Source organism: Erithacus rubecula (assembly GCF_903797595.1).
Source record: "Erithacus rubecula genome assembly, chromosome: 3".
Classification (NCBI taxonomy): Eukaryota; Metazoa; Chordata; class Aves; order Passeriformes; family Muscicapidae; genus Erithacus; species Erithacus rubecula.
Genome location: NC_136689.1, coordinates 122,865,755 through 123,154,112, shown reverse-complemented (window position 1 = coordinate 123,154,112; position 288,358 = coordinate 122,865,755). Strand labels below are relative to the sequence as shown.

General features: G+C 35.8%; 1 protein-coding gene across 1 annotated transcript; it reads left to right on the top strand.

Moving 5' to 3' along the window:
• The first annotated feature begins 83,664 nt into the window (after nt 1-83,664).
• On the top strand, nt 83,665-252,688 carry MMP16 (matrix metallopeptidase 16). The gene is made up of 10 exons (XM_079300674.1): nt 83,665-84,104; nt 164,934-165,082; nt 172,480-172,602; nt 180,614-180,918; nt 200,278-200,439; nt 203,418-203,635; nt 225,322-225,460; nt 233,506-233,656; nt 237,503-237,618; nt 241,952-252,688. Exons 1-10 carry the CDS (start codon nt 83,973-83,975, stop codon nt 242,284-242,286), a joined length of 1,830 nt encoding a protein of 609 aa, XP_079156800.1. The 5' UTR covers nt 83,665-83,972; the 3' UTR covers nt 242,287-252,688.
• The last annotated feature ends 35,670 nt before the right edge of the window (nt 252,689-288,358 follow it).

The window sequence follows — 288,358 nt, the reverse complement described above, 5'->3', positions numbered from 1 at the left end:
ATGAAAGATTTTCCAGAATAACAGAACATAATTCATAACCATCTTGAAGGAATTAGCTGAAGACCTAACTAGAAATTGGCTTCATTTCAGATTTTACTCTGAAAAAAACTCACTAATCTGAGATGAATCCCAGTTCCCAATGGAAAGAGAGGGTGTGGTGCATCTACCTGCTGAATAGCTAGCAAAATCACCACTAACTGAGATCTGTGTGTTCCATGTAGGAAAAGCAGGGCAGAAAAGGAGTGTAGCTGGAGTAACAGTGCTGAGTTGGGTCTAAAATGTGGCAATGAGGGACAAAAGTGCTATTTTCTAAAAAAATTCTTTCTACACTATGACCAGAAAATTCCTGGTGCCAGGTGTCCCTGTACCATACTTGACAGCCAAATTTCTGTGGCTAAGAGCACAATGTCAAATGTGAACATTCCCAAGTAAGCAGCAGAAGTGAGAGTTGTCTTGTAATTGCTTGTGAACATAACCAAAAACAGGAGCTTCTTTTAAAAAATATGTGTAAAGGTTTTTCCTTATCTAGGTTCCTGACTTTTACTGACTGGGTAGGCAAACAGAATTTACAGAAGAAATATTTCCTCAACAAGGTTCTCGATCCTGGTGATTTTTCCAGTCATCAAAAGCTGTTGTAATATTTCTGTCTTAGTAATTCAAAATTAGTGCCCAAAGTTTTCTCCTTATTTTGGAAATACACATCTACTTTAGACATCAGATCAGATTACATATTTTGTTTTCATCATTTTTCCTTTGTGATTCTGCTACAAACCCACATTAAAAAAAACAAACAAACAAAAAAAAACCCAACACCTGAGATCTAAGAAACATAAATCCTTCATGACAGAAACATCTATTAGATATAACCAATATGGTAATCACTGCTACCAAAAATCCTTGTCCTATTAAGGTGGACTAAATTACTTTTGCCCTTGATAGACAGACATGGAGAAGGTGCATCACCACAAACCTGACTCCCTTTCTGTTTTTCAGAGATTTTCCTCTAATCACCCGTATCTCTTTTTATTACACCATTTCCTAAATTTTTTCTGGTACATTTCCATGATCAGTGACTGATAATCTGATGTGGTTACAATGCCTGTTGTGCCTCAACTGCAGAGCTATTGCCTCCCAACAACAGAGAGGAAGGATTACATGCAGTATATGCAACTCCTTTCTAATGTCACTGGGGGAGTAATCAAAATATGGATGTGTCAATGTTTGTGTGACACGAGAGCGTAGGGTGGGAAAGAAGGTGAAAATAGCATGTTTCCTAAGTTAAAAAGCCCAATTTCAAAAATATAAGTAATTCCTTTTAGAGAGTGAAATAAGAAGTGTCTACACAGTAGTATCAAAATATGGAGTGTCAGCAGAATCTGTTATAAATTTTGTAAAAAGGGATGCCTTTTGATCCCAGCACATTTTTTTCCAGGGATTTGGAAGAGCCAGAGTGCTATTGGTCTCCCAAATTATGGTCATCCAAAAATAGTTTCTCTCTCTTCTCCTATTGATGATTAATTAGGAGCAATTTTCCCATGTAAGGAATAGATGCATAGAAAATTATCTATATAGGTAGCTGAGCCAGTAATACAAAAGTTAGGTGAATAAAGACTTTCTCCAGACTTGGCCAAAAAGTGATATTACTACTGTAAAGGCCAACAGAACTGCTGACTGTGTCAGCAAAAATGTAAGCTACTCATCAGGTTAGCTGATGCTACAGAAAGGAGAGACTCAAGCAATTAAATCCTATTATCTATTATATTAATTTATTAGGTGGCAATCTACCAATCTAATGTCATGCTGCCATGCCAGACTTCAGCTGCTGGGATGATAACAGAATACAGCTTGCTGAATCCTCCTGTATTTCAGATCCTCTGGCAATTTAGAGATCAGAGCATCAAGTGGAGGCTGAATGTGGCTCAGAGCCAACAGATAATTTATGAAGCAAGTGTGTAATAGCAGAAGCTCATCAAGAATGTAGAGAGCTAGTGCCTATGGTCCTAATTTCTTTTTATGTTATTACAATGGATTAAATGTTTAAGGTTCACATTGTGGAGAGCAAGACTCTCTGGGTTGATTTTCTGTAACAAATGAACCTCAGAGAGCAGCATCAGAAGATTCTCCTCTGTAATATCCTTCAGCACCAGCCCTTGTTGAAATGCTTTTTCTTAAAAAATTCAAGGGAAAATTACTTTCTCTCTTAAAATGAAACATTCAGAGAACTTTTTGCTTGGGTAAAGATTTTAATTTTCTTCTGCAGACAAAGCAAAATGCAGAATATTTTATTCCTCTAAAAACGATGCTGAAAACAATTTAACTTCTTTGAAATTTATTGTAAAGATTAGGTTTAAGGAAAAGATTAGAATGTATTTCTCAATATGTTTTATGAATGCCTAATCCAAAAAAAAAGGACAACTCTTGGCAAACAATGCACTTTTAGTTTAGTCACTTCAACAAAAGAAATACCCTACAAAAAACAAGTAGTAAACTGAAATAAATAAAATCTGTTGAAACAGTTGAAAACAAATTTATTTTTTCATAGAGAAATTCACTCAGATAATGGGATTTCACATAAGATGCACTAATTATTGGGTAGTGCTTTTTGCTAGTTTTAGTATTCTAATATAATTTTTATTTTAAATGTATGAATAAAATTATCATTCTAATAATTAATAGTTTGGTATTGATTTATCATATGTAAAGTACACAGTTACCATTAATTTTTTTAATTTTAATAGCAACTTAAGTATTAGAAGGTACATTAAAATGAATAGCCCTATTAATAGCATTGACAATTATCTAAAATTAGGTGAATTGTAGTATGTGTTTAAGTTTGTGCCTATTCTATTTTCATTATGCATTTTGAAAATATCTATTAATATACAGCTTAAAGACCTGGTACAGGTCATCAGTAGCTACAGTTCTATACAGATTAATAAAGGCATGGTCTGTAGAGCCAAAAGTACAACAATACTGCAAAGGATCTAAATATTTGAGTATTTAAGGGGAAATGCATGGAAGAGACGGAGATGCCTAATTTTTAATATATTTTTAAGAAAATATTACTACACCAACTTTTCTTTATGCAGCCTGGCTTCAGTACTTAAGTCCTGAAACAGAAAAAAAAAAAAAAAAAGAAAATGCATGTCTATAGGGACATATGTGATCAGAAAAAATTTGTAAGTTCCCAAAAAGGCTCATAAGACAATACAAAAAATGTTTGTTTTGGCATTCTTAGAGTTGCCATTATTTCTCTACAGCCTCTGTTTTCCTTTCACGTTGTAATTTTTCTCCTCCTGTTTATATACTTTGTAATATAACAGTTTCTTTCCCCAAAAGATTTCAGTTTAGGCAATGAAATCTTAAATATTTGCTTAGCTTTATTTTTAGGCACAGAGTAGGCACAGTGATACCAGCAAACTGTATTAGTTAATGGAAGTAAATGCTGTGGGTGAGAATATCCAAGTAAGAATTAAACTTCAGAGGAAGAAACAGGAATTTAGAAAGAACTATTGAATGGAAGTGAGTCTGATGGAATTAGGAAAAGGTGATGGGAGGAGATTTAGGTGGACAACAGGAAAAAATATTGGAAAAAAAAGTCAGTTTGGTTCTTGAAAGAAAAAGTCTCAGAAAAATCTCTGATAAGCTTTCTGAAATAAAAATCCAGTCATCCTTGCTTTGACCAGGATTTTGTTTTGCTTTTCTCTCTTGTTCAAGACCTGTGTCTTGGTTTTTCATAGCAAGACTTTGGTAGCAGGTGGCTGTACGAGTGACTCTGCAAAAAAGCTTCTAGAAGCTTCTCCCATGTCCAACAGAGCCAATGCCAGCTGGCTCCAAGACAAAGCAGCCACTGGCCAAGGCCAAGCCCATCAGCAGCAGTGGGGAGAGAGGGAAAAAATTCCTGTTCATTCACACCTGGAGACAGGACTGGGAATACGGGATAGGAACAGCCCTACAGACACCAAACATGGGGACAAGGGGGGATGAAGTGTTCCAAAGTGCCAGAACTACTATTCCCCTAGAGCCCCCACCAGCTGTGCCCCTGCAGCCCTGGGAGCTCCATGGAGCAGAGATCCACCTGCAGCTGCAGGAGACACACTCCAGGGCAGGTGGATGCCCAAAGGAGGCTGTACCCTGCAGAAAGCCCATGCTGTGGGACCTGTGGGACCTGTGGAGCCATGGGAAGGAGTGCACCTGGAGCAGGTTTGCTGGCAGGATTTGGGGGACTCACAGTGAAGCAGTCTGCTCCTGAGGGACTGCCCCCTGTGGAAGGGATCCCTGCTGGAGCAATTTGTGAAAAACTGTGGGAGGGAATCACCTTGGAGCACTGTCTCCCATTGTAGGAGCCCCACTCTGTAGGGACAGAGTATGAGGAGCCTTCCCACTGAGGAGGAAGGAGTGGCAGAGCCACCATGTGAAGAACTGACTGCAGCCCCCATTCCTGTCCTGTGACACTGATGGGGATGAGCAAGAGAAAATGGAAAGGAAGGTTAAGCCCAGGAAGAAGGGAGGTGCTGTTTTTGCAGGAAAGACTTTTAAGGTTTGGTTTTATTTCTTATTATCCTACTCTGATTTGATTAGCTAAATTAATTCATTTTCCCCAAGTCAGTTTCTTTTGTCCTTGATGGCAATAAGTGAGTGATCTTTCCCTGTCCTTCTACTGGCCCATGAGCCTTTTATTATATTTTCTCCCCCCATCCATCAGAGGAGAGGAATAGAGTGGGCACCAGTCATTCACCCAGGGTCAACCCCTCACAGCCACTAAAGAGACCAGACTCTGCAGGAGTACAGGAGCAGTCAAGTGAAGATCCAGAAGGATGAATTCTGCACTCAGTATGTTCAATTTTGAGCAATATGAGATTTAGAGGTTTGTTCAATTTTGAGCAATATGAGATTTAGAGTCTTTCAACCTAGCCACATTTATAGAGTTTTTTGCATACAATCATTCATAAACCAGATTTAAATTTTCACTCTGAAGTATAGTAACTGAATTAGTTATTTAAAATAATGACTGATCATGGAAAAACAATTTATTTTCCCTATTACTGTTCTAAAATGGAATTTCATTGATTTTTAGGAGCAAATTTAGTATGTGGCAGCTATTCTACAATAAATACTGTGGTTCAGACTTCGGCCATATCTTTTTGGTGGCTTTTCTTTTTCTCCTTTGAATGGAAAATGCAAGGTACATCTTGCTATGTGCAGGGCTACAGTTACTAACCATAATGACATGAGTACAGAACCAGGCACTTCACTTTCCTCAGAAATGTCTAACAGTTAAGCCCTACAAATGCTGAACTAAAAATAAATCAGAAAACCCTGGGCCTAACCAGCCTGACTCAAAATTTTACTTCTAAATGAGTCCTGCTGTGTAATTTAAATTCATCTTGGAGTATGGATACAGAAAAAGCCTCTGAGCCACTTCTTTTTCAAATAGGCCCCACTGCTTCCTTTATTTTTCTTTTTTTTTTTTTTTTTTTTTTTTTAATAGACCATCAGAGATGGATTGACTTTAAATGAATAGACTTAGAGAAATCATATTAAAATGAAAACACCAAGATGAAGACTCTGAAATATACTTTTACTCTGTAAAAATGTGAGGTATAGGACTGTCTACATGTATCACAAATCCCTTATTTTAATCTTTTTTTCTGAATTATTTTAATCAGATAAACATGCATTATTATGGTTAATATCTATGTTTTGGACATTTGAGGTATTCATTTATGTTTATAAGAGGTTTTTTTTCTTCCTGCACTGTGGAAAAACTGATAAGCAGCAAGTGAGTCCTCTGTTATTAATATTTTTGCTATCACAAATGTAAACACAGATTGAGTTAATCCTGTGATGGGATCTGTAATACTTGAAGTACAGCATAGGAAATTACAGGCCAGAATCAAACTGGGATCCAGGTTATTTGGATGTAGAATTTTCATAAGCCTCCTAAAGACTCAATAGGATATCTCCTTCATCTTTACAGAGAACTTTGAGCAATTTACTTAGCTATCTAGAGTGGAATAGAGGAGATATTCTGTCCCTGTTGATGCTGGGATACACACTTGTGGACGGAATTGTTTGTTACTAGTAATAATTACTCTAATTAGTTTCCATGTCACAGAAACTTGGCATTTCAGGTTGCATTAGTCTTTCATTCATTCATAATAAGATAAATGATATGAATAGAAAGAAACATAATGTCAAATAAACTAATGACAGAAGAACAGGGCAGGCTAGATAATGTGAAAGTAAACACCAAGATTTTCTGATGTTTGAAGGACTATTTCAACCTTACAGAATAATTCCAGAATTCCTTCATTTATGCATACCTCTTCATCTTTGATGGGAAACAGTTAAATGCTTTTGGTTTTCAGGTAGTTTAGCTGATGCTGCATTCTATGAATCCAGTTTTACACTGCAATTATGCTGAAATCAACAAAGCAAAACCTTTTTGTTAATAGAGTCCTGTGATTTTTTTTCTCAGCATTTTAGCCATTATCATCCCTATTGACTTGCTTATTACTTCTTAATGAGCTCTTTTGTTAGTCCTTCTAATCATCAAAAGCACTAGGAACATAAATCTGATTTCTCTCTTCTCCTTTCATGGTAGTGTTATTTCACTGATTTTACTTGAACACATATTTATTTCTACCTGTTTAATAGGATAATAAAATGCCGTGTTTCTTACTTTTTTTTTTTTTCTTATCAGACCCCACTTTAGCCTCTTTTTAACCCCTCACCAGTGGGACTGTATTTCTCATAATTACATTACGAATCAGATTAAATTCCCCTGTTGGTGTTCTCAGCAAGGCAGCAGCATCTTAATTTTATGTTTTGGGGCATTAAACAACATATGTCAGGAAAAGTTACAGCTCACTCTTAGGTATAAAACTGTGAATAGGGACAGATAATTACTCAAATTGCTCTGTTTTTGCTCTTTTAGTGATCTTGCAACCCATCAAAATCTATGTTATCAATTTTGTAACAACAGAAACCCAGGAACAAGATGTTGGGCACAAAAATTTTGCAGCCAAGAGTATTTGGCAGCCAAATTGTATGTTGGAGTATTGAATACATCCAAATGCTCACTGCCTTTGAAAGGAGTTCTATCTGGCCAAGAATGGCCACCAACTCACAGTCAAACCATGCCTCTGATTATATTAAAAGACAATTATAATCATGAACTGGCCTTCAAAAAGCCTGTGAAATCTTCAAATTATGTTCATTTAGATGTTTATTCTGAAAAAGAAACAAATAATGTAAGCTATGAATGGACTTTACTAGATATCACTAATATATTTATTTCACCTACAGAAGGCTTGGATGCTAGAAAAGCAAGGATAGCAGAAAAAAATATACTGGTTTTTGCTTGTGAATCCTATCCAATGAAATGACCCTTTCTGCTATTTCTGTTTGAAAGTCATTCAACCTTTTTATTCTTCTTACTTCTTACACATAGAACCAAAGGATCCTGAGACTCTATGCTGTAACCTCTCCCATGGTAATACAAGCACCAAAAACAAAAATTTGTCGTATGAAAAAGCAGAAATACACATTACTTTGGGAAAACACTTGGCTAGGTCTCAACTGTCAAACTCACTGAACACAAATTGAAATGTGTCAAAAGCATCAAGCAGTTGATTAAGAGCATGTCTACACTTTCTCACTGCTCTAAATTCATCATGACAATGATAGAAGGTCCTTTGCTTATCACACTTACCTCCATTAAAGACATAAAAGATGTATGTTGTCTAAGGCAGTCTAGGTGACTTCTGTGAATTACTGAAACACATAAATTTTATTTGTCGGAATGGCTAAGGTCAGCTGGTTTGTGATATGTGGAGACTATTTATCACTCTTTCTGAACTTTATATTAATGTATATGAACTTAGTATTTATTATTCTTGATAATGCTCATATATATTTAATATATATTTCTATAAAATATATTTATATATATTTGACCTTTAATACATTAAATAAGTTTACAGTATTTATCAATGTGCATTTGTCAGTACTGGAGATATTCTGGACACTATTTGCTCACATCTTGTTTCAGCATTACAATCCAGATTGTGAGAAACAAATTTCTTTGACACTTGGTAATTGGGCCCTAAGATCACCTCTCTGTGTGTGAGATGGGCACCCAAGTCCAGAGAGAAAGATATATAAATCTATAAGTCTTGTACTGCAGGAAGCTGATAGAGAAAGACAAACATCCTGTTCTGAACACAATTGGTTATGTTTCCAAACAGGAAAATATATTACAATGTTAAAGGAAAACAATCTTCCTGTTGCCTGTAACATTTACCATGAATATAGCAAAAATAATAAAAGGAATCAGGAGCACAGTCCAAAAGAAAGAAAATTATTTCTGAAGGTGAATGTGAATCACATCACACAGACACATTTTGCAGTCCAACCACCTCCTTGACTAACCATTGTCATTAGACAATTTAAAGCTAAAGTACCCAGAAGAGTCTTATGGAATAAAGACAATAACTGCTCTGAGACAAATCAGATCTCCCACTGATCATGAAGAAAGTGGGGATGGTCAAAGAACCTGTGGTCCTTGTGTCCATGAGAATACTACAGGGTAGACAAGGAATCAGGCTGCAACAGATGCAGAGGAGAAGATTTGCAGATGACTTCTGTCTGGAGAGTGATGTGTGTAAAGGACAAAGAATTCTGGGTCTGCAGTACCCATTGCAGGATTGGCATTGGGTGCTGAGCTAAGGGAGCCCTTACTGAGAATCATTTATATTGAGGAACTAAGATAAACCACATTTCCTTCCTCTTTATTTCATCTTTTCCTTTCCTTCTGACCTAATTTCCTACTATAGTTTCAATATTTCTTTTCCAATTATTGTGTTTTGTCACTCCTCTCATCCCCTTTTCCTCTTTTGTGGATGTTCTCACATTATTGTGTCTCTATATAATTCTGTTTCCTTCTTCTTCTGAAGTATTGTCTCTTCCACTTTCTGTCATATTTATCCCCTCAAACTAATTTTCATAGGCATAGGCTAAAAGTCATTGCATTTTTACTCACTTTCCCTGTCATCTTTCCTGCTGAATTTCAACTGCACATGCTGTCTACACAGATTTTGCTGTAATGAAAATAATTACTGGTGATTACCAATTGCTGGGTATCAGAATACAGATTTGTTATCACCTGAAGCAACCTTGAAAGATATTATGCTTCTTCCATTTTAATTCTTTAGAACATAAGGTAGGTGCTATAGAAAATAAAATTGTGTTTGCAGGCAACTTTTTTTCTCTGTCTTTTTCATTTTTTTTTTTTTTACTTTTATTGCACCACAATTAAACAGGAAGTAAAGAGATCAAATATACACAACTGGACTTCCAAAATTATGCAAAGAGATATAAAACCAGTTTTTAAAGTGCTTAAAGACATCCCAAGAATCTCAAAGTCATTATTTTGACCAAATGAAATATTTTGAGTCTTTGAGGGGAGACAAAAAAGGACAGCAGAGGTGTTTGGATACAGAGAGATATGAAACAAGAACCATTTTTAGAAACAACCTATTACAAGTCAATTACAAATATTTGTTCACAGCTTAGGAAACAGCCATTTTCACAGAGAATGGAGGGCAGCTTTGTCTCTCACATCAATCTGCTCATATATTCTGCAATATCTAAAACAATCACAGCAAGCAGAAAGCAGCATGCAGATGTGGTGCTCTCACAGTGTGAACACTCAGTGTAGATTCCTGAGGAAATCAGGTGTCCAAAACAAGGGGACAAAGTTTGTTCAGTTTAAACATGGCAACTTCACTGATATTTAAATTTGAAACCATAGACTTTTATTGTAATGTAGCCATTTTTTGTTCTGTGAAATAAATACTCTCTCATACACAATCATTTTAATAACTAAAACTTGATCATTCCAATAAATCTTGGTAAGGGGAGATAAAACTTAGAACTAGATGTCTCCTTGACAGAGTACTATGGGAAAATAAATATATATTAGCTTGTTTTTTTCAGTAGTAGAATCACTATTTTTCTTTTTTGACATATTCTGGCAAATTAAATTCCACCAAAATCCTTCTATCTATAACTTTCTAGTTTGGGCAACTCTTTATGCAGTGCTCTCCTTAGGACTTTTGAAATTATTTTAGATATCTAGAATAACCTGACTTTCTTCACAGAGCAGACCCAAACCTTATGGAGATTTTAGTAATTCTGAACATTCATGAGCAGCTGAATGTTTCTGCCTCTCCTTCCATTGAAGTCTCTATGGATCATTTCAGTCTATTCTCCCCAGAGTTTAAAAGTTGCATTTTTAGAGGAAGAAACATCACATCAAATTTAGGAAGATTCTTTCACAAAAAAATGTTTATGAAGTTGAACAGTTTACACATTGAGCTACCACATTTATTTTAAAAACTTCTTTTAGAAATACAGTTTTCCCTTTATAATATGCTAACTGAAAACATATCAGTTCAACAGCTTGTCTAATTTTTGTTAAACCTCTTAAATATTAATATAAAATACTCTTAATGTAACATTTTGCCTCAGAAATTATTTTTGTAATCTATAACTCACAATATCACACTGAAGAATTTTATAACTCTATTTACATCCGGTATAGTACTATGTATAGACAGATGTGTATGAAAGAAATAGAATATTGAATGCATTTGCTACAGAATTTCTGGGCAATACTGATATTGCAGGGCTGGATTAGAAAATAAACCCGACAGAGCAGTTCAGAAGCTAAAGACAGTAAAAAAGCATCCAGCATGAGAGTGACTCAGCCATAAATGCTGTCCATGGAAAGGCTGCCATTAGCAGCTATGGCACCTCACTGCAGCATAATTTCCTGTACTACTGCTGGGAGTAAAACTGTAGAAATTGGAAAGGAATTACCTTCACAAAATTCTGTGGAATCATAAGGAATCGCCCCCCAAATTTCTGAAATTATATCAAAATGAAAGCTCTTTAAAAGATATTTAGAAAAGCAGGTGAGAAAACTACAGCAATATAGAACAAAATGTCCAATTTTCATACTGAAAGGAAAATGTTTTGTTTTATTAAAATTCATCCAGTACAGATTGTGAAAATCTGCATGTAGGCAATAATAAGTTACCATTTTGAATGCAGAATTAGATATTATTCAAAAAGAATACACAGAGTAGGAGTAACAGAATCCCAAGAAGAAGATTTTGCATGTATGACATTAACAACCTAAATAATCTGAATAAATATGAGACAAAATAAACCATGCTATACATTACTTGGAATATTTGTCATATTATTAAGCACATAACCTATAATTCCTCTACTTTAAAGAATTTATAATTATGTGTAATGGTTTAAGCTGATTCTTTTTAAAAAAGTCTTAAGACAGGTATAAATAAAATCGAACAAAAGAAAAGGCCATCAATTTCTGTCTTCTAAAGCATTTTGACTGAAGAATGCCAGTTACAAAATTAAAATTATTATTTTTCAGAAATATAATTTTGATTATAATGGATTCCTAAGAAAGCCAAAGAAAATTAGCACACTTGAATTTGTAACTGTAACAAAATCAGAAAAAAACTTAGAATCCATTAAGGAAGATTTCATTTTAATAATAAGCATGCAAGGACTTTCTCAGTTAAATGTTATGCAGAGACAGGTAATTATGATTCTGAAGCCTAAATGTGTTGTAAATCTTCACCTGCTTGAAAAAATAGAGAGGACCAATTGGAAGAAACAGAAAAGTAGGGAATTATCTTTCTCTGAATTATACTGTATGGGCATCATAATTTGTAATACTGCCCACATCTTCCAGTAAATGAAGGCCTATGCAGAAAATAAGTTATTAAAAGCTGTCAACCATATATATAAGTTTCCATTCTCTGAGACAGAGATTTCCTGCCTCTTTGAGCCAAACTATTTACAATGAACCCCAGTAAATTAGAAATATTTAATGGTCACTATGCAAGCAAGCTTCACTGCATGACAAATGTATACCTCCTAAAATTACAGTTTTTTATATTATTTATCACAGTACTGTTGTTGTTGCATAATTCTTGTTTAATTCTTCTTGTTATTATTATTAATGTCTTTGTTCCTGATGCCATAACAAAAATCCACAAAGCCTAATAATAGATGAACAAGCACTGCTTTACAAATTAGGCACTTAATAGTTTATAATACTAATAAAAATATATTGTTAAAATAATTCCACCAGGATTTTATTCACAATCTATAATTCTGTGAATAAAAGCAGTTATTTTAATCTTGATACTTTTTTAGATTCTAGCAACTGCAGTTTAAAAGACAATATATGTAAGAATGCTCTTACTTCTTTGTTTGACATATGGTAAACATAATTAAGGTCCTGATCAGTTGTGTTTTAATCAAGTTCAAAAATACAATCACAAAAGATACTATTGGATGAAATTCAATCTTTATATAAGTCCATCAGCTGCTTATACCAGATCTTCTTGTTGTGGTATGAAAACAGATATTGTTGGTAAGAGAAAAAAAATCCTTAATATCCAGAAATTATGGCTTTCTATCGTCCCCTCTTGATCACATGACTAAATCTTTTAAAATAAACAAGATTTTTTTAAAGTTGGATTTTTGAAAATTCATTTATACGTAACCCAGAGACTTGTGAATATACATATATCAGTTTAAATGGAAAACTTTCTTGCTAATTTGAGACACAGAATGGCAGCTTCATCCTGGTTATCCAAATTTATCTTGCTACTCCTGGGTCTTACAACAAACATTTTAAAATCTGTTTTTCTATCATATCCGTAAAGAAAATTGTCTGACAGGAATTAGAATAATTTCCTTTTCTTTATTTGTTTGTTGGTTTGTTTGACCTCATTTACACAACCCCTAATCTGAGCTCTCCATAGGTTATGACAATGAGCACAGAAGTATTTATTTCAGGGCAGGTTCTAATGTGTTTAGCTGCTGTGGCATTTTCACTGGCTGAGCCAGTCCCTGAGACAGTTCATGGTTCTTGCTGCTGCCTCTTACAGCACCAGGCTGGCACTGTGAGCTCCAGCCTGTGCTCAGTGCAGGGGAGGAAACACAGGAAGATGTTACCTGAGGCTACAGATTTCTAGTGGAGATAAATCAGAGATAAATCTCACTAATCCCAAAGTATGAGCCACACCACCTTGGCTTTTTCTTCAAACTTTCCCCTCCTTCTGTTTTTCAGTTTTTCTTCACACCTTCACCATTATTCTGTCTTTAGAGCCAGACAGCAGTCAAATTTTCTGTTGCACAGGAAATTCCAACATTTCAAAACTTGTTTTTCTTCTGTATTAGACATCACGTCATTTCATATTAAGCATTAACACTACTGGCATGTCATATTATATTAGAGTATGATACATTACCCAAAATATTATATTATTTAATTTGCAGCATTATTTTGATTATGTAAGACTGCTTTTTATATGTTGTTTATTTTACTTTTCTATTACCTTAATACCAGATGCTTTTTCATTGTCATGCTCAGTATCAAACATGCCTCATTGCAAGAAATGTAAAAGACACCCTATTAAAAAACATAATTTCTTATTATCTTCTCCTAATTAGACTAAACGGTTTGAACTGACATTACTGAAGTGTGACACACGCAAATCAACCAAGAGCTCATTGGAAAGAGCTCTAATTTAATCTGTTTATTGGCTAGATCATTATTAAAAAAAAAAAAAAAGTACAAGCATTTTTTGGGAATTAAGATTTAGAATGATTATATAACATAAACGTGAGCCTTTATTCATTAAAAGTCCAAATTCTGTTCTCTAAACTATGATATAATCCCTGTTAAAAAGAAACGGACCCAAAGCTGTATACCCACCACCATGAATACATTCATGTGCACATTCTGTTTCTAGGACATCACTTAATGGAAATTGTAGCTTTGGCCATTGCAGAAACACCTGTTTGTGACTGAAGAGGTGGTCACTTGGTACCACATGGAGGAAGCAGAGTTCATTAGTAGGATCACCAGCTAAAGTGCTGATATTCAAAATATACCTCTTGTTTTGCTTGTCTTCCAGAGAAAAAAGAGGACTGAAACTAGCCATTATGATTCTAAACTTCACAAGTCATGTAAAAAGAAAAATTATTAATTAATGAAAAAAAAGCCAAATCAGAAATATCCTTGCATGTGATATGGGCAGGGCATAGACAAGAGTTATCCATAGGGGACTGGATATTGAAATTATTGCTGATTATATGCTTCCAGGAAGATAAGAGACATTTAGTCTAGGAAATTGCTTATTGGCAAGATAATTTTTTTTTTTAAAATAACTGAGAGCAATGTGATTGCGACAAAAGAAAACCATGGGAAACTGTATGAGAAATGTTTTCCTCATTTATTCGTATCCTCTTGTCCTTGCTCTCCTTACTCTGATTCAGCTTTTCCAAGATGACAGGGAAGATGACTTTCTTACAGAGATAAACAACATGACAGCTTTGAAATTCACAGCAATGTTCTGCAGGGATACAGTTTGATGACAACTGTCTTTGGTAGAGCCTTTTTACTGCTGCTTTGTCATTCTCTCTTACCCAGCATGTAAGGTCTATACATTTCCATACAGAGTCAGATGGAAAATTTGTCAACATTCAAGGAGAGATGAATAGTATTGTAAAGGAAAAAAGCCCCTACACATTCATAGCTAAATGTTAAAATTGCAAATATAGACGTCAAAAAAGACAGAATAGTGAAGATATAAGAAGAAATTATTGTTTAGCTTTTATTTTACAATAAAATTAAAAGAAATATGCTTTTTAGGTTGTTAAATAATGAAATTTACACCAGACTTGGCAACACCAGACTTAAATCTAAGAGCTGCTCATTTTAGTGTTCCATTTCTGACAGTGGAGTACCCTCAGACTTTACATTTTTATCTCTTTCAGGAAGAGACATTTAGGCCTCATGTATATAAAGGACAATTTTGAAATAAGGTGAGTCGAAGATGTTTCCTGAACATAAAGAGAATTAACAATAAAGGGCTGCAACCCCAATCTGTTACTTGAAGACATTTTCCTCTTTGGTGAAGGTGAAAATGCAGCAGAAGTGAATGTCTTCCTAGGAAGACAAAGAAACATTAAACACTTACTTTTCCATCAAAACCAGAACATTTAATGGATAATTTATTGACTTTTAAGAAATATGCTGTTGTTCATTAGATTTTCCATTAACCTAAGGTCTGTGCTCAGAAAATCTGACATTCTGAGTCAGAAAACTCTCTTTCTGTGAAGACAAATCTCTGCTAAAATTAGCAAAGTTTAACAAGAAAACATCAATTGATTTAAGGAAGTATACAACAAACACAGGTTTTAAAGACTGATATTTTTACTGACCTCCTTATAATTTTACCCAGCATCAATATCTCACCTTGACTAAAGTTTCTATGGAAAAAATTTAGAGAGTGAATGATAAAGTGCAAGAGAGGTTCAAACTAAGAGATATTCCTAAAGCAGTAATGTAATGAAACAAATTAAATGAAACATTATAATTCAAAGCCAGTCAGCCTGTATGAAATGTTCTTGACAACTTTTGCTACTTGGCATTTAAATTACTCACTGTCTCAGCATCCTTGGAAAGCAGTCTGCCACTTCTTAGGTTGAGATTTAAGAAAGTACACATTATTTAGGAGTATTTTACTCCTTACTTTTTCACTCATGAAAGACCACCACCACTCCATAAATACAAGAATATAACCCAGGAAAGGAAATTCCAAGCAAGATAGGCAAGCACATGATGTACATGATGTGCCATTATTTACAGACTATCAGTATCAGTAGGATCATTTGTAAGACTATGTGGGGTGAAATAATGCATTTCTGGATAGGGAGACAGCACTAAGCATGTGTATGCCTGCAGTGCTCAGGTCTCCTAGTACTGTACCACTGAGAGGAGAGTTTCCTGCTCTCTGGGAAGGAAAGCATGGCAAGCCTATCAAACTGCTGTGTGGAAGGCAATGGGCAAAAGGGCACACATTTGTGAAGCAGATTCCCAAGGGCACTCCTCTGGCTAGCAACATTTTTCTGCATCTTCTTTTCCTACAAAAGTCCAAAGTACAAACCCTTTTAGCTTCCATAAGACTGCAGAAGACACTGTTCTAGACCAGACTGAATTTCCACCTAGTTCAGATCCTGTCTTTGTCACTGTCTGACTTGGAGGCTACTTTGTCTTTTCATCCTGATCAGAACCATGCTTTTGAAATTTATTGCACGCGACTTTGTTCCTAAGGTTTCTCTTCACAGCATAATGTGATCCTTAGCCAGGGAGAAAGTTTGGATAATTCCATTATTTTGTCCAGTGAGGGGGTGTTTCAAACAGAATAGATTGCTGAGCTTTCTGACTGGCTGTCCTTGAGTTTTCCTGTCAGAGGATGTTCCTCAATATTTCATATTTATTAGTTCAGTGGTCCTACATTTTTTCCAGGAAATAGTACATATACTTAATGGAAGTCTGGTATGCCTGATGTAAACCCACCTCAAGGATTTTTGTCAGCACAAGTATCTTTCAGCAAATAAATGGATGATGCTGTTGTTCCTTAATCAGCCATGAGGTGGCTGTTAAGTTTTCCATAACAAATTTCATTCAAGGCACGCCTGCCCATCAGAGTGTAAGGACTTAATGGCATTTCTGTCACAATCTGTGTGAAAATTGATGCTGCTTTCAGCTTGTGCAGGATCAGCACTGAAGAGCATGGAGCTATTCAAGGCTGTGAAGTGACAAGAAGTTGCAGGGTATAGCTGGGGAAATTGTTCCATTAAGATCACATCACACTAAGTATTTTCTGCTATTAGTTGGAATTTCAGTGTACTAAGGGGTAACTGGAAGTGTTAAATATTCTTATATCCTCCTGATTAGTTGTCTTTTTGGGGGCTTTAGGTGTTTGGTTTTGTTTTGGGTTTTTTAATGATTGTCACTTTGCTGTTTTGTCACACTAGTAGCCACAACTGTACAAGCTACAGCTTTAAATCTTCCCAGTTCTAACTGATTTAGTGTATCTTGCAATGTTGCAAAAAATATTCTTAGGAGTTATTCTGAGAAAAAAAAATCCACATCCTCTCCCACCATAGACAAAAACTGGGGCAAAATCAAAAAGTACTTAAAGAAAACAAGGAAATTATTAGCAAAACATGTTTCTTCTTTTGTTACTTTCATCACATAATATTACTAATCTAAATACATCTAGTAACAAAGATTGAAATACAATTAGCTCTTCTGAGACAGCAAATATGGTGTCTATACCAAAGGTTTTCTATAGTAGGGCTACAACATCTGTTAGATGCCATTACACTGGATTTATTTATACAGCATTTGTAATGCTCAGAATTGCTGACCAAGGATGCAATAAACTACTTCAGAAAGCAAAAATACATAAAATGTAATGCAATTGTGAACAATTCATTCAAATATGACCTGCAAAAGATGTGAGACTTCTCCTATACATTTTGAAATAAATGCTGCTTTCCCAAGAAATAAAAGACACTAACTGAATTATCAATAAAATGTGCAATTGTTCATGTAATTGATTCGAATGTTTAGTGTTAACATTCACTTTAAACAGACATTTCTCTTGCTTCTGTTGTCTATCCTCATAATAAAAGTCAGACCTTTGCTCAGAGTAGTAGAATTCAATACTACACAAAAATTCTTTTACATTAGTATTGATAGGTTCTGAACTACTCCAGCAATGTTTCACAACAAAATGTTTTAAGAATTTTTACTTATAAAAAAAATTATCAATAAAATAAATTCAGGCTTTGATAAGTTCAGATGAAGTTTGAAATCCTAGAAACACTAGGATTAAATGTGCAGAAAGATTTAAGTCATAATACTATTAGAGTATAAGCTTAGAGTGTGAATAGTATAATTATGTATGAATAAAATAAATTTTTTAAAAATATTTTGTGTCATTACAAGCAAGGCCATTTTCCTGCCAAGGCATTTGCCTTGCTTAAACCAGCTCCCTTTTTTTTTTTTTTTTTTTTTCTAGCATTAAAATACAAAGGACCTCTTCTCAAATACTGTATTTTAACAAGAGCTTAGAGATTGTGCTTTCCTTTTATGCATTTCATTACCAAAGCACTGCAAATGATGTTTAATAATCATCATTTTGGCTTTATTACAGAGGTCTGTTTCTATTCAAATTGGATTTTAATACATAACTGGAAGTTAGAACTATTTTTTTTTTCAGTCACAACTAGTTTCTAGGTGTAAAGAGAACAACATTTCCTCACCACATGTACCAGTGTGACTCCTTTGTAAAGAGAGGTTAAAGATAATTGTAAATAGCATGAGATTGTCAAATAAATTACAGAAAAAGTATCTTCAGTCATGGTTATTTCCTGATTGGTAAATATTTGTATAGGTCTTGAGCTTGTGGATTGTAGACAATTAACACCTTTTTCCCTCAGAATTACAATTTGTCTTTAGGGAAATCACCAATGCCAATACCCATAATAAAATAAATATTTCAATACAATTTTTAATCTAGTCTATCATGTTAAGAACTGTTAAATTTGATTTTTTCCCCTTTTTTCACTAACTTTTGAAATTTGAAACTTTATATTTTTCTTATAGCTGTGAGAAACAACCTAAAGCCTCAGCTGTTCACAGACAGGTTTTACCTTATATTGGTTTATTTGCCTTGCTAGTACAGAGAATACCTGCCATTATTGCATTATTGGGTTATTAATTTAGATACATAGCTTGTATCAGCTTTGACTTCTGGTATTTTTAACATGTACTTAAATTCTTAAAAAATGTTAAAGTCCTTGATTCTGTAGTCTGTATAGAGGTTATATCCTTAGGTAAATATCCTAATCAATCAATCATCAAACTCAGAACTTCCCTTGGTTAATTTAACTCTTCAAACATGGATACAAGGAACTAAGTCTTATGACAGAAATATAAGATACAAGTTGTACACACACACATGTGGCCATATGACTCAGATACACACACTCTTCAAAGTAGATGCATTATTATAGAATTAGGTAAGAGTACTAAACATACAGCTGAGAGAAAGAATACCTATACATTGGATGTGAACAGTAAAAAAATAAGTTAAATTATTATCCTTGGCAAAATAGAAGAACTTCTGACTAGAACATAGGCAAAAGTAAGACCTAAATTTAGTTAATCTTCCTTTAATGTTTCAAATAAATTATTCATGTTCTCAAGCAACAAAATGTTGACCATTCCTTATAATACAATGTACAGTTCACTTTGAGGTGAACTGTGGTGACACACTATTTTAATTATTGAAGATTCACTTGCAATTAATATTTCTTCCTATATATATTTCAAAGGAATAAAAATCCACAGGAACACGAGATTAACAGAAATTCCAAATACCTTTGCCAACATCTGAAATTTCATCTTAACCACATTGCTTAAAATTTCTCATAACAACTCCAGTTTTTAATAATTTAATTGGACTTTAATTCCATGAATATAATTAAATACTGTATATTCCATATTCATCAGTGCTCACAGACTTCCTACCTACTAGTTATATTAGCAGGTTTTCATATCAAGTGTTTCTATATATTTTTATTCATGTAGGAAATTGCTTAATTTCTCTCTGATGCTGTTCTTGAGAAACAAATATGTTGTCACATTTTTTGTGTTAGAATCTTTTCAGGAAGAGAAATGACAAACTACTGGCCTCCTGCAGTAAAAGAATTTGACAAATGTTAATGAGGATGAGAGATAATGAACAGCATGAATTTCAAATTAAATACATTTCACTTGGTCATGAGGTTAAACTTCTTTTCCAAAGTGCTAACAGATACTTTGGATATGGATACATTATGCTGAAAACCTAAAAGTGACAAAAATGAAGGTGACAAAGTTTTTTGTCTTTGCATTAAAAAATACACAGGTGTTTTATACCCAAGTAAGAATTTAATCTATCTGTATTGCTACTAAAACTGTGAAATAACTGAAAAAGGAGTAAGAAGACAGCTTCAGAAAAAATCTGAGGGAATCTAAAGGTGGACACTGCAGGGTTATGCTTTTAGGAACTCATGTATCAGAGCAGAGTGGAGAAAAGAGAGTCAAGTCACAAATGCACCAGGGTGTCACAGACTGGGAGCAAAAGGAGCCATCTCAGCAGGCTGGTATTGCCCTGGTCCAAAGGGGAAGCATGACACAAAAAATACTTAACCATAGCTTTTGGCACATTAAAAGGTTATCTACTTGCAACTACCCTTCCACAGCACTACACAGTCTCCATGCTGTCTTTTCTGTATTTCTGCTAGGCAATTATATTTTGAAACTATTAAAAACATAAATAGAGTATAATATCAATCTCTGAGATTCTATTCCTGGTTCTGCTACAATGTAAGCATTTCAGAGCTGTAAAACACTTTAGTCTTAAACTCACAGCTGAATAAGATCTCCTTTACTTTTCAAGCAGTTTAGTGCATGCAGCTCTTAATTGTGCATCTTACAACATGCCAGTCTTAATATTTTCAAAAGAAATGTGTATCCCACCCACAAAATAGCTTTTATCTGTATGGGTTGGCAGAATGAGTTTCAGGCTTCAGAATTTAGACTAATGTCCAAAACATGATTTCCCAGGCTCCCTACCCAAGTGTGTATGGTCTGCTGGAGGGAAGATTTGGGGCTGTCCTCAAGATCCCTCAGTTCCACGTGCCCAGCAATCCAGGAAACATGGAATGGCTAGGGAGGAATGGGATCTTTCACCAGGCAGCCTGCAGGCAGGCCACATGAGCTCCACCAAACCTCTCTTGGGACTAAATCCAGAGGCTGCCCCTACCAACACAGACATGTCATCTGTGTATTAATAATGTCTTCCAATTCAACACACATAGGCTGGCTTGAAAATGGCTTTGACTTTTTCTGCTTCTTGACTGAGTTAGTGGTAGGACTTCCAAGGGTTATCCCTCTGTAGCTAATTGAACATCCTGATATTAAATTACACACACATGTTGACTCCTTAATCACCAGAATATGCTGCTTCAAGAAAAAGGGAATTAACTTCTTGGCGGAGCCACTGGATTTTTCTGAGTACATATAATTGTTCCACACTCTTGAAGTAAAATAATTTCGTTCATAACAGCTTTTGCAAAACAAGTTCCTCCTTCTCTTACATGAGGCTTGTACAACCTGTACAGGTAAATGGAAATTGTGTTCATGCATCTGTCAAAAGAGCAATCCAGCATTTTAATGATAAAAAAATTCCAGTCTGTTACATTATATATACATATGTTTTCAGAGATAAATTTACTTGGGTGAAGATTATTGCCTTGCACTCTTTTTGTCTGTTAAGCAGAAACGTATCATTAATAAGATATAATTCTTGAATTTCATATATATGAATAGATATATCCATTTACAGATTTTCTTTCTTAAATCTGGGTATCATTATTTCTCTGAGTAAATTAATCTGTATAAAATTGGCTGAACAGCCAAGTCTTTAACTTTGTTTTACAGCTGAAACTGATTAATGATATGACTCCATGTCTTAAAAGCTAGAATAATTTGTTGTCTTTTAGAAATAATATAGAAATTATTTCTGTCTGCACAGAAAAAAACCCATTCTGTCTGTAAAGAATTAGTAAAAGTTCTTAACAGCACAGTGCTAATTGATCTTTAAATTATTCATAGAATTCCTCTGGGTTCTTATTCTCCACAGGAAGGGTTTAGGTTTTTTCTTTTTCCCTGAGTAAAATGACTTTATCATTATTTTAATTTCCTGTAAAGTAACTAGCTTTTGTTTGGAGTTTAAATGAAGGACTGAGTCCATTAACATACAGACTTAAACATTTTTTAAGTTAAGACCTTGACTGACTTATAAAAATCAACAGAAGACTTATAGTAATTTCATAGTAATTACATTAGCATTATCAGGAAAGTGAGAATAATTCTGTCTTCTGTCCAGCAAAATAATTTTGGCTAGGAGGTTGCATATCATTGGTTCCCCCCACTACTTATGAAAGTTTGGGTTTGCCTTAAATAAATATGTTCAGTTATCTGATTAATGAATTTGTCAGTGTGCAATTCTGCATATGTATCTTTGTCATGAGAAGATTCATGCTTTGTGTCTAACTGTATACATCTACAAAGAAGGATTTTTCTCCAGTTTTGTTACTTGTGATTTTCTGAGGGGAGGGAGATGTTTGTTTGTCTTTAAATCACTACAGAGAGAATTACTTCTCTCCTGAAAATATCTTCAAGAGTATTTCCCAGGCTTCATAAGAAAAAAAAGCAATGTCTGACCTTTTTTTTTTTTTGGTATTATGGTTTACAACTTCTTTTCAGTTCTGTTGTTGATATATATGGTGTATATAATCCCATATGGTATATGACAGTATGTTGACATACCCCAGAATAAAACTCTGATCCAGAGCATTCACATTAAATGAAATCTTTCTCGTTCAAGAAGACATTGTCTGAGAAACTGCAAGTACACTTTTGAGCAAGTTATCCAAATCAGGCACCCAAGTTACAAGGATTAATTAATTAATCATACAGCAAACAGCAGTGTCAGTTCACAATTATCACAAGTTTTTTTAGGATGCATATTTTACTAATGAAAAATAGGCACTAAAAAGATACCAGCAAATTCAAGACTGAATGCTTACTGTCTTGGTCTCATTTGATACAGACTACACAATGGAAAATCCACTAGAAGATTCACTTTATATCACTTTATTTCCCTTTACTATTTAAGTATCTAGCTAACTATTGCAACACAGAGTGAGAGAAAAGAGCCCTTAAGAAGTATTTTGTCATTGCTAGTGGTCTTCTGTGTCCTTTGGGAGCTAACTTATGGATTGTATTTCTGTCACCATGCGTTAGGACTCATCTAGAATGGAAGTTTGGCCAAAAATGTTTCAGAGCTCCTTTGCAGTCTACTTATTTCATAACCCAGAGGTAAGACTGAAAGAGTACAGAAATACCTGTGGTGGAAAGGAAAAATGTGTAGTTGAAATGTGATGCACTTCCCTTATTCTTTTCTTTCTCTTTAGACTACATTAGATGAACTAATGTGCCAATTAGCCTATACTGTCCTAAAGCTTACATAATAAGGCTAATTGGAAGATTTCTTTTATTCAAGGAAATAAATAATTTGGGAAGTCCATAATTAAGAAAATAATATTGAATAAGTAATCCCAGATATGAAATTACTGACAGTTAGAAAATTGCTAAGGATTAGTACCATGTATACTTGCTCCTTTCTTCATCTTCTTAAGTATCTGTCCATGGCCACTAAAATTAAACTCCAGACCCTTCAGTCTTAGACATGACTCAGTATGGATATTAGATTTTATTCTATTTAACATCAAGCCTTCTCATCTGATGATATTTATCATGTCAACAAGTGATTTGTGACTTTCTTGGACTCTGAATTTTGGCCCAAATATGTTCTCCCAAAAGTTACCTTTACTCTGAAGTAAAATGGGGAGATAAATTAGCCTAACAATGTCCCGTCAACAGATGGGCAAGACTGAGAAAATAGACTTTTTGGATCAAGCATAATGTTAACATTGTGTCTCCTACAGCACCACAGCCCAACTGGAATCCTAAGAATCACCTGTAGAACAATTTAATAGCTACACATAAGGTACAGCATGACATGACTGTCTTGTACTCTGTACAGCTTCTGGATGAACCCTGCATGTTCAGTTTAAGAGCGTGTTTCACTCACCCTGACTTGAACCATGCAAGATCATTTCCTATAGTAATAGCACAACCTATTCCATCTTCACCATTGTTGCACTATGATAAATGTATTTTGGAGTTTTAACTTGTTCCTTTCTGCTTCTTTCAAGGACAAAATAATCAGATACAGCTTTCTTTCCTTTAACTGTAATTCCAAGTATTTTTCAATATTCTTTTTTTAATTTCATTTCATGTAAGCAATCAGTACATAAATGCATGAACAAAAAGATTTAGATTTTCAAACGTGAATTTTAAATATCTCTGGACTTTACATTAGAACAATTACTATTGCTCTTTTTGCAGCAATATAAAGATGTGGAAATCTCACAGAAAAGACAATTGAACACTGTGTCTAGAGTGGACCAATGTCAACAGTCATCAGGTAGAGAGATTTTGATATTGTAACCAACACCCAGGTGCAGTAGATGTTTTTCAAAAGGCAAATTACTTCTCTGGAGTCTCAATGTGGTCAATGGCAGAAGAAAATAAAGAACATGTGTTCACAGAAATATCTACAATCTGCTTTTCATTTTAATGTGATATATTTCTTTTTTTCTTTCCAGAGGATATTTTATTAAAATGCAGAAATGGTTAATCTCAGTTTTAAAATTAACCTAAGATCAGATATTTTTAACATAAAAAAATGCAATCAGGCAAGAAGCTTGTGTTAGAAGTTGAAGCCAAATGTAAGTTTAAACAGCCAATCCATAAACTTATTATTAAATGACATTTTAAAGGGAGTGGTTCCAATTTGAGCCTCCATCCTTCCTTTTTTCTGACAGTTACCCAGCATTCACAGCCATTATTCTTGACCTCTCTCTCCTACTCTGCCCCACTGGCTTCTTTCCTGGTTTGCAACGATATTCCAAAATCTCTTTACAGAATTGATCAGATGACACCAGCTATTCCTCAAGCTTTTCTAAATTTTCTCTCTATTTAAAATCAAAAAGCTTTGCTGCTCCTTTATGCAAGTTGAGTAGCAAGCACTGGCATCTACTTTCTTTGAAAGATACTTGATTGTTTTTTAAAACTTGAATGACCTGACTCAGCTCAGCTGAATAAAATGTTAAAACTCCCCTAAGTTTGTGGATAAAACACAAGCCAATGGGTATTTTATACTGGATTTTGAATAGGACATGGTCTCACTGCAGGATTAGAGAAGTTTGATGCATCTTTTTCTCATTTTTGCCACTGACTCAAGATATATGGGTGGATGCATTTACTCCATTCTTTGAGTCAGAATTCTAATTGCATATTCAGTGGAATGAGACATCTAAATGATTAAAAAACCCCTGATACACTGGAACTTTTAGCTGTAAGCATTCCTTATTTTTTAAGCTATCTCTCTAATCCTTGGTCTCTTTACCTGTAGCACAAAAATCAGATTGCTCGCTCACTTATATTGAGGCATTTTGAAATGTTAATTGAAGGATGCTTTTCCAGCACACTATTTATTTACTTATTATTTTCTCTCCATTCAAATGGAACTTGAGACATAAGCAGCAAGCAGGTAATTTCAATCATATTATAGAATCATAGAATGGCTTGTGTTGAAAAGGGATCTTAAAGATCATCTAGTTCCAATCCTCCTGCTATGGACAGGAACAGCTTTCATGAGGTCAGATTGCTCAGAGCTCCACAGGAGACAGTGGATAGACAGACAGACAGACAGACAGACAGACAGATAGATAGATAGATAGATGGATAGATTGATAGATAGATACTCATTAAAAATATATCATTCTAGCTTTCCATCAGGGCACTGTGTGAAGATAATCACTAATAGGTAAATTTTAGAGTGTTTTTTTCTTACCCACTACTTTGATCTGAGACTTGGGCCTTCAGATTCTAACTATCCAAAATATCATCTCAAGCAATGACAAGTCTGTTGATGATGAGCCAGCCAGTCAGTTGTGCTCATCTACTTGGTGACTTTTGTATTCTGCAGAAAAAGAGAAAGACGATGGTGTTGAGACAGTCAGTCTATTCCTTCTGGGTTTTACAAAAAGATGTTCAAAAAGATTTGACAGACAGAGTAATGGCATTCTAATGGCTCCTTCACATATCTGTTGAGGTGAGAATAGTTTCAGATAGACTAGGACAAAGCCTCCTGTGTGTGAACTCTTAATTTATCACAGATTTCTCCCTTCTGAAAACACACAACCAGTCATTTTCTGCGCTGTTTTAGGAAGAATTGGAATTGAAAAAATGGTTAGACACTTTTCTTATCCTACTAAACTTTTTTTATCCTGTTCATGTATCATGGATTTTGTTCATAATTTTATTTCATTTTCTCTCTGCTTGTGTGCATAGCAGGAGGGAGTTTGGCTAAGAAATGTCAGAGCAGCTTTGAGATTATTGTTCTTCAGTGGTTAAGAGTAAGATTGCTTCCTGATGTAACATTCCAAAATGTCTCTTTTGTGTGTGGTGCCTGTCAATATAATATATGCAGATTCAAATATGACTGCTATTTTTATATCTATAACTAGTCTAGCCATTTCTCTCTTTATGCCATCCAGTTCTCCAATCCCCTTCCATATCCTATACAGAAGAAAGGGGACAGCTTGTTCTGTCACTATGTCTCACACAGATAGGTACTATAATATCAGAGAAATATTTTCATAGCAGCATAGAAACAGAGAAAGGAAAACATCTCTTAGACCATTTTTTGTGTCTCTTTACCATGCTGACACTGTTCCCTACAGTATAATTTTAATTTTTCTGTCACTTGAAATTTTATATATATATCTCAAATGAGAAGACTTCATCTGCTTCTATTTAAAAATACATTACATAACCTACTAAAGCTGTTTGATAACATATTTTCCCTTCAACATTCACCTTAATATTTATTTAAACTAATTTCCAACTGACTATATAGTTTTTCTGGGCCTTGATTAATTTTTTCTTTTAAATAATCTTGGAATAACATTCCTTCTCCCATCTCATTTTTAAATTTACATAAATGTATACCAGTACATATACTGGTTATATTTATTATTCTACTAATCTGATAAAGTACCTCCAATCCCGTAGTTTGTGAATTCAGGTATCAGAGTTACACCAAAATTAAGGATTAATTTAAAATATCCATTCAGATATCAAATATTAATTAAAAATTGGTTGGAGATATAAATGAAACTGTCTAAATTTCTTTAGGGACACTACAGTATGGCAAGAGCATCATCCAAGATGGAGAAAAGATAGTCATGCCAAGAGACTACATAAAATTCAGTCTCTCAATCAGACTATTTATAGGAGTTAAACATGTTATTTTCTGATTATTTTGACAAAACATACCCTATATTGCTCTTATTCATTACTTTAAGGCAAAGCAAAAGACTAGGGATTTCTTTCAAATTACAATCAAACTGAAATGCTCTTGAGTTTGAACTTTATTTGGCAAGATTGATCTACTTGTAATACTAGTATAGTATAATTTGTATGAGCTAGCAATTTTTAATATAACATAACTAGGAACACATATACTAGTTCTGCTATTCAGCCTTGACATATTTAATGTGCCTTGTTCAAAACCTCTGTTCAAGGCTTCCCTGTTGAGGGCAGAAACAACCCTTAGCAGAAAACTCAGTTTTCAAGAGAAATGAAAAGGAAAAAGCATCCAAACACTTAAAACTATGATATATTTTTAGCAGTTTTATCACACAAAAGGAAAAAAAAATAGATTTTGCAAAACACAGTCTGGAAAAAAGTATTTTTCTAGTTTTCTTTTGCATTTCTATACACCATGCCTAAAATATTTTCGTTCTCAATATATACTCATACATAAAAATATGTTCCTTTCCTACTGATGAAAAATGGAGAAAAAATTAACATAACGGCACATCTAGACTAGTCTTTATAATGAGTTTTCTAAAACATTTTTAGTAAAGAGATTTCTAACTTCAACCCAATTAATACAGAAGACATGTTGACAGGAACCAGCTTGGAAACATCTATGGAGGTCTGACCTTATCTTTTGCTTGATAACTGCATGATTGTTGCCAAGTTACTCAGGTCCAACTCTTGCCTTTATGAACCACAGGAATACATTGTAGAAATAAGAAAAAATGTTTTTCTTATCACAAATGACTGAGAGCACTACTGTCCATTAACCAGAGAAATTACAATAGTTTTTCATTGCCTTTTCCCTCTCCATCAGCTTTTCAGATATAGCCTTGGGAACATCCCCCACATGGGCTGCTGTTTTTCCAGAGCCTCAGCATTAGACTGACCGTGACATTACAGCTGGCAAAAAGTCCAGGATGGAAAATCGATGATCACTGGAACCTGCAATATCCACTGGTGAGATTTTGGGGCTGTTCTTTGTCATCTTAGACCTTGAAGGTTTGCCCAGGTCATTGTCTTTGTACAACTTGTCTCTTCTCACTCCATGGTTTGCTCCATTGATACTTCACTTTCACAAAGACATCCATCCAGCACTCTTTATCCATGTCACAAGCAGACTAAAGCCTCTCCTCTTAAACAACCATGAAAACAATGCAGAGAGTTATTTGGCAAAGTTTTATATATGACCTTTACTGCTCTATCTTTAATTTGTATAACGAAAATGCAGTGCCTTTGCTCTGCAAGCATTTACCAAAATGTTCTCACTTCAGCAAATGCCATGCCATTAGTATTAAAATGTTGCAAGTACTTACTAAAAGGTTTTTCCTCTCTCCTTTTATGACAGTTTTATCAAATAAAGTTAGCAGTATCATTCCAGATGATACTGGAATCAAAAAAGATTCAAGCCTTGGGGCTATGTTTTCCCACTGATTCACTAGATAAAATTTATTATGTTTACAAAATATATCAGCATGTTCATAAAACTTTTTGTTAAAGAGAAGTGAAAGAAGCTTTGTGTTACCTAACATTGTATTTCTTTGCAATTTTAATTTAAAGCAACTGTAGCAATAAAGATGGAATGTATTTCTTTTTCAGTGTTTAAATACAAACTGGTGAATGTAGGTTTTGCATACCAGACATAGGCTGCTCCTGCATGAATTAATAAAAACAAACTGAATTTTCATTCCCTCAACTTATGAATGGTGCCAGTCTTACAGTGGGATGTCTATACTATTATGTGCTTAAGAAAATATACAAATTAAAAGCTAAGCTACAGGGGTGCACATTTTTGAAAGTAATTTCAAAATAACTGTACCATAAGGGACTAAGTTGTTGCCGTGTGTTTTTGAATTTCAGTTAATATTACATTTTTGTTTAAGTGATTGCCATCCAAGGCACAGTGAGGAAATGGTAATCAAATACTGAATCCATATATTGTGATTCCACTCCACTGGAGACTTAAAAGGCCCCACCAAAACTGCAATAACATTTCCAACATTTGTTTTTCCTTAAAAAGGCAGAATCTAAGTTTGTGTGTATCAGGGTAAGGCAACTTGTTCCTTTGTACCAGTGTAAATTAAAAGTGATTCCTCTAGTGTCTAGGACTTACACTACTTAAAGTAAACCAATCTCTTTTTCTACTGCTCCTGCACTAGAGCTCTGGTTACAGTGTTTTCTGTTTTCAAAAGCTTTTTGTCTTCCTATAATGTCACACATCTTTACTGATTAGTAAAGAAATGTTCCTAAATACTAGAAAATAGAAAGGAGACCTGGAGATCCTGATGATCAAGAAAGCTTGCAGAAGAATATTTATTTCTCTTTCTTCTGAAGGTGAAATTGTTGCACATACCAATTTCCTGATTGAAGACTGTGAAAATCACTTGCAAAGACTCTAAGTCTAGTCAGGGACAATTAGAGTGTTTATCCACATGACCCTCACAAAAATATATGAAGCTGTGCTCCAGACATTTCTATACTGGGTAAATTGATTAAATCTCTGCAGTCATCTTTTTTTGTGAGGTTTTCTTGGAACAGCCAAAAGTGAGCACTTGCTGAAAAGATACACTTTGTCTGGGAGAATTCCCCTCTACTGAGGCCTGGACCATAAGAGAAACCACCAAGCACTGCTCACTCCCCCTGAAAATCATGCCCAAATTTTGAGTGCTTTGGAATGCATGGAAAAGGACAGAATTACATGTAATCAGAGGAGATAAATGCATGGGACAGAGAATGTAATCCTCATCAGTTGCAGAGATATAATGAATGAGCATTGCAGCTACAAACAATTAGAACTTCAGTAAACCACTGCAGGATGACTGATGGGCTATTAGCAATGCTAGTTGTCATAAGCTAATGCACATCAAACTCTGCATCCCCACACTGCTATTAAATACAATAAAGGAGAGAGACACATGACCTTTCATTTCTAGCCAGGAAAACAATTCTTATAAAACTAAAATATGTTATGTTTACAAACAGGGAAACTGATAAAAAGAAATATAATCTTCACAGCTCCATCTATCAAGCTAAACAACAGCCTGTTCTCCTGCTATGCAGTATGAATTTCCCACATTAGTTGTAATTTTCTGGTAATGGTAGGTGTTCAAGACCTCACAAAAACAAAAACAAAAGCAAAACCAAAAGGTACCACTGTAGTAATTCCATCATTCCATGTCCCCTCTGGCCCTTCTTTACATCTGCTCCTCTATCAGAGGAATACCAGCACACAGCTTGTTCAAGTCCATACTCAACAAAGTCATTTGTGGTGTCTCTTGGGTACCTCAGGAACACAGTGGTCCATTTGGCTTTGCTTCTTCTGTGCCAGTGTTACAAAGAAAAGAACTTTTCACATCACCACAGGCCTCACATTGAGGCAGAGACTTTATGTTTTCAGAATTCCAGATATCCACTCTGGAATTCATGATGTGGATTTAGAAAAGTTCAAATAGCAAGTAAGCTGAAGAGTAGAGAAGGTTCAAATAACAAGTAAACTGAAGAGAAATCAGAAACTTTATGTTGACTTTGAAAGCAGAGATTGGATGTGTACAGAAAAAGCACTGTAAGGATACATTTTTTCTAATAACTTAATTGTGGCTAGTAAAAAAAAAAAAAAAAAAAAATTGAGATGCCAGAGGGTACCCAGAAAAGAACAATGAAAGGTTTGGAGTGCAAGCTTTATGAAGAGTGGCTGAGGAAGTTGGGGGTATTTTTCCTGGAGAAAAGGAGGTTCAGAAGGTCTATCTCCCACTACAACTGCCTGGAAGGAGGTTGTAGCCTGGTGGGGTTCAGCTTCTTCTCCCACGTAACAAGTGACTGGACAAGAAGAAACGTCCTCAAGTTGCACAGGGTAAGGATTAGATTGGATACAGGGAAAAAATTATTTACTGAAACGGTGTCAAGCACTTGAACAGACTGCCCTGGGAAGTGGAGGAATCCATCCCTGGAATTGATTGAAAGATGTGTGCATGTAGCAGATGGGAATATGGCTTTGTGTAAATACAGTGCCAGGCTAACAGTTGGACCTGATGATCTTAGAGGTCGTTTTCAACCTTGATGATTATAAGATTCTGTGACTCTGTGACTCAGTCTGTGTCTGCACTGAAGCAATCACCACAGCCTCCATACCAATCATATCCAGCCCTATGCATAATCTTATCCCCCCAAACAGACCAGTAACACTCGAATTTTCTGAAAGTTTTGCCCAACTCTAACTTCTAAAAGGTGGCTAGAAATTGTAAGGATGCTGTCTGGTCTGAGCAAGAAATGGGTCAGTAGCTGCTTTACAGTGTAGTTAGTGGAAAAAATGCATACAAATTGCATCACATTTTTTCCATATAAATGTAACAACCTTTTCTAGATCAGATTTCTCCTAAGTTTCTCAACTCCCCCTATCTCCACACAAAATGTTTATTGTTTTCTTCTTATACTAATGGCAATATTTAGTCATTCTTTCCAGCTCTTTTGCATGTTCCTTAACTCCTTTATGTTTCATTTAAATCTCAATCAAGTGCTTGAAATTTTACTAAAAGCTTCCTTAAAACTCAAGAAAGAATGTTTTTGTTGCTGACCTAGAAAAAAATGTCTGAAATTATGCTCTAGCTGTGATATCTTGACTTCAAGAAGCTTTCAGAAACAACAGATGTCCAAGGCACACATAGAAAGATTTAGCACTGTATAGTACTATATGTCCTATTTTTTATCTTACATTGGGAGCCAACAACAACTGGACATTTACCAGAATAATTTCTTAAATTTATGGAGTGTTTGAGGAATTTCCTACATTAAGTGTCAGAAATAGTACAAATATTGCAATAAAGGTAAATAATGTGGTAAGGAAAATATCCATTTTTTATATTGCCAAAGATATTTTCATGTTTACAGTTCTCCAAGAGAGGCCATATTTTACATATATCTTCATTAGAGCCTTAATCTCACTGTAATATATGTGATCTTTTCCATTAACTTCTGGGTGGGTCAAGATTTTTTATGAAATACTTATTGTCTATCTTACTAGTGAAAAACAATGCATACAGAAGAGAGTTTAGGTATATCTTATAGTGTAAAAGAATAAAAAAGTGATAGAAAAATTGAGCTGAATGTCAGAAGAGGGTCATTAAACTAAGTATTGTAAATGCTTCTAAAACCACACGTAAAATATGTGATGCAGACCATTATGAACCTATACAAGCACTGTAAGAGTCTTGTAGGTATATAATTCTTCCATATGGGAATGTAACAACCCAGAGACAACATGGAATCAGTCTTTGGAGTATTTAAAACAGAACTGGAAAATTCCTACAGCAGCTCAGTCCAACTTTGAACTTACGCTTGCTTTGAGCAGGACCTCCAGAGCTCCTTTTAAACCTTTTTGTTTTAGGTTTATGCCCTCGAGTAACATTTAATTTCATTATTTCTATTCTAAATTCAATGTAGACAAGATCCAAATTTAATAAAGTACAACTGCTCAATTACCTTATACTGTTAAAAAAAGCTTACTTGCTTTTCCTTCTAAAAATTAATCCCAACAACATGACATTTAGACTAGGACCACCAAAATCAAATCAAGATAGTTTGGTGTAGGCATTCAAATAAATCTCTCATTTTTTCTAGAAATGTTATGAAGTCTGAGCTCTCATGTGACAGTGAGTATCTCTCCACAGATGCTGAACAATTTGCTGATTTGTGACCAGAGCAGAACCATGTTCCTGCAGGCAAAAAAAATACTCTTACAAGAGGAAATTTTTGTAGACATGACCTAAGACAGTAAGAGAGTATTACTGGCTCATATTTCTAGAAAATGTATGCCTAAAAACTAACAAAATCTAAAATAATTGAAGAAATTAAGGAAATTTTCACATAATTTTTCATAAGTTGGCTGAACTCCCCTGGGAGTGGTGCTTTTTTCGAGGGGTAAATTTTGCCCTGTGTGTTTAAAATAAATTGAGGGCTCAGAAAAGAATCAGATGAAAACAGTGGGAGAATGAGCACTGCACTGAAGCCAGCAACTTCCAAGATGTCATATAGAAATCGAGAAACTTCATTACTTAAAAATATGCCTTGCAAGTGTTAGCCCCTTTCTTAACCTAGTTCGGGGTATCTTGTTCTTTTTGAGCACCATTCAACTTCAAAGATTTCTGATTATGGTGAAAAAAATTCCAATTTGATATGTGACAAGACTCTTAATCTTTCTGCACCAAGAAGGAAGGTTATCCTGCAAAGTAATTTCCCCTGTCATGAGCTAGGAAAATAGGAAGTCAGCTGAGAAAACACTTTAAATGACCTTGCAGTATTGAGCTGCCACATCCCATTTCTGAAGATTTCTGTACATTAAAAGGCTTCCCTGAGTCTAAGAAGATCAGTGATATATACAGCAGAATAGAGGATTAAAAGCCACAGGGATATCACTGGGATAGAAGTAGGCATGAGAAAGCTATATATGGATAAATTAGAAAAATAACAATGTTGGGGTTTTTTTAGCTGAACTCTTAAGAAAATTGGTATTAGAGTTATTTTCAAAATAGGTTTTCTAGATATTAAAGCTGCACATTATTTCAACACAGAAGAAACTGCTCCAATAAAAGTGGGTTTTGTAAAAGTAGTTTATAAAAAGTTTTCTAAATTATATAAACAAAAATGAGCATCAGCAGGGCAAAACCTTAGGTAAGCCTGGCATAGTACAATGTTGCCTCACATGGTTTTAATTCAACATCTGCTGTACTCCACTGGCAGCATCATGTAAACAAGAAAATAGATTTCTTGCACTTGCACTAGAAAGCTACTTGGTTATGTAATCTGGAGAGCATATTACCACATTGGTAATATTGCAGTCAGTCAAATGCTTTAATTTAATAAAGCTAAAGGTGACCTTAAGAATATTTAAAAATGGGACTGTATAGATTTAATATATTAATTTATGCCACAGTATTATTTCTATACAATAGGACAGTGCAGTGATAATTAACCTAATAATTTTTGTTTATTTGTCACTTCAATATGCATGCTAGGATTTTTGTCACAAAAATAGCAAAAGGTAAATTTGAGTAAAATGAGAACATTTCAGGACCATGGGTAATGAAAAACTTCTTGTATTTCCTTACCAGATAATTTTTCTTGTTTTGTTCTGATGAAGATGATGAACCACTACTGAGGGTTGGAACATTGCTGTTTTCAGACCATGTTCCAGCCTCCAGATAGGACCAGAGCTGTCGAGGACCAAACGACAGGCACAACCACCCTGACACACCACTGTGGACTCTGCAGGCAGGAAAAATACTTAGCTGAGAGCATGAGCAGGGCTCTGCCTGCCATTTCAAGCATAAACTAGAATAGAATAAGGGAAAAGGAAAAGGTCCCATCAGACTGCTGTGGTAGCCTAAGAAAGGTGAGAGCAAATAAGTCCATTTCAAAATAAAGAGCTGAAAAGACTTTTTATTCAATCAGATTTTTCATTCCTTACCATATAACTACTGCATTTCTAGCATATTATATGAAAACTCCAAACACTTCTCTCTGTCAAAGACAGATTTTTGGACTATGCAAACCACTGTTGCAGAACAACTTGGCAATTTTCACCCTGCCATACTTTGGGTAAGTGTGACTCAACAAATTCCTTGTCCAATTTCCCTTAGATATTGAACTTTCATTTCATGCCTCGGCAGACTCGTCACATGGCCCAATATTGAGTCTTGTGCTAGAGAGTCTGTTGAATAACAAGGAAGGGATTCAGCTGACATGGAAAAATGTGCCTTCAGGAGGAACTTCTCCAGCCTCTGACCAACAGCATCTGGCCAGAGGGGCAGCAAGGACTCTATGCCACTATGATATGTATGAGAGGAATACAGGTGTACAGTTTTTGAGGCTGGGTGGGGAGCAGTGGGAAGAGAATAGGCATTCTGAATTTATTTCTTGGCAAGTAATTTTTAAAAGAGATTACTTTCTAAAGTAATCACTGAGTGATTGCTCAGTGCTAGATATTCTGATTTTTTTATTATCATTACATACTGAATCTTAGAAATCCTTAATTGCAATAACTGCTTAGGGATCCTTTAATAATAGCTTCTGTGGAAATACACATAACTGGCCATAGATATATTCAATTAAAAATTAATATAACTGGTGTCTGAATAGCAGCAGAGCCCCAAGTCCCAAGCAGAGACTGTAGTCATTAGGAAACAGGGCATGAGATGTCAGCACATCTTTTTCAATTAAAGTTTTAAATGAAAAAGGTGAAAATTACTAGAGACGTAGGAAGTGACTCACTTAAAAGAAATCTACAGGTGAGCTGCCACATTAGATCCAAAGACTGAGCAGGGGACATAAGAGAGTATTGCTTTTAAAGGGGCAAAAAAAAAAAAAGATTCCTAGTCTCCAGGGCTGAAAACCTGCAGTAAACATTAAAAAAGTGCTTGTTTTAATGTTTCCCTCAAGTTTTATTCTGGAGAATATAATTGCACTGAAAAGAAACTCTCACATTACTTTCTTTCAGGGCTGGGAAAGGCTGATTGCTTTCACAACAATAAAGCTGATGTTTTCTAGGACCTGTAAGGTGAAGTTCTGCAAACACACAACAAATAAAGCCCATCTTCTTCCCTCCAGTTCTTACCACTTGTAGGTACAAGTCATCCCTTATAGCTGATCTGTTGAAATATCTATACTATCCAAAACAAACTTTCCCATTTCCAGACAACTGCAAATATCCACTGAAGAGGAGATTTTTAAAAAACATTAATTCCAACTTACATCACAGAAAATTTAGATAATAGCCCATTAGTTCTAGACTAAACATACACCAGCCATATTTTAAACTCAAAATTCATGTCAGCAAGTAGAAATGGAGTGGACACTAATTATAGGAGGTATTCATTACCTGCAACATTGCAGACTACACACATTCTTTTGGGCAAGTTGAAACTATGTACTGTCTAAAACTGAACTCCAAAGAAAACTTTCTGAAATTTGAATATATATCATAGGTAAATAGCTGGAAAAGGCATGTCAGGGGAGAAGGCAATTCACCTAAATAACAGTTTGGAGAAAACTAAGACTATTTGATTTCTGCTATATTCTGCATTTTTCCATGCATGAATATGGGTGTATTCATGAATATGTAAATTTCTGGTATTATGTTGGATCCCACTGTGATGCTGGCACATAATTAGGAGCTCATCACTGATGATTTATGAGCTGATGCCATGCTATTAGCATTTAGAAATAAAACTACCACAAATAACCTTTTATTTATACTTTACCAGGGCTATTCCTAACAGTGGCCACATTATTGAACATCTACAGGAAAAACATCAGGATTTCTTTCTAAAAGGTGATGTTCATAAAACTCACAGGATGTGGGTATTTTCTATAGAGGAGAAAGAAAGCATTGGTGAAGATTTGGAAAAAAAAAAAAATCAACAAACCAAACAGAAAAGTCCCAGTAAAATGGTTCCTTTGTTTAGAGACACAATGTAATATTGACATAACAAGTGCAATGAATATCAATAAATAAAGCAAAAAAATAAGAAAGGAAAAAAAAAGAAAGAAAAAAAAAGAAATAGAAAATAATATATATATATCGATTAAAAATAGAAAGAAAAGAAAATAAACAAAAGAAAAAAAAATACAGCAAGTGCTATAAAACCAAAAGATTCCTACTTATTATTGTACAAATTCCTTCAGATAAAAGTTTCATTTAAGTTGGGAAAAGTGTCTTTTATTTCACTTTTAGACCTTCTCAATTACTTCTTTGTCTGTATAGATAAAATTCAGTCTGGGAAAGAAAAGGCTTGGCAGGGAACCTATTCATGTATATAAATACTTGGTGGGAGGGAGTGATGAAGAGGGAGCCAGGCTCTCTCAATAGTGCCAACTGACAGAACAAGAGATGATGGAGACAAATGAAAGAGAAAACACACAGAAAGCATTTCTCTCCATCTGAACATAAGCAAGCAGGAGTTCTTTTGTAGTGATGGTAGTGAAACACTGGCACAGAGAGGCTGTCAAGTCTCCCTCTGTGGAGACACTCTGAACCCAACTGGAGAGGGTCCTGGTCAAGCTGCTCAAGCAGAGCTATTGGACTAGATGATCTTAAGAGCTCCCTTCAAATTTAAAGTGTTCTTCTGTGATAGAAGAAAGGCTTGTGAGGAGAGGGAATATCTTTTACTAGGCCTTGTAGGAAAGCTGGAAGACAGCTATTTTGGGCCACACAAAAACATTAAACCTAAGAAGCATTGTAAAAAAACTAATAGTCATACTGCTCTTAGCTTAATTATCACAATATATTAAATAACAAATTTACACAAAATATCAATGCATAGCAATAAAACAGCAGTTAACATTCACAGAGCAGACGTTATTGGCAGAGAAAGAAAATAACTAGCTCCAACAAGTCAATGCTTGCACGGCTCATTGGTAGGGTTGAGTGAGTTCAGCCTCATTATTGCATGCTAAATTATATTAATAAATTAGCAAGAGCATGCAATGAAGACCTTGTTACTCTTAGACTTAATCTGTATTAGTCTTAAACAGTCAGTGCCTTTAAACTTCAGTGCAGTCATCTCTCCCCCTGTGATCTGTTTGCAGTCTGGAATGCCAGCCATGCCCCTGTGGTTTTCCTTAGGTTTCAAAGCTGACCAGAACCTGAGAAGCAAGCTCTTTTAAAAGAGCAATAACACAGTACTGCTGGTTCAGGTGGCCATCTGCAATGTGGAATTGTCAACTCAAATTTTATTCTCATCTGTGGCTCATTCTGACAAGATGAACACAAAGTAGCTGCTATTGCAGTCTTCATCTGCTCAGCTATGGTCAAACTGATGTATGGGAGCAAGCTGTCTTGTTTACCACAGACCAGATACAGAGAGAAGAAGCACATGAAGAAATTAAATTACAGGAGTCTGAACTGACCTTCAGCATGCTGATTAATGGCTTCCTACTGCACTCAGCCTCTGAAAAGAACAAATAGCTAATGCAGACAATCTTACTAGAAATGTGGGAGAAGAGCCAACTGAAGGAGAGTTCACATTTATGGTGAACTGTCCTGAGGTCACTGCTCATTTACTACAGAAGATAACTGCTGCAGACTGACAATGGGTGGAAGAAACATTTAGAAGCTGGCAATACCAGCTCTTACCTCCTGATTTACCAAAGGCAGTTCCAGGAGTGATATTCCCCATTTTGAGGAATCTGGTTCCATGACACATTTTCAAGAGGTGCAGACATAAGAAATCACAGTGGAAATTTCCTTCATCATCACCTATTTTCATATCTATTACCCTGTTTTCTCTTCTTTTCCTTCTTCTCCAGTTACATGTTGGGTTCAATAATTTATCAACAGAAATGTGTATTGCTCAGATGTTAAAGAGCTGTAGGCAACTGCCAATATTACTTATGGATGTAGTAACATCTAGAACATATGTCCATGTTTCCATAATACTTTCCTGGCTGATGTCAGGCAAACAAGCAATAATATACAGTGTGCACTTACAAGGAACATTTCCAGAATATTAAATCTGACTGTCTTTAAGTCATTTTAGTTATGTCTGTCCTGAATTTTGGCCCATACCATGCTGTGTCAAACAATGACCAGCCAGTCTGGGCATCAGTGCAAATTGCAGAATATTTCTGGTGGAGTTATCTGAATTTCAACAGTAGGACTCAACTAGAACACCCATTTTCCAGTTAGCACCAAGTCAGACAAAGGTGCTGAGAATGCTTGGGTTTATCTATTTAATAGCCACAGATATTTAATAGTAATTCAAATTTATATAATATACCTTACCAATTTGATAATAAACCTACAGCCTTCAGGAGACCAGCATTGCAAAATGATCCAGGCTCTGTAGCCCTCAGTATCTGGAATGCCTAAAGCCCATGGAAATTAATTTCCACATATTCCACCTACTTAGACTTTACAGTCCCTGAAAATCCAGGCTTATAGCTGCTGTCAACCCAGGTCTTTCTTTATCACTCAATTTTAGTTATAATCTGACTATTGAACAAACAAACAGTGCAAGGATTTCCTGAAAACTTAAGACAATATGCATGTGTGTGACTCAATTTTCAGATAGAAATTTTTCCCTTGCTTGATTTGCAGTAGTGATTTAATTCTAAATTCTTCAGTCTTGAGTTTTAGGATATTCTGAGGTGGATGGGTTTTTACTGTGCTAGAGTTGTTCCACTGTGTGTAAACATCAAGCACAACTTTGACTCTTAATAGTAAGAAGGAAAGATTCAGAAGAGAGGTTACCCCTCTCATTTGAACATATGCAACAAATTCACTATTTTTTTATATTACAATTTCTCCAGTGCTATGCCTTAACTGCATTTTTGCTTTCTATTTTTCCCTGTCTTATAACAGAGAAATATCTGGCACATCCACTTCAGAAAGGAAAATAATCTATTTTAACCAGTCTCTAGTGGAAAAAGACACAGTTAGGAAAAAAAAAAAAAAAAAAAAAAAAAAAAAAAAAAAGACAGAAGAAAAAAAACAAAAGAAAAATAATTACTGAAGTAAGAAGTTAAGAAATCTCTTACTGGAATAAGTTCTAAAGAAAAAAAAAAGTTGAGTATATCTGATTGCCCTTTCAAGCACCAATAATATGGATATAAAATCAATTAGGACAATAGCCTACTATAATCCCTGTATTGCTTGTGGAAAAGGCCAGCTTGTGACAGACAAGAGCAAACCCTTGCACTCAGACACTGAGGGGTGAGAAGGCCAGACTTACAAAAATCAGTTAGAAAACTGTTAGAAAACTGTATTAGTACATAGTGGACTTCATCTGGGCACTTTAGATTTCTGCTACAATGAAATCAGAATCAACTTTTCTTTGTCTATTATTAAAAAAGAATTACTTTGCTTGTTTAGGCATGCAACTCCTTTTAATCTTTTTTACTGTCAGAATGCCTCATTGAAAAGCTTAGAAATGTGCAGTTAACACTCTTAAAGTTCTCATGCTCTAGTCCCTCAGTCACCCCTCCGCACAGCAAAAAACTGTCAAAAAATTAGCCCTTTCCTGCAGTTAATTTTTATTTTAAAGTTAATACCAAGGGAAAATTTTGTCTATATGTATTCATATTGAAATAGTGTATTTTCATTGTGAAGATTAATCTACTGGATGGAATATCAATGAGACGACAGCAGGATCTCATTCTTTCTCATCCAGCTGCAGGTAGATGAATTGTATAAATCCATCAAACAGACATGCATTTAGGCTCAGTCCTTCAGATTTTGAGCACTGGGCATAGGTGTTTAACTCTGGACTGAATTTTGAAAAGGACAAAAAAACCCAAAAAAAACCCTCAAGAAAAAACCCGACATCCCAAACCCTTAAAAAGTAAAAAATAAGTTGTCAGAGATGTACTCAAGATTCATTTATCTGAGAAATTATAAAGAGATAACAGTTGGCAATTTAAAGTATGAATGACCTTGGCAGAATCAAGTTCAAAGTTCAAAGACATTAATGGAAAATATTTCGAAGGGCAAATTATTAAAATCTACAAGAAAATTAAAGAAACTGGAAAATTGCTTTTCCATGAAATTTTCTACTGACTTACTCTCTGCTTTTCAGAAAGAGATTAATCTAAAATCCTTTTGGAAAGTCAACCTCACCTGCTTGTGGAATCCCTTTAGTGGAATCCTTGTGAAATCTCCTTAGTGATCACAGAAGACAATAAATGCATAGAAGACAGAAAATACATATTCATCTTGTTTCTCAAAAGGGGTGAACTATATAGTGAAAATAGAGAAAGAAAGCTTTTAAAAATATAAATTATAGAAGAAATATTAACTTCATTGGAAATAATAGCAAAAAAAGAAATTTTGACCCCATTCTGACTTTCAAACCAACAGACTGCTTTTGTGGTACTTTTTCTTTCTCTCCAAAGGAAAAATGCAAAAATTGAAACAAGAGCAATATCTAAGCCAGAAGGACAACAAAATTGGAATGTGCTGAAGAATGGAAGACCCTGAGCAAGCCAGATATCACATATCATTTTAGTGCACACTTAGATATCAAGGTGAGTCCTCCCTGGCAAAACAATCAAATGCAAAAGGAGCTACTATTTGTCTAGAAATTTCTACACACTTTCAGTCTCCTTCCCAATGAATTTAAGAACAGGAAGTTCTGGCTTAAGGTGCCCTCTCCATCTCTTCTAGAATGCAACAATCCTCCCATTGATTAATTTAAACAATATAAGAAGTAGTTTAGATAATATAACCTTTTAAAAAAAATCTAAATTTCTCAAAAAAATAGCAATTAGATTAGTTTTCTGGGATACACCTTCTCCCCAATTGTATTTTATTTTTTTAGTACTCAAACTTACTTCCCCTACCTAGTCATGTCTCAACATCTGTGATGCCAGCACCAGTAGTAGCTGCAATTCAAAGCTCTTACCATATGTGACTCCTAGTACTATGTATGTTAGTTGATGGAATATTCTATTGAAGTGACTTGTGCTCTTTTAGACATTACCTAACATCTTTTACCTAAATCAGACAAATATCACTTGTCTGACAAGTTTCAGGAATTCAGACTCTTCCAAGTAATTACAAGACAAAAATCCTACTGTAACACACACAGCCCCCAAGCCTTCCTGTCTCTCAGACACACACATACCCCTGGCTAAACTTAATAAGATAATTCGCTAAATATTTTTTTTTAAAGTCTGCAAATGCATGGGAAAGAACCAGATACTCCTTAAGGGACTAGTGAGAAATATTTGAAGATACCTTCCCTTTAATTTTCAGTTGCTTTTTGAGATTCATGTTATATGCCCTTTTAGCCTGGTCTTAGACAGATGGTGAAACTAGTACTAGGACTAGTAGTATTCCCAGAAATCACAAGGATGTTCTCCCTCAGCTTAAATTTTTTTTTTTTTTTTTTTGCAAAGTAGAAAATATATTGTTTTCAGGAGCATCAATTACATGTGCTACATATTCTTCATACTAGGAATGCATATTTTCAAGAAGGCAAAGAAAGGTTTCTTTATATTTATTACTCAACATTAACACAAATTGAATTACAGAAGGTCTCCTAAAGTCTATAACTAAGAGTATGAAGTTAGAGAAACTTATTTCTTTACAGGTTCTCCCCACAGTGTAGCTGCCCTAAAACCAAGCCTCTCAGTACTACATGAATCTCATTTATGATGCAATTAATATTTCTTTATTACTGGTTTCTGCTACCCACACAATGATGATTTTCCTCCCACAGTAAACACTAAATTATGATAAATTCTATACTGTAAATGAAACCTCCCTGTGCTTTGAAGGATGCTGTGTTTAATTATGGAAAAAAAATGTAGATGTGCTATGTGCTTGGGAGGAAAACTTTGTATTGAGATGTGATAACTCTCTACAGCCTGAAAATGTAGAAGCCTTTGAAGTGCATCAGTGTCTGTGAATTGCAAAAGGAAAAGAAACTGAATCCCTTTATTTTTGCCAGGGAATTCCCAGAGTCTTCTGTCATGCAAACTCATGAATGGATAGACAGTTACTTCTAGGAATGAGAATGTGATTATCTATGCTGTACAATTGTTATTGTAATTACTGTCCCCTGGTACTGGGACAGTAATGACATAGAGAAACAGACGTTTGCAAAAAAAAAAAAAAAAAAAATATATATATTATTGGGAATAGTTTAGGAGTTTGCTAATACAATAGTCATCACAGCTCATCCACAGACACCTCAGCCCCAAAATCAGATTCTTTAAATGTTCACTGTGGGGTTTGTTTATTAAAAAATTAACTCACACCTAAAGTATGGCTTTTCCAGAGGGCATGATGGACCACATCAATTTGGGGTTTTCAGGAAAATGAGAGCTAAAATGCTGAGCTAGTTGTACAACAGAGATCAGATGTCCCAGAATCTGTCTTGTGTCACTGCTTTTATACACTCATGGGCACAGATTGATGTGGGGAAATAAAAGGAGAACTAAAGTCCCCATGTGTTATCTATGTGCTATAACAGGGCCCAGATTTTGGATTTATTACTTTAAACACAACAAAATTGTTATAATCTTTGATTTATTAATTATTTCCATTGAGGGTGTCCATATTATTTTGAGTTCCTACTGACAATTATGGATTCAGGACCTGACCTTGCATATCCAAATATACAGTTTAGGTCACAGTCTATACATGAATGCATGTCCCATCTGATAACATTTGAAAAACAGAGATTTTTACAGTTTTAGAGAATTGAAGCTATATAATATTGCAATATGGTATCTTCTATTATGGAATGGATTTATGGTCATTTAAAGAAAAAGTGTTATTTGTCTGTTCTTATACAGAAGCATGTTCAAACAGCTAGTTTATTTTTTCTCCTGTCCAATATTACAGAATCTTCACTAGATTAGAGTAGCTTCAGTACTTTGAGAGAAATATTACTTAATTTTGAATTTTTGGCTTTTTTAACTAGATCAAGGGTCATGACACATAACACTGTCAAATCAGGGACTCAGCTGCCAAACTGCTCCCTACACAATATATTGTCCTGTAGAACAATATAGTACAAACAAAATCTGGAAATTTTATTGTAAAAGTTAGGTTACTAAATTGTTTTTAAATTGTGGATTATAGTAGAATTAACAAGTTTTTTCTTTACTTTTCTCAAGCATAATATAGAGCAGTTTACTCTCATATCTGTATTTATATTTTTTGGTCATGTAAACACCTTCAGGAACACTGGATATTGATGGATATTGTTTAGAAGAAAGATGAGAAAGTAACTTGTTATGAATAATTTATTCAAATCCTTTTGCCATATCTATGAGCAGATTGTAGTTCCTTCAAATTTAAAAAATACTCAGAATTCAAATAGCTTCTTTAAAAAGTTGTTAATTTTAGGGAATGAATATTAGCAGTTTTTTACAGAGTATTTGTGTCTTGGATGCCTTGATCAACAAAGTCATATGGTGCTGTTCTTATTTCTTGATTGGATAGACATCCAAGCACCTCTACTATAAATCCTCACACATGCAAACATAAATTTATATTTCAGGTTATTTTCATAGAAGTGACCTTGTGTTCTCTGTCTGCAAGCATTTTAGCCACAAAAAGTAATTTATACTGGCTTTAATAAAGAAAATAAAACAAAACAAAACAAAACAAAAAGAAACCCACGAAGTATAAAATGTGATTAAAAGGAATGCACAAAAAAGTCAATCAGATAATCACAGAAAATATTTTGCTTTATCTTCCTTTAGCTGATTTATAACCATTAAATTGCTATTACTTTCTTTCTGTTTGTTTTTCCATAATTTATGAAATAAGGTCTGCAAACTGTCATTTTTTGTTATGAGTTTTCTGTCTCCTCTGTTTATTGGAAGATCTAAACCTGTTTTTCTTCTGTGCTAAATAATTACATGTCCTTTTCACGACACTTGAAAATCAATAAAGCATAATGTTTAAGGGAAAAGTCAAAGCATGAATTTTTCATAGACAGACTAATCTGATTGTTCTGAATATGACTATATTACAGGCACATGCAACTAACTGAAAGGAAATATGTACAATCTTCCTCATGTATGCATTTCTTGAGAGTACCTCTCAAGACAAAAATATGTATGTGCTATGGCTTCTTCATATTTTGAAAAGAATTAATTTATTATCTACATAAACCTGGTGGTGTTCCAGGTCACTCTGTTGCTGAGATCAAGACCTGTAAGAATGCATTACAGTTCTTTCTGTAACCAAACTGAGACTGATGTCTGCTTTTGACATATACAGATGCCCAGGTGATCTCTGCTATGGGAACTTGTAGTCTGAGACCCTAATGTACACCTAAACAATTTTTTATACACATATGTGTGTAACAACTTCATTATACTTATTAATAGTATCAGCAGTGATAACAACAGCAGTAATAATATTGCACAATTATCACACATGTCAAAGATCCCAAAATAGTTAAGGTCAGAGGTATCAGTAGAATAAAATTATTTTCATATCAAGTCTTGTGTTCTACCTACTGGCCCCTAATACACTGGCAACTATTTCCAAATAAATCTCTTAGGTAGTAGTAGAAATCCTCAAGACAACTATCCAGAAGGAATCCTATTTCTGTCTGACAGTTTTTGACAGGAAGCCAATCCCACTTCAGCCTCTCTCATGAATAAATACATAGTTATATTATCATTTAAATAGCATTTTGCATCTAAGGGTCTCCAAATGCTTATCAGACACTACTCACTTCCACTGCATACAATTCTTAAGTGACCCAGAAAGAAGCATCACTTGCCTGTAAAAATTTTTCATTGTTCTTTCAGTTTCCACTAAACTCAAAGTTGGGTCATTCAATTCAGAGTTTCCAAGACCTTTTCACTAGAACTAGCCAGACCATCTGTCCTTCTCTAGCACATGAATCTTGCTTTACTTCCAAATGGGTGATGTGTTGATGAAAAATATTTTAAGGTAACATTGAAGTTTTAGAGAAAAAACAGAAGCTTGAAAATCGGTCACAGTTGCCATTTTCCTGTTAAATTTTTATCACTTTGTAAACATTTTCTTGTTGGCACCTATGGGAGATGCAGGTGGTGTCTCTGTTTAACCAAACTGTCTGGGTTTCTGGCTCCTGGTTACCTTGGTCTATATGGTATTGTGTCACAGTCAAAGACAGACCAGACTTCTGAATACAGCTCAGAAATAAAGCTCAGAAATGTTTTTGGGTTTTGAAAAGGTGAAAGCAGTATGTGGGTAGTGTATCTATGGAAAATCACAGACATTCCAACCGTGCCTTTCCTTGTAATTGGTGAATCACATAAAATGTCTCCTACAGAAAAATGTTGGACAATATATGGATGGGATTTCTATCTTTCTTCTGCAATGTATATTTTCTAAGTGGCTTGAGTCAAAGGAAGCATAAAGACATACTAATTTTTAATTTTTTTTTAGTCTTGCATTCTGCAGTACTATCAACACACAGTTTGTGCTTTCAAAATAACAATATTCCTTAGCACAGGTAATTGAAATTTTTCCATTTCCTTTTAATGACATGGAAATTTTAAAATTGATGATCTTGTAGATATTCAAAGGTCAGGAGGTCAATAAATTTATAGTGTTTAAATCCAGTAAAGATATTGTAGCACTTATTGTGATATCTACCTTAGGAGTTTGTTTCATTAGGCTTCAAAGGTGTCCATGATGTGTTTATCTAACAGAATAGTATTTCTGCATTTGAAATAAATTTCAAATACTTTTACAAAAGTCCTTATTTGCCAGTTAGCTTTCATAATATTAATGAAGGCTAAAGCTGATATTAGACACCACTGAAAAAATACTAATAAATGTTCCCATATTCATAGTTAGATTTAACTGTTCAAAGAAATTAATCTAAGAATGGGACATTTCCACCAAGCATCCTTTTCATTTGCCTAGTTCCATTTCATTATTCTCTGAACCAAGGTTGTTGGAGTGTTCTGAGGTTGACTGGATTTTTAGAAATTAGAAATAAAATGTGTTTTATTAAGTGAAGAAAGTAAAGAAGGAGGAATTTGAAATTAAGATGAGCAGTTAACTGTAGATGGGACGTGATCCAAATAAATGCACATTCTCTCTTTCATTTCTTTATGTTTACCACAGGAATCTCATAAGTATGGCCAGAGCTCTTACCCCCAAAAAAATCCTTTTAGTTGTGTGAATTCCATTCAAAATTCAAGCCTTATTAAATTCAGCATCTTAGTTATTCCCCAGAGGAGTAGTTAGGAGGAAACATAAGTACAGTTTTCTTAGCATCTTAATCCAGTTTCCCTTCTAACTCTTATATGGTTACCTGCAGGGAATTATAGCTTTTCAATTCATCTTTTAGAGCTTCTTCCATAGGCAATAGTACAGTGCACAAGTCTGTCTGTCTACTTGTATGACATAAATTAACAGGACTTTAAAGGACTTTCACCTCCAATCTGAAATCTTGAATGCTTACCTTAAAGAACATGCATTCTTTTCGTGGTAGGCTATAATAGTCTACAGATAATGGACTCAGATTATGAGCCTCTTGCACTGCATATGCTTAATGATAAATCCTCACATGAAGGCTCCAGAAATAAGGAAATTAGAAAAGCAAAGTTTCTTGGCCCTAGATCTTTATGCTTTAAGGCATATAAATGATCACTTTGATTTACAGCAATAAAAAGGTAATGTCTTCTATGTAAGAGAAATATGAATCAGAACCTCTGGGTCTGGATTGTTTTCAGTACAATGGACAAATACTATCAAGAGTCCTATGGCTTTAAATGTCATGTTTTACTCCAGGGACATAAAAGTTTTATTTCTGGTCTGGTGCCATATAGATTTTTGGCCCCCTACATATTTTTTTTATGCAGGCAGCCTATATTCTCTTCTCTTTTTGCCCATTTGGTTAAGATTTAGGCTTTCATTTCTCAGTTTTAATAGCAGCTGATAATGCAAAAATAAAGAAAGAAAACCTGTCTTACTTGAAATATGTCTCCCAATAGATGTTACTTAAGGGGGGAATTAAAAAGAACACATCAAAACTTAATGTAGAAAATTCCTGCTGAGCTAAGAATTTTGTGAGTACTCACATACTCTCAGCTCTGTTGAGGATGGGCCAAAGACAATCTCAATGTACCACCACCACTGTTTAATCCTTTCTACATGGTTTAAGTGAATGGCTCCTCTTGTAATTTTGAAACTCTTCCCGATGTAATTATTTTAACAAAAATGGCGATTCAGCCTTTGGAATTTCTTCAGCAAATCCTTCTCTGCTATTATTTATTATTGCACTTACTGCAGCACATAATCTCAGTGTCAAGTGTATCCTGGTAATGTAATTAGATACCACTGGGAAATTGTGTTTATATGACTGCTTTTTCAAGATCTCTTGCAAATAAAATGCAAGTTTCAGAAGGATCTTTTAGTAATGATGCCATTCCTGCACTCCTTTATATTTTCAACTGCAGTTACCTTTCTGAAATTTCAGCAATGGAGCTGCAATTTTCTTACCAGATACGTGCCTTGGTCTAAATTTGATAAAATTCACACAAAGTGAATTCAGCTTTACCCAAACCTGAAGTATGTGAAAAAACTGTGTTCCCTATGTTTAGAAATCAGCCAGTGGCTATTTCTCACAATAACAGATGCACAGCAAACATTTGAACACAAAACAACGTTTTACTGGAGATGTGAAGCCCATCCCTTTGCCTCCTCCGTGAAAAATATCCTGCAAGGATATAAGCCCTTCTAAAATTTATGAGTCACATGCTATCAGACAGTTATTTTGAGATTGACTTAAAGCCTGTGCATGTGTTATGCACACTTCTGTCTGTGGCTGGGTGAGTACTGTTACCTAAGCTTCTGTATAATGGGATTGTTCTGCTGGCCTTCCCCATGACATGCATTCTCTACTCACCTAAGCTGAAGATAAGACTGAACCTAAAACCATCCTAAGAACTGACAGTTTTCCACCTTAGGCTGTGCCCCAAACACCCAGAATATCCTCAGTGATGCTAAACTTAGGAGATGTGGCAAAAGTAGTGACAAGTCTTGGACCTGCATTTGGGAATCTTGTCATTCACCATGGCAACCACAGAATCAGTTTTTCATGCTCTCCAAGCCATGCCTAGCTCTTTCTTGTGAACTTGGCTTCTTATCTTAATCTGTTTAATTTTGTCCAAATAGATAAATATATCTGAAAGGATTCTGTTACTGGAGATCAAATAAAGCAGCCATATGGATTCCTAGCTTGTAATGGAGAGTCACAGCTTCACAGAGAGTCCAAAATATGGGGTTTTTTGGACCTGGTAATTTTAGGTTTAAAAGAAGAAGACATGTTTTAAGATATGCAAAGGAGAATTTAGTGCTTAAAACTGCTACTTTAAAATGATGAGAATAGTAAAACATCTATCTGTATGAGACCAAGAACAGGAAAGGTACATAACTTGCAAAATGTATTTCTTTTATGGCTTAAGGTTCCCAGGAAGATTCTGTGGTATGAAATGACCAAAAAGACACCATCCTTAGTCTGGCACATAGTTTTGTTTACAGGCAAAAGAAGCTTAACCACAAAATCCAGAAAAAAAGAGACTAGAATTAGCCTGGTGAAATAAAACATTTATCTGAAAATTCGTCCACCAACAAAGTTAATGGGAGTTCTGTATGTTAATCTTAATGCCTAAAAAGCAACTGTATGCTTAACATTTTAAGGGTTATTCTGGTCATCAAAAATTACATGAAATCCATCAAAAAAGGAGTAAAGATTAAAAGTATTAAGTAACAAGTAGGTTAACTTTCTTAGCCAAGACTAGTTCAAAGAATATCCAGAGATATACCCAAAACCTGCCTCTGGTATAATAAAATTTGAAAAATATTTTCCTATCAGAAGGCAAGGTAAGAAAGGACATTCCTAGAAAAAGTGAGATTATTAGACTTCCTTCATAATCAAATGGCTTCTAAAAGACAATGCCAGAAGATTATATTGGAGTCCATGACAGAATTACTGTGTAATCCCACATTAAAGTGGTTTGATGAGGACATTAGTGAAAGCAGGGTCTACCCCAGCAAACTCCATCAGAGAGAACACATGTAATAATGACAGGATTAATTAATAGCACAGAGTGGATTAGGTACTCTTTAACAAGAAGATAGTGCTCCAGAGCAGATTCAACAGTCACTGCACATGACTGAGAAACTTACAAATATAGACTACTATTAGAAATTTGCCTTATGTTTTTATTACCATATATACACACATAACCCATTTTGGAAAATTTTATATCCAAATCCCAGTGAAAATGGCAACAAAAGTGAATCTGAATTACTCCAGTGTAAGTGCATCTGAGAGCACAGTATTGCTTTACTTGCTAAAATTATACACATTACTGTTCTCAGCTATCTATTTTTGCCTTCTCTTAAACATGGAAAGTGTTTCCTGTAGTATTCCAACTCTTATGAGTTCAGTGCTAAAATGTTTATAGGCTCTAACAAGTATTTTCAGGATTCAGTTGGATGATTGAGACAACAAAACATTAAGCAAGAAATTAATCACAAATTATAATCTCTGCTTTTTCCTTTGATAAAAAACTGCCTCATATTTAACAACTGACATTGGTGATTATGTGTGCTGGTAATTCAGATCTCAATGGAATTCTCTGCCAAACCACCCACAGCAGTAGCTGGCACAAGGCCTGGGCTGTGGATGGATCAGAAATGGCATGTTCATAGAATCAAGAAATTTTTGTAGTGGGAGAGACAGCTGATCAGGGTTGAAGGTGTGGATAAAAACTACTGACCTTGTATGGCAAAACTTGTATCTGGCATAAATATGTACCACACCACTGAAGACAATTAAACTGTGCCTGTTTATGCCCTGGCTATAATTTGGTCTTTACTTTCAATTTCATTAGGAGAGTGATGCAGTTGAGAGCCAGTCATTCCTAACCAGATATATATTTTGCTGCTGTCTTGCTAATGTAGACTTTGAACTTCTGCCAAAATGCCTACACCAAATTTAATTGAATAAATACTGGAATGAATCTAAGTTTGAATCATAAATTCATTTCTGAGGGAGCATCTCCCAGTGCTAGCTTTCCTTTGTGCATGATCTTCTCTTGCAGATGACAGGTAGCCACCCTTTCTCAAATCCTTACTGATAAGCAGAAGCCATCTTCCAAGTCACCTCCTATTTCTTTTCTCAATTCATGAAAACCTGTTCTCACTAATGGCATATTTATTGCTACTCTTGCAGATAGATGAACTATACCAAGCACAACCTGACCACAGATGGTATAAAGCTCACTTTAATCAATCTCTTGCTGTGTTCCTGGAATCAGAATTGGCCTGGCCCCAACTTCATAAGCTTGTTATGTCAATACCCAGGCTGTACAAAACATCAGGTGCATGGGGCACTAATCTGTTTATTTTTGCCCAACGAGCTATAGACTGTTTTCACAATATAGATTTCAGATGAGAAAATGTTTGTTTGCTGGTCACTGATACTTTAGGATTTCAAGGGCCACTTATCTGTCAAACCTGAGTAGTTTTAGGGTGTTTGGACTTGCAAATTCCTAGCAGGTAATCAGATGACATGGACAGCTTTGATCTTTAAAAACTTAGTTTAGGTTCATTTCATTCAAATCTTTGGTTAGAGATAAATATTAAGGCAGCAGGAATTGGCCTGATAACAAACTGGATAAGACCAGTCTGGAGAGAGAGAAGGTGGCTCCATTTGGCACCTAGAGAGGGACAGGCTGGGCAGCATCTGCCATTGTCTGGCACCAGCAGCAGGTGAGCAGCTCCCTGACTGCCAGGGAGATCTGAGCCACGGGAGCAGCTCCCCTGGAGGCCCCTTCTGACCTTGTGGAGCCAGGCTGGGACCAAAAACACAGCTGAAATTCCAGCACTGTTTTGTCATACTGGGTTCTTGCTAACCACTCAGTTTTGGGCCCTCTGTCTTTTGACAAAAACAACAACCATGGTTGATACTTATGTTTAAAATGTGACAAAGCTTTTTCTGGGCAAGAGATGGAAAACTTCTGCTCATTCCATTTTAATGCTGAGCTAGATTTTAATCCAGGCCTTAAAAATAGTTTCTGTGAGATCATAATTTCCAAGATGAAAATGAGGATGTAGCACTAAGGTCTGCAATGTAGAAGACGGAAAATACTTTTTCAGTGCATTGATTTTATTTTTTTAACCAGTTGGTTGATGTTTCCCCAAGGTCTGGAAATTAAAGTAAATTATGGAGAAAATACGGTAGTGAGTAGAGATGAAAGCAGACAAACTAATTCGAGCCTTAAATGAATATATCACATTCTTCTGAAAGCTATCCAATGCCAGCACAATTTACTGCAAAGATGATATCCCTTTCTGCAGCCATATTCTTGGATGGACAGAAAATTATATGTATACAATATGATACACTGCAAGTGAAAATCAAATTTCACACAGCTTTAAAAAAAGCATTCAAATACACAAGAATGTGAAATCGTGTTGAAAAAATAAATATACAGAGTGCCATGCTTTATTGCTAAGAAAACCTAGCAATATACATTAACTGATGGTATGATAAGGTATATTCAGTGCTTTAAATTACTATAGTATCTGATAATTTTTAATGTGTATTGCTAGGTTTTTATTCAGATCAAATCCCCATTCGTTTCAAAAACTACTAAGTTCCTGATTTTGTAGATCCAAAGAAATTATAATAACACAATTTTAATGACCTGAAAAAAGTGGCTCTATATGAAAAGCCTTAAGCAACATCTAATCAATTGCAAATGGGTCCTACTGAATGTGATGATGACACAAAAAGATAAAAAAATACAGCTCTGTTGGAACTCCATCTTCTCTACCATGATTCTCAAAAAATCAGTTCAACAAAGTTTCCTTGAATGGAACTTCTTTGGCATAACCCTGCAAGATGTTGAGTGCTTGTAACACTACTAAAATGCCAGTCTTGAAATCTATATGATATATGATTGATGGAATTCAACACTTTTGAAGTACTTAGGTCATTCTTGGATGCAAAGCCATTTGGAATGTAGTCATTCATACTGCACAACAGAACCTAAAAATTTATTCCTGTGTTTAGGGTTTAGGGTGGTTGAAGAGGGACAATGCCACCTAGTTTCTTTGTTCCAGCTATTACAGTAGTTGTGAACTTCACATGAGGGCAAACTTTAAATGACTGTGCATTTTCTGTATAATGTTTTCTAAAGCTCTCTTTGCTGTACTTAAAATGTTGCCTTAGAGCATCCTTAAGTACTTATTTTTTTACCCAGAGTAATTGAAAAATAATGTACAATGGGCAAAATGTGGTCCTATGTATGCTGAATGAAAGCCAAAATATAGCTTAAGCTGATCCTTATAAAATTGGGGTTGTGGTACAACACTAAGTAAAGTTTCACAAGAGAATAACTTTATTCTTAAGAGCAATAAATGCATCTAAACATCCTGTCATATAGAGAAACTCTGTCAATTTTAGGATCAATTATATCAAAGGGCTATAAAATCAGAAGTGCTAGATAGGCAGACTTCTGCAGGTCACGTAATCCAATACAATTCTTTAATACAGGACAACACCAGTGTTTAATTAGGTCAGTAATGTCTTTGCCTTACAGAGGCTTGACAAACTCCAGAGATGGAAATTTCATCATCTGTTCCAGCACTCCATTATTCCTTATCAAATTTTTTACCTAATCCTCAACCTTAGTATTACATGCCTCATCTTGTGGCAGGCCAGGCAGCCTGCTTAGTTCCTAGGAAAATAATGGAAGAAGTCTTTTTGTCCACTTTCCAGGAGACATGAGAGAGAAGGGGGTAATTGGAACCAGTGGCATGGATTTACCCAAGATAAATCATGTCTAGCCACCTTGATTGCCTTGCATGACAAAATATCAAGGTCTGTGAATGAGGTGAGCGCAGTGAATATAATTTACCTTTTGCAAGTTTTTTGATACTGACTTACACAATATTTACACAAAATTAGTGGATTTCAGCCTATATGGGTAAAAAGATGATTGGAGGCTAGTGGGCTCAGTGAATAGTGGTTAATGTATTTGTGTTCTATCTGAAGGTGGCAAAAAGTGTAGAACTTCAAGGTAACATTATTGTCTTGAAGAAATAACTGTGTAATCTCCTCAGGTTTTCAGAACACACTAAAATAAAGTGAACAGCTGACACAGTTGAGAGCAGACTGCCGTCCAAGGTGACCTGGACAGGCTGAAGGCATGGTCCAACAGAAACCCTAAAAAATTCCCCAAGGACAAATGCAAAATCCTTCTTAGAAAGAGGAAGCCCTGGAAACAATATGGGCTGGGAAGAGCCTGGCTGGGGAGCTGCTGTGCTATAAAGCACCTGGGGGTCTTCATTGATAGCAGAGAAGACAGCCAGCTGTGTTCCAGGTGAAATGTACAGGGGCACAGCAAACACAGTTCAATTCTACCCAGCACTTGTGAGACCACATCTGGAATACTGCATCCAGTTTTGGATCTCTCAGTATAAAAAATATTCTGAACAAGTCAATCAGATTCAGGAAAGGATTTGGTGCTGGAGTATTTGGTGCTCCAGGTTGGTGCACAGTGGGTGGATGATGTACAGCACACAAAATTTGAAGCAAGAGAGGCTCAGACTGCATATAGTGATAAACATTTAAACAACGAGGGCAATCAGAAAACGGAAGAGGTTGGCAAAGGAGGTTATGCAGTTTCCATCTCTGAAGGTTTTTAGACCAGAATGTGTGAAACCATAAGCAAACAGGTCCAATCTCACAGCTGACTATGCTATGAGGAGGAACTAAGACCAGAGATTCCTTTTGTTCCTCTGCCTAATCTGACTTATCTTACTGCCTCTTGCTGAAACATTTGCTGAGAAGAGTTTTGCTCCCTCATGTTTGTAACTGCCCTTCAATTAGCTAATTCATTGTCTCTTAGTCTTCCCTCTGACAGCCCAAAAAACCTCCCTTAACCTCTTCCTATAGACTTTTGTCTCTGAATATCTTGGCAGATAACTTTTAATTGTGCTTAAGAGCATCAGTTTTCTTTAGAGACAGAGACATTGTTAAAGACAGCAAGTCATACTTGCTTCCCATTGAATTTGTGTCAAAAACTGTGCAATTGCCTTTCACCTGATCAAATTTTTTTCCTAGGCCCAAACTGAAAAATTAAACTATTAATATGAATAGTCCAGGGACTCAAAAGGACGAACATGTGAAAAGAAAGACAAAAGCAAGAAAAAAAGTATTTTATCTGTTAAAATTGATGGCAACATTTCATCAACTTCAGTGGAACCATTATTTCATCCAGTTTTTCCAAAAAACCTCATTCTCAGAGATCACCCGTAAATTTCAATCCTCTGTTTTGTGAATAATAAATTGCCCTTGATCTTGTTGCCTTCTGCTTTTGCTGTCTGATATGCATTATTACACTTCTGTGTACTAATCTCTTTTGCTTATAGGAGAAAAAAAAATACATTCAGAACTGCACCCAGTTAGACATTTCTGTGCTTTTGAATCACAAAACTCCTCTGTTTATCTGCATTTCCCAGGTTATTCCTTTCCTCTAGAGAAGTACTTTAGGCATTGACCTCAAGACCTAGAAAGAAACATATCAGGGTTTATTGATGTCATACGTGACACACGGATGTGATGTGCATTAGAAAGTCATTTCTCTCTTAAGAGATCACAGAAATTGGTTTTTTGCACAGATAGAAACAATTGCAGCTTCAAAAAGACTCTTCTTTTTCAAGGAATAGGCAGAGTATATCTTAGTGCTGTCATAAAAATCAGTTTGTGCTCTAACTTTAGTGACTCAATAACATGAAACACCAATATAATTCATCACACTGTCAGAAAGAAAGAACCAAGGAGGAGGGAAAAACCCATCATATTATATTGTAAACCCAGTATTTGCAGTTCCAAGGGACCAGGATACCCAGCTGACTGATATTTAAATATCAAATCACTAAAAATAGCTCAGTCAATAAGTGTCATTTAAAAATGCTTAATTATTTAATTTGATTTTTTTTTTCTTTTCTGGGGAGTAGTGTTTCAGTTTATCTTCACCTGTTCTAATAAGGAGTCTTTCAGTTAGGGCTCTGAGTGAATTCTGAGAATATTGCTTCTCATTTTTGAATAATAACTTAAAATTATTATCTTTTCGCACTAAACTTTTCTGAGATATAATTTCTGAGCTGATTTAATATAATGGGTCATGTTACTTTGTTTCTAAGCCATTTAGAGAAATGCAGCAGATTTAATCAGCTCTTCAGTAAAAGAAATTAATGCAGTGTCACATGGGATGTTCATTAAACCAGGAATAATAGAGGAACTGTATTATAGGTAAGAAATGAACCAATGAAATCTGAAAAAGAACTGAAATTAGATTTTTCTTCATAGAATAAACTTATTGCTGAAGTTCCTAAAAGGTTAGCCTTGGGTCTGGCACAAAAGTGTCAATGTGATAATGAAATTTATCGATGATAGAGAATTAAAAAGCACTTGAAATACAGGATATCATGTGAGGATGAATGAATGATTCTGAGGACTGGAATAAAACAAAAACGGGACAAACAAAAAACATAATAAAACATAAACAGGTAAAAAACTTAAAATGCAGGCCCTGGCATTGCAGGCTAGACCCCAAAGTGTTCTTAGGGCATAGCCTGCTCTGTTCACCTTGCATTTCAGTTGTATAAAAGCATGCAAACTTCTAGAGGTGGAGCTCACATCCATTTGGTCAATGGGGAAAGCAGGTGCCTCTGAAGTCCTCATGAGTGAAATCACATCTGCCTAATTTAATGTGCTTCCCCTTGGACAAATACATGTTTGCAGGAGACATAAATCTTATCACATTAGACATCTAAAAGGGGGGTGTTAGCTAGTTATCTAAGTTAAACCAGCTGCTTTTAATCTCTAGGAGAATAGTGGTTTGACATGTGAGACCTACCAGTCTGGAATCCAAAATACACATTAAGAGCCTTGATCTCCTACATTGTAAATGATGTATTAGGCACTCCAGAAATGACACTGTTGAGCAAATGCAGAAGTTAGGAAGGGAAGCAGGTTGAAACCACTCTCCTTTATATAGTTTAAGTAAGAAACCTCATGGATTTCCATTTCAAATGTAAAGACTGAAGGAAGAGCAGATAGCACCTAGCACTATGAAGGTTGCAGTTTCCCCAGCTAAGTGGAGATGGGTCAGAATGAGCTCAGGCATGAGTTCTGAAAAGGGGCTGACAGTCCTGGTATGGTGATTTTACACACACAGATTGCCTACACAAACTTGTATAAGTCAGGAAAACGAAGCCTTTCTACATCAGACAATTATTCCTCTGTTCACAGGCATGGGTAGACACTTATCGAGTCTGGAATGGACAGATAAGATGGTACACTGTATTTGCAATTTCCTTATTTTTAAGTTGCAATTGAGTCTCACCAACTTTTTATCTTTTTCCTGCACTTGCAAATATTAAAAGAAAACTGACTGGATTTCTGCAACAGCAATAACTGCTCAGTATAATATAGCTCAGCTTGCCTCTCTTCTGACAAAAATAGCATATTGAATCCTATAATCTCTAATGTTTTTCAAATGCTGTCAAGTGAATCTTTTTCTGCCTAAGATTCCACACAGTTAAAAGATTTAAAAAAAAAAAAATTAGGAATGCGCTATTGCAGTTAGCATTATTTTGTTTACTCACCTTCATTGATCATTTAAGTTTCAAGTGCTTTGATTTTTTTTTTACCTGTGGGCTTAAAAGTTTTACTGCTGATTGTTAGTGTGAACCAATAATAACAGTTTTGCTGGTGACTTAATTGTTAGGATTGAGGCACCTTTTACAAGGACACCAGTAAGGACTGCCCAGTGTAATTAAGAGTAATAAAACTTTAGGGTTTAATTTTTTGTTTACGTAGATAAATGAACCATTGTTCATGATTTTATGAGCCACGAATGTGTAAATACCACACAGTGCAAAAGATTTCAAGATGCATACAGTTGTCAGGGTTTTGTAAACTCTGATGTGCCAGTGAGCACTTGTGCTTTCGTGCATGGTACTGCACTGCATAACACCTTTTTTCCAGTTGTGTGGAGCTTTGGATATCAAACCTGAGCCTTTTCAGAATGTGCACATAACTGAGGATGTTAGTATGGGTGCATCATCTCTTTTGGAGCCATGTGGTGAATCTACATAGAAAGGTGCATTTGACTGCTATCAAACACTTCTGTGTACCTAAATCTCTCACTAAATCTAGTCCTCTGTCTGTCCCCAGAAAAGTTTATTACTCATTTTTGTGGCTCTGTTTGTGGTTGGTCCAGCCTCGAATAGGAAAGCATAACCCATTGGGAATAAATTAATGTAGAATTATTTGTCAGTTATTTAGTTTCTAAACTACTCTCCAATCCCATTAACCTTCCACAATGAAATCCTTCCAGAATGGAAGGAAACAGCAAATTTCTACCCTATAACTTTAAAATAGTTAAAGTGGGGAAGCAAGAAGACAGAGCACAAATGGAGCCAACCTTATCATTGCTGTTGTTCTGTAAACAAGATCTCTCTTTTGTGAGACCTGTCTCCAGGATGTATTAGCTGCATTGAGACAGTTCTGAATAAAATTATGGAATCACTATGTTTTTTCCAGTTTTGCATTGAAGATTTTCCAGTATTAGGTACATCTTGGAGCTTTAAATATCCATAAAATTATCTTTTTTCCCACAGAGCAAAGTAGGAAAGGTATTAAAAAATTTGCTGCCAGCATGCATTAATGACTAATCTACTAATGTTCATGCAATGCCAGAGCAATTAAACTTATTTTCTAAATTTTAAAATTCACAGTCAAAAATACTAACCTACTAAACAAACTACCTACCCACATTTTCCTATTTTATTTCAAACTCTTTATTTCCCTTGCAGATAAGCTATATTCCAATCCTCACTTCTTTTTTTTTTTTTTTTTTTTTTACTCAGGGAAATTATGTATCACATTTTAAGGCTCTAAATCAGCACTGTAATGATATAGTGAAATGGTTAGCTCATTCCAATAAAAATATGGTAGTAGAAACAGATTGTAAGGTTGTTAACTCTTCCCTCCTCACTTCACATTATATTATATCTGTGAACACATAAGCACTACTATGAATGAAAAATTTTAAAACCTATAAAATCAAAGTTTAATCTACATGTATTTAAAAAAAAAAAAATCCAGCTAATATAAAACATAAAACTGTTTTCCAGAGAGACAGTTTTCAAATGCCATGTCAGGGGAAATTTCTCTGTTTTCATGTACTTCAAATATTTATTGCTAACCAAAACATTGCACTAGAAGCAATGAGAATGGAAGCAAAGGATGTCACATAAATGCTCTCATATCACAGCATGCCATCAGCATCAACAGATGTTTAATTTTTTCCTTTAGCAGGGAAGTATGTTGATCCCTATTGTGATGAGAATTTACAGGTATGCTGTTAGGTAAGAGATATTTTTAGAGTACTTCAGGTGAGAAGTATCATTATAATTACATCCTGTGTATATGAAAGGAATACAAATTCACCTCTAAATTTAAATAATTTATTAATTAAACCATGAATTCTAGGAATATATTCAGTTTTCAATTTGGAATCAAGAAAATACAACATAGTTGCTGCTGAACTTAGTTGTTAATTGCTTACATTAACTGAAGTGACTAATTTTGAAATACAATGTAATATGGTATCAATTTCTCAGTTGGCAAGTGATCTCTTTAGATTATCTTCCTACTTTCAGGTTAAGTATTCTAGATGCAATACAGAAATTATATTAGAACCCTGATCCTCAGTTTGTGAAATATTAAAAAAATACTATTTACAATGGCCTTTAAGATTAAAGTTGAATCTCTGATATCTTTCCATAAATATAATTAACTGGAATAACTCCCTGAATGGATTTATATATTGTAAGAATATCCAGAATAATACAGAACGCTTTGAAAATACATGCATAATTTTTAATAAAAGAGGTATAACTGCCTACTTTAGAAAACAAACAAAAGAAAAACCTTCCATCATATTTCATGCCTACATATGTCAAAAAGGGATGATGTCTTTTACTGTAGATACTTCACAGATACGAAGGGTATATTTGGTTTGATGCCTAAGTATCATGACTCTCTACAGCTGCATTTTAAAAGCTCTAATATTTAACATTTCACATCCAGCATACCAGCATACTTCACAAAAATATATATTTGGTCTATTTTTACTTGTACTTGTACTTTACTTGTACTTGGCACCATTTCTTTGATCCATCCTGCCTGTCTACAGTGGTTCAGTTGTATTTTTCATTTACGTGAGAGATTCCATTCAGTAGACTACCTGAAAAATGTGAGTAAACTGTAAATGGGCATTACCACATTGTCAGCTTCCTTACAGCCTCACTGAGAGGAGGATAGGGAAAGTGCTACCCTTCTAAATGCAATCTCACCATTTCCCATCAAATTTTAACTTGCCAGTTAATTTCCATTTAAGACACTGAGGTTCCACTGGTGCTAATGTAGTGGACAGAAAATTAAGAAACTGCTTTGGGTACCCTCGCACAAATTAAGTAAAACCTAAAGTCTCTAAATAGTGTTAATTAGAAACACTTTCCATGAAACTGTGAAGACAAATATTGTATAATTTTACTTTGATGTAATTCTGTAACTTACACTGATAACTAGCTCTACCTAGACTAAATTTAGAATCCACAACACAGGTAATCCATTTGCGACAGTGTTCTATGAATATATCAAAGACTATTCTATATACTTCCTTAGTATTGATTCTATGGGATAAATGCAACATTTCTCACTTAAAAATCAAATCAGAGGAGAATCTGAAATTCTGCTGATTTGTGCTATATTTAATAAAACAAACTTCATCCCTTTGTATTTGCACTAACTGCTTAAAGAATCTGCATCAAATTAATGCATTGTTAAATATCTCATGCTTGGGAACATCTGACATTGTTTAAGATGTTTATTTTGTGCATTTTCAGAAAGACTACAAACTGTAATAGCATAGACATTAAAACAAAGTTATAGAGGGAATCTCGTGGAAAAAAAAAAAAAAGATCTTGCCATCAGTTTGAAATGGGTTTGATGTACTGTTGGCTAAATCCAGCTTTCTTCTTAGAGGATAAAAATTGATGATTACTTCTGAATCAGAGTGGGAAAAGATCTTTTCAGAACTCCTATCAATCTTAAAAAGATTTTGGTCTTTGAAAGTTTGATTTTAATAGTATTTTTAGTACCTACAAGGATTTATCAGCTCATGTAACCCTTGTTGTAGATGTATTCAGCATATTAATTTCTCATAGGATGTCACTCTAGGTCACTCTGTAGCTATCCTTCTGTCCTTTATATACTGTCTGTCTGCCAATTCCATGCTGTTGTCTACAGTTTCTCTCCAGTGTTCTCTCAGTCTGTGTTTACCTTACAGGCAGTATTTTCCATGGGAACACGGGTATTGCCATTTGGCAGTTTCACAGTCAGGCGTGACCCTGCGCAGCTGTACAAGATCCTTGCCATAGAGGGCTGCCCACATTGCCTGGCATTCTCCTAATTGTGACAGACTCTCATTTCTCTGACGAGGTCCAGATGACTTCAGGGGATAAAAATGTTTTTCTAGCTCATCATATATTGCTTTGTTACCTGGGAAGATGCCCTGCTGGATCCAACACTGCTAGGTAAGGATCCCTTTCTGTTTGTTTGCCCTTGTCATCAGTTTCTTGGATGTCTTTCCAAGGGATTATGCATGCCTACTGCTATCCATTATGTTTTCAGATTCCCAGATGCCACTGAATCACTAGAATTCTTCTGTAATGTGTTGCTCATTTCCTGACTCAATGTCAGATAGGTCAGAAATCTATCTTTGGTTTTGTCATGACATATTTTGCCCTCCAGATAGAGCTTCTCTCAGAAATTGTAAATAAATTTTCTGGCATCCAAATATTTCCTAAATACTGATCTGATCTTTACCAGGTCTAGTTGAGAATTTGTTGAGGCTGTATGTCCTCTGTAGTGTTTGTACTCTTCCCACTGTTTAAACATGTCCACTATAATCCTGCATACACAGACACTTGTCTATACTTGTCCAGCATGAAACATCCATTTTTATTTATTTATTTATTACCTCTGTTCCTAAATCTGCAAGGGCTACCTCTACAGCTCCCTCAGTAATTTGGCACATTTATTCCTTAAGATCTGTCCATCCATTTAGTACCCTTCTTAGTATTTTCCCCAAGTAAGGGTATGCTAGGAACCTGACGGGATCAGTATTTTGGTTTTCAGAGCTATCCTCCAGGAATCTTGTTTGTGCCACTTTGCCAACAGTTGTTGGAGGCAAAATATTTTCAATTAGAGGAATTTTACTTATGTTTTATTGTCAGTTAACAGAAACTTTTGATTACAGATTCATGTAAAAAAAATGGAAAACACACAATTAAACACTAATATTTTCCGCCTCTCCCCCCAGGCTCACCTGCTTGTTGCTGCCAGTTAACAGGATTCCAGTTTTTGAGACATTTTTACACTGCATTAGCCACTAACCAGAAGACTTTATGTACATATACTGGGGCCAGTGATGCAGCTGAACATGTTCCAAGGCTATTTTCAAGTCCATTACTTCTGCAAACTGACTAGAGCCTCCAGTCCCTTCACAGGTGGCAGCTCCTCCCATGGAGGGATTCCAATTAGCAGCTCACCACCTCCTGATCCCTGCTGTAATTTTACAAGATCTATCTGTAAACAAACTCCATTGTTTGTTTACAGCACTAAATTCATGAAATGCTGGGGCTTCAATACCCTGAGGAATTTGGTTTTCTCACACTGTTGATTTGCTGGCTACAGACTAATAAACTCATGTAGTCCCAATCTGGATCTTGAGCCAGTACATATTTGCTGGGTAAAGGTCAGCACACATTTTTGCTACATGGCAGTAGCTGTTCTTCCACCAGTGGGTTTTGAATCCCTGAAGAAAAAAATACAGGGCAGATAATTCAGGGTATAATCACAGTCATTGCTCTGTGCCTAGCACTGCAGTGGCATACAGAATGCCCTCAATAGCAGCATAAACCTCTTACTGCCCAGAAACATAGTTATTTTTGAATATTTTGTGGTCTCAGCTCTTGAATCTCAAGAGCTTGCCTTGCATTTTTTGAGGAGCTCACTGCCATAAGCTGCTGCTGTCACAAGCTGCCATTGTCTCCTGTGCTGATATGTGGCACAATTTTTACTTCTCTTTCTGATCAGTACTAATGTCATTGCACAGGCTACCACCTGACTGACCTGGTCAAAAGCTCAATGCTACTTCTCTTCCCTCTCAAAATGAATCCTTTTTTTTTTTTTTTTTTTTTTTTTGACATCACTATATAAAAGTTTGGTCATCTGCCTGTAATTGAGGATGTGCATACACCAATATGTATCAATAATCAGGAAGGCATTCTTGTTGATTCACCTCTATGAAAAACAGTTGAGAAAGGGCAAAATCCACCACACCAGTAGTTCTTCAAACATTATTTAAAAATAAAGTATTGCTGTTCCAGTTTCTGAAGAGGTAAGGTTCTTTAGAAGCTGAATCTTTCCACAGTTCCACTTTGCTTTGTTCCAAAGTACTTTTCACTAATCAAACACTTGTCTTAACTCTGGATCTTACAAGACAACCCCCTGCCACTACAATTAATATAAAACTAGTTACTTTGGTTCCATTAACTCATAACACAGATAAAAATACATAAGGTTTCTAAAGAGAAATTAATTTTTTATTAATAAAAAATCTTATTAATTTATTTAAACTATGTACAGCTAAAAATCTAGCTGTAAATAAGCTGCTTTCTTCCTTCCTTCCTTCAATAAAGTATTCTGACACTTCTGAGTCAAATACTATTCTGGCCACAACCAAACATGGTATGTTTAACCTTGATGCAGACAGCAGAAACCATTTACCTTCTGTCCCTGTATACTTTTGTGTTCTTGCCAGTTCTTACTGTATTTAATGTGCTCTTCTTTAAATATCAATACTAAGAGATAAGTGTTTTCACTTATAGGATGCTTGCAGAGAGAAGTTGAGTAACATGGCCACAATAAAGCAGGAAGAGGAAGGATGACAATATTATTACAATGAAGAAGTAATTTAGAAGCCTAATTTAGAAACCACTTCTAGGATAGAGGATGGTAAGTGTGAGTCATGTATCCACTACATCTGAACATTTTGGTGGTGCTGTCCAAAGTTGTTAGCTGCTATATACTGCTTAAAGGTTTCTCGTGTCTGATATTTCAAAATAGTTTGCAGAAATTTCAGGAAATATGGACAATAGAAATTAACTGATATTGATATATATGAATCTGTGACAGTTTAAAATGTCAAGGGGTCCTTTCCCAAACAATTTCCAAATTATTTTATTCTCTTGTGATGCAGACATTGATACTTAAAATCAAAGTACATTCCTTTGCATCCAGCTGGATATTCATTTGCTCTGACTTTGTATGGGGAAAAAAAGTGACTGGAGATGTGGAAGAAGATATAAGTCATGCTCTGGCTGCATTTCTTTATTCTTCCATTTAGTTTGTATTTCACATGATAGCCTGTGCCAGGCTGATCTGGGAGGTTAGAGCAGAAATTCCACTGATACTTCAACTATATCCCTTTCCTTGGGAGGAGTAACATTTGGGTTGCCTGCTCAAGCAGTGCTCCTCTTACAAAACTCTGCCTACAGTTATTATTAAGGACAGTTCTGCATGAGATAAATGCACATCACACCAAATAAGATATGCTGAGCACTCCCCTCCTTTTACCAGACATGCTGCACTCTTTGCTACACACCCATTGAACAGACCAGCTTGTGTCTCAATGTGTTGTAACATACTTCAGGGTACTTGGAAGGTGAAAGACCAGATGTTATTACATTTGATCTTTAGCAAAAAAGAATAGGGGAAAAAAAGAGCAGAGATAAGAATATAGGATGATATATAAAAGCATTTTATATTTCTTTATCACCCATTTGTTAAGCTGTCAAGTTTCAGTCTGTGGAGACACAATTGTCTCACTATGAGGTGAATGCAGATATCATTATTCTGAAGATATTTTTCTTTTTATTACTATTTTAACTAAATGCAATGCAGAAAAGGGAGAAAACAAACCTTAAAGCTACTTTACCTGTTAATTTGTTCATATTAGTATATACTTCAGTGAAAATATAACAAATACTAAAACAAGGTCAATTTCATTAGCGTGACACAGCTACTTTCTACCTTGAAAATAAATCTGTATATGAAGTGAAATGAGCATTTCCTTTAAAATGAACATGCAAAATCCTTTTCAAGGAGAATCACCAAAGTCACTTGTCATCCAAAGTGACACAGTCATTTGATCTAAATCAGAGCAACTTTCTCACAAATATTATTTTTTGTATCATTCTGACAGTGCTTTACAAGGAGTTTGGGATAATAATGTTATTATACAGTTGTCTTGAGGCCACTTGAGTATAAAGGCCTGAGCATATTGATTATATAATTCAATATTTGATGGAAAAAAACTCTAATTTTATAAAAAATTGCTACTATTTGTGCCTTTCTTTTGGGAAGTAATAATAGAGGCCCATCAAGAAAGAAAATAGTGACTGTTTTCATTCTTTTACTCACATTACCTTTAAAGAATTGCCAAACAATTCATACTAGAAAACTGAAATAAGAAGTCAGAGAATACGCCTTTCATGACTTCTCATGACATGAAAATGTGAATTAGCAAAAATTAAAAAATAAAAGTGTTTTGACTGTTGAGGTCAGACCTTTTACCATGCCAAGCAATTCAGATCCCAGTTAAAGTGCACTGATAGTTACTGTGCATTTTCAGAGCAGGGCATACTGGCCAATCTCAGTCTGTCTTTGTGACTGACTTTACAAAACCTTAGAGGGCTGCAAAAGTAAAGGCAGTGCTTTGTAAGATCTGGACATAGAAAAACACATTTTGGACATCCTCTGTATCTCTCTGTGTTAAGGTTTCACCCCACATATCTCATCTGTCCTGTTCCTTGTGCCCTAAACTCAAAAAGCTGGTTGTGACAAAGACATAAGGAATTCTGACAGCAAGAAACTACAGACACTTTTGAGGAGCATTAACTGAAAGGTATCGAGAATTCTTGAATTAATTTTTTAATCTTTCAGAGTCACCTCATCATAGATACAGCTTCCTGAAAAATAATTCTAAAGGAAGGATTTTCTAACTATGCCATTATCATTTCTTGCCTCAATTTTCTGAGGGAAACTAATTGGTAAAGCACATGGAGAAAAGGAAGACATTGAAACAAAGAGAAAATATCCTAAAGGAATACTTTAGCTTATAAATCAGCATGTTTCCTTGTACTTTTTCAACAAAGATTTTTTTATTGGCTAGTATAGGTACTTGAGAGAACTTAGGTATAGATTTCAGACAAAGATAATTAGCAGGGATTCTCATTCAAGCACAAAACTGGACTACAACCATCCTGTCTATGATTCAATGGACAACAGTTCTGATTTTTTAGAAATAAATTATTTAATAATTTAACCACCATACATAATAGCACAATTTCAAACTTCCAGAAAATCATATACAGTTTAGAGAAGGCCTACATATCTGGGTTCATCCTCAGAAAGAAAAAAACAACAATTTATTTTAAATATATTTTATTATAATTATAACCACAATGATGTCTATGCTTTGACTTCTTATATAACCTGTGTAGAAAGTTTCCTCCAGAGGTAGTTCAGGATGTTAAGTTAAAGGAGAAACCCTTCTCACTGACAAAGAAGAAAGCTGTGAAGATTATCCTTCTTTCTACTCCACATCCTGGCAAGTGTTAGTAACTCCAAAAAAGAACGCAGTAATCCACTTAAAATTGTCTTATAAGGGATATTTTGTGAAAATCCAAAAATAACTCAATCTTCTAACAGAATTTTAATAAGATTATATATTATTTGCGCTACTTGGATTTTGATCTTGGTTAGAGTGCCTAAGGTCCCTTTAAAAATCCGGTGAAAATAATATTTCTTCTAATTTGTCAAATTTGAAAAGTTTCTATATGCAAAGAATAGAGGCTCTGAATTTACTGAAAGTGCTCTGAGTGACTGAGGTGTCCACAGAAGAGGATTCCACCTGCATAAGAGCAAGTATTGCCCTTTGTTGCTGGCATGACACCTTCCTACCAATCCTTCCTTCCTGTCATAGGGAGTGAACCTGTAGTTCTAAAGTTAAGAGCATACAGTTCTTGAGAAAAAGGACTTCACATATCATTTAACAGTATTCTTACAATGAACTAATTTTGAGTTTGTGAGAACACAGTAACAGACAAAGATTTCATTATAATAAAATGTGGGATTTATTTCAGCTATACTGCTATACAGCACTGGACATGAAGGTTTAAGAAATATCTAAGGTTAAGAGAACATGCTCACAGCTGGATGTGGAATTTATCACTTCAAGGTTTTAAATTCAGGCCCCTATTATTTCTGAAAGCTTTACAGCTATTATTAGTGAAAACTTGCTCAGAAGCTGATTTCCAAGGATCAGAAATGAGCAACTGCTTTCTTGGGGCCAGGGGCTGCATTAGGTAGGGCATAACTCTTTCCTGAACAATGAAATAAAACTTCCATAAAACTTCACTTGGATATGCTGGAGATAAAACCATCCAGGCTTTTCCAACATTAATTTTGCAATGTAAGTTTTAATATTTAATGTGCTGTTTTTTCTCATGTACATACTACCTAGAGGTGATTAGGATAAATCAGAATTTATGCATATACAATGATTTACCTGGGTAAATGTTAAAAAGATGATTTCATATCCTATTTCCCTTGCTTCCATGTGCCTATCAGAAGGCACAGGGAATTCAGCAGCCCTGGCATAACAGGACATCTGTGGTGTACCAGAGAGAAGGCTCAAGCAGATTACATTCCCTCAACAATCTAGTGCAACAGTTAAGACCTTCTAGTTCACAGTTTCCTGTGTGAATTCCTCCTGGAGCATCCATCAATGTTACTTTATCTTCAGGATTAATTCAATGTTGCTACTAAACAACATTTACTCATCATCTTTGACGTCACATCCCAGTCATTTTAGCAGCATCTCCTTTGGTATCTGGAACATATTTCCATTTAAACTGATTTACCTATAATTTCATATGCATGTTTATTTCCTTAATCTATTTAAGACCTTGCATGCAAGTGTATGTGTGTATAGCAACTAGAGATATTATTAAAGCTTGGTTAATACTAGGATGAAATTTAAAGAGAGATTTTATTCCTACTTTCATTGCTCAAATTAATTTGCAAGATTAGTTTTATAACTGAACATAGACTAGCTGGATTTTTTGTTTCCTAATAAATGCATGTTACTGTTTTTCTCAGAAGAATATTCTAATATACGCCTTTTTTAATGTTGTCTTACTTATTTAATAAATATTTCCCACCCACATGTCCTCTACCACAAAGGCCTAGATCTCTGAGAGACCTGACAAGTGCCATAACTACTGAGTAATGTTCCTTCAAATTTCCTTAGCTGCTGTTCCCAGGATTCATAAGTAATGGCAATTTTTCCCTGGAGCAAAGCACTCTCCAGAGAGGACAATTTTCTTATAATACCAAACAGAATAGCATTTAGACAAAACTACATGTAACCTTTGTAAATTATCCAAATTTAGTGCTTTTTTGTTTTCTCCAGTAAACAGAATTTAACCTTTTTTGAAACAAACAAGCAATATTTGGTTATGGAAGGCTTTGCTTGGAATTAAACCTGCAACAGAGTTATCAGAGTTCCTGAGTCTGAAGGGTCTTCAAAATACCCATGAAGACATAAAGATGACAACAGTCATACAGGGAATAAAAAAAAAAAAAAAAAAAAAAAAAGGCTTTCTAGTGTTCACTAACTCTTGGAGAGTGTATGTATTAGCATTGTTTGCAAAGAGCTTCAGTTGCTGCTTCTCTTCTGTAGCTGTGAATAGAGCAGTTCATTTATCAGTTCTTATTGTGATAAAGCCTAAAGAAAGGTCTGATTTTTTTGGCATGACAATAGAGGGCCATATGCTGCATGTACGTGCTAAAGCCTGTAGTGCCTTTTGTGGTAATAAGCATCAAAGTAGAAAAATGTATGTGAAAGATACCAATAGACTGTTTAAAAAGTTTGATTAGCCTTTGCACTCCAATGAGTATTGCAGAATTACAGAAGCACAGAATAAGCTGAGTTGGAAGGGACCCACAAGGATCACTGAGTTCAGCTCCTGGCCCTGCACAACACCATCCCCAAGAGTCACACCTTGTGCCCAAGAGCATTGTTTCAATGCTTGAACTCTGTCTGGCTTGCTGATGTGACCATTTTCCTGGGGAACCCTCTTCCAGTCCCCAATCACCCTCTGGTGAAGAACCTTTTTCTGACATCCAGCAAAAAGCTTCCCTGACACAGTTTCATTCTGTTCCCTCTGGTCCCTCTGGCCACCCGAGTGAAGAGATCAGTGCCTGTCCCTCCTCTTCCCCTCACAAGGAAGTTTTAGCTGCAGTGAGGTCTCCTCTCAATCTCCTCCTCTCCAGGCTGAACAGATCAGTGACATCAACTGCTCCTCACACACTCTTAAGACTTTTTGCTATTTTCATTGCCCTCCTTTGGACGGTCTATAATTGCTTAATGTCTTTATTGTTGTGTCAAAACTGCCCCCAGCACTGGAGGTGAGGCTGTCCCAGCTCAGAGCAGGGCAGGACAATCCCCTCCCTTGCCCAGCTGTTGATGCTGTGCCTGATGCCCCCCAGGACAGGGTTGGTCCTCCTGGCTGCCAGGGCACTGCTGAAAAATCAACTTCCCTTCAAGTCTGAAATTACATTGTATTTATCATTTTTTTTACACTGTCTGTATAATCCATGGGTTAAAATTAAGCTTTCACTTACTGTAGAAATCACTACTCATTTCATCAGACATGAAATACACCTGGTAGAAAGCTGTAGCAAAGCACTGGGGAACGAGGTGGGAAACGACTGGAATATTTCTTCAGAAATATTCTTTTTGCCATTCCTTACAGTCAAAATATTTTTGAAAGAGACTCCTAACTACTCTTCTATCTTTTCTCTGATTTTTTATTAATGTTTTCCTTCTCATATTTTAACGTTTAGTGTAAACTCCTAAAGAATGCCTTTAAAAGACACTGGTAAGTCTTTCTGGTACTTTGCAGGTCAAAAAGGGATTTCATGATAAGTATTTTGCTTTTCCAACTTCTTTATGTAAGTAAAGGACATTTTAACTAGTAGAATATGAATTTATTGTTAAGATAAAGACTGAAGGTCTTATAACTGGTACATCTGAAGATGTTGACCAGGGTGCTCATTTGTACGCCTGAAATATGAAAACCGAAGAAGCTGAATGAGTAGTGCTCCCCTGGAGTCAGTCAAACACTCTGTCATGTAAATGGTTCCCTGTGCTTTTCCTTATTCACTTAATTTTTTTTTAAATCAAAATGAAATGTTGCTATTTCAGCTACATTAAAAAATGTTATTGCCCTCTAGTGGATTTATTTATTTGCAATTGCATAAATTAACCTGAAAAGATTTTTAAAAACATGTGCTTTGTAACATAGAACAGTGAGTCTGAACCAGAAAATAACTGATCAAAAAACATCCCATGATTTATTTCCATATGGTATGTGCTGAGGATTATGAAATGCAAATTATATTGGAAGACATGAAGCTTCTTGTATTATGTCAAAAAATGGAAAAAGTCTGTTGCAATAAAGGTTCAAATATCTACCTGTCAGTGGCACCCACAAGTCAAGTATGGCATGAATGCCTAAGGCCCAAACACTATATCACTATAGTGTAAGGACAAAGGCAAATGGCTTCAAATTGAAAAATGGTAGGTTTAACTTAGATATTAGGACAAAATTCTTTACTGTGAGGGTAGTGAGGCACTGGAGTAGGTTGCCCAGAGCAGCTGTGGGTGCCCCATCCCTAGAGGTGTTCAAGGCCAGGCTGGATGGGGCTCTGAGCAACCTGGTATTAAGGAAAGTGCCTCTGTCCATGACAGTGGATGATCTTTAAGGTGTCTTCTAACCCAAACCATTCTATGGTTCTATGGTTTCAGCTCTTCAGCATGTGCATTAATCAGTCTCCATAACTCAGACATTATTCATATTCTATTGTAGCTTCAATGCTTGGTTAAATTTCTGAAATTAGTCAGCATGTCAAACTCTGTTGGGCACAGAGAGCAAGCCTTGGAAAATATTTTATCAGAGAAAAAAGTAAAGCACTGAAAAGCAACAAAAGAAAATATTGTTAGAAGTATATTGGAAAATTATCAGGCCATGCATAAAATATAAGAGTTTTTAAATTACTTTTTAAAGATTAAAATTGAAGGGACTGGTCTAATAAAGATAGCTAAGGTGAATAAAAATATAGATGGATTTTAGAAAGAAACCACAAGGGTAGGTAATTACCTTGTTGACTTCTAAAAGCATTGTTTAAGGAACCTAACTTGCCATTGCAAATTGCACTGATCATCAATCTAGATAGCATAGCTATATCACTTCACATGTGTCTAAATGTGGCCTTTATATATGAATTGAATTGCAATTTTGATGTTTTAATTTGGAACAAGAATCAGTGAAACTGATAAAATATGGGATAAAATATGTCTGAATTTTTTTAAAATACTGACTATTAATGAGAGTAAAATATGCCGTCACAAATATCACAAACTTCCATGTTGCAGCATTTCTAAAATTAACATAATTTGGTAATTTAATATTTTTTAAATAGCCGGTGGGAGTTGTTTTAATATTTGTAGTCCATCAATAATACTTATTTCACACAATAAGGAGCTACATAAATATTTATTAAATGGGGCATAATTTTTCAAAACCATTTCTTAGCACATAGCAGGCTTGAAAATTTGACTGAGAGAGACTGATTACTGCAAATTCCATTGCTTATGCTTTGAAGTGGATTGGATTACTCCGGATTTACACAAGGGCCCGGAGTACATTAACAGGCTTTAGCCACCCTAAGCAGCCTCACCTGGATCTTCACCCAGGCGCTCTTCCATGGGCATGGAGGTTCCAGGAAGCTGATGCCAGGACACACAGCCCTGCCCTGCTATGAAGGTGTCCCTGAGCCCTGCCCTGCCTCCTGCTGTCCTGGTCCAGGGGTCACTGCACAGATCTGGAACACATGCTGTGCCAGCCTTGCACCCAGCCCTGTCTCCTGCCACTCCTGAGGAATCCCTGGGATCACCCCAGCCTTGACCCATGATCTCATATGGGACTGCTGATGGGTGCTGCTCCTCTCACAGCCCTTCCTGCAGCAGTGCTCTTCTTTGGTCAGAGAGAGCATTATCCTGCCTGTGCTCAGCTCTTGGCTCATACTCTTCTATGGACCATCCTCTTCTGGACTGGACCAGACCTCTTTAACCAAGGGCTTTTGCTGCTCCCTGGAAAACAGGTATATAAAACAAGAATTTTTCCATAACAAATTTACATCCACTATCAAAAAATCAGGCACAAATTTATGTTTGTTTAAATTTTGTGAATCATGTTTAATGCTTTTGAGATTTAAGGGCAGAGAGGACTTCTACATGTCACCCATAAAGTATTATTATTATATTTTCTGCAATGTAGTTCTTGCACCATTCTGAATATTTTTAAAACTGGTATTATTCAGCTCCTCTCATAAAGAAGCCTAATATATTCATAAAACCCAGACTTCACTTATAACCCCTTTTCAGAGCTTTAACTGCTACATTGTATCTGCAATTTAAAATTTGGCTTCGGATTGCATAATTTACCAAGTATATTCTCTCAGCAGCTGCTAATTTAGGCAAAAAAAATCACAGTAAAATCATTGTGAAAGAAGAGGCATCCACAGTTAAAATCTAAAATTAGACAAAGACAAATCTTCCTTCAACTATTTGGTGCCTTCCTAGGAGCTTTACCTCCAAGGGTGGGGGAAGTGCACATTAACCTGCTGGTGAAAATGTGGGCAGATAGATATACTGTATCTTACACAGCCTCAGAGAAGAATGTAAGGAAATCTGGCAAGTGGGTGCTTCGCCTCTTCCATTATAAAAAAATTGATCAGTGTAAGTGCTTCACAGTACAGGTGAAGTACACATCACACTGATGTAAGTCATCACATGCACGGCTTGTAAGGGTGAATATGGTGAGATGTGTGTCAGCCTTGCAACAATTCCATCCCTGTACTATTCCTAGGGTCAGATAACTACAAAGAAACTCTATATGCAGCTGATGAAAGCAAGCAGTGATTCACCCTTAGACTAGATGAAAAAAATGCCACTAAAGTGGATTCCTCATATTAGGGAATCTCTCTGCTTATTCTGACTGAGTTTGAATTGTGCTGCTTGTCTTGCTAAGAAATTCATAACATTCTATAAAATTATAGCATTGACTCTATGAATAAAATTGACAGGATCCAGATTTACAGCAATATTTGTGAATGAGAATCCAGTTCTAGTTTTATGATAAACAAATCTATAGGCAAATATTCAATAAACTGGGGGAACTCACATCTGTGGGTTGCAATTATATGACACATGCCCCTTTGAATTTCAGTGGATGCAGGATTTCCTAATTTCTCCTGCAAGGAGTCAAAAACTGTTTTCTGTGCGACCCAATAATTTTGCTCGTGCTGCTTTAACATATACCAGACAATTTCCTGACAAAGGACATTTTCTCCCAATTCAGTCAATCAGCAATAAGTCCTGATCTCATCCTATTACTTCACTATTTCTTCGTTCCATTGTTCCAATCATGATGTCCTCAGACAGTATCATTTTTCCTGCTTTCTGTTAGTGGCACTGATACCTCAGCTTTACCATATCCAATCAATCTCTGGCCTACATCTGAAAAGGATATTCCCCCATTCAGTTTGACTCATCATTTTCTATCAGTCATTATCTTTATTCTTGTTGTTATATTTTTCTGTTTTGCTTTGGTTTGGGGTTGTTGTTGGCTGGCTGGATTTTGGGGTTTTTTGGTGGTTTTGTTTCTTTAGTTTGTGGGGGTTTTTTTATTATTATTATTTTTCTGCTCTTCTCTTTCCTTATTATGGAGCATTATGAAAGTGGCCTTCAGATGGATGTCATGAACCCAACCTACCCCTTTAAACAGGGAAGAGATTATTTCTTCCATTCACCACAAAAATCAAAATGCCTCCCAAAGAATGGAAGACCTTGCAGTAACAGGAAGGTGAAAGACTGTGATGCCCTTTTCCCACCTGTAACAGCAAATTTAGAGACTGTACTGGTAACTGTTAGGAGAATCCACGGCTTTCAGAAAATGAGATCACTTCCCAAATCCGTACGTGCTGTAATTACATCACAACTGTAAAACTGTCATCATATTCTCAGAATGGCAAGCTATTGTCATTCCAAACAAGTACATTTTTAATAATTAAATGAAAAGGTTTTAACTTCAGGACCTAGAGAAAAATGTATCATCTGTCTGCAAAAATAAGAGAATACTAGTGTTTCAAAGAGTAGTCCCATTAATCAGCACACTGATGTCTTCCACAGATGCCTACAAAACTTCACATCATGCAATGATCTTTCCTGACCAAGAAAAAGAAAAAAACCCCAATGCATATTTAATAACCAAATTTGATTTCTGTACTGCAGAAATGCAAATATTTCTTTGTCCTGTATTCCTTCTCAAAGGCTGAAACTAGTAAAAAACTTTTATACATATTTAAACACTCATCAAATGTCAATTTGCTTTTTTTCTAAGTTGATTGAATTACTTACCTGTGATTAATCAAAAAGATAATTAGTGGGTCAATCATTTGGTCAATCTATTCTGCTTTCATGCAGGAGTAATGTGAAACAATCTTAGTTTTTAATTTTCATGTCCGTTTTAAAGTAGCCTCTTCCAACATTTGCATATTATTACGGCAAGGCAAAAAATATGTCTAACCTAACCATCTTCGGTTTAAATTAAGTCAAATTTATACCACAGTGATGAGGAATAAATGTGTTCTTTTCATGATACTTGTACATTTTCATAGAGATGATTGCCATGTCCTCTACACCATCTTTCTTTCTAAGCTACACAAATCCAATTTTCAGTTCAAGACAAAAGCTTTTCTCATCTGTCTTTAAATCTCTGATCACTTTGCTGCTCTTTTCTATTTGTTTTCTCCTAGAGAATGGTGCCCAAACCTAATTTCTAGATGAAGCCTTGCCAAGACTGAGGAAGGAAGAAAAATATCACTCAAGAGCTGTCAGTTTTCCATGAGCCATTCCCAGAACCACACTTATCTTTTTTGGCAACCTCTTATAAACCTTAATTCAGACCACGGCACCTTTATAGCTTTCTGTAGTCTTCCTCGTGTTGCTCTTCCTCCTTTTGTAACTGTCGATATAACATCTTTTCCAAGCATGGTACTTGTATATATCATTATTAAATTCAATCAGATTTGGGATATTTCCTCTGACATACACAGATCTCCAGAATACTTGCAAACTCCACAGTGCCAGTTTGATACCATGATGCCAATGCCATTGTATGAAGTACTGTCAAGTAATTGGAAATTTTCCAAATGGTTGGAAAAGTAAGTATCCAGTAATAATACTTTAAATTAATAAAGTTCTGTGTATGGGACATCATTGTGACTGTAAAAAGTCCAAGGAACTGTATAGCAAGATCAGAAAAAAGGCTTAAATATTTTAAGTATTTGTAAAGTACCACAATGAAAAGGTTCCCTTACACATATCAGAACTGCTTTTGAATACTGAAGGAATCTTGTTAGACTGAAGACCTAAGTTCTACGGACTTCGAACTTACCTGAAATTCATATTATAAACAATAAAAAAAGGACTTGTTTTCAATGTTATTATTACTTCTTTTATCACATAGAAACTCATCCGTTCTCTGACGCATTAGTAAAGTATTTTATTATAATGTCCTACTAGAAATTATTTTAGTGACATACAAATTTCCTAAACCAAGTTCTTTGACAGTAAAAGTTAGCTCCATTGAAAACAATTAAATCATTCTACAGCACAACAGCTTGAATGCTGGAAATGACTCTATCTGCTTTACACTGTTTTGAAGTGGAATTTTTAATCAAATTATTTTTAATTCATAGGTTACTAGCAGTACATTTACTGGAAATATCCAAGTCTTGTATGAGTCTGTGTAGCCACGTAAGTTATCTGATTATTACTTATGGTCCCCAAGAGTTTTCTGTATGATCACACACTGTTATGGGTTGATGTTTTGATTGGCTTTTTTTTTTTGCTTTTTTGTTGTGCAGATGCTGGCTTTTTTTTTGGGCTTTTTGCGTGGCAGGCGAGAATTTTACTACTGAACTACTAACGTTATTAACAAAATTACAGCTATGTCCCCACCTACTAATAAAAAGAACATATACACAAGATTTCTACCGGAAGACTCCTTTATGATACAGAAATACTGTGTAGCCATTCTTGTGCTTTTATGAAGTGTCTTGTGATGCAAAAGTTAGAAGAAAATAAAATGGAGAAGACCAGAAAATCCAGGCTGACGAAAGATAAAAAGGAAAATTAGACAAATATAATTCAAAACATTACAAGGACTAGCATAATAATTGTATTTACACTTTGTACAAGCAGAATTGGGCTGGAAGAGGGTGCAGGTAGGTGGGGTGTGTTACAAAAATCTTCAGCAAATTTTGTGTGACTTTGCTGTGCCTCAGTTATACAGGCCACACCAAACTGAACCAGTAAGAGTAGACAAAAGTCTACAGCATAATATAACTACTTTATATATGCTCTTTCCACAATACAGATATAAAACTTAACTGCTTGTATCACTTTCTTGCCAACGTCACTGTCACCAGGAGGCATGTATACACAGACTTTTAAAACCTTATAACCATCAGTTGTATTTCATCTTTTTATAGAATCATAGGATCACAGATTGGCCTACATTGGAAGGGACCTTAAAGATCATCTAGATCCAATCCCCTGATCTTCCTATCTTTTTCTTTTACCAGTGTGCACTACAAACTTAATGAATTTAAATCTATTTTAATAGCTCTATACACACCTACAATACCTGCATATATTCAGATAGGTTTGAAATGTGACTCTTTACACGAGGTCATCCCCACCAAAATTCTAGAGTAATATTGTAGTGCATCATCAGATCTATCCTTTTCTTCTTAACAATCTATACCAGAACCTTCATCCTTTTCCACATATTTTATGCTAGCTATTTAAATTTCTGTTGCTAAGGTCATGACTGCAATTGCAAAGAACAGCCAAGATAGCCATGAAATCTGACTGATGAAAAAAGTTAACAAGGCAAAATTTGGTTTCAGCTTAATTACTTTAAAATAATTTCCTATCCTCTGCTTCTGGAATATAAATTAAAAATCACCAGTAAGAGTAAGAAGAGAATGTTCATGGTGCTCTAATTAAGACATACAAGGTGTTAAAAACAGAGGAACTGAACATTCTTTAGTCAGAGGAGCCTGGGCACAGGAAAACTGAGTCAGGTCCAAATTTACATTCCCCAAATATATGTAAAATCTTCTATACAGTGCAAGTAGATTCAGTGAGTGTCCAGTGCATTTTCAGACAGCAACATCCCAGTAAATATATCTGCCCTACTATTTTGGATAATTCATTTTCTGAATCTTTTCTTCACCTTCCCAGTTTTTTCACCTTGGGATAAGTCTGGCTATAAATATTCACATTCTAATATTCTTGCACTTAAAAACTGTATTTCTAAATTTAATGTTTCTTGTTAGGCCACCAGCATTCAAGATAAAAAGCTGAAATTGCAAATGGAAACTTTATGCTAGTCTCATGAGAGTGTGCATTATTTTACAGTCCTCTTTGACCATGACTACTTCCCAAATGACAAATAGTTAGTCAATTACAGCAAAAGCATGCTAAGATAATCTTAACATGGAAAGTTGTCAATAAAAGGGGAAAACAAACAGATTGTAGTTGGAGGAATAGAGACACAAAAGAAACTTAACTCTCTGTGTGTGATTTTTCCTCTCTCACTTGAATAACTGTTTCTATCGGATATGAATGTGTCACTTTGGGTGTTCCTGTATTGCAGAGTTAAGTAAAAAAACCCCTTAACCTTAAGAAACCTTCTCTTTCTTGAAGGCTGGCCTCTCCAGATATATTTTCAAGTGTGTCATTTGAGAACACATTATCTTTTGTTAGCATTACTCTCCCTTCACAAGAAACATGCAGGTTTTTTCCTCTATGCTCTCAGCTCTTGAACAAAAAGCTCATATGTGTATGGTATAAAGTAAAATGATCTTAAGAATTCGTATGTCTGACAGTTTTTAAGGGAAGTTACTCCAGTTCTTGGGCTGCAGAACTGCTTCTTAGAACTTAAAATTTAATTTATGCAGAAGTAAGTAATTAAATAAATTATGCTGTCACAGTAAAGATATTCCTGAATGTGTATGCCAAGCATAATAATTATTTTCTTTCCCAACACTGAAGAAAAATAGCTTTAAGAGGTGCAGTGATTTCATTACTGACACTGGTAATTAACTCTGAAACTCACCACTGATATTTAAATATTAACATTCCTATCTATTTTACTGGTATTCTTTTTGCCAGATACATCCAATCCATCTGTGAAATTCCAGTCTTAGGTCTACTTCTTCCAAACACAATGCTATTTCTCTCAAAACTCCAATTGCCAAAATTTATTTTTCCCCATCTAACACTTCCAATGTTCATTTACACTGTAAACATACAAATGTATTTAGTATGTTGAAAACTGAAAAGAGAAAATATACAATTTGTTTTTGTGGACAATGAAACAAATGACACAGGTTCTAAGTACAATTGATATGGGCTTTGTTTATAAAAAGAGTAACTTTAATAATGCCTATAAACCATTCTGATGTGGAATTTCCAGCAGGGTTTGAGTAACACAAAACCTGGAATACTAATCTTTCATTTAAGATTCAATGGAGATTTAAGATTCTATGGAGGCCTTTGTATTTACCTTATAGAAGCCATCCATTAATTTGATCTTTAAACACCTCTGAAACATAATATTTATGACAGACACCTGTTTTGTGTCTTTCTTGACCTGGTTACTTTTCAAGCCATTTAGATATCCTCTCAGAACTCCTCATGCTTTCCTCCTCAAATCTGTCAGACTCACCAGACACTGATCTGTGCTATTTTTTTCTGTTTCATGTACTGCATTCTTCTCTTACTAAAAGCAGTATCAATCTTAAACATAGAAAACCTTGTAAAAACGAAGGAGATTGTAAAAATCTTACAACAATCACTGGATCTCCATTCAGATTCTACTGTAAACTCAGTGAATAATCACCAGCACCAGTCAAAAGGACAGATGGACTGTTGTGAACTTTTGGCTGTAAAGAATACTCTAATTTGAGATAAACATTTTGGAGAATTTTTGATAGACTTGATGCTTGAATGGGCCTTTCTTGCTCTGCAAGAAAGCAAAAAATCAGAAAGCTTGGACACAAGGCATCAAGAGTGGGAGAGAAAAAAAAATAGCATGAAAGTTGTCATAAAGAGAAGAAAGTTTCATTGAAAAGAATAAAGAAGTAAGGACTTGACTGCTTCAGTGCATTGTTTTACCTCTTCTTCACTAACCCAATAATAAATCACTTTTCTAAAAATGTTATTATCAAAAAAGAGATTTTTAAAATTATTGTATACTTAGTGATGTTTTTCCTCCAGGAGCCATTTGTCTTTCTAACTCTATGTTCTCTCTCTTTCATATGTGTTTCTCTCAGCATTCAGCTGCAGAATTCTATTTTCTGTTCCTATTTCTCTTGATCACTTCTCCTGCCTTCAGGAGACTAGGAGATACCTGCTCTACTTGTTGAAATGGGTGTTGTCTCTACAGAGACCAAAATAACTGAAAGCCTGACAAATGCCTCACAGAAGAGATTTTACCCTCAAAATAGCTCCCTGAGACAGAGAAATCACATTGCAGATGAGAAAATGATGCTTGGGTTAGACTAACTTGATTCCTAACTCCCTGAGCAAGCACCAGAGTAATCTAACTTGAGTTTCCTCTGCTTTGTACAGAGTTAGACATGACCTATAAACATCTCATTGGACCTAAATTATTCTATGATATTATGCTTCTATGAATCAGAAATTCAATATAAAACTTCCTTTAAAAAAAACCCTTACAGATCTTCTTGCTCTCTGACTTCACTGGCTCTTAGGCAAAAACCCCAACCACACATGAACCAAAACATTCTGAAATATTACTGATTTTTATGACTCTAAGCATTGTCCTTGTGATTTTACAACTATGTGCGAGGTTTTACACTGTCATTTCTTGTTATCTTTACTTAGGTTCTTTACAAAGCCATCGATGGACCTGCAAGACAACATAGTAAAGTGCACTGACAGTGAAAGTCAGTTCTTCCTGACAGGATAACCTTATACCTACAGTGAGCCTTGAGTAAACAGACACCTGAACAGGGGCAGTATGAATGTGATCCTGACAGGAATATATATTCAATGAAATAATCCCTTCTATGCTGTTAAACTCACTCAATGTCTTTACATCCTGTAGGACCTTTCAAACAGTCACACAAAATTCAAATGGACACGTCTATGAAAATCTCATTCCATTAATAAAATGCAAGGTGTTTAAAAAAGCTTTTGGAAACCACAACTACATATAACAGTGTGAAATATACAGTATCAACCTTCACTCTTTGCAGTTTGTTGTGTCTTGTAATAAAGCTCTCTTTTTTTAAAAGGTCCAGCTGGTACTATCTGCAGCTAAGCAACACAAAGCGCAGAAAGGACAACATGTAATATTTTCTTTTTACTGAATTATTTATCATATGAATTTCTATTCATAATTTGTAAAGAGAACAGTAAAAGATTTTTGTCTTGTATTCAAAGATGGACATGGGAATATATCATATCCATGTCAGATTCTGGTATTTATTTATTGCAAACCTGTGACTACAGTCATCCATAAAAGATGTATTCTAGAGTTTAAAAAACTCTGATGATATATGGGCTGATTGGTAACACAATAGAGAAACTGATATCTTCCTGCCTTTTTAAATGGCTAAAATTTTAGAACTAAAACTTTCACTTTTCCAATTCTGCTTGCCTTCAAACCAGCCCACTGCTTATTAATTACTGCTGGTAACTGCCATAGGCAAGAATATAAAATTCATCTGGGTATTTGATAAAAATCTGTAAGATGTTCATAAAGTACATGTCTTGAATCACTCAAGCACTTCAACAAACTTTGTATTTATGTCCTGTTCCAATTATTCTGCTTTCTTCCTTCTTTACTTGTTTACTTACCCTTTCATCTTTGTTGCTTTTTTTGTCTTTTCTTTAATCCCTATCGTAATCCCATACATACGTAAGTACAAACAGTGCCCTGTATGGAGATTATAATTATTTTCTATTTTATTTTTTCCTTCTTAGTTTCTCATGTGCCTCTGACCCTCTTCTTGTATGTTTCTGCCTGAAACTTCCTCATAAATATTCAAAGCTCTTTTCCACCATTTCAGGCATTTCTTCACTTGCACAAGATTCCTGAATGGTATCTTACACTTCAAATATCTTTTCTGTCCTTCATATGCCTTGCTCTCCCTTGGTGCTTCGATTCATACATTGCTACTCTCTTTCATTACCAATCTCCCTCTACCTGTGTGATCTTTCTCTTTCTTCCTCAACACGCTTAAGAAATATTTATGTGCCTTCCTTGTCCACCATTCTGTTCATACCATAGCTTTTCCTCTTCTTTCTTTCAATGGATACAGTGTAATGGAAGGAGGTTGCTGTATTTATGGCCCTGTGCTTTTCACAATAAATAGCCACAGCAGTCCTGGCAGGGCAGACAAATGAAATTCCTGTTACAGTAACTTATCTATTTCCACTTCCGTTTCAATTTCTGGATATTGCAGTAATGGCAGATTCTACAAAACAGACCAGCAAACATAGAGCTAGTGTTTGCTGAGGGCACACACACAGTTCCTTTGGGAAAGAGGAAAAACAACAGACAGTATAGTGTTTCCTTCATACCAGTTACAGTGATGAATTCACAGTAATAAAGTGAAAGAAATTACTGAATTACTTTTGCTAGAAGTAAAAAAGTTTACTAGATCTTAATACAATCCACTTCCCTAAGAATAAAGAGATTAACTATAATAATCTTGCCTATCAAACCTACATATAAAAGAGATTCCACACTTCCACTAAGTAGGCATCTTGTTCCAAATGCTCATTTTGGGACATTATTGTTCCAGTATATATAAAAACACATATATTTCAGTATACAAACCATAAAACTTCAGAAAGTTTTGTCCAACATTGAATTTGAATTTTAGGAACAATTTAGATTATTTTTTTCCCTCTAGAAAGAATGAAATATTCCTGTCATTTTCACAGCACTGCTTACCACATAAAGAGATATTTTACTTCTCTTTTTAAACAACTGTTCTTTCAGCTTCTATACCCATCTCTAACTTTCTACATGTATTAGTATTTTGTAATTTTCATCTGTACCGTCTTCAGTTTGACACCAAACACAGTTGGCTTCATCAACCCCTTGCAGAAAGAAAATTTGTCCTGTCAGATGTACTGCACACCTATTAATACACTCCACAGTGATGCTGTCTTTTTTCTTTAATGGTAGCACATTGCTGACTCATATTTACATTACAGCCCCCAGATTATTTTCTGAAGTGCTGTTATTTTACCAGTATCCTTTTGATTTTACTTTTTAATTTTTCTTCCCAAATATAATTTGCATGCGTCAGTATCACGTTTTCTCCTTCTTCTTCCAAGGCATTTCTTTCACTTGTTCTTAATCATATATTTCTTTAATTTGACTTCCCATATTTGTCACCAAAGTGCCAACAAGTCCTTTTAGCTTGCTGACAACTCTGTATTTCGTAATTTCATAATTCACATCACTAACGATCAGAAGAACAGAAAATGCCTTTAGATCAAGCACTTGAAAAATGTATATGACATAAGGAATTCTGCTTAAACAGGATTACTTTTGATTAGGCAGATCATTACTTCTTCACATGTCTTACTCTTTAAGATATCAAATGGTGGACAACCTAATACACTACTAGGTGCTGCCAAAATTGCGTACATCTAGCCTGCATGTGTTTTAATTTCAACCATTGGTCTTAATTATCAGCGTACAGAAATTTCACATCAGGTATGTCGTCTATGTTCTGATCATATAATGATCAAGTATATTTACATATTTTTGATAACCAAATTTTTTTTTTTTTTTTGGTCGATAAAGATGGAGTTCTGGGGTGGTATTTTTGTTGGTGGTTTTTTGTTTCTTTTTCTCCTTTTTTCCCCAAAATGCATTATTGCAATATCATGTCCACTAATGTTATGGATCATCTCTTTTACTGGATGTCATATCAAAGGGTCATATATCAAATATATCATAATATCGTGTATTTATGCAGTTAAAAGTCCCGTTTACCATCAAATCACTGCAAGAGTAGTCCATCTGCCATAACCACAAGGCATTTTGAATATGACAATATTCAGCATGAAGTCAGCCCGTGCTATAGGATTTCACAAGCTGTTTTCCCTTAAGTGTATGGCCATGTATTCGGACGCATGAGGCACATTTTCCACCGCCCGGCAGCACCGCGGGTGGCTCGGGCCGCTCGCTCCGCGCCGGGCGCCTCCCGTGAGGAGGGCGGGGAGGCTGCGGCCCTCGCGGCTCCTGGGGACGGGACCGTGCGGAAAGGCCGCGGGCCGCTGATCGCCAGCAGCCCCCGGTCCTCGGCAGCCCCCGGTCCCCAGCAGCCGCCCAGGGAGGCTCCGGGCAGGGGCCCGGCGAGCGCGGCCGCGCGGCGCTGGTGCGCCGGGGCCGCCTGGTGGGGCCGTCGCCTCTAGGCCGCCTACGAGGCGGGGCCATGTAGGTTTCGGCTGAACGTTCTGGAGTGGAGGGGAGCGGCGGGGGGCGAGGCGAGGCAGGGCAGGGAGCTGAGGCGAGCCGGGCTACGGCAGGGAGCCGAGCTGAGCCGGGCCGGGCCACGGCAGCCAGCCCCGGGCCGAGCCGAGCGGAGCGGAGCCGGCCCGCCTTCCCCGGGAGGAGGCGGAGGCTGAAGGGGAGGAGGCAGGAGAGGAGGAGGAGAGGCGGAGGAGGTGGAGGAGGCGGGAGCGGAGGGAGGACACGGGGAGGCGGCTGCTGCTGCTGGGCAGAGAGGAGTCGTGCAGGAGCAGCGGCTGCACTCGGACGCCACATTCGCTCTTTATGGGGCTGGTGGTGAGGATGAGCGAGAGCTGACCCTGCCGCGCCGCCGCCTGTGCTGTGAAGTGTCTGCTCCTCCTCCTCCTCTTCCTCCTCCTCCCCGGCCGTGGGTGAACCTGCGCTACGGGCTCTTCACCGACACGGGGGAGGTTGGTTTGTTTGTGCATTTGTTAAAGGCAAAGAGAGAGAAAGAGAGATCTTCCACCCGCTGAAGCACAGTTCACTATGATCGTACTCGCATCCAGCACTGGAAGCCGGTTGGATTTCGTGTCTCAGTCCAGGGTGTTTTTCTTGCAAACCTTCATTTGGATTTTATGTGCTACAGTGTGCAAAGCGGAGCAGTATTTCAATGTGGAGGTAAGATCAGCCGGATGCGTGTGCGAGCGTGTGTGCTTCCCCTTCTCTCTTTCCTCCCTGCCCTTTTTTTCTGTCCCTCAAATCAAATCAAATAGCCAGCCAGCCATGTCTTCCAGCAGCCAGGGCATACGTCTGTCTGTGCAGGCTTTGCTTCCAGCAGCCGGTAGCTGCTCCCCTCCCCGCGCTGCCCCGCCTGATGGATGCGTTTAGCCGGAGATCCCGTTATCCCGGCAGCGCGATGCCGGGCGCTGGAACGCAGCCCGCGGGAGACGGGAAACCCTCACCCGGGCTCGGAGCGAACCTGGGGCGCAGTGGGTGCGAGCAGCTCAGGGAAGGTTCGCTGAATGTCTTGGACTTAAGATACCACTGTCTTTCAGAGTTTTCCCAGCCTTTTTTTTTTGTGTGGTTTGGTTTGGGTTTATTTTTTTTTCCGAAGAAGAATGAATGAATGAGCGTTATGGGGACAGGAGGAAGGAAACTTGAGATTTTTGGCACGTTTCTTTGTGGTAGAGTATCTGGAAAAAAAGAAAAAAATATTTCCCATGGAGACGTAAGAAAAAGAGTTGCCACTAGAAATAGTGAAACAAATGGCATAAAGGTGCAACTACAGCTCGGAAGTTAGGGGGTGTGGAGGACAAGGAAACAGTATTTTTCCGAGAGAAAATGAAGATTAAAATGTGAGGATACCAAGATGGGGCAAACCCTGAGAGTTTACACTTACAGTGACCATCCGTTTCCAGTCACCTTTGTCTACACGCCCAGTTCTCCCATTAGAAGTTTTTACATAGTGCCTTCACTTAACTAAGGTTTCTTTACTGACTTTTATCATCTTTGCATATATTCTTTCCTCCTTTTTCTCCATTCTGTCACTCCGTTTGTTCTGCTGTGATCCTTTACAATGCTGCAATGGGATACATCTATTTCCTTCTTTTCCTTATCAATTCAACTTATTGATTTTTCTTGTTATGTCTCTGTAATTTATATGTGCTCTTTCTACTTCATATATGTAATTGTGGTATTCTGTTGGGTTGCTCTGTACCTTCACTTTCTTCTGTCCTGCCAACCCCATTCAAAACTTTCTGTTGCGCCCATACACCAACCTTTTTTTTTGTTTTATAGTCTCTTTAATCTCCTGGGTTCCCATGATTTTTCTCTCAAAAAAATGAAGTCTGTGTCCCTGTCTCACACATATGCACACTTGCTTGTTTTATATGAGCTTATCTTCTCACTCAGTGACACACATTCTTGCTCCTTTCTCTGACAAGATTGCTCATGCAGATTCTGCTCCGTTCCTAGACTATTGGTCCAAAGTTCTTACCTGTGTGTCTTCACCCTCTGTCTCATTCAAGATCATATCAAATATATAAAGAACCCACGTTTTCTTTCTCCATGTTTGTTTCCTTCTCTACAGGAACTTTGTTTTGCGATTCTCTCTGCTTAACAACACTCATCCATTGATTCTTTCATTGACTTCCATCTCTACAAAAAGTATTGTCTCTACTCCATCATTAAAATCCTTCCTGATTATAAATCCAAGACTTTTCTCTGTCATCTGTGCCCTAGTCACTCATTTGATCCTTATCACAAATGTGCATTTCTGCTTCTATTGGATTCTAAGGTCTTTGGAGCAGGACTCATGTCTTCTCACATGTCTATCTGGTGTGTACCATGCTCAAGCCTGGAGTACAATTGTGAGACTTCTGCTATATGAATATTAAAGCTGCATATTTAAGAGCACACAATGACATTTTATCCTTCTGCTTATGTCCTCAGCTGCCTTCTTTACTGATGAGCTGAGGAGGGAGCTTGGAAGAGAGGAAGTTGCTCTCTCTATTCTTCCCATGCTTTACAGGCTGGCCCCCTGCAGAGTATAGGGATGAAATTCCAGCGACAGAACTTTCTCCTCCCACAGCAGTCTGCTTTGCTGGCATCTGGCTCTGCTGGAGAGACGGGCGGCAGATGGAGCTAGTGTGGGAGGAGGAAGATTGGTTTAGTCAAGTGGAATATGAACAGGAGGCCAGCTCCAGTCAGGATGAGGTTTTCTGAGGAAAGAAGGGAAACACTTTCTTTCTTGCCACCTCTTCCATATGGAAAACAGCACATATCGAGGGTAAAGGCAATATCAGGAACAAGAAACACTGTTGGATAGAATGAAGTGGCATGTATGTGTGATGAGGGCACATATTTCTCCTTATTGAAATATGCCATCTCCTGCTCTTCTTTCCAACCTTTCTGGAAACAGTGTTATCATATGCCAACGCTTCCAATCTTTTCATATGTAAGTGTTTGAGCCACACATTCTTGGTAGCCAGAATAGTGATCCAGGGGATTACTTGATTATTTGAGAGTTGTTCTAAAATGGGGCTTTTTCCTAGGTCACTGCTAGTGACATGGTGCTGGCCTAAACAAACCTCAGATTTGCCCAATGCTGTGTTCACATTGTTTGGATAGTGCTGATTTTTTTTTTTTTTTTTTTTTTTTTTTTTTTTTTTTTTTTTTTTTTTTTTTTCTGGGAACAGCAGAGGCTAAAAGCATGGGAAATTTGAGGCAAAGGACTTGGCAGCAGCGTGTATGTATTGTGCTGTAAAACTCTGCATGTCAGCACAAGTGCATTAGGCAGTTGTACTTCAGAATAAATTGTGAAAATATAACAAGGATTTCTTATGACAATAAGAATAAATATGCAAAGTAGGCTTCAAGAAAGAAGTAGTGTACATATAGCTGAATGAAATGTCACTGAAAAAAAATGCTTAAGATGATTGGAAAGCAGATTTACTTTTCATTCTTTCCTGTCTTCAAATAAAATACAGATAATACCTGTTGAACATTATAAATTGTGGAGATGATTTATTTCTTCTTGTTCTGTCTTATTTAATCTATTTTCCTGATTGATAAGTAAAATCTGTGCAATCTTGTTGAATTTTTTGGTTTGTTTGTTTTAGTTCTGTGAGCCAGGGCAATTCTGTAGCTCAAAGACATTAAATAGTAATGTTTCCTTTTAAAAGCAAAACACAAAGCTGATATTTACAAGCTTGTATGAACACTTCTGTTCCTTGTAATTTCGTTGCCTCTCTGTAAAATTTCTTTTAGCCAAACTTCTTTTAGCCCAGAATGAAGGAATTCTTCAAGTTTCCAATGAGAGCTGAATTCAACTGTCTATCCTGAAATCTCTTAATGTATACAGTGTTTCATGTAATAGACACAGCAGAGTAGGATTCAGATATGATACATGAGAGGGATACTCTTGCACTCTGTATTGGTGAGTTTGCTAAAGCTTCATGAGAGATAATTGTAACTGATTAAGAAATTATAATGAAATTTAGGAATCACTTAGTCATATGTGAAGGAGGCTTTTAGCCTCCTTAATTTTCAAAGTTCATTGATTACCAGTAGCATTTTTTGTGAAACTTTGTTTCTGATATAATGAGAAAAACTAAGGACTACATTCTTAACTCCTTCTTTTAGAGCTGAACTATCTGTGCAAAACAGCAACTTCATTTAGTGTATTAGTGAAAGACTATGTCATCAATGTTGAGTTTTGCTGCTGTTTTCAACTGTGCCTGTACCCTAACAGGGAAAGATGTCCATCAATGATATAGTGAATGGAATAACAGTTATGAAAATAACATTCCAAGTATAAAACTGAATCAAAGACATGGAAGCTAATTGTTACTAAAAAGTTATAGAGCAACAAGCTACCTCTTCCCCCTACTGGGCTCCTTGCTGTAGTAATAATATTTTGTGTGGCTCAAAGATAACTCCTTTATGTGTCACTGGGCATGTCTATAGATGGTCTTTCCCAAGTAACATCCATTTAGTGTGCATATATAAATATATATATATTTGCTTTCCTAAACCAAACAATATTGCATTTTTTGAGCTGGTATTGATCTGCAAATTTATCTCCCAGTGTCATACATTAGTTTTTGTATGTACTGGAATAATAAGTATGTTTATATTTAATTAGCTATTCAATATCCAATATAAATAAATTCAAACAAATGTTACCATTTTGTTAGGGTAAAATGGTTATTGAAATAAAAATATCTTGATCAGAAGATAGGATCAGCATGCATCTGGAATACAATTGATCTCCAAAACATAATGCTGCTTACTCTTACTCAGATGAATATCTGCCTAAGCCCTGTCGAGGAAAGTGTTTTTAGGATTCCACCTAGTTTCATTGGCTGTATCTGTGGTATGGGAAACTCTAGAGAGAAAGCATGCCTCATCATCTCTCATAACAGCAGTTATGCTGTTTTCTTCCTTCTATTGCTAAATGTATGGACTTGAATCCCTAGGGGAGGTCTTAAAATGACTCTTATTTTAGTGTGAGCAGATCTTTAAAACAATACAGTTGTGTCCCATTTTCAAAAGTGGGATAGTTAAATTGCATATTGTTAAACAAAACAGAGTGGAATCTGAACTTCAGAAAAATAACATCAGTTTCCTCCATGGTAATAATTTTCTGAGAACCCCGTTGTTTTCATTGTTTATTTACAATTAGCCTCCAGCTCCTGCTAAATAGTAAGGCATGACCTTTTATTCCATAAGCTCTTAGTCTTTTAGGCTTAAAATCAGACCAGTTACATTCTTCAGCTGGCAACTGAAAAGAAATAAACGTTGGGAGGGGAAAAAAAAATCCTTCAATATCACTTTTACACACTTTTGAACTAGTGGACTTGTTTGTGAGGTCTCTAGGCACAACACAATACTTTTATAGTTCATTAAAATGCAAGTTGAAAACTATGGAAAAGGAATTAAGGTGATTTTGGTATCAGTAGTGCTATATGTCCTAACAGGAATTAGCAGGATCTTCTGCATTGATTTAAGTTACAATCAGTATACATGAAATCAGTATAAATTCTGAATCTAATTCTTGCATAGGATATCAATGAAACAAACTGGACTTTTGTTAGAACAAGGAGTTCAAACTGAATTTTTTAGAAAGATGGAGAGGAGTTATTAAATGAGGTAATGAAGATGATTAAAGGGTAAAATATTAGTCAAGGAAAATACAGATATAATATGTATATTCAGATATTTCCTATTTGCTTATTCATTAAATGGAGAGATAAAGAAAGGCTCCTACAAAGGTCTCTGGTGAGAAGATATATCTAGATAAGGAAAACAATTGGAAAATTATGTGTCTGATGATAGGCAACAGAATGCTTTACAATCAAAGAAGGAGAACACCTATTGTATAATGAACTGGTTCTTATTTGATATGAAGAAATAAATGTGAAAAAATACTACTTAGTTGTTAGAGTGCATTTCCTACTGTAAAGTGTGAGATTATTTTCTGCTGCTGACATTGCAGGGAAGCTGCCCATATTTTTTTCAAAGGCAGGTTGGAAGGATGGTGCCTGTTCCTATGGGTTCAATTTCTGTCTTAGTATGTTATACCTTAGGTACAAAACATATTTGTTTTTCATTGTAGTTCAACTTGTTTTCTTGTGGCAAATATTTGTCAGTTTAGTGTTTAGGCATCACACCTATTAGTGAATCTCAATTCTACCAAAGAAAAGAAATAAAATGGTTGAAGAGATTTATGTAATCACCTTGTGTAGTGCAAGATAAAATAAAAAACGTGCATTACTAATGTTTTCTGACATGAGAACTTACTAAAATAAATACAAAATTTATTAGCCCACCAGTAAACCTTGAACAAACCTAAGCTCTCCCATTCCATTATTTGGAAGGCATAATGTAAAACTCCTACATAACCATTCATTGTTTCTTCAACGTGAATGTACTGTTTTCTTTAACTGGTTTAAGATTTATGCTGCTCTTTGTCAGTTTTATTTGAATCCATCTAAAAGGTCAGTGCTTGCTCTAGGCTCCTCAGCTCTGCTTATGCACTCAACAAGACTGTGTTATAAGAGTTTATAAAAATAGAATGTAGTATTATATATATTTGAAAGCATTTCAAACTGCATCTGTTTTTACTATTTTAAAGTCTATATTGTACTTTGCTGAATTATCATTTTATGATGTTAAGCATTGGAGGGTTTTCTGTTGATACTGTTTAAAGATTCTTAGAGGAAACTATGTAACTTTTGAAAAAGTATTTTAATTACCCTATTTAAATTTCTTAAATCTTCTCAGCTCTCTATTTCAGATTCCAGGTTGTTGTCTAACCTTTTTGTCATCCTCAAACTGCACTGTTGACCATAATCTGAAGGAGCAGGTTGAGTCTGTTTAATTTGTTATCTGTGATATGTCAAATGACAGATTTGGTTTCATTCTGTATGAGGAAGGCCAAGATTAGTGCTGCAAACATGATTTTAGTTGTCACTGAAATGGATTTGAAAAATAATTATGATTAGAGCTTTATCCTTTAAAGAGAGGTCATGCTATTTGGAACCTTTATTTATTCGTTGCCTGGCAACTGTTCATTCATGCTCCTGCTTATCATCATTCATTGTAAGCATCTTTGCTGTACACTAAGACCAATTAAGTGGCAACACTTTATTTATGTGATGAATTAAATTTGACATAAACTATAGATAAAGAAAAATTCTGTAGTTTTACTTATTGACCAAAACTGTTGGTACAATGTTTCTTTGCTTATTAACATCTGGTTTATACCAGCTGGGGAGTTCTGCTGTAATAATGTTTCTATCCTACCTTTTGACTTAGGAGCTTGCTTAGGTATTTTTGCCATGTTTGGAAACTCATATTAATTTCAAGATCAAGGTTTCAGGGTTCTAGGAAACTTATGTCCTGTTGATTTCAGAGCTTAATATTAGGCAGTCCAATCTCAAGTATTGAAGCTTGAAGTCAGTCGTTGGGAAAGGGGTTTCACATTCTAGAGTTAAAACTGCTGTGCTAGGAGATGTGCAGGTGAAGCAATAGGAAGAACATTAAAGTCACTTGATGCTTTCTCTCTGTAGGACAATAGCAGTTTTTATTACACTGTGAAAAACACGTAAAGCATATTATTCAACAATTGCTTTGTGACTGTGGATGAAAATATTTTGCTCTCTTTATTAATTCATTATGAATCATATCATGATTGACCCTTGTGTGGAATAGCAGTGTGGAATGAGACTGTTGGGTTATGGAGTATTTGTAGAAAATGCCTTTGTAAAAAATATTGGAGAAAATTCCTTATAGCTGCATCTCAAAAGAACATCAACACTGTGTGGCCAGGGTGGAAGTAGATTTATGTCTCTGCTGCTACTGTTTGGTAGAATTGTCTCTATTCTGGTTGGCTCAGTGCTTTGGAAAAGAGGCCATCTCTCTTCTGGATGATAAGAATGTTGTCAGGAGTAGTCAGCATGGATTTACTAAGGGTAAATCATGCTTGATCACCTGATTCTGTGATGATGCAGCTGCCTGGATGGATGAGGAGAAAATCGGTGGATATTGTCTACCTTGACTTCAATAAGGCTTTTGAAGCTATCTTGCTCAACATCCTCACAAGCAAACTCAGGAAGTGTGGACTGTGTGAGTGGACAGAGAGGTTTGAAAACTGGCTGAACAGCAGCTCCCAGAGGGTTGTAATCAGTGGCACAGGGTCTGGTTGGAGCCCTGTCACTGGTGTCGTCCCCTAGGGTTCAATACTGGACCCAGTATTGTTTAACTTTCCACCAATAACTTGGATGAAGGGGCAGAGGCTCCTCAGCAATTTCCCTGACATCACAAAGCTGGCAGGAGTGGCTGATAGCTCAGAGTGTGTGCAGCCCTTCAGAAGGACCCTGACAGAGATGGGCAGAGAAGAACCATCTGAAATTCAACAGAGGGGAATGCAGGGTGCTGCACCTGGGGAAGAATAACCTGCACCAGTACAGGGTGCCCTGCTGCAAAACAGCTCTGTGGAAAAGGACCTGGGAGTCCTGGTGGACAGCAAGCTGTCCCTGAGCCAGCAGTGTGTCTTTGGGCCAAGAAAGACAAAGGTATCCCAGGGTGCCAGGAAGAGCACTGCCAGCAGGTCGAGGGAAGTGGTCCTGTTGCTCTACTCAGCCCTGGTGAGGCCACATCTGGAGTTCTCTGTCCAGTTCTAGGCTCCTCAGTACAAGAACATCCCTCTTACAAGAACAGGCTGAGCAATCTGGGCCTGATCAGCCTTGAGAAGAGATGACTGAGAGGGGAACCCATCAATGTCTGTCAATATCTGGAGGGAGGGATCAAGAGGATGGAGCCAGGCTCTGCTCAGTGATGCTGAGCAATCAGACAAGTGATAGTGGGCAGAAGCTGTAACACAGGAATTTCCACCTGAATATGAGGAAGAACTTCTGTACTCACACTGGAACAGGGTGTGGAGTCTCTCTCATTGGGGATATCCAAGAACCATCTGGGCACAATCTGGTGCCATGTGCTCTGGGATGACCCTGCTTGAGCAGGGAGGTTGGACCAGGTTGGTACCCACTGTGGCACCTTCCAACATGACCCGTTCTGTGATTATGTGAATGTCCCTCTGGGACTGATGCCCTCTTCTTTGAGCTTCTGATTGTGTTAAATCATAAGTGCTCATCATACCATGTCACAGTTAGGGGAAAAAAAGTAACTGCTGTAAGACAAATGTAGATCAATTTTCATCAGATTTTCCCACTCATGTGACAGGTTGGTAATACATGAAGATTGTGTTTTGTGTTTTTTCCCTTTTACAAAACTGTTGAACTGTTTTCAAAGCTGTATAGATAATTTGAAAAGAAATGGTAGCCTCAGAAAATCTGGTCTTTAGTTTTTTGTTTTTTGGTTTTTTTGCATAATATTGTAGAGAAAAAGTTACTTTATTTCATTGGTACTGATCATGTTTGCTGGGATGTAATCACAAATTCACTTAAAGTTGTGAAAAGGATGTTGGCAAGGGGAAGACTTAAATTCTTAGAAAATTGCAAGCTGAAAGGCAGAAAGAAAATTTTCAATGTCTTTAAAACAGATAGTAAAGCAGGAAAACAAGCCTCCCTTTCAATGGGGAGGAAGATACTTCATTTAAATCTATTGGTGCATATTTACAAAGTGTACAGCAGAGAAAATTACTTTATTTTTGTATGACATGCAGATCTGAAGGTGATGATCCTGCCACATTTTTACCTCAGACATTGGTTGTGTGCTGCTCTTCTAGAAAATTGCTTTGACCCACTGTCTTTGCAGAGAAATTGACAGATTGTATCTGTCAATGTTGTAGTTTATGTTTAATTGCAAGTGAAAGAAATAATCTTTCATGCAATAAAATGTATTATTATTATTATTATGAGAAGTAATAGAAATATATTGTTAACTGTACAGCATGGTTTTAGTCTTGGCATGTGAGGCTTTTTTTTTTTCTCTCATTGCTTCTATGTATTTAGAAAAATGAAATAATAATGAAAAACCCCCTTAAACCAACCCAAGACAGTGTTCCAGTGTTTTGTTTTGCTTGTTGATTATGAAGTGCCTATCTCTGATACTTCTGTCCTTCATTATTGTACATGTAATGCCAGCTTTGGAAAGACCTGTATTATATTTTTCTCTATTGCACATAGAGCAATAGAGGAAAAATTATGTAAAAGGAATATATCTTCATCATTCCTTTATCTTGGGACTGTTTTACTTTTTTCCATAAAGTATAGCAGAGGAATATAATAAAATATAAATACAGCATTTAAATTTGATCATCTGTGTAATCATTCTAGAAGTGAATATGTTCAAAAGAAAGTACCAGAGCAAAAAAGATGAAAGACACGTCTATATCAGTTTGAACACTGGCTTTGATTTTTTTGTGCTTGTTTTTTTTTTGGTTTTTTTGGTTTTTGTTTGTTTGTTTGTCTTTTGTTTTGTTTTTTGTTTGTTTGTTTGTTGTTTATTTGTTTATTATGTTTTTGTTTTGGTCTTTTAAAATATGAGTACCAAAACTTGGCAGGCAAGGATTAGGATTAGGTGGAGGATGTCATTAGATTACTGAAGATAGAGAATATCACAGTCTCTTTTAGAATGAAAGTTTGAATAAGATCATTTTTGTTACTCAAACATACTCAAAATGATTTTAAATAAATGTAAGTCTTAACAAATAAATCACTTTTGGATCAGATTGCAAATACCACACAATGCACAATTAAAAACTGTTCTGTTTTTGAGTGAATGTACCCTTAAAAAAGAAAATTGTTCCACATACATTCATGTTTCCTTTTCCTTACAATACCTAAGCTTCTCCTTTTGTATTTGAGTATTTGTGGATTTTTATGGCATACAATAAAAGATGCAGTGCTCCGTGCATTTATTGTTTTATATTAGGCACCACTAAAGGCAGCCATACTGCTCACATACTCCTGGATGTTAAGAAATTAATGGGGAGAGGATAATATAAATAAGATTTACTGAGATGACATGTTAGGTATGATAGAAGTGGAAACTGAATCTTTTTCCTCAAGTTCCTATACCATCTGTTCACCTTGTGACTCTGAGTGACTTGTAGTGTTTTTCTGAACTCTCCTGTTGGTATTAACCAGAAGTGTGATTAAGTTGCTCCCATGTGGATATTGAGCACCTTTTAGGTGCCCTTGGCTAAGATAGGCACGAGACTGGCAGAAATAACATGGGACCAACAAAAGTTTCCTCTTTAGGCTGGCAACAGGAAACCATTCTCTGTGTTCTAAGCCAGCTCATATGACTCTAGATACTTCTATTTAGCTAACTAAAGCCTGTTTCTAGTTTTAAATGGTGGTGGAGAGTGATAGACCTATATCTGTGGGGCTCCCCTAGGTAGACAGTGGCATTCTGATGTCATAATTTGGGGCTGAATACCTTCCCTCTGCAGTGGTAGGATTCAATATGCTTGTCTAGGGACCTGGTGCTGTTTAGGCCTTGTGGTCTGACTTGCTTGGTCTCTAGATATTGTTCCAGAAAATCATGGGCCTCCTAAAAAATCCAGTGATATATCTCACATTCCCTGGCTAATGTAGTTCATCTCAGATCACACCAGGCACCTGTACTCCTGACAAAACCAAGAATAGAGCTCCATCCTGGGCTCACTACAGTTTTACCCTGTCACTTCAGTGCCCTGCACACTATTAAATATATTCATCCCTTAATGCAAAAGGTTAACACTCCCTCACATCTTCGGATCTCATGTATTCTAAGTATTTAGTTAGGGATTTAAAGAATACAACATTTCTCTACTGTAACAAGGCAGTTTTGCCTTCAACTGCAATGAGATCAGGCCTGAGCCTGTTCAAATCCATGTAAAACATTTTACGTAACTCAGAACAAACACTTACAGCAGGTTTTATAAATTTACTGCTTCTGACTTATTTTGTGCCTTACCTTAAATCATTTTGAAGATTCTCTTTCCATCCTAAATTTACAAACATCGAAACGGCTTGAGGGGAGAAAACAGAATATAAAACATTTTTAAAAAGGACAAGTATATGTTAGAAGAATAAGCTTGCTAGGTGTCTAGTGCTTGATAGACAATCCCCAGGAAGATAAAAATGAAAATGATATTTTAATAATTTTTTTTTGCTAAGGGCCCTGAGCCTTCAAGAATAATGATCTTGTTTTCAAGTACTTTTGTTATGTAAAGCAAAATGGGGATTAAGTCAACAGAAATTTCTATGTTAATACCAGAATTTAGATCTTTAGGTTTTAAGATTGCTTTAGACCTTCAAAATGGTAATATTAACTGTGTCAGATTAAGAGTGTAAATGACCAGCTTGTATTTATAAATTTGCTTATATACTTAATTTGTAAATCCAAAAAAATTGAAATACTTGGGTATGCTACTTGATGTACTATTTAAATGAGCTTTCTGCTATCATGTAATTAGAGACAAGAGCTGCTGTGGATTTTTAAGTCTGCATTTGTGAAGAAAGAGTGACATATCTGCAATCTCTCAATACAGAAGAGCTTCCTTTGTAATATATAGCTCTACTCTTGTTTTGCACTCAGAGGCTTATTTAGAGATAAAACAGTATTTTAGATCCTTTGTGAGTAATTCTGTCATTTTTCCCAACTGTTGAGAGAATTCACTTTTTGTCCCAGCAGTCAGATAAAGATATAATCATTGTTCTTCATAGATTAGTTGCTTAGATGCCATTTCCACTGAGATATTAGAGAATTTTTCTATGTGCAAGATCTTCCTGAGGAGGTGATGTCAATTTAATTTGGACCAAAAGTTTTGGATTCTGTAGAAATATATTCTTTCTCTAATTTTGCTCAAAATAAAGATTTTGTTTCATTAAAAGTTGGGGGGGGGGTGTTAATGTCTTTATGAATATTTGCTTCCTTTACCTAAATTTTCAGCACCAGAGGAAATTATTCTTAAGGTGAAACTAAGCTTCTAAAATGTTGGAACATTACATTCTGTGAGTTTTGTAAAAGTTACGAATGATAACAGACAGGGGAGCCTAAAGCAATTACAGCTTTTCTCATGTCCTGTCTCCAATAGTACAATAGACAAATTCATCATGCCTATTAGCTTTATCCTGATAGCTAGAAAAGGAAAAAAGGGACTTTAAACTTTAAATGTCCTGCAGTCTGAGGATTTTATAGGTTTTAACTTGTTTTTAGAAATAAAATAGCTAAACATGTGGTTGAAAATTGTGTAATGGTGTTTGGTGAAGTAACTAATTTAAAAATGGTTACTTTTTTAGATTTGGATCAAAGAATTAATAGAGTTGTTGAAAGAAGTCAAGAGGCTTCAAAGTTGTATAGAAATGGGAATTGTAATTTTCCTCCATGCTTTCTTTTTTCTAAACCTCACGTATTACCTATATTTCAACTATAGGAAAAAGCTACAGACAAAAAGAAGAAAGAGAATCCACCCATATTTAGTTTATTTTCTTTTTTGTAACTGTTATTTGTTTACCTATTTACTTACTAGGCTAAATATAAAATATCTGGTCTTCATTGGGAAACTTGTATGAGACTAACTTCATTGAATTGTTGATATTGTGCCATTAATTCAATTGCATCCAAGGTTTTACTCCAAGCTATTTGAAAAGCACTGAATCACTAAATATTTTAGCTTAGTAGATTAAAAGTATGTATATCATAGATTCACAGAATGATTTGGGTTAGAGTGGACTTTTAAGATTATCTAGTTCCAGCCCTGCCTGCCATAAGCAGGGACACTTTCCACTGGACCGGGCCACTCAAAGTCATCCAACCTGGCCTTGGAAGATTTCAGGAATGGGGCATCCGCAACTTCTCTCAGCAACCTGTGCCAGTCCCTCACCAATGGTACAGTGAAACATTTCTTCCTGATGTCTAATCCGAATGTGCCCTCTTTCATTTTAAAGTCTTTGTCCTGTCACAACATACTTTTCTCAAAAATCCCTCTCCAGTTTTCTTGTAGACCCCTGTAGGTATCAGAGTGCTGCTGGAAATTCCCTGAAGCCTCTCTTCTCCAGGCTAGGAATTTATATAAAAATACTATGATATATATTTAATATGAATGTTTATTAAATATTCAAGATGAATACTGGTGTACAAATCCATAGGCTTAACCTATATATAAGGAATGAAAACAGTACAAAAAGAAGTGGAGATACACTCTCTATGCATAAGCTGAGTCTTGTAGTTAGAAGAAAGTTTCAAATCATTACAGGGGTGGTATTCTTGAGCCACTTTTGGAAAAGAACCCTACTGAAGAGGAGAAAAGAAAAAGTTAACTTGAGATGGGATCTAACTATTTAATGTGGAGGCTTACAAAGTGTAATTTTACTCATCAGCCATAATGGACTGGCATCCTTCCTTGTTGAATACTCTATCTAACAGTAATTTCCTCTTTTAGAGAAGCTGATATCTCTATGGACAGCCATTGACTCTAATGTTTATTCTTCTGCATTAGTGTGTCTACCTTAAGAACACTATAGCTGTTGTATTAGATGAAAAAAGTGGGCTATATTACATCAATACAGTTTTCTGCTTTATTGCTTTTTGTCATTTACACTTTTCAGTCACCTTGTGTGAAAGTCTCTTTTTTCCAATAACATTGAATTCAATGCTGAAAATTGTAAATAATACCCATGGAATCCACCATTCTTGTTCGAAAATCATAAAATAATGGCTTTTAGCATATTTTTGGTTGTCTTCTTCTTTTTGAGCTCTTGGATTCACTTTCTTTTCTTTTTTTTCTTTTTGAAACAAGAATGAGAAATTCACAGTTAAAGAAGAAACAAAATATTTCCATTTTATACAGTAAGCCAAGTCCTCAAGAAGCTTTCCAAAAGTTTAACATGAAAGCTGTCTAACACTAGCCACACACACACTTACTTCATGCCTCTTTTCAGTTTTGTCTTCAAAATTGTATTTGCTGCTATTTTTGCTCCTGTTAAAACCTGCCACTTCAAAAGGTCAGAGTACTTCTAAGTGCTGACAAACACTGTTTTTCATTATGTGATGACTGTTAACATTACACAATTTGCATAACACCTTTAAAGTGTTTAACAGTAGCTAACTGGCTGACCTTGTGCATCACTATGGCAGAGACCCCCGTTTAATTCTTGGACTTAGATGCTAATTGTAGCTGCAGGGGACTGGGTAGTTCTGAAATTTGGCTTTTATTTTTATGTATTGCAATTTCTCCAATATGAAAAAGAAAACACATATTTTACTGCTTTTAAACTATGTGGCTTTGTACTCATGATTTAGTATTTTGTAGCATCTATGAGAGATAAAAATAGAGTTGTGAGGTAGGACCAGTGTCAGAGAGGTTTAGGATTAGATCTTCAAAAGCAGTTTATTAAAGTACCTATATCAGTAGTGACGTGTACTACTGATATGATTTTAGTCATAAAGATATATTATTTTAGTCATAAAGTAACATTAATTTTTGAACTAAGGAGTTTAATTTAGATATCAGCATTTAAATAATAAAAATGAATTTTTATGTGACTATTTAGATAATATAAAATATATATATATAAGAGATATAAATTATATTTAGATAGTGTAAGTTCTCTTGTGTAATCTGGCCTTTTTATTTTGTTGTTTTATTTTATTTCCGTCTGCTAGAGTTATATGAAATTTAACCTAAACTGACTGCTTAGGTAATATTTTAGTGAGAAAAATGCATTGATTGTTATATTCTCTGAATATTGGTTTAAGGGGGGATTGCACAACACTATAGACAGTTGACTGCCAACAATATAAACTGAAACTTCAAAATTACCATGCAGATTGAATTCATGTCATGAGTCAGGAGTTGAAAGCCAGAAGATGGCCTCTGGAAAACCTGCCATTAGGGATTCTACTTGTTCAAGAATGCAGATGGGGAATTTAACATTATTTAAACCATATATACCTCTAGTACAGGGTATTTTAGATCAGCCACCCCATTTCTGTCCTACAATTGAGAAAGCATTTCTCTGGTAGAAACGAGAGCACAAGTAATGAATTTCAAAGAGATAAACAGACTGTAATGCGTCAGAAAAGCAGTGGATAGTGTGGCTTTCAGTTTTGAAAAAAAAAAAAAGAAGAGATAATCTGTTGAGACATTACACTTTGATTGTATTAATTGGGTTAGATTCAGCTCTTCAGCTGTAGTCCCACAAAGGATCTTCTAAGGATAGAAGGAGCACCCAAGTATGGAGGTGAAAGACTAGAATCAGCTGAAGCAGAAACACTGTTAGCTCTGATCACGACCCTCACTGCTGGCTCTAGTGGAAGATTTCCCTGCAATTTGTGTGTTTGCAGTACCTGTGAATTCCATTCGATTGTAGATTTGGGGTGATGCAAATGTTAGATTGTTGCCTCACAGTCTGGCCTTTATCATGGGTAAGTCTCACAGTGGATGGAATTTTGCTGGAAAATATGTTCCCCTTTGGTGGGAAAACCAAAGACCCTTTGATGCACATGGGCAGTTGGACACTGGTGACACAATTCACATCTGGGATAAGATTCAGGGAAAAGAAGAAACCAGTTCCTGGAGCTCCTCTGCTGAAAATGAGGTAGGTCAAGAGAGCTTTCCAAGGCTCACCACTGTTTGGTACTTCCCCAGACTGTCTAGGAAGAATGCCACTGACAATTGATCTGTACTATATTTTTGGGAACTGACCTGGGATTTTCAATTTGGTTTATGTGCTAGCAGCCCTCTGAACTCCTGTAGTAGCAATGGTGTATCAATATTAGCCTTTCAGGCCACATTCAGAGTAGTGCTTGGAGTCTTCAGCTTAGTACACAGCAGAGGATGTTAGCCTTGATCTGGAAAATCATGCTATTGAGAACTGTGTTTGGAAAGCTAGACCAGTCAGCATCTTGAAACTAGAAAGCCCAGAGTGGCTTTTTGTCATTCATACTATTAACTTGCTCTGATGGCCTGAGAAATACTGCCTTCAGTACAAACTGTGTAAACAAAATCAAGCTATTGATACCTACTGGGCATATTACTCCTACACAAGTCAAATGTTTTCTCTTGATCTGACACCCTCCATTCTTGTTTTGAAAGCCACTTCTTAATCTCTGTGAGCAACTTTTTTGATGTCTGACCTTGTAGGTGAAACTACTGTGTCATGGAGCATCAACTGATTTGAAGCTTACATAAATAAAATGTTCATTGTGTAAAATTTATCTCTGTCATATCAGCAATGCATACAGTGTTGATGGTTTTGTGTTTGTTTTTTCTCAATGAATTTATGCTACTCTGGCTGTTCTATGCTGCATACAATTTTAAAGTTTATACATTAGGTCATAGAAAGTATTTACAATTTCAGTTCTAAAAGTGAAGTCAGAGTTACTGAATTGCAGTTTTTCAGATCCTTCCTCGTTCTTTATGCAAATATAGTTATTACCATACAATATATGGTTCTTTCTCTCTGCTTTTTAACATAATTTCTTCATTCTAAGTAGAAGAAAGGATATCGAAAATACAGTGACTGAAAAAACAGGAATTTTAGCCAGACCTCTGTGTGCCTGTGGTTTCACCCGGAGCACTTCACATATAAAGGTTTCAGTTCAAGTGTGAGGGGTTTTGTCTGAAGCTGTGAATTCCCTGTGACCAGCCAGAGTGTTTCATGTTACTTTGCTCTTTGCTTCCAGGATTAGCTTTTACTACTCATTAGTGCTGTAGCTTGACTGCTACAGACTATGGGGTAGCTGTAATTCAGGAAAGTGTTTCTTGCAGGATGATAATGTGGCTGATAATTTTCCAGAAATGTTTCAAGTGTACTTGGCAAAGTATCTTCAGGTAATTAAGACTTCTTTTATTTTATTTAGAAAATGTTAAAATGAAAAAAAAAAAAAGTCAAGTGAGGCAACACAGCTATTTGAGAGGGGGAAATCTGATTAAGAGTTCTTTCAATAAGGTGTCTGGAAATTTTCAAGGCAGTGTTTAAATTTAAGCCACATACAAATGTGGCAGATGATTATCAATATGTGTAACTTACCTATATCCACCAGGTAGATATATATACCAGATCACTAGAAATATTTTTCTTGTATTTCATTATGATAAAGAATGAGGAAATGGTTTCTGCACCAATTTGAAATTATTGCCTCTTAAATTTGTTTATTCTGATGTGAATAATCGCCAGCAGAATAAGGTGTAAATGTTGTTACTTTGACCTAACCTTTTTGTTTGGACTGCTCCTGGGACAAATTGTTTGCAGTTCCTTTCCCTGTGGATCAGGAGAGTATGGGATAGATTGCACCACAGCCACTCCATTGGCATTAGCAGTGTTACTGCTTCTTTCTTTAACCAAGGACAAAATTTTTTAAAATAAATGAGATACCCATGTCACTATAGTGATGAATAGTCTGTGATTATGTCTGTGATATGCAAGGGGTATCTGTCCTACAGTACAGATATCCTGAAAGTTATTGATTCTACCTGCTGTGCCTGATACTTGATTAGGCTCCCAGTAGCAATTATACACTGCTATGCCTGACCCTGAAATTGATATGGTATTAGTATATCCAAACCTACATCACTTTACTCCTTTTGGAGAGGGATCTAGGGGAGATCTCTTCCTAAGTTTAAAATCTCTTTTGCTGTACTTCATTTTCCTAGTCAGCATAGCATTTTCTTAAACAATTGTCTTGTCTTTACCTGAGGAAGCAGCTGAGCCCCAGCTGAGCCCTACATATCTCACTTTCCTACTGTAGGGTGGGGGAGAGAATTGCAAGGGTGAAAGTGAGAAAAATCATGGGTTGGGGTAAAGGCAGTAGTAGAGGTAAAGCAAAAGCTGTGCAAATGAGGAGAGCTACGAGGGTATTCACCACTTCCCATGGTTTAGGCATGCTGAGGAGTGCTGGGCTTCATCTTGCATAACAGTGACTTGGGAACTTGCCACAACTTTGAATGTTCCCCCACACCTTCTTCTCCCAGCTTTGTATGGTAAATACAGCACTATATGGCATGGAGTATCTCTTTGGTCAGCTGGGGTCAGCTGTTCTGTCTGCATCCTGTATTTTTTATTGCATATAAATGTGCCATTTAATGCTATTAACAAACAAATGCTCTTAATAGTAATAATGCTGAGTAAAAGCATTCTCTCTGTACTTTCTGTAGCATTTTACAGGACATTTATTGAAACCTTTTGTGTGTATATATATGCTGGAAAATGCTAATCATTGTTTCAGGCACTCTTTCAGTCACTGTGTCACAGTCTTATAGTTCTTTTTGAGTCTCTAAACTGTACCACTTTTACATTCTAGACATGATCAGTCTTTGTTTAAATATCCCATTCAGCAAATGCCCACCATCCCCAGTGATTTCTATGAATCTATCACATGTCATAGCTCTTCCTATGGTGTGGTGGTAATGTTAAAGAATCATGGTATGGATCCAAAAGTTCTTGCTCCAGAAGGCTTCCTCATATGTAGCAGTTCAGGTATAAAGGACATGTTTGGTAAAGTGATCTTTGTGATCAGAAGCAAGCCACAATACACCATGTTTGATGTCAATACATTTTTACCATTCTAGCCATGTGAAACTTCAGCAGACCTTTGACAAAAGTATGCCTTCTTTGTCAAGTGGGATTTTTCTTAGATGCTTTTATTAGTATGTCATAGACATGTACATGAGGAAACTGATGTCAGTTAATCTGCTCAAAACTTGCTGCAAGAGACAGACCCAGACATCATGATTAATATCTTTGGAAGAACAGTGTCAGACCACAGTGTCACACATTCTCCCATTAATGAGCTTTAAAATCCTGTACACTAGCTTTAAAATCCTTACTCTAGTGGATATGCCACACTGTCTGCAAGGGTTACACAGGATGAAAAGAAGTGGAGATCAAATAACTAACATCAGAATGCTTAAGAGATGCTAAAGGAACCTGGAGATGGAAAGAGACCCAAGCAACCATAAAGAAAGGAGAAAATTGCCTCCCTCTGTTTAAAGGTGTGGCTGCTTCTGACAGAGGAAGAGGGCTTGAACATTCTACTCCATCTTTCCTTTCTCCTGGAAGGATAAAGAAGAAAGAAGTAATTGCTTTGGAATGAGGTGAACATTAATGCACCTCATGTAAATAACTATTTGTTTACCCTCTTATGTGTTAAAAGAATCCTGAGTTCTGTAAATGACATTTATATCTGCTATAGGATTCTTGTCCAGAGCAGACCAGAAGCTGAAAACTAAGAAAAAAACATTTCCTATGTCTTCTGTGTCCCACATGATCATGATAACAGAAGAGGAAGCTGTATGTCATGAAATGTAATTTTTCTGTATTCCCTTTGTTTCTTTGACATATACCCTCAGCAGTCACTGAAGCTATTTGTTACATTTTATAGTAAATTTTCATGGTAATTGTTCTTTCTGTATTTTTTCCCCATTTCCACTAACGCTAAAGGGAAAAGATGTTCTAAAGGAAAAATGTGTCAAAAAACTAATTTATGCTATATCTTTGCACATTTTTGAAATAAAGTAAGCTATTAAATATTTTTTATTTTACAAGCAACAGTTTTAAAAAAAAAGAGATTTACTAACATAAGTAACCGCAAGGATTTACAAGGGTGTAAGTGCAGTATTCATGGGGCAGTAGATAAATTTAAGGCAGGTGAATAACAATTTTTTTTTTTTTTTTACAAGCTATCCATGTTCAGGAGAGGATAAAAGGCCAAGCTCTGGAATAGGTTCCCTCAGTTGGTTAGAACATGGTGCTGAGAACACCAAGGTTGGGAATTCTGTCCCCTTATGGGCCATTCACTCAAGAGTTGGATTTGATGGTCCTTGTGGGTCTCTTCCAACTCAGAACACTCTCTGATTCAAAATTAAATCTCTTCTAGTCCGTTTAAAACTGTGTGGGCATCAAAATCGTCAGCACATTTCCTCAGCTGTCCAACACTTGCTGGTGTTTGTGTTACCATATCTGGGTTTTTCACACATCCGTAATGAGGTCTTCAGATCCATGATAACCAGGCTGTTCTGTGTGCAGCCTTGGAAGCAAACCAGCCCTGTCAAAGCCAATGGAAAATAAATGTAATGGCCAGCTGGCTTGGAAGGCTGCAGTTAGATCATCAGGAATGAAAACTCTCCTCAGAGGTCTTCTCTCCTCCTGAGGTGATCTTTGGTCTTCTGGCAACAGATCATGCTATCACTATCTGAGCTGCAAGGCTTTAAACTTAGGGGTCTTTTAGCATTTCATAATTGAGCAAAGGGACTATACTTGTTTTATTTTTCTGTCTGAAGTGTGCCAGAAAATCAGCAGAGATTTTTTTTTTTTGCTATTTAACAGTCTCTTTCTAGACAAGGGAACTCTTGTTTAAATAGTGAAAAGATGCCCACATTCCTTCTGCCCAGAAAATATGCGATGACAAGAGTCAGTTTTCTGGATTGCTTCATGCCAGTATATTAATCTATATGTATAACATATATATATATATATAATATATTAGCTCTGTAACATGAAAAAGTATTTTTTAGCTCTTTTGCCTCAATATTTAGACAGCAAAGACAAAAGAAATATGTTGACAGAGTGGGTTTTGGTGGGTGGATTGGCATTTATACCATGCCTGATGGTTCTGATATCAGGGGTTACCCGACTTTTATCTCCTCTCATTTTTTTCAGAACTGCACTAATTTCCAAATTTTATCTATCAGACTACCCTCAGTAGAATCTGGTCTTGAATTCTGTATGGCTTACATACATGCAATTGCCGGAGGCCGCACTGTTGCAAAATGTAGTGTAACTTCAGTTTGTGAACTTTAAATTAAACATGAAGAATCTCTGTAGGAATATTGAAAATCAGAAGAGATCAATTATTTTCACTGAGCCCTCTTGTACTTTGATTATAGTGTTTAGTAAAATAAAAATCTGTAAGAAATGATACACAAGAATATTGCTGGAAAACATTGAGCCTAAGCAGAAGATGGGATTAACAGTTCTAGAGAAGATAATAAAGGAATTGGTCCATTCTAAACACAGATTCTACAACCCTAACAGATAGGGAGTTGGAGGCTCTGTAAGACCTTCCAGAGTAAGCAGTCAGAGATACTCTTCTTCTGTTTTCAGGTTTACCATACATAAGTTTGTGTGGTCTTCTCGCTTATGTACTTGTGGTCTCATACTGTAAATTTTCCCATTATCACCCATGGAGTTCTCACTGTGGCTTGCAAAGGCTGTATATATAGTACTGTGCTATATTAGTGTGATGTCAGCATTCCATGGAATCACTTTTTTCAAAAAATGTGAAGCTTGAGGACATGGAAATGTTCTAGATGAAGGAGTTTTATATTTTTACTGGAATAAACAGGGTTACAAGTGAGAGTAAAAAAAAAAAAAAAAGAATCAAGAAGTTTGGAAATTTGCAGAATATATTTTTCCTAGGGTTTATACTATATATAGCTAATAAAAACAAGACCAGGCTCTTGCTTTTAAGGTAGTTTTGAGGTAGTTTTGGGTAATAAAATATGGTGATGTTTAATAATAAGTGCCTGGAGAGCAAGAGAGTCAAGGAACAGCACTACACAGCAGGAAAAAAGGAAAGAATAGTGATTATGAAGTTAAGCTGATCTATTATAAATACATCAGAGTATATTTTCATTTTTTTCATTCATAAAGCATACAAAAATGCTGGTGTCATGTTAATGGAAAACATTTAGTTAGAAATAAAACAACCCTTCAATAAACACAGTTCAAAAGCATTTTTCCTGTTTGATGTAATATAATTTTTCCATTTCAGTCTGCTATTTTTTGTGTTTGATAATAAATATGCCTGTTTTTTTAAAGAGTGATGAGAGAACTCTAAAAAGCAGTATTCAACAGAAACTATGCAAAAGATGGTAAAATAAATCTAAGCAATAAATCTCATTTCTGTGTTAGGATTTCATTTTACCCCTCCAACTCTATTTTAGTAACAAAAATGTGTTCTAAAGAAAATGTATCTTTAATAACTTTCCATCTGCATTGTACAGGATAATCTATTTGTTTGAAGAGCAGCAACAGCTCTTATTAATAATGGAGGGGTTAGTACTTCTTTCATGTAAAATAATAGTTGTAGCCGTCCAAATAGGAACTGCTTAATGACTCATTTGTCATTTCAGTCTTTGAATACAGCTATAGAAGATGCTTTTATATCCTTATTTTGCTGCTTCTTTCCTTTTTTCTTTTACTATGGCTATTGTTCACTCTGAAATGAGCAGGCTGCTCAGCTGATGCTGCTTTTCATCGGCTCTCCCTGCACGGGAGGGAGATGGAGCTGCCTGTAGATCTCCATGGCGACCTTGCTCTTGGCCTGCTGCCTGCAGTCTGGCCTGCTCACAAAATGCTGTGCCCTGATGAATTATTTAGCTCTGCTGAATCAAAAAAAAAAATAAAAAAAAAAAAAATGCAGCAACAGGCTCCTGGTGAGTAACTGAGGAGAGCAGTAAGGTGACATCACTCAGATTGTTCCAGCGTGCTCAAGGGTTCTCACCGGACAGCAGAGGCATTGGATTGCTCTTCCCTTTCTTAAGGCTCTATTTATCATTGTCCATGTTGGGTTCCTGCATTTTGTCAATATTTATGAACAGAAAATAAGAGAATAATAATTCAGTAACTTGATAGTCTATTTTTCCTTTGATCTTTTCATTCAAACAATTTTTTTCTTCCATTTTTAACAATCCACATTCTTAGAAATTACCATGAGTTTGAGAATGTCATACACTGAATGATTAAGCCCAGAAGTAATTATGTCCAAGATTCCAGTGTTTCTGTGTATTTAGATGATTGTTAAAGAGTATTTGGCAGTTTTCAGTACTTTCTGACAACTTTCATTCTGTATATGCATTATATAGTGTTAATGTACTTGGTTACATGTGTTTAACCCTAAACATATTTGAAGTTTTGGCTTTTGAGGCAGGTAGGGAGTGCAAGCAGAATAAACAGGAGCTACTTCTTTTCTAGCAGTATTATCTGCTGTAGGTATGAAGAAAATTTGAGCTCTTGGGGGAAAATATATCAAGTGTATACTGCTTGTTTTGGCACCTCACTTTGGAGAAAAATTTTACCAGAGCCTGATTTTTACAAGTTTAGTCTATAAAAGATTTTTCCTGTGCATGTACTTCAGGGCAGAGTCCAATTACATGAATGTGGATGACTCAAAAGCCCACTTTTTCAGAACTCATAATATTCTTTCTAAGGAAGAGAGATTACATCATACTACCACTCACTAAAGATCTTGTTCATGTCAATAGTATTAAATATTTAAAATAGTTTTTACCCTGGACCTGGTATATTTTTGCATGTTTTTGGGAAACACAGTAGCTCATTTTATGCCCCATCCTGTACAACAGCACTAAGGAAGGATTATAAATGAGCTGTTCAGGGGGGAGCATGTCTTTGGCAGGGGGTTGAAGTTCAGGCATATGTTTTTGCTTGACTGACCAACTCCTTCCGACTTTAAAGTGGCAACATGTAATTGACCTTCTGCATGAAACCTGAACCAGCAGAAAGAATGTTCACTGCTTGGTGTATTGCTTGATTTGTCCATGAACTAACCTGGCAGAATGCTGCCAGTGCTGCTCTGCGCCTTCAGTGGCTCGCAAAGGAGCCAAACATTTCCCTCCAGTCACTTTGCAGCTTCATCCTCAACCAGAAGAATCATCTTAACACCTTGTAAATACAAGGCAGGACAGAATGAGGTGGCCAAACTTACTCTGTTCCCTTGCACTTTGCTTTTGTTTTAATCAGAAATTGCATTAACTAAGATTATTAGAAGTAAAAAGCTGCATGTTGACTATTAATTTCTTATTTTTCAAGCAGGTAAGTTAGTCTAATAATCTCATTTTGTCTTGGGACTCACATTTCTTGAAAATGAAACATGCAATAATTTGCTAAAGGGAAAATTGTAGCTCCTCAACATTTCAAGAATTCCAATGCCAGTGTCTCCTGATTGTAGCTAACATCTTTGCATCTGCCAGCTGCAAATAAAGATGAATTAGTAAACACAGAACTCATTTACAGCCGAGAGAATGCGAGAATGTGAAAACCTTACAAAGTCACTGTAAATATATACAACATGATTCAAGGATTAAAAAAAGACAAAGAAATCATAATGTTTTGTCAGAGAAATGTACCACAGTATTGAAGCACTACAGTGAAGAAGCACTGGTGGCTTCAGCAGGAAAAATACAGATTTCTGACTCTACCACACTTTACATGAATAATAAACAAGTACTCTTCTCTTTTTTCATTAAGGCTTACTTCATCACCTTTATTTTTCTTCATTTGTAGGAATATTCATTTTTCTTGAGGGAACTCGTTCTGAATCCGGGAGTGATTCTCTACCTAAGGCTATTAGGCACTTAATTATAGCTTTTAGATTGTATTATTTTTGACAGGTGAAGGTCTGAGTATTCTTATTACATGAATTATATTTACTCCCAAATAATCAAATATGCAAGCTTACCCTTACTTTCACTTTAAAAATCTTACAAAAAAAAACATTGCTTCAAAATTTAAAGCATCTCTGTAGAAATCATTGAAAACAATTGTCTGTGCAGTAAATAATATTGAAATACTTGAAATACTATTGCAACAGTAGAAATAAAAATGCATTACAAAATCTTATTAGGCTGATCTCATTAACATTAGTTGGATAATTTGCAATTCTAAAGAAGGTACGAAGAGATGTGAATGGGTTATTTTTGCTTTTCAAAGTGTGTAAGTGATATTTTATTTTCAGATATGCATATTTTTGGACTTTGTTTTAGAGTATCAGTTTGTCAGTCTGGGTCATTTGCATTAGTCATCTAAGGTGATGGCTGTCCTGCTACTGCTGAGGCTTTGATTACCAGCTTTGATTGCCAGTCAACAGTTACAATGATTTATGAGATAGGTCCTGTTTTTTGAGCCCTGGTTTTTGAGAAAACTTGTTATGAACCTGGTGGACATGTAAAAATAAATCTTACTAGCAGTGTAGTTTGTGAGTTTGGCTATGATGTTTTGGGATTGCTTTTAGTACAGCTGACAGTTTTAATCTCCTTGTGCCATTTTGCCCTGTTGAAATACCTCCATTTGCCACCACACCTAGTGAAGAAAGAATTTCAATCGCTATCTTCTCTCTTTTTAACAGTTTGAAAGTCATCATCAAAATGCTTGAATTGCTGTCTTAGGTCTATTGCTTAATGGCTCAACTATGTTTAAAAGTGAGGTGTAGAATCTATCAGCAGTGTGCTTAAAAATTTATCAAAGCATTACTTAAACTGATTTGTCATGGTCTAGCTGTATAATGTGATATTAATTTAGAATATTTGCCATGTTTTTTCATATGTTGTCTTTTGTTACTTAAAGCAGAAGAGTTTGGAGCAAGGATGAAAGGTATTTTTAAAAATTATTATGAGACTTGCACATCTTTAGTTTGCAAATGTGTTTACTGAAGAGTTCCATTAAGATAATGTGACTTCAACTATGCCATCTGAAATGCATTTTGAGCTTTGCAAAAAAAAAGTTTTAAAAATACAATAATCATGGCAAGCAAAGTTCTCCAAACCAATTAAAACTCTGCTGTCCAGTTTAGTATATTATTTCAAATATTTTCCTGAATTGGAGAATTTTTTTGTAAGTCAGTTTCAATTTTATGTAGTTTTTACTCAGAAAAAAATTCTGTTCAAGTGCACTGCTGCTATACCTGTCATTTTCATCATAGGTGAAATGGAAGAGAGTTTTGCTCCAGTTTGTTCCACGGAATTCATTCCCATGTCCTTAAATTTATGGAGAAACTGAAAGAAAATATCCTAATTAACATTTAATGCAGTGTATGATCTCATACCTTGACTGAAGAAGATGACTGTAATCCATAATTTAAGAGTGTGAAATGCACTTTTCTTTACTTTATGCAATTAAATCCAACATTATTAAAGAAATACTTTTCATATTAGCTGGGTCAGCCTTTCAAAAATACAGCACAATTTAGATATGGAAGGAAAAGTTTCTATTATGTAAATTCTGACTCAAAAAAATGACACTTTAATTCCTTTTGGTTAGTGCAATGGGTTGAATATCCTTTAGTGCCTACTTACCTTAATCAGCTTTTGGCATTTTCTGTCTGTTGAACACTGGCATGAATATAACAGAAAAAGAAACATGAAGGATTCTCATGACACGTCTAAGCTTCTGCAAAGACTGCAGAGGAGAATTGCTCTCATGGAAAAGATGTTACCTGGCATGGGTTTCGTGATTGGTACAGCTATAAAAGTGGTTGCAAGTAGAGAAGCAAATCCAGTGTATTCCCTGTACTGCTGGACAGTTCCCTCATGCCCCAGCCTCTGCAGCTGCCCACCTTCCTGGTGTGTTGCTCCAGAAATTGCTGCTGCTCTGTGTATACTTCTGCCATGACAATGGGCATGAACATTGCCCTGAAATTAATCTGCAGTATTCAGTGGGCTCTTGTTAAAGTTAGAAAGGATGATCAACTTCAGACTAACTTGAAAAGCATAAGCTTCCAAAAAACATTTATGAAAGTTAGATTTAAGTAAAGGATTAGTAATAAATACTTGAGGGGAATTTGTAGAGTTATAGAATGGTTTGGATTGGAAATGACCTTATAGATTGTTGAGGTCCAACCCTGCTGCATGGTCAGGGACACCTTCCACTAGTACAAGTTGCTTAAAGCCCCATCCAAATTGGCCTTGTGCACTTCAGGGATGGGACATTCCACAGTTTCTCTGGGAAATGCCACAGTTTGAAACCACATTGCCAGAGCTGAGACTAATGGGGCCCCAGAGAGATGAGTGGTGCTGTGGGCTTGGCTTTCCTTGTTTCAATAGCTGGCTTGAATCTGACTTGTTCATGAGGCACTTCTTATGCCTTCTGGTAGATGGTTGTCTGACAGCAGGCAGAGCTAAAAGCTTGGCAGGGTTGACTTCTTGAGTTGACAGTCAAATCCATGAAAGTACAAAACCAACAGCTTGATTATGTTATTAGCTATTTTCCTTGGTGTCAGTTTTGTTTGTTTCTTTTTGCTAGAAATTTCTGAAGCTTTCCTGATTTGAGAATTTACTTTTTAGTTCATGGTACTCCATGTCAGCTACTCTTGTAAGGCAGTTGTCTGTTAAATTTCCTTTATAAGAAGTTATTCAAAAGAAACCAAAAGGCTAATAAATTAAAAATCAAATGCATAAATTACCTTTAGGTTTTAATAGAATAGAACTAGATTACTTAGCTTCCTAAGAAAATTCAAAGAGCTTAGAAAAGGCAATACATTTAAGAATAAATGCAAAACCAGACAATTGCAACAAAGAATGTGCAGCAATACTTTCAGAAAAATACTCATGGCCTCTGTGTGAAGTATGTTTTTTTTAGTATTTTTGTCTATGCATAATTTTAAAATTGTTTTCATTCCCTTATGCATGCAGACATTTTTGTGATTTCATCTGAAAATGATCCTACTGCATTTTAAGGAAGAGTGAAATATTTTGCATTGGGGGATAATTTCTAAATATTCCTTCAAAATACACTCAAATAGAAGTATTTCTCTGAATAATGCATAATGGGAGTGATGCATACTCTTTTTTAACATGATGATTGGTAACTTTTCTTCTCAAAACAGACTTAAGAGCAGTGATCCTGCTGCCTGAGAAAAAGCTGTTCAGTCACTGGTAAAGCCATTCAGTCACTGGTGTGTTCCTGCTTGTGCTGCTCTGCCTGTAAGTGTGTGTATGTGTTCATGGGGATGGTGATTGTGTACATGGATTAGAGCTTTTTCAGGGGTCAGTCTTATGAATGCAGAGTCCTTATTCACCCCCTTGGTGACAGGCCAAGTGTCCAAGGAAATGCTGTGAGCTCTTTCTTTTCCTTTTATTCATTGTGGAGTTTAGCTGGTGAGGTGTGTAGGTTGGACGTATGAAAGCCCTTCTGGTGTGATGTGATAAGTGACTGTGAGAACTGGGCACTTTTCCTTCTGAAATAGGTTATGTGGATTTTGTGAGGTTTGCTTGGTGTGCAGCTCTAAATGAAAGCAAACTTTTAGTTTCCATAGAAATAAGTACAGCATGTGTTTAAGAGCTTTGAATCATGGCTCTATTTAATATAATCAAAAGAGATGTAAGAGCACTGTAAATCTGCCTGCTGAATTGCAAGCTACTTGCTACTTTATTGCTATTTAACATTTTTCAGTTTCTGGAAATATTTGTATATGCATTGTTTCTCTAAGTTTTTAGAAAAGAATTATTGCATCAGCAGCTGTATAGTAGATTAAAGCTGAACATTCATTCATTCAATTTGCTGTTCATGTTCACAAATCAAAGTAAGGAAATAGTTTAATGTGTGACTTTCATTTCTGCTGGTTACATGTGAAACATGAGCATTCCTGTCTGTCTGAAACAACAACAGTGCAAAGCAGCTCAGACACTGAAAGATTGTGTATGGAAAAGCTTTGACAGAACATCATACTGGGCACAGGCTGGACATTATTTGGGTTGGTGGCTAAGTAAGAAAAAGGAAAAAACAAACAAAAAGACAGGTGTGAGTTTTGGCACAACTTGATCAACAGAAGGTTTCCATGTCTGTTTGTCATCCTGCTAATACAGCCTAATGCAAGTTGAATCTTGGACAGAGTGTCTGACAAGCAGTTTGTGAGAAACTGGAGCCTGTCATTCAGAAACTGAATCCAAAGAGAAGAGGGCTCTTTAAAAAGCAGACATTAAGTCAGTGGGGTCAACATTTCTTCTGTAGTAACTAGCAATATATGGAAATGGATATTTTTCCATTTCTCTTAGGATACTGGAGGTTCTGCAGGAGCCTCTTCTTTTGCCGAATAATATTGCTAAACCAGTATTTCACAGAAAAAACGCCACAGATTAAATCAGAAAGGTAAGCTTACAATATTTAATGCAATTTCCCCTTTTCCAGCATTGACAGCCATTTCTCTAGTTTCAACCTGCTTGCATACCAAAATTCTCTAAAGCTGAACACAGAAGTCAGTCCGTACAGTCTCAGAAAAATACATGTGTGTACCAATGTCTTAAGGAGGTGGTGTGTCATTAGAGGAGAAGTTCAGATTTTCCTTAGAGAAATAATTGCATATCCTTGAAGTTGTGATTGCATTCTAGAACACTGAAGACTTATTTTTCAATATTTCTCTTCAATAGAGATTGTGTATCCCTACAATAGATTTTTATGGTTTGGGAGTCTTGAAGGGCAGCTTGCTAAGTGAGTAGAAAAATCCTGAACTGTTAATGACAGATTATAAATTTAAATCAGGCATGAGCATAAACACAGTTATGCTGATGTCCTAACCAAATATTTGATATTTTAGGACAGTGTCTAGATGATGGACAAAAATTGAATGTACAGAAGGAAAGTATGCATGGTAAGAAAGGCTTATCTCCTTATATAATTCAGGACATTTAAAATTCAAATTTGTTTTCAGTTCTATTGGAAACTTATTAAAGAAGTTCCTCATGTCAGCATAGACATTAGTGGAATATGAACTGGTAAATTCATCCACTCTGTAGTGCAAAGTGCTCCTCAGAGTATCAGAGTATCACTTGTAAATCAAAGTGTGAAAGCATAATTTTTGAAAGTAAAATATTTGGAGAATGTAGAAGCCTCCAGGTGAAGTTTATGAGTAATAACTGGCTGTTCTGACTCAGGAATAGCAGGTACTGTTTCTGTTTATAAAACTATTGGACTGCTGGGAGTTTAAAACAGTAAAGAGATTTCTTGGTATAACATAGAGTAGGAAGATGTGGGAAATCACTGCAAGTGAAATAAGCTTGTGTTACAGAGACGAGGCATTTTTAAGACTCAGCTCCCATACTACCATATCATTCAGGGTTTATTATTGGAGCATGTTGTAATTTGAGCATGTGCCTGGAACAGAAGCTGGCAATCGTGCTTGCTGATAACTGTGAAGTGCTTCACAAGTTAACCTGAAACTTACCCAGTAAGAAACTAAGAGTTTGTTATAGTAGGCTGAGCCAACCAAAACCAATTTGATGGGTTTGGGCATTCTTAGTCAGTTCAGATGGGAAAGCTCAGCATCCAGAGTGTTTCAAAGGCCATGAAGCAGTCTAGGTTCAACAAAAGATTCACCACCTTGGAAATTAAAATCCGAGAGAAATGTAGTGTCAGATCTGAGGCACTCTCCTAGGGAATGTTCCCACGACATGATGCAGTGGTTAGTCTAATTAGCTGTGGCAGAACACTTCTATACTGCAGTTATATGCCTCCAGTGTTAGAGCTGTCTTGTGCAACTCCACAGGCAGCATTATATCCTGCTGACATAGGTTGGAATTCAGCTTACTGCCTATGCAGAGCAAGAGCATTGCATCTCAGAGCCAGTCTGTGTGGAAATTCAGGTGGTAAGGTAAAAATACAAGCAGAGGAGTAGGAGTCTGTTTTCATTAAACCCATTTCCTGTGTCAGTGTGCCTCACTGCTTTCTTTTGGCATTCCTGTCCTCCCCATTGTTTCACAGGGGAACAGCTGGGCCCTTGATTATGACTGAATGGATGGGTGAATCCCAGATTCCAACAGTACCAAAGCAAGCGTGGCAACTCTTCCACTGATGGTTCTGTGTTGATTTGTTTGTAGTGATAGGACAAGGAGTAATGAGTACAAACTGAAAGAGGATAAATTTAGGCTACATATTAGGAAGAAGTTCTTTACTTTGAGTGTGGTGAGTTACTTGTTTCCCAGGGAGGTTTGTGCTTGCCCAAACCCTGTTAGTGTTCAAATCCAGGTTGGATAAGACTCAGTCTAGTGAAAGGTGTCCCTGTCCATGAGAAGGAAATTTGGATTAGATGATCTTTAAATTCTCTTCCAAACCATAACATCCTATGGTTCTATGATATTCTCTTAGTTTAGAATTATCATGGGGATAATTATCATGGGGAGTTATTTGTGTAGTCAATGCCTGAAAATTCCTCCTCCCTTCCTAAGTCAGGAGATTTGAACACAGCTGTCATAAACAAAGCCTTGTAGGGAAAAAAAATCTGGAATCAGCATTAATTACCTTGATATCAAACAAAAGGTATAAAATAAACCTTTCTTTGTGCTCCCAGTAAATAGGAGAAAAGACTTCTGATTGCATCTTCCTTCACTGAATCTCACAAACAAATGTCAGTTGTTGACAAAGATTAGTAGAAGCTTCATGTCCATGCCTGGTTGTTGAAAAAATCTGAATAATTAACTACTTCTGGAATGGGTTTATGCAGTTCTTTCTTCCCTATCTTTGTTACTCACTCTTTTTTTTTTTTTCTTTTTTTCTGTTCTTCCTACTCTTTAACCAAGAGTTTCTGTTCTACCTCCAGCTAGAGACAAGTGTTGTTTCTTTCTGCATGATCTTGTTCACATACAACAATGCCAATGTCGTGGAAAAACATTGGCACATCCCTGCAAAGCTTAGTATTCTGCTTCTTAGCCCCATTTCTGAATCTTTTTAATCTTTTTATCCCCCTCTGAGAGCAAAACTGGAAGGAAATAGTCACAGATGGGAATAGGAATAATAGGGATGAGTGCTTGTAAAAAATAATCCAAGTAGGAAAGAAAGGCCTAGAAAATTCTGTTTAAAATTAAAGGCAATGCCAAAAAATTAAACCATAAATTTACCTCTTTTAATTTAATTACTTATAATTTTAGACCAAAAAGACCTATAGTCATATTGAAAATGAGGGTGAGAGATCTATATCAGTGGCTGGAATGGGAAAAGAGTGACCCTTCTCTTTCACTGTAATCACATTTGTTGCCTGGGTGTGTTTCATTTGGCATGACTTGACAGATAATTAAACTAAGACATGTTATTTCGAGATTTTATTTGATCCTTTTAGATATTAAGTGAGTTAGCAGCTCTGCTGAAAGAAGATGTGTTACATTTTCATTACTGATGATTAGTTCTGGAATGGCCTTACTGCATAAAGTGGATTTGGACATGAGTCACAGCTTTCAAGGAGGAAATAACTACTGACCCACCACATGTTTTAGTGATACTGGGCAGTCTGCAGCATTTATGCAGAATACATGAGAACATCTTCCCTCTCTTTAATCCCTCTTAGAAAAATATACAAAAAGCATTGTGGTGCATGAATGGAAATTCAGGTGGAACATTAGAACTTGAATTGAAAGATAGTTCTTCAGAAGCCCTGCTCAGAGTTTACCACCTACCTACAGATGTTTGGAGATCATATAATTTTTGTTCAGGTGCTCAGGACCCATAACCCAGTTGAGGTTATTGGAATGATGAATCCTTAAACTCTGAAATCTTCTCAGCAGTCAATATAATAGGATGTTTTCAGGAACTTCAGAGGACCTCCATAATATTAGAGGACCTCTTGTAACCAGTGCAGTTGTGTTTGTTTTGCTCTAGACAAACAAATAATCTCTTAGGTAGATATTTGTTACAGAGAAAAGAATTCTGATTTTCAGAATATTAAACAAAAGCAATTCTGCAGGTGAAAAATCTGTTATATTCTAAGGTTATGTCTAACAGAGGCCAAAAAGCAAAACATCTTTTACAGACATTGAGAAAACTCTGTTTAAACAGGATTAGATTACCTGGAGGTACCTTTTATGTCTTAAGGGATTTGATAAGAGAGTCAAGGCCTTTAAGGTTAAAAATATTTAATGAAAAGCAGCATGAAATTTGGCTTTCTGGATAATCTTTGTCTTATAATTCTGAAAAATAATTTCAAGTATTTGATGAACACTTGGTCAAGTTTGGTCAAGTGGTCTTCACAAATCAGTGAAGAATGTTAAAGCAATAGTATATTAAATTTGATATTTGTAATAAAACAAGACTATTGTAATTGAATATTAAACCCTGTTTTATGCGAACCTGACATCAGTGCAGAAATTTTTGAAACTAATCTCTAATGTGATTGTGTTCTGGGCTAGTTTTGTCAGTAGAGGTTTCATTTTGGATGTAAGGGAGCTCACACAGGTGTTACACTCTGAAGATATTTTTATTCTATTGTTGGGTTTAGAACTTCAGTGGAGCATTTCCTACTCAGTGCTTTTAGCATAGGACAGGACGAGAGCCAGATGGACTATTTTTATTAGGGAAGAGCACATGTCAGAAAACACTTGATAAAACAGAAAAAAAAAAAAAAAAGTAATGTATCTTTTCTTCTGTACTTATTTTCTCCTGTGATGAAGACTCAGGAAATTTTGGATGGGTTTATTTTTTCTGTCTGTATTTCTCTGGGTAAATCCAGGCTGGTGATTCAGAATTTGTACCCTGGTGCTGTGAGTGGTGCTGATTACATTAGGACATTCTACCTAACAAAATAATTTAAAAGCATGATAGCACTTTCTTGATAACTGAGGTTTACATTGATTTTATTATCATTTCATTGAATTTACTGATCTACTGTCACAAACACTGGAAGGAACCAAAGATCTCCAAGAGCCTCTACTCAATTTGCTAGTTATATTTATTTTTGAAAGCAATATGGTCTTTAAAAAAAGGATAAACTTAGGCTGTAACTTTTAATATATTGACTTACAAGGTGCCTGACATGTGGAGTGATAACTCCCTATTTTCATCCTTTTCTGTCGATGTTCCATGAGGCTGTTTATGGTGAAATCACTTAATCATTTGTTTTATAACTTGGAAAGGCGAAGAGCAGAAGGTGTTATTACATCAGATAAAGTGTTGCTATGTACTGCAGATGCCATGCTAGTACAAGATACACAGTCTATGGGGACATCCTTCCATATGGTCTGTGGTAAGCTAAACTCTTGGCTGATGCTGATGCCCACTATATTTTGTGTTTTTTCTGAATGTAAATGCCAATTTGTAAAACTTAAGCAAGCATTTATTTAAAATTTATCTTCTGGATGGCTGATTGAGTGATGATTTTTGAAAAGCTCTCTAAGATATTCAGGATTTTTGTTTCTTTTTATGTCCACTAAAATTTAAAATGCATATGAATATATTAGGATAAAATAGAGTTGTCCTTATAAATGGTGTGTTTCCATTCCACACTCTGTTTATGTATTGATCTTTTATGTTCAAAGTGTTGCTGCACATTTTATTTCTATGCTTCAATCTTGAAATGCTTGTACTAGTTCAATGTAAGTGATGACAGCTGCAAAATTTTATTTAATCCTGGAGGATAGCACTTTGACTGTTTAAATCTTCCAGAATATGCGTGTTTATTTTAGATTGTTCAGAATATGATTGCTAGTCAGGTTTCTATAAGTAGGGAGGCAAAAATAGGCTGGTTTGCCATATTCTTGGGTTTGCTATATTTGCTTTTTTTTTTTTCCTTTTACTAACTTGAATACCTTACCAGGAAGATATTGCATGGAGCTGTCTGGTGTTCTGGTGTATGGTCCTAATACTTTAGAGTATCTTTAAATAACTGGATAGCTGCTTCCTGTGATTGGTTGTAAAGGCAATAAATGCCTACCTAATGAAATGTGCTGTTAGGAACCAGATTTTGATATTTTGCTTTATTTTATTAGTTCAAATAGAAACATTCTGACATTTCAAAGAAGGGAAAAAGTTTTACAAGCAATTCTCAAATTCCATTGCAGTTTTCATCAGGTTGGTTTGTTTTTATCTGTTCTTTGTATTTCCAGTTAGTATCTCATAGTTCTATCTATGTGACTGATGAGGTTTGAGAAGTGTCTTGAATGTTTGTTGCATCTAAGGAGAGAAGATACTTTTTGGGGGAGAATCCCCATGGCCCTACCTAGCTTTGGTGAAACAGACTGCATCAGTTAAAATTAACTAATATATTTTCTTGTAAGAAAGTAAAAGCAGAGTTAAAAATTAAAAAAAAAAAAAGGTGATTTTGCTTTCTCATCATGAGATTTTAAAACCTTTTTTATTTAAATAGACAAAGCTGTTTTTTCAGTTATATCTAGAAATTACTGACTAAGGTGAATATGTTCTAAAATATAATAAAGCTCACTATGGCTTCCTGTTTGTTTTTTTTTTTCTTTTCCTTCTTCCCTTTTTCTGTTCTCCACTTTCTACCATTATCTGTTTGCCTTACTCCTTTTCCCACAGAACTTGACCTAACATTCTACTTCCAGAATGCTGCCCTGTGTCCCTAAACCTTCTGCTTTTTCTTTCCCTTTCCTTCCTCAACTTTACCTCCCAATCTTTATTCCTCCTTCCACCATATTTCCATTTGTCATTGTCCATGGCCCTCCCTGAACACTGTCCCATTAGCTACCTTGTTCTGTTCTCCATTTGCAATGCCATGTCCCAGCTGATGAAGTTTTGATAACATCTCAAATGAGAATGTGGGATGAAGCATCTGCAGAGCATACCCTGCATGACTGCAGGCACAGCAGGTGAAGCAGATATCAAAGCATAGCAGAGAAATATTTAAGAAAAGTAAGCACTCCACAGGTAGGTCTGGCAAAAGCTATTTCAATAATATATTGGAATACCAATATATGCTTAAAAATTTAGAACAGACAAGCTTCTTCAAAAAAGTTAATGGGGAAGGGGTGAAGAGAAAGCTTTTGTGTTAAGCTCATCCATATACACTGAAGAGAAACAGGTGGTTCTGCACAATTTCTTGTTCTGTGACAGCAAGAGACAACCTGCACTGCTTATCCCAAAGCTCATCAGCTAAAGGCAGCTGTACCCAAACCTCTGACCTTAACTTATCTTGCCTGGGCTAAACTGTGGCTGATGAGCTACTGGAAAGTTTAATCCCACACTACCAGCTAGCTAAAGCTATTACTCTAAGATTTACTATTGGAAAAACTTTACTTTTCTGTCTGTAAGTGACTGCTGAGTCAAATGCATGTAATTCAGAGATGGACTGTAATTCCATAAATGCAGCTCACTTCTTGCCTGCTATAAAGTGAAATACCCTGGACCAGCTCCAGTTTTCTATTGAAACAAAATACATGGAAGATCTTTGTATAATTTTCAATATGCTAGGCTCTTTAGACAAAGTTGTTTTGATTTTTTATTTTTTTTTAATCACATTGTCACACGGAACGCACACAAGAATTTTTGTTGTGAATAACATCTCTGTACAAACGGGATATTTTTTCAGTGTAATAATAACAGAACTTAGCAACTGTCCTCAAGGTCACTCTGTCTTCCTTTTCCAAATGCCTTTGAAGTTCTGTATCTGGCAGTAACTAGAGCTATATATTTGTAGGGAAACTTGTAATTGGCTCCATATATCATTCATTTACAACATATTATGCATACAGTGCTATTGGTCTGGTTAATTTTTTCCTTGAGACAGAAATAATTCTTACATGCTAATTATTCCTTACACTTTTTTTTCTTCTCTCTCTTAATAGAAGTCAAAGTCTTCAGGCCATGAGCACAGAGGTGTTTGTTATTATATTAGCAGTGAAACAACCAACCCCAGATTTTTATTCAGATCCTCAAAAATAATGTAGTCAGACTGCTTTGATTGCAGTGTAGCCAGAAGACAAACAGATATTAATTAGTCTGTAATGGTATGTTATTAAGTAATAGCATGTCAGACATCAAATCAGGCTCAGCCAGTGTTACCTTCTGCTGGCTGCAGTCTTCAGATCCCCCATACCTAGGACGGGTCACTGTTACTGTATTGTGATATTAGGATTCCTAAAATCACTGTTTCTGTGGAGTGCACATTGATTTTGGTTCTTTGCCTGTAATGTTGATACATTTGAAAAGCAATCACTATTCTTAGGGTTATGCAACTATCAGTCAAATGGTGATAGCATGCAGACAGAGATATATGGAAATGTCAAGATACTGTGCAAATTGATGTTACTCTTGTTAAATAAATGCAGACATGCAAATTTCACTTCTAATCAAGGCACAAAGAGAAACATCAATGCTTTCCAGTTATATATCAGTGTAAATATATTAAAGTGTATCTCTGTCTTCTCTTACATAAAGTTACAGTTTTTAGTGGGTTATTGCAGTCAGTGCACTGAAAAATATGAACATGCATAGTTAATTTTCTTACCTGAAAAGGATAGAAGAACACTTCTAAAGAGAAAATATTTTTCTCTTTAACTTATTGGCTTATATTTGCAATTGTTTACTCCATTTCTGAATGCATAGATTTCTGAGAATATGGAGCTCAAAACACATATGGTTTATGCACTTCATACATTGAAATATCCATTTTGTATAATAATAGACAGCTATACTTGTAAACATATAAATGAGAATAATTTTCATGGTTAGGAAGCAGAACTTGGCTGAAATAAGATAATAAAGGGAAGCAAACCATGTTTGATGGTAATGGGTTTGGTCTTAATGACCTCTGGTCTAGTCTTTGAAAGGATTTTATGTGACATGTGCTCAGATACTAGAACCATACTAATATAATACATAAAGTATAATTTTCTGAGAATTTAGCTATACTTTGAGCAGTTGTTTGAAATACCATTTGCAGAAGAGAAATGAGACCCTAAAATAAATGCTGCAGACTAAAAAGAATGATACAGGGCTCTCAGATCTGAAAGGATTTACAAATTCAGGACAGTAAGTATCACTTGCAACATGACTGATATGTAGGGGGAATTAAGACAGTTCTTAGCCTTTGTTCTAGTGCAAACACCACCTTCTCCCCATTCCTTTGAAACTAAAAGGGTTTTTTTCTTTTCTGGGGGATTCATTAATAAATCTATAGACACATAAATATGGCCTTTATGGAATGATGTTCAAATGTTGATATGACAGAGAGTGACTTCACATAATCACAAATTTTGATTCCTTTACATGATTAACCCTTAAGTTTTGTAGTTTCATAAATGTACTTAACAAAACATGGCATTGTTTTACAGAAGTATTCCCACAGTTTCATCAGGAAGCTTTAGTGGGACGAGAGTGCACATTCAGCAAATTTCTGTTTAAAGACATTATGCATTTGATATCTTGTGATGAAAGCCACTGTGTTGTAAATGGCTTGTTTGTTTTTTCCTCTCTTGGAGGGGCTGATATTTATCATAATTATTATAAAAATTAGATAAGATTTTTCTTAACTCTCAAGGAAAAAAAATCAATTTTTCCTCTTCAGAGCAACTATATCTGTAGAATAGGTTTACACTGCACATGCATACTACAAAGCATTCATTTCTTCATCTTTGATACACTTTATCCACTCTTCTTTCCTTCTACCATTTGCTTTTCACCCAGCACTCTGTGAAGCTATGAACCATTACAGCTGCTTTTGTGTAATTCTTGCTTTTATAGAAACTTTTTTTTCTTTTTTTTTTTTTTTTTTTATATTTTTTCACAGCCAAATAGAACTGTTTAAAAATGGAACCAAAAGTATAGAGGTATTTGTTTCCTGGTATTTTGAAGTCTGGAAGAGAATTTTATGTTCCTTCAAAGTTATTAAAACTGAATTAATATGTATTAAAATGCTCTGTACACATAATTTAGTTTAATTATTACTTTGTGGCATTACTATGAAAAAATACTGTCAACATTTTTGCACTGAACTTTCCTTCCAACTTTTTATGCACCTGCGTGCTTGAGAGTTATGAAAAAAAGGAGATAATTAAATTTTTAATAATTATATTCTCAGTGCATATATCTGATGTTATTCTCTATTTTTAAATAGCTAAAATGAGAAGTGTAACTCCTCTGAGGTAATTTTGGATGTTTGAGAGGAGAAGGAGCATAGCCAAATATTCAGGAAACTTTTGGGTTGCTTTTCTGTATTGTACTAAATTGCAAAGCTCAGGCAGTTTTGGACTAAGTTACAGAGTGATAGAATTATGGAATAGTTTGAAAGATATTTTTAAAGTTCAGCTAGCTCAATGGTTCATTCTAGCTCACTCAGGTGAAATGCCACTACATGAGTGGGACAAAGTCTTTCCTAAGAAAGACTAATTGTATTCACCCCTCAGCAAGGTGCAGGTGTGAAACCATTTCTTTCTCTCCAGGTACTGCAAGGTCCTTCTGCAAGTAAATCTTTAATCTTCCCAGTGACCTGTACTAGCCTTAGAGCACAATTGCTTCTGCAGTCTCTGTGCTGGTACTAACCTTCAACTTTTCCACAGGAAATTCTCAGCTTTTTAAATAGACTCGTTGACTTAGATAACATCAATTACATTCTTAGTAGTTAAATATATGCTTGAATTACAACCTAATGGAACATGATAAAGTATATCTACAGTACACAATTCTGGGCATTATTAAGATAGAGTTAATGAAGATAATATTTGGAGTATGAGGTGAATTGTTTAGCTTGGGAGGAATACCCAACCAAAATCACTTTATAACATGTTCATAATTGAGCACCACTGCTGATTATACCTATATGAGTCTTAACAGGAATGTATGCTGTGGAGTCTGAAGCTTATATTCTAATTAAAATGTCTGAAAAGATCTGACAGTAGGAATTATGACTATTTCATAACCTAGCCATCTTCTTGATCTATTTAAAAACACTTTACTGCTGAAGAATGGTTTTAAGAAAGTTGGCCAGGGTTTATTACTTACATGATTGATGTTTTAGTTGTTGATCTTGAAGACTATGGCTCAGTGCTGCACCTTTAATTACATAGCCAAGTGCTGCAAAATGCAGATGTTTGATTAGGTAATCTAGAATTTTTCTTCTGACGACCTAAAATATTATGAAAGGTAGAAGTTCTTTTTTTGTGCAGTCAGAATGATTAGCTGCCAAAACTTGATTCTTTGCTAACAGAGATGATAGTTTACCTGTAAATATTACAAGTGAAATGTTGATTTATGGTGAAGAAGTAAGGGGGTTTTATTGTGCATGTGTAGTTTTTAAAAATATGAAAAAGTAATTAAACCCCTAATACTAGCAAACATTGAAAAAACAAAGATGGGGTGTAATAATTTGTATTCTCATATAGCTTGGATTTGCTCAGCAGGTGAAGGAGGTTGTAGCCTTCCTCCTCAGTTCTGAGTGGTACAGTTGCTTGAGTGTATTGTCTCTCCATATTTTCTGCCTGTCTCCCATCTGCCAGCCTCTCACAGACTGTGGCAGCATCCATCCTGGTCCCATTGCCCTGCATGCTCTCCTGTCAGTCCTGTGGTGATGAAACCCCAGCTCTTACTGATGGTGCTCTGTCTGTAGCAAGAGCAGGTGACAAAATGCTATTGAATTTTATGCCCAAAAATATATATCTATTTTTTCAGTATTGCTTAAGTCACATTATTTTTAATTGAAATCCAACTGCCCTTTATTCAAGGTTAGCTTCTAGAAATTGAAAGTGGCCAGTCCTTCCAGGACTCAATACTCCATCGTGATTAGAGAGGAGCATTCTCAAATACTCACATTAATCTTGGACACTATTTGTCTGGTGCTACTTGCCTTCAAAAAGTGTGTAAAGACATTTATTTTCAAAGCTGCACCTAGAATTGGTATCTGCCAAGAATCTGGAGGATTTGGAATAGATTGTACTTATGTTCTAGTACGTGTATAGGAATTCTTGCTATTATCAATCAAATAATTATTTTCAATAATTATTTTCAAATAGTTAAGATAATTATTAATTGTCTGCATTCACTGATGAGGGCAGTACTTCAGAGAAAGGATTCTTGCCATAGTTGTCCCTTGGCTGTCTACAAGATTACTGGGGAAAACATGAAAGAAAAAAACTTTCTGGATCCCATGCTGACAGCTTGAGAGGGGCTGGATGAGGGTGTGACATGCTTTGTTATAATATTGTTACTTGTAAATTGATAAATGCCTCTAAAATACAGTAAACACTGAGCCATGAAGTGCTGTTTTTGCAGAAACATTCCATATTTTGTTGTGCTATGTTCTGTCACCAGATGATTCCTAAGGTGCCACCTGGACTTGAATAAGTTCTTTGGGGGAGTTTTTTCTTCTGTGTGTGTGTCTTTCATTCTTATTTTGAATATGATTGTTGCTAAGACTGTGAGAGTTAACTTTTCTACAAGTGAACTATTGCCAGTGTGGGAAGATGTGAGAGAGAAAAGCAGCACTATTGACATTGATTCCCTTTGGGAAAAGCATGAATGTTCTTTAGGCAGGGCCATTTGCTCTGAGCAGCTCTCTGGCCAGAAATCCAGTAGCAAATGACAGGAGCATTAGAGCAAAAAGAGCTGCCACTGAAACTGCAGCAGTAAGAAATTTTAAAAGAAGCATGCTCTCTGGACAAAGAAGGCTGCTTTTGCCCAGAAATGTAATAGGAAAGGGAAAAAGGAAGTACCTTCTGAATGAGCATAAAGTCCATTAGAAATTTCAGAGGTAAAATATTACTCAGGAATCTGTTGTTACCTTAAGGAGCTTACTTCTTCTCCTCTCAAACTCGCTTTTTTTTTTTTTTTTTTACTTTTTTCACACTTTTCTTCTTTTTCAGGAGAATAGCATTTTTTGTGTGATTTAGAAATTCCACTGCTGAAGCTGAATTCTTTTTGTCTGTTACCAATGTGTTTCAAAAATTAATGATAGGCCAGCATCTCTGATATAGCTGTGTTTTCTAGGAGAAATATATTCAATTAACTGTGGTACTTAGGCAACTTGGAAGGCTGTTCCAGAAGAGAGACAGTTGAATCTGAGGATCCTACTCACCTGGAATAGTGTCAGATTAGAATATGTATTGAGAGACCTAACCATGTTTTTCAGCCACTGCTTTAACAGAGGGAACTTTATAGCATGTCAAGGTCTGTGCATTCTATCAGACTGGCTTTCAGTGAGAGCAGCAGAGCTGAACCAAGCTGTGATGGAGGGCTTGGTTTTAATCTTTTCAGGGATGAACCCATTGAAAATATCCACTTGTTGGATAAATGCTGAAAGAGAAAAAAACCCAAGAAACTATATAATGGATTTTCAGTAAATTGAACAGGGAATAGAATATAGACTTGTCATTTTACTATTTGCATAGTTGGAGAAACAGAAGGCAACAGGGCTTAGGACACAGTGGTGATCAGAGGGGATGGAGCACCTGTCCTATGAAGACAAACAGAGACTTGGGGTTTTTCAGTGTAGAGAAACCTTTGGGAAGATCTCATTTTGTCTTCCAGTATCTTAAGTATCCTTAAATAAAAAAGGGAGAGGGACTTTTGCTGTGAGTAGGTAGTGTCAGGACAAGGGGCAGTGGTTTTAAAATGGAACACAGGAGGATTAAATTAGATGTTAGGAAAAAATTCATTGTTCAGCAGCACAAACAGGTCTCCTAGGGAAGCTGTGGATGCCATATCCCTGGCAGTGTTCAGGGCCAGGTTGGATGGGGTTTCAGCAGCTTGGTCTACTGGTAGGTGTAGGTTCCTTCTTAAACTAAGCATTCTACAATTCTGTGTTCCTGTGATTCTAACCAATCCACTGAACTCACAGGAAATCCAAAATTTTTGGTTGCACTTAAATAAGAAAAAAGTAATAATATTTGGGTATTGATACTGTTTACAGAAATGCATTATGTAACAACAGACTATCACATTTCTTTAGTGTCTGAGTAGACAGTAAAGAAGAATTCAGAATTTTCATAATTAAAAACTGTATAGATTAATAAAGAGGTCTATTTCTTCTCAGTAGAATATGTAGTGCTGGCTACTGGAGCATCGTTTTGCAAATAGTTTGCATCTGGAATATGGTTCACTTAAAAATAAATAAAATAGAGTTTGGAAGTGAAGTTTAGACACCTTAAAATGAACAAAGTAGAAAAAAATATAATGTTCATAATGTTTTGTGTCTGGTAGAATTATGGCCTTCACTGATTTGCAGCTGTAAATCTGTAATGGAAAGAAACATTGTACTAATGGGAAAAGTAGGGGTGTGGACTTCAGCCAGACATGGCATTTTCTCATTTGTTTTTTGTGCCCTACTTTTGCCTTTCCCCTGTCACATAAGAAAGTTCTTTTTTCAGTGCCTGCAATTAGATGCTTCATACTGTCAAGTGTTCCCATCCAGTTACAGTAAGGAAATTAATTGTGCTACATGAGTGAACTAGTGCATTTCATTCTGCCATGCATCAGTTATATTTGAAGCAAATTGGAGTGGTCTGTGTCCTTTGCAAGAGGGATGTCGGTGTGCAGTAGCTGTTTCTTGGGTTTAGCATCTGTCCCAGATAGGAGCAATATCTCTAACATCGCTGCTCATGCAAATGAGTTTAAGTTTGGAAAAAGATGAATAGGCTGCAGAGTCACTTTGCTCTTTCACAGGAGTGGAGAGATGCTCCAGACGCATCTTTGTGCATTAGATCTGCTTAAAAGGAGTGCTAATAAATCAATTCTCGCTCTTAGTGGAGGTGCTTTACACTACAAAAGAGGAGAGAAAAACAGTGTTAGCACTAAGAAACAGTGATTGTAGGAAGACAAATTGGTGTGGGAATTGTGGGCTGTAGTGTACATGCAGCTACTTTAAACAGTGTACTTGGAAACCAAGATTATTTCTTACTCAGTCTCCTAAACGCAGATGCATGTTGTACAGGTTAATATGGGTACTTTATTTTTTTTCTTCTGTAACAATAAATTTTAATTTCTGATCTTGCAAATACTTAAGGCAATTAGAAGGGTATACTGGAGTACTTTTAAATAAGATAAGAATAGATTTTATAAGATTTATTTTAAAGCTTTGAATTTCTGTAGGTCATACATATCAATGTTTTCTGGTAACCACAAGCAGTAAAGATTTGCCCACAGTGGTAATTCAACAAAGTCAGAATTAAAAAAATGTTGTTGCTGTAGTAGATTTAACTAATGGTAACTGAAAGACTGCTTTTTTCAATTAAGAAGATAAACTCTTACCTTTCCTAAATTACACTTTTAATGTAGTTAGTTATATAGGCACTGTATTTCACTATTTGTTTTCAAGCAGCGAGGAAATTTAGTACCAAGGTGGCACAGCAAAGCAATAGAGCCAGAAGAGCTGGATTCTGTAATTGACTTTGGCCCTAGTCCATCACTGAAAAGAGGAAGACATAATGCATAGTAAAAATGACCATAAATAAAATTTCTGTGGGTTTTTTTTTTTAATTTTTATTATAAAACAGTTGGAGACACCTGTTATGCAATCTCTTATGAGACTAGCATAATAATTAACTTTTAACTGTTCAGAATGCAAATTGAAAAATTATGAATGTATGCATAGTTTACCAAAGTGACAGTTTTCTAAAGAGAATTTTATTTATCTTAGACCACTAAACTAAAATAAAAAATGTGGTGTCATGGTGGATTTTCACTTTAGTCTTCTTTTAAAAAATAGATAAGAAGAAACTGAAAAAATCATCTGATGATTTAGAAATCATCTTCTTTCATAAGACCTCTCTGTCTATCTACAAGTTTAATGGGAAATAAGACTTCACAATTCAGCAGTTCCAGAAGAATTAGATGATTATACTTCATTAAATATCCAGAGGCAGAGGTGTATGAACATTCTCATGAGCAGCTGCCCTTCATTCACTTACCTGGGTCATTGGTCAAGTCTCCCTGTGTGGCCTCTGAGTTGCTGTGGAAATGACCCAGCAGGAGCTTGCAGTGACCTGGGAGACTGACAATTGGCTTGGCAATTATTGCAGCATAATTCATACAAACAGTGAAGTGGCCTTGGAACATAAGAAAATAGTGGACGTAAGAAAATAGGGTGAATTTAATGTCTGTTTGATGCCTAATGCATATCCACCATTGAATTTAGTTTTCATTCAGAATTAAGTGATTGCATCCTGTAGAACTAACCACAGATTAAAAAAAAAAAAAAAAAAAAAAAAGATTTGCAGGTCTGTAGATTGTGAATGAAATGTAGATTGCAAGGGTAAAGATTGCCTTAAGAGGCTACAATATCCCAGCATTATTGAGGTCAGGGGGAGAGAACCCTTTAACTTCAGTAAAAGCAGCATGGAACGCCTGCAGAGCAGCATGGTTTGGATGATAGCATATATTTTAGTCTGAAAATGAATTAGCACAGTTGTAATAAGAAATTATATAAGTGATATCTTAAAATGTTAGGAAAAATGTCAGTTTCAGGTCCTAGTTATAGGTCTTTTTCTAATGCAGTTTTGACATGTGCCTGGGTCTATAATTAAACTGTCTTTTTTCTGAGCAACCCACAATGGGCATTTTTCATACAGAGAATGAGAATTGATTCTCTTCAGCTGATCCAATGCTCATCTCTTTGATCTAAACTCAGGACAAATAAAGATTTGTACAATTGGATATACAAATAAAGCAAAATAAGTTTTTTTCCTACTAGCTGCTTACTGACTATGAATTTAAATATTACTTCACAACAGCAAGAGATGAAAACAGGAATTGTTTGTTATTGTTTGAATTCACCCTTTCTCTCATAAAGTGGCTGTAGGCTCTTATAGGGTCCAAAGCCATTAGTATGTGAAGTTAATTATATTAATTTCTATATATTTACAGGGCAATATTGAGAAGTTGCCTGATGGTGGCTACTGTTCATTTGCATCTAAGTTTAGTGATTAGCCTTACACATAATTACTTCATACTTTAAACTTTTGAAAAACTGAGTAAAACCAGATGAAAAAGCTGCCAAGCAACCAAACAATGAAAACCTTACCCCTGTTCTGTAACATTTTCTATTGAAATGTGACAAATTCTCAAGCTGAGCCAGATGTTTTCTCCCTAATGCTCTGAGGGCATCTTTCTTCTCATTTATTTTACAGAATGACAAAAGCTGTTTAGAACTACTAAATATAGCATCTTTGCCTTGTCAGAAACAGAAAGGTGCAAATTAGTCTAAGAATTATGTAAATACAAAGCTTATGAATTCTGAGAGAAGCAGAGAAATAACTGAAAGCTCAGTTAGCTAGCTGCATATGTCTCCTTTATAAAACTCATGCCCCAAGCCCAGTGAATCACAGGAAAAGTTCTATGAGCAGCCTATAATCACGTACCTAGTATGTGCATATAAATCTCTTGGATATTGGTTTTGAGAACTATTGCAGATTCTTACTTAAATAAAAAGTTAAGCACATGTAACAGTTCAAAAAACATGGATCTTGATAGTTAATTCCTTGAAGTTGTAAATATAGTCTCATAATTTTTTTATCATATTAGCACATGATACAATTCTACACTGCCAGTTTCAACTGCACTTTTCTGAAAGGAGTTAGTGGGGCAGAAGTCTTTCAGCATTTATGATCACCTACTTTCTGTGAAAGTATCAAGTCTCCTGGTAAAAAAAAAAAAAAAAAAAAAAAAACAAAAACGTTGCAGGGAATGAATTACTCACTGCTAGAAGCATTATGTGCTTTCCTTCCTCTGCACTCTTCATTCTACAGCCTGTAGATTCCTGCATGTATCCCAAAAGTGACTCCAAAAGAGTCCAGGACTTTAATGTAGTGATGGAAGGCAGATTTTTTGGTAGGATTTTTGTTTGGTCGGTTGGTTGGTTAGGATTTTTTTTGACTTAACACTGTTAACTAATGAAAACATATTTGTGAGAAATGAAAAATACTGTTGAGAGGGGTTGGTCTAGAAATGTTGGATTCCCTACTCTGGATAAAAGATTTGTGACATGACCCATATTTATTTGCAAAACATTCCTTTTGTCTTAAATTCCTGCAATGAATAATTCATTCTCTTTTGTTTTATAGGACTCTAAATTTCACTGGACATTTTTCTGAATTCTGTTTTGGTCATAAGTTCTTTGCTGGATAGCAGAAGGTGTGATATTAAAAATCTTTGACTATCACCATAGCATTAATGGTTACAGGATCTGGTAACAAGGATCTGATTCCAGTAAATTATATTAAATTTTAACACATATAAGTTTTTTAAGTGCCTACAATTTATCACAGTAAGGTTTTCTTTACAGATCTTTCCAGCCTGTTGACATCTTTCTGATTTGGTAATTTTCTGTCTCATGGGAGTTTTACCTTAACTAAAATGTCTCTTACAGTTTTTGACAGAGTTCATGTAAACATTCAACCATTGTTTTAATAATCTCCTTTTAAGTTTCTTTAACATTTTAGTGTCATTCAATGAGCAAGATTTTCTTCAATGTGTAAGGTGAGCTTTGGGAACATTATGGAATTTCTATAGTATTTTTCTGCTAATAAGAGAAAATGCTTTGTTCCTTTCTAGTGGGAGCTGTAAAAACACCTTACTTTTTTGGCTCAGGTACTGTAGGCTACTGCAGAAACAGAGCAGAGCTAACTTACTATTTTAACATCAAGGATGAATAAATTTCTTTGTAACAAAGTCTAAGGTGGATTCATAACATCTGACCCCCTCTATTTTTTAATCTTGAATCCTTGAATTTTTGAATTTCCCATGAAACTTTTCCTGGTACTTTTCCATAAGACTGCATTACACTTTTCAAGACTTCTTTTCAAGACTTCTGTACAATATTTTCACCACTACAGCTTTATTTGAGCTTTGATATTTTTAGTATATTGGGACAGTGGAGGGATGATGCTACTGCATCCTAAGGAAATCTGGGTATTGTTGAAGCCAGTGGGTCTTTAGAGATGTTACCTCTCAGTATTTAGATCTTTGCTGATTCTCTTCCTCTTCTGCCTTCTCTTCTGTTTCTTCTCAGCACCAAAGCACCCTACTCTTTATAAACTGCCATTATCTGATTCACTGTCATAGGATAAACTATGAAAAAAGGTTTATCCATTTTACTCTCTTCAGCACAGTGTGAGGAAGGCACTTTGCACCACCTCTGAAACAGCACCAGATAAAGACACCTTTGAAAAAAAAAAAAAAAAAAAAAAATTGCTTTTTTCTGTCTCTGATAGGTTGTTTTTTGTTTTTTTTTAATAATGCTATCTTGTGGTGGGAAAGACAGCATATACTGTGGGTTTAATGATTAGGTTTACATAACCTTAAAGACCCCAGAAGCCTGTGTCTTGAAGAGAATGCAAGAATAAACTTAAATGAGCTGGAGATAAGGTCATTTTAGTGGAACCTTTAATAGACATTAAAGAAAGCAGCCTTCTCTCCATATTTAGGTCCAGCTAAAAGGAGTGGAAAACATGGGAGAACTTCTAATGATAGCAGGCTATTATCTTATCAAAAACAGGACAAGAAGCTGAGCTTACCACCTTTTAGAGAAACTTTAAATATTTTTAAGAATGTGTAAGCCACAGTGATTGACATTTTCATAAATGTTTGTACAGTGGAGAGATTGTTAAATTGCCAGGAATTTGCTAGTGAAATGTAAAAGAAACTCTTTCTTAAATATTAAAAATATTTAAATATTTAAATATTAAATATTACTGCAGAAGAATGAAAAAAGTTCTACTGTATCAGAATTGTGCATAAAACTATACTGAGCAAATGACTACTGATAAACTCTCATGTGAATGCAACAATAGCTTAATTAAATGTAAATTAAACAGTTAAAATGCAAATAATGGCTCTCTAACAGTTGATAGTTACAAAAAAAAGTGTTTCAATTTGTTTTGTGGTAGTGTATGTGAAATGTGAAATATAGCATTATCTATTACAAAAATATTCAATATTATTGGAATTCATTATTTCTTGGAATTCTTTTTAATTTAGTTTCATTGTAGGGCAAAGGAGTTCTGCAGTTTTGACTTGCATGCCAAGTCTTTCAGTTAGTATTAATCTGAGATATTAGATCAATCTTATATAAGCAATGGTTTTAGAATATAATGGGTCCTTTTAAATTTTCATTGCATTTTTCTAATACATTTAATGCAAAATGTGTAGACACTTTCTAAGATCCCTTAAATCCATTCAAATAATACAGATTATGTCTTTATTTCAAATTATTATATAACTGTGAAAATATTTGCATGTGCAGATGCATTTTTCCATCTCTAGATATGCTCATAAAATTACAGATGTGATTACTGTATTTTTAATATAATTCATTCTTACATGGTCAGAAATTAAGATGCTATGCAGATTACCTCAACATTGCATCTGGGTGTTGTATTTTCAGTGGTGGAATTTCCTATTGCAGACAGAGCCCTTTTGCACAATTAACTCCATGCAGCAAGTTTTGTCCAGTGTTCTGAGTACACACTTTAGATGCTTATTTTAGTGTAAACTACATGATTTATCTTAAAGTCACCTTTTTTTTCATTGTAATCTTTATAATTCAGAATTTCCTCACAGTTTGGAAATAATTTAATGAAAATTCCAGCCATAATGACATCAAAGGACATGACTGACAGGTATTCATATCATATGCATTACTTTGAAAGACACTTAGGATTGCATTGCTTCTGTATAAAGCAATGACAAGAATGATCAAATCCTGAATTGTTTTTGTTTGAAGTATTAGTTTTGAAGGACTTGATTAATATAGTTACTGGCTTTTATTGTGGGGCTTACAGATTTCGTAAATACCCTTGTTTTCCCTTCTTTTTCCTTCTGCTTCTATTAATATAAGCACTATATATAGGCACACAGTTAACAGAACTCTTCTGATGAATTTCAGGAAGATAAGCCACTCAGTTTTCAGCTCATTCAGCCATGAGAAGGGGACAGTCAGATTGGAAAGAACCATAGAAGGGTTTGGATTGGAAGGGACCATTTCAAGATCATCTGGTACAACCCATCTATAGGCAGGAGCATCATCCTTTAGGCCAGATTGCTCAAAATTCCATCTCACCTGACCTTGAGCTCTTCCAGGGACGAAGCATCCGCAATTTATCTGGGCAACCTGTTCCAGAGCCTCACCACCCCCACAGTAAAAAAATGTCTTTCAATCTAAATCTACTTTCTTCCTGTGTAAAATAGTTGCCTCTTGTCCTGCCACTACAAGTTTTTGGCAAAAGGTCTCGCTCTAGCTTTTCATATATTCCTTTTAACTACTGAAAGGCTGTAATGTCTTCCCTGAGCCTTCCCTTGTCCAGGCTTCTCTTGTCCCTGCTCTTTCAGCCTTTCCTCACAGGAGAGGTGTTCCAGCTCCTTTCACTCAGTTTTGAAATGTGTTAATGACAAAGACCTGCTTGTAAATTAAGATATCACTGATAGGCTGAACTATTCACAAACCTCAAAATTGAGGCAGGAATCTGAAAATTAAAGAAAGATAGTAGGAAGGATTAAAGGTTAAAACTTCTAAGCATTGAGAGTTCTCTACAGAAATGTCTAAAGGGCATCTAGAAATGTTACTCATTATGAATCACAGACATGGCATGATTTTGGACTGGTGGGTTAGAAGGGTAAGACCTCTTTAGAAAAGACAAGCCAAGGAAAACTGGTAGAGTTACATTTAATTTGAAAAATATGTTTCTACTTTTCTGATGTTCAAGTATGAAAGTGAGAAGTGGAATTTTTGAAGGCACACCTTCACGGGCTATGAAGGGAAAAGAGATGAGATACTATCATTATTGGAATCTATTGCAGGCAGCTTAGTCAGAAGAATGCAGGCACTAGAAACATCTGAATAAATTGGCATGGTTGAATTGAAGAGCATTGGATATTCAGTTCCAAAAATAGTGTGTAAGAGTAGAGAAGGTCTGACTTATGAACAAGTTTATTTTAAAAGATACAGAAAGTTGTTATTGTCACAGTCAGATTTGGCTGAGACAGAGAGATGTCTGCAACTAGATGAGTATTTCACTTGGAAGCCAATTTGGGTGAAAGTGACTGTAAAATAGCAATATTTATGGGTTTAGGAAGAAGCAACCATAGTAGTAGAACATGAACAACTAACTTCTAAAAAGAGCATGCTTTATTGAACTTGGGGACATAGTAGAAATGATCTCCTGAGAAGGTAATCTAAAGGATAAATGAGTGAAGGAGAGCTAGCAGTTACTGAAAGAGAACATGTTAAAAGAAGAGCTGGAAACTGTCACAATTGGCAGGGAACATAGGAAATATGCTCAAAAATATGGATGAATTAAGGTACATAAATAAACATGAAAACTTTGGGTGAAAAATTCAGAAGGTTTTAGTATGATGTCTTAGAAGATAAAAGGATAGCCCTGGTCCATTACTCAGCAAGACAAAATAACAGGAACAAGAAAAAAATAAATCCCCTCTCCGTAGGCAAGTATTTAACCAAACAACATTACCATTACCAAGTAGGTACAAACAGAATTGGGAATGAGCAATTTAAAGAATATTAATGTAATATGACGTATTTGTGTTGACAAGATCCAATTAAATTTGCCCTTAAGTACTTAGAAAACCTAGCCAGCTTAATCCCTGAACCATTAGCAAACATAGTACCTAACTTTTAAAAAGGAAAAATAGAGTATTGTAGAATTACACATGAATCAGTGTAATTTCAACATCTGGGAAGTTACTGGAGCAAGTTATTAGCATTCAGCATGTGTGTACAGAGAAGAAAAATGATAAAAACAGCTAGAATGTTTTTGTCAAAAACAATCACATCAATTTACTCTAATTACTTTCTTTGATGGGATTTCTGGGTTAATCAGATCTGGGAACAGATAGGATTAATTTTGACTTCAGGCAAGGTTTCTGACACTGTCCCACAAAAAAAGTCCATAAATAAATTAGGTCAATATGATCTAGATGAAATTAAGATGAGGTACATAACTAGTGGGAAACAATACTTGAAGCTCAGTTACACTATCTGTCTACCAAGAAGGGTCAACAGTGGGTCTGGGTTTTTTTCAAGATTTTTATAATTGACTGCAGCAGACTAACAAGTATGCTTTATATATTTTATGGATGAAATGTGACAGTTTGGTAGCTTTTAAACAATAGGAAAGAAAGATCACCTAGGGAAATGTTAGCTTTTATGTATCACGTGCTGAAATTCGGTAATAAATAATTGTAAAATGATTAGTGAGAAGAGGGAAATGCACAAATAGAAATCTGACCAAAGAGCAAGGTATTTATTCTGAAGATCAGTATCTGAATGCTAGAGTGGACCACAGAATTTGTGAGGTAAAGTAGTGATGGTTTTGAAAAATAAACATTAGATGTCATTCTGGTTGTCATAACCAGATTGCCATATGCAGAGTATGTAAGTTAATAATTTCACTCCAGACCTGATGAAGACTTGACTGTGAAGTAATACATCCACTCTTTGTCCCCTACCTTAGAAAAGAGCTAAAATTTATAGCATGCTCAGAGGAGAGCTGCAAAATGAAGGGGTATGGAAAATTCTTGAGCTGAGAAGATACATTTAATTGATTTAATCTAAATGGTGTAACTCATGATAAAAGATTTTCATATGCAAAAGACTGTTATAACCAAAACACATCCATGTGTATAAACGGTTTTGTTTTCAAGAAAAATTCTAGAAGTAACAACCAATCTTTAATTTTGGTATGTAGAAAAACCTTCACCTTTGAGAATGAAATTCTGACTAACAGAAAAGAGTGAGGGTTTTCTTTCACTGGGGTTTTTTTTAAGGAAAAAAAAAAATGACCATTATAGTCTAGCTGAACTTTATTCTGCTTTTGGGATAAGCAAATTATTTCATTAGTCTTGTACACTCAAGCAACCCTCCTTTTTTTAATGGTTCTTTGCAAAATCTATGTCAAAATTCTGGGTTTGCCCTTATCTCTATTCTTTTTAAACTTCTATTTAGCTTAATGTGATCTTTAAATTGGTCTTTGTATCTGGGGAACCTGACAGGTTATCTCAAATATGACACCTTCCTAATTAATCAGTTATTCCAAATAGGTTTACACATATAGAAGCAGGGAAAAGAGCTCCTGAATCAGCTCAGGGTGAGTCACTTGCCAGACTGCTGCTATTAATTACTGCACAGATACTCTCTCTACAGTTTTGCACGGATGCTCTTCTGTCTCGTGGATGTTCCAGATGTACATCTGGAGCACGGCAGCCTCTCTCTGCAGTGCACTGAGAGTGTCACCTCTCCAGGCTATGATCTTGTTTATTTGGGGCTTTTTGATGGAAATGGCAGCCACCATATCTGAACACATGACATTAGAGCTAGCTGGAATCATAAATTTTGTCCCAAGGCAATTCTAGTCTTTTGACATTTGTTTTCTGTCTTCCTTACTAGATTAGATCTTCTCTATCACATTGGTTTCATTTAGACTGCAGTGCCTCATGGAAGATGTAGTTCAGACTGCCTAGCAGGTGTTTCACTACTGTCTTAGAACAAATTGTGCTAGATATTCCATTTGTTGCATGACTTTTGTACCAGATGGATTATATAAGTTTTCATAGATTTATTCTTTATTTGTGCCTGTGTAAGCAAGAGAACCTTAAGCAGATATGTCAAACTCTGTGATTCAGTAACAGAACAGACCCTTATTTCATAATTGGAGGGTTGGGGTTTTTTCAAGAATATTTCCTGCTCTTATTTAAAAATAGAGAGATTTACATGAAAGCACTGGTTTTATTTTCACTGATGATGAAACTAGCTTCCACAGATTTACCCATCTTTGTTGCTTCTATAAAGTGGGAAAAAAGCCAAAAAAGGATCCTTGGCTGGAATAAGGAAAGACATGGCTTCAGTAGAAGCAGTAATGTGAAAATGTAATATATTGTTTATTTTACTCCTGCTCAGCTGATGGGTGGAAGTTAAGGGTATTCTGGTTGTTAAGCAGGATTCTTCTGGTTTTCAGTGTTAAAGTGATTATGTAAGCAAAATTGTTTGTTGGTTATTCTCTATTATTTCTGGTAAAACATTCACATTTTCCCTGAATATATTGCACTCTAGGATAAGCAGTTTATTTGTTCTTAAAAATAAATAGTAGACTACCATATCATGTTATTTTTCCATGTAAGCTCACTAAAGCTACAGTATTCCTTGAAAGCATTAAAGTGTTTGCTGTTTTGTGGGTAATGAAAGAAACCTCATACCGAAATTCTGTCCATTTAAACTGTAGCAAGCATTTTTCTTCATCCCTTGTAATGCTCTGTTTCAGGCCCAACAAATGACAAGTGTAGTTTTCATTATTCATTTATCTTCATTGATTAGTTATGCATTTGCATTTCACTTCTCTTTGTCATTGGATTATTTTATTTATTTATTTATTTTTTTAACATGGCTTGTGTCCAGTAGCTAAGTGATGGAAATTTCCTATCTGGTCTTATATGTGTTTTATTTTTTAGCAAAACCTGAGCAGGGGCTTTCTTGCCTTTATATGTTGTTTTCATTGGTCTTGTTTTCAGGCTCTGTCCTTTTATATGGGAAATTATATCTAGGATTTTTCTTCAGTCCTCAACAAGAAAAAAATATTCTGCCTTCATTTCCTTTCCTCTTCTTAGAAGAGCATGGGCTGAAAAACCAAGAAAAATTACTTCTAGGCCAGGGATACCTAGAAGAAGTACATGTCTAGTGGAAAATCCATGTGAGCTTGGTTCCTTGTCCTGACATAACCATCACTGAAATGTATCTGTTGATGTGGGAGTGTGGATGATCTCTGTCATGGAATTAATAGACTGGCAAGCACCAAGTTAAAACAGGAGCACCTGATCCAGCAGGACCTCCCTGCTTGCTGTTCCATATAGCTTTTCAATCATTTTGAGTTGTGTCTGCTTCTATCATTGCTAGATTTTGACTTGTCTGCCTACTTTTAGTAGTAAAGTCAAGCAGCACTAATGGCAGTGTCCCTGCTGCAGACCTACATCTACTGTGCTGGCTTTTATCTGTGACTTTGAAACTCCTCAGGGCTTTGTCCTTGTTATTCAGTATAATTACATATTTTAAGTACTCTGTAACTTTTGGCAATAGCAGCTTATATAACAGAATGCAGAAAAAATATTTTTAATAGCATTGGTAGTGTGTATTTTTTATGAAGCAGGATGATATTTCAATTTATTTGTTTGGATTTGTGATAAATTAAAATCTTGTTAGAGAAAGCTAAATTATACTACAATCTCTAGTAAAGCAGACATGCAGTTGATTAAATAATTTACTACTTTTCCTTTTTCTTATCTTTAATTGAATCTAGCCCATCTCAATTGGACAAATAGGGCTCTTTGAAGTTTTTCCTTTCTGTCAGCTTGCATGTATGGCTCTATATAACCAGGTTTGAAGCTTGTGCTCAAGTATTCTTGTAACAGCAATTAAATACAATATTTTTAAAAGAGCAGTAAAAAGCATGGTGATTATTGCTCCAACACTTTGATGTAAGTCTTGCAGTGTGGAACACCAGCTTTTCCCTCGATTGCATCTACAAAAGCAAGGAATAATTCCACCAAGGCTATCAGGATTAATGAGAGAATGATCAGATCTCTTGTTTACCCAAGGTCTGTAGGGGTGGAAGAGGGACTTGTATTCCAGATGGGCTGATTTACAATGAGTAAAGCAACTGAAAAAATAATGAAGTAAAAATTTGATAAATCTTCCATTAAAATCTCAGGATTTTAAGGCCATTCTTTACATTGTTATTCTAGGTTAACAGGCAGGTTTTGCTTATTATGGTAAATAAATGAGAGTCATAGAAGTGGTTTGGGTTTAGTCAGAATGAGCATGACCTCTTATCTGGTAAAAGAGATCCAGATACATTATAGACAAAGGTGGCAAAGTGCAGCAGAAATTGAGAGAAAAGAAATTAAATCAGCTTTCTTTTATTGATTATCTGGGGGAATGCAGTCATCATAATTAGCTGCACTCTGAATTTCTTGCATGTGATATTGCACAGAACTGCAAAAATATGTGGGGGTAGTGAACTGCTATCTGATTTGAGCTGACTTTGCCATTGGGTGTCATTAATGAGCCTTCCAAGAAAGAGGAAATTGCCAGGAATAGGAGAAGGAGAAGGGAGTTGTGAACAGTTTGAAGAGCAAGAAATGGACCAAAAGTTTATAGATGTCACAGAATTGTTGAAGTCTGGGAGACATCCTTGGAGATAATCTAGTCCAACTCCCTTTCTCAAAGAATGATCAGCTAAAGCAGATTACCCAGGGCTATGTTCAGCTGGATTTTTAGTGTCTCAAAGGAGATTCCAATACTTCTCTGGACAGCCTGTTCCATTGCATTACAAACCTCACAGAGAGAAATATTTTTCTTACATAAAAAGAGAATTTCCTTTATGTCATTTTCTGTCTATTTGTACTCATCGTCCCTTGTCTTGTCCTTGTCCTGTCTCTGGGAACCCCTGACAAGAGTCTACTTTTTTCTTCTTACTCTTTCTCACCAGTTATTTACACTGATGAGATCCTTTCTGAATCCTTTTTTCTCCAGGCTGAACAGTCCCTGCTGTCTCAATTTCTACTGGTATGACAGGTGCCCTATGATAATCTTCATGACCCTTTACAGAACTTCCTTCCAGGTGTCTATGTCTGCTTTGTACTGGAGAGTCCAGAATGGGACACTGTAACTCATGACAGGATGGTAAATGTATTCAATGTGTGGAAATAGAAATCTCAAAAAAAAAAAAAAAAAAAAAAAAAAAAAAAAAAAAAAAAAAAAAAAGAGGCAGCATCAGAAGCCGGGCAGCTGCACTTAAGTGAGGAGCAGCCTTGGCTAGTGATCCTCTATATCCACATTGTCCTAAGCAGTGCTGCCTCAGGTGCTTTTGCACCTTAGGCAGAAGTTTTGTGCAAAGAAGATTTTTATTTATTTTTAAATCCCGATCCTTCCAAAACTACAGAGGAAATGCCAAGGGGTAAACAACAATGAGTGCTCTTGTCTTTTTTGTTGCATGCAGGAGTGGTTTCCACACGTTTGTATGAATGCAATGCGAAGTTTGTGACAGGAAGAAGAATTAGAGGAATGAGGAAATGTTTCTTAAGATATTCCATAGGTGTATTTAGAGTATCTCATATGGGCTCTGAGAAAGTGTGGTATGAGTTGATCTGAGTCCAAAATATCTCTGTGTGTGACAGAAAGCTGAACGTGATCTGATGTATTTTGTTATCTCAGGAGGGCTTTTCAAATTCAGGCTTAGCTCCATGTAAAGCAGGTTCCTCTTGGCCAGCTCATGGCACGGGCAGAGCAAACTCACTGCATGCTGTAATGCACTGTGTGGACTCACTGGGCAGTGCCAGAAAGGCCATAGTCTGCCATGGAAGCTGTTGGCTTGGGAAAGGCAGGCAAGGCCACAGTAATGCCTGGCTGAAGTGAGTGAGCAAGTGCAGCACTCAGAATTCGTGATTTTAAATCCCAAGGCAGGTAACAAAAGAGGAGGAAAGGAAACATGGTCCTGGAGTTTGTAGAGGGGTCAAATGGGGTGTAAGTAGAACTGTGTAAAAGCTGAGCAAGGCAGAGGCAGCACTTTGAATCTAAGTCCAAGAAGGTAGAGAAGACAGGTGGATGACAGCAGGGAGAGCTTTAGGAGGAGTGTCAATCAGATTTCCAGAGACAGACAAGTGGGCAAATAAATTGAAGCAATATATACTGTCACATAAAACAATATACTTAATATGCTTTTAAGAAGGAAGACTGTGTAAATAGCTGGTTCATGAAGGAATGTCTGATTCTTCTAAACTCAGAAACTGCAATTTATTTAATTCATAATGAAACTGTGGTGAAGCACAGTGCAGTTGGTATTTACTCTCTGTTCCTACTCCTTTATAATCTGAGGGCAAAGATATGAAGCTGTTGAAGATTTTTCCAGCTGCAGTTTCTCTCTACAGTACAATCAACACACAGCTGCTTTAGAGCATACTTCAGGTTGATCATATGGATTTAGTTCTGCTGATGGCTGCCTGCATGTTTTTATTTGAGAAAGCTTACGCATGTCATTCTGCAATGGTTCATATTTCCATTTTAGGTCAGTATGCTTATGATGGCAAACTGCTATAAATGGCTCCACCAGGTGCAGGCATAAGAAGCCAAGAAGAACTATCTCTCATCACAATATACCCACAAGTTTTCCCCTTGACAGTAGCGTTTCTCTTCTGCAAGATACAAACCCTATGTTTCCAAATAAGTTGTCATAACATTCCATAAAAATAGATGTTATACTGCAGCATTATCATTTGTGAGGCTCTTGATCTTTCATTGTGGAAGTCAAATGCCTGTTATATATCTGGAAGGTGATGGGCACTTGAGGTGCTGTGGGTGATCTTTAGACACATTTGTGTAAATGTACCAGGTTACCTGGTAACCAACAGCAATAGCATGGGTGTCCCTTTCTTATCTGAGACAGATTGACTATAAAATATAGTTCTGACTTTCACACTGCATTAGGGTAAGCAATAGGTAGCTCAGTTTTATTTTGGTTCTGAATGGAAATATGCAAGTGCATATATGTTCCATAAATTCCACAGACCTGTCATCAGCCTTCACATGCCAATCCACCAGCTGCTTGTGTTTTTGAAATTATTATACTTTTCTTTCTATCTAAAAAACCTTAAGGGCTTTTTTCTTGTTTGGGAGTTGTTTTATGGTTTGTTTTCCCTCAAATGGAGAAAAGGATTTCAGAAATGATCTGGGAATTATTTACAAATAGGAGTAATTTATAAAAAAGTTGATTAAGCAGTAGGACTTAAAGTATTTATGGCTTTTGCATCCTGCACAGTGTAGGTAAGAATATAAAGAATCAAAATTATTTGTATGTGTCATAGGCAAATTGTAAAATGTTTCCTATAGACAAATACTGGAACTTATTTAGAATCAATTAAATTTTTGTCTTTGTTTATGAAGATCTTACAAAAACTTGAATGTATACAATTATACTATTCTCATATTTTGTGTTTTACATCATACTTATATTCCACTTTTCTCTCTTCCTCCTTTCCAGAGAAACCTCAGAGGAGTTCTGGCAATTAACAATCTCCCACATGATATGTGATGGCTCATTTTGCTTAAATCTTTTGTGCAGTATGTTTTGACCATGGAAATCACCTGCCACAACCCACTTTTCCCCACAGATCTGAGAACTTGCATGAACAGTAGCTGGGTGAACTGTGATTTTCAATTGATCAAACATTCTGAAAAAGCTTACTGAAAGGATGAAGTAATGTGTAACATTATGTAGCATGTATGTAGCATGTATGGAACATGTATGGAAATGGAACAGGAGGGAAAACTTCAACTGGTTAGAATTGCATGTAATTCTTAACTTCTGTTAACTCTTTTCTTTTTAATTAAATATTCCCTCACAAGTGCCAGAAATATGTGGCTGTGTGGGATGTGTAGTTGCTCTGAATTACACATTCTTATGTCTTAGAATTGTCAGTTTTCCTAGACACTTCAGCTGTGTCATTTCTGCTCTGCTTTTGCTTAAAACAATACTGAAGTGTTGCTGGGTTGTATTGTACAATACTACTCAGGAATCACTGGACTTTTTTCAGAGTTGGGCTTTTTAATTCTATGCATAGCATGTAGCAGTATATTATTATACTTAAAAAGCAATAGCTGAACATTGCATTATTTTAAAATTACTTTTATCACAAGATTAAAATATAGAACCTTACTATTGAAATTCAAATTTCCTCTTTCCTCTTGTGTTTCTGGACTTCTTTGTCTGCATCTGTACTAAAAATGATATTGTCAAAGTAGCTGGAACTCATTCATAAAGTGATCTACCTTGACAGTTGTACCATCTGAAAGCTGTTACCTTTTTAAAGTGCAGGATGTAATTTTTTTTTCTAAGTAGTGGAGATTTTTATTTTGAGCCATGACTGTAACCAAGTGCTTAGCACATCTGAAGTGGTGGATGGTGCAGCCATCCCTTCAAGCCAGGTTGGTTTCTCAGGAAGCTGGTCTCAGAGCAGAGGTGAACTCTCCAAGTGTTGTGCATTGACTTGCATTGGTTTGTGACTCCAAAGGACATTTAGGACACCAGTGGCTTTGCTTTGCTTTGCCTGTGTTTCCTGCCAGGCTTTACAGCCCTTAGCTGCAGCTGGTGAGAGCTTGGTGCAAGCTGTCAGGATCAGAAGGTTGAATACATTTCATGCCCTACAAATGTGTGGGGGTCACTGTTCATCTTGACTGTCTGGAGAGCACTGAGCTAAAATAGGAGTGTGCAGTGCTTGCAGTATTTATCACTGCACAATAGATGGGGGGCATCACTCTAATGCAAATGTTCTAGTTGGACTTCTTCATACAACTGTGGAGCTGCATCACTACCAGCAATGGGCTGCAGCCAAGTCTGAATTGATCTTGGGTATAGCAAAACTGTCTGTTGCTGTTTTAGTCCAGAACAATGATTGCCAAACTGCAGCATACCTTTATTCACAATTCAGACACCAGCTATTCCAAAGCAGCATGCAAAACAATAATATGGCATCTTGCTCCTTTATGCACAGAGGAGATGAATGACAGCTGGTAGCCAGTAAATGCCCCTCCTGTATCTGTGTTTGGCACAGAGATGAGCCAGCTACTACCATTGCCATATGGAAGAGGGGGGACCAGAGCCCTCCTGAGTGTGTGTGTGTGACTACCCTGACCCTGCAGGAGAGGCTGCTCATTATACAGGGAATCCCTGTGGAAAAAATGGCATATTGTAAAGCATCACCAGTGGGGGGGACTAGCCAGAGAGTTAAGGGGCATTTCCACATATTTTATCAATAATTCTCTAGCTTTCATGTGCTATGTTTTGTTAAAAGAAGCCTATGGCAGAGATGATGATGACGATGTTTAATGTCAGTCTTAAGTGATTCCTTTCTCCCTACCATTCCAGGGGGACTTATAAATACTAAACTAGCATGCATAAAGAGTGGCATCACAGTGTCCACACTCGATATTTTGTTTGGAGTACTCACTTTGAAGCACTCTTTAAATAGTGGTATATTTGAGGTGACTTTAGTGGTTTATGCTCATTAGATGGCACTACAGCAACTAAAAGACGTGATAATCTATAAATCACTCTTGTTATATTTGACTCATCTAACCACCATCAGGCTTTGGTTAAAAATACAAAAACTATGTTTTTCAGGTTTGTGACTATCTTAGGTTTCTTCATAGTCCAGTTTTGTTTCATGTTTGTGCTTCTGCCTGTAGGCTGCTACACTAGATTGGCGCAGGAGACCATGTAGTCAGCATGCTAAGTGTTACCATTACTGAATTGTTCTTTCAGTGCTAGCAAAATGAAAAGGAGAAGTGCATGGATGAAAGCATTAGATCATGTAGTACTTCTGGAAGTTATTATCTGCTTATTGTAAGTTACCCTAGTGGTTAAAAGAGCAGGAACTATTGAAAGAGCTAAATTAATTATTTAATTCATGCTCCATCCTGCCAAAGAAAAATAATAATAATAATTTATAAATCATTATTGTACATAGTATTTCAACAGTGGAAGGTAATGAAAGAATTTGTGCCACATTTATATTCTTTTGTAGACTTGTGACTGATCAGTTACACCTAGTGTACTATAGAGATCAAGCAGTGCTTGATATTGGTTTCAATAAAGCACTTTTTAGCTTTCTGTAATGTTACTTCTGGTTTTTTTCCTACATAATTTTCCTGAATTCTGCACAGGGTTCATTGCATCCATCCTTATTTCCATGTAGTGTTTGTACTTGAATTTTTCATAGTTACTGATGAAAGTGAAAAGGTAATTCTGAGTTCCTTCAAGACTCAAGTGTCACCAGATTACTGTAGTTATTTTTCTGACATGTCCATGGAAAAAGTTGAACTCTGAGCAAAGCAAAGTGTGAGTAATTCTACCTTGCTGTCACATTTTGAAGAGGCATACAGAAGGTCAAAGTGTTCTTGCAGATCAGAAGCTCTGAAAAGTTGCCGAAGGGCATTGTCTGCACAGACAGGATTGGGTAACTCATGAAGGAATAAAACAATTAAAGTAGGTTCATGGCCTGGGGACTGCTTGACTGAACAACTTTGTAACTAGTTAGCCAGAAATACGAATTTTTAAAATTAAAAATAAACATAATTTTACAAATACTTTGAGGAATTTTAAAAGCTGTGGTTTAAAGAAAATACTATATCCTGAAGTACTTTTTTAACTTTCCTAATTCATTTTTTCAACAAACAGTTTGAAGTAGTCTCCCACAATGGAGTGTTATGCAGATTTGAAGGTGACAGTATGAAAGAAAAATCAGTATTTGTAAACATGTTAGTAACTGTTCATAGTATACCCTGATACTGAATGACTTACCAGAGTCAAGCAGAGTATTTTCTTCATCCAAACTGCTGAATTTTGTTGTGATGGATACAGCAAGCAAGGTTGTCCTTCTGCATTGACCTTTCTAAAGCTGAACATGTCAGATTCTCATCACAGATGGCATTGCTTAGAGGTTCTTTGTCAGATCCCTTGTCACTGAGATTGTGTTTGAATTTTGGGTCAGTAAAATATAGTCTGATAAGAACCTTGAGAGTTATTTGAGCATTATCTGAAAATACAGCTCTTAAAATCATCTATGATACTACTGTATATTAAAAAGTTGATAAAATTTTTGCCAGCAAAACCAGGTGAAATAAAAACTGCCCTTCCAAAACACTAAACATAATTTATTTAAATTCTGAAAATACTAAAAAAATATTGTTGAACAGTTCTTGATCAGAAAGAGAGCAAATGGTTGACACCAAGTCTGACTTGGGGCTGCTTTTAAGCATTTCACAAGATTAAATATCTGCTGAGGCCACTTTAATCCCAATTTTAATAATATCCCATTTAGATAATGAACTTCTGACTTTCATGTGCTTGAACCTAAGCCTTTCCTCATGTGCAAGCTTGCATGAATCTGTAACACACAGGGAAGGACATCCATGTTTCCACAGCCAAGTGTTGAAAAAATAAGAACTTAGGACTTTGTATTTGCAGTTAATTTTATTAATTGGAGCACAGTTATCAACAAGAGCTTGAGTGTTACAAGCAACATTAAAAGCATTGCTTGGATACATTAAAGTGTGGTGAAACACCCTTCTAAGTATGCACAGATTTTGTTCCAAAGGTGGAAGATACTGAAATTCAAGCCATTGTTACTGTGCTCAGTAATGGTAAAATGGTCATATTTCAGGTGTCTTATGGGTCAGTGGGCCTTATTTCTGACAATAGGACATGAAGAATTCCTGGTATGAGCTGTGCTTGTGGAGCCTCTCTGTCTAAATTTAAAGCTTCTGCCTAACTGCCAATTTGTGTCATTATTGTATGTTGTAAAAAACTACCAAATGTATACCATAATAAAACTTAATTTCACAGTAAACTGAAATGCAGTTTGTTTAATCAAATGAAAGGTGTTTTAAATAATAGAACAGGGGTATAACTTTCTGTGAAGGACAGTAAGCAGACTGAAGTGATAATCATTAAAATATTATGAAATTATGAGACTGTTAATGTAATAGTAATGGAAATAGAATGCATACACAGTGTAATTCATAGGTAATTTCTATATGGCTGCAAACACAGCAAATGCATATAAGGCATTTTAATTTAATAAGACTAGTACATGTAGAGTCTGCAATTTCATTGGGAGAAATCCATGTCTTTTTGGTTTTGTCACATAATGAGAGAAACTAGTTGTGATTTCAGTAGCTCACTATATATTTTTATGTTTTAGATGCATTGCATTATTAATGTATATGAACTCTGTTTTCATTCCTTGTTTGCAATTCGAGATTTTTTGAACATTTTGTAGAAATGACCAATGTAAAATTCATGCAACTATCTGTGAAGATATCCATTTTGTATGGTTTTGTATATATTTTACAAATCTTCAGATTAGTAATGAACAGTATATGGTATGAAAAAAAATGGCTTTATTTGGGAAAAAAAACCCCAAAACACTATGCTATAGCCATCCTGGCCAGAAAAGCATAATGAAGAAATACAATATGTAGCTTGTGCATTGTTCCACCTGACCTACTCAGCTATTTTCCAGAAAAGGCCTTGTTTTAATTTTTCAGGCTTTTGATTCTAATGGACACATTTCCAGGTTATAATTTGTTGTTTTCAAATGACACTGAATATGTGTTCAAATTCACTATTAGATTTCTCACTCTGCCTCTGAGTAGCTGCTCTAGACTTAAACAGCTTAAGCTTCTATTTGAGGGCTTTTGAGGATTTGTTGTAATTATTCATGTTATTCTTCCTTTTGTGCCATCTATGAGCCTTGCAAAACCCTGGAGGCATTCCAGATTTCACATATAAGGGTGTGGAAGATAAAATAGGAGCTGGTTTTGATCACAAGGGGGAATGCCTCCTTAGGTTGCCTGCTCTTCTGTATAGGACCTGATTTTTATTTTTCCATTGTTATGTCTTTTTTCCTAAATTCTTTGAACATTTTAAGCAGTTCATATTGATATTCACTCTAGTATGTCCTGTGTGCAATCATGTGTGAAAATATCTGACCCAGGAAAATGAGCAGACATAATGTGACAAAGTTGAGTGTTAGCAGGGCTTGGACTGCAAGCAGAATTTTAAAAAATCATGTCCCAAATCTGCACTATTTTAACAGGTGAAGGAGAATAGGGTATTTATCCTTGTGTGTTAAAAAATACCTTCAGCTTCCATTCACAACTATGGACAAGAGAAATTTGTTTGTGTCAGTTACTCTTTTTAGATTTTGTCAAGTTAAAAAAGCTTTTTGAGTACCATGGTCTTTGAAAAGTACTTAGCTGGTACTAAGGAGGCATTGAATTTTCCATTGTATTTTTTTAAATAAAGCATTTGCTCATATTTTAGGCTTCCCTTGTAATAGACTGTTAGACTACAGGCAAGTTTGAAGCTTCTCTCATTTGGAGAAGTATTACCATTTAGAAGAATCCTGTCTGGATCAATGGGAATGCCTCCACACAGGCACAAGTAACAGTATGGGTTTGTATTCCAGTGGTTAGAGTAGAAAGAAGGAGAATAAGACAAAAGTTGTTGATTTCTCTTCTGTGAAGGAAATTTTCATGCCTACCTCTGTGATTATAAAGATCTTTGTGAATAGCAAAAACCTGAGTTCAGAGCAAGCTGAGGAATCTGGGATGATGCTTAGGCTATCCAAGGAAAATGTGTTTGTCTCCAAAAATAAGAGTTGAGCTATAGCTAATGCACTAAGAACAGTTAGCAAATCTACAGAGTTCTCTAATAAGCATTTTAGAGGAATCCTGGGGTACATGAATTCAAATAACAGCTTATTTTAATTGTTTTATTTTCTCATATATAAATATTTATTTCCATAGGTTATAATTATTCATTCAAATAACTTACAGTATGCTAATTGATACTACATGTTTTATAATATTAGCACAATATAAAGAGTATGCCAAATTTGCAGTTGTTTTAAGACATGAATGTATGATCCAAAGTACACTTTGGGGGTCACATATGTTAAGGTAGTGAGTACTACAAGAGTCAAGGTGCAGAGTCTTAAAGCTCTAGTATTTAACCATTATAGGAGGTAATTTTTAAAGTATGTATTTAAATAGGAAACAAAGTATTAATTAGCTAACAGTTAAATACAACTTACCAATTAGATCTTGCATCTGAACAGGAAAATACCTTATAAATGTGTATGTATAATAAGTATATAAAGTTTACTTTCATACATGTGACTCCTTCTGCAAAAGACTTGTCCTGAAGCCTTTACCTTTCTTTTACCTTGTGAGTATTTTTATGTATTTTGCAAACCATTTAGTCAAACATCAAGGTGCAAGTAGTTTAATCAACTTCAGGCACTTGAAAGCCTGTTCTGATGGATCAGGAGGAAGGTCACTTGGTGTCCAAAAATTTTCTCTCAGTCTGCTATCAGAGGTTTAGGGGGACAATTCCTATGTGGAAGGAGATTACCATTGTTCCCCCCACCTGATCTGTTATAAGAATAAATCTTTTAAAACTGCAAAATATTCAGACAAAGTAATTTTTTATGATAATGCAAGCTCTATAATACATTTTTATGTGTACATGTCCATGGCATTATCCTTTCTGTAACAAATTTATTCCAGCCTTATGTGGAAATTAAAGTCCGAGTATTTTAAAATTAGATTGTGAACCTTTCTAGAAAGAGCAGCTGCTCTAGAAGCCTTTCAGAATGGCAGAATAATCCTTGAGGGTACCAGATCCACATTACATGTGGAGGTCCTTTAAGCAGAGTTTGCAGAAGAATTTTCAACTCATGAGATGAGAAGCAAAATAGTGTTTCGGAGACATTTCAGACATTTTCCTGCTGTTACAAGTTTTCTATATTTTAAAGTTAATAAGGAGAGAAGAACATAAAAAATATCATGAGTAGAAGAAAAAAAGAAGTCTTGCTATGTATTTCTGTTAAAATGTTGAATTGTGCACTACTTGGCACTATCTGAAAGGTTTTATGACCTTCACAAGATAAGGAACAGACTTTATATATATTCTTCTCACACTGATTAGTGGTCAGGATTTTACAATACTTAGTTCAAGTATTCCATTATGAAAAGGAGCATCTACAAAACTTGGTCTGTCAGCTGCCCTATGTGCCCTACAGAAACAAACAAAACAAATGGCTCATTTTGAATCTGCAAGCAAGTTTTAATTAAATTTTTTTTTTTTTTTCATCATATATCAGAAAACTGGCCTTGGTTGAGTTTGAAAGGATGTATACATATATTATACTTGTCTGGACCTTAAGTGCACAATGAATACATTTATGTACACAGCTGCTGATCCAGTACACCTTCAGAGGCCTCAGTGACAGACTGTTTCTATGAGACCCCTGTCCTTACAAGGCAGTTCAGTGTTCACTAAAGCCACATGAATCTTTTACAGATCCTTCCAGCCCCACACTGGTCTATACTAGTCCCTCTGCAGACTTATATCCTGCTTTTTTTTCCTTAGGGCTTCTGCACTGTCCCCATGAGGCATCAAATGCCAGACCTCCCAAAGTCTTGTGATACTATTGCTTAAATATCCAGCTTTTGCTTACAAAAAGCTTTATCTCTTTGCTGTCCCAGCTTTATGTGTTTTGCTGGAATGAGATAAATTGAACAGGCACAGAAGACAAACTGGTGATTTCCAGATCATGATATCTAAAAATTCAAATCTAATAGCTACTGCCATGGTGATTGTACAATATACTGTCACATCCTCCTCTTTATGAAAAAATATTATCTCTGGTGAGATCATTAATTCTGGGAGGAAAATTATGTGAAAGCTTTTCTCACAGAAGACTGTTGATCATCCTGCTTCCATAGTAAAGGTTTTACGACTTCCCTGAACTAATTTTACTTTGAAATTATACATGCCATTTAGGGAAAATGCACTCCCATCCTGATTTTCATCTTCCCAGTGAAAAGAAAATTTCTTAAAACTTTGAAACTTTTTTAATTAGCCATTACCCTTGCAAGACTTTTTTTCCCACAGTCTTTGTTGAGAAGCTTATGGTGAGATTTTGAACTGAGAGGGAGGGATGCATATGGGGAAAGAGACAGGGAGAAGTTATTTGCAGAGTGCTGTAGTTCAGTTCTCAGTGTGTGTGGATTGGAGTGAATGGTTGTCAATTTATTGAGGGAGGCAGGTGAAATTCAGTGCTGATGGAATAATGCCTGCTAGAGGGGATCATGTGAATTCTTTCCACACTGCAGATTTCTAAATTAATTGTAGATGGAAGAGAGTTGGGCAGTGTTTTAGACATCTCAGCAAAATCACCTGTTCAATGCGCTACGAAAGGAAAATGCTAGGGCATTTAGAAACAATCCTAAAAATTCTGAAATATTTTAATATCGTTAGGATATTCTGATACTATCTTCTTGCATACTGTTTGTTATGTTCTGAGAACTTAATTTCAGCAAGTGATTCAAGAAAAGACAGAATTCTAGAAAAGGGTGAAAGAAAATTTGAGTATGGGAATGCCATTTTTTAAGGTTCTGTATTAATATTGTTTCATTTGAGAAGATTAAATAGGATCAGCCTTAAGAATAAGAGAATCTAAATAGAATTTTATTTCTATTTTCAAAAATGAATGTGGATCAGTTGAAGCAGACAGTGAACTTAGAAGTGAAAATTACTTTTTAAAAATCAACATTTAACTGGTGGAATAAATGTGAATTTTCTCAAACTGAATATTGCATAGATTGAAAGAAAGAAGAAAAATATGTTTCCTGAAAAATTGCTTACAGAAAAAACTATAGTGGCAAGCATATATTAAAAAAAATGAACCTTAGAGGTAGGTATGATAGTCAGTTGCAGAATTTTAAGATAAGGAAGTAGCTCTTGATAAAAATTGGATTTATACTGCAGATGTTTATCATGCAATCACCTTTAAACAATGTAAAAATATACTGTTGTATCTTACCTGTATAACTTCTAAAAACATAGCCAAGTTTGCAAAAATAGTTCTACTTTAGCTGTCATACAGAAAAACAGCACATCAACATGAGAATACATTTTCCACGATGTCCACCACCTACTGGAAGATCTCAGTTGCAAATACCTTGTGTATCATTTCTGATTTGGGATAAAATGGACTAGACAATGAATCCTAAGCAGTTGATGCCAATCAATCATAACCTGAATTTCTTTGTTCAATACTTATGGGTCACAGGTTGGAGGTTTTTTGGATTCCTTACTTGCAGTTCTGTTGTACCCTAATCTGTTGAAGAGCTTGATGTTTGCAAAATTCAGGATTAATTTGATTCCCAACTGTTTTCTCTCTTTTTAAACCTTTTTTTTTTCCCTTAATTTTGGTGGGTTTTTTCTGTTTGTTTGTTTGGGTTTTTTTTGTTTTGTTTTTTTTTTTGTTTTCAGTACTGCAAAATTTACACTGCTCCTTTTTCATAAGGTTTTATCCCTCCAGTAAAGCTGAGAAATAAAATATATTGTTCATTAACAATTGTTAACTCAATTACTATATTAAAATTTTTCCTGTTTCCAAGACCAAAAAAAAAAAAAAACTTTTTCTTCGAATCATATATATACATACACAGAGAAACTGTTGTAAGCACCCTTGTCTTTAATCTTGTCTTTAATACACACAAAATCTGTTCTCACTTGCACTTTGAGCCTCTAAAAATGCTTCAGAAAAAGCATTTCCTAACATACTTTCAGAAATTTGGATTTAATTGCTGAATGGGTAAAATTAGGTCTAATTTTGCCTATAGTTTATGGTAGACCAAGTCTAAAAACATAGGTTAAACTAAAAAAGAATCATATTAAATAAACTGCTTATTGGGATGCTTAATATTGTATTTGCCAGGATTAAGCTACTAATGGCGTTGCTATGAGAATACAGGACCCGTGAAAATTATTAATTGCAATTTGCAATTAATTGCAAATTATTTTCAAAATATGCTAAGTTACTTAATTTCATGGAAGAAGACCATGTCTTTTGGAAGAAGAAAACAGAAAAGTATACCATATAAATTTCCCTGGCCTTTTCTGCCATTGTGATTCTATCTACATGTTTTAACTAGACAACCAATGTATTTATGAAAAAAAAAACATTTTCCAAAATGACTGAACTTTGCAAATATTACCAGTGATGCATGTAAGGAAATTATTTGCTATAATTAAGTTTTTTTTAAAATATATATAAAAGCATGGATGAATCCTAATCTTGTTTTTGGCTGGTAGTGACACTTGATTGAGTTGAGCTTGGTACTGAGTGCTCTAAGCATCCATCTGAACCTATAGCTACTGAGAGCGCTCAGGGATTCACAGCATCAGGTCCTAATTAAGCAAAGCTGAAATTGTTCTACTGTGTTTTAAAATTGCAAAACACATGACCACAGCCCATAGGGGAGCTAATAAAAGATAATCCCATGTCTTGCTTTGAAGCAATTACTCTACGTCCCTTTCTGCCCGCAGGAATCACCTTGTCACATCCCTCACGTGAATCAATCTACCACTTCCCCTTCCCCCCCTTCTATTTTTGTTATTCTGCCCTTTAACAAAAATAGAATTTAGAGGGTGACATAAAAAGGAGAGTTGCAGATGTACTGTAATATATTCAGTTTTTCTGCTACTTGCAGGCAGCTTACAAACAGCTGGTGAGTTAGTGTACTGCAAGCAAAACAGGCATCAAATGATGTATAAGGATTTTTTTGTCATTATGAAAGTAGGAGGCTAATAGAGCTAGCCTGAGTTGGTCTTAATCTGCCACTAATTTACAGACATTGTTTCAAGGAAAAGAAATATTTTACCTTGCAATTGATGTGTCTTTATTAGAGTAAGCAAGACAGTTTTCTCTATTCCTTCTGTCTTTTTTCCTTCTCCTTAACATCATTGGCATGAGTCAAAAGCTCTGAATTCCAGTACTGAATTCACCTTTTCTTACTACATAAGATTTGAACTCTATACAGATCTATTGTGATCCATGCTAAAACAGGATTAATGAAAGATATGTGGTCATTGTTGAAGATAATTTAAAAAAAGGTATAAAAATGTTTACCCAGTATTGTTGTTGCCTGTTTAGCTGTAGGGCACTAAATGGCTTCGTTTGAACCACACATACCAGAGGAAAATAAAGACAGGTGTAATTTGCATAAACCATGGAAGAGAATCATAGAAGCAAGCATGTGTAAATGGCAGCTCTAGGTTCTGACTGATCCCTGCCCTCCCTGTGCATCTCCCACAGGCATTTTCTGAAAAAGTGTTGGAAATGAAAGTGGGAAACATTAATTATAGATCAATATCCCATGGAAACTCTTCTACTAGACCAGCATTTTCAGAACTGAGGAATAAGTCAGAAACCAAAACAGTATGGGATAGAAGACAAGCTTTTTTCTGTTCTGCCTTTTCCTCTTCATCATTAAGGCCTCTGATCAGATGCACTCATTATGTAACTGAATTGATTGTGTTCATTGAAAAACAGTGACTGAACTAAAATGTTGTTCTTCTTCCTCATTAAGAAATCATACAATTCAGGAAATTTATTTCCTTTTTTTTGTTAGCACCCCGTCCTCCTTGTGGATATTATGAGGTTTTTTTTTTAAATGTTTTGTTGTGGTATTTACTTTTGTTTTGTTTTCATTCCACCGCGTGGAAAAAAATAAAATAATTTGAGAAATAATCACCATTTTTGTTCATTACATTTTCTTGTTGTCTCTCCCTGAAAAATGACAAACAGATATCATACACCAATTTTATGTGTTTACAATATCCATGTTAATCTTTTGTCTACGGATTTCTGCAGAAAAATAAATTAGATTCAAAGAGTTATAATGGTAGTTCTGACATATCTGACATATCTAACTTTGAAAAGCAGAAGGAAAAGAAAGAATGTTTAAAACTTAAAAGTATATATTTACATGAAAAGAATCTTTTGAGTGTGGTAAACACACTATTATAAAAGTTAATGTTGCTAATAGTTATGATATCATTAGTTGCTCAAAAACACATAGAAAGAAATAAAGGTGATATTCATCCAAATAAAGGAGCTAAATGGTTCAGTTTCCTGTTTCCCTTGAAGGCAACTTTATTCTTGACTTTGGCATAGCCAGTTGGTTTTCTACAGACAAATTTTTAAACACTGCTTATGTATGGTAAAGTATGAATTTACATGCAGTCTTATTATAAAGGTGTAGTCAAAAAACCTATGAAGTATAAATCAACAAAAATTTGCATTGTACTGTTGCATTTCTGTTCTTTTGCTTTAATGCAATTTTAGTTTAACCATAATATAAGAATATTCATGATATTGATATGTATTCAGAAAACATTTATGTAGATATTTAGTGCATTTTCTGGGATGCATAATATGTTCTTATGTTTATAAAATGAGAAAAAGACTATTATAATGGAGAAAATTAAAGGCAATATGGATAAAAAAAGTTTGTTCAAGTCACATTTCCTTTAGATATTTACATTGCATTTCATCTATTTCAGTGTTGTAAATTGAAATGACATAAATTATAATAGTAAAGTTATTTTATCTAATGGATTCAAATACCAAATACCAAATATGGTTTGAATAATCATTTTCCCAAAGGAACTTTGTAGATTGACCTTTTCCTTTTTTACAATGGTCTACCTTTTCACAAGCCTTTTTAAAGTAACACACCACCATCTGTTGGTTTCCTACATAAATGTTTTAGAACAAAGTTTTAGTACTTCTACAAAATTATTTGAAATAACTTGTTGGGATATATAAAAAGGAAAGTGATCATTACCCTATTGTTTGACAATACACTGCTGGTTCTGTTTTTGTTTTGGTTTGCATCCCAGAATGTAATATAGAATGCAACATAGAAGACAGACATACCAAATAACCAAAATTTCTTCCTTCAGTCTTATAGTAGTGTAAAGTTTCTGTTTCTGGTGTTGCTGCTGCTGCTAATTATAATACAGCCTATGAGAAAAAAATAATATGTGATTTTTTTTAATTTTAGTGATGTGCATACCTCCTTTTTAAAGTAGATAGCTGCCTGCAATGATTTATTCTCAGTGCCTAAAAAAAATGTGGTCATTTCCAGCTAGTGCCAACCACTTGGAGACTTTCCTGCTTGTAGGATGGGAATTGAAGCAGGGAGGCATTCCTCATGAATTCATGATGAAATGCCTTGCTTTGACTGTTTAGAATACGTGTGTGAGGGGAGATAGGCTTTCTCTTGAGAAATCTAAACCAGAAGAAGCAAAAAGTTCAAGCAAGTACTAAGCTGTAGGATCTAAGCAGCAAATTCTGTTTCCCTAGTTGTTCATTTCCCTGCTAGCCTCTTTTTTGTAAGAATGAACAACTCTGTCCTAAAATATTGTAATGCTAAGCATAGTTAATGTTATGCCATCAATATATATTTGGATTAGACCAAAACAATCAGCTTTCAAGTGAGGTATTGCAAAGCTGTAGGGGTCAAAGATGCTAATACCAAGGCAATGGCAAGGTGGGGTGATCTGGACTGTGGTGAAGGACTCTCTTGGATCTCTTGCCTTTTTTGATATATCACAAAACAACTAGCATTTATATATTGATTGATATGTTCAAAGCTTGTCTAAATACTTGCAATGCTGTGAAGAGGAAAGTTGGGAGGCATCACTAATTTTGCTCATCACCAAAAATGAGTGATGATTTTCCAGGGAACACCCCATGGGCCTTTGGTTAAACCAGAATTGCTCTGACTCCAGGCTCATCATTGTCTCTCTTATATGCCCATCTCCTTGATCTCCTCAGTGGTGTTCTGGGATCCAGGAATCTGAATGAAATCCACAGCTACATATAAAGAGCTGCAGAGAACCATTAAAAGAAAAGAAAAATCTAAACCCAGAAAAGATCAAGAATGTTCAAAGGAGGAACGCATGAATAACCTCTCAGAAGATACACAAAGAGGGGCAGAAAGAGGCAAAAAAGTAAAATATTTGAGTCTTAAAGGAACTGAAGGTTATGGAATCTTGTGGGCAATCTCCATTCCCCACAATATTTTGGTTATCAAAAGAGTAGACAGCAATTCTTTCTAAATGTATGCAATTGTTTAGTTATCAGGCAAAAAATTGAAAGTTGCCACCCATGTTCTTTTTTAGTTTGAAATTCATATAACAAAGGTTTTATTGTATAGATATTGTGGAAAGAGGGCACTGTCCAGCCCCCTTTCCAGGACCATATCCAGATGGCTTTTGAATATTTCCAAGAATGGAGGCACCACAGAATCTGTGGGCAGCCTGCTGTCAGTGCACATTAAAAAGTGTTTCCTTAGACTTGAGAAGGAACTTCATGTGTTTCAATTTGTACCCATAACCTCTGGTCATGATACTGGGCACTGCTGGAAAGGGCCTGACTCCATCTTCTCTGCTCTCTTCTTTCAGATATTTGTGTATATAGATAAGATATCCCTGGAGCCTTTTCTTCTCTAAGTCACAGCCCTCTCAATCTTTCTTCATTGGAGTGATGCTCTAGTCCCTATTCATCCTCATGGCCTTAGAAGTTTCTTTTTCTTTTCCTTTTTTTTGGGACCAGTCAGGACAAATTCAGCCAGGCTATTCAATACAGCATTCTTATCCCTGCAGAGCACTTAATATTTTTCTAGAGGCTGTAAAAATTCTAGTAAGATGCAGAGACAGAGTCCTTTAACATGAGCTGTATGGTCAAGTATTTACATAGAACTGTAAGTTTTACTTGTGGAAGTATTTCCACTGGTCTGGGTCTCTGCCAGACTTTGCCAGAGATTTCTACTAGTGATTGAAGAAAATTTCCTGAGCAACTAATGAATAAGGTTCACATTCTGAAGTCAGTTAAATGTGTTAGGGGATGATCAAGAGTTTCTTTCCAGGCCAGGGATTTGTGTCAGAGTTGTTATACCACTAACCTACTCTCACACAGACAGTAGAAGTAGTGAATAAACAATGAAGCTTCTGCATTTGGAGCTGGGTAGTGTCTAATCTTTGTTCCAAGCATATTTCAGTGGCTGAAGGACAGTGCTGTCTGCAGACCCCACATCTGCTGCTTACTGTAGATTCCCATCTGCCTGGGAAATGTCAGTGGCTCTGGCCTGGTGCTCCTGACAGCTCTTTCATACCTCCCACTTCTGCTGCTCTCAAGCTACATCGACTTTCCCATGAGTAAATGTGGCAGTAAAGAAAATTATTTAGAATATTTGAACTAGGCTTGAATTACAAATGAGAGGAATTCAGCACACAGTTTTGAATACATTTTGCCTTTTTACTTTTGTCTTTTTATTTTTTAGACTCTGAGTTTGAATCAAAGTCACTTAAAAGGCAGAGCTTCTGGATTTGGGCTGCAGTCTTAATTCTTGAGCTGCCTCTTACTGGGGGGAGGAGTAAAATTATTTTAAAATTATCTGTCACCCTGCATGTCAGTGGGGAAATTCCAGATTGTCACCTCTTTGCTGACATGCAGTATCATATGTTGACAAATCTAGTTTTGTAGTGTTGGAGACTAGTATAATACGATTGTTCAGTTTCACATCTATTTTGTAGCTAGAACACAGGAGAAAAAAAAAACCAACCAAAACCAATAGGCAGATGCATAATAGAACAATGGAGATGCCATAATTAGTTTTGAACTGACTAGCTGCAACAACACTGAACCCAGTGAAACCAAATTTATTCTCTTTGTGACCCACATTGAGGTCAATTCTGCTACTTCTGGTAGTGTATCTGGTTATTTACTGTAGTGTAGGCTGCAACCTAGACATCCCACAGATTTGGCTGTGTTATAAGTCCCTGCTACAATTTTTGAAATCCCCAGTAATGATGGCAATCATTAATGTGTCTGAGAATGTGCCAGTGTCACATGTGAATAGTTTCCTGGGAGATTTTCACAATAATTTCCAAAAGGTTGGTCATCATAAACTTTTTAGTTTGTGTCAGTGGGAAATAATAAATTTTGCAATAAAATAATAAATTTTGTAAGTTGGTGTTTTGACTTTTTCTTTCTGGCATCTTCAAAGTGATAAAACATATAATTTCTTAGTCTGAAGATGCTTCCTTCAATTTAAGACCTTTTCCAAACTGCAGTTTCCAAGAAATTGATTTGTCTATGAGCTTTAGTGTACTCTGAACATTCTGGTTTTTTGGTTGCTAAGGATTAGTTATCTCAATTTAAAACCATGAGTACTAAACCAATCATGATCATTAAACTTGTTTTATCTATCATAATTCTTATTGCCATTCTGTAGACATGGTCTAGGTTAGACTCTCCTGGACTGTGTGTTCTTATGTGCTTTTTCTTGGAAGTATTTTTCTTACTAGATATGTGCCATGTACCATATACCCACTCACATCAGTGTATTCTGTTAAGAGGAAAACACAAAATTGATAAGGACCTAGTGGCACTGGAGGCATGAGGAAGGAAAGACATCAGAAGATTTCATCTAATGCTCTGTGTAAACACTTTGGTTTATTTCTGGCTATCTGTCTATTAAGTTGTCACTGAAAATTCAGTATTAGCTGCAATAGAGAGGTTTGTAATTAAATCACACCATTAGCCATGATTGTTTGATCTAAATTAAGAAATAATTTGGTCATATGAATATAATTCTAGAACTAGCTTATTTATCCTTACTATAGTTAAAGCCTTCAATCCCTTTCAAAATTACATCAGCACTTGAACTACTAAATCCTGTGATCTCTGCAAGTTAGAATCATAAATGTATGCTGTTTGAAAACATAAATCTCCTGAATTACTCAGACACTTTAAATCATTTCACTTATGCCTTTGGTGGAAGTGTATTAAAAAACAGAAGTCAAAATATTTTGGAATTATGAAATATCACAGTTTTACTCAGTGCAGATAGGAATTCTGTTTGCAGATAAAATCTAAAACAGGAATAGGAATACATGAATAGTAACGATATGCAGCTGCACTACTGAAGATAGTTATGAAATTGTTTTTATCCGTGTTTTATTAGACTGATTTGCTAAGACTTCAGGTTCATAAAAGATAATTGTACTGTAGCTTATACTATGCACTGTCATTCAGTTAACAATTTGTTACTAAGCTTTCTTCTATCTTAGAAATCAGTAATCTCCCTGAAACTCTGATTATCTTAATAATATTCTTGTTTAATCTTTAATGATAATACATCAGTTTCTTTTGTTCTTAATAAGAGTTTGGTGTCAACATATTGTTTTTAAGATCAGTCTTTCTTCCTAAACTAGCAGAGATCTGAATGATTAAAATCTCTTGGTGTTTAAAACACTTTAAGTTGGCCCATTCTTCAGTCTGTAGAGGAGAGAAAAAATACAGTCACGTGAGGTAGTTCTATCTGTTCTATATCCAGATGATCCATAGAGTGTAGCAAAAGTAGCAGTAATAAACTAAAATGAAAAGATCTTTTCATCATGTCAGAAAAAAAAAGCCCAAAACCCATGTAACTAGTCAATGATACCAAAACCTGGAAGGTGATAGAGCTCATATGCTGAGCACTTACAGGTTCCATGGATTCCTGCAGAAGTGCCAGGTCCTCAACAAAGTCCTGTTGTGTCTACAGATTTTAACACCAATGGATTCTGTTTATCGTTTTCTTTACAATTATGAAAATAGGAGGTGGAATTAGGGTGAAGAAACTTTTCTGGGGAGCAAAATGTGTAAAACATGGTTTTAAAATTTCAAAGTGCATAGATGAATGGGACATAAACCTTGAAGTTCTGTTACTGAATGAAAATATTTTAGGTTAATTTTATTTCTGTTTTTTTCTGGGATTTTTTTTTTGTTGGTGTTTTTTGTTTTGTTTTGTTTTTGGTTTTTGTTTGGGTTTTTTTTGAGGGTTTTTTTCCCAAAATGAAATATTTGGGTGTCCATGTACTTCTGAATTACTCCTAACACTTCAGCTATACTCCAGTGTTTGTTAATAGGCCAACAATGGGAACTAACAGAAATCTAGTGCAAGCAGATGCTTAGTAAAGATAAATTTTAGCTTCAAGTTTTCTGGAAGTTAATGCAGATAATTAAATATGATTAAGGAAACGAGGTTTCTTTAGTAAGTTTTTAAAATAATAGAAGGAGTGACTCACATTAGAAAATTCAAATACAAAAAAGGCTGCTTCAGAGAGGAAATTAATAACTAGTTCCCTTTACCTGTGGCAGGTAAAATAAAATGTTACAAGCTTAAATTCTAGTAAGAGGGATTCAACTCTGAAGGAAACTTCACAGCAGTAGAATAATAAAGCACTGTACTAGAGAGGGAAATTGTGGAACCTGTTGCCTTCCAGCTGTGTTTTTCTGTGGTTACCTGAGAGATACCATGAATCCCATTTTGCAGCAGGACAAGAAAATCCTGCCCAAAAACTTGACTTGAGGTAGCAGTATTTTAATTTGTTTAAAGGAATGAAACATATCCCTGATTTGGAGTCTGTGCAAAGGGTCCCTGTTGGCATCCAAGACATAACAGGTTGGATGGATCTACTTCACCATTTCTTTGTTCCAAGACCAAAGATTTCCTCAGGATGAGGCTTGCCAAGACACTGTCACTGCTGAAATACTTAAAGGCAGACTAAGTCTAATTTCAGTAGAGGGGAGGGAAGAATTCTTCTGTATATAATTTATTTTATACCTTTCTTCAGAAATACAAGACCAACAGAAAATTGTTTTCTTTCATTCTCCTCATACCGTTTTCCTTTCTGCTGTTTTGCCCACCTATGTATTCTGGGCTTTAAGTTAAACTTCTCCTCTATAGTTCACAGCATTTGGGATATGCATAAAAAATCTGAGGTGCATATTTCAGATATCTGGTAGTCTGAGCCAAGATGCTTCAAAATTTTCTATCCTTCCTGCAGAAAAACTGCAGAACCAGATTTGCTGTCTTTTTTCTTGTTTCATAATCCTTTCTCACAAGGACAGAGTAAAGAATTTTGTAACACTAAATGGCACTAGCTCTCAAACATTCACCAGCCTGGAGGTCAATTTGTCTGAATTTTCAAAAAGAAACTTACTTTCAGAGTGTCATCTGACTTTCCAGTATGTTGGCTGTGTCTTCCAGGCTACTTTGAAGGCTGAGGGAAGACCCAGGTGGTCTGCCTCCTTTGTTCTATGATTGGGGGTGGCTTTTAGGCATCCTGTACTTACCTTGTGTGTAAGATTTTTTAGATAGGGAAAGGCTATACTTTCCTCTCCTGCTGTTTCTGAGTCAACTCTCTTTTCTTTTTCTGCCAACTGTCTCTGCAGTGGCACTCTGCTAGATTCCAGTTTGTTCTTGCTCTACTTCTCCCATGAGTAGTAGTCCCCAAGATATTTTTTCTGTCTCTGTATTAATAGCTTTTCTAATTCAGATATCTGAAGGTTTAACTTCTGGCAAATTTACTTACTTGCAACCCCATACTTCTGGATTCTTCACTCATGTTGCAGTGAGGATGGTTTTGTGTGATGATAGGGGTCCTCCCAAGTGTACCAAACAATTGTGTCTGCCCTTAGCACCTGAGGGCTTCATAAAAATCCCTGGTCTGTGTCTGCATATTAAATTTTTGCTGAGAAGATGGCAAGAAGGTGGCACCATCTTACATAACCATGACATGCTACTCAGAACTATTTTTCTTCCCTTGCTATTTGTTTTGATGTCACTGACATGAGATGAATATAAAAATAACCCCATTCTTAAATATACTCATTGTAAACATTAATGTAAAGAGAGTCCACATACTACCTTGAAATCAATCCACTCTGTGTCAAACTTATTTATTTCTTAGTTCCATGGTTTTGTTTCCACATATTACATTGCTCTTGCAATATTCAGGCTCTGTCTGGCCTTTAAGAGCTGTCTTCCAATAATGTAGGGAAGAACAGGCTTTGAATGCAAAGTGGGACATAAACGAAGTTATTTCTGTAATTACCCAAATCTTGCACACAATCTACACAAGCTTTCCCCTAAAGCTGAAAAGTGCAAGAAGGTATGATAGTGTATAGGTACTGATTGTAGCAATTAATTTAGAATGTAAATAAGAGTGTTTTCCTGTCTATTGCATTTTTTTTTCTTATTTGGAATGCTTCCTGTATATAGAGATAGTGTGAAGGTGAAAGAATTTAGTCTGGGTCTTAATCCTGTCTATACTTCCCTGTCCTGTTGTATCTCCCTGTGTGTGGAGCTCACAAACAGGTTGTGGGTTTGATTCCTGTGGGCCATTCATTTAAGTGTTGGATTCAATGGTCCTAGTGGGTCCCTTCCAACTCAGAATCATCTGTGATTTTGTGTTTCTGTGGCTATTGAGTTTGTGTGTGAACTGCACAGGTAAATGTGTGCTTAAGGTAAATGTGTTTAAATTAGAAATATCTGAATTAATAACCTGAAGATTTCCACAATCTTTAATCCCAGTTTGATCTTTTCCTTACGTGTTCACCTGTAATGCACCATTGGTATTAGTAAAGTGAACCTTAATAATAAGCTAATTTGATGTGAGAACTCACAAAACACTGTAAGGTGTGGTGGGTGGATACCATTCACTAATGTAATGAGTCTGAACCTGTGATTTGTGATGTGATATGTGTGAAAGAGGTGGCTGAATCAGTTTATTTTATTTATTTATTTACTATTTTTAAGAACAGGAGATCATATTTGTGGGGTCACAAATCTTTTGCTACTGGGGGGAGTGAAACTGCAGCAATACATTTTAACTGAGTCTTGTAGATTGGCAATATATGTACCTTTCATTCTAGTGAGTACTTCCAGCTCTCAAATGAAATGACATTTTTGAAGTTGTATCAGTGCCCTCACTTCCTCAAAAGTCTTTCATTGTTTGCTGTAGAGTCTCAATTTTGAGAATACATAGAAACATTATGAAACTGCAGCTACTTGTTTATGAAACGTTGCCTCAAGAGGACAACATGTTTCAGAGGGCTTGTCCAAGTGTTTTTAAGATAGTGGCTTTAAACCATGAAGCTTTCAGTAATTTGGACCTCACACTTCTACAGAATTAAGAGCATGAGCAGTTGGCATTAAATCCATCTTGATTTTAAAAGGCAGTCCTCTTAGACAGTTTTCTCTCAGTAAAGACAGACTCTGTTACTTCACTGTTTCCTGGACCCATACTTTGCCTATAAGTATATGATTTTGATATTCTTCTCAGAAAGCTGAATGTCTCCCTACCTTCTCTTTCCTATTCTAGAGACAATAACAATTTAGTGTAAATGTGTGAGCTATTGTGGATTTATTATTGTGGATGGTTAATATTATTATGTGCCCTGTGCGTAGTCAATTGTATGTGGCATATATCGTAGATTTATATTTTATCTGCTTAAAACACTACTTGAAGTGCCTAGAGCCAGGGTTAGGTGCTTAAGTTGTAGCTTCAAATAAATAAATAATTGAAGCAAGCAGTTTCAGATAATAAAGAGAGATGGCTTCTGGGTAGAAAACTCTGTAAGTCTTACAGCAACAGAATATTTAATAAAGAAGATGAAATAAAATCCCCAAAGAATTTCTTATCTGCAGAAAAAAAAATTTAAAAACAAGCACCCAAACTAACAGGGCTTATACTTGGTGAATTAGAAGCTTCTTTGTGTATGGTACAAAACTAATTACTAGGGAGCATTTTATTTACCTCTAATTTCTATTTAATAGCCACTGCACTTGTCATTGCAGGTATGGTTACAAAAGTATGGCTACCTTCCTCCAACTGACCCCCGAATGTCGGTGTTGCGCTCTGCAGAAACCATGCAATCAGCTATAGCTGCCATGCAGCAGTTCTATGGCATTAATATGACAGGAAAAGTGGACAGGAACACAATTGAGTAAGTAACCAGTACTGAACTGCTCTTGACTTTTCTGTTTCTAGCAGGGTAAAATAGGATTGGAAGCAGCAGTGCAACCGGAGTATCCAAATAGTGTTGCGGCTTCAGATGGGGAGGTAAATTGTTTCTTTCTTTCCTTGCCTTTTCGTTTTTTTTTTTAACTCTTCTTTATTTCATGGTAGCAGGTCATCACCTGCCTCACTGCCTTCTGCCTTTGGGCAAGTGATTGTAAACAAGATGTTACAGGGTTACCTGAAGGAAGGGCCAAAAGGTTGTCATTGTGGAAGGAAAGAAATATATTGGAAACTGGCAAGGATCCATGAAATGTTTCACAGTTGAAAGAGTCTTTTTGCTGGAAAATCTTTAGTGTAAATTTCTTTATTCTTATTTATTAAATTTGGCAGACTCCACTGGCCTATTTGTTTAATGATTTCCAGTAACAAAAGACCAGGTGTGGCCATTTTAGCATGCAGTAAAATTGAATTAGTTTTGCATGCGCTTTGTGATTGTGAAGTTGTTTCAGACTCTCAGTGTCTGATTTTGGTGACAGAATGGACACAGAGAAACTCTGTAAAACAGAGTTAAAGGACACTTTCAAAGAACCCTATACTGTGCCAAATCTTAAAAATGTGCCCAAAAAATAAAATAACAGGGATTATTAATACACAATTAAGAGAATGTATGTGGGATTAACACAACAGCACCAGGGCAGTGATCATGCCTCTGTACTTCACATTGGTGGGGCCACTCCTGGAATCCCACTTTCCATTTTGGGCCCTTCACTGCAAGAAGGACATTGAGGAGCTGGAGTGTGCCCAGGAAAGGGCAGCAGAGCCAGGGAAGGGTCTGGAGCATGAGTGCCATGAGGAGCAGCTGTGGGAATTGTGGCTGTTGAACCTCAAAAAAGGAGGCTCGGGGACCTTATTGTCTACAACTGAAACAAGGTCGTAGCCAGGCAGGGGTCAGCCCCTTCTCCCAGGTAATAAGAGACAGGACAAGGCTCAAATTGCACCAGGGGAGGTTTAGATGGATATTAGGAAATACTTCTTCACTTAAAATGTTGTCGAGCATTGGAACAGGCTACCCAGAGGAAATAGATATGGCACTTAGGAACATGTTTTTTTGGTGGATTTGGCAGTCCCATGATAATGGTTGGAATCAATGATTGTAGAGGTCTTCTCCAACTTCAGCTGTTTTCTGATTTGAAGTGCTTGTTGGACTCGTTTCAGTTAAACTGTGATAAAGATTATCTTTTGATTTCAGAAAAAGTTCCTTTGCTTGAAAGGCAAGCAGTAACTCAATAGTGCTGTCATTGCATATCAGCATTTGCTTCAGTGAAATGTGCTTCTACTGCTCTAAAATGCTTATTTGGGGGTGGTGTGGGAAAGCCCTCCTTCATTTCCCATTTACCACCCCCAACCTGATGTGTCATCTTTTGTTATTATTTCATGGTAAAGTAGCTGACATTAATGATTTTTCTATCATTTAGAGTTTAGGGAAGAGACTACACAAAATGCTGGCAGGATTGGAAAAATCATTTTATTCCACTGACACATACTCTATTGCATTGAAAAGCAATAAAACAAAGCAGATATTGTGGCTGCCCTCAGGGGAGGTGAGTTGATCACACAGTTTAGGAATTTAAAGGATCTTAGGCCATGCAGTGCAATAGCAGTAAATGCCTTGTGAAAGAGCCATGTTCAAAAGTATGTTTATGGTCCAATCTGCAGGGTGAAGAGTCTATGCTCTTCATGCAGCTTCATTGATTGATCTTTGAGGAGAGTGCTGCCAGAAACTAGTACCCTTTTCAAGACACATTAGTAGCATCTTTTGAGAGACAATATATTTCACTAAAAGTAAAACAGTCTGTTCACAGCAGCACAGAAGAGACAGAAAGGGGTAACCTAAGGAAAAGCAGAGTCCATCTCTTAGTTTAGAGTATCAGCTGGAGAATTGAAATGAAACAAACCAACCCAAAATTCCAAACTCAAATGGAAGTGGTTAATATTGTTAATTTGGCATTTTGGCCAGCAAGATTTTCTTCACTTCTGCAATTTAAAAGATGAAGAAATCCATCACTTGCAGCAATCCAAAATATTAATCTTATAAAGTGGAATATTGAGTCTTCAAGATTTTTTGATGCATGATTTTCTTCTGCACAGAAAGTTACATTAATATGTTGCAATTGTTAGGTGCATGTAACTCATGCTGGATGAATGCTGCATTTACTTAGATATGTGGAGTCACATTACCTTGAGTCAAATTAGGAACAGAACTGATTCTTAAAGGCTTGTCACATTTACATTGATGTTGAAACAACAAAACAACAAAAACTTCATTTTTACTGAATTCTGGCCTCAAGGTACCATCAGTTCACATCACTGAATATTCATGGGACATAGGACTATAAAGGATAGATTGTTTTTTTTGGTTGTTCATTTGTGGCATTATGTTGTAAATTTTGGAAATTATTTTCCCTTTCATCTCACAGAAAGTGTATATAGTGTTTAGGTCAGAAATATGTGACAGTTTATAATTTGTTTCTCTGGGATTAATATGCTGTAATAACTAACAATGCTGGTGTTGCAAATAATAAATAAAGCAGGAACCTCATAAAAAATGTGTTCTCATCTTGTGCATGAGTATCTACCTGCTTCTTTGACACATCTTTAGGAGAGATTATGATGTGCCTCTTTGTCTTCAGAAGGACAAATAATTAAAAAAGTTATAGTAGCAATTTGATAGGAAGCAACTCTGGGGATATTAACAAAGAAATAATGTCCTACAGCAGCAGCACCATCAAATGTCTCCTGGGGGAATTTTGCTGCTCTGAAAAAAGCTAATCCCTCAATGATTATTTTGGTATGCATAAATATGAACAGTATTCATCTTCTCCCTATTACTCAGCATTCACTTGTTTATGGTTTTTTGTTTTTTTTCTCAAGTGTCTTGAGGAGAATGATGCATACTTATTGCCAGTAAAGAAGAGTGAGTTATTGGAAGAGACACCCTTATAATGGTGTAAAAATATGAGGGAGGTTCTGAATACAAGTACCCAGTGAAAATACTGTCTGACATTTGAATGGACTGCCACAGTATTTTCTGTATTTCATTTATATATTACCAAACACAGTCAGCAGTTCATGAAAAAGGACATCTCTGAAACTGGGCCCACTGTTAGCATTCCTGATCTTCTGCATCCCTAAAAGAAAAGCTGTAGAAAAAGCTAATTGTTGTCTTTTCTTAAAACTGCTGTACATGTTTATTCTCAAAGCTTGTTTTGCATTTTTGAGGAGTACACTGCAAACTTGTTGATATTCAGATGGAATGATCATGATAGGATGCTGCCTAAATCTGTAAAATAATAACAAAACTTTCATTTTATTCCAACATCATCCTTTAGAAATAAATGGCAAATATGCTTATTTCAATGCTTAGATGAGCTTCTAACCAAGTTTATGCTCTCTGCTGTTTATATATAAACTTTCAGTCACAAAGTAAATTCTGAGCTGTTGAAATTGATCCAATGGTTCATTTTTTAGTAAATTAGTAATTTTTTTTTTTTGTACAAAAGTATGCATAAGATCTGTACCTCCAGCAAATATCCAGTGAGAAGTCTTGAAAGAAATCATCAGGGCTGAAATACCATATCTTACATCACTCTTTGTTTCCTTTTACTTAGCAAATATCAATAAAATCCTGTAATAGCAGGCTGCAGTAAGCCAAAATGCTTAGAAAGATGTACCTATTTCTCCTCACTAGAAGTTTAAGGGTATAATTCAGTAATTTTCTTAAATACACATCTGTAGTTTGTCCAGCCACTAAGTGAAGTTGCAGTAAGTCAAGTTGAACCCTCTCTTTCAGTTTCCTTTTTTTCTGTAACTCTGTCCCAAATAACCCCCAAAGCCAACAACAACAAACCAATGGTGCAACGTTAGCATTAATTTTGATAAGGGATAAAGCAGTTGGGGCTTTCAACCAAAGGTATGATTTTAATGCTTTGATTTTGTGAAGGTAATTTTTTCCTGAAGGCCCAAGAAAAATAATAGACAGAAAGACATTTTTCCTCCTAGACACCAGAGAAGAAAATATGTTTAGCCAAGTGGCTTGAGGTAGAAGTTCAGTTTCATCTCTCTACTGGAAGAGCATCACAGTTTTGCTGCATATTTTTCTTCTTTAGTTTTTCTAAATTTGCTTTGAGTCTAAAATATTTAAATTTTCCTGACATATATAGCTTTTCAAGATTCAAACTAATGGAGTTAGAAGAGGAATGTGACATGACACAGTGTACAGATAGAGAACATTAGTCACAATTAAGCCTCTTTATTGAGTACTTATAAAATATTAATTTTGAAGGGCTGCTGCAGAAGAGATTTCTACAAGTTCAAAAACAAAATGATGAAAGAGAGGCAAAGGCATTACATGTATGCACCTTTTAAAAATAAAACATATTTCAAAACATTTCAAAAACGTGTCAAAAAATCAAACTCTAACAAACAATCAGGAGCATTGAAGACCTTGATCATATTACTTTAGAAGAATCTATATTTGGAAGAACATAGAAATTGTTTGTCAATTCCCCCAAGGGAAGACCATATTATGTGCTAAGTATCTGGAATGTCATGAGCATTAATGATTATTACTAAGAGAAGTCTTCCTCCAAGTGAATGTGAGAACAATTACTGTAGGGAAAAAAAAATTAAACAAATAAAAGGAACATTTATGTATCAGAAATTGTTAACATTTTTGCCTCATCTCTGTGTTAGAAAATACTGAGCTCCCATACTAGTCACACACCAGTTTGTTTAAAATTCGACATCTAAACTTAGCTCAGCTGGGATCTAGGTGATAGATTTGGTGATGTTCCAGATCTTCAGCTATGAATTGCATCTTTCCTTACATTTTACATGAAGATAATTTCCTGAAAGCCACTGAACTGCCCATGCAATGACTTCCTTTTGATTTATATTTGGATTTATATCGTGTGAACTACAGTCCCAGACCTCATGTAAGAACAGTAAGAACATTATTGGTCCAGACAGCATGACAACTTGGAACATCCCCTCCCTGTCCAAACCAATAAGGGTGCAAGCATAATGTCCTTGATAGGTACACACTACTTCAAAAACTATCCAAGAACAAATTGTGACTCCTTGAATTTCATAACATGTTATTTTGGGCTACATTCTATTTGGTAAAAAGGATTGTCAGTCGTTCTAGTAAGATAATACCATGTTGACTTTTGAATCCATGTTACCTACTGTTCTTGACTTTGGTATTCATTCTAAAGTGTGCAAAACTCTTTATATCAACAAGATTTTCTGTAAGATTATGGAATTTTTTGACTTGAGAAATTATTTCAATAAGTTTAAAGATTGATTTTTAAATTCAGAATTTAGAATGCCTACTCTTATCTGCCCCTAGCTTACCAGTGAGCAAACCCTGTTACTAAAATAGGTCTCCATCAGTTAAGCTAAATAATGGAAACTTTTTGGAAAGGGGAATGCCCTAATTCAATGACTTTTAAGTCATTGCCCTTGAAATGATACAGCTGACAGTGATATATATTTTATGCAATATCTTTGTACATGTTTCTAAGAAAATATAATACTTATTTGTTTTTGCTTTATTCCTTGCTTCTTGCTCTTGATGTAGGGATCATCTTAAGGTTATCACCTCAAGATGAGAACACCAATCTTTTGTTATGTTTACAGCTTATTCTGCAATGTGTGTGTGCAGTTTCAGAAATTTATAATTTATATATATATATATATATAATTTATATATACTCTGCTATTAAAATGCTTCATACTGATCTAACATGTACTGTGAAAAAGTATTACTGGCAACGTGTCTAAAAGTTTTCAAAGGTCTGAGTGAATTTCATTCTCAAGAAGTGTAAATATTTCATTTTGCTAAGAAGAATATTATTGCCTTTTGGTCTGTAGCAGAGGTCTACTTCTTTGCTTCATTTTCTTGCACTATTAGAGCAAATTAAACTTTTCAGTAATATTTTGTCCCAAAAATTCCTAATGTCTACTTTGTTGAATCGCTATTTTATTTCAAAAACCAAAGGAACCTGAAGGAAAGTTGCAGAGTGTTTCAGCAAGTGCTGGTGGGGGTAAGGATTTTTAGATTTTTGCAGTATTGTCTTTGCAGGCACTAGGGAAAGAACATTGTTTTCATTGCATATCAGCTGTTTTATGTGACATGCATAAGTATTCTGACTATTAAAGCTAATTCTGAAATTAGAGCAAATAGTTCTGTTCCTTACTTGAAACAGGTGATTGTAAACTTGATGGCTTCAGTTAAGGCTGTTAAATTCTTGAGTTTTGGGTTCCTGACCAGTACTAATCAATAGATTTGTCTCACATCAGAGTTTTTGCAGGCACTTCTGTAGCTCTTATCAGTACTAGTGGGGTGCAGTGCCATCTTGGAACTATCAAGAAAATTTAGTATTTTCCCACAGGCTGGTGAGTTTAACACTTACTTGTGCCTTTGGAAAACAGTTTGCTATATATCCATAGCTACAGCATATATGAAATGTTACAAGTCTAACTGTACTTTTAAACTGCTTCTTACCCATTGATCAAAATTAGGGAGACTGATGACTGCTTGCTTTTTTGGAGCTTTTTATTACCTGTGCATGTTTTAAAGGGAATCTACTCCTTAGATGACATTTCAAATTACTTTTCTGTCATCCAGTCACACATATATACAGCTGCTATGTGTACATTTATTTACAAAATAATTCTAGTTTAATGGTCAGAAATTCAAGCATGAAACCCTGAATATAGGGTATGAGTGGTAAATGCCATTGGAAAACTATAGCTTTTATATAAGTAATTGTTTGGCATAGAAATGTAGTCCAATGAGATTTAAAAAAGTAACAGAGGAGATTTGTGTTTTACTTAGGCAGTAACAGACTTTAGTCTTACTTCTTCCTTATGATAAGAAGAGGCATTCTACTAATGTAAAATAATATAAAATAATAACTTCAGCTGTTTTCTTTGAACTAAATAGTGCCTTACAGGTGAGAAATAGTTCAAGGATATTGCTGTGAAAATTATACTTTTGAATTAGATATCATCCTAATTATAATGTATTTCAAATGCTGGCAAGTTTAAAGTTTTTGAAATACTGGAAAACAATGAAATATTGCAGAGCACTGTAGAAATACAGTCATTGTGTGGAAAAGTAAGATAGAGAACTTGATAGTATCAGAAAGTTAGCAATTTCCATATCTTGAATTAAAAGAACACCAAGTGTCTGTTGTTTTATTAGCTTATATGTTCTATAAATGTATGTATCCAGATAATTGCATATTTGTATTAGGGATGGAGTGGTTATGATTTTTCTTTCATGTTGCTTTAACTGTGTGGTGCTGTTTCTTGCAGCTGGATGAAGAAACCTCGGTGTGGTGTGCCTGACCAAACAAGAGGCAGCTCCAGATTTAACATCCGTCGGAAACGCTACGCGTTGACAGGACAGAAATGGCAACACAAACATATCACTTACAGGTACTAAAGATAATTCTTACAGGCATTCAAATGCCACTGATAGTGATGACTTTTCATTTACAGTAAATATAAATTCCTAAACGTTTGTCAATATTTTGAGGAGAAGTTTATTATTAATGTGTGATATAAAAGTGCTGCTATGGATGCCTCCTGTAAGTATGCATGTGCTGCATAAGAACCAAGTTGTTTTCTTGGATTAAAATTGCATGTATTTAGTAGCCAGTAAATTTTCTGAAGCTTACAGCATCAATTTAGCACCCAGTATGTCCTTAAAGTTATCTTTCAACTTTCTTGGCAGCTTCTCTCAGCTTCATAGTGCTCTGAATCTAGGAGTGCTGTAATGAAACTCAGATTTCTAATTTTAATATGTAAAATAGGTTATTTAAAGGAGTCAGTCTCTGCAAAATGTTGATGTCCATGGGTATGTTCTAAATACAAGTTAGTTTGATTATAATTTGATGAGTCACTGACATGACCATTTCCTGTCTAGGTGATGATGGGCATAGGAGGAGTGTGTGCAGGGCAGAAAATCTGTATCACCCCTGAGTCTGGCATGTAGTTAGCACAGTGTGCTTGCTGTCAAAACTCAGGCCTTGCAGGGAAAATTAGATGGAAACTCTCAAGATGTACTCACTAGAGCTCTGTCAACCAGAGAAAGTATCATGTATGTAATATAAAATCCATAATCTGTCAGCAAAACAAGGATTCCAATGCAGACTGTTAGAGGATTTATACAGCCTCATCATGGCTTCCTGTGATATCTAACAGGGGTAAGTTCTTAGGGATAAAATACTTTTCAAATTTATTAACTGGTGCAATTATTCATGAACCCATAAGTATTAAAGTTCATAAGCCCTAATGGCCATATAAACTGTTCCTCATACCCTGGTGAAGATAGTCTCATTAGTAACCCTGTGTCACAACTGTGGTTTATGACTGAATTAGAGAATTCTAGTTTAAGACCTCATGTTTGGCTATGACATCAAGCAGTAGACAACTGACTGCCTTGGGGTTGGTATGTTGTATAGGCTGAAGTTCTTTATTGTTAATGTAAATGTAATTTATAGTTGGTTAGAATAAGAATATCCACCTAGAGCACTTTACATCCAGCTGCATTTTAGAATTTAAATGCAGTGTGTGCACACTTAGGAGACATGCATAGTCATCTACTCATATGTGTGGTTTTCTACCCCTCTGATTTATAAGGAGTCTGATTCCCTATTTCATTACAGATTTTTTTTACAACTGTCTAAATCCTACCACTTGTATATCTTCTGGACTGTCACCCAAGGCATTAATCCAAATAACAAATGAAAGTGTTCAGTATTAAACTAAGTGACAGCTATCTAGTAATCTTTCTCACTTTGAAGAATTTATAGCAGTTTTTTATTTCCTGCCTCCCCTCTTCTAAAATGTTCTCTCCCTCACTTTGACAAGACCTCCAATCAAAGAGAGCTTTGAAGTGAATAAGTCTGTAATGTTTTTTTGCAGTGAATTACAGTACAAAAGCTATTTAAAATAGAAACCCTAAGTTTGATTTGAATGAAAAAAAATATGTTATATTATCTTTTTGAATTAGAAAACAGCCCAAAGCAAATAAGGACCAAAGAAAAGAACTAAAATTCTCATACTTTTCACCAATTCCCTGCTTACAGACTTATGACATGTTAAATGAATGACATTTTAACCCGCTTTGTCCCTAAAAATTACATCTTAAAAAAACTACATCTTAAAATTTTCTGGAAGCCCAAACCAAAACCCCACAGCAAATACTCCTGAAAGCAGACTCTCCACCCCTCCTCGCCCTGAAACTTTTCCACATTTTTAACATGTAATTTTTCCACCTGAAACAGTTCTGCAAAATTTCAATATGGAGTTTCAAAGAAGTGACTTAAAATTACAATTCTAATTAGAAATTGCATTAGCAATGTATTTTTTTGCCCCAGTCTTAATCTTTCCTTAGTATTTTAAGCTATATCAAGTTACATTGTACAGAATCAGAGAAGAAATTTAAAAAATACTATGAACAGATTTTTAAAAATCATGTAAGTTTTTAAAAAAACTCTTAAAGAGGGTATTTATGATTCTCAAAAATATAGTCACCTTCTCTTTTGCTAGGAAAATAACCCAGTACTTTAAAGAAGGAGCAACAATGTGAATCAATTAAGCTATCAGTTTTATGAAAATAGAATATAAATATTTATGTCCACTTTAGAGAATTATTGAATACGAAGCCCTACTCATAAGAATTCTGTGCATACTATTCATAATCTGAACCCCAGCCATCATTTATTTCTCAATTGTCCAGATTATTCTATCTGCAAAATACTTTTGCAAGTAAAACTGGAGAATAAAAAATTAAAAGCTTTGCCTTGAATTTATAACCATGACTTAGAATTTGTAATGATTTAAAATAAAATAATAATTCAAAAACTATTCTGATTTTTTTTTTCTGTCTTAAGGAAGGAAAAAGCCAAATTCAATTGATGAGTAATGTGTAACAATTCACTTGGTACAGTAAACTTAGCTGTAGATGGTCAATAGCTTCATCCCAAACCCACTATAAATTAATCTTTTTCTTGACTCCAGTAGACAATGGGTCAAGTCCCAGATAATTGGCATTTTCCTTTTGCAAGTTAGATATAGCCTAGGTTTTATTTCTGAAAGAAAATGAAAGATTTAAACCTTATACTGTTCAGAGAAATGAATGAATGCAAACTGGGAGCTTCAGTATGCAATGAAGTCTTATCTGGTTTGTTAGCAATAGACTATGCAATTTCAGTAGTCTAAATGGTCCATATTGTGTAAAATATGGAAAGAGAATTCTTTCTTGGATATTTTAAATCCACACTAAAAAGTAAGGAAATACTGGATTAAGAAAAACTTTGAAAATACTGGTGCTTCATATTAGCAAAAAGATTGTGTGTATTACTACAAATATTTAGAACACATTCCATGGTTATGTTGCACTTTTTTGATTTTTAGATTACCTAGTAGTATATTATGACATCAGATTTCTTAAAATAACTTTCCTATAAAAACATTTATCTGTCAAGTATTTTGCTACTCTTGGGTTTTTGTCCTGGAAATCCCATCTCTTTCACATATCATCTTCTTTTAATGAACATTGAGGAGAATGTTACCCATGAAAATGAAGAGGCAAGGTAATTATAAATTCTTTTAATCATGGTAGCAGGAGGTTGAAAATCAGACCCAAAGACAATCAAAAGTGATAGTTCAGGTTTAACCAACGTGAGCAAGAGCTGTATGAACTGTAATAGTGCTCTTAGTCTATAGCTGCAAAGAGTCAGCAAACTGAAACTGGATGGAAGTTGAAGCTAAAAAAACCTCACATCAGTGAGAGATCAGTGGAGCAACATCTTAGAAAGGAATTTCTAGAGAGATGAAGTCCCAAAGTGAAATATGTTGTGGCCAGAGATAATTTATTACTATCAATAAAAGTTACATTGTCATTAAAAACCAACCAACCAACCAACCAACCAACCAACCAACCAACCAACCAACCAACCAACTCAACATAAAAGAAACAAAAAAACCCCAACCAACCAACCAACCAACCACAACAAAAAAACAAGCAAACAAAAAAAAACCAAAACCCAACCCACACACAAAAAAACCAAGCCAAACAAAAAAACCCCCACCAAAACAAGAAACAAACCTCAAAAGTTGTGGTTCAGTTTAGGTTTGATTTACATCAATGACAATAAAAAGGTTCTGTCAACATCTTACTTGAATCTAATGTATGTTTCAATTCATTTTACTTGAACAGTTTATTATCAAGCACAGATCTGTAAGTAGCTGACTTCAAACAGATTATTGACTGCATCTTTTTACCTACTCAGTTGAAATTCCTGCTCTTTCATCTATTTAAATTTCAGATTACTGATTTTACACAGTCAAGTGAGGTATATCCTGATAATGTTGCAAGCCTCCTGAAGCTGATGCAGCCAAAAATATGTCAGTGAAACATGGATATTTTTCTTTTAAGATATTTTGGGAAAGGAGTGGGAAGGGAAGGAAAACCCAAAGCTTTTCTGAAATCAATAAGACTCAGGATTCTAGGACAGCACTCTCAAAACAGGACTCTTCAGGCAGCTGTAGGAATAGTAAATCAACAGGAAAAGTGCAGATCAGTGATAAAATCTAATTGTTCTTTAGAAGATAGGTCTTTTAAAGTTGTAGTACTTGAAGAAACTATCAGGTTAAAAATCATACAAAACCAGCAATAATAACCACAAAAAAGCATAATCAATTGATACATGGCTGTGGTTGTCTAAAAATAACACTTGTAAAAACTTATAAAACTTATCACTCAGTTTATTAGTTTGTAAAAAATGGCATGAAAATAAATGTTCCATTCGATAGATTGTCTTTTGTTTGGTAATTACAGGATCTTCAACCTCTTTGTAAAGTTGCACTACTAGTCTGGTCAAGGTCAGCTTTGGATCTATCTGTCATTTGAACTTCTTTGCTGTGAAGTGATCACTAGACACTGGGACTTGGGAAGCAATGCTCAGAAAAAATGCTTAGAAAAAAAAATAGATTTTTATTACGAAGGCCTTTGTCTTGGTATGCTTTCACCTTGCTATAAGAGTGGTTCTGAGTTGTCACATCCTACACTTCTATTGAGCTCCATTATCTGGATATGTTGAGTGTAAAATACCCAATTCCTCTATTTTTTCAACTGCTTGTGAGAGTTACACTATTTCAGGTGATTGCTGGATTTGAGATGAAGATCTAAATGTAATAGGAAAGGGCTCATGAGACTTCATTTCCCATTTATTTCCCATTGCAATCATAGGTATAAACTAAAGACTTTTAAAAGAAGAGTCCTAGTATCTCTGGTAACTGATAGACTGTCTTTATGGATTGATTTTACTGTACTTGCCCTTTGGAGATTGTACAATAAACAACATGACAGAAATGTAACATAACTTGGGTTTCAGATACCTGCACTGGTGAATTCTTTTAAGCAAAGTTCCCAACAAGACAATTTCAATATTTGTGTTGCACAGTGCTGGTATTTGCTCTTTTAGGATTGAAACTGGATTTTGTTTAACACATTAAAAATAGACAGTTGTTTTCCATAAATACTCCTGTATAGGAATAACTGCTGATTTATGTAATTTATCTTTTAAGCTGCACTTTTCAATATAATCGTGCCCACTCTAGAATGTTGGTTTGGAAGCCAGAATTCTCTCTGGTTTTAATACCAAAAGTATGCTTTGAAAAAATATAACTTTACAATGAATCTGGAGATGTAGGATGCTCTTACAAAAGTAAGTCAGTAGCTGAATCCCATGGAAAATGTCAGCTACCAAAGGTAGTCTACTCCAGTGTGAAACTAGCTCAATGGCTCAATTTCTCATTTGTAATCTGATTAAAACTTAATTCATGTGCTAAAAAAGCAAGAAAATGTAAAACATGATGTTTTAACATTGAGTTAAACCCTTTTAAACCAATTAATTATTCAATTTAATATCAATACAAAATTCCAATCTATTTTTATCCATTTCCTCATTTCACAGATAATAGCAGAAGACCCTTCTGTTTACTTAAGAACGAAGTGGGACTTTGACCAATCACTAAGATTCCCAAATACAAAAAAAAACAACAAAAACTCAACAACAAAACAAAACAAGCTGTATATTTCCAATAAACTTTTTCTATATCAATATTTCAGTTTTTCTAGACGTGCCTTGTTTTCTATGAGAGCTTGTTGATTCATTTGCCATATTCCTTGTACATGGCAAATAACAGAGGCTCTAATCCTTCAAAGAGCTCTGCTTGAGGCAATACACGTGCCTTAGGGAGCACACAGCAGGACTGACAGGGCACATCTGCCAGCTTGGTAAGGGATATTCTTAGCAGAGCAACAGTGAAGTTTTTGGTAGTGGTAGCATAAGTGTACTCCTGTGGTTTTTTGATTTTGTATCACAGGACAGCTTCCAAAATGCAGTACTTTCTCAGGGGGCACAGACAGTAGTTTATGAACTTGCTAATTAAAACATTTCAAAAAACCTAATTCTCAAAGGTGGGAGCTTTTAGAGGGGGGTTCTGCAAGGGCTGATTGTTGGTCAAATGTGTCCAATAATTTTTGAATCACAGAAAAAGCAACACAATACTGATCATAAAATTACTGATGAGCAAATAATTATGAAAGAGCATCATAGAAAGTACTTTAAATCACATGACATTTACATCATGTAGGGTAATGTCAAGCCTACAGATCAGAGGGCATTTTCTCTCTGACAGCAAGATCTGTACTGCATTACTTTATCATTCTGACAGAGACAGTTTTAAAAGAAAATTTAAAAGTTGGGTTGAGTTGAATAAAATTCACAGAAAATGTTTGATAAACTGGAGAAAATGTCTTGCAACCAGATATTTAAAGAGTTCAAAAATTTTATTTCTTAGAGACAACTAGAAGGTAATGACTTTGCAGTGTAGAAATGTGTTTTAAATATCTTTGTATAGGAGGAAATTTTTTAAAGCTCATGTATGTGATATAGAAAGGCAGAACAAGAACCAATAATGCAAGCCAGGCAAATAATAGAACAGGCACAAGTATGAATTGATTAGTTAAATCAACTTTGGAACAAAAGATCAAGGAAAGGAGTGGATTCTCTACAATGTATTATCTTATAACCTGTGTTGATATCTCTTTGGAACATGCACACCAGCTAAAAAATTATGCTTTGGTTAGACAGGACTATTGGACTCAATACAATAAAATCTTTTTGAGTGGAAGTCCAAATAGGTACCTTTATGTTTTCTGCATGAAGCTATGAAAAAAATGTATATATGAAGTAAAACTATAAAATTACACTTGAAAGATTTGTTTCCATTTATATAAACATAAATATCATATAATCAAGCGCATTTCATTTACCAAACAAATCAATCGAGGTTTATTCATGGAAGTATATTTGTTCTCCTTTAATGTGCCATGCTGTGTAAACTGACAAAAATATTACATGTACTCTAGAACTACACAATTTCTGAAATTTGTGCTGGATATTCAGTCATGCACATGTCAAATGAACAAAGAGAATCTGATTGCAGCAGTTTCAGGGCAGACACAAACCTAATACAGTTTTTGCTGCCCATATGAATTGAATGGAAATGATGCAGAAAATTGGATAGGGCTGAAAGTCATTATTGACATTCTTTTCTCGAATTGCATAATGAAAATAAATATTTTTTTTAAAAAAGATGATTTCACTATAATTTATTAACTAAGAGAGTAAACTTCAATTCTGATGTTTTTTTCCCTTTTTCGTGTATATGTCACTTGAAGAAGTAGTGGAGACTGAAATTTCTGTTTAAATATACTTGAGTTAACACATAATTTTCTTCTATAAAATGATTTCTCTGATGGATTCTACAGTTTTATGCAAGATTTACAGATGTAATCAGATTATAAAAAGGACATTTAGCTTGTACTGAAGTCAAAAGGCTTTGTTTCTGATAAGGAATTTATCCAGTTGCAAATGCAACAAGGCTTTGTGAATACTGGTTGGTGGTCACAGTATGGAGTTCTGCTTTTGTTAATGAACTTACTAATAAGTAAAAAATTTCATTTAACTAAAAGCATTTTTCTTTTGATCAGAAAGAACATGACATTCTTTAGCTATGATAGATTCTAATTGTAGTCCAGGAGGTAAACAGTCAGTGGTTGATTAATCTGGTTATCCCACTGTTTAGAATTTTTCATTTTAATATATTTTTAATCTTCTAAATATAAGACTTTTTTGTACTGCTGGGAGTAAGCTCACTAGCATAATAAGTTCTAGCTTAAAGGGCTGTACAGATTGACACCATAATTCTGCACCAGCTTGTTTAAAAATACTCTTCTTAAACTATATAATGCCAGACTATCATGTTTTATTAAAAGCACAGAGCTGATAATAATTAGGGGGAAATGGTTTTTAGCAGTGTCAACACTGTGTTAAATTTAATCTGTGTAATGTTTCTCTCTTTCTTTCAGCATAAAGAACGTCACTCCAAAAGTAGGTGATGCTGAAACTCGTAAAGCCATTCGCCGTGCCTTCGATGTGTGGCAGAATGTAACTCCTCTGACGTTTGAGGAAGTTCCTTACATTGAATTAGAAAATGGCAAGAGAGACGTGGATATTACTATCATTTTTGCATCAGGTTTTCATGGAGACAGTTCTCCCTTTGATGGGGAGGGAGGATTTTTAGCTCATGCATATTTTCCTGGCCCAGGAATTGGAGGAGACACTCATTTTGACTCAGATGAGCCATGGACTTTGGGAAATCCCAATCATGATGGTAAGAAAAAATTTAATTTTAAACAAAATAGAAAAGTGGCATGAATTTTCAGCTAATAGAACTACTTCCATGTTCCTCTGTTCTTGAAGTCACATGTTTTTTTTACCTTGATTAACATTACTTTAGAAATATATTCAGTTGATTGGTCTCTTTGAATCCAAGGCAGAAAAGTATCTGAATGTAATACAGTATGAAAACATGTTTTGCTTGAAAAGCATTGAATTCTTATTAGGAAACTTCATGATCATTCAAATATTGTACTGGTGAATATTTACCTAAGCTGCTTTAGTTTTGCATATTTTAACATGTCAATCTTATTTAGGTTTAGGGAAAACATGGAATATTCTTTAGCAAGAGAGGTTAAGAACTACTTCAGCTGTTAACCAGTTCTGTGGATATCAATGTACATAAAACCTACTCTCCAGTTTGTATCTATGATGATGCAGTGGCAGCATTTAAAAGGCAAATCTTAAAGATACCATTCCAAAGCAGACTTGGTGTTTCTCAATAACTTTTGAATGTCTTTTGGAATTGCTGATTTTAACATGTCCAATTTACTTAAGTACTATATTCCCCATAGTCAAATGAATGACTGGATAGCAGTTGACACACCTAAAATTTACCAAATAAAGACTAAATATACTCTTTAAAGTTATTCTTCACAACTTAAATCTGGCCATTGCCAGGCTCTAGGGTGATATGAATAAATTACTGCCATTATCTGGGAATGCCAATTTAAAGCTAAGTCTAACTTTGCATCTCTTTGCATCAGTATCAAAGCAGAGGTTTTCTGTAGGCATTTTCTGTGTTTGATGCTGTGACAGGTTTTGTTTCCAAGTAGCTTTGGCTGCCTGGTAAGTCTCTCTAAGTCAGTTACATGAGGTTTGAGACACCTCTTCAGCAAACAATGATACACAAAAGAAGATGTACAGATTCACAAATAGGATGTTTCTGGCATATAAAAGATTATAGAGGTGACAAGAAGTGCAGAACTGTTGTATTTCAATGTTACACTGTATTCATGAATGATGAGAGGCTTTATCTAATTCCTTTCTTTCCTCTTCTCACCTGAGATCTTCCAGGTAAAAAATCAGAGCTTTTTATGTAGCAGTATTTGTAGCCTGGAATCTTCAACAAAACCTTAATTTAGCATTTTAGGAGTATAAATATGGTGTTGTGACTATTCCATTGGTGCAATACTGCTGCCATGGCCCTCTTCACATGTTTAGCACAAAGGAACAGTGGTGTGAGTCCTCTGTGCAGTTCAGGTGCACAGTCAGTCACAGCTGAGGGTGAGGTAAATGATTTTATGTCTGGTGTTTTATGTTGGTTGGAGACCAGCACTGCACATAATGTTCAGTGGTTTTGGAGCTATTGCTTCAAGCACTCAGGAGAATCTACAGGCGTGTGTACATTGAAGTCAGGATGTCAATTTAATTGGGATAACTCTTTTGGAGCAGTTCTACACCTTGTATGAAAGTGAATGAACTTCTGGCTGTCTCATTCTCCTTTAACTTAAATAACTTTCATAGTGCAAAATGGCACTCATTTCTTTATATGGCTTTTGAGGTTGAGTTTTGTAGAACAATTTTCAAAAATTTTTGCTTGTATTAATGAATTTTAATATATTTTGATTAAAAAATTAAGGGAAAGTAAATTGATGCTATCACTAAAACTGTGCTTTTATGTATCTTAGAACTTTGAACTTTTATAATAAAAGCTAGGTTTGCTATCTGTATCATGAAGATTTAAGAGTTATCATTGGAAATTTTTTCTGCAAATTTGATAACTTATGCACTTTGGTGTGCTCATACATACCTTTTTGGGGGACACATATTCCTGATAAAATGGAATATTCACAGTAAAAAAAAAAAGTCATATTTTTTAAAAATACATGATAATTAGAAAAAAATATCTTACCAGTGCAAGTCCTTTGAATAATTTTGGCAACTGCTAGTTTCATTGTTTAAATGGTGGGAACCATAGATCATAGTTGTTTCCCAGAGAAAACTCCCCTGTCATTCTAACCCTAGGAACATCAATATATGTGCATTTCATCTGAAAACACAGAGCACCTGTTTGTCTGATTAGTGACTTCTAGCTATCAGGCAGGCCAGGCTTTCCTCCTTGCCTTACTGATTAGCCTGTTTAGGTATCATGTAAGTTTTGGGATTTTTTGGTTTTGTTTGAGTTGGGTGTATTTTTGTTGTTTCTTTGTTTTGTTTTATTTTTGTTGTTTCTGGTTTGGTTTGGGGTATTTTGTTTGCTTGTTTTTGGAGTTGTTTTGTTTGGTTTGGAGTTTTTTTGTGCATGGGAAAAATTTCCAGGGGGAAAAAGAAGACAAACATGCAATTTGGGATTGACAGGAAAGAAAGACTTACAGCTCTCTTAGGCTTCCTATCATTTTGAGCTGAGTCTCAGAACACTGAAAAGCAGAAGGTTGGAAAATATATATGTGACCTTAGCTATGAGTCATTTTTCCCAGGTGAGTGTCAATTTTAAGATCCATTGCTCCAATAGTCTAGTAGTCATCTTCTTGTATTATTATTTGAAAGCCAGTAGAATGGGAAAAAGATTTGATAATTTATTTTTGTTTTTGAAGTAACTCTCACCCCAAGGGGCTGATTTTCTCTGATTCCTATTCCAGTATCCCAGAGAGATTCAAAATCTCAGAGAAACTTGTTTACTTAGCAGCAAGAATGCAAAAATAAGGTCCTTTTGAAAAGTCCTAGCCTCATTCTTCACCTTGTACTGTTCTAATGAAAACAGTTTATATGCCATCTACCTCAAAAAAAGAGGCAACTTAATGAAATGCTCCCATAAACTGTTGTCCTTTTTAAAGTAATTTTAATTTCAAATAAGAAATCATATACAGAATCAGTATTCTGAGTATAGTTGATTACTACAGTAATTTATTCTGACTGCTTAATTGCAGTGTCTTCATACTTCAGGTTTTTGGTTGATTTGGTGAGTTTTTTTCATATCATGTTTGGTCGATTTTCTTGTATTTTTCTTTGGTTTAATAATACTCTGGACTCCAAGGACAGCTGCAATAGAAATACATCATCTGCACAGGGAATTGCTGCATTCCTTTGTTCTCACTTCAGTGGCACGTTGTCTTATCAGTCATGTTCTGCAGAGATCTGAGCTTTAACTCCTCCCTCATCCTGAGAAATGAATGAATGAATGAATGAATGAGGCTTTTGTAGGAGTAAAGACTAATGGGCCCGTCACTCAGGAAAAAACCTCCTGTCATACAATTTTACATTCGCAGGCTTTCTACAAGGATATCTTTCTTTGCTTTCATGATACCCTGTAAGCAGAGTACAGCTGGTACCTCAACTCCAGCTGAGCTGTGGAGGTCTTTTCTCTGAATTTCCATCCATGGTGCTACACAGGGAAGAAGTAGAAACAAGGACGGGATGTATTTCACCAGGGAATGAGAGAGATAGTGGAGGATAAAATATTATTCACTTTTTCTTTTTTTTTTTTTTTTTTTTTTAGTAAGGAAAGGGAATGCAATTCTTTCAATATTTTATACAAAGTGTGTGTATTGGACTGTAGTTTTCCTCCAGTCAGTTCTCATCTTCTAGTTTCCCTTTTATCACAACTGCTTTTCAAGTTCCTGTGGGAGTAGGCTGCTTCACTTACAGTAGACTCCATTTCCTTTATGATCTACCTATCTAGACTTCAGGTGAGATAAGAGCCTTAGCTTTTTGAATTACTTGGAACAGGATGATTTCTTCATGCACCTTACAAAGTATTTTGTGCTCCTAGGCAGTCTCAGTTAAAGCTCAGGTTATTCTGCCAGTGCTTGGCAAATACAGCAGGGGAAGAAACAACACTATTCAGGAACAGCAAATCAAAAATAGGATTTTATAGGAAAATTTTTCACAATGCTTACACTTAAAGATGTAAAAATGTAAAGGAATAAACAGGGGTTGGAAATCAGATTGCATAAGTAGATATCTGAAAAATCAGCACTTACTAAGAAAAAAATTAAATCCTCATTTTTTATTGAACTTAAGAACTGTAAACAAAAAACAAAGCAAAAAGTGAAGACAAAAAAAGAGGAAGAAATCTTAATATAGCAGTCTTGAGACTAGGGAGAGGTTTCCTTGTTCCCATGACTCCAGTCCATTTAGATGATATATATCCCCTTATTGTTTTTAAATTAAAATTTATGGAAAATGAACGATGTATCTAAATCCAGAAAAGGACAATGACATCTTCCTAGGAATGGCAATACTTTGGAGATATTGTGCTGTCAAAAATCTCAACAAAAACCTTTTTCAAAGCGTTTTCTTCAATGGTAATATTTAAAATTACTGTGATGAAATTCAAAGTCACTGCCAGGGAGCATCTGGCATAGGTACTGTCTCTGTAAATTTTCTAGTAGCTTGAAGAAAAATAGTGTCTTATGTCCTGTGTTTCTATACCAAAACTGAAAGGAACATCGTATTAGCCTTATTGCACTGGTTTATCAAAATTGATTTCACATTTGTCTGTCTACATGCACTTAAGTTAGTTTAAACCTTTTTTAAAGCAGTTTTGTTTATTTTCTGGGACTTTACTGAATGCATCTAAACCTATTTAAGGGAGTGTTAAACCAGTTTAAATTGAGAGTGCACTACTTTTAACTAGATTAATTTAAGATTGACCTACTTGCACAAGTGCAGCTTTTAAAAAAATGGCAAGATTTAGAAGTGCTTGGGGAAAACAAGGATTTCTTGGGAGCTTAGTTTTCGAGCACATTAGGCATGATATGTAATGTACCAATTATTGGATAAAATGTGACCACAGAACTGTGTCTTCAGCAGCAGAAAATATTCAGCAAAAACTAAGTGTAGATAAACACAGTAGATCAGTAGTGGTAATTTGATACTGTTATCTTCATATCAGCAAGAGAAATAGGAATCTAAACTAAAATACATTTTCTTTACGTCTGTAACAAATTTATAAAGGTAGATAATGTACCATACTGAAATTCTGCAGCAAATAGTTCTATCAAAGAGTATATGATAAATAATAGAAGTGGAACTCCCTTACAGAAGTAATAGATGGTTTTAGTGTATAGTGACATGTAAGGAGAATATTATTGCAAAGTACTTATGTACATGTGGGATATTTGTAACGTGTATGTATAAAGTCTTTGGGAAAGCAAAAATTCAAGAATTCAGTTTTGTTTATTTTTTGTTAACTCTCCAGCATTCAAAAAAATTATTCAAGTTTGCAGGCAATAACAAGAAAACAAGCAAAGAAGCCTATCACTTTGTACTATGCTGCTTGCCAAGGTTGCCAAGTAAAAGCTTCTTGGACCTGATGCAAATACAGTGTTGTGTGTAATGTACTTGTACTCAAGTCAGTGTGTAGATTCTGCTGTGGGCACTGTGCTAGCAGCCAAGAAAAAATTATGAAAATCCTGATCTCTGAACTGCATAGATCAACTTGTAGTAAATTTCTTTTTGGCTGCCAGTGTGGTTGACACAGTGCAGGAGATATATGCTGTTGGAAATGTGAACCAGTGGAGTTGTGGAAACCTCTCCTAAGGGAGCTCTGTGTCTTGAACAGTGCTCATGCTGTGGCTTGGTGCAAAGGAAGCCAAGCATTTCAGATCAAAGGAAACTCTGTATTAAAATGTTAACATGGCTTTAATTTCATAAAGCATAGTGCTCTTAATTGATTATGTATGTTTTTGATAAGCAATTATCAACATCAAATTTGATCTGTAACCAAGCAGTGTGACCTTTCAGTTGTCACATGCTTATTTTCTAGTTTTGCACTAGGATAACTATGTAAAAGATTAATATGCTATTTGAATTTTTATTTTACAGTACTTGTGTATTTGCTTTGAAAACAGAAAATTGCAAAAGTGGGTTCAGATCAAAGGTTATCCTACAAAATATCCTATCTCCAGTTAATAGCTATTAACAGATACCTAAAGAAGAGAATAAGAGCAGGGTAAACATATGGCAGTAAAACCCCAGCATATTCCCTCTTAGCTTCCAGTAATCTGTGGCTCATTGAATTTCTGAGGCACAGGCCATATTTTTGTGTTTAGTAGCCTATGAGGGATTTCCTTTCATTAATCGGTGTAATCTCTTTTTGAACTCACATAAGCATTTGGTATCCACAACATCCTGTGACAATATGTCCTGTAGTTTAAGCAGATGTGAAATACTACTTCTTTCTGATTTTTTGAAGACAGATGGATGTTCGTATTGTAAGGAAGAAATTTTCTAATAATTTTATCTATTCCATTCATATTTTATGGGCCTCTGTCATATCTTGTTTACAGGATAAAGAGACTGAGACTGTTGAATTGCAGCCTTGTTTATATATAATTATAAGGTTAAGGAAGTACAACTTCCATTTTAAATTGGAAGTATTTGAGTGCAAAATGAGGGAATTTGTGATATTGTAAAAGATGACAAAACTCAACTATTGCATTTAGAATATTACACAGTGATGAAGATGCCAGGATAATATTTCAAAGAGCTTTGCAAGTTACAGGCATATTGAATAACGATTGATTCTTTTAATTTCATCATTTTCCCTGAAATCCAATTTCATTCAGGAATCAATTAACATAAATAATACTTTCTGTCTCTAAACCACAACTTTTTCCTTATTGAAAAAGAAACCACTCTGTCCCTTATCAGTAAGTGCATTTTGTGCTGATAGAACATTCTCTGTCCTCAAACTTTCCAAACCTTCCTGGATTACACTTGCTGATGTGCACCTGTCCCATATCCAGTCACTCCATGATTTAATCTTAACTCTCAGATATCCAGTGTCTGATGAATAAAATGCATCTTTGAAAATATTATCATGGTATGTAAAGCTGCACTGGAGAACAGAAAGATCCCTTTCAGCTATTGAAGAGATGGGAAGTGATTAAAAATCATAAATGTCCCTGGCTGCTTGTGAGGACTCAGTCATTGGACACAGAACTGTACAGATAGAGGAAGATCTGTCTGCTGGACCCCATCTACTGGCTGGAAGCCAGATGATGGAAAATGTTAACTGTTGGCAAAGTACTGACCTTATTTTTATAATTTTTGGGGAGGATGTTGCTTTCGTGGAACACCCTTTTGGCTTTGAGGAAAGCACTTCATTTGCATGTTGTTAAAAGGGAAATCTGTTTAAAACTGGCAGTAAGTGAAATCAGTCTTGAGGATGAATCCAGCCATATTCTAGATGTGTGTTTGACTAGATGCTTTTAATACTTACCAGGGGCTCTCAGTGTGTAATATCTTACTCTCAGCTTCCTTCTTGGCCTAGCATTTCTATGTGCCCTATTATGCAAACTGAAAGAGAGGCTGAGGAATATGTTAAGAGAATTGACTGTGATATTCTTAATTAAAGCACTGGGATTGTAGACTTAGGTGCTCATCTTACATCATGCTTTTCATGTCTGAAGAAGCAAGGTGATATTTGAAGTGTAGCTTAATTGCCAGAGATGCCCCTGATGCAGGTTGCAAACCAGAAAGGCAGCAGAGCTCGAGCCACCAAATTGCATATTGCTTCCACTGTGTGTGGGTAAACACAGACCATTGCAATCCTTTGAGGGGTAGTTAGGGAAGCTGCAAACTCAGCTATCCATTCAAACTGCCACGGGAGGTTATTTGCCACATACCAGGGCCAGCAGAACTTGCTTGCTTGCTTGCATTTGCCATCTGCCTCGGTTTGCAATCAGCCAGCCTATCTTAAACTGCTAATGAAAAGTGTTAAAGTGGATCTGGCTGACTTTGCATGGAAATAAATGAGGAAAGTTCACATTGTCTGCTACATCGACTTTGCTGCCAAGGAAACATCTAGCTGAAAGGCAGCATGGGTCCTTGCAGACAATTTTGGCAGCATTTGCACCTACAAAAACCCTGCCTCTCTCCCTTTTTTCCTTTTTTTTTTTTTTTTTTTTTGTTTTTATTTTAAACATGTGGTTGCCTCAAACAACTGTTTAGGCAACAGTAAAGACAAGTTTATCTACCAAAATGGATTAATTTAATTAGACCCTCATATCAGTATATTAGGAGAATGGAGTTTACACGGGGGAAATTAATTTTAAAAATGTTAAATTTACTTGAAAAATATTTGTTGAAGTAATTAGTAAGTTGAAACAAGGCAGTTGGAGTTTTTGGCTTCATTTTCTCTTATTGTCTTTTTCATTTTCCCCTGAAGTATATGAGAAAAGAGCATTGGGAAGCCATTTTTGTTCAGGCAAATAGATTTATTTTAAATGAGTCCAAACAGGAGATGTGGGCCAGCCTCTCCATGATTGTTTTTATGACCCCACAAACTCTCACACACAAAAAAACCTCTAAAACTGCATATATAACAAACAAACAAATAAATGCTCCTACCTTATTTTTTTCTCCTTTTAGAAAGAAGCTTAGCAGATTTTGAGTACTGAATCTGAGAGAACTTCATATAATTCTTGCATGTTTTAGAAAGTTTTAGAGAATAGGGGAAAAAGGAAGAAAAATAGCATGTTCCACTGCTTTTTTGTTCTTATCCTCTCTACATTTTATAAGTGTTGCCATCAGCCTACCAACAGGCAATATTTCTTTAAAATGTATGATACAAACTAATAGTAGTGCTAATAATAGAGGCACTGCCTTATGAGCTATGAGATTTCACACCAGAGACTGAATTTCAGCTTCTTGAATAATTATTTGCTATGGAGAACTTGTGAAAAGCCATATCTGAAACATGTTGAGTAAAAAAAAAAAAAAAAAAAAAAAAAAAAAAAAAAAAAATGAAAAAGGAGAGAAAATTCCCTTTATTATTGCAAATAAGTAAAAAACAGTTTAGAACTTAAAAAATCAGCTAATGAATACATGGCTTGGAATTATTTCTTTTTATTTTCAGTCTGGTCTCCTAGTAGCAGTAATTTAGGAAAGAGGTGTTATCTATGTAGCTAAAATTCTCCCTGTAGACAGAAAGTGACATTTCAGTCATTTAAAGCAGGCATCAGGCTTAGCACTCCAACTCCTATGTGATCCAGAGTGCCTCAAGTCTGTGTTTGTTGCTAGTGCCACATAATGGAGACTTTTCTTCAAGGTAGTAGATTTAGGAAATACCAAAGATGCTCCATAGAATTTGTTACTGCATATCCATCTCATTTCTCCTGCCTTTTTAGGGGCAAATAGAATCTGAAAAATCATGTTGCCAATTAATTTGGATGTTGTCATGGTTTCCTGAGAGAATGAGACCAGAATTTTACAGTGATTACTTATTTAATTACATATTTATTAAGCAGAAATGTAATGGATATTGAAAAATTAGAAAGATGTAGATAATCCAAAAATATAAGATAATACTATATATTAAGAATAGTATATAATGAAATAATGAAAGATTTCCTACAAGTCTAGAATACCATTCTTCACTTCAAAATGCCAAAATTGTACGTTCTTGATGCCAAAATGGTTTTAATCTATATTTAGACTTCTTCCTAACAGTTTGGGTTCCAAAAAGTGCTGAACAGGTAACAGTAATTGCTGCAAACATATACAGTTAAAACATTAGGTTGTGAAAAAAGATGAAAGCAGAAAAAAAAATTAAAAAGGTTAAAAGAACACCATTTTTTGTGTAAAATATTTTTGTTTGGTTGTTTTGTTTTGTTTTGGTTTTTTTAGGTTTAAGTCTCTCCTTCAAGTCAGCCTATGATAAGTACTTCTAGGTTTGTACATATATCACTTAAGTCCGGATCCTGTATTTCTATAATTAATGTTTTGCCAGTGACTGAAAAGACCTAAGTCAAAAGCCAGAAGACTTGAGGGGGTGGAATTAATCTGACCATATGTTGGTGTTTAAATCAGAGTTAATCTCATGGAGTCCCTTTAGAGTTATAGGAGAGATATATTGCCTTCCTGGGTAAGGTTTGTTGCATCCTGAAGCAGCTGTCTAAAACAAACTAGGTGAATCATATTCTGAAATACCTGTTTCTCATCTCTGTCTGTGAGAGGTGCAGGTAGAGACATTTGTGTTACAGTGCTGAGTAGCTTGATAACTTCCACTAGTGATGTTGAATTGTGCCATTTCAGATTTTAGTGATAAATGGCATTTCAGTCTGTAGTGATAAGAACTTCAAAGCAGCAACACTAACTGGGGTCAAGAGAAATCTGTGTCAGCCCCAGAGATGGCTGTTTTGGGAGCAGTTCAGTACAGCAGTGAGAAAGGACAATTGCAGGCACTTGCTGTTCCCTGCCCCTCTCAGTATGGCAAGACAAACATCCATATTGGTCTAAATGCACTAATTCACAAGAGAGTTGCACCTCTGAAATTTTGAATGCATAGTTGGTGGCATGGTAATGTGTAAACATACTTGTAGTTTCCCATTTCTAAGAATTATATAGAGCACCTTTCTTTTGATGCAGTTTAGAAAATGATACTATGTTAGGATGAGGAAATGGGATTACCACTGAGTATTCAGGATGCTGAAGATCCAGTAGTGACATGGAATTAATGTTGCTAGCTGTATTCCAGCTAGCAGTGCTAGTAGAAGCAGCAAAATAGTAGGGTCTGAGCTTCAGGAGGAGTTAGCAACTAAAATGCATATATAATCAACAGTCACTCCTTAGCTGTTTTTTGTTTTTAATAATCACTTGTGACACTGGCAGGGCTGGCCATAGGGGCTTACAGAGATGTGATCCCAGCCTTCCTGAGTGTGGGATGTGGAACAGCACCTGTGGAAAATTGTGGGAAGCTTTCCCAGTGGGAAGCTCTGGTCTGAGAGCCATCAAACATTGAACCCCTGGCATTGTCCCTTCTTCCTACTGGGGCCAACTTCTTGCCCCAGGCTGAGGTCCTGCTGAGCTCCTAATTCAGAGAAGGGGAAGTGCTAGAATTGGCTTCTGCCCTCGCCTACATTTTCATGTACAATCTCTCCTGAACTTTGTCAGGGGCAATGAGCCTATATCTTCCTCTCTAAGCAAATTCTTGCATAGTCTTCCTTCTGCTGGGGGCCCAGGAGCATGGCCTGGCTCCTGACCCTCTTGTCCTCTCCAGCACCCTTTGCTCTGCCCCCTGCCATCCATCATCTGGGGGCTGCCCCTCCATGGCAGGGGCTCAGTCATCTCCACGTGCCAAGAGTCACCAGTGCAAACTGGCTGAATTCCCTGAGCTCTAGAGAGGCTTGCAGTGGTCCCTCTAGCTACAGGAGCACACAGCTGTGTGGGAATAGAATCCTAGGATCTCAGCAGCAGATTCTCCAATAGATCAGAGCATTCCATATGAGTAAATTTCAACAAAGACTGAAGTAGCAGATTTGTCTTTCTGTCACTTTCTCTGTATACACAATCCCCAGTTTGAAGTTGTCTCAATTTAAAATATGGTGCACACTTGGATCAGGTTTCCCTTTGAAGTCTGCAGACTTCTTAGAAAACTTGTCTTCTTTTCAGATCAGAGAACTTTTAATGTTTTTTTTCTTCTAATCACTTTGCCAATTAGGATTCAAAATTCCCACTTATTTTTATCACCAGTTTAATGAAAAAGACCCAAACCATGGAGAAATCCATCTTGACATTTTTTTCTTAATGTGAATTAAAAAAGCAAAGTAACAGTGAAAAAAGAATTGCTCATTGAAGAACTTTATATATAAATAGAAAGGACTATGTCACTGTTTTAAAACTCTCAAAGTCCTGTGTCTGTGTTAAGATAAATTGGTACACTAATAATAATAACCACCTGCTTTTGGGGGGTTTATTATGAGCTAATTTAGAGGATATTATAATTACTCTCAGTAGTTTACTGGTACAAAAACAAAAAATTAGCCAGCACAAGATTTGCACATAAATTAAATTCTGTGTGCATTCTGTTGTGGGGATTCAGTGATCTCTAGGACTCTTCCAGATTTCTAAAAGGTGGTGAGATGCTAGAACAGGTTGCCCCGAGGAGCTTTGGATGCCCCATCCCTGGAAGTGTTTAAGGCTGGATGGGGCTGTGTGATGGTCTAGTGGAAGATGTCTCTGCCCATGGCAGGAAGGTTTGCACTGAACTGTCTCCAAGGTCCCTTCCAACCCAAACCATTCTATGCTTCTGTGGTTTCTGCCCCATGACAGATTGCATCTATTGTGAATATTTGCAGTATGACTTTAACATTCCTCCTAGCATTTACAAATATTTCTTCATAGGAGGATACACAGAACATTGGGTAAATGAATAAAAATAAGACAAAAGAAGCCACAGGGTTAACAAACCTGTGCTTTAGCTGAGTGGCTTAGAGGCAAACCACACTTTCTTTTTTTTTGTTAAAAAAGGGTTCCATTTTTGAACAGTCTCATGCACAATTAAGGTTCTCTTGCATTTATTCTCTCCCAAAGTGCCACTTAGGAGGGGTAGAAAGATGTACATTCTTTTCACATGAGTGACCCACAGTGACTGGACCATGGAGGATAGCTGAGAACAGTGTGATGCATGCTCTTCTCATGTACATATCCAAATCTTCAATCCCAGCATGTGTTTATTTTCACTGCCTGCAGAAAGCAGGTTTAAGTACTTCTTATCCTATTTTTCCCTCTAAAAAATAAAAACAGAAACAAAGAAAAATCAGGTAAGATAAGTATAATAAGTAATAATCAGGTAAATATAAGTATAATAAGTAAGGCTGTTACAGTATTTGCAGCATTTGTAATATGAAGGCCTTTCCTAGAAAAATGCAAAATTCCATTAAAATTAAAATTTATTTAAGATAGTTATTGTATAAACACAACCATGAAAACACCCAGAAATTTTTTTTGTCCCATTCTAGTAATTAATATAGCTTTATTACTAGTAGAATGAAAATACCATTTGAGAATAATATACAAATTCAGTAGTGGACCTGAGTGATGAAGAATTTGATTTCAGGAGCTAGAGATTCAACATAAATGTAGGAGTTTGTTTAGTTTGCTAGGTTTCCTGTCACAGCAGGGTTTCCTCAAAGCAGGAAATAAAGCATAAGCATTATGTTTTCAGAAGGAACACATACCATCACATTGAAACAAACTCTCATGTCTTCTCTATCCCCCCTAAGATCTTCTCTAGCTGCTTCACTTGTCTTTCTTTAGGGATGTTGGTATTGATTCACTAGTCAGAATGGTTTGCAAATTTTTTTACTACTAGTGATTGAAACTGTGAGAAAAAGTGGAAATATTTTTATATCCGTGTTTTTTATAGAAAGGAATTTAAGAATATCAAAAGTAATTAATTCCACCCATTTCAAGCAATTTATAAAATGTTGTAGAATGTGGTTGGTAACAGATCTAAGGAGTAAGTCAGAAATTCTTGTCTTTTGCATGTGTTTGCCTTGAAGTACAGGCTGATATGTGTTATAAAAGAAGGTAGGCTTCTGACTTCTACCTTATGCCCAAAATATGCAGAAACAGTAAAGCACTGCTGGGACAGACTCACAGGCCACTAAACTCAAATGTTCTCATCATATTAATCAATGATCTGAGTCAACTGAAAACAGCCGTGCTCTGTAGTAATGTGCCCTTGTCAAATATCAAACAAGCAATTTTAAATTTCACACTAATCTGTTAATCTTTTTAAAATAGAATAGTTTTTCAAAAATATACACATATGTAGGTATTCTAACTTAGAGACAGTGTATTTAGTACAGACTTTCTATATAACAAACTGTCTGTACCTCCCATTCTGTCTGCATATATATACACATGTATATGCACACGTATGTATATATATATATATGTATATATCACTAAGCTTACTGGAAAGGAGTTTAGTATGCATTTGATGTATTAATAGAATGAAAAAAGACATTTTTATGTCTCTGTATTTTGTCACAATGAAAAAACCCTAAATATATAGATTTATTGTTAAAAAATGGTAGTTTAAAATACAGTGTGTAAAAATAGATATGCTCTATATGATATATTTTTATTTAAAATTACAAAACATTTTTTTTGTTCTTTATTGTTCAAAGGTGCTACACTCATCTTTTAGCAAAATTCTCTTTCCAAAATAATCTCCAGGCTACCAAGTTTTAATGGCAATGACAAAAGTTTGAGATAATGTCAAGCAACTAGATGTGAAAATGTAGGACCTTTATTTGGATAAGAGTATTCCTATAATTTACATTCAGGTCCATGTCTACTCTCAATAGAGCATGTATGTACATATATGGTGCTTATGTAAGTACATACATAATGTATATGCTCAGCTCTGCTGTATTGTAATAAGGTCAGAGAGAAAGAATCTTCTTTTATGACTGACTGTTGAAATAGCAGCTTCAAAATTCTGTCCTGCCTGGAAAGGATAATAATAACAAAGATAAAAGTTTCTTTTCTTTTATCCTTTCTTTTCTTTTCTTTTCTTTTCTTTTCTTTTCTTTTCTTTTCTTTTCTTTTCTTTTCTTTTCTTTTCTTTTCTTTTCTTTTCTTTTCTTTTCTTTCTTTTCTTTTCTTTTCTTTTCTTTTCTTTTTTCTTTTCTTTTCTTTTCTTTTTTTTTTTTTTTTTTTTTCTTTTTGTATGCTATCTAGAGAAGACTCTTACTCTACAGTTTGTAGCATTTCAGCTGTTTGGATGTGTCAGGTAGTACAAACGAACAGAAGAATGAAAATGCAAATTCTGCATACATCGAACAGAAAACAGAGTATTTTGTGTGTGTGTGCAATATTTCTGATTAATTGTAAGTTTGGCTTTGAGATACTGTCTTGCTGGTAATAGGACTATAGAAGAAGTCTTGTGCAGATTTTAATTTCAGTTTGATATTAATTTAATTAGAAAACATCTATCTATATAATGAGAAATGAAATAAAGTAGTAATTGGAAGATTGAGTGTATGTCTATGTGTATAAAATATCTTTGTGTTTTTACAGTTTGTTTGCAATTTGAAATTCACTTGCTAAGGTTTGTTTTCTTTGGGATGGAAAAGTCTTCAAAATTGAAGTCACATGTTAAGCCATTAAGTTATTGCTTTCATAAACTGAATTTATATACCATTTAAAATGGAAATTAGTATCTTCAGAACTAGGTTTTCTTAATAGCTTACAGTGGACAAACATATTAGCTTTGTTTATCTGTAGATGTGCAAAATAGTGTATATATTAGCTATGGGGAAAGGCTTCCCCATACAGCATGCTCCACATGGCTGGCTGTTTAATATTTGATATATTAATGCATATTTATATTTTAGAGTTTGGGCAGTGTTTGTAAAGTCAGGCAGATTTAGTGCCTAAAATAGTTTATAGCCTCAGAGAAAAGTGTCAGTATAAAAATAATAATTTTATCTTAGTTCTTTACACACAGTACCTTTTTTTTCTTCCCTTGTGAAATCAAACTTGAGATAAAATAAGAAAAACAATCACAAGCTTTTTGAGGTTATAGCCATTTTATTCCAAATCTCCATGCTAATAGGGAACACAAGAAGAGAGACACACAAGTTTTGGACTTGTGAAATATATTTTCCAATATTTTTTCTACTACTCCATGGATATACAACTTAGACAATGAACATCACAATGAATAGCACAATGAATATTCACCATTGTATATCCTTCAGTGGAACTTTTGCTTTAAAAATCCTCATAGTCACATGAATTTTAACTCTGTTGCGACTTGTTAAAGTTTGTGATGGTGCGTCATTTTGCCATGTGGACTGAAATACTTCCTGCTTGGATAATGTTAACTGAAATATAGAATGATTTGGGACTCTCTCCTTCAGCAGTGACAACTGAAAATGCAAAAACTCCCTATTGATAGGATAACAAAGCTAGCCTGAGAAAATATGAATACTCACTTATTTTTACACTTCTTCAGCTTATTCTGAGCACTGACCAAGGAATTGAAGGTGGGCTACCATTGGCCTTGCAGTCACAAATATATTTCTGTGCAGCCTTGAGAAAAAGAGCAAGACTTGCAGAAAGTTGTCTGCACTCTCAGGAGCTTTCTACGGTATCATTGAGGTACTCAGGGCTAGTCAGCTGCCTAAAGCAAAGAGGTACTGAATAATTGTTGCCTAATTAGAGAAATATAATAGTATGCAAAGCAAAAAGGATGGAAACTAAGATAGTAATAAGGCCCTACCTGTACTGGACTCAGACAGCTCATCTTGGGCTGGTTTAAACCTGAGTTTCAATTGCACTCACTAAGTTATTTGGGTCAGTTTAAATTCAGGATGCCCTGGAGACAATCATGACTCTTGATGGAAATTGTTATGAATAATGGGGCTATTTGGCTACAAGTAGAAAATATGTTCCCTGTTAAATCATTGTCACCCCAGGCAAGAATATTATTCTCCCAGCTCTTTGCTGTGACCTTCTCCCTTCCCCCTTATTCATTTGCTCCAAGGGCTGTTCTGCCTTTGCCACACTTAATGGCTCCCCTGATGGCTACAAGTTGCATTGTGTCAGGTGGAAATAAAGACTAAGTCCAGAGGGGCAGTCAGACGCTGAATGTAGTGGTTGGGAGTTTTTGGTTGGTTGGTTGGTTTGTTTTGTTTTGTTTTGTTTTGCTTCTCTTTACATAATCTCACCTATCCAAGAGAAAAAAGGAGAAACAGCCAGCCCTTGCATAGTATCTGTTGTCTGACGTGGTCCCACTGTCACTTAGTACTACTGTAGAAATGCTCTACTATATGCTCATTTTCAGTGATTCTGGAAGGAAGATATGCCAGTAGCTGAAAGTTGGTTTTATTTATTTCCCCATTAATGTATATTTCACGTCTTTCGGATCAACATGAAATAAAATGTAGAAATTGCTGGAAATCTGTAATGGGACTCAGTAAGGACTGAGGACCAAAGGATGTATTCATGCTTCATGTATTGCATGACTGGCACAAATGGAAATAGTAGATTCTTCCAAGACTGTGGTTTCTTGAAATTTTAGAAATTATAACTCATTAACTTCCCAGGCTTCTTGCCTCAAACAGTAGAGGTGAAACATGTAGAAAACTATTTTATCTACTGATAGTAATAAGCCAAATGGTAGTGGTAGAATACATACTCTTAATTCAAAACTATATGAACATAATTCAGTACATAATGTAGCCAACTTGTCAGCGCATTTTTTAGTATAAAACTTAGTTAATATTCTTAATTATGATGTAGAAAGCATGGGCATAGGAGAGAAATTTGTTTTCTGAAGGTCAGAAAAGCAAAAGAAGGTTTCTTCTTAAATATTCAAGTTAATACCAGGGAAAGAAATTTTGCATTCTAATAAACCTAGATTAGAACTTTCACAAAGCTCAGAAAATAATTGAAAAATAATGTGAGACTTTTCATCATACTATGAAAGCTGATAGTTCAGTAACACGCTCTTCTGTCTTTCCATCTTAAAACTATAGTTATTTAAAATTACATTAATTATTCCATTATAAGTGCAGAATGAAAACCTTCGCAAAGTTCCTTCTGTGCATCACTTCCTATGCTGATGTCAGCTACAGAGGCTCTGGATTATTCATATGAGATGATGTCAAGATCATTTTTGTCTGCATATAGAAGGCCAGCTTCAGATATAAAGAACATTTGTCACCAGGATAGTCAGGCTTATCAAAACTATTGAAACAGCACATTGAGATTCTGCTTTGCTATAAAAAGAGCTGCATCTAAGAAAAATATTGTCATAAAACATTTCATCTGGAAACCACAATTATAAATGATAGGATAAGCTTCTCATTTCTAAAAGTACATTATGTCACATTAATTTTTGAAAGATGTGATTTTTTTGCACAGTTTTATTGGATAAAAGATCAAGAACATTTAGTTGTCATATTTTCAAATTAATAATCAGAAGTTATGAGAAGACTGTGTGAACTAAGTGTATAGTTTTACTTGTGTCTGTTTTCATTATTTCATTCAAAAATTTATTTTACAGGCATCAGTATAGCTTCATGCATCATGAAGGCATCTAGTGTTTCCTCTTTCATATGTACTTTGGATGAAGTTTGTTTTTTGTGTCAACAAGAGGAAATGCTTGAGAAATTGAAATACTGTCAACTATGTCCTCAAAATTCTGTAATGTATATACGTGTAATTTTGTTGCTGATGCAACTTAGTGTTATTACTACTGACATTTTAAAAGTACTTCCAGATCAAGTTCCCGCAGTGGAAAATAACTGTCTATCCCCAAAGATTATAGCATAAGAGCTAAGGTTGAGTATTTTTTTTCATATTCACAACCAATATATGACTGTTAGGCCAAAGCATAGGCCTTTCATTATTTATACTTCTTTTTCAACAAAAAGCTACTTACTGTAGGTGACACCAGTTTCACATGAGTTCAGCATTTAAAAATTAGATGGTCAGCACAAGCTGATGATCTAGAGTACTTCTCTAGTCAGTGGGACAGGATCACACTTCTGGAGGATAGCTCTTCCCATCCCTAGGTGATGAAATGAGCTGCATTCTGGAGGTGATGCTATTGAGGCAACTGGAATCTTTGTCCTGATCCAAAACACTTTTCCAAAGTCTCCTTTTGTGTCAGGTTGAGTATGAAAGAATCTGTATGAAAGACTCACAGAAAGATATGCAGAATGAAATCTTAGATGGGCAAGAATAGACAAAACTCTGAAACTTTTTTTTAGAAAAGATCCCATTGGCTTTGATCTGTGTTTGCTTCAGAAGAGTGCCATAATTCTACTGCCAAATCATCCAGTTGTATCTAATGCTCTGATATAAAGAATTTAGAGATACTTTTATGAAGAGAATACAACTAAAACATTAATCTGGTCTATAACCTGAGTGCATGGTTTGGGGGTTTTTCTTTAGTCCTACAAAAGCTCTAATACTTAAATTTAAATAAACTACAGTTATTACAAGGAATTGCACAGTGGAATATATTAGGACATCTATTTTCCTCATTAGCATTTCAGTTACAGTGATTCAGAAATGGACAACATCTACATATAATCAGCAGGGGTCTGATTACAAGTGTTTGGATGACTAAGTGCTCCGTGGGGTTTGTCCTAAATAGGTGCTCTTCAGTTTGTGAAGTTTATCAACAGAACCAAGATATTTTCCTGTTAGAACTGTGTCTTGATGAGATGTAAGCCTTTTTTGTTGGGTTCATGGAAAAATCGAGTCATAAATTGCACAAAAGCCTAGACGTGAGCTATGGCACTTGAACCCAACAATTGTATATCAATTAAAAAGGTTTGTGTTTTTGATGGCTGTAAGACTACCATATATTATAGCATAATGGTTTTCATGTTAGAGAAAAATGCAAGAGGAAACTGCCTTTTCTGCCACATTATCCTTGATATCCTTGCTGATCCATTAATTGCTACTCATTACCTTGTGAAACTCAAATGCAGTGAAAACATCATACAAGTGCAGAGTCCTCCATGTGTGTTATTTTTTTTTCTTTACTGGCTATGTGGACTCAAAGGCCTTTTTCCTTTCCTTCTCTTCACAGGAAACGATCTCTTTCTAGTTGCAGTGCATGAACTCGGACATGCTCTGGGCTTGGAGCACTCTAATGACCCCACTGCAATCATGGCTCCATTTTACCAATATATGGAAACTGACAACTTCAAACTACCTAATGATGATTTACAGGGCATCCAGAAGATATACGGTATGTGTTGTATATGTATATGATATATATATGTATATGTGTTTATGTGATATACTCTGTTTTCATCAGACAACACAAGCTTTTTGGTTTAGAATGCCTTTGAGGTCCTCCTGTCCATATCACTTCCCCAAAGAATTCACTAGTATGGACTTCCACAGTTGTTATGCCAGAGTTTCTAAAGTTTGAGGATGCTTTTACTTTGTTTCTGACTGTTCACAACTTGTATTCAAACTTGCACTCGTTTGAAATAGTAGTCTTAAATGTTTTAAAAATCAGTAAAGAAAATTAATGCAAAATTACTCCAAACCGTGAAAATATTAAGAAATGCAGGCCTTTAGCTATAATGAGATTATTTACACTGCTGTCCAAGCTCATGTAACTGGATGAATTGATTGCTTCTCAGTATATCAGTTATAATACAGAAAATTTCCCTCAAAAACTGAGGTACTGAAAACACCCTTTCTTATGATAAATAAAACAAATTGATCTCAAAATAATATTATCACCAGTCCCTACAGAGGGTAAAGAAGGGACTACTTCTTTAAAATATGTTAATTTAGGTTTTTGTGGCTTGATCTAGAATACATGTGATGCAAATAAATTCTGTATTTAACATGGCAATTGAATTTTTTTTTTAAATCAAAACAATAAAATAATTGTGATCAGGGATTGAATGTAACATTAACTCCCATATTACTGTCCCTTAAATTTCCAAAGACACAGTTTTAGTTTTGGTTTTATTAACTTTCATTCTGATGGTGTATGCTAAACGATCTCTTTTTTTTTTTCTTTAAAGATTTATTTTATTTTTAGAATTGAAAATTCTGTCTTATCTGTGTTAATGCTCTTTATCCAGTGCATATAATTTGATATTGCTTTGCTTAATATTCCTTAATTAAATCTGCATTGGATTAAATTATGTACTCCCAGTTTTTCCTGGGAAACTTGGTCTTGTTCTTGTTGAATATTTTGAGGGCCATTCCTTCTTTATCTTTCCTACCAGAAAGGACAACTATGATCATGTAGAATTACTGTACTGCTAACTGGAAATCTGCAGACTCCATGGTGTAATAGTGACAAGAATTTTAAAATATCATTTTCACAAGCACAGACATATATTTTCATAAAGCATAAATAGCAATTTCAGAATGATTGGTTGATCAAGTTTTGTTTGGTTGGGTTTTTTTCCAGTGTGATTAGCTGGAAGGAGGGTTTTTTCTCATGACCTCATAAGTTGGTAGTCTAGACTTAAGGGCTAGACAAGAATACTTTGCTGAAAACTAGCTGCTAAGCTCAAACAGCTGTGGGGTATACATTAGGATAAATGTGCTACCCCTGGCAAGTAATATCTGACATCACCACCAAATGACAGAAAAAAACTTTGATTTGAGGTTAAAAACTTTCCAACATGAGCTACTACTGTATACTGATTCCTTTGCTCCCTTTCAAATCAAGATATGATCTGGAATCATATGCCTCAATAAAAATGTCACACCTATTAAAATAATTACTTTGGTCTGCAGTATTCCTTGAAATACTGTTATTAACTGTAAATTATAAATGTCACAAGTCTTAAAATTGTGAATGAAATAAATGCCTTATCAAATTGCATGACGACCATTTGGCAAGTTTAAGATTTCCTTACATAATCCATCTCTTTCTTTATAAAGTATGTGGGTTTTTTTTTTTTAAATTCTCAGAAATTCAAATGTCATTTGTGCAGTTTTAGAGTTGTCTTAGTATTCAAAAGTGTTTCTGAAGGTGATCATGCAAACTATTTATCTTTTAAAGTCAAAGTGAGTATCTATTTAAATGATTTGGAGAGGGCCCTAAATAGAATGAGCAAAAATTAAAACATTCATCTTGTTTCCAGACATCTTACTCATCCAAGTGAAGCTTCTTATCTTTTTGTCCATGAAAAATAAATGTTGCTGATACGTGTAGAGAGAGGAGGGCATTTTCAGTGCACGCATTTCAAGTCATTCAGTATGCAATTAGAGTTATGATCAGTATCTCTCTGACCTGGCCTGATGACTTGCAGGGATAGTAATTTCATAAAACTCTGTATATTTTGACAAATAATATATTTGAATTAAGAAAAATGTTTTAAGACTGCTCTACAGGGTTTTAATTTTTGACTTGAAGAAAATGTGTGAATTATGACAGGGCATGATGGGGTATGTGTGTTATTTACATGCCTAGGATTTGAGGTCCAGCTTTAGGAGCTTCTGTACATACCAAGGGATATTGAGAAAAGCTGGGAATGTCCTGTCTCTAATGAGTATGACGTTACTTGATCTAAATTTTGGTCAGTAGGAAGTAGCAGGTATGCAGCATATATGCCTGTGTGAATTGATAATTATAGCTTAAAATATATAGGTTGAAAATCTATTGACTGATGATGATCTTATAAGGAGCAAGATTTATTTTTTTTACATTTATCTGTATGAGAGAAAATAATTCTGCTATAAGAGCTCTTACTCAGTTGGCAAATAATTTGCTTTGAACTACTCCTCATCTGAAATGATGGTAGCCTAAGCATCCTTTGATGGTTTTATTTTACTGTTGTTCCAAAAAATGAAGATTTTGGATAATGAAAACTAATTATTTTCCTTGGTTTTGGTAGTCATTCTTTATACCCTTTATAACCAGTGCCTGGAATTAAAGGCACCCCTCCGAAGTGGTCACAGCACCAAGAATTTAAGAAGCATTTGGACAATGCTCTCAGGCATGTGATGTGACACTTGAGGTGTCCTGGGGACAGCCAAGAGCTGGACTCAGTGATTCTAATGGTCCCTTCCAACTCAGCATACTCTGTGATTCTATGATTTAATGATTTAATAACCTCAGAAAGGTATGCTAGGTCACTTTTTCTTTCCCCTTTCACTCTTGGGTTTGTACAGCTTACAGCTGGTTTTTGCTGTGTATGTTTCCTTTGGTGGGTTTGTATATTACATCCAGCTGCTGTATTTTTAAAGGTCCACCTGACAGGATACCACCACCAACCAGACCTCTGCCAACAGTGCCCCCACATCGTTCAGTCCCTCCAGCAGACCCACGAAAGAATGACAGGCAACCAAAACCTCCCCGGCCACCCACTGGTGACAAACCCTCCTATCCCGGAGCCAAGCCCAACATCTGTGATGGGAACTTCAACACTCTGGCTATTCTTCGCCGGGAAATGTTTGTTTTTAAGGTAGGAGGCTGTGAATTTTTCAGTGTTACATCAAATGTCTACATTTCTCTTTTTTTTCTATAAAGCAAACTCTCATTCATCATGACTCTACATTCCCAGCCTGCTCACAGTTAGAAAGTTCAAGGGAAAAAAATCACAAAATAAACATACACATGGCTTAAACATCTAGCAGGGAACTGCTGTAATGTTCTATTTTAAGAAAATACCCATGTCAGCAGAAACTGTAATGCCTCAAAATGTAAGGGTAAATAAATGTTGCATGTTATGGAAAGATAAAAAGTTTAAATCAATTAATGAATAATAGGAATGCTTTTGTCGGGAATATAGCCGTAAGTCAACATATAGTAGATACTGTGTCTTCAGCACTTGTTCTTTTTTTTCATGGATCTATAATTTTAACTTTAAAATTAGATCTGTCATTTACAAAGGAAGTTTGTCATTGTGTTGTGGTTGCATTGAAACCACAATATCTTACTAAAGGTCTTTGCCACAGAATTCTTACTGCAAATGTGTCATTATTTATTTTCATTCATCTTCTTGGTCTGAGCTGAAAATGTGGTGTATATACAACAAATTGAAATAAACAAACTGAACTGAAAGGCAGTCTTTTAATAGAAGCACTTTGGTAAGGCTCATGGACATCAAAGGTATCTTTAGGAAGATGATCTGCAGTATGGTTTCTAGAAGGCATTGAATGCTGAAGAAAAATTACAGAATCATTATTGCTCAGTCTCTTAAATCAGTTTGCTGGCAGGTAATGTTGTGGAAAAATTTCAGAGACAAGCAACAAGATAATCTGTTTTTTTGAAGTAATAATGTGTCGAATTTGCTTAAGCAATGGGAAGTGTGAGATCTTTGTTATGTAAATTTGTGATAGGATCCTTTTTATCTTCAGTATTATAGGTAGAGAAGAAGTGCCTTTCATGTGACTAGATGAGCATTTTCTCCTCAGCAATAGTGTAAGTGCAAGGAAAGCCAATGTGTTTGTCCCAAAACATGAAGCTCCCAGTTAAATTTTGTTGTCCTTTCTGACAGGACTCATTTCTCCCTTTTCTTTTTTATATAACCTATTTTACCAGATAAATCTTACTAACAATGCTACCCAGGCTTTCACTTTCTTTATCATATCTATAAAATCTTGTACAAATAGCTTTATATTAATTCATTCAAAATTATTGAGCTACCTTCACAATCCAATGGACAGGAAATATTTTTCCCATAAACAGCTAAGGATTTTTGCAGCCTGGGGCTGTCAGCCCATTCCATTTGAATAGATGGTCTATGGTGAAACACTGGGAGGTCCTGAACCATCAGTCTTTTATGACTAAAACTCAAAGGTTGAGGTAGAACCTAATTTTCTAACTTGACATTAAACAGGATATTAAAATACCTACTTCAATCTCATGTCATCCACCTGAAGAGCAATAGAACATATTCTCATTTAGTTTATACATAAATCAATAAACTGAGAAATGCTGTTCCACTAATACAAAATTTCCTGTCTAGCTTGTGTTCCTGGATTAATATATTCACCACCATTTACAATCACTCTTATCTGGTCTGATTGAAAACCAATTAAGTTTCCTTCAAAAATGTTTACTGCTTGCTGCCTTAACACCACATATTTACTGTAAAGTGTGTATGCTTGCTAGTGTGCAGACTGCATTTATGTTCCAAAATTAAAATTCCTTTCATGATCATTCCAATGAGGAAATGCTATAAAAGTTCTCTCAGAGAAAAATGACCAGTAACAGAATGTTTAAGGATTTCATGTTTAGAGTCTGACTCCCCAAATGAAGTCACTGCAATATAAAAGCAGTGTGCTAGGAAGGGAAGTAAGAGGACACCTTTGTTGAGGTTAATTTCTTTAGGATCCCACAGTTTCCCTTTTCTCCTCAGGATGCCTGGGAACATAACAGCATAGCATGCCTTGGGTTAGCATGCTAAGCAATGGAATCTGCCTAAGTACAGAGAATTGACTTTGTAGAATGAATGTCTTTGAATGCTTGACTTAGTGAGCCTTAAGTCTCTTGTTTGCATTAATTTGCTAATGAACATTTTTGTCTGCTAAAGGATTTTTATTAACTGTTTGAGATTTTTTGAGGGGGGAGCAGGGGGTGATGTATAGGAGAGGACTATAAAAGGGGCAGAAAAGGAGAAGAGTTAGAAAAGTCAACTTTGCAGAATCCTGGTGTTTAGGACAGGTTGCAAGTAAAGGCTCAGTGTAGCTGAGCTCTGAATGTAGCAGAAAAAAAGGCAGGAATTAAGTCTTAGGTGGTGTAAACAGAAATAGGGACTGAACACAGGGAAATCATCCAGCAAAGGAGGCAACCACGCTGGAGGTTCTTTGATCTGTCACAATAAAAATAACCCAAACCACTTTTCCCTTGCCCTTAATGATAGTGCAAAGGAGGACTGGGAGGGCATGAGTGATGGGCTGAGAGCCAAGTACAGAAAGGTGGAGAACAGGGCATTGATGACAGTACTGTACCAGGTGGAAACAATTAAAGAAGAATTATGACCTTCACTGGAAGAATTAATGCTGGATAGTTCCCAGATGAGTTAAAGAAATAACTTTGGAAGCCAATCAAATTAAATCCTTTTCTTTCTTTGTCTTTATGCAGAGGTCTGTAATTATTGTGTAGTGGCAGATTTTACTGCCTCCTGAATGGAATGTATGTCATGTGCTGATTTCAAATTGAAAATAGCCAGTTTTTTATTTTTTCATGGGCAAGTCTCAAAATCAGGAGGTCAGTTTGTTTAAATAATCCTTGAAATTGCTTGGGAACCTAGCCACACAGTTGAAGAATTTGAGCACTTTTGAATAATTAAATTCTAATTTAAGCATAAAACCGAAGCATGAAACCTAACACATTGAAATATACTGTGGATTTTCATAGTAAATGATAAATATTATTAATTCCAAGATTGTTTTCTCTTGGCTGTTGAGCTATTAGGTACACTTAAGACCATCAGAATCTCAGAAACAATTTCTATGTTCAGTCAAATTAATGAGCTTTGTCTGTGGTTTTAAGACTATCTGGCATTCTCAAATGGATAGACCCAGAGTAAAACTGAATACACTAAATGCAAAGAGAAAATGCAATTTACACTTATCCATCTCTTTTTATTGTTTTACCATCACTTTGACAAAGTAAAAATTCTAGAAATATTTGATAAAAATTGTAGGGTCATAGAGATCAAGCACAGGGTATAAATTAAACACAAAAGTTAAGCAGTCAACTTAGAAAAATTCTCCCAATTATCTCCAAATTATCACCAAATAAAATTATAATTTTGCAGATCAACTCTTTTTTTTTTTCGTAGGAATCAATGGATTTTAAATAAAAGATTATTATTTTATGCCAAATATACACATATTACTGACATATAAATGTATTGCCCCAAGAAGATTTCTTCCAGAATTCTTTAAATTAGATGCTCTTAAAATGTCCCTGCCAGCTGTAAGGTTTGGGGACACAGTATGCTATGCAAGGAAAAGGTTTGTTAAAATCAATACATTGTAACTATTGGTTTCAGTTGTCATCAGCTGATAAATACTGCTATTATTTGGTTCATGCTTGAATTGGCATAAGGAACTATCAGGGCAGAATAATTCTATGCCAAAATTCATGCATGCCAAGTTTTTATCTTTGGATAGCTTATTAGATTCTGCATTTATACTCAATGCTATTGGTATTTTGCTGTCACACTCATTTCCAGTCTTTTCTTCTTCTGTTGAGTTAGAATTCCCCTGGGACACAGAAAAATGACTGAAAATGTTGAAAAAGAAATGTATTCCTTTTCTGGACAAGTTATGCAAAGTGTTAGGACACTGTCTGCCTTTAATGAAAATCCTCTCTGCCATTGTGTGTGGCAATTTGTGGTATCCAACAATACTGTCTTATTAACATCTCCTGAGAGTTCCTCCAGGGCTAGTGCATCATGAGAAGAAACCCCGCTGTGTAAGGTCTGCAGAAAAGATCCATTAGTGAAGAAGTTTGCAGCATATACTTCCACTTTCTTCCTGTGTCTGTGCAATTCACGCTTTGTTCCACGGCAACAAAATTACCTGTAGCTCTTCTTCAACAAACAGTGTGACTCCTGTCATTATCCTTTTCCCTTGTATTCTTTTCAGTCTTGCAGATTTTTAAAAATCCTTCTTTCTTGAGCAAGTTATAGCTAGAAAAGTAAGCTTATGAGGAATTTGTCCATCATAAGTATCAAATTAGAGGGACAAGTTACTGCCCTTTTTTTATGTGACACAGGTTTTTGTTCCACAGAAAAACATTTCATAAAGGTTGCACTGGTCCTTTGTTTAATGCCAAATCCCTAGGAAACAAATTAATGGATCCTATATTATCTCCAATGATTTTAGTATTCATGTTGGAAAAGTTAACTCCTTGAACAACAGCATTTTTTAACTACTCATACACTGTGGCATTTGTTGAAATGTAATTTAAGTATTAGAAAAAGAATTTTGTCTGGCAGACAAGACAAATAGCATTTACAGCTCAGAGAAATATCTTCTGAACATTGTAGATGGTAGAATATGGAACCAGTTTGAGGAAGGCCTTAATGGGCTGTAATAATTTCTCCACAACTTGCAGAAATTTGTTTTCTGACTCTTCATCTGCTAAGAACCATTGTAAAAACATTTATGACATGCCAAACAAGCCAAGGCAATTAGGCTGTAATTGCTCCTTGGCATTAGTTTAGACTGCAATTGCTTTCATACGTAACAGTATAGGTTCCATTTAATATCCCTCTTAGAACTGTGTATTTATATAGAGTATGCCATTAAACACAAAAGGAAAAAAATCTGTTTCTTGCTATGAGGTAAACATATGAGAAACTTTTAAAATATTTTAGCATGGGCTATATAATCTAATAAAAATCTGTGAGACAGAGGGAAATTACTTCTAATAAAAGCAGAGGCAAAGAAACAGCTATAGTATGAGACTTGATTTCACTGTGTTTGAAAGCACTTTTTTCAGAGCTCTTGTGGTCTGTTAGTGTAGCTGGTTTTTGTCATGTCATGCTGTGGGTGTCTGAGCTGTCAGCTGCTGCCTGGGAAAGTTCAGCAGAGGATCCTGAGGAAGCAGACACTTTGTGATCTGAGAGGGAAAAGCACTTAACATCTTAGCTATAAAAGACGAGGAACAGTAGTTCAGAAGTAGCTAACTCTGCAAAGAACAGACTCCTTTTCCCCTATTTTTTGTATCATGGTAGGAAGAACAACTTGACGGAATTTGCCAATTTTGAACTAATCAGGGAAGGAGAGATGCTTTAATTCAGATATTTCAATTTATATGTTGCAAAGGATGGAGAAAATTAATGAAAACTCAGTGGGGATTTCAATATATCATAATATAGCAAGCTAACTGGAAATGTACAGATTGGTTGTTTTATGAAAGAAAAGCAAATTGTAGGATGTCAAGAAGGATAAAAGCAGGAACGTGCTGGGATGTTAAAAAGTCATAGCTTATGTGTTTTTGATAATTGAATACTTTCACTGACAGATGTAAAAATATTCTCCAAATATTACCTTAGCCTTTCAGTCTGCTTCTAAGCTAGGAGAGGTTGCTAGCTAACACATTTCACAGGCTTAAAATGGGAAGTACAGTCTGTTACTTACAGTGTGGAAAGTGGGTAGTGTATTCCATCCAGCTGTAGAGCAATTTAGACAAGAATGTAATCACCTGGGTAATAATTGTGCTGGAATAGTTCTGTTTAAAATCCTTCTACCATCTCTCTTTTTAAAAAGTTGTCATGAACTTTATTACACCATTTGAAAGATGGCAGCCCAGTCGTAGCAATACTTACCTAGCACGTACATGCATGTCTGTATATATATCTGTAAATTTTATGTATAAAAAATGCTAAAAAAATCATAACTCTATTTTTAGGGCTTTATTTACAAAGGTTTCCACATAATTGATATACATCTTCTTGAAACATACAAGCAACTTGAACTGATTAGTAGTCTGTACTATCTGCCTAGTAAAATTCCCATTAGTCATGTAGTAGCCCATTAAGAAGTATAACCTTACCAGGATGTATGGCTCAGTATCTTCCACAGGGCTTTAGATTTGTCAGGAGAGGGAGTACTGTTTTTTTCCAAAAGGCTATGTTTTCGTTGGCAAACAGTGTGGTGTAAAAGGATTTAATCAGTAGTAGAGCAGATGGTACTGAGTTCCTCTCATGGCCATCATATGTGCTTTGCTTTTAATTAGATACAATTTGTCCTCTGAGACCAAACAGTTGCACAGTACATGTGGTTCAGAGTTTTCAGAAGGGTTGCTGTCCCTTAGACACTGGTGTCTTTGACTGTGGACAGCATGAGAGTGCATCACACAAATATTTCATCTAATGGTGGGTGTTACCATATTGTTAATGTGCAATTGTTCACACCATCTTGACCCAAATAAACCCTCATATGCAAAATATATCATTACTTCTTCTCATACAACCTTTTTCATGACACAGTTGTACCTGTTGTTTGACTACCTCCATGCTACAAGTTTGTGTTGCAGTGCAGTTCATGAAGATGAGGTAGATTTAACAGCTGTGATGAGGCATTGCCTTCAACTTGAAAGCTAGTATTCCAAATTTTATTTTCCTTGAGAGAAAAGCAAGATGATTTGTTTAATTTCAATTTAAACATGAGGGAAAAGAATTGTCCCTTCTGCAACTTTTTGTAGCAACAGAAATACGAGCACAAAAAAGCCATAGTCTCCCAAAACGTTTCTGTCATTTATTTTCCCCACTTAACACCAACAGAAGTTTCAAGTATTTCTACATATTCCCCTAAAAACCCTAGAGGTCTTTTCCAACCTCAACCATTCTGTGATTTTGTGAATGTGCTAAAATTTCACTGTTTTACCCACTCATTTCCCAGTAGCATTTGCTCCATCTCCATGGAATATGACTGTCAGAGACAATAGCTAGTGAGATTTGGTCAAACTGTTTTGTGACTTCTTAATCCAGCTCAGAAAAACAGACCAGGCAGAGCAGATTGGGGTATGTGGAAGTTGTTCACAAACATGAACAAGAGAAGTGCAGGGGAGGGAAGGTCCACCCTTTCTGTCTGTGTGAGACGGATGCTCTGCTGCCTCCGTCCCCTGGGTCAGCTTTCAGAGGAAATCATCCTCCATCCTGGGGTCAGGCTCTGAGATAAAATGCTTTACTCCAAGGCTGACTTGGTTCTGCCTCTTTGAAACTCTCACCATCTTGTGATGAGCCATTAATGCCCTCAAGGTGCACTCCCTAACCCAGAGAGTCCTCACAGATAAAAGGAGCGCTGCAGACTCTTCAAGGGTTTTCACAGAGTTGGACAATCTGAGTTTAATGGAAATACTGAAGTGAATTGTGTGAATTGTTATACATATGTGGTAGCAGGCTTTGGGACAGTGTTTAAAAACTGTGGGCAGTTACATGTGAATCTAAACAAATTCTTATTTCTGATTTAGTTTTAATCTAATAAATACTGAAAAATGTGATAATAAATATTTGCAAACCATTGGCCACAATTCAAAATTTTAGTCATTCCTTAGGAGCATTTTTTTAAAATAGAGTGGAAGTGGGAGAGTCTGAAGCTCTTTGGTACTCACTTTATGCAAAAGGATAGAGTGGGTCAAATTTTTATGTATTCTTAGGAAAGTACTTGAAAGTTGAATATAAAAAATAGAATTGTTACATTTTCTCCCTCCAAAAAATAATCCTTTGACAAACAATAGTGGGTTTATATGATGTCACTTGTGCAATTAGAAGTGCTATTGTTATAAGTTGTTGAAAATATCTGTTCCTCTTTTCCTTCCCATATGACAAGAGTTTGTTCTAAAATCTACTTGATCATTAAAAACTCTGCTTTCAACCATAAGTTTTAGATACTACCAAATATAAGGAATACTGAACAATTTTGGTTCTGCATAACACTATTAAAAAAAAAAAAAGAAAGACATTAAAAATGAAGGCAAACAAATGCATGTGAAAATACATCTAATCTGGTAACTTTATTTCTTGTGTATAACTCAACAATAGACAGAGAATTTCAGTGGGGAAAGTAAATGCCCTCAATGGACATTATCACTTGAGAAAGGACTAATGATGTCAATTAAAGTGAAAAGATGTAATCCTGGGGGTTCTTCCCCTCACAGGTACAATATTTGTTTCCCAAAGTCAGAGAATTCTGTGACCCTATTAATTTTTGACTTGTTATTTTAATACAATAAAAAAGAATAATGGAAAGTTTTAACTGAATTCTAGTGTGCAAAAGCTATTTAATTTTGTAGAAGTTGCCTGTTTTCAGAGGTCCAGAGTTTGGGTGTATTGATTAAAAATATTTCATTGGCAAGAGAATAGAAAAAAGCATTATTGACAAAAAATAATTGCAAAAACTTGCAGCAAAGAATAATCTAAAATTACATGGAGGCATATCTTCAATTTTATGCCACCAGCAAGTGCTATCTTGTAATATTAACAATACATTTTAATTGAGGCTACATCCTAATGGAACCAAAGGGAGTAATTGCAGAAACACTTCAAGCACAAGGCTTAATTAAAATTTCTTGTTGTATAAAATTGTGGCCTTTCAACTAATTTAGGTAAACGTTTTGAAAAACAATTTTAGTAGTGTATGAGGTAAGCTTTTTCAAGCAGTGGTATTATTTCCTTATACTTTCTTAATCTTCCTTTACAGCCAAAGCTTTATATTTTAGCAGAATTTGTATAGTTTTAATTTCTTTGATTTTTTTTCTTTTTGTCTCTTTCAAGGGGTTGAAGGTCCACAATGTAAAAGTTTGGCAGGGATTTAAATGCAAATAAAGTAATCTCATTTGTTCCTCTGAATTAGCCATTTCCTATGCAAAACACTGCACTGCTAAACAGCTGAGATTTTAAATAATGTAAAACACATGTATGTTTACTTTTTCAAACACTATTCACACTCTTGGCAATTGAAAAAAATGACAAAAATGTATAACATATATTTACGTAAATGATACATTCTCTTATTTTTATAAGCTATAACTTAAAAAATATTTTTTGTGTTTTTTAAGAATATTTTTTGAGTGTTGCTTTCCTTGCCTATTGAGTGAAAACTTGGCCCAATTGAAAATAATGGTGAAAAACACCACTGACTATAACACACTGATGATTTCACTTGATTTTAATTACCTTTGGTATAATGAGAGACTATATTATGAATAATACATATTAGGGGAAATCAAAAAAGAAACAACAGATAGGCTTGTAATACCAAGTGTATGAAATAAAAAACTGTTTTTCTATACAAAATCAAATTTTATTGTGCTACATTTCCAGTCAAAAAATCAAAATTACACAGGGACCATTTTAATTCACGATTTGGCATATCTGTCTAATGAAAATATCTTTACCAAGGATAATAAGCTGTATTTGGTCAAAGGTTATATTTAATAATGGCAGAGTTCAATCCTTTCCCATTCTCCATAAGAATGAACCAGCATTTCTCCTCAATCTTATACGATGGAGCCTTTGATTTAGTGTTGGAGTGATGTCTGGCCAGCCCTTTATAACACCCACAGTCATCTACTGCTTTAAATTGTACATTCCCAGCTTATCTGTAATCACATGTGGTTTACAATATTACATATCCACTATTAGAAATTCCTTCACTTTCTAGTTCCACAGAATCATGAATGACAAAATAGTTTCATAGACAAAATAGCTGCACAGTTCTACAAGATCCAATCCCTGTATCTGAGTGACAGAGGCAGTGAGCAAATACAATAGGATATCTATCATTTTCATATTTGTGTTGTCATGACAGATGTTATTGTAGGCTGCTGTTTTCTGGATATTTCAGTCTTAAGGGCCTGTTTTGCTCATTGGCTGTTGCTGTCAACCTCAAAGCTGGGACACTCTAGAAATTATCACTGCTCACCCACTAACTACTGTGGGATCTTCTACAGTCATTTTCTTAATCCTACCATGCCCACTAGGGAGAACATCTACTTATCTTTGCCACATACCATTCAGAGTTAGATTTGGTACCCAGATTTTTCTCTTTTTGTTGTCAGCACAGTATCAGAGAACACAAGCATTAAAGTGAGAACAATAAGTACATATTAGTCTCTTATCTTGCAGTGGCTTGAATGCAAAATAACCCTCATACACTCACCTACAGGACATTTCTCAAGAGAGAGAAAGGACCTTAGTGCAGGAGCTACCACGGCTCATTGACACAGCTTTAAACTAGATTGGGAGGGGAAAAGGGACAAAGCCAGAGATAAACAATTGCCAGTGATAAATAGTAGGATGGCAGGCCAGAACTTGATGAACTGAGTGCTAGTGAGAACCCTTGGGGCTGAAGCTGCCCAGAAAAGTGGAGGACAATAAAAAGAGGCTGTAGTAAATGGGGTTACATCAGGCTGGTGTCTGGTCATTAGTGGGGTTAACATGACTTCAGGCCAGTTCTCATCTACAGTTTCACAAACTTGGACACAGCTTGTAAGGATGCTGAGTAAGATTGCTAATGACACTGTATTAGGAGGAGCTGATTACTCCATTGACAGCAGAGAAGCCCTGCAGAGACCTCAACAAATTATAGGGCTGGGCAATCACCAACCATATGAAGTTCAGCAAGGGAAAGGGCTGGATTCTGCACCTGGGACAGGGCAAACCAGGATGTACATACAGATTCAGGAACAAGATATTGGAGAGAGCACCATGGAAAGAGTACCATGGAAAGAGCCTTGAGGGTCCTGGTTGATGGAAAGCTGAATCTGAGCCAGGAGCAGCCAGGCAGGAGGAGGCAACCAGGAGTGCTGACCACATCCTGGAGTGCACCAGGGACATCATCTCCAGCTGGTCAAGAGAAGGGATTGTCCTGCTCTGCTTTGCACTGGGGCAGCCTCACCTTGAGTGTCTACTTGTTATAAGTATGCATAGACAAAGGTGGTAGACCCTGAAATGAGTAGTGTAATTATTCTTCCATTTCCCCTACAAACAATGTATTAAAGAGTGAGATATCATCTTGAGAACCTCATCCTGCTTAGAACAGCTTCAGTATCTTGTTTATGTATGAACTGTCCTAAACTACTGCAATCAAGAGGAAATATTTTAATTTAATTTAATATTTATGCTAAGTGATCTCATAGATATGCCACAGTTCACAAGTCACAAACTTACTCATGTAGATGCACATTATGCTTTTTACCAGGTGAATCCTTCTCTACTCTATTTGGAGTTTTCTAGTCTTCATGCTTTGCCAGGAATATCTACCTGGATTAATGAAACTAGAAATAAGTATTTATGGTTTTGGCTTATTCATAATTTTCCATTTGACTTCTTTCAGTGTTTTTGCTGCCTGCCTCTGGAAATTTTTGGTAAAAAGTCATACCCTCTCTTGGATTATCTGTAACTTTTGTTTATCAAGGCCTCCATTCTGTGCTTTTATGATATCCCCTATCTTTTGGGAATAAAAAATAAGAAAGGTAGTTGAGTTTGCTCTACTGTGACCTTTTTGTTTTCTACAGAGTGCTTGAGTCATTACAGAGAGCCTGATGACTCAGACATACATGTCGTAGTTTTTAAAATCATCTACTCACCTCCTGCAGACAGTGAAGGATCACATTGCAAGTGATAGAGTGAAAAGGGTAGACAAAGTAAAAAAAAAAAACCCAAATTATTCTGATTTCATTGAAGAGGTTGGTCTGTTTTACTTGGAGAAAGTTAAGTCTGTCCTGAACCATTTTCACAGGTTTATATGTGAAGTTACAGAAGAAATATATACACACAAACCCCTCTATTCTTTATTCTCTTTTCATAGGCCAGGATGGATAGCAAAAATAAACTATGAATAACTCTGGAAAAAAAAATCCTTAATTTTTCTGTAGGATCCTAGGTGGTACATTTGGCCTTCTCCAGGAAAGAAATTTCTGTTTCTGTGCTATTGCTGGTAAGGCAATATAGTTTTGTGATGGGAAATACTGTGCAGCTGGGAAAAGAATCTTGAAAATGCTGTTATGCTCATACTCTATTCCTAAAAAATTATCTTGTTTTGAAATCTTTTTGATAGTTCATTGAAGGAAAAAAGGTAGTCCACAGTTATTGATTTTTTAAAATGAAATGGTAAAAGAGTTTGCAAAAGGATGGAAGAAAAGTGAAGAGTATGACATATAATATCAAAGATTGGCTGATGATGGTAGTTGTACCATTAGTGTTACTGAGCTTGCAAATACATTAAAGGCTCATATGTTTGTCAGATTTAAGCTAGCGAAGTGGGTTATCTAGTCTCCCAAAGAGTGCATCAAAAGTGGAATGTGTTATTGGAATAGAAATATTGAGAAATAGATGTTGGTCAGTGCAAAAGGAGATTTGACTCTTTAAACATTATGTTTATCACGTGTCCCATGATATTTTGAAGAACCACAATCACATGTTGACATAACCTGTAAAAATGCAGGCCTCTGAGAGAGCCAATCTACATTCCAATTTGCTGTTTTCCACTGTTGTTTATAAAGAGAAAAGGATAGCTACTACAAAGTACATATCTTCACCTCATATCATAATGGAACTACATATTCAATCTTCTTTATCCCTTTTCATTCTCCTCTATGTCTGATTTTAAAGATGATTTATCAAGGATCCCTTGTTTGTATCCTCTGACATAGACAGATGCATGTATTAATAAAATTGTGGCTTTTGGGTTTTTTTTACATTTGATTAATCTTTGTTAGAATGTTTACAGTTCAAATATAGAATAATTCAACAGAACACTTTTTTTTTGTCAGTACTAGCAGAAAGTTTTTCAATTCTAACCAAGAAAATTTTTATGTTTTTTGGGCATAAAAAATGCCCAATTTTCTTACCTTTCCATGGTGCAGAACACACCACTGCTCCATGAATTCATGGAGCTCTTTGCTTTTATGTTAACTTCTATGGGGAAGGGCAGCAGAACTGGGTTCAAGAATATTTACAGATGGTTCTGTAGTCTCAAAGTGCAATCACTACTGAAGAAATAAACACTTAACTGCTCTGTAAAGGCCTAATGTTGATGGTGTGGATGACAGGTTTTGTGGAGTACTGCACGTGCATGTGCTGATACCTACTGAGCATTAGCAGGAATGAATGTTCCAGAGAACATTCCAGAGATTCCTGGCTGCAAGCCTAGACTTTATTTTGCTTTTTTTATGTCTATCTATTTGTTTCTTCATATTGGATCATAACCATGTGGCAATGGGAACATTTTATAATGTTTCAGTTTAGTTATTTGGACAAAATCAGAATGAATTAAAAAGCTCAATTCAGTTAGGAATTGCAGAAACCCGTCCGAATGGAGATTAGTTTTATTTATTTATTTTTGTTTTTATTTAAAAAAATTGCATGTTCAGTTCGTAAGGATAAAACATTGATTACCTGAGTTGTCACCATTTATTTATATATTGTGGGACAGATCAGAAAAAGCAATATCATCTCCAGCTGCATCATAATGCAAGGTCTATTACTGCCACTCTTGTAATCTGAAGAGATACAGTGGACAAGTTCTCATGTGGAAGATTTACCAGGAGGAGCCAAGTGCTCTTTGAAAGTATATGGTGGAGATAGAGAACATGGTAACCATCCAGAGAAGGCCCAGATCAACCCATAAAATCTCTAAATTTGCTGAGTTTCATGTACAATGTGAGATCTAATGTACCCCAGCCACTGGTGTTAGCCAAAAACTCCATAGCAGGTTTTGTATGGGCAGAACACATTTTCCTAAAGCTGAAGGTGTTTTATAAATGCTTACAGCTTTTCATTATTCAGGATATTTTTGAAAGGTTAATGTATACAAAGAAAAGAAATGCTAAAATGCCATTGGTACTGTCTGCACAGGAAAATTAGAGGAGATAGATGGATATGCATCAAAAAATTGATTAAAAGTTCACATACAATTTAATAATGAAGAAATTATTTTAAAAATTGAATAAGACTGAAGAAATTAAAATAAGAGCTGTAATCAAAGAACAATTTACTAATGAAAACAGCTGTAAAAAATACTAAGAGCAGTTTTAAGAGTTAAGAATTAATTTTTTTCTACATGCAATAGTATAAATTTGTTAATTTGAACTGTAGAGAATATATTTTTGTATAAACAGTTTTCATCTGCACTAGAAATTGGACTGGGCAACAGCAATCATATGACATTTGCAACATAGATAAAAGTAAGTTAGATAGTTACTGCAGTTATTTTCTGCACTCAGATGAGCAGTGACAGGAAAGGGCCAGGATTTCAATGGAGATATTTTCCAAACAAGAACTGCAGCCATGTGTGTGGATGCCTCTGCAAGTACATTCACTACCTTCATTGAAAGAGATACTTTCTCAATCAATTCACTCTGGATTATACCAAGACTGTTTATCAAAAAAATGATAAATATTCACCTTTGAGCATTTTTTTTTAAGCTTAGGGTCTATTTTTAAAAAATGCTTTTCTTTATATGTGTTATATATTCAATATTCAAGGAATCACAACAAAGTGTTTGGATACACTAACAGTCAACCAAGTAGATGTCCAAAATAATTTACACAGTGAGTGACCAAATTGCATGTGGTACTTGGCTGAATATGTTGTTTATGCTGTTTATGTGCACAATATTGTGCACTTTTTTACGTATTTTCCTTGTAATACTCATGATAATTAGGAAAAAATCACTTTGCAACAATCAAAATAACTTCACAGACACATTAATTTGGTAAGCATGGTGGTATTCATTCAAAGGTTGGACTTGTATGATCTTAGAGATCTTTTCCAACTTTAATGTTCATATGATTCTATGGTTCTAAAGATATGAATAGTTTTATTTTTTTTTTATGTTTATGACATTAGACAAAATAACTCCACTTTAAATAGCTGAACAATGAATGTTGTCTTTCAAACAACAAAAATACATCAGAAAGGAGTGATTTGCAGAATCTAGTTCAAAAATGAATGGGTGCTCTTCAAAGTGTGTTGAAAAACTGCAAGAATTCTTGTGTAGCTTGTTGTCAAACGTTCAGTATTTTTATATTGGAAATAAAATGAAAAAATTCTCAAATCTGCTACTGGTCACAAAATGGTTTTGAATATGGAAAAGACCTCTGAGGGGGGAGCAATGCTTTTGCCCTTTCTTAAATATTTTACCACGGAGGCAGGAGACTGGCTGAGGGGCTCAGGCATTCCCTGCAGTATTCCAGCCCAGGTCAGCCCTGCTCTCCCTCTGCCAGTGCTTGGGCACTGGCACCCTGAACAAATCACCAAAGTGCACATCAGAGAAAGAGTAAAACAGGGAAAACTAGAGAGAAAGGAAGAAATTAAAAGACAAAATAAAGGAGAAACTCTGCATCCTGGATTTATCACTGTGCAGCACTAGAAGTGGAAATACTTGACTGTGGCTTATTGAAATCACTACTAAAATTCAGGATAGGTTTCAGAGGGACTGCCAGTGTTTTGGCTAATTGACCATACTTTAGAATTTGATGTTGAGGGTAAAGGAGATATTTTTGCTCCAGTTTCAGTTCCTCTTACTACATCCTTTTGGTCCATGAAGAAGATTTATACAGGAGTTTACAAACTCCTGAGGGAGGAGAGCAAGAGGTTTCTCTCATGAAGAAAGTCAGTGTGCATATGAAATGACATAAATCTTTGAGTCATTTCTGAAAAAAAATAAATGTATGATTTTCTTATTTTCATATTTTCCCTGGTCTTTGAAGTCTAATTTCTTAATTTCTTTGGGTTTTTTTCCTTTTTTTTTTTTTCATGAGCATAACTACAGATTTCAGCATGAGCAATGAAAATCAGTTTTGACATATCTAAAATGAGTCAAAGAGACTATTCAGGCCAATAGTTAGGACTCAGAACAAGATGGCAAGATGACAGGTTTCAACATAAGGCCATTTTGGACCCCTACTGAATTACTTGACATCACTTAACTGTGTGAGCAATACAGAAGAGAAGAACAGATACTAGAGAAAAAATACTTAGCATACTACTTTGCAATGATTTCCTAGATAAAATTGCTACATAATATTTCCACTTGAAAATGTATTTACACCAGTGAACCTCAGCTTAGCTGAAGACAGATACTTTAAACCAATCTCAATTTAGCACTTCTCATATTCAACAGTGGGATATGATTGCCAGTTTTTCACTTGCCCCTATTCAGAGTCACAGTAGTTAATTGTTTTGTTCATGGTGTTAGTTATCTGTAACGTTGTTAAGGATAAGAATAAGTTCATAACAAACAATAGTTTTAATTTGTCTACAGGAGTTCTCCAGTGTCTGATTAGGTACCAACAGTAAATAGTTGGTATTTTATATAATTGCACTTAATAATTGCCATCAAGGAAGTAAATTGCTTACTTGAGAAAGTAAGGAAGAAATAGAACAAGTATTTGGTGATATCTTGGCATATCTTTGTTTTGAATCCAATGATTTGGTCTTATTTCCAGTGAAGTTATCACCAGGGGTTCAGGATCTCAGCATAGGAAATGCTGAGATTTTTCTGAGTGGTGTTAAATGCTCTGACTTCCCACCAGATTTCTCAGACAAAATTTCTGTCCTGTTCTAACTGGGTAACCATGCTGTTGTCCCAAACACATTAGGAAAGATGGATTGTTTCTATAAATTCAAGTAAGTGATGCATTGTACATCCATCTGTTAATGAATGGATAACAGTCCTTTGTAGTTTTAAAGGAGCTTTTGTTTGTTCTTAATGTGAACCAGCTTCATAATGAGCTGAGCTGAAGTATTCTGTGTGTGTATAAATAGTCCATTTAGTTGATTGTTTCCTAAAATGAGCTAGATTGGTAGCATCTATTTAATGTCTGATTCTGGTCTCAATAGAGCCAATTGTTTTCTACTATGGAATTAAGTAGGAAATGAAGTCGAACTAGTTTATAAGTTTTGTTGCAAATTCTATATTGAGAAGAAAAGCAAAACAGCAAAGAAAAATAATTTCAGAATCCTTCTCATATCTGAAATGTGCTAATAATTTTTCTGCACTTAAATCCCCTGGACTGTATATTTTTACAATTTTCTGCTCCATGAAAATTATTTCCAAGAAAGTTGCTCAAATTTTGTTGTTGGCTTTTTTTTTTTCCCTATTTTGTGCAGTAATGCCCTTTGGCTTAAATGCTATAAATTTCAAATTCAGAATGTTAAGAATGGATGTTACTAAAGAAATAGTGGAATTCCCCAAATGAGTTGACACAAAGGCTTTAATTCCACATGCCACAGGCCTCTTATTACCAACATTGAGATTCCCTGATGAAATTCACAACCTGATGAAGTAGGTGTGGAAAAGTGCCTTTTGAGATTAGATCAATACTTTTAAAAGGATATTCCAAACTTATTTTGGTTTAGAAACAATAACTATACCTTGCATTTCACAAATTCAGTTTCTTAAAATCCCATAAAGCAGTACAGTAGGGGAACTTTATTGTCTCCTTGATCATAGTCTTGAAATGTAGTTTCTGCAGGCTTTGTCCTTTGGTAAATTTCTCTGTATGTAACCAGATATCTTCTCTAAAAGAAGAATTTAAAGTTATTAAATATCTTATTATACTATTTGCCACTGGCTTATTTTCTTTGTATTTTTTTTCCCCTGTAAAACTCAAGAAAAAAGAAAAATAGAAGGATACTCATTGGTCTGAATGTGTCATTCTGTTGCTGCTGTTTGGCTTAGCTGCTGGGTGTGTTTAATCTTCCATTGACACAGGCATGCTTTTGCCCATGATCAGAGTATGCTTGTGGGAGAACAAAAGACCCAAAGTGATACCTTGATGTATTTTGTCAATAACACTGAGCTACAGTATTGACTGAAATTTAGTATTTTATTTGATTGACTTTTATTTAGGGTAGAAGTATTACGCTTAATTAGGCTTTTTCTTTTCTTTTTTTTAATTTTTTTTTTAATTTTTTTTTTTTTTCAGATTAAATAGGCCAAACAGTTATCCTGTGGAATCTAGAATAGTTAACTTCTCTCCCCATCAACTGTAGCTTTTAAATTTTGCATTTCACTCCATCCTATCAAGGGAATACTCTTAGCAGCACTACATGTATACACTTAAACATCAAGTCAGGCAGAAAATCATGGCGATTTGTGGTGTACGGTTCAAGGATATTTAAAAATTACTGGGGGTTCACACACATTTTTATAATTGTAATCAAAATAATATAATTTACAGTAGGAATTTGGCCTTGTTTTGCACCTCTCTAACTCTCTCCCTTAAATCTTTACCTGCCTTCATTTCCAAGTATTTAAAAAGGTACCAGTTCAAAGATTTCAGATTTTTTCCTTCTTTCCAGTTTGTTGTAGTCTTTTTAGAATGTCTATCACATTGGGCAGTCTTTCTGCTTTTACTGGGTATCATTTGACCTTGAGTCAGTGTGTCACATGTCATTACAGAATTGCAGATAGAGTTCATTAGGTATAAAATAAAGGTCAGAGCTCTAGACATTTTGTAGCAAATTAATGTTTTAACATTGGCAATGGTTGTTGGTCCACAGACAGGAGAGAAAATGAGGTGCTTAGACAAGAAAGGTCCATTAATTTTGTACTAAAAGCTCCTCTAGTTTATTTATTATGGATAAACCAAAATACCTGGAGATTTTTTAAAATTCTCATACACATCAGTTGTGCCCCTTAAGGAATCTGAAAGATATTTAAGTTGGTAATAAATACTGAAATGGGGATTAATTATTCATAGGAGTAAATATTTAAACATTCATAGAAGGAAATATAAAGAACAGTTTAACACAATCATCACTAAAAATGATGAAATTGTATATTCTAAGACTGGGGGGAGACTTTATCTACCAACAAAATATGAAAATTATGCATTATGAGCAAGATTTTTTTACTGCAATACTCTCTTCCATTTAAGATTCTCTGAGTTAATAAAGAAGTGTTTTTATGATCATCCATAATATACTATATTTTAGTCCCTTTAAATGAACTGGAAAAAAATACCTGAAGCATTTACTGACAGTGCAGAATGATTTATGTATGACCTTTGTTTAGTTTGTTTTCTCTAAAAAGCTTCATTGTCTTTTTTTCTCAGAAATATCCCGTCTTCTAAATAAAATGTCAAAACATTCAGTTTTAGTGACTGGTACTGCTTTTTCATTCCACTGTTTTTCTTTATCCATCACAGTGTTTTTGAAACATCTTACAGTCTCTTCTCACTCAGTGCCCATTTCCTGGGTTTTACATATATTGCTCTGTCTTAATTAAATGATGATTTTTGTTTGTTTCACTTTTGCTTTTTGAACTGGGAATAATTGCCCAAGTTTAATTTACTTGATGTGTCTATAGTCATAATACTTAATGATCCATTATTATGCCAGATCTCAGCTGCACAGGAGTGATCCATATTATTGAAGCAATTGGGTGTCTACAGATGCTTACAAAGAGGCATTTGCTAGTCAGAAAGGAAAGACACTAAAATCTATGATGCAATGTATGCATTTGTCAGACTTTGCATTGCAGTGCATGTGACAAGTCATGTGTTCAACCTGTCTGCTATAATTAATGTGTTTTGGGGAAACAAAATAAGGAAAAGTATATTTAACCAACATAGTGAGAAAGGCAGAGGGTTTCTCAACACACACCATTTCTCAAAAGAGACAAAACTGTGTTTATTCAACATAAACAAGTACACTGAGAAGAGTTTTGCTGGAGAAATTATTTCAAGCTATTTACTTAAAGTGTGAAGGAGTTTTATTAGAGTGAATATGCTTTCTCTTGGACTGTGCCTGTCTTGAATTTCAGTAATAGCTAAACTCTTGTGAAAACATACTTTTGGTAAATGTACATATTTATTAAAGCACAGATTATAAAATTGATGGTAAATATAAGTTTGTCTAACACTAATTAATTGCATTTACATATATGTGCTGAAATGTGGCATTCTTTTTATAAGCATATCCTATACCAGAAAGGTCCTTGGCATGCTTTACAGCTGCATGCTGGATTTCTTGAGTTCCAGAGTTTGATCTCTGTCAGTCCAAAACCACTGAGTCCAGCATGTTTGTAGCCAGAAAAATTAAATTTACATAAACAAATTATTCTGTCATTCTCTGCCAACACCTACCTTCCATAATGTTATAAATGGTCCAAACTTTCAATTCTGACCTCTGACATTTCCAGATATTTGCTGATTTTCTGAAATTATATCTGTTGATGAATCATATGCCAGTCTCTGTCTGTTTAAATAAAAATGCTAAAATCATAAATTTTCAAAATTATAGTTTTGTGGAAACCTGTAGGATCCTTACTGATGAGCTATACCCCATTGTGCATGGTTATTGCAAGGACAGGTACATATGCTGAAAATAGATGAGGAAAATAAGAAGTATCTGAGATTGCATTAGCATTACAGAGAACATGGCATGTTATATTCACAGTTACGCTTCAGAATGGAATATTTTAGCATTAAGGCAATGACCCATAGACATCTATGTATACATATAAACAGATTTAAAAACCAATTCATGGGGATATGCTGAATGAAACAAACATTTCAGTTTTGCCGTAATCGCATTATTGTTAAAATTTTAATAGTGTAGTGGGGAAAATTATTGGTTTGCTAAGGAATTTGAGCAAATAATAGTTAAGAATATTTTACCTATTATGCTGCAAGTCAGCAATATGAAGTATGAAATACAGTCTGACATACAACTCAATACCAAATCTACAAAATATAATTTTATTGGTCTTGCTCTCAAAATAAAGTAATTCAAGAACATTCCACAAATCACTAAGTCCACTAAGTCTGCAACATAACTCATCCTCAAAAAGATATTTGTTGACTTGATAATTTTACATGTTTTGTTGCACTGTGAGATCTGTGTTCCTTACACGGAGGAAGAACTGACATGTAAGCTGTGACAGATTATGGCTGAATCCCCTTTATTATTAAAGGGAGTTGTTTTATATAATACCAATGCTGAAAAATGTTCAAATGTATGTAAGAAATTAAATAGTTACCCTATGCTTCATCTCTAAATACTGAATGAACTGAAACAGTTCTGAAGAGGCACAGTGATGATATCTTTATTGATACCCATTTAATGTGGCATGTATTTGATTTAGCTGGATTTAGCACCTATAATAAATAAAAAAATAAATAAATAGCTGTATAGAAATAATATTGACCATTCTATTTAATGTGACTTGGAAAGACTGCTAAGCTTCACTACAGTAAAGTTGTCATCAAAGTCCTTAGTGGACTGATTTAATTATGTTACACAGTTTCTATCAGACTTTCACTGTTAGCAGCCACTGCAAAAAAAATTAATTGCTCTTCAAGGCCTGTATGTAGTCCCATTATTTTGGGCATTCACATAAGCATATGGTTCAGTCTAAAAGCACTTGTAGTCAGACCACAAAATTTTAAATTGGCCCCGTTATAAGAATGAAGTTGAGAGTTGCATCATCTCATGTGACACACTGTATGTTCTGCCAAGGGCTGTCTGCTCCAAACACCTGGCTCATGTGTGTAGCTTATTCCCACCTCAGCAAAAAACAGTTCTGAAGCTTTTGCAATGTGACACAAATGCAAACACGATGTGCTTATCCACTCAGCAAAAGGAATGCTCTAAAAATGCCAGGATAGGCTGTTCAAGGCAGTAGCTGAACACGTATAAATGTGTTAAGGAGTGTGTGTTTGGTTTCCAGGATCAGTGGTTTTGGAGAGTCAGGAACAACAGGGTGATGGATGGATACCCCATGCAGATTACCTACTTCTGGAGGGGGCTGCCTCCCAGCATTGATGCAGTTTATGAAAACAGTGAGGGGAATTTTGTCTTCTTTAAAGGTAAGATTTTGTGTAACGCTTTGTGTGATGACTTCTTGAAACATATCTTGTTTATTTTTACTAATGATTTGTAAATCTTGTTGCAAATTGGTAGCTAAATGAAGAGTATATAAGTTAGCATTTTCTTGTTTGGCAATTGCATTTTTAATTTATGATTACTCTTCACAGCATCAGGTCATTTGCTTACATATTCAATGAAAATTTGAAAGTATAAATATGAGACATGGAAATAATCTGCTATGAAATAATTTTTTATAATGTGTTTCAGGAAGATGCAATGAACACCTTTCTATTATTAATTTTTGTATTGTTCTCTTGCTCTTCTTCCTTTTCACATTTGAATTTCTTATATATTTAAATGGAATGTCTGCTTATATATCTCACTAAACTGCAGTGTATTTGCTTCATCTCAGACCTGTGATGTTAAGAGTTTCATGTGGGGAAAAATAATCTTTTTCATAGATGTGTATTTAGTGTTTTCAAAGAAGCATAAACTCCAGAAAATAAGTGATATAGATTGAATTGTTGCTAACAATTATTTTCAAATTTCACTTCAGACATCAGCTGTTCTTCAAAATTCAAGTTCTTGAACATGTACCTAATTTAGACTGAATGATAAAGCTCTCTGTTTAATAATTGCATAGTTAGCTATAAAAGTCTGCAAATTATGCAAAGTATGTTTATGAAATAATCATTTGAGAGAAGAGGAAACTAAATAGATAACAAATATGTGAAAAATTATGCAGCTATTTAGTGTTGTGAATTAATTTTTTTAATCTCATTACAAAAATGATTTTTTTAAATTGTTATATAAAAATTAATGCATTTTTACAAGTAGAGTCATTAACAGGGAGTTAAAAGTAATATTTCATTCACTAAGGAAACAGATTCTTGGATTTTTTAAATGAAAAATATGTCATGACATGCAGAAACACTTCATAACAGTATAATGAAGTTTATGTTTTGCTAATAGTGAAATTGTCATTTTTGTGTGAATCATAAGGAAAATTACATTCCATATAGTTAATGTTCTATTTATATGACTTGAATACAGCAAATGCTTTTACTTCTGTTGCCATAGAATAAACTTCAAGTCATTAACTCTGGAAAGTTTATATGGTTTGGAATAATGATCAAAGTATCCTCAAATCTCCATCTCACTGCTTGATTTTTAGGTCCGTAGGAGATGGAAGGGTAAAAATATTATTCTGTAGCTATTCCTTTGCACCACTTCTACAAAGAGCAAAGCAGCTACCCTGGGCATTCCAGACTTCTGCCTTGGTAGTGCTGGGATCCATTTTCTGAGCTCCAGACAGAAATGATCAAGCTTACTCTTATAGCTGCTTTTTCTTCCTTCCCAGTGACCTTGAAATATGTTTCATCATTATTTAACCTTCACCCAGTGCTGACTGGCTCCTGTTAGATCCTAGAGGAATAGGTTGATCTTGCAGTCTGTGGGTTATGGGTAACAAACAACAGAAGAAGGATGGAAGAACTTTTGTATTTTCTCTCTGGGAAATTACATCAAGATTAATTAAAGCAAGCAGGAGCAGCAGGACTGTGGTCTTAAAAGTCAGAATTGTGTTTTCCTTTCACATCATCCCCACCTTATGCTATCTGATTTCAGACCAGTTAGTTTTGAGCCTTTTAGCTGATATCATATGATATTTGAATAATCTGCTGTAGGTATTTTTCCATATGACTTCTTTTCAAAGTTCCTTCCATTATTTTTCCAATGACATTTGTATTTTCCCTTCATTTGCCAAAGACAGAAGTCTTTGTATTTCCTCGTGCAATTTTAAAAAAATTTTTGCTTTTCTACTATGTCTTCATGACTCTTAATATCTAACTGTTGGTGTTTTCTATCAGTATAATTCATGTTTTTCCACTGCTACAGAATCAAAAATTTAAACTGAGTCTTCTGTGTGGGTGTCCTTGAAAATTCCTGTTCCAAGGATGTCAACTGCCTTATGGAACAGAATTACAGAAATCTATATAAATAGGCTGTAGGTAAATGATCATTGTCTCATTTCTTCTAGTCCACCACAGAAATTCCTGGGAAAAGAGTACATGTCCTCCTCCCAGAGGTGCTAGAAATAGACAAGTGGGTTGTTGCTGAGATGATAAGCAAGTAGAATGTCTTATCCAGGTAGTGTGCTATATCAGTCTAAAATTGGTCCAAATGAGTAAGTTCTAGAAGGAACTTTAAATATGAAGTCTAGAATGCAGATTTTTGTGTTAACAAAGCACATAACTAAGCCAATGTCTACATCCATTATTCAGAGAATAAAATAGAAAAGGTGTTTAAGTGCCAGCAGAGAGCTTGAGCTGGATTAATGTCATTATGCACTCCTCTGACCCACACTATAGTGTCACCTGTTCCTACTCTCCCTTTAGTGCTGACCCATAATATACTACAAATATACAGGATAGACATTAGGAAAAAAAAATTCCTTGCAGAAAGAGTGCATGGATAGATGGGCATTGGATTGGGCTGGCCAGAGAGGTGATGTAGTCACTGTCCCTGGAGGTGTTTAATGAAAGAGTGGACGTGGCCATGGTTTAGTTGATAAGGTGGTGTTAGGTCATAGGTTGAACTTGATCTCCAAAGTCTTTTCCAACCTAGCTGATTCAGTGATTCTGTGGCAAGTTCCTCATCCATCCCAGCAGAGCTCCATGCACTCTAGCTGGTCATTGGCACAGACACCAACACCCCATGCCCTCTTCCCTGCCCATCCTTTGTACAGAGCCAGGAGCCTTCCACTCTAACATTCCATTCATAAAGCCATCCCACCATGTCTCTGTGATGCTGGGAAGATCACAGCCCTGCAGCTGCACAAATTTCATCCCCAGCTCCTGTTTCTTATTCCACATAACATTTGTGTTTCCATAGAGATATTTAATTTGGTGCCCCCAATGAAACCAACTTACTGCCTGGAGTGGCTGGAATTCCTTTGAGCTGTTTCAGGTGCTCTCCTGATGACCTGTGATCCCTCTTCAGGCTCTGAACACCTCTTGCTGACACTGGCATCAAACTGGTTGGAGTGGAATGGATTGAGGTTCTCCCTCCACCAGCAACATTAGTTAAAATCCCTCTTTACCAGCTTGGCAAGCCTTTGACCAAGATGCTCTTCCTGTTCCCTGCCAGATGGATTCATCAGCCCCCAGTAGACCAGACCATACTCATAAAGTACAGAGCAATCTGGTGGATAGCTGCTTATAAAAAACAGATGTTTGAATTCTTGTTATTATTCATTGCCAGTGTCCATGTTGAATAATAATAAGATGGCATCAAAAAGATATCGTTTTATTTTCTTTCTTTTTTTTTTTTTTTTAATGAGAAAACATGAATAGCAAAATTTATTCTGTGCACCTTTGGTAATTTATATAGTGCTAAAAATGAAATTGTCAAGCCATCTGCACTGTTGAATGTTGTGGTAAACCAAATGTAGCAATAGAAAGGCTGCTGTAGAATTCATACTACCAGTGCCTCCATCATAACATTCTACTGCACTTATCCCATGTCCTGACAGTTTTATATTGAAAAATAGATTTACTATAGTGTCAGATCATGGAAAAGAGAAATGACAGAAACTTGATGTGGAAAATAGGGAATGGGGAAAAAGAAACCATGAATATTAATTTTAGGATACTAGTAAAAAACTAGATACAGGCTTGAAAGACCAAAATTAAAAGGCATGTTGACTGGAAAAAAACAACATTCAGGATTAAATATTAAATTTTTAACTGATTGATTTAAATTACATGTAACTGTTAAAAATTTAGGAAATCATCTCACCACTCTAACACAGTGATTATATGCCACAGACTTCTTGCACTACACATATACCATAATTGCAAATAATATGGACAAAAACCACAGAAGCATAATTATTCAGAATTCAGATTCTATACAGGAAGAACTGGTTGCTAAAAACTGCTTATTTGTTGGCAGTAGTCAGTAGGAAGTTAAACAGTCTGAAAAATATCTAGAATATTGTAATTTTAAGTGAAGCACAGCAATACAGACGTCCTTTATTTCCAGTACATTTTTTAGAATGGCAAAGATGGTATTTGAGAGACTTGAAGTAATTCTGTTGTTCATCCTTCTCAGCTGTTTCCCTACAGTGATGATATTTAACAAAGCATTGTTTCAAAAGAAGACATTTTAGCTTTTTTATCACTTTCTTCACTCTCAGCTTCTGACCTTGCCAATCTGCTTATTATTATATTAGACCTTACATTAGGGAATAAAAGCAGAGAGATTAAACATTCTGAAATTTCAGACTTCATGAAACATGTGGTGCTTTATTCTCTGTGAGAATAACAAACCTACCAACGAGACCTTAAAAAAACAACTTTGCAAGATAAGCACAGTGGTTGTTTGTGCCTGGGGCATAGGTTCTGACTCCAAAGAAGCACTAGCTATCTGTAAGAAGAATAAAGATATGACTACTTTTGTAATAATTCTTTCCATTATGATCACAATTCATCAAGTCTTATTGACTATTTATTAGTGGAAGTGGAATATGAGCTACATGAAAGCATACTGACTATAGCATTAGTTTTTACTACATTTAAAGTTACACAAATTTGTTAGAAGTAAAATTATTCTCATCTCAGCTGGGCATCTTTTGCACTGATTTTCAGCTTTAACTTCTCCTGACATTGGATTCTGATCAGTATTCTGTTGATCAGATCAATTCTCTGATCAATAGTCACCCACTTTCCTCCAGGTGAGAGACAGGAAAAAAAATCCGAAACAAGACCAACAACAAACCTCCTAAAACATCACAGAAAAATCAAACAAACAAAAAACTGAACTGGAAACTGTCAGCCAGATGGAACATTTGGATTTCTTATATACAGTACTTCTCATTAACAATCAACACAGTTAAAGCAGACTAAACATGTCTTCTGAAGCACATGTTAAGTAAAAATCCCTCTAGTTAGCATTAATAGGCCTTGCTTACATATGTAAGAGCTCTCAATGTTTGTCTGTCTCCTCAGAATACAGTTAAATTTACCTTTTCTCTGTTTTCTAAGAAAGAATTTGCTTTTTAGTAAGAAATTATGTGAAGAATTCAGTTTCTTATGTCTGTTCCCACATCTACACTTTCCTTTTACTTCAGTATATCTGAATATGCAAAAAATAAATGGTTCAGTGGTGCTGTCACTTACAATGGTTTGTGTGTAGCCATTTTTTATTTTGGTATGACCTGATCTTGCTAATATTTAACTTTGCTTCTTTGAGTATGGCTGATAATGATCTTTTAATAACAATTGCTTTGACTTTTATTCCTTGTGAGGCACAGAGAAAAGTATTGGCATTGCATACATCACAGCATATGCCTCTCAATGCTGTGCAACAGCTGTCATTTTGAATGATCTTCTGAAACAGAAATGAGCTGGCCCAGGATCATTCACTGGATGCCATCTGTTATTCACACCATAAGTACCAGCTAGTAAGGTCCAAAAGGCCTGACTTCTCCATCATTGCATTTGAAACTGCCATTAACATCTGAAGCCTTCTGTGTGCAGTCATGTACATTGGCAAAAGATAAAGCACATAGGAGGAGGGATAGAGAATGCTTGAAGATGCTCACCTCTGTCTGTATCAAACACTGTACGTGAATTTTTATAAGGCATCTCAGTAAAGGTAAATCTCAGGTTAGTGATGACCTTAATCCCAGGTCAACAGAGAACTCAGCTTTCCATGACTGGTCTTCAAAGATCTCTGTGTGTCCTTTATTTTCAGTACTTCAAATGGCTCTGTACATACTCATGCTTTGAGTCCTTTTTTCCTTCAACTGGCAGGGGAGGGAAAATGGATCTGTTGAGTAAACTGTAGTGTCTGTGCTTGAAAGTGGGTGACAAGCAGCTGTAAAGGAGCTGATAAAAAATTAACCCTGGAAACCCAGCATGGGAGGGATGGAAACTATACCCCCTCTCGTCATTAAAACTCTGATAAAATTAATACATGCTTTACATCACCACAATGCAAACAGGGAGGTTAAAAAAAAACCTTTTCCTTTAAACAAACGTTTAATACCACAGAGGCATAGCTAAAATGCAAAACCAACTGCTAAACAGCTCTCTGGATTTTCCCTCTTGATGATTCTGGCATACACCTGATCCTAGGTCTTTGGGGTAATATTAAATTTCCTTATAAAATATTTATACAACACAGTATCTTAACCTCCTAAATCTGTGTAACAGCCTGTCTAGCCATAAAGGTAAGTACAAAAACTAATGTGAACAGCCATGATTTTATCCTACATCCTCTTTCCAAATGTGTTTGAACAAAGTTTGTTTTCAAACTTTTCCCCTTATATTCTAAACATCATTGTCATGCATAACAATGGATAGACCAATGTGAAGAATCCAATAAGGCCAATTCAATATATATGTTCATGGATCTTGTCTAGAGTTTTTTGTGATTTAGCTCAAAGCATCCACGTGTTGTCAAAGTATCTTCTCCTTCAGTGTAATTATTACTAAAACTAGTAATGTTTTTTGGAAAAAAATGATGATGATAGTGGTTTGCAGAAAAAATAAACACATGGTTCTTTCACAATGGAGCCTATAGTCTAGCCTGAGAAGAGTGTCCTTGTGGTCTAGGGGACATAACACAAAGAGAAGACAGGGCGTCAAAGCAAGCTTATCAGATAAGAATAGAAATGCAAATTTTGCTCCCCTTTCCTATTTCTAGGGAGTATATGGGGGTCTTTATTCCCCTTTTTCAGCCAAAGCTGTCTGTGTTTGAAAGAGAAATCTGCTGAAAAGACACAGGTCAGAAGTGAGTTTTGAAGAAGAATTAGAAAAAAGCAGAAATGTAAAAAGTAGAAGATAGTTGAAAGAATAGGACAGGTGGCACAGTATGTTGAGGACTCTCTAGGAGGACAAAAAATTATTGGGGAAATATTGGATTATAGGCTTAATATGAGATGGTAGAGTAGGTGAGATAGTCATGGAAGTGTTCAGTGAGGAAGAGCTTGGCCAGGAAGCTAGAGGAAAAACTCAAGCCTGGAAACTGGAGTCTTGGGCAGGTGAGGTAAACTATCCAGCTGGAAGAGAGACCACAGGAAGCATCTTCTCCCACAAACAGGGGGCATCTAGACTATAAACCACTGGTGCAGCTGCTACTCCTGTAGGCATGGATCCCTATGTACACAAAATATTTGTCTAGTAGCTGCAGTTGCCCCTCTGGCAGTCGAGGTTTCGGCCACTGAGCACTGCAGTCCAGGAAGCCCTGGGCTATCATTCATATTCCAGGCAGTAACCTGAGTAACCTGGGTGATCTGAGGTTTCTGCAGACACTGTGCTAACATCTACTAGACTCATTACAACTACCTTGTATTTTCAGCACTTAATAAGTCAGTTGGGTGGTTTTGAATGATTTGTCACCTGTAGACAAAGCTTAAGTCTTACTGCCACTGGCAACCCTTCATTTTCTGTGACAAGGTTTCTACCTCTGGGACTTGAGATTCTCAGTTTCCTTTCTTGAGGCTACCCTAAAGAAAATACATTTAAAAATATTATTTCTGAAATAATCATACATTCTTCAAAAGTAATTTAGCTTCTTGAGGAAAAATACAGAGTAATAAAATTATTTGGTCTCTATGAGACTTGCCATTTCTATTTTTATTTTTTTTTTGTGTTTTCTTACTTAATTTTTTTATAAATTTCACTCTTTCCTCATGAAACATAAAACTGCTACATAGTTTTTCTGTAAATGTATTACATTATCAACCACACAGCCTCATAAGATTGCTTCATATTTGTTCTACTTTTGATCTCTACATAGCTGGTATCAAAATATTCAGTGGACTTATTTGAAGAAAGGTGCTTTATAAATGCAAGATATCAATAAGGCATGTTTAATTTTGCATTATCTGTAGCAATGGAACATTTTTCATTTAATTGTATTTGGAAGAACCACTGCTATTGACCTTTGGGAGTTTTTCTTGTTTTTTAGGAGTGCATTAATATTTCTACTGATGACTAACACACATATATATGTGTATATATCCGCTTTTGTACAGGTAACAAATTCTGGGTTTTCAAGGACACTACTCTCCAGCCAGGTTATCCTCATGATTTGATAACACTTGGAAGTGGAATTCCTTCCCATGGCATTGATTCAGCAATTTGGTGGGAAGATGTTGGAAAAACCTACTTCTTCAAAGGAGATAGGTTGGTATAGGACTTCTGCAAGAGAAAAAATTAGTGGATATCAGCTAAACATATTAACCTTCTCCTCTATTTCTTAAAAGGATTAAACTAACTCCTCCTTCATAGATGACTGTATACTATTTTCACATGTCTTATAACCTAAATTATATTTGTGTGAATATCTTGGTATGGTTATAAGTATATCCAGTAGAAAATTTACACTTTAGAAGTCAACAGGCAAGTCACAGTTGTGGCAAAATTTTACTTGAATATTCAAAGTAATGTGTTTATGTACACTCTTACCTGTTTCTTTTTATCCACATTTCTAAACCCAAGCACATAAGCAGGCAAGGCATTATGCAAACCTTTTAAGGTCAGTGAAAATGACTTCTTTGCTACTATTTAACAATGAGTTAAAAAAGAGAAACCTGGGAGCTAGAGAAGAATTGGAGCATTTTCTTTGAATTACTTCTAAATAAATCTTATATAGACACATATTTATGATTATTAATAATAATAATAAAACAACACAGCCCCCCAACAAGAAGACAAGCACAGAAAAAATAAGTAAAATCCAAGGGTTTTTCCATTCATGAAAAACTTGTACCAGTCACTTAGTGTCTGTATCTTTATTTACCTGTCAATAAAAAAAGTAAAGGAGTATTTCTCTGCTTTATAGAGACATAGAGAGAATTTAATTTCTTAAACACTGAAAGTTGTCTGAATGATGGATTTTACAGGTTTTTGATTGGTGATGTGTGTGTTGATAGATGTATCACTGTGCAACTTTTGTGTGCTCAGATACAAATTATTCCTTATTAATAACTGCAATATTTCTATTAGTCTTATTAAAAGTATGGTTGCTTTTGTTACTGTGTGGCACTTAGTGTTCTCAGACACCAATAATTTCATGGATCAGTCAAGAAACAAATTTAATCACATCATAGGCTATGTCTAGGACAGTACAGTTTGTAATTTTTAGCAGTACTGTAAAAAATGCACTACAGAATGCTGCACCAAATTTTATGGTTAAAGCTATTTTTATTATTTAAAAATATATTGCTCTCCAATACTCATGGTGAGGGAAGTAGATAACTAAGTCAGATTTTTATTAATATTTTAAAACTAGGTGTCATTTCAAGCAATTAATTTCCACAGAGAGTGGAAGATGCCTAAATAATTTTCTTCCTATGGCTGAGTACATTTTTAAAAAAATTCAAATTCTTTTTCAGGTAATAATTTTCCACCTCTATATACATATTGTAAAAAGATGCACATTAAGAATATTTTGTGAATTTTACTTCCTTTAGTCTTTATTCAGAAATGTCCTTTTATATTTCCATGCATAGGCAGTTGCTTATATTCAGGACTTTCCTAAAACATGATTGGTAATAACAGAAGACAAAAAGAACTAGCAGAGAAAACAGGTGCTGACAGAAAAGTTGCTCCTTAGAGCTAACAAGCACAATGAAACTCAGCAGGATATAAATGCAATACAGTATGTTAGAAGAAGATTGAACATGAGCCTTGCAGAGATAATTGAGCCATTACAGGATATTGACCATCAGTGGGAGTAAACCCTTATAAGTTTCTTATAAGAAATGACATCAAATATTGGCTATAAAATAAAAAAAAATAAAAATAAAAATGACCAAACAAAAAATAAGCAAACAAGAAAATCCCATTGCCCAAAGCAGTAAGAAGATTTAAAAGCCAATCCAGTGAGCAGTCATATGTCTAAAGCAGCTCATGTATGGAACATTGTTGTTGTTATTTGACATTATCTATTTAACAATAAGAATAATTCTTCCAAATAATTGTATGAAACACAAAAAGGGGAAATAATTGACTACAGAAAACATTAGTCCCTCTGTCATTCCTATCCCACCAAAACTGAGTCTTTTGGGACTAGAAGATAATAGTTTTGAGGAACTTCTTGGGTTATGTCCTCGTTTATGCCTCTGTCTGGTCCAACTGGTTTATGCACTTTAGAGTTTAAATCAATGTTTTTTCTTCATAAAACTTATTCATCTTATGGCTCAAAATATTATTGAGTAAACAGGCTTAGATATAGAACATGGTTTAGCAAATATTTTCCAAATTCCCTTTTTCTAAAGCTATATAGTGAATTTTCATTTTTTCCCCCTCTATTATTTATCAGTCTTTGAGGTACAGCAACAAGTTTACATAGGCTGCAGAGCTTAAACCATCATTAGGCAGTTTGCTTGTGAACATTTGGCATGCCAGTTAGAATCTAGACTAGGCTTTTCCTTACCTTGTAGCCATGTTCATTATTCCAGCAGGTTGTTGAGGTGGTGATCAGTCCTTCCCTAATAGGAATTCTCATCAATGATGAAAACCCAGAAGTTTTGTGATTTCTGATTATGCACTGAATATGTCCTCAATGATTTCTAATGACAAAATCTATCTTTCAAAGTCATTTAAGGCTAGTGGTAAACCAGAGCTTATTGAAAGAAGGAGCTCAAAAAGGTGAAAAGATTGGAAGAGAAAAAGGAAAATGGGAGAAATTATGCAGCATAGAAATAGAGTTCTGGAATAGAGGGAGAGAAAAAAAAATATTTGTTTAAAAAAATTCATACTGAAGACCAAGAAACTTAGAGTCAAAAGATGAGGAAGAACTGATTTCAACAGTATTAATTTTAGAGCTTTGTTTAATACTTCTGCATGTTGTTTCTGCATGCAAATTTTTATAGATGTTACATATCCAAATAAAGAGCATTGTGTTCTTGGTTGGTAGCTGATGCAGATGTGAATAGATTAAAAATTGAGGCTATAAAAATAACTCAAGCATAAGAAAGAAAAAATAAATACAAATGTCTTTTTAAACTAACTAGCCAATGCTTAACCCATTTGAAATCTGCCATCTTTTAATTTCATTGAAAGTTTAAAGACAGTGAAATGCCCTACAGGGAGAAATACTGAGGAGTTTAGATCACTATACTTTTTAAAAAAGATTCAAATGTGAATCAGTTAGAGTGCTTAAGTTCCTCCACAGCAATAAAATATCACCCACTTCAGAATTTTTTAATATATGATGATAATAACAAGGATTTCTAAAAACTGAAATCAAATTAATTCAAATGAGAATCAGGGTCAAGTTTTTAGCAGCAACCAGATTATGAATGATAGTGATAAAACTATGCTCTAAATTAATAGAGAAAATCAAAACATGAAATTACCCACCAAAACAGTAGGATGCACAGATGATATTAGAGATGCAGTATTCTTAGAACCAGATTATAAGATATGCATAGCAATTTGATCAGCAGTAAAAGGAAAAGAAATTATCAATATTATCTGTAAGCGTAAATACTTGCCAGATGTTCAGGATTACTAGAATTGCATGCTGAAGCTTTTTAAGTTTGAGAAGGGCTGGCTGGCAAAAAGGCACACAAACAGGTTGAATTTTATAATACACTACATCTATTTAGTGATAATGAAATTAAATTAATCATGCTTTAATGCATACATATGAAGAGTTAAATTAAGATTGCTGGCAGTATTTTAATCTGAATCTACTGCCACTTGCATTATTACAATATTATGAAAAGCATTAATGTACATTGGTTTTTTGCATGTGTTGCAGCACTCTGTGTTACTGTGCAAAAGCCGTAGACATGAAAATTGTGGTGATTATAAGAGAGATTCATGCTGGTTTAGTTGTTGAAGTGCAAAAATAATTTTATCTTCTATCTACTTACATGAAACAGCAAATCTAATCGGATAGAGTGTTCACAGAGAAGAAATCCAGTATTCCCACTTGTAGCTAATGAATGTAGCAAGGGTAGGAGAGGGGAAATATAAAGTTACTCATGTACTATCTTAATGTGCTTTTTTTCCTTTCAGGTACTGGAGGTACAGTGAAGAAATGAGATCCATGGACCCTGGTTATCCCAAACCAATCACAATTTGGAAAGGTATCCCAGAATCTCCTCAGGGAGCCTTTGTCCACAAAGAAAATGGTATGAAAACACAATCTTGCTTTAATAATTTATTTACACCCTTTATGTAAGGTAGAGTAGTAGAAAGATGATTGAATATTCAGGTTAAGTAGTGAAGGAATTCTTGATACCTGAATAGACTAATTCCTGCTCTAGATTTGGCTTTAGTGAAAATGGCTCTTTGCATGTACTGTTTAACCTAGGGTTGAAAAAGCTTTCAAGTTTAGTATTCTAAACCTTACTTTCCATTCTTTTTTTCCTCTGTCTTAATTCATTTTGTCTTTGTTCTCTGCTGGATTGTAGTGCCTCTTAAAACAAGCTTCATAAACACAGTATATCTGTACTGAACTTTCAAGGTATTGGCTTTTTAAATAGTTTAGAAGGTATTTCTTTCATTCTCAAAAGCTAGCAAAGGGAAGCAAAATCTAAATCTAAGCAGAAATATCCCAATGAATTTATGTAAATCAAAGATGTCAGAAGTCCATGATGTAGAAATCCAGATAATAGGGATTTTAATATGATGTGTTATTACCTTTGACAAGATATATCATCACCTACCTAGAACCTGGAGTATCAACTGGTCACACCAGAAAACAAATGAGCAGCAAAATCTCCTCCTTCTTAGGAGAATTCAGTGCTACCCAGGGGATGGTGCCCAGCTGCCAATAGACCCCTCAGTTGCACAGAGTTCATAGATCCTTTTGACAGGAATAAAATATGCATTGTTGGACAATTGTTATATGGCATATATGATTTATTTAATAGTAGGTCTGGAATTTATTCTGTTTGGCTCATACAACACACAGCTATTTCCATATTACTTTAATTTCTTTTTAATAAGAAAATAAAAATATTTATTTCCTTTTATAAAACATTTTAGTCTCCTATTTCAAGTTCTGACTTGATTAAGTAATTAACCATGGAAATGTTTGGGGTTTTTTTCAAAAAGATGTTTAATTGCTTCCTTGCTTTGTGTCTGTTTTACCCAGAAGAAGAAGAAACCCTGTCTGTATTTTGGCCTTTTTGCTAGATTGGATTTTTTGTGTTGCTTTTAACTGGAAAGTAGGTCAATCAAGATGATATTCTGCATACATCACCACTCAATAACCAATTGTTTTAAAATACACATATATGTGGAAATAGCTACAAATGTTTTAGAAATATATATACATCTAAAGCTGTGTGTGTGTGTGTGTATATATATATATATATACATGCTTTCTGTACTGAACTCAGGTACACATTCCTCCCAATAAAATTGAAAATTATCTTACTGTAACACCCAGACCACTGAAAGCACTGCAGAGGCAGAGCACACATTCCTAAGGCATGAAAGTCTTTAGGTCACATAAGAGGCACTTCTCTTTCCAACCCCAGTGGTTTTGATAGTCTGCTGGACTCTTTGGATGAGGAGGTTAGTAAAACATGACAGGAGACTGTGGAGGAGGTGAAGGGAAAGAGGAAATTCTTGAGCATCTCAGAAATCCCATAAGGGGCCCAGGGCAGAAAAAGGGACTGAAAATGACACCATCAAGTTCCCAAGAAGACCACTAAGACATTTTTCCTGAAATCAAGAAAATAAAGTCTTAAAAAACAGTTCACAACTTTGCTGTTGTTTGTATGGGGAAAGAAACAAAAGCAGATGCAAATAAGAAATACCACAGCTCAGTGGGAAAGAACTTGATAGCATTTTGCCTGAAACTGCTTTTATTTCTTTAGACAGAAGCAGAGTTGATATGCAACTTTTACTGTAAACCTTCATAAGGACACATCTGAAAGCATATCTTTCAGGGAATCAATTTCATTTTAAAGTATACACTTTTTTTCCTTCTTTTGTCTTTCTATTGTGTAACCTATGCAACTGAACACCTACAGTAGCTGTGGTCATGCAGAGGTTTCCTCCAGTGATAGCAAAAAATTTGGTAATCTTGTTTTGGAAAGGATGGGAAAAACCAATTTCCTACTCTAGTCAATATCCTGACTCAGTATCCTAAAAGCTTGGTAAAGTACAGGTACCATTTTTGAAACTTGTCTTGCTACTTCCCATATGGTGATTTGTTTTTTAACACTGTGGTAGAAACTCTTGGGAGGGAGTGGAGAAGAAATTTCCTGTCTTTTGTGAGATCACACAAAGTTCTCCAAATTGGAGAAATCACTCTTTCTACCTTAAGAGCAGCAAAGAAAATTTAACTTTCCAACTAGAAATTCTCCTAAAGTGGATGGTGGGATAATTTTTGTAGAAGAGAAAAGGTAGTCTACTTTATTAATCCGCTGGCCTTTTTTTGCCTTATACTTGCTACATAAGTAAATTTGAGGCAGTAGTGACTGCTAAGCCCTTCAGTACTGTTTGGATCAGGTATTGCTCTCACTTCTCAGGGCCTAGTATCTAGAAAACTGTAAGAAGCAGGTCTCAAAGCAGGCTTAAGACATCTAGCAGATTAGATGAAATCACTTTCAGCAGTAGTGTGAAGTCATTTGTTCTGTCAAGAGAACAGTGAAATTACTCAGTCTCTTGGAACTGTCCTTCTCTGCTGGTAGCTTCCATCTTTTAGCTGTAACTGACTATTATCCTGGTTCCTACCTCAGCAAAACATGGCAGAAAAGTTTAAACTATGTTCAGAGTTTTCCAGTGGAAAATGTGCTCTAATTGGAAAAATTTTATTGGATCTCTAGCAGCTTGAAATTCCTTTGCTGCTTTAAGAATTTTAATTTGACCTTTCACTGCATATCAATTATTACTGACTCAAGTCTGTATTTTGATTTACCTCTACCATATGCATGAATATAGATTTAGAGGTGCCACATCTGTTTATGATCTCTTTATATATATATTAGAGTATTAATAAAGATAATACATCAAATTTCCATATTTGAAATATTTATCTGTGGCCAGGATGTGCAGTACTTTGGGAAAGGCATATTGTTATATGGAATGCAAAGATAAGGTATCTGTGGTTCAAAATACTGAAATTTTGCATTTGATAATGCTTTTTATTAAAACTACAGATTGCTTTAAGAACTTTATACGTGCTAAAATTTTAAAACTTCATAATATTTAAAGAATTCCAGTCCTCTTTTAGTTTTATTCCAATCCAAATAGAAGGCATTTTCTGGACAAGTCTAGCTACTCTTTTGATACAGATTAGTAATTTTTATGTGGTTTTTGCTTTTAATTGTATTAGATCTTTCCATAAATCTACCACCATATTTTCAGGTAATAAAAATGCAAGGGAATAAGGAAAGGAAAATAATACCTCTTCATAGGCTAAGGAGGCTATTTAAATTACAAAAATACCTAATGTAGAAGAATGATGAAATATTCAAGTTTTTCTGAAAAGTGGTAGTAGGTGATGAAGGCTTTTCCCACAGTTTGAGCTAAAAATTGACTATCAAAATGTATCATTTTTGAAAAATTTCAGAATTGAAAGAAGTAACTAATGATTGAATAGGTGGTTGATAATGTTATATCCACGTAGGTAGTTACCAGCCTTTTCAGAACAAATAGTGCCTAATCTGTTGTAGTATCCTTTAATACTGCAGGAAATATATGAGATGTACAAAGTGAAGATAAGAAAAAATCCAGCTGTTTCAATTCAGTTCATAAATAGTAGGAGACAGTTCACCCATCCTGAAGGTTTGTGTCTTGCCAGATCAATGCCATTTTTCAGCTGGGATAATAAAGTAATATAGATTTTTGGCAAGAGTCAATTTTATTTCTCCATTTAAGCATGTTTAATAATAACATTGGATTGTGCCTGAATGAACAAATATCAGGTCTTTACAGGAAACAAATCTGTTTACACCTGTTTTCTCATTTGAAAGATGCTGTTATTTCATGCAGTCTCCTTCTGAAGTGCAATAGGCTATGTGAGATTAAAGAGGGTCAGTATGCACAGCATAGCATAACATGGAAATTTGTTTCAGGAGACTTCCCATCTTGAAGAAGTCATTATGCTTTAAAGTCCTGTCCCTGAGTGTTCCAACTCTAGTTGGTTTTTCAGTGAATGAACAAACTGGCCAAAGCTTGACTTTTCATACACCATATATTCTGGAATTGTTTGATTATTTTTGTAGTGATGAAAGAAAACATCCCAGTTTACTGAATGAAAGAACAACTAAAAAACAAACAATAAAACCCAAACAAAACCCCCAAATTCAATGTTAGATTTCTAGAGACAGTAAAGAAATAAAAATTGTAAAAAAAAAAAAGATCCTAAATACCTATAACTGAAGTCTGTTCCTTATGTATTTTGATTTTTTTAATTATGCAAAAATTGATACCACTAATTTCCTTCACGGTATTTTGATGACACGATTTCATATGACCATGAATAATTGCTACTTTCTTCCTCAGGCTTCACATATTTCTACAAAGGAAAAGAGTACTGGAAATTCAATAACCAGATGCTCAGGGTGGAACCTGGCTATCCCAGATCCATCCTGAAGGATTTTATGGGTTGTGATGGACCAACAGATCGAGACAAAGACCGACACAGCCCTCAAGACGATGTTGACATTGTCATCAAACTGGACAACACAGCCAGCACTGTGAAAGCCATAGCCATCGTCATTCCCTGCATCCTGGCCTTGTGCCTCCTTGTCTTGGTTTACACTGTGTTCCAGTTCAAAAGGAAAGGAACACCCCGCCACATACTGTACTGCAAACGCTCTATGCAAGAGTGGGTGTGATGTAGGGTTCTGGTTTTTTTTCCTTTCCCTCCCAGGAGTTTGTGGTAACTTGAGATTCAACACAAGAGCTGTTAAGCAGTTTCCTAGCTAGGAGCGGGCATCTGTCGGTGTGAAACAAAGCTGATCTGTAAAACCCAGGGTTGCCTGTCCTGCGCCTGAGTGGCGATTCTCAGCTGGGAAGCTTCCATGATACACAGTATCTGCTGTTTCTTCAGTCCTTTGTCTTTCTTTGTCATTCAATTCTAGGCCTTCCCTCTGCACGCTCAATGCCCTATGAACTATCAGGATTAACTAACGAAGAGGAATAAAAGTATCTCCGAGGTTTCTACATTTTTCCCTTAAGGCCTGTTCCCCTTCAAAAAATTTTTTGCTGAAAGTAAATTTTTTTAGAGAAACACAACAACCAACAATGGAACTTTCAGGAAAGTGAGAAGACCCAAAACAGCTTTGTCTCCAAAGAGGATTGCTTTCTGTCTGCTACGGATAAAGTCCTATACTCCTGCTTCCAGTTTTGTCAGGTGGGAGACTCGGATGACACGCAGGACTTCAGACTGTTCGGACAGCCATTTTCCAACAAACAAGGGGCCAAAATATCTGCAATATAGTAACAGCCTTAATACATTCATTTTGTGGTTTTTACAGCTGCTCTGGGCTATGTCCTCAATGTTTTAAACTCATATTCAATACTATATTCAAGCAGAACATTTTTATTGGTTTGTTTGATTTCTGGTTGGTTTTCCTACATTATCTTTCCCAAGCTGTACCAAGCCAACTACCCCAGACCTTCTATAGGTCTGTCAGGAGCACTCATTCCAAAGAATGGTAAAAAAGCAGTGTGTCTCTGAAGTGGATTTCAATGAACTAAAACAACAGACATGCTATTGAGAAACTTGACACTGGTATTATATTGGTGGTGTAACCCTTTGAGAACTACTGCATCCAGTTTTCAGAGTCTGCTGGATGTTAATCTTGGTCATAATTAAATTGTAGAATTGTGTTTGGGTAATACAGGTTTCAAAACAAAATCAGTTTTTCGAAACACTTCTTGTGACTGCGTTTTTAATTATTTGCATTATTGATAGAAAAGCATTTGTAACATGAATAGAAAACAAAGTATATTTACCAGCTACTTTCTTGTTAAAGGAACCAAATGTGTTTTAATAATTTCTACCACGTACCAAGTTTGGTTTTTTTTTTCTGAGCTGACAACAATTTTATAGCTTAGCCTCTTATCTTAAGCATCTTGGATTTCTCTCTTGAGATTATGTTGCATGACAATTTTATTTGACTCTGCAGGGGCAGAGTTACAGTTTCAAAGGAAAGCTAAGAAGATGACTCTGGCAGTGCATGAGTATCCTCTGGTGTGTTACCCCTTTGCATGTTCATCATAGTTCTCAAAGGGTTAAAATTTTTGGCCTTCAGTCAAACATGGTATCAACTGACAGAGCCAAGGGACCACCAAAACATTTTGTCATTCTGTGTAATTTGTGCTAACAGCAGTATTGTCATTTTCATGTGACCTGCAGAGCGGGTTTGTATCAATAATTTTTTCCTAGAGAAAAGTCAGCAACTGACAGACCTCTTTATTGATTTTAGGAGCTGCTTCTTGCAGTGATAGGCTTTACAGTCACTGGGCTGTGAACTTATTAAAGATGGTCAGAATGATGCACCCCAAAAGTCAGATACCTGGTTTTTTATGAAAGCCAGGTTTTGAGGGGAGTAGCTTTTGCAACAATGAACAGCTTGCCTTGAACTTGATTATTGACCTGTTGACTGTCATTACCAAGTTAAACATTGTCTTCTGTGAACAGCTTCACTGTCTGAATTTCCTTAAAGTGTACTGTCCTATGTCTTTGACCTTTAACTTGCAAACTGGCACAAACTGAAGGGAATCTGGTGTTGCAAATGAAATGAGTTTTATTTCTTGAAAGGCCTGATAGACATGATCAAAAATTTGAGAAAAAAAAATTGAAGTGTTTTAGTAGGAGAGAAATGACATAGACTAAAATATTTATGATAGGCCTGTAGAAAGGTATTTTGCTATGTATACATGCACACTCTAAAAATGAATTACAGCAGAAGTTAATTTTTATTTAACTTGAATACAATTTTCAGTATAAAATTATTATTTCTACAAATATCTAGTTATTAATGAAAAGGTTATAGGAAAGTATTAAAATACTTGAAATGGCCAGTATGGGCTTTTACATAAAATGAGACTTTTATACTATGTTCAACCAATTTCTTACCGGTTTCTTAATCCACATAACTGGATCACTTTTTAGAGAGTGTAGGTATATATACATATATATTATGATTATTATTGTTTTGGTAATGGATAGCTTGACTGCCTTGAATTTATATTTATATTGAGCATAGCATGAAAAATAGTATGCCTTTTTTTCAATTACATGATTTTATAATGATTTGAGGACTTACAAACATATGTGGCATGCTAGAAAGCATTGCAAACTTATTTCTTAGAGCATACACAGATATACATATGTATGGTTAACGAAAATGAGGATTAGAAAAAGATATAGTTTTACAACAAATATGCAATGCAGATGGCATTTTGGAGATGTTTTGTAGAAGTACTACATACTGTAGGTTAGAAGCGCACCAGTATCAGCCCATAGCATTATTTAGTAAATCCAAGTCAGTTGTTGCTGAAAATGTATAGATTTATTGACAATTTAGTTGCACAGGATTTTTGCTGAGGATCAGCTCATTTGGTGAATTCGAAATTCTATGCTGTTTGTAATACGTATTAAGATGTGTGTGTTTGTATACTTATAAAAGCACGCAAACACACACATGCACAGACATGCACATTTTAATCCATTGAGAAAATTTTATTGTCAACAAACTACTATAACTTATGTTCTGCTATAGACAAAACAAAATTATTTATATTGCTGTTCCAATTTTTTCCCCCTTGGATAGCTGGAGGAAAATACTAAAAGAACTACTTATTTTGTGTTTGCTTTTCCTCTAAAATAGGAAATAGGAGAATTTATTTTGTATTTTTTAAAGTCAGAACAGCATCTCATCAGCTTTTTTTATTCACTTGAAAATTTCATTTCAATTTTGAAATATCTTTCATGGCAGCTTTAATTTTTTTTTTTGCAACCATTTCCCTGACAGTAATGAAGTACTGAGCATGTTGACTGTTGTTCTTTGATAAGGTAACAAAAATATTTGTGTTTGGAAAATTTAACTGTAATTATGCAGGAAGGTAAGTGTGATAATTCTAGTGCTTGGTATATGGTACACCATAGTTACATGAGTACATGATAAGTTGATTGTTGAATCTATTTTCTTTTCCTTAAAAGTGCATATATGCTATATACAGAGAGAGGGAGAAAAAATTATATTGGCATGTTTATGTCATGCAAAGCAAGATTGTGTTAACATTTCTGTTACATACTCACATTTTCAGTAGGTTGTAACGCAGTCATAAAGGTTTGCTTTAAGTAAAAGATGTAGGAACATTTCTGTTCACTGTAATTTCCAAATACTAGTTTCAAATTATAGAATTTCAGAGTAAATTAATGGTGTTGCCTGATCTAATTTTGAACTTAAATTAGTAAAAGTTCTAGGACAATTTTATATTTTTTAATAGTTGTTTATGTACAAGGGCCTATGACTATCGGAATTACTAAAAAGCAAATTGAAAATATTTTCAGTTCTGCAATCTGGGTTCTTGCTCATGTGCCACAACTTTTAAATAAACATTTCCATATTGCTATTGTCATGATCTGTACTTTGGAACGATATGAAACTAAATGTGTGTTGTATTAATCAGCTACATTCTATCAAGCTGACTATACAAGGTCATGTATCTTCAGAGTACTATGGTCTGTATGATGCAGAAGGCCAGAGTAGATTATGGCAATGTTTCCTTTGGCTTTTCAATATCTAAACCTATGAAAAGGTTATTGACTGTAGACAAAATTAATTTTTATCAAAAAAATTAAAAATATGTAACTGTATGTTTACTGGATAGGCTGGGATGGAGAGACTCAAATGGCTCCAAGGGAGCCCTTTCAAGTCTCCTGAATAAATGTAATACATATTTTATATATTCCTATGAACTTTTGTTCTTTTTCTTCTTTCAGACTGGGAAAAGGGAGGGGATAAGTAAAGAAAAGATTTTTTTAAGGCTAATTTTGTGAATTAAAATAATGTAAGCTAATACTCCAAACATAAGGGGCAGACTTACACTTTTTCTTAGAAGCACACTTCACATCCCCACTTGCTTGATCAAGAGTCCTGTGCCATTAGCACTGTGGGTTAAGAACAGAGTGCAAGGCTTAATTTTTGAATTTTCAACTTTTTGGGGCAGTCTTACTTTGCAATCTAAATGTCAGTTAAATGTAGCTTTTGGTACCAAATTATATAGAATCTTATTCTCAGTTGTTGGTTAGAAAAAAGTGCATAGCCTAGGAAGTCAGTCTGCCTATTAGCAATGAAAGCATTGCATTCCTATTTTCTGGGTTTTTTTGTTTTTTTTTTTTTTTTACCATTTGGCCATTATTAAGACAAATCTTAAAACACACACATAGTAAATTGAACAGTGAATGTTCCAGGCACTGGATTTTTAAGGAAGTAGAAATGCAAGCTACCATACCATTAGCAGCCTACTTTGGGAAGAGCATGAGATGACTGGGTAGAGGAGCAAGGAAATGACTGCAGGGGCTTGCTCTGTCCTGGCTCCCATATCTCCTTAAAACATAGCCTAAGTTTTATCAGCTGTTGTAGAGGTGAAGGAAGCCATGCACCATGGCAATGGGAGATGTGAAGCTGCCATTACAGAGCAGTAGCTCCTGGTTTGCCTTTTGTTGTTGTCAAGACTGTCTCTGGACACCTCTGTTTCCAGAAGTACAAAGAGATGACTGCAGTCTATGAGCTATAAGTGAAATCATTACGATCAGCCAAGGAAATAAATGTCACTGGCCACTTAGGTGTTCAGCTATGCTGTAAATCAAATAATACTGTCTGGAAGCTGAGGAACAGATAACCTGTTATTCAATGCAATGGTATAGTTGTGATGCCCCTGCACTGTAATGTTAGGCATACTTCCTTAGCTCCTACTACACAGACTGCAGACAGACAGTGTGGTTCTCATGAGAAAAGACCATTTAAACATATGTCAGTTACAAAATAGGGTGTAAATGAACCATGTGCTCATAAAATTAATCTCTGATATATGCATGTAATTCAATGAATTGTCTGCCACTAGTCTCATGAAAAGTATGTAATGTGTGAGTCAAATCTATCTAACCCATTCTTGTGATTTGCCATCTGAGATGTCAGAGGCTGATGGAGAAAGACATTGTCATCAGTGCCATAAATGCTGTCAATATCTGTTAAACATCAAAAGCATACCATCACTTGTTGCAAACTGGCTCTATTTGAGGCTTTGATGTAAGGTAGCTCCTAATGTAAAGCAGCATAGATTTTGTAGGATGTGGAATGATTTGATATATGTATGTATGTAAGTAGGAATGCCCAATAATAATCAGAAGATCATATTTTGAGGGATCATCAGTGTGTGAGCACAGCAAGCATCTGTTCCTAAAATCAAAATGTATTTCAAGGAAGGATGTAGACAGCATTAAACAGATGTATTATAAACCAATCTTCTTTCCCAGTATATATAAGATTTAGCATATCATCTACAAACTATGGTCAGTTAATTAACATTTGGAATTGCAGCTGCCCATTTTGTCTTTGAAAGAGGATATTCTGTGAGTGTGTCCATAAAGTATGTTTACTTTGTGGGGATATCCTTAAGTATTGCTCTGGTCTACTAACAGTATAAATTAAATAAACTTTAGATATAAATGAAGAAAGGCTGATGTAAACTAGCATGCTAAACACAGTGTTCTATTCTTGGATGTGTATGCAGCACAGTGCTACTTGCTGTCACAGTAAAACTTCATAAACAATAATCATTACACATGCCAGCCACTATGATGGCACAAAGCTTTCCAGTCATACAGTTTACTTTCTTCCGCTTTCTGTAGAATACCATTGTCCACAGATTATTGTTGTTATTGTAGCCACCACATGAAACAAAGTTTTCTGTTTGGCTAATGGTAATTTCTACAAATTGAAATTCAATCATGTCCTTTTTATAACTATAACCTTAATCTTCTTGGAGCAGCATATCTTAATTCATAGCCTTTCATGATAATTTTTTAAAAATTATTTTATTTCACTCTTGCAGTAAAATATATTGAATATGTAGTTTCCATCCTGTGGAATAAGAGTTATTAGTGAAGTATTGTGTTACTTACATACAGGCAACAGAACAATGTAATTTTGCCAATCAGTGGATGCCCATATGGGTTCACCACTTGCAGGGCTGTGTACTGAGTCATAAAATAATGTTTCTAATTCATATTTCCATCCTGATGTGTTGGTATTTAACACCCAGTTTACATACACATTCGTAGCTTACATGGCTGTGCATAAATTCATCTGCCTTGTTGAAGCCAAGAGGACCACATGTTAGCAGGTAATCTCTGTTTATAAGGTATAAAAATTTGGTTCCCTTACTTTCATTTTGCAACCTTAAAGAAGAGAAAATAAGTTTTTCCCTGGTATCACTTTATCCATCATTTTCCAGAATGATAGTTTCTAATACTCTTTGTCAAATTTTAAAATTAGATTAGAATATGAAATAAATTTTAAAAAGTACTGATTTACAACTAATATATTGCAGGTAAATGCAGAGCCTCATAATTGGGCATACAGTGTTTCTAAACAGAGAAAAATATAGTCTATTTTCTATGCTTGGCCATTGCCACAAAATTGCCAGTGCTCACACACTGATCACCTTCATATCTTACGGGAACACTGTGTTGAAGTCAGCTCCAGCCAGTTTGTCTGCTTGGATGTAAGCAGAATTATGTATCTTAGGAAATTATACATGTGATGACATGCATTCTGAAGATATCATCTGCAACATACAGCACTGCTTTAAATGACCATGGCAACTAAAATTCATACCTGCAAGGCATAGCTGCAGCTTATATGTACATGGTTGTGTTTTACCTCATATGATAAAGTGCTATGAATTCTGGCCATGCATCACCAGGCAGAAGAAAAGAATCAAAAAGACCTTTCAGAATAGCTGTTATCAATACTCATTTCATACAGAAATAACTGACATTATTATACTCAATGAAATTTTAACCTTGAAGAGGAATCCAGAATTGAAGGAATGTGTGATGATGAAAATACTATTCCCAACTCTTACTTTATGTAATGAAATAGGTAAAGAATTAGGAAAAGGAATGAAAATATTTTGACTTGACAAGTGCAAGTATAGCACCATTTTGTCAAAAAGAGATGGAGACAAGGATCCCTAACACTGCTAAAATTTCACATATTCAACAATAAAAGAGAAGAGACATTACTAAGAACTTGGTGATAGCTTGGAAGGTATTATTGGCCTCCAACAACAAAGATATCTGTTAGGCTGTAGAAAGTCCACTGAATTCTGTATTTAGAATCATAACCCACCAGATAGCAGTCAGTCAAAAAAGCTGCTCCATATAGTTGCTCTAAACATGACTGCAAATATATATAGTAATATATGGCAATTATTTATCTGGTGCAATCAAAATCTTTTTAGATAGATTTAGTCAAACTAATATCAACCTGAATCTCTGTTCAAAAACTGGTCACAGTGAAATGTCCTTTTTTTTTTTTTAGTTCTCAGAAATTAGATCCAAAATGATTTTAAGAATTCAACTGATTAAATAACAATAGGACAAGGAAGTCTTTAACCTCTATTAGTCTATATTAAAGCCATGTATCTTTATTTCCATGGTAGTCCTGAAGTGTTTGATATGACAGAAATATTTTTATGGCCATTTGATGTATCATCTATTTCTATATGTAAATTGATGAATACATTCAAACTTCTGGTTCCCCTCCATCCCCTTTTTCTCACTGCACCTTGACATGTTTCCTGACTCATTAAGGGAATATTTAATTGTACATTCTCTTGGCAGGCAAGTAGGAAATGATCTATTCATTATACAAATAAGCAAAAACAATTTTGTTTTCTATCTCATTTAATAATTTACAACTTTTAGAGTTTTTCACTAGGAATTGCAGCTTTTTGTGTCTGCAATGAAGAGGTAGCACCTTCTCAAATCTCTTGCGAATGTTTGAGGAATTTGATGTATATCTTTCACTGAATCTTTTTAATTGTCCAGTACTCAACACTGAGCTCTAATTACAATAGATTATTGAAGCCTTTGCCATCCATTGACATTGCCATCCTTAATTCTTTAATGAAAAAGGCATGGTATGGCTAGGGCTGTTCATCATGGATTCTTTATTTGCATCTTGGAAATGCTTGACTCGTCAGATGTACAATAGTACTTCTAATAATGGCAGAGACCTACTATTTTTGGTGCCAGCCATTACATACCATTTGTATGTATGGCTTATGACAGTCTGTGCTTTTTCAGTGGTTCCAGTTCTCATCTGTAACCTGTTCTCTTTCTCCTTTGCATTCCGATGCCTATAATCTGTGTCATGGATATTCAGACAAGAATTTTATGGCTGGACTCCTTCTTCTACCACAAGTCAGTTTGTACACATACATCAATTACCATTACCTTTCTGCTGTAGCATAATAGGCTAGCACTGTTGCATGGCAGAATGCTTGGCTATTGTGAACTGTTTTCCAAATGATCCTAATTTTTTGGTATCACATATAAAGAACTCTGTCATCTGCTACTGTAGTCTTGGATTCATTGCCCAGTTCAGACACAGCTTGAAGAGAAAGGTGCAGGTGTTTGACTTCTGAGATTTGCTTTATGTTATAGGTGTTCCTATATGATCAGAAACTGTTTGAGGGATGCAATGTCTTCTCCTTGCCAGTCCTGTGGTAGTATTGTTAGCAGTTAGAGCATGTGCAGCTAGTTTTGTCAGTCTGTAGTCAACTAGAGTTTGATATGGATACATACAAGAAGGGTACATTGTTTTCCAAGCTTCATACACATCCTTGTTTCTCTTTATGAATAACGTGCACCTTGCATTCTCTCCAAGTGCTGTATTCGTGTGTCTATCAGAACTTGATTTCTTCCTCAGTTCTTTTTGTTGAGTGCTGTTTTAGCAGCTGATTCCATTTTCCTTCTTGTTGGCATTCCTTCATCCCTGTAAGTCCAACAGAAATTGTTCTGGCTCCAATACGTTAGCTAGAAGCTACTACAGTTGTGGTTCTGCCCACCAGTGATTTGCTTATTTATCCTCCATGTCTGAAAAAGAGGAAATCAACCTTTCATGCGGAGACAAGGGTGTTTATGCAGTTGATAGGATATCTCTGAAAGGGGTTTCATGCATAATATGAACCTAAAACTCACATATTGTTAAGCATCAATTCTTCAAGCTCTTTGTCTTCAACCACCCAACAGTTGTTCATTTAATTTCCAAAGCCTGACAAATAAGTCAGAATATGGATGTGATGATTTCTCTTGTGTGAAACAAATTTCTCATTTTTATTCCCTTTTCTCTGCATAGCTCCATATTCATTTCATGCCCATGTTCCGCTTATTAGGATGTGTGTTAGTATCAAAATAACTGGAGCATTTATTTGCTTTCTGCAACTGAATTTCATTTAATTATTGTTATTTTATTTTATTTTATTGGCTCACACAGCATTCTATACGGTAACCTTTTTATAACTGACATATGTTATTCCTTCAGGTAGCTTCTACTGACAAACACAAAGCTTGTTTGTGTGCAAATGCAAGGCTGACTAAATGGTGCTAAAGTGTATTATGACTGTCAGATATAATCAGGCAAAATTTTGTGGTGCTTAGACTGATTTTTTCATTGATTTTATTGATCAATGCATTGAACAGTGTTTTATTATACACAAGTAGTCTTTTGTTAGTAAATCAAAACCTCATAGTGCATTGTTAAACTAAATGGGTTAATTAATCTATGTAACAGCTCACCAAGCTAATACTGTTGTGTCATTAAAGGTCAAGGGGTCATGATAATAATCTCATTGCTGTAGACCATTAACATGACTGAACATTTTCAACAAAGTACTTATGTTTACAATGCTATAACCCTTTGACTGCTGCGGCAACCTTTAACCACCGAACGTCACACGCTAGAATCATCATCATGGTTCTTGCCATGGCAATCAAAGAGTTAAGGGCTGTGCAGTGATTTGTTTTATATTTATTAATTTATATTTATTTTTTGTTTTCATTCGAGAAGGGGGGAATTGGGGTGGGGCAGTTCTTGTCTGCTGTAAGTGTCTTAACCAAGGGAAGGGTTAAAATGGCTTTTTATACTATTGCATCTTATGTACTTACCATCGTTTCATTGTGTTGTAATTAAAAAAAAAATCTGTCAATAAATAAGAGAACAGAAAAAAATTTTCATAAAGGCATTGTGGTTTAATTGGTATCTATTGCTGTAAGTTTTATGCTACCGTTCTTTAGATACTGTATAGCATTAAAGCCAAATTTAGCCTCAGAACGTGAATGCCAATGTATAACAGATAATGACAATTTAAAGATATAATATGGATGTATCTGGCTATGAGCAAGGTGAAGGAAACATTAGTTAATTTTTCCAATCAAGATAGAGTAGGAAAAAATTATTTTGTGTTGGAAAAGACGTGGAGTAAGTAAGAGTGGACCTATTTCTGTAATGCCTGAGAGATTGCTGTCACAGCCACTACAAAAAACTATGAGCTGGTAGCTGAATTCCCTCCTTTGCTATATATAGCAAAGCCATGACAAATTTAATGTAAAGAAAAACTGAGTCTAATGATTCAAATTAGAAAATAGGCAAAAAGTAAACACAACAGTAAAAAATTTTTTTAAATCAAACCACAATAGAAGACCAAAAGACTGAGAGCAAAGGAAAGTATTGTAAAACTAGCGATCCAGCTCCATTTTGCAAAGATATGTGTTTATCCCATATCAACAGCCATGGACTTCTTCTTAGGGTATAAAGCATTATGGGTTTTCTACACCCATACATATCTGTGGGCACAGGAAACCAGGAACAAGCTCATTCTATTGGAAGAGAAACATAAAGTTATTATTGTTTCAGTGCTGGTGCAAGAAAGACAGCAGAGCATGTAAGCTGATCCAGGACCAAAGGCCAAACACATTACGTTCCTAAGCTACCTGAAGCTTTGCTTTTCCATTCTAGATAAGAGGTGTATGGGTGAAACAGAAATTACTGACTGCAATTCTCAGCCATGAAGGAGGAAATGGTCCTTGGGTGGGCCTTATCTACAGGTGACTGACAGGAAAAAAACCAGTTCTGAATGGAATGGTTTGGGGAGTGTCTCTACCTCATCATTCTTAAGTTCATGGAAGTGCATTGTTTCTGAAAGATTTGACTTACAACATCTTCCAAGCTGATTCATGTCTTCTCAATACCATTCACTTCATAGGTAAAGGTGATGCTCCAGCCAGAAAACTGATTAGTAAATATCAGCAATCACAGTTAACATATGAAAAATTTTTTGCAGTTTTTCAGATCTATTGCCATGCAGTTATGTAGCAGATAATTAGATTTTTGTTTTAATGTTTGGGCCCAAATTCAAGCTTTAGCTTCCAGGTATTCTTCAAAAAGCTTTCCAATCAAGAAATAATTACTATGTTAACTAGTTAGACAGAAATGATTATGAAGAACAGATTTTCTTAATCACTGCTTGCCAACCACTTTCTTGTTGCTTATTTGAATTATTAAAAAGTGAACACAATCAACTAAACATTTGGACATGAATAGCTCTCAATGGAATTTAAGCTTATTAATATATTAGATATTACTTTATTCAGGTCAAAACAGCATGCAATGGCATAGAACATACTCATTTTCCACTCAAAAGAAACTAAAAAAAAAAAAATTTTATGGAATATTTTATGGAACACTTATTGAACCAAGTGGGAAAACTCTGGGCACTTATTATGTGGGCATTTATTATGACTTGTAAGGATTGCACTTTACTGAATATTATTCAGTCCTAAAATCCACAATACACGAGTCAAACTGCCTTTTCTCCAAGTACGTTGTTGGCAGTGTAGTGCTGGTGAAAATGAGTCTGTGAGAGTAAGGAGATATTCTTAAGATATGCAAATTTTAGGTGCAGATTTAATCTGTGCTTCATTAGTATAAAAAGCTAGATCCTAATCCATGCCTAACCAGTGCTCACTCTCTTTGAACCTAAAGGGAAGTATACTATGAACCTCTGCACAAATATTCAGAATGCAGTTTTCCCAAGACTTGACAAAACCTTATTCTCTTACTTCAGTACGTGTCATATTAAATGCAACATACTGACCTTTTCCCTTATGTGCCTCATTCCCCCGTAAGTTTATATATTTTTTTTTTAATTCTAAATCTGAGACATTTAGATTCAAGAGTACTCAAGTATTTAGCTGTAAAGGTAAAGCTGTATGCAAGAAAACAACAAAAAGAAAAGTATTTGAAAAATATTTTTTAAAGATGTGTTTATATTAGTATTTAATTTCTGAAAAGCTCCCAGGCTGAAATAAATACCACTGCTACCACACCACCCAAAATATTGACATGAAGTTTGCATTGTAACTTTTCATTCCTGTACAAGTTACTGCAAGAAACAGCTCCTTAAGAGCATGCTTAATTTCCCAGATATTTGTGTGAAATTAGTGTCATTAATAACCATATTGATATTGATATTTCTTCACTTCTCCAGGACTCTTCTACTTAAAATGTTACTCTAAAGTGACATGTAGAGGCATTCTTGTTATCCATGACTTGCTCACTTGCTGTCTAATTGCTAGATGAGAGATTTACTGTGCAGTGCTTTTGTGTTGTGGTTCATAGATAATTCTTGCTTTGATTTTCAGCATCAGTCAAACATTCTCACTATGACAGATGACAAGTGTGGCTGCACTCCTCTTGTTTCTACACCAGGAAGTTGTTATTCTGTCACAGTGACCAGCTTCCCACTGCATGCTTTTGATCATACTGTGATTTAAGTAACATATTCAGTTTTAAAGGATCCTGAAGAGTTTTTCTATTCATGTTGTTATTTTATAATGAAATACTATATTAATCTGTGAAGGACTAGTTTTACAAGGAAAATATGGAGTATCAAAATACTGTCACAGTGTCAAATAACTTTGTTCTCAAATCTGTCTCAGGCCTGGTTTCCACTGCAGTCCACACTGTGTGTGCATTGCAGATTTTTTCTTGGAGTGCACTAGCTAGGCCTTTTAGGCATAAAACCTGTGTTTACTTTTGGGAGGCAGTTATTCCAGGAATCACAATGGCATAGTGGGTAAGAAAGAATCATTCTTTCCATATGCTCCCAGCAGGTAGAAGAATTTCAGGCATAAGTCATGTTCTCAAAGTATTTAAATTCAAAAAGAAGTGGAGCCTCACAGATCATGAGAAGTTCAGTTCAAAGAATCATGAGTTTGTGAATCCTGTTTAAGAATAATTGACAACGAGTCAGGGACTCTTTAGATTCAGAACTGTAGTAAACTCAGAGGTAAAATTTGACCTTCTCCAAGGTCAGCTTAGTCTATCAGCAAAACAGTTTGGAATCAGAAACTTAAATGCCCATTACAGGTCTAGCAAAGGAAATAATTGCCAACTTGTAGCTCCTAACCTGTGCCTAAAGTAACCACAATAGGGCTCTACCTGAATATAATAGATTTGTATCCTAGCTGAGGGCTATTGGAAGTTGGTTCTCTCCATTGAACAGGCAGATACATTTGGCGGCTAATTTAGGACACTTTCTCTTCATAAGACACCTAAGTTAAATCAATTGTATTCCTTTCACCCCTCTTCCAGGAGAACAGAGATGCAGACAATAGAATAAATGCTGGATACAGCAACACTCAGAGACTCACAGGATGAAATGTCAGCACTGTCAGGAATCACAATACAAAGGAAATAAAAAGGAAAATGGAAAGGGGCCTCAATACATGCTTCTCTGTGGTTAAATAAGTGACATGAATTTGCATACCTGACATTCCTACAGTTTTGTACTACCACTGGACACTGCCCAGCCATCAATTAAACCTGAGTTTCCCATTACAGTCCTCCACCAACTTCTGCACAGTGAGTCCTTCCCCCTGGCTGCAGTTCTCCATGAGCTGTTCCTTTGTGCATCTCTTTCACAGTGCTATCCTTCAGGGGCAGATTGTTCCAGGTTTGTTCCCCCATGGGGTCACAAGTCCTCCTTGCAAATCTGCTCCAAACCCCTGCAGAGTGACAGACCTCTCTTAACAGGACCAGAGTTGCTGTCAGGTGCTGGCTCCAGAGCAAGTTTCCCATGGAGTGACAGCCTCTGTCATGTATATCTGCCTCCTTGGAATCCTCCACAAGCTGCAGGTGGATCTCTGCTTTATCAGGAACCTCCATGGGCTGCACCAGGGGCTGCAGGAGAATCTTTGCTCTAGTGCCTGAAGCACCTCCTACCCTGCCTTCTTCACTGACCCTCGTGTACTCAGAGCTGCTTTTCTCCCATGTTATCACTCCTCTTTCTGTCTGCAGTTGCAGGGTTTTCCCCCCTTGTTCTTAAATTTGTTATCCCAGAAGCACTATCACCATCACTGGTGGGCTCAGCCCTGGCCACCAGCAGGTCCATCTTGGAGCCAGCTGCTATGGGCTCTGTTGGACTTGGGAGAAGCTTCTACCAGCTCCTCAGAGAAGACACCCCTCTAGTCCCCTGCTACCAAAAACTGACCATGGAAATACAACCCATTCTTGATTTCTTTTGTTTGTCAGCTAAAATTTAGCTATAATTAAGTCACCCATCACCTGTACCTGTTGCTTAAATTCTGGCTTATATCATACAGGTTAAGCTTACAACTTGTGAGAAATGTTATTGCACTGTGTATACTCAGGTCTTTCAGAGGATGAAGGAACAGGTAAACGAGCACACAGAGAATATTAATAACTTTATATAATGATGAAAATGGGGGAAAGATAAACAATCTGTGAAAAAATGAGAAAAGCAAAAAAGACCAGAGTATTTAGGAAGAGCAGTTATGAGCTCTGCTTCATACTGTATGGAAATTAATTTTGAAAATGGAGTTTCTATTTATTTAACTTTTGGGGAAATCTGGACCATGCACATTTTTCTGGCTATATTATTTATCAAGCCCAGGAGCAATCAGAAGTTAAAGAGGAAGCAGCAAAATAAATCCAGATCAACAGATAGCATAAAATAGCTGGATGTGAGACATTTCCTCAAATCCTTTAATATGAAAGGGACATTGCCTAATGTTGTAAAGTCCTAGTGACCGTTGAAACTCCAAACAGGGAATTGTAATTTCATTTAAAATTTAATTAAAATAATTGAACCTAAGTGGCTCAGAGAGATGAGAATTTGAAAGTTCTAAGATTAAATTATTCTTTTGATGGGTCAGGCTCCATGGCACTCTGCAGTAGGTATGCCTCTGTTGATGTGGGATGCAGGAACAGTTCCTTGGGGGACAAAAACTTCCGCTTCACTTCTCCCAACTTTCTCCAAATTACCCTGACACAATCACATGGGCCTGTTTATCTCAGAAGCTCTACAGCTCATGCAGAGCTTTCTTCTTTATACATAAAAGTAATTATTTTAGCCTTGCTAATCTTACTCCCCTGAGTCACTTTTCCTCCATAATCTTTACATGGATTATTGTAGCAGTTAGACCCAAAGTGCAGCCTGGCAACCTCAGGAGTTCCTGATTCTTTCCATCTGCATAGAACATAAAGTAGTTTTGCAGCTACTTCGGTAGTCTTGTGATTAGAGTGAGAAAGATACCTAGGTCATAGCAACACTACCTAACTGGAATAATATTCAATTTCCCAGCACAGCTACACTGGTTTTTTGACCTTTGGTGAATCATGTAATCACCACTGGCCAGCTGCTTCAACACTCTGTATTGGAATGAGCAGAATCACCAGTAGTGTGACTAAGCACTCCATACACTGAGCACCAAAAATGTGATTTATAATTGTCAACCTGTTGACCAAGGTGACACTTAAGTTTACTGTTAAGAGTAAGAAGCACTGGAGAAGAAAGAGAGTACAACTCTGGTTCTATTCTTCGAGACACATCTGGAGCTCTGAGTCCTCGTCAATTGATGAACAGGTAGATTTCACATTTCTGTCATTAATAACTGTATTGATTATCTTTATTCACTTCTCCAGGATTCTTCTACTTAAAATATTACTCTGAAATGACATTTAGAGGTCAGCTCATTTAAGCATCCTCCCTGGGGTATGGAGACTTCTAGACTCCAAAGCTCCTCAGCTCAAGAGAGTCTGTCTATTCTTAGTAATTGGATGGCATTCATTATCTTATTCTCTTTTGTGTTTAGAAAGGGAAATTTTAGATTTTTAGTTTTTCAGAGAGCTTTTTCCGTTAATGAACTTAGCCCAAAGAGAGAAGAAGGATTTGAGCTACTCTGTTTCCTTAGTATTTCTCGGTATTGTTTTTACTTCAGCCTTCATTTAGGAAATATTATGGCAACTTGTGTGAATCTGATTCTAAACTGCCTCTCCAGTCAAGAATTTAGACACTAGTTTTGGCATGAAAACAAAGCCTTTTTACAGTGATGTCTTCAGTTGGGCCACTATTAATTCTGTGTTTCTTCACATTCTTAATGTCACACTTGTCACAGCAATTTCTTCCTCAGTGTTAGATGTTGGCTGACCCCTTTCCTGGTGGCTTTCAGGAAATTTAGTCACTGTATGTGCTGCCAGTGCCCAGGTGCTGGTAGAGCAGCTGCAGGGTGGCCTCTGTGAGGAGAGGCCAGAGCTGTTCCCTGCTGCAGAGTCATTCCCAGTCAGCTCCAATGGACACAGTGATGGACACAACTGAGCCTGTCAACAAAGCAGTTGGTGCTTCTGGGAGAATGGGTGAAAATGCTGTGCCTGCAGTGAAGAGTGAGCTAAAAAAGATGAGAAGCATCCCTGCAGTCACCAGGGTCAGAGAAGGAGGAAGGGAGATGGTGTTCCAGCTGTTGAGAGATTCCCCAGCAGTCTGAGCAAGAGAGCACAGTGGAGCAAATGTGGACACAGTGCTCATGGAGGACTCTGATCTGGAGCAGGTTTGTTCTGAGGGACTGGAACTTCTGGAGAGACCCCACACTGGAGCAGAGAGCAAGTGTGAGGAGGAAGGGCTGTAGACAGAAGCTGTTTCACAGTGACCACAACCCCTTTTCCCTATTCACCTGCCCTGAACAAGGAGGAGAAATGTAGAAGAGTCAGGAACCTAAGAGTGAGGAAGAGCCTGGGAAAAGGAAAGGGTGAGGGAAAGGTGGTGTTTGAATACATTTGTGTTTTTCAGCTATCCAAACATATCTTAACTGTCAATAAATTAAATTCATTTCTCACCAGACTCTGTTTGCTGATGACAATTATTGCTGACTGATCTTTCTGTCTTTATGTCAATTCATGAGGTTTTCCAATCTGTCTTCTGCCCCTGTGCTGTGGACAACAGGCTGTGAATAAGTAGCTGTGTGGGTGTCTGACTGCTAGGCAAGGATACTCCTGCAACTATTCTTTAAGTTTATTTTACTTTATTTGATGTTATAATGGGCACTGTCTCACTTCTGCGGAAATGCAAAATTCTGGCTTAAAAATGGAAGAGCATGGAGAGGTCAAACTGCCTTCCTGGATGTGATTGTCATAGTATCACCTCAAGCTGAAATATCAGTATAAGATGTTACAGAGTAGTTGGTGGGATCACAAGTATCAAATTTCTGCTGTAGTTTATTTAAGTGTCCAGAAGGAACTGAAAAAAGAATTAACTGATTTTTGAAATGTGTTGACTCATTTCTTCCTAAAATTTCCTCATGACAGGAAGGTGGTTAAAGTGAAAGTGATTTTTTTAGAGAGCTTTGTGCAAAGTCTGAATAACTGCAGCCAAGTAAACTGCTCTAGTGAGTAAAATAACTTTAGGAGAGCGACTTGCAAACACAGGGATAAAAATAATGCATAAGAATTGAATCCGAGTTACTTTAGTAACAGAATCATCTATTAGAGTTCTTGAAACATGTAAATAGTGCTAAGTCAAGTTGATACACTTCTTGGGATTTCCAAAAGGCATTTAGTAAGATTCTTCTCCAAATACTCTTGAAGAAATTTAGTTGTGACAGCAAAAGAGTTAAGGTTTTCAGATGGATGAGCAAGTTGTTAAGCTACAAGAAGCACAAGAAAGCATTATTACCCAGTTTCTACAATAAAGAGAAATCATAAAAGTATCTGGCAGAGATTTTTATTCACAATAGTCATAAATGATCTGTAAAAAATTGTGTGAGAAAGTTTGCTGATGATACTAACTAATAAAGACAAAGAATGAGTGTTAATAATTATAAAAATAAAATCTGCATAATAGTAAGGGATTGGAAATGAAATATATAAATGAAATTATGTACAAGGAAAATACATATGAAAAAATAAAACTCTTATCTATAATGATGTTTTCTGAGCCAAGTATTAGTGTTTGAAAAAAGCTCTAAGGACTGTAAGAGGGAAATATGTAAAAGTGATACTTCAATACACTGTGGCAGTGAAGAAAAGTGAATGTTGCAAGTTGTTAGAAATGAATAGAGAACAAAAAGACCCAAAATACTGAAAAAACACTATGCTGCTGTATAAATCCATTACACACTTTCATCTCAAATTCTATTTGAAATTCTGCCTCTGTTCCTGCACTTGAATGTCAAAATTTGGGTAGTAGCAAAATAATAACATTCTATAATGTATCTGTGTTTGGATATAGGCTACAAGGATGAGCAAAGTTATCAAAGTTATTTCTCCTCTATAATAAATGACTATGTATAAGACAACTTTTCAAACAAGACAGCTGAGGGGAAACACAGAAATGGTCTGAAAATTCAGTCATATGAATGAGACTATGGCAAACACTTTTTCACTGACTTACCCTGTAAGTGATTCAAATGAAACTAGTATGTGGTAGTCTTTAAGCTAGCCAAAGCAGATTCTTTACACAGCACACAGGTAAGGTGCTTATCTGCTGGTTATAAATTATCACAGACACTAGAAGTTAAGATGTACTAAACAAATGAATTGACAAATTGATAAATTGATAATTAATAATTGATAAAAGAAGCCAAAACTCTTTGGAGCAATGCAGTAGAAACCACCACCATAGGCACAAGGAGTTCTCCAGACAGCACATGTAAAAATGTAGGACTACTGAAAAGAAGAAAAATGCAAATTTAAAGTAGTGTCTTTGAGGAAGTATCTGAAGATACTGGACTAGATCCCATATTGTCATTTATGTGTTTATATATTGAGTTGATAAACAAACAGCATTTGCTCTAATTGACTTGACTCAGTGAGGAGTAAGCTACCAAGCTTCCCACTGTTTTGGGTAACTGAAATTTCAAATGGAAATGTGAAGGATCTCCATTTACTGAATTCTGTATTTCATATCAACCCATACATAAGTAGATGTACTTAATGTCAATATTTAAATGGGATAAGTGCATGTAATACTGAAAGCAGACACAATGATAATCAACCACTTGGGGGATGATGAGTTTAGGGATAATGATCATGAAAACACATTTTTGAAAGTTATTATAACAGTAATGCTCACCATTAGTAATTGAATTTTAAACAGACAAAGCCCTAAACTGAGACAAGTATTTCTGTTGTGATCTGTATTGGGACCAGTGCTATTTAATATCCTCATTAATGGCATAGACAGGCACCTTCAGTAAATTTGCAGATGGCAACGAGCTGAATGATGCAATTGACACACCTGGAGACAGGATGCTGTCCAGAGGGACCTGGCCAAGCTCAAGAAGTGGGCACACGGGATACTCATGAGGTTCTAGATGACCAAAGGCAAGGTGCTGCACCTGGGTTGGGGGCTGGAGATGAACAGATTAAGAGCAGCCATGTCAGGAAGAATTTGGGGGTGCTGGTGGCTGAGAGGCTGGACATGACCCAGCAGTGCTGTCTTGCATCCCAGAAAGCCAAATGTGGCCTTGGCTCCACCCAAAGCAGCGTGGGCAGCAGGGCAGGGAGGGAATTCTGCCCCTCTGCTCTGTCCGACCCCAGCTGCAGTGCTGCATCAGCTCTGGGCTCCCAGCACAGGAAGGACAGGGACCTGCTGGAGTGAGCCCATAGAGGGCCACCAAGGTGATGAGAGGGATAGAGCACCCCTGGTGTGAGGAAAGGCTGAGAGAATTGAGATTGTTCAGCCTGGAAAGAGAAGGCTTTGGGGTGACCTAATTGCAGCCTTCCAGTACTGAAAGGAGCTTAAGAAAAAATGAAGAGAAACTACTTACATGTAGAGATAGAGCAAGGGAGAATGGCTTCAAATCAAAAGAGTGTTGGTTTAGAATAGATGTTGTGAAGAAATTCTTTAAAGGTGGTTAAGCATTGGAAGTAGCTGCCCAGAGGAGCTGTGGATGCCCCATCTCTGGGGGTGTTGAAGGTCAATTTGGATGAACCTTTGACAACCTGCTCTGATGAAAGGTTTGCCTGCCTACCTCAGGGAGTTGAAATTAGATGTCTTCAAGTCATATCTTCCAAGCCTTTCTATGATTTTGAGATTAAATGCACACATAGACATACAGACACACAGACACACAGACACACAGACACACACACACATATATATATATATATATAAATATCTAAATATCTAAATATATATAGATATATATATGTAAGCAAGGAGGTTAGGAAAACCAATGTACCTGAGGTACAGTTTGCAATGAATTAGTTATTTGTTGTAGTTTCTCCAGACAAGGAAAGATAATTTTCCTAAGGTATAAGAAAATAATTCAAAATAAGTGATATGGTATGTGACTAAGTAAGGCTTTTCCAGATGGCTTTTTCAAAGACTGTCACTATAAAAACAAATTTGAAAGTAAAATTTTGTTGATTTTAATAGATGTGATACCCTTTAATGAATTTAATAATGCTGATAAGTTTTGACCACCATGTGGTATCTTACAGGCCCTTGTGAGTAAACAAGGCAACACAGGTAAATTTTTCCCTTGTAATGTTGCACTAGGGTTTCTGCAGTACTTGCCTCCATAGTTAACAGCTGTTTTTCAACAATTTTGTATAAAACAAATAGACAAGGAAATGACAAGATAGAGTCAGGATGTGAGTGACATTTTTAGTCCTTAAAGAATTTGTCAGTGAAATTGAAAGTCTTTCCGTCTCTGGAAACTACAAAGTTTATTCTGGTGTTTCATATATTTGCCAGTGTTTTGAAAGAGACCAAGGAAAAATGATTTTGTCAGCAACCTACATATTACTTATATAGATACAAAATAGAAAACCAGCAAAAATCCAAACAGAATGGGAAAAACTAGCTGACAAAAGAAATAGTACTAACATAATTTCCCCTCTGTCACCATTTCTTCCTCCTTCAGTACACTGGAAAGATAAAAAGAAATGGGTTCTTTATCAATAACAGTTGGCCATGAATTTTTGATGGAAAACATATTGCACTATGTCTGTATGGGACTAAATTGATTTCATAGTTTAGATTTTCCTCTGGGCATTTTTGTGGATAAGAAAGAATCTTTCCTTTGTACTTGGACAATTGTGTATCAGAACTGCATTTCACCTTCCTTAAGTGATACGGAAGACAGTCATGGTAGGCTAGTCCTGTACTAGGTACAGAACATATTAAAAAATAAATTTTTGCTTTCAGTAATGTCCACTGGGTATGTTTGTCTGTTTAATGTGGCTCAGATCCAACCAGATGTCAGTTTGCTGGTCAAGGAAGAATTGTGCTTGCTTCCAGATCAAATTCACAGGAACCAGAAGCTGTTTGGCTTTCTGTGTAGCACATGATAGGTCTGTAAGCACCTAGGGAAGAGTTTTCACCTAAGTAACTCCCTATTACAGTAAGAAATTGGGCATTTGGACCTTGATGGCCATCTTCTCTCTCTTTGTCATGTTGATTGCATTTGTTCTCCACACACTTTTGTGCTGGAGGCATGTAGGAACTTGATGGGGCTGGGGCTCTTGAAGGAGTCAGGGTGAGGCTTAGGAGGCCAGTGCCTGCAGCTCCCACCCTCTGCATGCAGAGGTGGAGTCAGAAAGGTGTTATTCAGAAAGGTCCCCATGGTCTATAAACTAAAGGGATGGCAAAACCAGTGAGCTTCAGGACCAAGAAAGTCTTCATTGTGTGGGTAATAAGACACTGAAACAGGTTGCCCAGAGAGGTGTAAGATGTCCCATCCCTGGAACCTTTCAAGGTCAGGTTGTGTGGGACTCTGAGAAACCCAATCCTGTTAAAAATGTTCCTGCTGATTGCAGATGTGTTGTACTAGATAACTTTCACAGCCCAAACCATTCTTTGAGTCTTTGATTCTATTATTCCATTCTTTACTAGCTTCAAGGCTTAATAACAGAGCCTAGACTGGTGCACTCACAAATGGGACATTGTGGTGGCTGGCCCTGTCCTAGGGTGCCTCCAGCAGCTGTTCCCAGTATCCAGCCCCAGACCCATGGTAAAATAACTGGCTCCCAGGCCATATGGGATGAGTCACTGGCTAGTGCAGCTTGCAGTCTGGTAGCATCATGCACACATGAATGGATCCCTGCCTCTGGCCTTAGACCATCACCCTCTCCAGTAGCCAGCCCCAGTTACCAGTCTCCAGCTGCCAGCCCTCCTTCCTGTAAGGCCCTTTAATCTTCACACAGCCTCTATTTTCCACAGCAGCCCTTAGACCACCCCTCCTGCTGACCAGTTAGTCCAGCTTCATGACCACTGCCAGGTCTCACACACATGTACAGACATCCAGAGCACACTCACGTAAAAAATGATGAAAAGGACAAAACACAGAACAAAAAGGAGAGGCATTTAATAAAAAGACTCAGCAAAATGTGATGATAATGGCCAGGGCTTGTGCAACCAAATGTGCCAGATCAGCAACTCATTTATACATTACCTTCTTAGGCCCTTCTCCTAAGCATCCTATTACATAATCCACAATCTCACAAGCCCCTTAGAATATCCCAAAATATATTTCTTCTTTATCACAAATGTCAGGATAATCTTGTTTCCCACTTCTTATCAGCTACAGAACATCTGGATGGATCTTCTCAAGGCTTTGAGTGGCTCTATCCATGGCCTGCCTCAGTCAGGCCCCTAAAATCTCTGGTCTTTGATACTGTCTCTGTTATCTATGGCTCATTTGGGTATATGCATCTGAATGTTTAATTTATTACTTCTCCTGTAACTTTTCCTAGCCTTTTCTGTAGAATACGCACTAACAACACACCCTACCAAACTGCACATCCTTATTTCCACATATTCCATTTCATCTATGAACTGCACATGTAAGTTATTCCACTATTCATTTTCATTAGAGACCATTTCATAAGTATACTCATCTTCATGAGAACTTAGCAAAGATTGTGGGAAAATTCTTTGCAAACCTTCCCGAATTACAAATCTTTGTTGGTGAACCAAAGTCACTGTAACAATTCCAGCAAAGATTCCAGGAACACTGATTCTATCCAAATGTCGTAAAAGTCTGAATCAGTTAAAATATTTGACTGGAAGGGTATGGCTTCACATGCTTTAAGAGTGATGCAAAAAAAAAAGCAGCTGAACTGTTCACATGTACTCATGGAGAGAGAAATTTCAAGCATATAGTGAGCCATTACAGTGCCAATCATGTGAGATATTTAAGCAGGAGAATTAAAACCTGTTCAGCAGGGAAATTAAGCTTACATAATGTATATTTAAATACTTTCCTAGAGGGAGATGGGCTCCTGAATTTGGGCTCACTTGCCTAAAGTATTTGATAGTAGTAGAAAGGAACAGATCAACAGTGGAAATACATGATTTGTGATGCACTAAAGGCAGTGATCATCCCATAGTCACATAGCATCTTTTAGAAGAAAATTTTTATGAATTAAAATGCAATTCATAAAATTGAGGTAAGGCTCACATGTCCTCTGAGATTATTTTGTACCAAGCAAAAACTGTCATGTTTTAACATGTTGATTATGTCAGCATCCCTAATTCTTCAAGAATTTTTTCTTTTTTCATTACTATATCTGCAAGATACAAATTTAAAATTGCTAAATTTATTGTAAATATTAATAAAAGACCGCAACAGATCACATAGCAATCTCTCTGGCTTGAGAGATATGCAAAATAGAACAATTATCAGCAGAAGGACTCTCTTATCTGTCAACTTTCTCTCATCTGCATCTCAGAAGTGTGCTATGAACTACATTAGATGAAAAAAGATTGTTAACTAGAGGCAAAGTGGACAACTGTCTTCTTACTACTACTACTATTGCTGGAAGGATTGATCTAAGAAGTTCAATTTTGTTTTCTATACACGACTGTGAACCTAACCCTGGGAACAAAAGCTGTGAAAAGCAACAGGATGAGGTTATTTGTGAGAGACAGATGAGATGAAGGTAGGAGTCCAGTTTTCATAATGTTGCACTTTTTTTCCACAGCTGGGGATGTGCATAAAGCGCCATGTTGAGTCCATGTAGAGTCCCAGGGCCACAGGGTCATGCCAGAATTATTGCTGATCCTTCCTCTCCAAAGTATCTCCTCCCACCAACAAAATTTTCACATTTCCTGAACTTCTTTTAGAGCTGGTTCTTCCTATTCAGAGGTTCCTTGATAATTCTTTGATTGTTGTTTAACCTGTCTACTCATCATCATCCTTGCCACCAGGTTCTTTCTGGATTGAAATGCACCCTCAGGCAGTACTGGGAGACCCCTTCACACATATTGGTACACCAAATTCGTGTCTTGTCACCTGACCTTTTGGCAATGTCAGCATCCCTGTGACTACCCCAAAAGCTATATCTCTTACAACTAATATGAAACCAAATTTTAACACACTTCTTTCCTCAATCACTCATTGCATTAAGATTTTTAAAACAGAACATAAAAGAAGAAATACATTTGGAAGAAATATTTTATTTATATTGATACTTAAAACAGCAATATGCAGTCAATATCTATGCTTAGGATTGAATAGAATAACTGAATACTTTCCATATATATACTTTTTTTTGATGTCTTGCAAACTACACCATAGAAATATTTTGCATTCCTAATGAGCTAACTTTAAACTTCAATTTAAATATTTTATTCAAACAAAATTAGGCAGTCAATGAATCTGCTTTTGTAAAGTACATGCAAAATAATTTTCCTTTATATTCTGCATTACTTTGGGAATTTTTGGAACCTTCAAGTGTCTGGGTTTCTAGAATTCATCATAAATTTGACAGCGACACATTTAGTGTAACTTCCCCTGTTGGAACCTCCTCTGTTAACAAACATCATTTAAGTCTTCCTGGAGCATACACCTTTTAGTTTAAAAATGTGTGTTTTCAGTCCCACTGGAACACAGAACAAAGATCTCCTTTCATTTGGATGCTCTTGAAAGATGTTTCAGTCCTTCCATCAACACTAGGAGTAGCCAGTACATGTAGCCAAAAAACTTTTTCCTGTGCCTGTTGGCAGCAGGATAGAGATCCTAACGAATCTATTATCAGTAAACACAGTCTTTATTTTCAGGATTTTTCAGGCTGTGGGTCATTTCTTGATGAGATGTCAGTTGTGCATATGAATGCACCAGTGTTCTTCCTCTGAAAAGAATAATTTTGTCATTAAAAAGGGATACTTCTGAGTGTTTCAGAGCTGAATTTATAACTGAAGGTTCCATTACAGAAGTAAAGTTGAAAGAATTAAAATTATATTTTATGCAGTTAGTAATTTTAAGACAATCCTATACAGAAAAGATTTTGTAACATAAAGTTTGAGTCTAATTCCAACATAATTATCTGTAAACTGAAATTCTCACGCATCCTTTTGACTATTTTGGACACCTTTTCCTATATTCCAGAGGGATAATTTTGCTCTAAGGGTATATGATTTTATTAAAATCATAAAGACTGATTTGTGCAGTTCTGAATCTGTTAAAATAACTTGAGGTGTTTCAGGCAGATTTAGATACCCTGGAACTGATTTGGAGAGATATTACAGTAAAGGTCTTAGGATTGTATACTCTAGTTTGATTTTTTTTAAAATATTGTCATTTTTAAAGTCTCAGTTCATTCACCTCTTTTCAAATAATTAGTTATAGTAATATAAAATCTTTCCCCTGCTATATTAGTTCAATGCTGGAAGGTTTAATTGAATGAATAGGCATGAAAAACTAAGCTAGGTTCCAGATTATTTTAGTTCAGGAAAACTGTCATACAAATGTTGAACCCTAGTTCCAGCAAGGAAAAAATGTGCAGCAATACTTTTGTTTCCTAAAGAGATTATACTTCAGATACTGCCAGATGTGAGGCTGCTCAATGAAAAAGTCTTCCACTTCTTTAAAGTGCTCTGTACTCATGAACAGAAATTGTCTATAAAAACCTGTGAGTGACTACTGTTTCACTTCAGAGGCAATGATAAAAGGACACTGAAAGGGAGTTGAGGATTGTGTTTATTTAAAACCAGCTAGAAATTAACTCCAGATAGGCCATGCCCCTTCTGCTCCTTTAGCAGGAGAGGGACAAAGCCAGAGACTATGGACTGAGATAGCAATTTAGAGAAAGCAAACAGCATTAAAACAAAAGCCAAACAGTGACAGCAGCAATATTAACAACAAAAGAATCCTCCTCCTGGGATGCTGGATTTGATTCTGTGCTGCAGCTTCCAGCACTGGCATTGCTGCTTTGGGCTGCTCTGCCTGGCTCCCCTTGGCTCCCTTGGACTGGGCTCCTCTCAGCTTAGCTCGGGCCAGACTCAGCTGCTCTCCAGCTCCCTTCTGCTGCTCTGCTCCCTGCACTGGTGCTGCTTTTGCTTTTTCAGCACCACCCCTTGGTGCCTGCTCTTGGAGGCAGGGCAAGGGGATGGCCATGGGTGGCAGAGAACCAGGTCTGCAGGGCTGACCCCTACAACCTCCCTGGTGGACAGAGGGAGACAAAAAATGCAGTTCCACGGCTCTCCTTTCTTCTCCCCTGGAACCACAGCCCCCAGCAAAGATGTCAGTGGCACAGAGAGCAACCTAGCAAGGCCTAAATGGCTCCAAGATCCACCCCCTCTCTGCAACCAGGACATATCTTCTAAAGCTATGCAGAATTTTTCCCACAACTGTACAGCAATTAAGTAAAAATATTTAGGGTGTTGACACTTCATCTGAGGTTAAAGTCTGAACAAGCTCTGTTTTTCTGAATTATGTAAAGAACTCCAAATGGTTTAAATGCTAATGACATTATAGGGTCTGAGAACTGGGGAATAGGGAGTTATTAGCAATTTATGATGAGCTAAGACAACTCATGAATCATTATATAACTGGTTTAAGTAAACAACTTTATTATGGTGATATCACATAAGCCAAAAATGTAAATTAATACAAGTTACTAGAACAATGATTTGTTCCTTAAATAACTTTACCTCAGAATGTCCAGTGAAAAAATGATCCTAGCTACTGTTTTGCTGTTCTAACAAATATAATATGAATGCCATCCTGTTCATCTTCCTTCATCATACCAGTCTGCAATGCAACTGGCTAAACTAGACCCCAAATAAGTTAGGACCTATAATAAACAGGCCATTATCAAACTGCCATCCATGTTGTGCAAACCCACTTTAAATAGAAAAAATGTAGAATTAGAGTATAATTCCAAAACCCCTGGGGGTTTTTTTAGCTAAGTAGAAAACTGTCATAGCAGCATATCATTTAAAGTTACCTTTCTTCTCATAACTCATAATTTTTCTCTGGTGGGGGGTTAGAACAACTGCCATCAGTTTTAAACTTCTTTCTGTCATCTTCCTGTAGATTCATTTTTTGTTGGGTTTGTTTGTTTGTTAAACAAACTACAGGAAGTACAACAACCACGTCATTTTTCTTTGAGTCTGAGAAAAACAGGACAACTCATTTTTATGGGTTCTTAGCTGTCTACTAAAACTACAGCTTGTCTCATTCTGGAAGGAGCAGATATGTAATATACATCAGTGATGTTTGCTTTCCTCTCACTGGAGAAAGCAAGGGAAAACAAACAGATATAAAATAAAGAGAGGTGAATCACTGTGATGGGCATCACCAGACTCCAACACAACACAAAAAGTTTGATTTACCAGAATTATAGGCAATGCATCTGGGGCACCTGTTCAGTTCCTGTTTATTTTCTGCTTCTGAAACATCAATCACTTCAAAACTCCTGCCTTTTTAAAGTTAACTTTTAGCAGTGGTTGAACATATGGTAGAAGCTCCTGTGAGAATGAGTTTATTACCATGCACAGATAAATGACAAGTGACAGCATAAAGACTTGTTAGAAGGAAATAGGAATTCTCTTCAAATACTTTGCAAATACTGAGGATCCAATCAATTCCTTGACCAATATTCTGAGTGTTCACATCAATCAAATTAATGAATCACATTTTTTTGTAAGCAGTTGAAGAGTGTGAGTTTCTAAGGAGAGCTAGTGATAATGATACCTCGAAGAAGACACTGCCCCTAGGGGATAAAAGGAACAAGCTGCAACCAGGCAGCACTGAGAAGAATGTTTAGCTTGATATCTGTCATAGAATAGTTTGGATTGAAAGGGATCAATAAAAGCCACCAAGCATGACATTTCCTGTAATGAGCAGGGACATCTTCCAGTAGATCAGCTTGCTCAGAGCCCCATCCAACATGATCTTGAATGTTTGCAGAGATGGGACATCTACTTCCTCAATGGGCAACTTGTTCCAATGTCTCATGACCCTTATAGTAATGAATTTCTTCCTCATAGCTATTCTGAATCTACTCTTTTGTACTTTAAAACCATTACTACTGGTACTTTTGCAATTGACCCTACCAAAATCTTCTGTTCATCTTTCTTAGCAGCCCTCTCTAGGTAATGTAAGGGCACAATAAAATCTCCCTGAAGCCTTCTCTTCTACAAGCTGAACAATTCCAACTTTCTCAGCCTTTCCTTTAAACTATGTATCATTTAGATAATGGAAGTCATTCAAAAAATGCCTTTTTTAATGGCAATATATCTTTTCACCAATGCATACAAAAGAAAAAATATTTTAAATTCACAGAACAAACAAGGGATTGTACATGAAAGAGAAAATGTTCAAAGGACTGAAGGCTGATATGCATTATAAACTCTGAATTCCTCCCACTCTCCTCTCTTGTTAATGGGAAGCAAACTGAAAAATCCCAAGCCAAAATGGATAGAGACCACCAGCAGAGGTTTGAGTCAGAGGACCTGAGTACCCCTCTGAAAGTGCATCTCTCTCCCCAGCTGTAAAATATCTTTCCAGCTTAGATGCGTTGGATGTGGTGAATAGTTCCACCTCATTAGGTGCAACATTTAGATGCCACAGGAGTATTTTAAATAATCACAGAGGTGTTAATTATAAATCCTTAATCAGCCCATAATAATGCTTCTGTCAATTAAGCCTTGCCTTGTCTGCAGAGCCAGCTTTAGCAAGTGACCCTAGAGCATAACTGCTTGAATGACTAGACTGGGGGAAGTTGAGGCTTCCTAAGTCCCATAATATTCAGACTTTGAGTTCAGGAGCTATTTATAGAGCTTCTGGCTGGGACTAGTCATGATGGACATAGAGATGTTAAGAGAAAGCAGGGCAAACTCAAAAACAGTTGTAATTTTCCATTGTGAATCCTTACTTTAGTTGGTGATGCTTATGCATAAGGATTTGTTTTTATTGAAGTGATTTGTAACAACTTTTATATTTGTTTCTTTGGATTATCCTTGGATATGTTCTTGTGAACACATACATTAATTTCATTCAATATATTTTGGTGTAAAGTTTAAAGTAGCACTATAGATTCTTTCCAGAGTTACTATTTTGAAGTGAACATATGGAGAAGGGAGATAAGGGTATTCTCTGTATGGACAGATATCCTATATGAAAGAAGAATGCTGTTTAGTTTAGATACTTATTTCATAATGGAATGAATGTTCCCATTTATTTCCACTAATATGACAAGAAGCCTGTTCCTCCACAGAGCCTTCCTAACCTGCTTATTTTAGATGGATATTAATGTCAGCTTAAAGATAGCATCCCTGTATTCCATTTTGCTAAGTAAAAAGAAGGGGGAAGATGTGCATATTGCATCTGCCTTGTTCTTCAAATTCTTAACCAAATTACAGGATGATGGCTCATAATTTATTTTATAAACTAGATATTTTAGGGAGAGGAAAGAAAAATTTATGTAAAAATATTTATTATGTTAAATTTAAGATTAAACATATCTGCTTTATCTTGATTATGTGTTGTGTCTATTGATTGGGGCATATAAGTGACTCTGTGTTTGATTATTAATAATTATTCTGTTTAAGATTAGAGGAACTGTTGTCCTTGTAAGATAGGTAAAGAAACTTGACAAAGATTCAGCAGAGTGCTGTAAAGGACTGAAAAAAAGGAAGGTGCCCAGAATCTACTCTTAATGATTTTATTTTTTTCTCCTCCAGAATTTGGATTTTTGTAAAATGCTCTTTTGACTTGTTCTTTTCCCCCTATTTTTCAGCTTCAGTTGTCATCTCTGTAATGTAGTAAGAGCAGAGCACTATGGAAGAGTATGAACTGAAAAATTACTACTAACATTGTTTAAATGGGAAAGTCACATTATATGGCATTCAAACTATTATTGGAATAGAAGTCAAGGTCTGTCTCAAACAAAAGAATCAGAATGCTAAAGAGAGACAGGATGCTTCACTTGCTGCTCCTTGTAATGAAAATTTTCCTTTTAAATCAGAAAAAGTGATGTAGTGATCGGAAAGACAGATGTGAAAGAAAACAGTTCAAACAAATTGCAGCTGTGTATTACCCAAGAGATGCCATGAGGAAGCACTGCCTTAGCTGGAAATTAAACTTCCAGTGGGTAGGGGATAATTGAGAAAGGTGTTATGCACATCAAAAGGGTAGATTGATCCCATCAGGCAAAACAGCAAGTGATAAATCAGAATATTTAAGATGCACCAAGGAAACTTCTTAGATGTCAGCTGCATTCCTTTGGCAGCTAAACAGAGGGACAGATACAGAAAAGAAGGAAAATCACAGCAAGGCTGAGACTATGAAATATCAAATAAATCAAAACATCTGGGCAAGAATTATATATATATATATATATATATATATATATATATATATATCCCATCTTAAAAAGCAAAAACTTCTACCAGATCATATCTCTGTGTACAACTGAGTAATCTAAACCTGTACAGCAAGTAATCTAAATGTCTAAAGTAATGTATAGATCTTTGTAATGTTATTGATTGTTAAGGAAGTTACTTACATTTGTCTTGCTTAAGTAGCCTCATTTGGAATTCATTTATGAGTCTCCTATTAAGATATACTTGCACACCTCAAAGCCCCAGATGTGCTACTGTGAAGGACTGTCTGATGCTGAGACTGTGTCCTCATCTGTTCTAAGCTGAATTTTTCAGGTGGCATAGAAAAGTTTGCATCTGCAGATGTGTTTTCTTTTTTTGTGTAAACAGAACTGGTTTTTTTTAAAGTCCTTGCACACCTTTATTATACCTATGTAGTTGAGAAAAATGAAAAGTTGAATATCAAAAATGGGTTGAGTGGAACATTGCTGTGCATTCAACACAGTGGCAAGGGTCTCCTTCAAAGGGGTGAGAGAAAAGAATAAGTTTCAAAACAACCCCTATTACCAACGTTTTAGGAAAGATATCCCAACAGTTTTGTAGAAATTTTGTAGAAATCAGGCACACAAGCACCTTTCTCCAAAAGAGCAATCAGCATCTGGGACTCATCAGTCACAGATATCTCTGGAGCCTTGAATCTAACTAAGGGACAAAGCAGGGCTTTGTTTCACATTGGGTGACCTGAAAAGAACAAGGTCTGTGATGGGGAATTTTGGACTCCCTCTTAAATTTCATGTAAATGGGTCATAGAATCATAGAGTTATTAAGGTTGGAAAAGACCTCCAAGACCATAGAGTCCAATCTTTGACCAAACACCACCATAACAATTAAGCCATAGAACTAAGTCATGTTCAGTCATTTCCTAAATACTTCCAGGGAGGTTGACTCCAACAAACCTCTGTGCTGCTCATTCCAAGTCTTTACAGTGAAGAAACTCTTCCTGATGTCCAGCCTGAACCTCCCCTTGTGCAGCTGAGGCTCACCCTGTCACTGGCTGCCTGGGAGAGGATGCCAACCTCCACCTTGGACAACCTCCTTTCAGGCAGTTGCAGAGATTTATGAAGTATCAACAGACCTATAATTCCCCAGATCCTCCTTCCAAATATCTATATAAATGGATATCACACTGACTAACCTCCAGCCATCTGGGGTCTTCCCAATTAACCAGGATTGATGATAAATTATGAACAGTGACTTGGCAAGCTCTTCTGCCAGGTCCCTGAGTAACTTTGGATGAATCCTGTCTGGCCTCATATTCTTGTGGGTGTCTAAGTGGCTCAGCAGGCCTCTAACTACTTCTTCCTGGATTTCAGGAGATCTGCTCTGCTCCCTGTCCCTATCTGCCAGCTCAGGGGGCCATTTGCCCTGGTCTTTCTGTTAAAGACTGAGGTGAAGAAGGATTAAGTACCTCAGTCTTATCTTATCCATCACGTTTCCCTCCATATCCAATAAAGGATAGACATTTTACTCAGCCCTCCTTTTGTTGTCAATGCATTTATAAAAACATTTTTTATTATATTTTACAGCTGTGACCAAGATTTAGTACTAACTGAGCTTTTTCCTTTTTAATTTTCTGTCCCCATAAGCTAAAGACACCCTTGTACTCTTCCTGAGTTGCCTGCCCTTTCTTCCAAAGTTCATAAACACTTTTTTATCTTCCTGAGTTTCTGCAAAAGGTCCCTGTTCAGCCAGACCTTCTTCCCTGCTGGTTTGTCTTTTTATAAATAAGGACAGCCTGTTCCTTCACCTTTAAGATTTCCTTCTTAAAGTATGTCCATCTTTCCAGGACCCCTTTGTTACTAAGGATTGTTTCCCAAGGGACTCTCTGAACCAGTGTCCTGGTTCAGGATCTAGTTGCTCTAAGCATTGGGATGTCAGATTAAAGAGACATTTGCCAATATGAGAGGTCAGAACCATTAACCACATTTTTGAAAAATCTACTGAAACAAACATGAGAGATGATATAAACACTGAAACACAACATTCATGAATATTTCTGATATATACAAGGAATAACTGATTTCTGCTGTGCCATTTATGGCTTTGCATGAGGTTAGCAGTACATGTTCAGCACCTGGGATATTTTCACTAGTAAAAGCTTAGAATTCTAAGGAATCCAGGTACCTCCAGAATTAGCTTTAAGCACAATCCAAATGCCCAGAAAAGGCATCTAAATCCCTAGAGGGAGACCTGAATAGGCAGCCTTAATGACTGGCATTTAGTTCTCAGTTAATCAACTTCTCATTTAGCACCAAGTAGCAATTAAGACCCTGCTAATAAAGACAAGTAATTAAAAAAAATAACATCACTAGATGCTTATGATCAAATATTTTATCAAATTAATATGGTGAGATTTTTAAAAAACACAAATTTTACTGATAAAGGTGAAAGTTCTCATTTCATATTTTGACTTTACTGGATTTTAAATCAGAAATCCCATACAAAAAATATTTTAAATGGATTTAAAACTCTAGTCTCAGAATGTCATTCTGAATGAAGAACTAGCAACTCCTGATTTTACTGGAGCCCATGGTGGCCTATTCTTAGTTGTACAGTATTTAAAAGTTTTTAGTTACATGGAAGACATAAAATCATTACTGAAAAAATTTATTGTTGACAAAGATTGATGGAGTGGTTATTATAATGAAGAATACGGATTACTAATGTAGAAAGCTGGATCACCTTGTAAACTGGACCCAGTCCCTATGATTCTGTCCCCCTCCATCTCAGATACTAAATACATCTGGGAGCAAAGAATGTAGGTTGGGCATCCAATATGAAACAGGAAAAAAGTGAGTCTAAGAGAGATCATAATGGAGAGTCTGCTGGATGTGAGGTCCAGAATAGACCAGGTCTAAACTCTGTTTTGTAGAAATTACATGTAGAGACCTGAATGCTGAGAAGTGGTGGGAAGTATCTAATAGCACTGTCAGTGAGAATTACTGCTGCTGCTGAGACAGGATGTGTGCTCAGCTCTGGTGCATGCCTTTGACAGAAAGAAAACTGATAAGTGGAATATTTTCCAGAGAAGAAAAAAACAATTGAAAACAAAAGTTTGAAGCATACAATAGCCAAGAATGACGCTGGTCATAGGTCAGTGTTTCTTACACTGTCTTCCTTAGGCAACTTTCCTTTTACCATAATGTCCTTTGAATTACTGAAATTTCCTTGAAATCTTTCTTTCTCTTATATCTAGGCTATTCAGAGGCTTTTCCCACCTGCTTTATTTCAGTAGCTCTCTAGTTGTTTTCCCAGATTATTAATTATTCAAGCAAAGACTTCCTGGAAGCCAGGTAAGAAAAGCCTTTCCAAGTAGCAAGACTTTGGTTCTAGACTTAGTTCCATGACAGGTCCCATAGTCAGAGGACACATTCTGCACACATACTTACCTCTTTTTTTTTGCCTAAAATGTACAGTGGCCTGTAAGACTAGCACTTGGAACACAGTATGAAAAGTAGATATAAAATTAAGGTAGTTTTGGACAATTGGACACCAGTAAGAGCTGTGGTGTTACATTGCACTGCACCTTGTACTGGGACTTGGAGTGAAATCATCCACTTGAGAAGAGAGAGAGAACAGAACCTGAGGACTGCTTCATGTTCTCATAAGATGAGGCTTCAGGTGTAAGAGGAAGACTAAGAGCTCTGCATGCAGTAGTTTGCTTAGTCTGTCATAAGAACCTGATGCTAATTCTTTCACTTTTCAGCTTTAAATTGGAGTTCCTTGCTGACTTACTAAAATTGGATAATCACTTTCTCTGTATTAACTTGTCACTGTTATTTTAGTCAGTTTTAAACCCAGGGCTTCATTCAGTTATCCTTTGCACACTTACTGATTTTATTGTAGGGGTTGTAGAAGAGCTTTGATACACAACAAAAATACATGTACCTTACCCTTTTTCTAAACCACAGTCTCACTACATCCTAACAGGAAGATTTTTCTTTTCTTCCAGAACTCATGCATGGTTATTCCGTCTTCCTGAAGGTGGTCTCAATTTGGTTAGCTTATCTTCTCTTAAAGCACCAGCTGGTAAAATCTGGAAAAAAGACGTATAATTAAGAAGAGAATCAGTGCAAAAAATTCTGAACAGAAAATAGCCACATCCCTCCTTCAGCAGTTTTGTGATTAGAAAATGAGGACTTTGAAACAGAAAACAACCTGGATTGGTCCCAATATTGGTATACAAACCTACCTACCAAGAAACTGAAGCAGTGAATAGAGCATCATGTTACACTTGGCTCTGTCAAATACTCAAATAAAGCTATTGTGTCTGAAAACCAAATTTGTTCTGCTTATGAATCCAGGATGCAAACTTGAATTTTCAAAACAAACCCATGGTAACAGAATGTTTCCTCCAGATGGCAAGAAAATGCCTTTAATTCTGTCTCACAAATAAAGTACACAACTCTAGCCATGTTTGTTGCTAAAAGAGGTTGTTCCTTTCCGGATCTGCAGGCTGGAAAGAGCTTTATTTTCTGTAACTGTGGATGAAATTCTGGACTTGAATTCAGTAGATTCTTGTCAGTGGTTTGAGTGGAGTGAGAACTTGACAAGTCATATTGTAAAAGTAGGAGTATGTATGTATATGTGCTGAACATATATAAGAGTATATACTGAAAACAACTCAGAGCTTCCTTTTACAGGGGAAATGAAATGCATAATAAAAATCAATTAACCTGAAACTGAAGAGAGCTGCTCTGACTCATAGTTGGAAGTACAAATATTGTTTGGCTTTGGCTCAAAGGAAGCAGGCACATAAACATTTATTCAAGTCTCTTTAAAATATAAACATGGAAAAACCATATTTTTTAAAATAAGAAAACTAGGTCTGCATGTATAGGAGGAACTGGTTCTGCTGTGTGATCTGCAGTTGTGAAAATGTAGGAATGGATTGCCTATTTCTCCCATAAGACATTGTCTTTTTTAAAGTGAAGACTGGGGGAATGACCACTTATTAGAAGGAGAGATAGACAAACTTCTTTTGGAAGAAATCAGAACAAACTGTGTTTTCATAGCTGTATAAACTGTACAGAGTGGGATGTGCAGCTCCATGCATGTTGGGCAGGGAGATTACAAACATGTGCAGTAGGAAAAGTGTAAGAAAGAAAGGGTTTAGCTCTCTCTCATCTTCCCCAGAGTTGAATATCTCTTTATGAGTGTTAGGACAGTAAGTCAGTAACTGTGAAAGTAGGTGGCCTAAGGACCAAAGGCTCAAGCTTTTATCCATACAGCTGTGTGTAACCTAGGCTGTTCACTTCCAAGAAGAGCACCCTAAACACTTGACCTGCACACACACTTCACACATTCTCTGCAGAAAGTGTGCCATTCCCTGGAAAGTCATGTGTGGAGCCAGCAAGGCAATCCAAGTGATACAGTATTATTCTAATTATGACGCAAGCAACCCTGCAAGAGAGAGAAAAGACAATATAAAATTTTACATTGCATTATAAAGCATTTTGTGAATATAAATTCCTACCTTTAGCATGCTCTGTTGCTTCTGTCTTAATATATTTTTGGTACTAAGGGAGATACACCCTTTGGACTCTTTTGGGGCTTTATCTCTGTAAGCTTAGGAGTCACCTGTACACTGCACTTTTTTGCCTAGTTCTCTAAAATATTTTTAGCTGTTGTTATTACAGCTGCACATTATAACCCAACACTGAATATCAAAATAAATGAGAAAAGGAAAGGGAAAATTGCACTTATTTGTAGTGGAGTGAACTGTTTCTTCTTAGGGAAGCAGAATGTACCACCTGCTGCATGAAGGATGGCTACAAATAGCAATACATACACATATTCAGACCTTCCCACACACAGCCTCATTCACCCACACACTCTGGCTGCTCAGTAAGTAATTGTACTTCATTGAATTCAGCTCCAACAACTCAACTAAATCCTGTTGTTCTTTCTTAAACCAAATTTTCTTTATTTTACAGTAATTCAGCTTTCATAAGACTCAGAATCTGTGCTTGTTTATTTATCATGGGATGGTACAATGAAAGTAAAAAATCTCTGTGAATGCAGAATAATGGGTGAGGAATTTTCAAATTTCATTATATATATATATATAAATGTAAATTTGGAATTTATTGTAAGATTATTTTGAGTTTTTGTGAAGCCTTTACCAGTCAAATAAAGAAGTGATTATTGTCTATTAAATGTGCCAACAAGTTCTATTTTGAGCATGAGGCAAGGTTTCCAGAACAGATCTCTCTTAATGAATAAATTGTGATAGAAACACAGCCAGATCCACAAGCAGATTCATTGGCATAGCATGATATTACCACACAAAACATTTATGTGTCAAGTACCTAATGAAATTCATTAATTGAAGCTCATCATTTAAGTCCTTGAGGTTATTCCTAGTGTGCTGGTAACGAGGATTCACAGCAGATGAGAGGCTAAGCCAGATGACATTGCAGCCTGTAGGAAATACTGCAGTGCTGTAGCAAAATGTAGCCACGCATATCCTGAGGTATTACAGGGAGTGGTGACTTAATTTTAAAATAAAACCATTTTCATCCATTCACACTCACATGGTATGTCCCACATGTTAAATCCCATTGTGTCCAATAAAGCTTATGTGTCTAAGTAGACTGTTTAGTATCCAAGGCTTTTGTGTTGAAATGTGAGCAGAATTCCTTGCAACGACATAAAAGGTAAAGGGTCATGTCCTCTTCGTATTTTTGTATTGTCTTCTGCTGGTTTTCAACAGATTTTCTATTTTCTATGTGCTGGCTGGCTCTGTGTCTTTCCAGCCTTTTAAATCTGTGAGCAGTGACAATTAACCACCATGCTTTGCCTTTCAGTCTAGTGGTCCTAAGCAGTTGCAGGTAAATATACTGAGATTGTCTTAATCAGGGGGACCATCAGCAAATGCATTTTTGCAACCATTTTTCTAATTTGTGCTAATTCTTCTTAGTGCCTCATTCATTCCTGTTTGGAGGCTGAAGCATATGCACAGTGTGTGGTTACACCTGTCAGTGTGTATTTTTTGTGAATTTTAAGAAGAACTGGTGGGTAAGTAAGGAACATAATGTGGGGGACACATAAAAGAATGGTCAAAATTGGACTCTGGGCACTGGAGAGACCATTGAATCTACTAGTTGATTACTGGGGAATCTGGAGGACAGAGCCAGGTGCTGAGCTGACCACAGCTTCTTGGGTTCAACCAAGGGTGCAGTTTGCACATGTCAGTGCATGAGGCAGCAGGAAGTGAGAGGATCTCAGGGGAAGTTACTGGATAAAGATACTGGATAGGACCAGCTGCTGGCCAGTTACTGAATCCACAGAGCATGTGTGTACCTGTGTGTGCAAGCCTTATCAGCAGCTGGAATGAGGCTGCAGGCCTTGGCTCTCCTGTCTGCCTCCTCCAGGACAAATGAGACCCAGCACCAGTTTCAGTGCACACTGTCTAGGCCAGTTATTGGAGGGATCCATATCATATAGGCTTAAATATTCCCACTAAGTGGTTTTTATCCTGATGGATGGGAGAGGGGAACTGGTGGAGGTCACTGGTGTTGCCCATATTTGCCCAAGTGCTGTGTTTTCCACCTGTGCTAGAGGGTGTGGCTGATCATCTGTTTATTGCTACTGTACAAGTGTCTTAAACTGTGACCCTGCTGGGACCAGATGCTCAACCTTTTTGCTGGAACTGCTGCTGCTGAGCCTTTGTCATGTCTCTGGGTCAGGCAGCATCTAACACAGAGTGGTTCCTTTCCTGCTTGTGCAAAACACTTGACACTGTCCAACACAACATACTTATCTAAAAAGTGAAGAGATGTAAATTTGGTGAATGGACCACTCAGTGAATAAGATATTGGCTTGATAGTCACACTCAGAGAGTTGTGGTGATTGGCTCAATGTCCAAGTAGAAAACAGTGATGGGTGGCATTCCTCAGGGGCTGATATCGGGATTGTTACTTTTCAACATTTTATGTGTGAAACAGAAAGTGGGGTCAAGTGCACCCTCAAAAATTTTATCAATGAAACCAAGCTGTGTGGTGCTGTTAACACGCTGGAGGGAAGGGATGCATCCAGAGAGGACCTTGACAGGTTTGAGAGGTGGACCTGTGAGAACCTCATGATATTCAACAAGACCAAGTGCAACATCCTGCACCTGAGTTGGGACAATTCCAAGCACAAATACAGTCTGGCAAGAGAATTGATTGAGACTAACCCTGTGGAGAAAGACTTGGGAGTGTTTGGGAATAAAAAGCTCGATGTGAATTGGCAATATATGTTTGCAGCCCAGAAAGCCAATTAAATCCTGGGCTACATCAAAAGAGGCATGACCAGGAAGTCAAAGGAGATGATTCTCCTGCTCTACTGCTCTCCTGTGACACCTCACCTGAACTACTGTGTCCCCAACAAGAGAAAGATGTGGGCCTGTTGAAGCAAGTCCTGAGGAGGGCCATGAAGCTGATAAAAGGGCTGGAGCATCTCTTCTACACAAACTGACTCAGAGAGTCAGTGGGGCTGTTCAGCATGGAGAAGAGAAGGCTCTGATGAGAAGTTATAGCAGACTTCCAGTACAGAAAGGGTCTGGAGAGGGACTTTTCATGAGGACATGTAAGAGAAGGGGCATGATCTTAGCCCAAAGGAGAACAGGCTAAGATTGGATATTAGGAAGCAACCCTTTAAGGGTGGTGAGGTATTGGAACAGGTTGCCCAGAGATGCTGTGGGCTCCTCATTCCTGGAGGTGCTCAAGACCAGGCTGGATGAGCATCTGGGTAATTAGATGTAGTGGAAGGTTCCCTGGTCATAGGGTTTGGAGCTAGGTGGTCTTTAAGGTCCCTTCCAACCCAAACCACTCCATGATTCCATGATTCTATGCTTTCCCTTTTGTTCTTCCTGGCAATGATACCAGTGAGATTTTTATGTGCAAAATGCACGACTGATGTTGCTATTAACTCAAATTTTCTAACAAGATTACCACAGTTATCCCAACACATGGCATTCTAAAGAAATGCCATTTTAGGAAGTGAACAGTACCTGCCACATAAAATTCATAAACCTTTAAGCACTCTTTAGTTGGACAGACGAACATTGTGACATGCAAAATTATTAATTGTGTTTAAAAATGTGCACCAGTATTTATATAGTGCAATAAGATGGCATAACAGTTTGTACAAGTGAAAAATTATTTCTGCCTTGAGGAGTTTATAGTTTAGAGCTGACAACATAAGTGATTGCAAACACAGGAGTTACAATAATATGAAAGTTTCATTTGCTATATTCTCTTTTTCTTGTTTACTCCTTCTGTGTTAGTGACCGGTTTGTGATTACCTAATTGATGAAAACTGAAAGTTGCTCTGTGGTGAAGCAGTCACATGGACTAAGAGTTTAGGGTTATAATAAAGAAAGAGATAAGGACAAACACAGGACAAGAGGAAGGTAAAGGGTCTAAAATAACTGTGTGGGTATAGAAACGGTCAAGATGAACAAGATGAAAAAGAAGGAGAAAAAAAGATAGGTAAAGGAACATAGAAGACATGCTACAGAACATCCATAAAACTAGAAAAAAAATGCCAAACTATTTGTTGTACATTCAAGATGAAGATGGTGAAATTTTGAATATGATGTATATCCTGAGGACTTTGGGACAATCCCCTTAGGAAGGGGGTAGAATAAGCCAGAGTGGTTTATCAGCAACCCAATCAGTTACTCTTGGTGTTGGAGGAGAGAAACCTGTAGAGGAAGCTTTGGCGTGCTGAGTGCCTGGCTTGTTGATTTGGGGTGGTTCTTGAGCACACAGGGGCCCTCTAAGGCAATGGTCTCTAAACTTGTTTGATTGTACAGCCCTATCAGTAAAAAAAGTTTTGAGCAGACACTGTGAATATACTGTGTATGCGTTTACTTATAAAGAACATACATTTAATACTTTGATATTTTATATGTCCTTTATAAAATATACAAATCCCTTGGAAATTAAAAAAAAATAGGTAAAGATGAAATGTTTAAAATATTTTATTTGTTAATTATACTAAAACCATTTTCTTCCCTACTCCCAATGAAATCTGCACCTCTGTGGTGCAGACACCCCAATTTGAAGACTGCAGCTCTGGGGTACCCACAGCTAGATGAAATTATATGACAGTAATATACATTTCTGGGCTGAGTTTTTTTCTCAGACAGATGTTTTCTCTTCTGAAAGTAGTCTTCCATATTGTCAGTAAAAAAGAAAAAGATGATATAAGAGAGAAATTGATCTACAAGTGAGAAATGTTAATTGAGTTGATTCCATTTCTTGGAAAAACGTCCTCATGGAAATGTGTTCTTCTTTCACAAGAGGAAGTGAGTGTTCTGAGGTTAAAAAGGCATTCAAAGCTAGTGAGTAAAATGAGAGAAACTTTTTTGTTAAATCCAGGTTTGAGCTGAAGATTGACACTTCTACAGATGGTTGGATTCCTAAAATAAACTATCTTTTCTTGGCAGTAATTAATGACTCTGCTGTAGCTTTCTGTGATTTACCATCAAGATGAATCTACCTACTGTGGAAATATTTTTATATATTCCATAATGTATGTTTTTAAATTAGAAATATGCAATAACCTTATCTAGTTCAGATATACATCTAGCTCTTTATCTGTGCATAACCAGTCTATGATAATGGGAAAATTTATTATAGAAGTATAAATACTTCTTGTCCGAGCTATATGCTGAGAAAGTTTATTTTTAAACAGTCTAGCCACAAATATGAAAAAATGTAATGACTAAGATATTAAAATGGCTGAAAATGACTTTAAAGTCTCACCATATACATTATCTTCCAAATCAAATCTTTCACATATTGTCTGCATGGCCAGAATCAAAAAATGTTAGTTAATGAACAATACCATTATCAGCTAAAACTTTAAATCAGATGAAAAATATCCTTCATTTAGATTAAAAAGTAACTTTGAATTCAATATATACAATTCATTGTGTTGTGATAGTTCAAAGAGTGAGTACAGCCTTTTACATAGCAAGTAGAAGATGAACTCTTTTTTTATGTGTAATATATCCTGGGTGACCCTCTGTTCCAGTAAGAAGAAAACAAAAGGCAAACAAAACTCACTGAACCATAGCAAAAAATGCTATTTCAAAAGTTGATCTGCTAGTATGTGTACATGTTCATTAAAATGCATCAGGAATCAAATTTAAAATATATTTGAGATAATTTGAAAGGACATATTATTTGTCTCAAACCTATAGTTTAAAACATAAAATTACTGTGTAACAATTAATGGTTTGGAAACAGTTGTGCTGGACAAACTAAACAGTGAACACTATGATTCAAGATTATGCAAAAGCATTTTCTTGATTTTTTTCCCTGACATGGGAATAATATCTGGAATTTAATAGCTGGATGACAAAAAAAAAAAAAAACAAAACCGAACCAAAACAACCAAAACCCACCAAAAATAATAAGAACTCCTCAAAAACAAACCAAAACAACAATAAACCAACAAAAAATCCCCCAAAACAAAACACAGGAATAAAATTTTAGTCCTTTACAATAATATCCAGATACAGCATCTTACAGATCTCAATAAACACAAGATCAACCCCACATGCTTTTCTAAAATAGTTCTTGTAAGTATATATGCATTTACATACTGGTTTTATACATCTATAATGTATACTAGGTCACAGCTATATAATCTGGAATATATGTGGGTTTGCTACTCCATCTGCATTTTCTGTAACCAGTCATATGTGCCACTAAAGAAACATATTTAGTTGAAATTTTTATTGCATTCTAAAAATTCGGCAGTGCATGAGTATTTTAATAGATGTATGGATATTGGTATGTCTTTTGGAACTGTTTTTTAAAAGTATTTTAAAAAAGGAAAACATCAATATTTAATGCCATCATATTTAGGAGTGATGTTTTCTGTTACTGTAACTCCCTGTTAACAGATTTTGCAAATTAGTGTATTGTACAAGAGGATATGAACATTTCCTGCTTTCCTCTTTCATTAATGATGAATAATTATTGCTGGAAAAGTCACACAATGATCATGCTAATCATCAAGATGAATTTTCATACAGTAGACTACAAGATTTGCTACCCTTCATCATGCTTGCGTGAAATAAAAATTCCTATGCCTCTCAATGATAAAAAACAATATCTCTCCCACAAGCCTTTTCTTTTTTGGTTCTTATAATAACAGTAGAGCAGCAGTACAGGCACAGTTGGGTTCCTCTAACCATTGCACATGATTCAGAAAAAGTAAAAGAAGAAGATAATGATAAAGCAATTTTTCTTTTGTAAATCTTCCAAACTCTCAGCAATCAGCAGCACAAGGAATCATAGAATAGAATCATAGAATAGTATTGTTAAGGTTGAAAAGAACTTCCATGATCATTGAGTACAGCCTTTGGCCAATCACCACCAAACAGACTAAACCATAGCATGAAGTGCCACATCCAGTCATTTCTTGAAAACCTTTGGGGACAGTGACTCCACCAGCTACCTGAGCAGCTCATTCCAATCCTTGACAACCCTTTGAGGGAAAAAATTCTTCCTGATGTCCATCCTGAACCTCCCCAGGTGTGGGTTGAGGCCATGTCTCTTGTCCTGTGGCTGGTTCCCAAGGAAGGAGACCAATCCCCACCTGGCTGTGCCCTCCTTTCAGGTATTGCAGAGAGCAGTAAGGTCCCCCTGGACCTCCTTCTGTCCAGGCTCTCTCCAGCCCCAGCTCTCTCAGCTGCTCTTCATATGACTCAAGATCCTTCACCAGCTTCATTGTCAAGTTGAATTTCTTGTTTAAGATTCTTGATGAGCTCTTTTATATTCTTGTGACTTTTGTTTCTAATTCTAAGAAGATTTTCTTGGAATTACTAAAGTATCTCAATAATGAACAGGAAAATATTTCTTGAAACAAATTTTGAGGAAAAAGAAGAGTCACAGCAGTAGAGGAAGAGGGCAAGTAGCTATAGACAAATGGGATCTCTTTGTGGAACAAGGTTAATGAAGGGCTTGTGACAGATCTCTGGCACTGTAGCCAGCTGGCAGAACACAGTCCGTAGTTAATTACTACATAGTACTAAACTCTTTTATCATTCAAAAAAAACTGCATGAAATTACCTGTGAGAAATGGATTCTGGTCTATACAAATTCATTATTCAAATTTAAATACTGTTTGAGACAGTGTTTTGACTTGGGCCAAAAACACACTAGGGGCTGTACTAGAAAATTTAAAATATACAAACAGTTTCACAGCTTGTTAAACTTCCATGCCCAAAAGTCTTGCCTGGCAATATTGAATTATTTATGAAAGGTGAAAGCTGTGCATTTCTAAGAGTGTCTGAAGTTCTGCAGGGCTATGTTAGACTAGGCTTAAACAATCTTTTTAACATGTCAGTTGCTGTTCTAAAAATCTTTTCATATTGAGGGGAGAGTCTCAAATTGCAGAAGGAAATTTATTTATCTTAGGAGAAGATTTGCTGTCTATTAGAAGAAGGTTGTGCCTATTAAAGAGATGAAAAAATAGAACTGAGCCTTAAGGAGAAAATAATTCCCATTATAATACACAGAATGCCATGGGAAAAAATTGATTAGCCATTCAAACATGGTTTCCTCCATTTTCATCAGGATCTTCAGAGATGTCAGAGAGTTTTTGCTACCTGTGGGACTGAAGGAGGTTGGTCCATGCTTGTGAGAGTCAGGCCAATCTTTCTCCTCCAAAGCAGATCATTCTCTATACTAATCATCCTGATTGCTTAGGTAAGCTGGTCTCCTCCATTTGTTTGTCTCCTGGAGAAGATAAGAATTTGGATCCTAATTTCTGCTGAACACAAATGTTCCCAACTCAGCACTAACGAAATATTTAAGAAACACAATGCAATCAAGATTCATTCATTCTTCTAAAATAGGCAATGAAGCTTTCCAATTGATGAGCTTAGTGGAAACTTCCTGTCTAATTAGGTCATATAGATTAAAAACTGAAACTTAACCTTTGTCTTCTGACTGCAGCTCATTCCAAAATTACATCTTACAAATGAAATAATATTATTTAACTATTTTCCAGGAAATTTTTAGTGCTATGAAAACTTATTTTTACCTGGTTTATTTTCTTGCTTTGTTTTTCTAATAGCCAGCTAGAATTCAAGTTTGTCAAGACACTGCAGCTGATAATTATGGGTTTTTTACTGTACAATATTGCTTTGACACCTAGTAGATGGCATATGAAAAAGAGAAAATCTTGTTCCGGGTTTCTGTCCCTGGGTGGATTTCAATGTTGCTCCTTGCAAGATCAAACCTTTATCAAGCCTATTCTTGAAGTAAATGAAATTTCAAATCAATATATGGATTTTCTGAGGTGAATCCCCTTAAATGATCGGTACAAAATATTGTGTATAACTTTGAATGTAAAGTTGCAAATAACATTGTACTGAAAATTGCATTTCAGTGGCTTGCTTACTGATTACAGTTCATCAGATCCTAATACATTTAAAGTGATCTAAGAATGAGAAATCAGTGGAAGGCTTTTAGCATATTCTACTTTTGTTAGGGAATGCAAATAGGCAGAAAAATTATACAGAACATTTTGAATCAGCAACTCTCATTATTCTCTGCCAGTTTCTAGTCCTTCTATGACTTTTTTTTCCCCTTAAAAGGATCCTAACTGATAAACGTTTAACCAACCTCAATATTAAAAACCCCTCGTTGTTGATGTATGTCTAAACAAATTCTTTGAGCACAAATATCTATAAACTTTTACAGTCAATTTATTCAATGTCACACATCTCATAACCAGTCTAGTTTTTCGTGGCTGGCATCTTGAAGCACTTGCAACTGACTGCAAGAGAATTTCAAGTAGTGTTGTGCTTTCATTTGCTCTGACATTGCACTTACAATCTTGTAAATTGTTTTAAGGTTAGGCCCTAACCTAAGATCAAGCTAAGATCCTAAAGAGAGG

Coding starts and splice junctions, on each gene's coding strand:
- MMP16 (XM_079300674.1), top strand. CDS start 83,973: ATGATCGTACTCGCATCCAGCACTGGAAGCCGGTTGGATTTCGTGTCT. Junction 172,603..180,613: donor CACAAACATATCACTTACAG/GTACTAAAGATA, acceptor TCTTTCTTTCAG/CATAAAGAACGTCACTCCAA. Junction 200,440..203,417: donor GGGCATCCAGAAGATATACG/GTATGTGTTGTA, acceptor GTATTTTTAAAG/GTCCACCTGACAGGATACCA.